Here is a 288358-nt window from a genome sequence, read left to right as displayed (position 1 = left end):
GATCATACATGAAAATTTGTTTTTAAATAAGATGATCAAAGGAATGCTTTCTCAACTAAAATTTTTGGCCTTGCAAAAACAAACTGTGAGCTACACTGACTTATTTAGGCTATCCAGTTTGACCTTTTATTCTAAATGTCCTATGGTCTTTGTCTTTGTTCTCCTTTATGTTTTAATATGATGTGCTGGAAAGCTAGGAACCTTGCATTATTAAAAAATGATATATAAGATGCTGATGGAAAGATATCATTATTTTATCCTTATCATAGTGAATTAGGAAATCAAATGAATAAATATATAAGAATATATATAATCAGTTCTAATAATTGTAATAAAAATGCAAAAATATTTAATACAAGTCTCAACTTTTCCCTTTTTTTCTCAATGTAAAAATAATATATATATAGTTAGATATCATTATATGGCATTACACAACTTATTCTTCAAAAAAGTAACAATTCCAAAATGCTGGAAACTAATTAAAGTGTTACCTCCTTAGCATTCATATAATGTACAATCAAAATGTTAAACTGGAGATACCTGTAACTATGCTCTGTATCCTTTGATGCAAATTATATTACCTCCAGAGCAAGTTGCTGTGACTGATAGTGACTTGTAAATTGCAGTTTGACTACATTCTCTATTAATAAATAAGATTTCTGCTGGGAAGCTATTATAATCTTACAAGAATCAGTAATAGTTTTATAGTCTATTGTAATGCCCTCAACTCCTATGGTTATATGAAGGTCTGTTCTTTTGAAGTGAGTTGATGAGAAGATGCTTGAGAAAGAATGTTACGCTTCCAGATCCTCTTAGCAAAGTAGATAAGGTAGTTCATTTATAAATATAGAAAAATGTGTTTTGAAATCTAATAATATGTAGTAATAATAGAAAATTAGGGAAGGCTGAGAGAGAGAGCTGAGACTGTTCAGCCTAGGGAAGAGAAGGCTTTTTCTTGACTGAACAGAAAGTGCAAAAAGGATACATCTGGGCTCTATTCTTTGGTGCCCGGGGACAGGAGAGGTGGCAGAAACTGAAACACGGTTGTGTCTGGACATCAGGAAACAGTTCTTTACTGTGACAAACTGAGCACTGGTTCACGTTGCTCAGAGGGTCTGTGGAGTCTGCCTCATTGCAGTGCTTCAAAAGTTACCTCAACATAGACCTGGGAAACCAGTCGTAGGTGTCCCTGCTTGAGCAGGGGACTGAACCCAATGAGCTCAAATTCTCTTCCAGCCTGAGCTATTCTGTGATTCTGTGAAAACAGAGGCATAAATTAATAACTTCATAACTTATGTTTGTATGCTTTTCACATGTAAGTTAATGCACAATATGGGATTGAATGGGTTTTTGCTCTTTTTTTTCCCCACTAATGTTGTAATAATTAATATCTAATTAAAAAATACTTTTTTTTCCTCAAGTTCATATAGCAAAATGACGGAAGTCTGGGTTGTTCTTGACATCATTGGGTGCAGCTTTATAAAGTTCTCCTTTGGAGAGATAATGCAGAGATACCAGCTTTGGAAAGGAAAAACAGTCTATATGAACTGAAAATTCGCTTTTCTAAATCCTGATTTACATCACTTGGCATTCTCATTCACTGAGGGAAAACCTGCAAGGAAGAAGCATTTCACATGTGTAAACTTGGTGCAGCTACACTGTACACTAATTTCACTTAGACATAGATTTCAGGGCTATTAAAAGTAGTGGGAAATGTTGACTATTGGGTATCCTCTGAGTATCCTTTGAGTTCCAGCTAAAGACAGAGACAGAGATGTAGTGCCTGAATCAGCACTATACTCACAAAGTTCTGATTTTTCATTAAAAACATTAGAAGTCTTTAGTGCAGATTTCACTTTTATTTGACAAATTCCTTCATGACCACTAGGAATATTATAGACAAGTATGTAAAGATTCTTTTATTCATTAGACATGTTATCAGTATAGACAGATCACAGAAGAATGTATTTACTCCAAATGGGTTAGATTTCACCAAGGATTTCAACATATATTTTTGTAGAAGATTATTAATTCTGTTTCCATGTAAGCTAGAGAATGGCAGTTAGTAAACGAAACTTGGGATTAAACTGTTTTTAACAGAGAATATATTTATTTTAATGATCAAAATACTATGTGTGTTTCAGTGAGTTTGTGCAGCTGTTAATTTTTGGTATGTTACTAGTTCCTTGGAGTAGGGGGGTGATTGCTGTGAAACCCCTGGAGAGAACTAGATGACAGAGTTTCAGAAAATCTAAGAACCTTTCTAAACAAACGCACTCCCTGCAGAGGCAATCGGAGCTGTTGATCTTCTCAGCAAAAACACTACCTAAATGTAGCCACAGTTAATTACATCCTGTTGACAAGAGACACCTAAAACACAGTGCATTTTATCATCATGCAACAGCATACAAATGACAAGTTTTGACAAGTATCTATTTGTTGCTTCCAGAATTTGCATTGAATATGACAAGTGTACTTTAAGCTATTATGCCTCAGTGCTATTTAATCAATCATCCTTTGCTTTTGAAGTTAATTCTAGTTCAGATAAACATGCCCAGATCTGAAGTTTGTGTGATATCAATACAGTTTCTATGTCTTAAGAAGAACATTAACACAGTGGTTGTGCCTGAAGCTATCAAACACTTGATTAATTCTTTTGCATTCATGAGAATAATAGGAATAGAAGATTCAGTTTCATACTATAAATTCTCACATTTTAGTAGAATTGTATCGCTGTTCTTCTATTTGGCTGTTGTAACTCTCTCCATTAGTTCCACATGTTGTTGTTTGCTATTTGAAGCTTGTATGGTTTTAGGTGCTATTAGACTCTGATGAGAAATTTTTGTCATTAAAAGAATACAGTTTCTAGCTTTGTGGCCTGATTTTCTATGAGTAGAAAAAAAAATTCAAACTCAAATCCTACTTTCTTGATGGAAGAATCAAAAATCAAAGAAAGAATCTTGGAATCAAAACCAACACAAACTAGAAGACTTACTGTACAAAAGCAAACAAAGAAACGAGCAAACAAGGGGGTCTGTGACGGTAGAAGTCATCTAGCAACAGCTTAAGTCAGAGCAAAAGGGATCCAAAGATTGTCTGTGTGTACTCCAAAGCTCTGCTTAGAGTAAATATGAAGCAGGAGAAAGAAATAAGTTATTTTCAGATGCATTTTTCTTGTTATGGACAGACTGAGAAATTCTCACTGGACTGTGAACAGGAGTTTGCAACATCTGTGGTTCATATTTCTGAATTCTTAAGTCAACCTTTTGTGTTTCTTCCACTAGTTCTCTAGTTTTACCTATAATTAAAAAAACGTATTTTCCTCAGAAATGTAAAATAAAAGCAGACATTACTGAATGAAAGCTTGCAGTTAAGAAATTCACTGTCTGGAAGCTTAAAAATCTTGAATACACAATGGATTTTGTTTTGAGTTGTGCAGCCATCACAACACTTATGTAGCAGCAATTTATATTCTGTGTAAACAATAAGATTTCTCAGAGTTTGCATTTGTCACTAAGACAGATTCAATGAAAATGACTGTGCTGTACTGCCAACCATTGCCCTTGAGATTTCAACCGTCTTTGCTGCAGAGCACCAGCTGATTCCCTTTTACATCCTTCTAAAAAAATCATATTTAACTGAGAGGCCAATAAGATGGGTATCTCTTATACTTGACGCATACAAATCTACAACACAAAAAGAAAAATCCTTTTCCCAAAGCACTGACCTTCAACTTGTTCATATTTTAACATACAAAATTATTTTAAATATTAATAAAAATTGGATTACATTCCTCCACCCCCTTTCTTTTGCTTAGGTTATGTTTTTAGTTCTGGTCAAGACTAAATCTACTGCCAAAAATGATGCTGTCCTAGCATCATTCTGATAGATCTATATCGAAAATACTAAAGAAAAATTTGGTCAGTTTTTTGGTCAGTTCTAGACTTTCTGAAACAAGACTCAGATACATTTCAGCTAAATATGCAGAACATACATAAGTATGTTCTTTTCTCCTGTATTAGGAAAGTTGTAGGGATTTAATGATGTTATCATGTTTCTCTAAGGATACAACTGAAATATTGTTCAATTTATTATGTCAGAAATTAGCACTTCCAAGAGCCTGTAGGCAGCCCTTCCACAATGGTAATTGTGTTGCTCATACAGCAGCTGAATGTGATAGAGAGGACTTATTCTCTGCTGTGGCCTTTGGCTCTTTTCCCAGCCATTTTTATTTCTTTTTAATCATAGAATTATATTTTGGAAAGATAAAAGCAGACTAGACAAAGGAGGAACAAACAACATCTCTGGTATCCACACTGCAGTGGAAATAGGAATGATTTGCCATATAGTAATAGTATGCAGAGTATTTTCATTCTTGCTTCTAAGGACAAGATCTGGCAAATATGGAGTAAGCATCAGTTTAAAGTCAGAATTTTAAAACCCTCACTTTGTTTTCACTTGCTCAGTATCTGTTTCCAAGGAAACGAAAGAGAACAGAAGAGAAGCCAGAACCAGTAGCTAAGCAGTGATACAAGTACATGCACTGGCTTTCAGTTGCTGGCTTCTTTATTTTTTTTCTAGCTTCTGAAGTAATAGCTAACAAAATCCCCGATAGTTTAGAATGCCATGTTGTTGTGAGGTATTTTGGTGATTACTTATGTGCACGTAAATAAAAAGGAGCTAGAAACTCAGGTAATTTTAAGTATGGAAATTTTTAGCAGGCTATAGATTAGGCATGAAGTTTGCAACAGGAAAACACATGAGCCCAAGAGGTAATATTGTGACGCATAAATCAGTAAATTATAGCAAAAGATTTTTCCATGAAGTACACAATGGACAAATAGAAACAGAATTGCAGACTTAATTATTTACTATTTCTCAAGCAATACTCTACTGTCCAGATATTTCCAGGCTAACCATGAGGATGTTGTCACACTTTCTCATCCTTGGTGCACTACTGTCTGAGATAAAATACAGGAATTTATGACAATTTGGCCAGTTCAGAGTTTGCTGAATTTTCAAAGGAAATACAGGCTTGGGAATAATATTTTGAATAGTGCTTCATGGTTTGTACAGCATAACAGGATCAAAATTACTCCTATAAATGCATTGCTTTCAGAATATACACTGAATGTGAGGAGTAATGTTTAAATATTTTACTGCATTTTCCTATTCAGAAAATGCCTTCCAGTACCTAAAGGGGGTCTATAGGAAAGCAGGGAAGGGTTTTTTTTAAAGGCAGGCAACAACAGGATGAGGGGAAATGTCTTCAAACTGCAAAAGGGTAGATTTAGACTAGATATCTAGTCTATGGGTTATGGAACTAAATGATCTTGAAGGTCCCTTCCAACCCAAACCATTCTACGATCCTATACATGCATATATAAGCTGGATCTTTACACTGCAACTGAACGAAAAGAGTATTATTTTGCACTGAACCCCGAACTGGCATTTTTATCTTTAGTGAATACTCTTGTGCCGAATTTGTTTCTAGTTGCTAAGGACTGAATTCTGCCTGATGCTAGAAAGTTACCAAGGTCAGACAACAGTTACACTCACATGACTAAAAGAATATAAGACAATAATGTAAACTAAACTGGTATACTATCAGACCCATGTGTCAATCTGTTAGCTAAAGTAAAGTAAACATCAGAAATAGATGAATGCATGCAACAATAATTTTTTTTTAAAAGTTATCTGAATTCCAACTTGGCAACACTGTATAAATTTTTATGAGACTTTCTGAATCTATTTTCTCTCCTTATCTCACTAAAGAGAACATTGAATTTCTGGATGGGCAGATAAGAAAGGAAACCTTAGAAAATACGTATTTTTAAATGTTATTTTAAAAGCTGCCCATAAGGACAAGATCTCAAAAAATGTCTGTCAGTCTGCTTCCACTGACTTCAATAGTTTTGTTTAATTTCAAACCGTTAACCCTAAAACCATAAATTCTACTTCAAATGGGGAAACAAAACAGAAAAACAAATTAATAGAGAATAACTATTATGATAGTAAATACAAAGTAAATTAATCCATGCTAGTTTTGCTTATTTCTAATTCTAGTGGAATCAGGCTTTATTGATGAGAAAACTCTTTAAATTGGTAAATGGACTCGTGCTGAATTTTCTGTTGCTGGCACCAGATTACACATGACACATAATTCACATAGGTTACAGTCCATTCAACTTTACATGCATATTTTGGTATGTATGTGTATATAATAGATATATGTTGTAGATGTAGATGTAGATGTAGATGTAGATGTAGATGTAGATGTAGATGTAGATGTAGATGTAGATGTATGCACACAATAAAAGTTCCTCTGTTATTTGCAATGATTAAATTTTTATATGGATCAAAGTTACCATAAGTAGAGCTCAGTGGTTTGGTTTCAATTGCTTTCAGAAGATCTGTTTATTTATTTGAAATAGTTTATATATATATATTACAACACTTGATTAAACTATCTAAAAGTTACTATTTTTGTCTTAAATCATATACCTACCCTGCCCTTCAAACTAAAGGATGTGCGTCAAAAATTCAGTATTTCTACATTTTAAGCAAAGCTGTTTTGACACAATTTCCTCCCAGTTTTTCCACTTCAGTTAATTCATTTCATTTCCATGTATATCCATGTAAAAATTATCCTCTTTGAAAGGTAAGACACCTTCAGGCATCCCCAAAGCTGAATCCATTACAAAGCAGGCACATGTAATGGTTAACTTTTAGAGCTCTTGTTAAAAATCATGGTTGATTGTTTTTTTCCCTTATCATAGTACATACTTCAAAACTTCATCAATTAGAATAAATTGCTGTTGAAGTCTTGTATGTCTTTTGCTTGCTATTGTTTCTTTGAAGGAAACCAGACATTATAAAATAACCAAAAGAAGCAGAACAATAATCTGCAATTCAGAGAATTTAAGACTATTAAAGACCCATTTAGTTTAAGAGCTTACTGACACACTTTTCTTAAGCTCCTTTAACTCCCTTGAAAAGTCATAAAAAATTGGATATTTTGGCAAAGCCACTAAATAAATCATCCAAATGTCTTCAGACACAGACAATTTACAAGGAAATACTCTAGACAGTATGAGTGAATATATGATAGGAACGACCAAAGACTGAAGGCTGTTGGGGTAGCAGAGTGACTGAAACACGGTCAAATAATAAATAAACTATTGCAATATCACTAGAACTGACCTAAATACTCAGTGAACTACAATTTAGCTTAGTACTGTCAGGCTAAGAGTACAATTTTTTTTTTTTAGTTTTCACGGCTGGAAATTTCTTTAGCTTGAAAACAGTGGAAAAAATGTTATATTAGTTCTGTAGCACGTTTCTAACTTCAGCTTATGTTACTTCACTTTTCTACAGATTATGTTCACCTCAGACAAATTAGGTATTTAATTATAGCACCTGAAATGGAATGCTAATGTTTTCCTCTTTTCTGAGACTACAAAACACTTTATTTTCACTGCTTTTACTTTACCCCTCCCAGCATTTTTAGTCATTGAACTAAATAATTGGAACTTTGAGAAACACATAACCTCAGTGATCATAGAGTGATAATTTTCCTCTTTATTGTTTATTGGAGGCATCTGCTGAGAATGGCTTGTTACTAGCATACAGAAGAACAGTTTCCTACACTTACACAATTGTCGACATTTGGGATGTTTAAGGGTATCTAAGACTTTGGTGCTGAAGAATTTTGCAAAAAAAAAAACTAGGAAGTTATTTGACCCTGTATTTTCCTTAGTCCTCTTTAAATCTTATCCTCTGGCCAAAGAGATTAAATCATCTCTGTCCTTCAGACATTTTCACATGTAAGTTTTCTAATGTAGAATGGTTGAGAAGTTAACAGTACAATCCTGAGAACTAAAACAAGCAAACACAAAAAGCACAAGCGAACAACTAAACATGATGTGAACTTGGGAGCTGTACTTCCTGCGTGGGAACATAGACTATCACTACATGTAAGCACCTGGGGATATTTATGCCAGGGCAGGTGCTAGAAGCAGTCACAATAGACCCTCCCTGGCCAGAGCCTAGACTCACAGCCCCTAGCAGGGAATCAAGGCCAGATGAGGGGCTGATGATTATACGAGGGCCAGCACAGAATTCAGTGCCACTTGGTAAGGCCGTAGCGACAGAGCATGGGTAAGATTCATGAGGTTGTGTCCATGGTCTGGAAGCAGGATCAACAGAGATAGGCATGTGAATTCTAAGTCAATCAGATGGGGATCAAGTACAAAACTTGGCTTAAAAGCTGCCCCAAACCAAAGAAGCAGAAACCCATGGGGGCTTTTTAGCACCATTGTTAATGGGTAGCTTCCAATATCTTCTATCTCTTTCTTCAAAACAACTCCTGTGAACTAACTGCATCTGTGATGAAATCCTATCCTAGTTAACACTCTCCCTTGTTGTTTTTCAGACAACATGCAGTCAGGAATGTAAGATTCACAAGAGCAAGAGACTGCAGGCTTTTGAAATTCTAAATCTCACCTAGGTTTTGCTGCATAGAACTGTAGGATTCTAATTTTAAATATATTTTTAAATTAAGGTATACTAAGCTCCTGTCCACAATGTATAAAAACATTTAGTTTTATCTCCAGGCCAAACGCAAAGTACTGGAAGAAAAGAGGCACTCAGACAAACATGCATATATGACATTTCTTTATCACAGAGGAGCTCAGGCATTTATCTGAGCTGACATGGATTTTCTTTCTAGAATAAATTATTATGTTTTAAATGAAAATATACCTTTCTTTATCTATGTCTCACCAGAACCTTTTTCTTTTTATGAAAAGGGAGAGATTTTTTTTCTTCATATTTTTACTTAAAGTATTTGCCTTAAAAATTATTAAAATAGTGTAAAATGAGATACAATAAGTAATGCTTTGTATTTTAACAATAACCATGTCTCCTGATTTTCTACATTTTCATGATTGTCAGCCTTCATTTGGGAGTAATGCAATGTGACAACATAGCCACAAGACATGCCAAGCTAAAATAGCAGTTTCAAATGGTAAAGTATTTCGCAAAACACGTTTGAAAATGTAAAAGTTCAGACACACTGTGCCACCTTTTACTACTTGTAATCAAGCTGCTGTGAGCCTAAGTGGCCTTCTATCCAGTATGACAGATTGCCATATTCCTCATATTCTTCATGCATCTGTGCATAAGATAGAAATGTCTTGTTCCCTATCCAATGGTAAAGAGAATACTACCACTACAACATTGTAATTTTCAAGGTCTTAATTATTTATGAACTTCATTTTTCTAACTCACCAATTGATTGTAGATCTCATCTGGTGCCTTGATGGCAGATGGCTTTGACAGCAGCAGGTGCATGGAATAACAACATTTGGTAGTTAAAGAGGTTGCTGCAGGTACCCAGCACAGACATAGTCTCCCTTTTCTTCTCCATATAATAAACATAGTGTTTCCTAGTGCAGTTGAGATTAAGATTAGCATGCACCTCTTTCTTTTTTCTCATGTTCCTCAAATGCAGTAAAAAGTAAGGTTGGGATAGCTATATAGCTAACCAGCAACACTGAAATCCTCTATTCTGAGTGGCTGCAAGAATGCTGTTATATCAGCATGTGACAGGAGTGTTTAGTACCCATTTCCATGACTTCTACTTAAAGAACCTTAGGTTTTAGCCCTGAAACGTATGGTTTAGTCTTAAGGTTAAATGTGCATTTATACATACTTAGAATCAAAATGAAATGGATATGTCAATGAGAAAAAAAAAAGTCCTCTGCTGTTACATCTCAGTAAAGAATGGATTAAAAAAATAAATGCACATTTAGTTCAAAATCAGTTGTTGCCAAATTTTGTCTTGATTCAAAACTGACCATTAAGTCGGAAAAATCCATTCTTTCTTGAAATTAGTCTTTTGTAATTAAAACATTTAACAGCTTAAATTAGAGTAAAAGAAAAAGAAATAAAAGCAACTTGGTTAACTGAACTGTAACTCATTTCTTTCTCAGTCTACAGTTCAATAACTGTAGCAATAGTATTTTGTCACATGTTTACTTTTACTCAACAAAAAAATGGCATTGCTTTTCTTTGTAAAATCAACATTTTACAAAATGTTTCTGTGATGGAAAAGCCTTATTCTAAAGAGCACCTTTTCTGTACCACTCTATGAAAGTGTTTTTGCTTCAGAGAGTTAAACATTTATCATCAAAATGTAGCACAACCAAATAAGTCTCACTCAAACATCAGCATGATGGCAAATGCTTTTATTCCTCGACATAACTGTACTGTTACCCTGCTCATAGCAATGAATTTGTTCAGCTTTGCAGATATTCTCTGTAGAATATCTCTTACCCAGCTAAAATTAACTGTGTTTTTTTGTTTGTTTGTTCATGCGTTTTGTCTGGAGGGGATGGGGGAGGACATAAATCCAAAAGCCTGCTTTCAGTAGTTCAGCTTTGGTCTGCTTTCTTGCCTCATGAACCTTCATTCATGAGTATACAGTATTTATGGAATGGTTCTCCAAAGCAAAGACTGTGTAGGAAGTCTCACTTATACGTATATTTACATGTACAACATTCAGAAGTCAGGACATCAATATTATTGGATGTCCCCTCAAGTTACTTTAAAACATATAGCCACTGTGCATGTGTGTACATAATACAAATTTCCTTACTCCAAGCAGTAGAGCTATTAAGGGCAAAACAATACTAAAACATTTTCAAGTAAAATAAAATTATTTTCCATTTGGTTGTTTGTTCTGTGCAAGCTATCTTCTCCAAAGTAAAATTTACATATATGTCATGGGGTTATCTAGATTGATCTTTGCTTGTGACAGGGGGCAGCAGACCCAAGGCCCCTGGGCCCAAAAATGGGAAGAGAAAAGGAGAAGGGTAAGGAGAAGGGATCTGGGCTCGAAAACAGAACAGTGGCAATCTAAGGAGGGGAGGATCTAGGGAGGAAACTTGATTTTTCTAAATATGATATTGGAATGCAGGATAACACAATATAATAAAATACAATTGAAATTGGGGCTAACAAATAAAATAAAATAAGAGAGTGTCCGAAACTGAAAAGCCTACTTTGAACAGAAGGCACACGGCTACGGAGCACACCCACACACTGCCAGGCAGAGAAAGCCAGAGAGCAAGAGACTTTGACTTCCTCCCATGGCTTATTTTCCTCTCTGAATATGAAGTCCCCTGGGATATGTAGTTCCTCTTGTCTTCTTACAACTAGGTATCCAGAAAGTTATCAGTCCATGGAAATGGAGTATGAACTCTTTAATTCCCCATGCTTTACGTGATGTTATGATGCGGAATACCAATAACAAAATTATAAAACCATGACAATATGTATACTGGAATATTTCCATTGCCTAGCTGCAAGTATCTTAGAATCTGTCTTCCACACATGTGGTATTTCCAGTGTGTGCTCTTTGGAGGACACATTCTCAGATATTTGCAGCCATGCAATATACCAAGCAAATGGCCATAGCTTTCATGGAGAACCAGTCTTTGGTTTTAGACACTTAGATAATTTTTCTTCTAACGTATATCCACATTGTGTGAGATTCCAAGTTTGATTATTTCATTCCTACCTCTTCAATGGTTAAGTCATACATCTTTATAAGAAAGGTAGTCTAATCTCCAAACAAATATCTATAGTCACACTGATGGTCATTTGATTCATAGAATCAGAAAATCATAGAATCACAAGGTTGGAAATGACCTATAAGATCATCTAGTCTAGTCTCCTCATCACCATTGCTACCACAAGCTACTGAAGCATATCTCATAGCACATCATTCAGATGCCTCTTGAACACTGCCAGGAATGGCGACTCCACCTGGGCAGCCATTTGTGAGAATCCTTCTTAGTTTTTTTGGCTCAAAGCTTGCTTCCTGAGGTTTTTCTTGAGATAAGACTCTGAGTGACTTGTCAAGGAGGCAACTGATGGGTGCTAACTGTGTGACAATCGATATCGCTTTGGGAACATTTGCAAGCCCCTTCCCCCAGAGCTGCTTGCTCTGTAGAAGAGCTGAAGAGAGTGGTCAGCAGTGTTCACTGGCGGAAGATCTGGCCTGTGGCCAAACCGCTCCAGCTAAGTATGGAAGGTTGGGGGATGATACCATTGTATCTTGTGAAGGCAAGATGCAAGTTGGTGCCTCCCTGCTTCCTCTTATCTACTGGCAAGGCCAGGAAGATAAGAACAAAGGAGTTTCCTGCTGAGGCCCCAGAGCCAGAAGCTGCCACTCAAAGGAGAGCTGACTCGACCACTTTGGATTTGAGCTGTCACTCCAAAGATAGCTGACTTCACCACTTTGAAAGCATTGAAAAGGGGCCATCATCGCCATGGTCGTCGTCGTCGTCGTCGTCCTTCTCACCGTCGTCGTTGTCAACAGAACAACACTGCCTGACGACCCACCGCTACTGAGGATCAAAGACTGAACTACGAACCTCGCTGGATCCATGGTGGTGACTATGTCCCTCTTGCTGCCTATAGAGACTCCTTGCTTCTTCTTTTCTATCTTTTCTATCGCCCTCCTTCCCTTCCCCCATTACCCTAATTCATAATAGTGTCCGTCCTCCCCTTCCCCATTTCCCTGATTAAGATTTGTAATAAACTGGTCGGACCAACATTTGAACCGTTGCTTCTTAATCTCACGCCGGGTATATAGATAATAAAAGAACCTCCTCTCCCTCCTATAAATTGGAGCGAGACATTTATTTAATGGCGTAGTCAAGGCAGGATACCCACCGTGAGAGTGTTGTCCTTCCAGATATAGTCTGAAACTTTCTTTGTGTGCACCTCCTGGAGTTGCATGGAGCGATAGTTTTGAAAACTTAGACGTGAGTCCTTCTCCAGGAAGACCGCTCCACATTCTGAAACTTCACAGTTTATGTGTGTACCTCTCGGGGACGTATGAATTAATTTTGATTAAGTGTGTGCCTCCTCGAGAAGACCTCTCTGAATTTTGCGATTTTAAGTATCTTGTAACTTAAGTGTGAAATTTGCATCTTTTTGTGTGCTCCCCTCAGAGAAAGGGAAGAGTGCTTTGAGCATTAGCATTTGAAAAGTGTCTGTTTCCCTGGGGAGATAAGGAGTCACTTGAGCTTTTGAATACCTGCACCTCCTCCTCCCTTAGTGTAGGTCTCTCATTGTATTGAAAAAATGAGCGACAGCATTGCCACCATGAAAAGTGAAGATGTATTATTTGATCTTTTAGAAAAACATGGTGCTCGACCCTCTTTATCAGGTATGGATTGGGCACGACAGAACTGGTATAACTTGCAGAGTGTTTCGGACCGTATTAGTGTTCTGCAAAACAATGCTCGTACCCAAGCTGGAAAAGGAAAGTCGTTTATTTGTGCCGTACTCGGGGCTACTTTAAAAGCAGCCGTGGAGTTCCGAGATGAAAAGCATTCGGCAGAACTCCAAACCATACAAGCACTGCAGGAATCGGTTAGAGTTACACAAGAATTGGTAAAAACTCTGCAGAATCAAATAGGGAACCTTGAGGAACAATTAGAAAGAGAGAAATGTAATTCGGCTTTGTTGCAAATGGCTTTTAAGGAACTGCTAACGTGTAAGCATGCCAGCCATACCATCACCCATAGTTTGCCTCGAGAAAAAACTTTTCCTCAGGTGGAACTACCAGGAATGAAGGAAAGGCTAGATAAATTAGAAACTCCAATAGCCCCATTGCGTCCTTTGATAAAAACTGAATACACATTCGATAACAGTGAGGATTTAGATCCTCAAATGAATGTTAAAGAAATTCCCTTCTCAGCCACTGAACTAGCGAAATTGAAGAAAGATTTTAGCCGCTCTCCAAGGGAATCAGAAACAGAATATGTATGGAGGGTTAGCCTCACTGGTGGCTACCAGATTCGGTTAACAGAAAAGGAAGCAGAAGGTTATTGGGGACCAGGAGTATTTTTAACTACTGGTAACAATCGTGCTCCCTGGTCATTAACACAAAGGGCTGCCTATTGGGCAGGTGGTTTCAACCCTTTAGAACGGGGAGACCCTCTTGCCATTACTGGAACAACTGATCAGTTAGTAGAGAGTGTTCAAAAGGCTGCTTGTCTCCAAATGATGTACGATAGAAAGCTGCAGCCACACCATGAATCACCTATGATGATGCCTGTTGATCCTGAGAGAATGACTGTTTTAATTAGGGGGCTTCCAGAGTCGTTAAAACCTATAGGTATACAACTGCAAGGAAAAATACAGGTAATGTCTCAGGGAGAGAGAACCCAGCCAGTGTTAAAAGGAACTGTAACCCCCAACCATCCGCAGTCAGGAAACAAAGTATGGACGTGGGGAGAAATTGCTCAAGAGTTAATTAACTATGGAAGGAAATATGGGCCAGTGGTTTCTTCCTCCACTAAATTCGAGCCAAGAGAAGTAAGACTTGCAGCAGTCAGCCTTGCCCCCAGGCCTCCTAGCTCAAAACTCAGTGGGACTGGAAGGGTCTCACTGTCAGTAAAAATTGGTAGGCGAAATATTGATCATAAACGTAATTGTCTCTGGAGACTGGGCTGGCAAAAGGGTGTTCCACGAGATTTGATGAATGGATTACCCACTGTCAGGTTGGAGAAATTAGTTAACTGGTGGCCAGAACAAAAGCTCCAGAATCCTGAGGAAAGCAAAACCCCAGGTCCTAGGGTCTCTCCCAAGGAACCTGAACGGCTATCCAAGCCATTACAGAACTGACGTCTTCGCCCCTCCCAAGTGAGCGGGGTGGGGGCGGTGAAGGGTGGATGCATGAGAAAGCTCACAACAAAGGGAAACAAGATCGTCGATTTAACACCTTTTGTTAAAGTTCTCACCACTCTTGCCAGTTATCCCTGTGAGTCACGATCCAGTAGCTGATAAGCCAGGGAAACACTCTTACATCCCTGGCCAGACTGTATCGACTGACTTAGCTAACCTGAGGCCAGTTTCCCTAACCTTAACGGGATCCCTTAACAAATATCTTTGGAAGGCTAAAGATACCCCGAAAAAGGAATATGAAATCAACACTTGCTGGATTGTTCCCTCATTTTTTAACCATATTAACAAAGCCCAAAAAGGGCAAGTCGGTGTCTTGTTTTATTTTACAGAAGATCCCCGTGGGACCTTGACAGAACACAAAAAGGCTAATAGCTGATTTTAACTATTTGTATTTTGTGACAGAAATACTGAAGATTTGATCATGCTAGAACACTGAATGTACCTCTTGATTACATTTTTTGGTTGCAGTAGTGTTATGTTTTGTGTTGTTATGGGTATGGGTGGTGATTGGTATCAGTCCTTGGATCTGTTAAACTTCACAACTGAGTTCAGGGTTTTTACAGGTCATCCTGGCTTACTGGTACTCCCTGCACAGTGATACCATTTCTTTTGACCCTTTCTTTCACCCCTTTTTACCAAACTGATTATGATTTGCATGTAACTCCTCCACAGTGTTTCCAAATTCCTAACAAACTGGGAAATGAATCAAGGGACCCATCTAATACCTATTAGATGTGGTCACAAAAGAAATCTATCATAAAGCCTTTTGCACTGATGCTTTTCAGTGTCACACCATTCTAGGAGTTCCATCCAAAACATGGTTGTTGGAAAGTGTCTAAGTTATAATAAGAGATGTGTATGTTTCTGGGATCACCCCTCTGTGATGGTTTGTACTGTGGGGGTATCCTGCACACACTGTCCTGTGAAAAGTTCTGTGGACTGTTAGAATACTTGAACTTGCCAAACTAATATTTATATCTCTCAGCATTTGAATTGCTTTGGAAATGCTCAAGTGTAAAGTTCTCGAGACACTAAATCATCTTAGAAAACATTCCATGGCAAGTCCACATATTGTCAAATTAGACTAGATACACTTTTAGTGAATTAACTGAAGTGTAGTATTGTATGGCTATTCATAAACACCACAACCTCTACTGAAGAATTCCCATCTGGATCCTGGCTTACACTGGGAGTTCCTGGGTGGGGAAAGCAGCTGACACAAATACCTAAGTTTGTTTTACCTATTTATTTATTATTATTGGTTATTGTGAAATGTGTGGTCATTGCTAAATGTATGGTTGTCTCTTTTCACTTTCTACATTTTATTCAACATGTAACATTTGTGCCACCACTCCTGAGGTGTCACCGAGTGGTGTCTGTGGAAAACTGAATGATTCTAATTGTTGTCTAAAGATTGATGATAATGGGAAAGTTGTTAAACAAATTGCCCAGGGTATATGGAAAATAGCCCATGTTCCTGTCCAAACCTGGAAGGGCCTAGACGTACATTTCTTTTCCTGGCTTCCAGGTGGCCCATGGGTCAAACGTATCCTGTTTTATCTACTGTGTGTTGTTGCAACTCTTATGTGTGTACCGTGTATGATTCCATGTTCTATTCAACTTATACAACGTGTTGTATCTTCCATGTATTTTGTAACTACTTCAACTGATGATGGACAAGTCCAACAGATCAGGGCAACATTTGTAACCAAGCCCAAGACATCTTTTGTAGTAATTGCGTAAGGATTATCTTCCCCTTCTCCCCCTCCTCCTTCCCCCCCTGCTTCTTTGTTGTCTTTTTATTTTCTCCCTTTTCTTTTCCTCACCACCGTGGAGGGTCACTTATACTTTATTTCAAGCAATCTTTGAGCCACGGGGTGGTGTGAGAATCCTTCTTAGTTTTTTTGGCTCAAAGCTTGCTTCCTGAGGTTTTTCTTGAGATAAGACTCTGAGTGACTTGTCAAGGAGGCAACTGATGGGTGCTAACTGTGTGACAATCGATATCGCTTTGGGAACATTTGCAAGCCCCTTCCCCCAGAGCTGCTTGCTCTGTAGAAGAGCTGAAGAGAGTGGTCAGCAGTGTTCACTGGCGGAAGATCTGGCCTGTGGCCAAACCGCTCCAGCTAAGTATGGAAGGTTGGGGGATGATACCATTGTATCTTGTGAAGGCAAGATGCAAGTTGGTGCCTCCCTGCTTCCTCTTATCTACTGGCAAGGCCAGGAAGATAAGAACAAAGGAGTTTCCTGCTGAGGCCCCAGAGCCAGAAGCTGCCACTCAAAGGAGAGCTGACTCGACCACTTTGGATTTGAGCTGTCACTCCAAAGATAGCTGACTTCACCACTTTGAAAGCATTGAAAAGGGGCCATCATCGCCATGGTCGTCGTCGTCGTCGTCGTCCTTCTCACCGTCGTCGTTGTCAACAGAACAACACTGCCTGACGACCCACCGCTACTGAGGATCAAAGACTGAACTACGAACCTCGCTGGATCCATGGTGGTGACTATGTCCCTCTTGCTGCCTATAGAGACTCCTTGCTTCTTCTTTTCTATCTTTTCTATCACCCTCCTTCCCTTCCCCCATTACCCTAATTCATAATAGTGTCCGTTCTCCCCTTCCCCATTCCCCCTGATTAAGATTTGTAAGAAACTGGTCGGACCAACATTTGAACCGTTGCTTCTTAATCTCACGCCGGGTATATAGATAATAAAAGAACCTCCTCTCCCTCCTATAAATTGGAGCGAGACACCATTCCAGTGCCTGACCACTCTCTGAGAGAAAAAGTTCTTCCTCATGTCCAACCTAATCCTCCTCTGATACAATTTGTGGCCATTTCCCCATGTTCTGCTTGTTGCCTGGGAGAAGAGGCCAAATCCCTTTTCACCACAACCTCTCTTCAGGAGGTTGTACAGTGCAATGAGGTCTCCTCTGAGTCTCCTCTTCTCCAGACTGAACAATCCCAGCTCCCTCAGCCGCTCCTCATAAGACTTGTGCTCCAGACTCCTCACCAGTTTCGTTGCCCTTCTCTGGACACGCTTCAGGACCTCAATCACAAAATCACAGAATCACAGAATTGTAGGGGTTGGAAGGGACCTCCAGAGATCATCGAGTCCAACCCCCCTGCAAAAGCAGGTTCCCTACCGTAGGTTGCACAGGTAGGCATCCAGGCAGACCTCAATATCTTTCCTGTAGTGAGGGGCCCAAAACTGAACACAGTACTCAAGGTGCAGCCTCACCAGTGCTGAGTACAGGGGGAAAATCACCTCCCTGCTCCTGATGGCCATACTATTTCTAATGCAGGCCAGGATGCCGTTGGCCCTCTTGGCCACCTGGGCACACTGTCGGCTCATGTTCAGTCGAGCATCAATCAACACCCCCAGGTCCCTCTCTTCTTCACACTCATCCAGCCACTCATCCCCAAGCCTGTAGTGCTGCATGGGGTTGTTGTGCCCAAAGTGCAGGACCCGACACTTGGCCTTGTTGAACCTCATCCCATTCACCTCAACTGAGTGATCCAGCTTATCTAAATCCCTCGGAAGGGCCTCCCTCCCCTCAGGCAGATCAACACCACCTCCCAGCTTGGTGTCATCTGCAAACTTACTGAGAGTACACTCAATCCCCTCATCTAGGTCATCAATAAAGATATTAAACAAGATGCGCCCCAGTACCGACCCCTGGGGGACACCACTTGAAACGGGTCACCAGCTGGATTTAACTCCATTCACCACTACCCGCTGGGCACGGCCCTCTAGCCAGTTCCTTACCTAAAATTCAGAAAATTTTAAAACAGCTGAGATCTCAAGATGAGAGTGAAACCTCAAACTCCTACCCATACGAACTTCAGAAAGAAAAAAAAAAAAAGATAAATCTTCATTGATTGTTAAGTCTCAACCTGGATGTAGGTAAAGATCTTCAATAATTGTGAGAGCAAGAGGCTTGAAGAAATTAGTGTTAATGATTTCCATTGGAAATGGCAACAAGAAAGTATGCAATGAGCATTTTATTTGAAATTTTGATTCAAAATTAACCAGTGTTTTATATTTGATCCTTAAAGCAGGATATTAGGACAGTTGCTAAGTAGACACATTTGTTATTTAAGCTTTGTATAAATGAACTTTATCTTGAAGGTAGAAATAATTGACTAATCTGTCACGAGAATCTATCTAAAACCAGACTGACTTTCAGCTGCTTTTTCAGCTGTAAGTGAAAGCACACTCTGCTGATGTGAAACCATGGTGAAATTGTGTACCTGTAAATTCTGCATAATAGGGGCCACAGTCCATATGTGGGTTGTTCTGCTACATCACTAATCAGAAGTACCAGTTGGTTGGGTCTTGAAAGGCCACATGAAATTCCCAGTCATTTTGTTCAGAAAAGAACCACAACATGATTATATCTCTGCAGGTTTCTGGATTTGTTTTCTCTATCAACTCAATTGCTTTCCAAATGGACTTTGGCACATTAGGAAATCCCAATCAGGAAGGCATGTAGCAATACAGCATAATATGTAGATGCTGCAAGATCCTTCCATTCAGGTGACATACCTCTTGAAATTCAGAAGGAGAAGCCTATCTAGGGTGGAAGTACTTCTGACATAGTTGCCTTTTTGTTTCTCTGTTATCAATCCATAGGTTTCAACTTTTTAACCATTTTTAATTTTGATCCACAAAAAAGAAGTGAAAAATAATGTAATGCTTAGACAGGCATTTGTATAGGAATAAAAAATAAGTTTAAGTAGGAAGAATGAAGTATTGTGATGTTATGACTATTAATTGTATAAGTAAAATATACCTAGAATTTTGCATGGATAAGTGCCAAAATTAAAAATACAAAGCAAATTAATTTAAATAGCTGGTCAGCAGATACTGGAAAAAAAAAAAGTGTACATTCTGTACTAATCAAAGTGTGAAGTTTTAAATATTTCACTTTTCATTTTTTAGTATTTTCTTAATGTGAGCAGGTGTTAATGAGAAAAAAGAACTCACTTTTCAGTGGGTTTTTCTTGTGCATATGTGTTTTAGCAGGCTTCAATAGTCTGCTGGCAGTTAATCTTGAAAAATAATATTTATGGTTTTACAACAATTTGAAAGTTACTGTTAAACTCAGCATGTGGGTCAGCAGTTTTAAAAAACATTTAATGTGTTGATTAATTTCAAGCAGTAATTCTAATTAAAACTGAAAATGATAAAACCTGCTGTTTCAAGATTGAAAAATGGCATTATAAATGTTAAGCATTGTGGTTTTCAGCATAACAGTGTTTAAAAATTGAAAGAAAAAACACTGTCATAGTAGAGAAGCAGAAAGTGTCCTTGTTTTATATTTGTAATCACATAAACTGACACTGCTAGGGAATTATCAAAAATATACGTTTATGTTGATATTATAGTTTATTTTCAAGTATTGCTAGAGGAAAAAAATAATTGTCTTAGTGGAAATAAATCAAATTATATATCTTGGAAATAGTGTCATTATAAAACATCAGAATTAAGCCAGTTAGAATGCATCTCTCATGCTCACCACGCTCAGGGGCAGCCTCTAGGCATCTCTTGGGCATTAGTACATAAACACTCCCCCTGCTCCTCTGTCTCCATACAGTGCCAGTCATGTAACAGTGTCTATCACCTCTCTTAGTGGGTTTGTATAGCCAAATGCTAATTCATGCTTCCATGATTGGTTGCATAGTGCCTTCCCAGCAGTTTCAGGTGTTGCTCACTTGTTAACCTGTTGCCCATCCCAAAGTTCATGACCCTCAGGTCTTCCCTGCATTATTGCCAGGCAATCATCTTCCTCATTCACCTCCTTGCCAAGGCTTTAACACACTCATGAAACACAGTATAATGACAAGAATTAATTAACAAAAAATTAAGAAAGTAATTGCTGAATTAGATAATTTTGTCTTTTGATGTTTTGTTTTGTTCAACCGTAGAACAAAATAGTTTTGCATCTTTTGGCACTAACTCCATGTTTCATGTAAGGAAGTGACTTTGTCCTGTGTACCTACAGGCTAAAATAGGAAAAAAAAAAAAAAAAAAAAAAAAAAAGCCTCAGAAAAGTGTACCTACAAAAGCAAAAAAAAGGACATACAGGTGGGTAACGTAGCAAAGCTGGTCGATTTTGGGATGGAAGGTTTCATCAAGTAAACCTAGCAGAAGTGAAAGTGGAGAACTAATACTGCAGAACTAATACTGCAGTATTTTACTTTGAGACTATATATTTGAATACTGTGCTTGCATACTAGGGCAGAACCTCAGGCTTGCACTCCTCTAGCTCTACTGCTTATTTGTCAGAATGCTTCTTGCTGTCTCTCTGACTGTGCTAAGCAGCTTTCTCTCACACAGTGCCTGAATGCAGGGTGAAGGACAGCATATATCAGAGGTTACTCGCCACTGATGATATAGATAAGGCACTTATCCTGTGAGAGGATTAGCTGTGAGGATGTGTGGACTGCCCTTTCACCTGTCATAGAACAGGACTTGAGTGACTTAACTTACTAGTCTGTGCACCTAGATAAAACCTGAACAGCACATAAAATATGCATCTTTGTGTAGATGTTTGGGTCTGAGGAATTTCTGAAAGAAGCTTACTAAAAAAGGTCAAGAGAAAGGAGGAGAAAAAAAAACCCTTCAATCACCATTACAAACTGCTGTTAGGTAAATGTTCAAATTAATTGAAAAGAAGGGGTGGCTTGTATTTTTGTTTTGACTTCTGGATAATTTGCACTTCAGAGTAGATGGCAGGATCAAAATACCTTAAATTCGCTATTATTTGATTTGTCCAAGATGCTTCCTTCCTTGGCCTCCGGTTCTTCCTCAGAATTCCAAGCTTTTCAGGTTTGACTCGGTCCCGGGAATCTCTCTCTCTCATCTTGTCTGATTTATTAATCTCAATTTCAATTAAATTGTATATATTGTGTTACCTTGTATTACAATATTATAGTAAAATAAGTTTTCCTCCATAGATTGTTGCTGCCGTTCTTTTCCTCCCTTCCTTCCTTCCCATTTTTGTGGGACTGGGGTGGGGGAGCAGAGGCCTGTTGCCCCTGTCATGGACGTAGATTGATCTAGTCAACTCTGTAACTGAGAACATAATCCATGGTGTTCAAGCTTAGGGTTATGAGTGTAATTCACCTAGTCTGAGCTGCCTCATCCATAGACCTTTTAGATACTTTTGCTAGTCAGTTATTCAATAGTTCTGCTGTTATTCCAGGAAGATAACAACAATTCACTGCCACAAATCAAGGACTAGACATGGCAGAATTGTCTCCCAACTTATTTCTAAATTGTCTGAAAACAGGTATCCAGAACTCACTGCCAGGCATCAGCAACCTGAGATGAATATTCCTAGAAGCCCGCTAAGATCAGGTGAGGCCTCTCAGCTGTTGTTCTCTACAAAAAGCTCCTTCATTGTCTTTGCCTTCATTTTCATGCGTATTGCATGAGAGCGACATGTGAGCAATGCTGAAATCTGTCAGAAAAGAAACCATCAATTCTGTCTTATCACATTAGTTTCCAAGTCAGAAAGAAGGGATATCAGCTCAGACATTAACACAGATGACCTAGATAGAACAAGCCAAATATGTATTCTAATGTCTTTTTATTTTGAAAGTTTCAGGTACAAAAAATTTAACGTAATCAAATAAAATTAAATTGAAGAGGAAAAGCCAAGACATGCATTCAGATCATTCAGTAATTAAATGGAGAGGATAATTCCAGGCTAGTAATGGACTGATTGTTTCTTTTCTGATAGGGAAAATAGAAAGAAAGCTCAAGAAGATTATACTTTTTCTAAATTTATAACATAAAAATGCGGCAAAGTGAATAATAGAGAACAAGGGAGTGTTACTTGTTTTTTATTTTTGCTTTGGGTGGGAGAGGGTGTTAAATGTATCCATTATATCCACTTGAAATATTGGTATAACATCCTGAATTAATCAATGTTTTTTAATGTCTCTCCCTTTCTCCCCTGTCAGATTGCAGTGCTGAGGACTATGTTCAAATGACAGTGCTAGCTATTTTCATGTTAGTTTACTTTTCTTACCAAAAAGAAAGTGTTAAATATTTCTGTCTTTATTTCATATTTTCTTCTGGAGAGAATCAATCTCTCACTTTCAATGAGATTACAAATGTGTAGCCATAAGTCAGAAGAACTATCAGATGCAGAAAATAAAAATTAGAAAAAAAAAAAAACAACAAAAACACAACAGAAAGATACATTAATATCAAATTTCAGTTGATTGATTCTTAGTTAATAATAATGATTAAAAAACAAATCTGTCCCATAAGCAAGCAGAAGAATCTTATTGAATATGTTGTTTGTTAAAACTGGATTGTGTATAGTTCTTCCAGTGGTTTAGAGGTGTTTATTACTTATTTACTGTAGAAGAATTGCTCCTGACAATTGTTGTTTAGCTATTGCTTTTCTTTATTGTCTATGGTGAAAGAAAATCTTTGTTGAAAATAAGTCAGTGTTATATTTCTGGAATCATTTTGAAGGGTGGAGAGAGTGGATTTCTGTTCCATCTTTACACTTTGCAGTGGAAAACTAGAATGCTTTTTTCCTCTTGACCTGTGTTAATTAAGTCATCTTAAGTCACCTACCTCCATACAACTAACATAAAATTTAATCACCGCTAAAATGCTATGTGAACTTTTAATCAGAGTTTAAATGGCACTTAGTGATTTCCAGCTCTTATGCTGTCCCTCTGCACAGAGGGAGGGGAAGGAGAGATAGTTTTACTTGGTGAGCTTAGACTTTTTTCCTAATTAATTATTTCAAGATTAACAGATTTTTTACTGCTGGCTACCTGTCAGCAAGCTGTGCAGCATGCTTCTATGGCATTTTTTCTCTTTGCTGATATTTGTACAAATAAAAACAGCAGACTGCAAGAAATCCAGGAGACTTCTGGAGTCCATCAGACATAACTTCAATACCAAGTATTGAACCTGGTATTGAACCAAGGTCCAAGTATTGAAGAGATCAACCAGAGATGAAATGCAGGGACATAGAAATGGATCAGAGCTGGCCACCCTTTAGGGACAGTCCCTTGGCACAAGAAGGATGTGAAGCTGTTGGAAGCGGATGAAATAAAGATGATCAGAGGGCAGGAGCACCTCTCCTATGAAGAAAGATCGAGAGCTGGGCTTGCTTAGCTTTGAGAAGAGAAGGTTCTGAGGAAACCTCATTACAGTCTTCCAGTACTTGAAAGAGCTTATGAGCAGGAGGGAGACTGACTTTTAACACATTATGATAGTGATAGGACAAGGAGAAATTATTTAAACTAAAAGAGGAGGGATTTAGTTTGGATGTTAGGCAGAAATTCTGTATCTGGGGAGTGGAGAGGGACTAGAACTGATTGCCCAGAAAAGCTGTGGATGTCCCATACTTGGGGGCATTTAAGACCACGTTGGGTGGGGCCTTGAGCAGACTGATCTAGTGAGTGGCAACCCTGCTTATGGCAGGAGAGTTGGAACTAAATTATCTTTAAGGTTCTTCCTACCCAAGTCATTCTATGACCCTATGATTCTATGAAATAAAAAATTAGGGGAATTACAAGAGAATGATGAGAATAATGAATGAATCAGGACATCAACCCTCAGTGCATAAATATAAAAAATATCTTCTATTGACATTTTAGTATTTTAGATTGGTTTGTTAGCTATAATTCAGATGCTTATAACTGTGTTCAATATAATACTGAATATTTGCATCTATGCTAGTCATTCAGAGTGCAAATGAAAAAGCAAAGATCTAGAGATATTGTTTGGAGATAAACCCTTGTGAACTTTGCGCAAGGTAGAGCATCATATTTTAAGACAGAACATGAATATCTTATTGATATTTCTGTACTGTACTGTTCTGCACATTATAAAATCATCCATTGTATTGCGTCCTGTAAAACAAAATATACTCAGCTAATTGCCAGGAGATTATCAGTTCTTCCTTAGGGCCAGATTGGATATACAGAATCTTTCCTTTTTTTTATCTTTAAGTAAAATCTTGTAACATTTTAAGGAATTGTGTGCCCAAAGGCATTGAGCTGATATGAGGAAAGAAAAGAAATAAAATGGTCCTTTTGTGATTATGCACACTGGAAATAGTATTACATGTTTGTATGCTTCCTTTCTTTACTTACTACACTTCTGAAAGAATACTTACACAGGCATTCTGTCAAAAAAAGCTCGGGATAAAACATGACTTCTTCAACAGGTAACATCTGAATTTAAATTTTTAGTTAAGAACTGTTATATAAGTAAAATCCACCTTCCCTTTACTACTGACACTCTATCTCATTGCTTCTGAGCTTTGGGTATCCTCTGCTGACTTTTCCTTAAGACACATTACTTTCACGCTGAATAACTCCCTAGAAGGTTACCCATTGGGCTTTTCTAATTATCCAAGTTTGACTGTCAAAGTAGGATATATGGGAAGTGTAATTAAGCTGTTATTCATTCAACTCCTATAAAATAATATTGTGATGCTTAAACAAAATTGTGTACAGTGCAACATCCCCAAATGACCAGCTGTCTCGCTCCACTTTGTAGGAGGGAGAGGAGGTTCTTTTAATATCTATATACCAGGCATGAGATTAAGAAACAACAGTACAAATGTTGGTCCAACCAGTTTATTACAAATCTTAATTAGGGAAATGGGGAAGGGGAGGATGGACACTATTATGAATTAGGGTAATGGGGAAGGGAAGGAGGGCGATAGAAAAGACAGAAAAGAAGAAGCAAGGAGTCTTTATAGGAAGCAAGAGGGACATAGTCACCATCATGGATCCAGCGTGGTTCGAAGTTCAGTCTTTGATCTTCAGTAGTGGTGGGTCGTCAAGCATTGTTCTGTTGATGACGACGACAACGACGAGGACGAGAACAATGAGAACGACGACAATGATGACAATCAGGGCGATGATGGCCCCTTTTTCAATGGTTTCAAAGTGATCAAGTCAGCTGTCTTTGGAGCCTGTTTTTTTTTCTGCCAAACTGCTAGTAAGCAGTGGGACAGTTAGCTCTGTTCCTTCATTTAAATGCAATTCTTCCTAGTCTTCCAAGTAAACAATATTAAAATATTTTGGTTTTTTTTTCATTATACGTTTTCCCACAAATTTCTGTTTTGTTTTGTTAAGATAACAGATCACAGTAGGGATCTTTAACTTTCAAAGGCAGCTGTTGTCCTAGCAAAGCAGCTGAACCAATATTTTCATTTCTGTTATTTCAACTAATTTTCTTCTGTATTAGTCAGTGGTATTCGATAAATTCAGAATACTCAGCAGAAATGTGACAGAGGACACTCAGTTTTCAATCCACTTTCTATCTGAGACAGTCTTCCAATTTCAAGACAATGACTGTAATTGTTGATTTTCAATTAGTTTAAAATTAAGTCTATGACAAGCAGTTAAACCTAGCCATTGTTTCTGCTTCTACCGTGCTTTTACTGAAAATAGAAACAAAGAAAAATAACTTTTCCATTGGTCTTTCTCTTTAAGCAGGTAAATGGAAATTTTCAAATCAAGTAGATTTTTATCACACTGGAAAAATAGTTACTCCCACAGTCCTAATTCTGGAAATAAAAGGGCTCTAACTTCTGATTAATTTGAAATCTTAATGTAATAATAATTCACTGTAATGGAATACTGTTTGTCTAACAGTTCATTGCCTTCCTTTTTAAGTAATGTGTGCTCAGTTCCTGTCTAAAAATGTCTAATTTCAAATTTCAGACAATGAATTTATTTGATCTGTTCAAGATCCTTCTGTTACTTCAATTATGTTCCCCATAAACATGGTTATAATCTATGACCTTGGCATATAATCTTCCTCCTCTGCCTTTAGTCAGCCTTCAAAAGGAGTTTTAACTAGAAATATTAATTACTGAAGATGATGAGTGCAAAAGTACATAGGGTATTTAAGCTACGTCCTTTCTGACAAAAAAAAAAGGAAATCTCAGAAGATTATTTTAGTCTTTCGTGCTAAACTAGTCCTCCATAAAATCAAAAAAATCAGCTTTCTTATAGTGCTTTTCTATTTATTTTCATTATTCACATTAGTATCTTCTAAGGAGAGCTATCTTTTTGACATAGAACATATTTTCTATTAAATATAATCATGCCTTCTGGTAAAAATAAAAAACAAACAAACAAACAAACAAAAACAAAAGCTAAAGAATGTCAAAGAAAGGTCCTTTTACCTTCTCTCTCTCTAATGATTTCACATTAGAGAAAATATATTCATTCTATCTTCTATTGTAATATAATAATGGAATTGCGATTGACAATAAAACCTGAAAAGATATAAAAGTGCTGTAAATATTAAAAGCAGAAAAAAATGATTGGAAAGTGATGTGAGGAGAGGGGCATGGGTTAAATGATTTGACTGCAGGTGGAAAAGTGGATCTTTACAAGTAATGAAAAGATCTGACTGACGTAATATGAATTAATGAAACATTTTCTCTTCACTTTTTCTTATGAGTAAACATTTGTTGGTGACAGACACCAATTCATCTTTCTAGAAACAAATAGTATTTTATGGAAGATCTTTTTCTGTCTTTTCTGTCAAAGAAGCTTCGTTGTTTTTAAAATATGTTAATGGTCACTAAAGAAAACTGTTAATTAGGTTAAACACATAGGTAAGTCAGATATGAGGGTTCTTTTTTGATTTTTGGTGTGCTTATCCATAAAACATGGAGAAGTTTACAAAGTGTTGTGTGCATGCACCTTCCCCTTGCAGCTAGAATACTCACCTAGAGCCGTAGTTGTCAGGATACTGCCCTACAGGTGATTGTGACTTCTGACTTTTTGTCCTGAGGGTAAAGATGCTCCTTTTACAAGATTAGAACACCTTTTTTCACAGCACCCTAAACATATTGTCTTAGACACTGGAAAATGTATTGTTAAGTCTCCTGATGATTGCTTAGATACTGATCTTGGTCACCTTGTGTACATCTGCTGTCAGAAAAATGATGGCTTTTACTTTTAACTTTATGTATCTAATTTGTTGTGCCCTATGGTTTTATTCCAAGCATTTTATGTACAGTATTTGTACATAAAATATTTATATGTACATATAATTTATATGTACAGCATTTTATTTACAGGAAGAACTGAACTTATCATGTTGGACAAAAAATAAAATAAAATAATAAAATAAAAGTAAAAAAAGATCATAATACATGATTTGCTCATAAGCTTTAAGATTAGCAATAAAATGAAAAGTAAGTTATTTTTAAGTAGTATAAATACTGGAATTCCTTTTCTGCATAATATAACACAGAAACATACATTTCTTTCTGTTCCTGTCTGTAGAAAAAAGTATAGAAGAAAGGCCAATACCTGTTTTATGGCTCCCAGCTCTGTCTTCATAACAGAGAAACATACACATAAAGAGGAACGTCAGGTTTGCATTCATTTCAAATTTTTTGACACTGCAAAATAGAGCTAAAGAATTGCACCTCCAGATACATACTGTAAGAGGCTGTAATCCTCTCAATACTAGACTGCATATCCTACTGTTCTGATTTTGTTTATCAGGATAACTGATGATAAAGACTTTACTGACAGTTGGATTTATTGTGGATCTGTAGTCCATGTGGGTGGTAAATTCAGGTGTCTTTGTCTTGTGTGTATCAAAGATATCAAGAATGAATTGAATGATCAGTAGTCAAGCTGAAGGAATATTTTCCAAGGACTTGCCTTGGAATTTCAGTCAGATTGAAATACATGTACAAAGGGCAAATAAATTAATCATAAAGAAAGAAAATAATGACACACAATTACACTAAACTAAGAGGCAGAGAGAAAAGTTTCTCTATCAGTGCAGGAGCTCTATTTGTAAAAAAGTCTGAAGGAGCAAGCACGGAAAGCAGCAGAGCAATTCAACTTACATTTAAATCACTTAGCCTGTAATTAACACCCCAGTGTTAAAAAGGTTCTTACACCAACATATAGCTATTAAACTAGACCTCTATGACAAGATTCCTAAAAAGAAAAAAAACTTTTTAGTTCACATTTATTTAATTATGGTTATATGTGAATCTTTTCATTCAATATTACTCTTCATGAGTTATACAAGAGAATGACCCTAGCAACATTACTAAAAAGACAGAAAATTACTATGATTTAGTCATAGGTTTTTGTTGGTAATGTCTTTTATTTTTCTTCTATAATTTTTTTTTCTAATTAGTGGTCTAAAAAGTGCAATTTTTTTTTTTTTTTTTTGTATTTTTTAAAAATTATTATTTATTTATCATGCTTAAAAATAGCACAGGGCATACATAAAAGAACAAAGCAGCCTTACTTTCACAGATACAGTTTAGGATGTAATCAAACAGCAAGCTCTAAAGGAACACCTGCACTGAAAGCTTGCCCATCTCCTCCTACTTATTCTTCTTTGGCAGCCCTCCTGATCTGGCCTGCCAGCTCCCCTAAGCAAGCAAGGACAGCTGCAAAAGAGAAAGAAAGCTCATCTTCATCAAAACACTCTTTGAAGCTCTTCTGAGGATAAACATTCTTCATTTATTAACAGCTTAATGCTTTGATAAAAGCTCACTTTGTTAAATAGCTTGGCTTTCAAGAACTGCCCACATAGATATTTGCATGAAGTTTATAAGAACTTTTCAGACAACAAGGAATTGATGGAAATATTGCTACAGGCACAGAAATAAAAACAGAGAACATATTCCTACTAGGAAAAGAGAAGAAAAAAATCAAAGCAAACTTCTGTTCAGCAGGCTTTCCTATTTTCTGAATTATCATAGTCCCCTCTGTGTAGAAGTGTCATTATATATAATGCTGAATAGCTTTGCACTTGATTTTGAGTAACTCAGTGCAAAGAAAAGTTTATTGTAATATATGCTATTATAACTACAATAATGTAAAAATACAATGAAGGTTTAAAACCTAGTAAAATGTAATGTTTGATTGCATATACAGGGAAAACAAAAAGGAAGCAAAACTGAAAATATTGTCTAAACACAACTCATGTATCTAAATGGTTTAGCACATAATTTTTCCTAATAGCAGCAACAGGAGACTAACATTCAGTATGATGTAAATTAAGGAAAAGCAAATTCTTAGATATGATATTATAAATCATTGACATCAATCTTCAAAACTGCTTGTAACATAATGCTTCTACCTTCTTATCACAGTAGAGCTGAAAATTTGAAAGAATCCAAAGTGACTATTTGATGAGAGCGTCCAATTAGATTGTTTTATGAACTAAGTATTTTGATGTATCTTTTAGGGAATTCATTCAGAAATTTCCAATGGCAAAGCCCATTTATTCATACTTTTGTGTTTCATGTAATATTTTAGAAAGACAAATTATAAGGAAAAGCATTTCTTGTGATAGATAGACATCCTTCTGTGAATGTAAATTATTCATTGAGTTATTTTTTCTTTGTTGTTTTTTCTTCGCTTGTTTGTTTAATTGGAAATCTTTAGAATAACTCGTTTAGTATTTAGAAAATATAGTGTTCAAAGGCTTCACATTCTTAGGGATTTTAAGAAGCTTCCCTTTAAAGAGGGTTCAGTCTTCCTTTTAGGGATTTTAATAAAGCAACATATTTTAAAAGGAAAAAAAACAAAAAGCAAAAAAAAAATCCCAACAAAACACCATCACCACCACCACCAACAAAAAACACCTGTGCTACCACAACTTAGCTAAAGAAAAAACCTCAAGGTTAACTGATTGCATTTATTTCCTCTTGTTCTGTGTTTCTTTGCTTTAATCTCTTTCTTAATGAATTTTTTAAAACTTCACTGAAAAATATAAACATTTTCAACTTTTCACATTTCAGAAGCTATTGACTGAGAGCTGGGTTTTCCCAATTGGGTAAGTGAACCAAATAAGATCATATAACAAAATACATGGCATACTACTGCCAAATAAAAATACAAAACAGCAACAAGAATAGCAACAATAAACCTGCAAGAATTAAGCGAGGAAAGAACAGAAGAAATGATCAAAAAATATCTATTTCAGTATTTTAGTAGCACGAGTTTATAGGACTTCAGTAAAACTAAAGTAACAAAAATAATTAAATCTGAAACATCTTCTATGTGTATTATTTTATTATATTTTTAATATACCATCCCAAATAACTGAAGGATACTTCTCATGTTGTAGTAAATATTTATATGAATGAAGCTTAATTTAGATTTTAGTGGGATAAGCATTTTTGAGAGACCAAATAAATACCCATGTAGAACTCACTGATTTTCTAGAAGGACTTTTTTTTTTTTTTTTTTTTTTTTTTTGTCCCCCTCTTGGGAATTTTTTGTTGTTAAATATTATAAATAAGGACAATGTATTTGATTTTCACAACTATGACTAGAAAACGAACAAACAAAAAAAAATGTTGGATTTATCAGCTAAAAGATACACTCAGTAGAAAAACTTAACACTGTATCTTTTCATTCCTGGCAGTAAAATAGTTAATTTATAATTGTCATTCTCAAAATATGAAACCTTGTTCATGCAAAGTTTTCACAACTTTTAAGTTTTCTACAGATGGAACCGGTTACATCAATAGTGTAGCACACTACTTTTTTTTTTATACTAATTTTTGCATCAATCCTTAGAGCTGCATACACTTGTGAAGAATATATTGAAGAGCTTTATATGGTAAAATATTGTATTCTGTGTTCATTTTGTGATACTTAAATGACTCCATAATAACCTTTGCACTATTCCTAAATGCTTTTTTACTTGCATCTTATAAAAGGCTCTATGCCTTCTATCACTTATCCTTCAGCATCCCTGGATCTCTGTGTGTGCTATTAGACCTCAGCCACTTAAGAGTATGAGAAGAGAAGCTGATTATAGGAAATAAGCGCGGAGAGGATTCCCAACAATGCCTATTACCCTGCTGTATGAAGGGTTAGCTGTCAAATATTTTATCAGAAATGTGGTATCAGCTCTAAAAAGATGAGTGATCCAGACCTCAAGATGTGTAATTTCACAGCATATTCCACCAAGTTAAGCAAGAGCACATCACTGTCTCCACAAATTACTTAGTAGAGGGCTGGGAAGTGGAAACAGTACTTGCTCTTTTTCAGGATTGCATCTCCACGATTTTTTAGGCACAGGTAATTTCAGAAACATGGGTTACATTAAAAAAATAATAAAAATAAAAATAAAAAAAAATCATTGCTCTTTTAGATTTGAAGCCAAATTATTTCTTCTTTTATTAGAATGGAGATTTACTTGATTATTATTCCTGGTCCATATAGTAACTAATATTTGCTAACTGTCCAACAGAAACAATATTGGAATTAAAGCCCTTTTCCATCATGGGATTTAATCTACCAACCATGGTGGCTATCACTAATATACAGAGCTTCAAATCAGTTAGCCAGTTGATGAATTTTGGCAAGCAATTAGACAAAATGCAATTCTGCATGTCAGAACTGAGTAAGATAAGCAAAAAGCCACTAATGGAAATCACCTCCTCTTTTGGGATGAGGAACGTGGAAAAGTAAATTAATAAGAAATTTCAAGTCATGGAAGCAGTAAAATGTGCTTAATATCAAATATTTTGAGAAAAAGAAGTTTATGAATAATAAGGTTGAACTACTAATAGTAATGCAAAGGTTAATGTGTCTGGAAAGGTTAAACTAGACATTAAAAAATTGAATGAGAGATGCTTTTCTTTAACTGCAATCATTTCCTGAAGGTATAATGGAATAGACCACGTCAAAAGGCTATTGTGAAGTTTTCCTCATTCTTTTATGATGGAAAACAAATTAATTGAATTTCATCTTCTTCATCCTGATATAAATTAAAAGAAACTGCATGGAATCAATAGAAATTCTCTGGGGTAAAACTGAGAACAAAATAATTGTAGTCAAGCTGTTAGTAGTTCAGATGAAATAGTATAGAAGGAAGAGAAGGAATATGAATTCAGAATTGTAGGTACATGATTTTATATATAAATGGTAAATACAAAATAAAATTTGAAAACATACATAATCTTGCAAATCTTGCATTTCCTGGTTATTTGTTTCATTTTTCATTGGTCTTGACTTTCTTACCCTTGTTTGTTTGTTTGTTTGTTTGTTTGTTTGTTTTCTGTAGAGATCAACAGATCAGGATCTCTACAATACACATCCACTTGGCCAACATACCCATCCAACACCACACTGACTCTAAAGAGTGGGCACTCCTTTTACAGGGTCTGACTGGGATGGAGTAAACTTTCCCCACAGCAGCCCATATGGTGCTGTGTTCTGCACTTGTAGATAGTACGTTATAAATGCTGTCCTGAGGTTTTGTCTGTTGCTCAGCATTTACCCCACCTTTTAAAGCAAGTAGGCAAGGGGAGAGCAAGAAGTGGGGAGGGAACATCACCAGGACAGCTGAAATAAACTGATAAAAGGTATATTCTATGACATTTGATGTCATGCTCAGCAATAAAAGCGGGGAAAGGGGAAGAAGGAGCTGAACTTGTTATGTGAAGGTCTGTCCTGACTGCTAATTGAGGCCTTGCTACAAAGACATGATTGAAAATGGCTTGCTAATGGAAAGTAAAGAATAATTGTTTTCTTGTTTTTTCTTTCTTTGCTTCTATACAATCTTCACTTGTTTTTCACTTTCTGTTTTTCTTCAATTATGTTGTACTTAACTATTTATTTTTTTTTCCCCATCCTATTTTCTCTCCACCCTCTTCCTTTGAGGAGTGGGAGTGAGTGATAGCCGTTGTGGAGTTTAGCTGGCCACAGCTGTGAAATCTCCATATGGAGATTATGGCCCCTATGTGTAACGACTCCACTGTGGGCTCAGCCTATTGCACAGTGACTGACATGTGTTGTTCTTACCCCACACAGAAGAGCTCTTTATTTAACTATTTTTCATTTTTTTTATTAGACTGTTTGCAAAAACCTTCAAAGGCTTTGTTGTTCATATATCCCCAGGCCTACCTCTGATTCTTTCTATACCTAAGGCCACACTGAAGTTGCCAGGCTTTGTGTTCTTCTCTGGCATATCCTCCCAAATTTACTACAAAAGTGGGAGGTTACCAAAAGTTACAGGACACAAATTGTTTGATGTATCTTTGTTTTCCAGATCTTCCAGATTATTATCATCAGCTACAGCTGGGTAGATGTAGACAAGGTCCCGTTTCTCTGAAAAGTACTTTCAGGTAAGCTTCAGCCCATAGCACCATGTCATTAGGAACAGAATTTGTGTCTTCAGATGAATACGTGCTTGAAATCTACTGGAGAAAATAAATAAATAAATAAATAAATAAAACAAAACAAAAAACATAAATATAGATAAATGCATAGTTTTTGCTATTGCAACCTATATATAACTCATATGGAATCCTTATTAATATTTTCTCTACTATTTCAAGCATATTTAAAGACAAAAGGCTATTATGTCATCTGCCAAAAATTATGAAATAATGTCTGCATTACTTGACTATTATGTGAATCAATATTTAGGGAGGAGGGATGAAATGTTTAACACAGATAAGCTTCTTTTAAAATTTCTACAAAATGTCTACACAGAACAAAAGCTACCAATTAGATCAACAGAGAGCAAAATTCAGTGAAGTTCTGTAAGTATATGTTGATGAACGAGAGAACATGACCTTTTAAAATGTGGACACTGTGTCTTTGCTAATTCTGTCTATATCTAAAGATCATCTCAGATTTCATTTTTAATTCCAGTCCCATTGATCAAGCTGTATAGTAGTACTGTTGTCATTAAAAATATGATAACATTAAAAATATTACAACAGATTCAGACTTTGAATTCCTCTGAGTGTGTACTGTTTGAAACATTTCTAACTTTAAAGAGCTAGTTGCTACTGGTTTTGTTTCTTGTATCTTGTAGCACATTATCCACAACCTGATGCAGCTTAATGGCAGTGCTAAGTGATAATGATTAGCAACTCGTTACCATGCATCAGTACCCATCCATGTAGTCACTGCATAAATAGGAAATAGAAGTTCTTCCATTATCAGTGACAGATAACTGATACAAAATTATCTGTATTCTACAAAGATGAGGGAAAGACAAATAAAAAGAATGCCAGAAGTTGTACCAAAGAAAGTAAATTGTTTTCAGGAAGAAAGAAAAAAAAATAATGGGCAGGAAAATATTGATTCTTTTTTTTGTTTTGTTTTGTGTTTTGTTTTGTTTGTTTTGTTTTTGAGAGAGAGAGATGATGTTCTACTGAATCAAGTTATGGATTCATGCATACATAGAGAAAAGAATAAACAAGAATTATTATTTTTAATTTTGTAAACAAATTTATGCTGAGAAAATAAAATAGAAGATTTTGGTGCTGGATACATTTGTAGCATTCCTCCATGCCACACCTGGCCTTTTTCTGTTTACTCACATGTGATGGATGAAAGCTTCTATCATTATTCAACTGGATTTCAGGACAAATCTTATCTCAAATAACCACTACCTATGACATATAATTTTGGTTTTTGAATTTATAGCCTGTATCATCATATATTTTTATAACAACTCTTCGATAGATGTAGAGTCATATAAATTTCATTTTTGAGCTATGTACTTATCTGTTGTAAAACTAATTCAGATGACATCAAATAAATTAACCAAAAGGTAGGCTTTAGCAGGGCATTAAACAGTTGTATTTTTCTATCAAACAGTAGAAAAATAGTTATAATAATCTAAGAAACAATTTCCCATAATCTCAGCTGCACTTAGTTAATACATGAATAGACAGTACTATACATCAGATAACATACACTGTTTTTAAGGCAGGGATTCTATTTGAAAATATTCATGCAGATATGCATACTTGGGTCTGCTTGTAGGATTATACAAGGAATCTATAAAAATTAATTTAGTATTATTTTAAAATAGGTCTAGAATGAAACCATACAATGTGCATATATTATTATTGCATATTGCAATATTGCATATTATTATCATTATCAAAATTATCATGTCCAATCATCAACCTGGCCTACTGAGTACCATTGCTAACTACTCTACACGTCTCTTAAGCACTGCCAGGGTTGGGAACTCCACATCTTCCCTGGAAGATTCCATTCCAACCATAAATTCATATGATCTCTCAGGTTGGAAGCAAACCATAAAGATCTTGAGGCCAAATGCCGGTTCAACACAGTCCTACATATAAAATATATGGCTGAAAGCATTGTCCAAATGCATCTCAAGCTCTGGCAACCTCAGTGCCATGACCATCTTACATACAGATTCCTTTGATACATGTATTCATATACATGTATATATATTCATAAGTACCTTAACAGAGAAGTGAATGATTTCCTTAACTTGATCTTTTCCCTGAGAAGTGTTACAGTCCTAGAATGCTCTTGAAAATAGATGAAAAGACTTTCCATGTAATGTTTGAAATAAGAGATAAAAGCAATATTCAAAAGAAAGCCTAAGTCATTTCAGTATATTTCATATACTCCAGGTATTTGAAAAGAAATCTGATTCGGAATAAAATATGGATGAAATGTATCAGTTTGGATCTTCTAAAAGAGCATAAATAGCTCAGAAAGGGATGAAAAGCTTAACCTTTATTCTGTCATGATAAGGATTGCAGTGGAAAATTTAGCCTGAGTGCTACTCTTAATGCTAGAATCTCACCAGTCATTTGCTTTGGCTGAACAAAATGCTCAGTAAAAAAGGAGAGGGAAGAACAAATACATTGCAAATAGTTGTTTCACATCTGTACCTACATAAGTGAGGGTGTGAAATGTAATAGCATAACCAGCAAAATGAGTTAGTTCAGATAATTGATAGATATTTTTCCAAGGGTGACAGCACTTAAGTATGATAGGTAGGGACAGAATTTTATATGAGCTGTGCATTTTGAAAGAAATGAATTTTTCCTCAGCTTAGACTGACTAAAGAATACAGTGTTAAGGAGACAAAGACAGAAAGAGAAGAGCTGTATGTATCCTTTTGTTTCTTTGCACATCTTAGTTTCAGAGGCGGTTCCAAATGAGCTTAACAAAGAGAAACTACAAGCAGCTGGATGTGATGTGATATTACCAAGGGATAAAGAAAGAAAGCATAACAGCAACTACAGGAATGAATCAAGATATTTTTTATCATTTAATACTCACTGTAGTCTTTTTACATCCTTTAAATACTTCACAGTACTAAATAAGAAAATTGTGCATTTTATCTTTGACACAGTTGTCCTGCCCTGTCATTCGTGTACAACAGAAAAGGATTTAGCATTTTATATTTATAGAAATGTCTATCACCCTTCATCTACTTACAAGGAAGAAATAGTATAAAACAAAACAAAATCCCATCTCACAAAGCTGCACTTTCAAACAGTTCTCATGCTAATTACTTTCTCCTGTCGTGGAAAAGACTTCCTAGTGTAATATGGCGGTAAATAGCTAGGCTATGACTATCAATATTTGGCTTATTGAGTTACTGTACATGTACTGTACAAATAACAGTGGTAGAAAGTCAATCTCTCCTTATTACACAGTCAATTAAATTTTCAAACAATTACTTAATATAAAGGTTTGGAAACGTAAGTGAAGGAAAAAAATGATTTCAGGGCTCAGGGGAAGATTTCTCTAAAATAGTATGGAGGAAGAAGAGAGAGATACAGAGCTGAAGCAAAATGTGAAGCAAACAAAAAACAGACACAAAAATTTAGAACAGAATGTTGGTGAGCACAGTATTAAAAATGTCTAGCGTCTTTTTCTTTCTACATTTTCTTCACGTATTTCCATACCTGTACAAAAAATATAATTTGAAAAGTTTTCTCAGAGGCACCTGTGCTATTATGCCACTTAGTTCTTTCCTGATTGAATCAATTCAACTCTACCTTTCCAAACTGTCTATCATTTTCTGCAATGAATTACATTAAAATCTCTTGTAAACTTTTATTTTTTTTCATGTTCCTTTGTATATTCATTTTTACTTAAAAAAAAAAAAAGTCATTTATCCAATTTTTTTCAATAGTGAGGTTCAGAAGATAAGACCAAAAGAAAAACTAATGTTGAATTTTGTCATTTTTCATTTCATTATATGTATCACAGCATTATAAATTCACAAATTGTTAATGATTTCAGCATATATGTTACTTGAAATTAACATTAAAAAATATTTTGCTCGGAAAATTTTGGGCATCGCCTTATTAAATAATTCTAAATTGTGTTTATGAAGTATGTCTTTGTTCTGACCCACAGTGTATCAGTGTTCAGTTTTCAGAAACTGAAAATCAGACTTCTTTCCTTCAAGAACCTAATTATATTATTTAAGAGGCAAACAAAATCTCGGGCATGATAATGTTGTTTTCTTGAGTAAGTAGCTGTAACTCCCTTTGCAGAGTACATGGTGACAATGCGCAGTGTCAGAAGCTCGTTACATTCCTATGGCCATTGCAGAGAGAAGCACAGAGTTTAACATCAAGTGCTGAAAGCACTTCTAGTTGGAAGGAGTGATCCAGCCTTAGAGGCATGAAAAGCAGTTTTGTGAAATGAAAGAACAAAAGTTGGACTGGAGTCCCCATAAAATACATGGGAATACAGCTCTCTCAATGCAACAAGATCCCTGCTGTGAAATTGCTCAGAATTATTTGGCTGGGGTCAACTCAGAAATCCAGCAGCAATAAGACATATTGACAGTTTGTGCCCTCTAGAGAGGGCATGTGAAAAATATGTAGAGAAAACACGCTTCTAAATAAAAACAGAAGAATGCTTCAATGGAGTACTTATATGAGTTACTGCATGCCTAGGACTTGCTGAACGATGACCTTTCTAAATGTATCAATAAGCAAGAGCTGAATATAACTCAGTTTATGAACAGGATACAACTTGGCAGTGTTGTAATATGGGCTGGCCACTGAGAAGAAGGAAGAAAATAATACAGGTCTAAATTTCATGTAAGCAAGTAAAAACATTCCACTCAAATATTCTTGTATATAGATGCTGTGTTCATACACATTTTTTTCATCTGCCTTTTCCAATGAATTTTGTAACTTGAGAATTTACTCTTTTGTTAGGACATGAAATGCAATCAATTTTGGCCTGTCTCTGTACTTTAACGGCACAGATATCAAACACAGGAAAGGATTTTCCTTCACTTTATTAGACTGCAGCTAGCTGGAGATTATTACAAAGCCCTAACTTGACAACTGTCACATTGTCTTTGTGAAGTGTGTAAGATCAAACTACTTCCCCATACTTCTGAAAGCTTTCTCAGTGAAGTTAGACACAAATTCTTAAGCACACACTCCTGAGTATGAGTAAATGCACTTACTTATAAAAATTGATCAATTGCCATAGGAAGCTGAGAATGTATCAGACAATACATTTTAAGAGGAAGATAAATTCTTGATGGGAAAAGAAATAAAAACAAAAATAAAATCTGAATATTAAGCTAATATTGTACCAGTTTTTCTCACACAAGGGATAGGCAAAGAGTCACAGACTGACAGCAGCCCCCATTCCTTCTTCTCCTAGGATGCTTGTTGGGAAGAGTAACAAATAACTTTAACCTCCCTCCTGCTGAGCCTTTTCTTGCCCATCATGGTAGCTGAGTGATCTCCCTATCATTACCCTGGCACGTGAGCTTTTCCTTTGCCATATACTTTCTCAGTTCTTCTAAGGAAGGGAATTAGAGAGCAGTATGGTGGTTCCTAACTTCTTGCTGATGTTAAACCACCGCAAGCCTTTAAATTAGATTTGATGAGGGACATCAAAAGGGGACAGCACTGGAGCTAGAATTCTTCCCTTCTTGAGTTGAACCGAAAAGTAAAATGAGTATAAACCCTAACATTTAGGGTCCAAAAATCTGTTACAAATAACCTTGGGATTTCTATGTCTTTTGTTGTTGACTTTATTATATGGTTTTTGTGGTCTCTCTAAAAGATACTCTATGTTTCAAATTTGTTTTTTTCTGGGAAACTTTTTAATATCTTTCAAAGACTTATTTATGTATGTAGCATGATAAATTTGCTTGGTGCAATGAACTGTTGGGTTTTACGCTTTAATACTGTGTAATAAAAATGACCACTTGTAATTGTCCAATCATCTTCTTAAATGGTGGACTATATTAATTCATTTCTTACAGAACATGTATACATAACTAACTTTTCTTAAATTGTTTAAATTGCACAAAACCAACAATTAAACAACTCACACCAAAATTTCCTTGGGCATAACTTTGGATAATGTAGGATGAATATCATTCTGGTTCTAACTGTTGACACATTCTAATTTTTTCTCCCCACATTCTCCAAATACTACTGTAGCCAGTGAACTCAAAATTTCTAGTAAAGATATTTGAGCATGCGTAATAATAATTAAAGATCTATCTGCCCTGGCAATCAGTACTTAGGGTTGTTTTCAAGGAAAGTTATCTAATTAGTTCTTTTCAATATATACAATAGCATTTATAAGGATGCTTAAGGAGATGCTTAAGGAGATCAATCATTTTTTTTATTTGTGAACAAGTAGTCTACACAGTTTTCTTATAGCTTATTTTTTTTTTAAAGTAGCATTAAAAACACTTACTAAGGATGTTTAAAGTAAAATATAGTAACTGGAATTTGGGGTGAACTGGATGGTCAGCTAACATTTAACAGTGAGTAAAAAATTGTATGTAAGTGGCAGGAGCAATCCCGTTTCTTTTTTAAAAAAAGAAAGTGAACTTAGAAATTATTTGTTTACTGATCATTTTGCTTTGATCTTGTGAGAAGGTGATCAAGTCAGGCTAAGATAACCAATTTAAAAATTTGTATTTGAGTGAGAAAAAGAACTCCTATACTGTAAAAGCAGTTGTAAAACAGAGGTTTGAACTGTAACGTACTTTTTTTAAAACTTGGAATCAGTGGGCTGACCTACCAGAATTCTAGTCTGATTGGAGAAAACCTTCACTAGAGTGAGAAAGTTTTTCTCACAATGTGGCCAGGCCATAACAATCCATTTTAACAGTCTTTTCTGTCACAGGAAGAGACATTACTGTTTTCTTAAGGAGAATATTGACCTTAGTAGGACACATTCAGGAGGGTTTGCTGTACTAGTTTTCAAATTAAATTTAGGCATGATGAAGTATTCTTGCCATAGAAGAGGACATATCACTTGAGGCGGAAAGATGAAAACTTTCTGGATAGATATCTGGTGCACTACCATGCAGGCTACTAACCTCCCACATAAATAGCAACAATTTTACCAGAAATATAATATTTCCACGTGATCCATAAGGAAATAGTAACAGGATTGCTAATAATTATAATAATATACTGCAGTAACTTTCTGTTCAGTAGAGACAAGCACATTCTTCTTATTATTTGCAACCTTCTGAAATATACTTAATTGGTAATTCAAACATAGAACCAGCCCTTTGTCTTTGTGGATCAGCTGCTGAAAATGGGTAAAAATAATTCTGTGAAACAGTTTATAGGAAAAGAGATCAGTTAGAAAATGTCACCAACTTTAGGTGCTAAGTTCTTTCAGATGAAAGTAAATGCAAGCAAATTAAAGACAGTAATGTGTTTTCCCTGATTATAAAAACAAGTTACTTCATAACTGTGCAGTATAAACTTAAAATATAAAAGCTCTAAGAAAGCAATGTTATTTTAGTAAGAGATAAGGAATATGAATTTTTTAAACATTTTCATCTATGGCATCTATCAGGAGGCTCTCTGCCTCTACCAGCTACCCTGTCCTGCCACCAGGACCCACCCCAGTGCCTAGGAGCCAAGGGTCTCTGTCCAGGCTGGGAGAAACAGCTGTTGCTTTTCATTTTGCAGGTTCAGTCGGTAGTAAAACTGAGTGTGTGCCCCAGAGATGGAAATTCAGATGCATAAAGGACAATGTTGCAGATGGCCAAACAGACTGCCACTGACAAGATGCTGCTATTAACAGCACCTACACACAGATCTCACATAAAACGTAAACAGAGGATAGAGAGTGGGGCTATGTAGAGTAGTATAAACAAAAATAAAAAGAAGACAGGGCAAACTGCCATGATTAGGAATTGAGCTGGGTCAGACAAGTGTGCTGACTAGCCTTGTTTTACATATGAATAATCCCTGTTATAATCCCTATTACATCCCTTTCTGTCTGCTCTTCCTCTGATCCCCCCACTCCTTTTGCCCTGCTCTTTGTCTCATCAGTTCTCACAGCCCCACTCAACATACTCTCCAACATACCAAACCATCAGATACACATCCTTCCCAGCTGCAAATTTTCCTAGCAGTTTCTTTATTGCCCATCAATGAATGTGACTCACCAGGTTGGTCTCTTGTGCTTCTTTTTGTTAATACTAATTGTTCAGGTTTTATATATTTGCCCTCTTCCCTTTCCTTATCATCCCAAATGACAACTCAAGCAATCTTACTGACAAATAAACACTTTCCCATTCCAAATATTAATTAGTGTACCAGATTAGGTTTGTCTTCATCACTATCACTCTTGTCATCACTTGGTCAGGTTTATACCTCTGTATATACTTTCGTGTTCATGGCATCTTCCTTATTATCCCCTTTTATATTGAAAATATTTTTGAATCCATACTCAGAGATCTCAGTAGTCAAAAAGACCTTGACCAGATACCTTTAAGCAAGAAGATACTCTGCATACTGCTTTCAACAGAAATAACTTAAGTGTGTTATATGTCTAAAGACCTGGGTATCAATTTTTACTGCACTGTGACTGTTGGGGTAACTTATTTGTTGACTCAGAGACACAGTGAGGAATAGGTGGTGCACTATCAATTCATATCCTTCTGAAAAGTTCTCATAGCCTAAGAAAAATATTCACTTCCATTACAGAATTCCTGGATCAAATTATGTTAATCAAAGACTATTTCAACATATGGGTAAAAAAAAAAGAAAGAAAGATTCATGGAATCATAGAGTTTCTCAGGTTGGAAAAGACCTTAAAGATCATCAGGTCCAATCACAACCTAACTAAACTACTCTAACAACCTTTTGCTAAATCATGTCCCTGAGCACCACATCGAATTTTAACACATTCAGGGATGGTGACTCAACCACCTCCATGGGGAGCCTATTCCAGACCTTAACAACACTTTCTGTACAGAAGTCTTTCCTAATATGCAACCTAAACTTACCCTGCTGCAACTTAAGGCCATTTCGCCTTGTCCTGTCACCTGTCACCAGGGAGAAGAGATCAACTCCACTCTTGCTGCCTACCTTTCAGATATTGGAAGAGAGCAATAAGGTCTCCCCTCAGCCTCCTTTTCCCCAGACTATTCCTTCATTTCCTTCAGTGTCTCCTCATAGGGCATATTCTTCAACCCCTTCACAAGCCTTGTTGCTCTTCTTTGGACCTGCTCCAGCACCTCAATGTCTTTTCTGTACTGAGGTGCCCAAAACTGAATGCAGTGCTCAAGGTGAAGCCCTACCAGTGCTGAGTACAGGGGCAGGATTACTTCCCTAGTCCTGCTCACCCACTATTCCTGATTCAAGCCAGGTTGTATAAGAAGGATTGGCCTCCTTGGCCACCTGGCACACTGCTGGCTCATATTCAGCTGACTGTCCATTAATACACCATGGTCCCTTTCCATCAGGCAGCTTTCCAACCACTCCTCCCCAAGCCTGTAGGGTTGCCGGGGGTTGTTGTGACCAAAATGCAGGACCAAGCGCTTGGCCCTATTGAAACTCAGACAGTTTACCTTGGCCCATCAATCCAGTCTATCCAGGTCCCTCTGTAGTGCCTTTCTACATGAACATGCTAGCCCACTTCCTTGAGGTGGTACAATCGGATAATCTTGAGTTCATTTTTGGGTTCCTCATCAAACTGAAAGATTTAATAAAGCCTGTCTTAAGGAAGAAAATTTTGGAGATGCAACATTTTATGAAGCTAAATAAATGTGATGACAACAGTACAAATCAGAAATAGAGAACTATTCAATATTTTCCTTTTCTTTCTTGCCAGTTTCATGTACTATTTTTATTAGTGCAATGACTTCGCTACCAGGAAAAGCAAAAACCTGAAAACCATTTTCTACTTTGGTACTTACGATGAAAATTCTTAGCCACATCATCTTGTTAGTATATATTTCTTACAAAAAGTCATAAATCGAAATTATGTGGAACATCACTTTCTCCTGTGCAGCTATGTATACTGACAAGAATCCAAGTGAGAGATACAATTATCCTCATACTCTCTTTATACAGAGTCACACATCCCCTTTTCTTTTTTTCTACGTCATCAGTCCCAGATTTTATTTTCAATTATTCAGTGATATAAATGTTATATGAACCATGATTGAAATCAAATAAAACATGATTCTATTTAACATCAGATAAAAAGATTCGACACAATTGATCCTGCATTTCTGTTAGCCTTACTTTAATGTTACACCATCGCATTTACTCTCCAACATTACTTTTCTAAATCAAATAATCTAAGCCTTTCCATCATTTCACTGAAGAAAGTCCTTTACTTCATCCTCTTCACCAATAAAAACTTGATTTATAATCTAAATATTTAGTTCTGAAATATCATTTTAAAATATTTGATGCAGTATTTAAAATAGGGATGAATTATCAACATGGTAATGAAATTGTAACATTTTCTATATTACTGCATGATGTTGGCTACTTTCAACAGTGACAATATCACAGAATCACAGAATCACAGAATTGTAGGGGTTGGAAGGGACCTCCAGAGATCATCATGTCCAACCCCCTGCCAAAGCAGGTTCCCTACAGCAGGTAGCACAGGTAGGCGTCCAGGCAGGTCTTGAACATCTCCAGAGAAGGAGACTCCACCACCTCCCTGGGCAGCCTGTTCCAGTGCTCCGTCACCTCACTGTAAAGAAGTTCTTGCGCACATTTGTGAAGAACTTCCTATGCTGCAGTTTCCAGCCGTTTCCCCTTGTCCTGTCTCCACTCACCACTGAAAAGAGTCCAGCCTCGCCATTCTGCCCCCCACACCTTAGATATTTATAGACCTGGATCAGGTCCCCTCTCAGTCTCCTTTTCTCAAGGCTGAACAGACCCAGTTCACTCAGCCTTTCCTCATAGGGGAGATGCTCCAGGCCCTTCACCATCTTCGTGGCCCTCCGCTGGACTCTTTCCAAGAGATCCCTGTCTTTTTTGTACTGGGGAGCCCAGAACTGGACGCAGTACTCCAGATGAGGTCTTACCAGGGCAGAGTAGAGGGGGAGGATCACCTCCTTTGACCTGCTGGCCACGCTCTTTTTAATGCACCCCAGTAAGCCATTGGCCTTTTTGGCCACAAGGGCACACTGCTGGCTCATGGCCAACCTGTCGTCCACCAGGACACCCAGGTCCCTTTCCGCAGAGCTCCCCTCCTTTTGTTCAACATCTTCATCAATGACCTTGATGAGGGGATAATGGCCACCCTCAGCAAGTTTGACGATGATACGAAGTTGGGAGGATTGGCTGACACGCCTGAAGGCTGTGCTGCCATTCAGCAAGACCTGGATAGGCTGGAGAGCTGGGCAGAAAGAAACCTGATGAGGTTTAACAAAAGCAAGTGTAGAGTCTTGCATCTGGGGAGGAATAATTGCATGCACCAGTACAGGTTGGGGGATGACCTGCTGGATGCCTACCTGTGCTACCTGGTGTAGGGAACCTGCTTTGGCAGGGGGGTTGGACTCGATGATCTCTGGAGGTCCCTTCCAACCCCTACAATTCTGTGTGTGTCTGTGTGTGTGTGATCCCCCAACCTGTACTGGTGCATGGAATTATTCCTCCCATAATATCCTATCCATGCTTTCAGTCTTATTCACTGAACAGGATTTTTCAATAGACTATTGTAGCACTTTAGCTTTCACTGGGAAGGATATAAGCCCATCATTATTTCTGAGTGATTTAACTTGTTAGTTCTGCTATGCATAGTCTGCTGGCTCATGTTATTGTAAGTAAACCCTTTTGGTGCAATGATTCTGTTTGCTAGGCATATTTCATTTAATCTTTGCATGTTTGCTCAAGAGTGGTTCTATGCACCACAAAATAGATGCAGAATGTTCTCGCCTAGTGTACTAACGTTTCAGTTTAGAATTGCAAAATTCTAGCAGTTCATGCTAGATGACATTTGCATTCTCTTTTGAGTAAAATTCTGATCTAGAGATATAATTGTAATCTTCTATAATCCTATAGGGCCATTCTTCAATGCTTGCATGGAAATTAAAACCAGTTCCTTTTGATTAATTATGTCTCTGCATCTTGTATCAATTCAAAATGCAAATAATGCTGGTAATTCCTCCAATTCAAGATAACACAGCTTTTATCGCAAATTTTAACAGAAACTGTCCAATTTTTGTAGAGTCCCCAGACTATATGTACGGTTTGTTGTAATTCTAGCACAGTTTTCTATGTGACACCAACTAACCTGTAAATTACCAGTCTGGTTTGTGCTCTATCAGTCCATCAGTATGAAAAGAAGAGAGCACATATAAAACTAAGATGTTAGATATGTTGGATGTTAGAATGTCCAAGCCTAAACAGTGATGAAGACTGTGGTCCTTGTTTACTTTTGTTTCAAAGTAGACATTTCTTCTTTGAAGAAATACAAAAAATTTCACAGAATTTTCAGTACCATTTGCACTTTTCTGTGAGACTCTTGGTCAGTGACAGCACAGTACTAAAGGGACAAAAAATACCCACAGATTTGGTGCTTCGCTATCAATATACATATCCTCATTATGCCATCTGTATTACACTGAAATCATGTAATTAAAAATGCTTGATCATAGAATTGCTTGGGCTGGAACTATCAACTAATTTCAACTCCCTGCTATTGCCAGGATTACCACCCACTAAGACAGGAACTAAATCAGGCTTCCCCGTCCAACCTGGCCTTGAAGATCTCTGGGGAAGTGGCATCCACAACCTCTCTGAGAAACCTGTTCCAGCACATTACCACACTTTCCGTGAAAAATTTCCCCCTGACATCTAAGTTGAATTTCACTTCTTTAAGTTTAAAGATATCCTCTCTTGTCCTATCACCATCTACCATGTAAAAAGCTGATTTTCCTCCTGGTTGTCAGCTCCCTTTAAGTACTGGAATGCCGCAATGAGGCCTCCCCAGAGCCTTCATTTCTCCAGGCTAAACAACCCCATACTCCTCAGCTTGTCTTCATAGGAGAAGTAATCCTGCTCTCTGATCAACTTGGGGTCCTCCTCTGCATCAACTCCAGCAGCTGCATGTCCTTGCTGTACTGGAGGCCCCAGGCCTGGACACAGTACTCCAAAAGGGACCTCACAAAGGCAGAATAGAGTGAGAAAAAATACCTTCCTCTCCCTGCTGGCCATTCCTCTTCTGTCTGATGCAGTCCAGGATACTGCTGGTCTTCTGGACTGAAAGCACATACTGATGCTTCATGTCCAGCTTTTACTCCATCAGGACCCCCAGATCTTTCTCTGCAGAGCTGTTATCAATGAATTTTTATCGCAGTCTGTATGCATATCTGGGATTTCCCTGACCCAAGTTCAACACCTTATGTTTCATTAATTCTACTTGTAAAGTGTTGCCTCATCTTGCCAACCGTATTTCAACACATTTTCTCTCATTTCCACACCATAATATGAGAATACTTAGAAGACTATCTATACATATTTCAGCTAGGACTGATACTGTCACACATATTAAAATATGTTCTTTTCCTTCAAAATGATCTTGTGTGAAAATGATCTCTTTGAAAATATTCATATTTTATTAGCAGTTATATTAAATAACAGAGTAGATACAAAAAGTTCTTCTTGTTGTTATTATTATTTAGGTGATGAATGTGCATTTATTTAAAGAGCATAAGTATCAAAGAGTGAAAGAATGCATTTTTGTGGCTATAAAGAACATTAGTAGAAATGAGCATAGATGATAAAATGGACAAATAAAATATGTCAGGCATTGAACTTGTATCCGAAGATAGTGATAAGAACTCTAACAGTTTGAGATTTTTGAAAGTACAGTAGGCCAAAGATGGCCTCAAGTCAGATAGAAAACCATTTGACATTTGACCGAGAGACAAACTAAAAGTGCTAGCAGATCAATTTTATGTCTTAGATTTAAGACAGGATAAAAATATTCTCCAAGCCGCTGACAAAGTTATAGCTCTAAAAAATACATTAAAAAAAAAAAAAAAAAAAGGAGTAAGAGGGAGAGAGACAGAGTAAGGAAAATGTAGCACTGATTTCAAATAGTATAAAATGTTAGTACCAAAGTTAACCATTCTGATATATTTTCCTTCAGATTTTTATTTAGATGTAGAAAAGTTTGGAGGCCAGCCCCAGAGAGTGGTGGTGAATGGAGTTAAATCTGACTGGTGACCAATCAGAAGTACTGTTCCCAAGGTGTCAGCATTGGGTCCCATCCTGTTAAATATCTTTATTGACCTGGATGAGGGGATTGAGTGCAAACTCAGTAAGTTTGCAGATAATACTAAGATGGGGGGATGTGTTGCTCTGCCTGGGGATAGGAAGGCCTTTCAGAGGAATCTGGATGGGCTGGATAGTGAGGCTGAGGCCAGCGGCATGAAGTTCAAAGGACCAATTGCTGGGTCCTGCATTTTGGCCACAACAACCCCAGACAACACTATTGAGTGGCTGGAAGACTGTGTGGAGGAAAAAGACCAGAGGGTGTTAGTTGCTCAGCTAAACATGAACCACCAGTGTCCCAGGTGGCCAAGAAGGCCAATGGCATCCTGACACATCAGAAATTGTGTTGACAGCAGGAGCAGAGAGGTGATAATCCTTTTACACTCAGCTCTAGTGAGAGCACATCTCAAGAACTTGCTCAGTTTTGGATGCCTCCCTACAAAAAAGACATTGAGACCCTGAAGTATGTTCGGAGAAGAGCAACAAAACTGGTGAGGGGTTAGGAGTGCAAGTCTTATGAGGAGTGGCTGAGGCAACTGGGATTGTTCAGTCTGCAGAAGAGGAGGCTCAGAGAAGATCTTACCATGCTCTCCAACTATCTGAAAGAAGGTTGTGGAGAGGTGGGAATCAGCCTCCTGGTACACATCACTGGTGATAGAACAAGAGGGAATAACCTCAAGTTGCACCAGGGGAGGTTCAGGTTGTATATTAGGAAGAATTTCTTCTCCAAAAGAGTGGTCAGGCATTGGAAAAGCCTGCCCAGGCAGTTGGTTGGATCACCATGCCTAGAGGCATTCAAGAAAAATTTAGATGTAGTACTAAGGAACACGGTTTACTGGGTAAATATTGACGGTATTTGAACAGCTGGACTGGATTGGATGATCTTGTAGGTCCATTCCAACCTTGGTGATTCTACCATTCTGTGATTCTATGAAGGTTTATTTTGGAGTGAATTCCAAAGAGTGGCCTCCTGTGCTATGAACATATAAGATAGAACCGGTTTTTAAAGAGCCTTTATTCAGAGAGTCTAAAAACACAGTTTCAGTGAAGGAATCTGAAAGTGAATGTGAGATGAAATAATCTAAAACCACTATAAAAAGTATTCTGAGACATTTTTATGTGAAGATACATATAAATACTTTCTAAAAGTACAGCTCTTGCCTTTTTTGTTTGTTTGTTTGTTTGCTGTAAGGGTTTGTTTGTATACTTTAGTGTAGTTTGAGCCATACTAGAGTGAAAGAACATATTTACACTGATGCTGAGTTTGTCATCGCATTACTAACTCAGGCTTTCATTTGTTTTAGGTTTCTTCAGGGACAAGTGGAAAATATATCCATCTTGCACCCTGCCTGGTAATTAGATCCTGAGTAGTAGAAGTATTTTGTTGAAAGTATTTGTTGAAAGTATTTGTTGAAACTCTCTGACTGAGAACTGTGGGCAGTTCAAGTATTTTTTATGTGAGTTCTGTAATCAGCATGTAAAAATATTGAAAGGTATGCTTCCTTCTCATCCTGTTCCTCTTCCTCTGTTAGGCATATAACTTCAGAAAGGGATGCCACAAGTGCTGTGGCTTAACCTAGAAGGCATGTGAGCACCACACAGCTGCTCACTCATTCTCCTCAGGTGGGATGGAGGAAATGATTGGAAATATTAAAGTTTGAGGTAAAGACAACTGATAAGGTAAAGCAAAAGCTTCCATGTGTACAAGCAAACCAAAGCAAGGAATTCATTCAAAGTTTCTCATCAGCAGGCAGATGTTCAACCTCTTCAAGGAAAGTGGGACTACCAAGTGTAATGTTTTCTTTGGAACACTAATGCTGTAAGTTCTTTTTCCAGAGCGTGATGCCATATGCTGTGGGATATCCGTTTCATCAGCTTTGATCAACTGTTCTGGCTGTGCCATCACCCAGCTCCAGCTACATGTCCATCCTCCTCTCTGGCAGGGCAGTGGGAGAAGATGAAATGTCCTTGATTTACTGTAAACACTGCTCAATAGCGACAAAAACATTAGTGTTATCAGGTTTATAAATAACTTGTATATACATATATATATATAACATATATAATAAAACATATATGTTATTATTTTTCACTTTTTTTCACTTTTTTTCTCACTAAAATTCCATGAAAGAAAACCTTATTTTAGATAATACAGGCGTGCATTCATACCATTTTTACACACTTGATTTTCAAAACATCCAGCAGAAGCAGAGTAACAACTTATTTGACAACTTCTGGATCTGAAAGAAGGAAGAAAAATCTTTTTTAGTTTCTTTTTTTTTTTTTCAAAAATTTCCATATTTGCACTTGACACAACTTATTATTCAATGACAATTCAAGATGTATGGACCCCCACTCCTTTAAAGTAAAGTGCTACTAATTCTAGAAAGGTTCACTGTACGTTTTTTAGAGAGCATTTATCTTATCTAAATCTGCAAATTTTGGATTTGCTGTGAAGATTGAATAATTGGTCTATTTCATGGACCGTTGAAAGTTGCTCATTCAGACAACTTTGTAATATGCTTCACTTCACAAATTATATTTTTTTCTAGTATTTAACTCAATATTATGATACTCCTATGGTTGTTACATAGGTCTGTGGCACTCTTTAGTGATTTAAAGGAAAAAATACTATAAATATATATGTGAATAAATAATAAATATGTATGAACAAATGAAATTCCTTATGTTTTCCAGTGCACAGAAATAACTGTTATGCTAGAAAGAATTATTTGGTAAGCATGATGAGTAGAAGAACAAGATATTGGAGAAAATGCAAAAAAAAAAAAAAAAAAAAAAAAAGCCATGGGCAGACAATTCTTTTTTCTGTGAATATTATTATCAAATGAATCTGTTGGTTTTTTTTATTTATTTTGTTTTGTTTTAGAAAAAATATCTACAGATGGATGAAGTCACATGGAATACTTATTTTCTCAGCACCCGTCAAAAAAATAATTAGGCTATGAAAAAAAGCTACTGAAATTTGGAATAGCATTGAAGAAGTAAAAAAAGACCAATATAGAAACTCTAAGAATATATTTTTTAAAATCTTAAGAAAAACTCATACTATCCTGTCTTTTCTGGATATCAGAGCACTGCTTTCTGATACCAGCTAACTGTAACAACATCTGAACTATTCAAATACAATTTTGTGAACTGGGAGAAACCATGACCTGAGTCATTCATCACTCTACCTTTGTGCCTGGCAGTGAAACTTGTAGTTTCTTTGAGCCAATTCCACTCATCATCTTTATCTCCACCTGATTCCCAGATACCTCTGTGTCATCCTTCCAGATCCTAGTCCTCATTCAGAATTAACATTGAGGCTTCTCAATCCTGTTTTCTCTTCTCCCTTTCACCTCTATATATTCTCAGGTTTCTGCATAATTTCACCTCTGCTAACACTGGAATCTGCTGAGGACCCACCTGTTGTAGCATTACTCTCAGGAGCTTATTTCTAGTATGTTTTCCTCAGTTTATAGACATTACAGTTTCTTTCAACTTCTAAAGCTAAGCTTCCTGCTTCAGTCCCTTCTTGAAGTGCAGTCATCAATAACTAATGATGATATAATAACTATATCGATCATCTGTTTTTTCTCATACTATTCCTCTTGTTTTAAAAGACATTTTCCACAATGATACTACATTGGATTTACCTGACCTTCATCTCGAGGAAGATATCTACAGATTTTCACAGCAAATTCTTTGCATGGTCTGGTTTATATAATATAACTAAGTAGTCAGGTCTATTATCCTCCTTCCTGTCCATACCATCCTTATTTTTGAGAACAAGAAGAACTTAAAGCCACACAAGACCTTTTATTGCCAAACTCCACATCCAGAAACAGCTGCATATTTCTAAACATCCTTCTCTAATTAATCTCAAGAACTTCTAATCACTTGCATGCACATCTGCAATACAGGCACACACACAAGTAGGTGTACATACCTTGCATCTCCAGGATATCACCAGAGCCTCCCAGAGATGTTCTCCCTTTCTCCCTGTGGGAAATGTGGAGACTCCAACATCAGATTTCCAGCTTCCTCCCTTTTCCCATACCCTGAGGGATTCCTCACATGCTGACCTGTACAGATAGGCCTTGGTTGTACTACAGTGCCCCCCAGGGGATGTTCTTTCTGGGTTAGACAGAGGCCGTGATGCTGGGGCCATTTCCCATGGCATCAGACTTGATTTGACTGCTTCCTCTTCACTTTACAGCATCTCCCCTTCTTTACAAACATTAGAATTTTTCATGTTGCTTTTTTATTTGTTTTCAAGAAAAATCTTTTTTTCAAAGCCTTTTTATAATTCCTTGTTACTGTTCAGTGCAGCTGTTGATGGTCTTCCTCTCTCACACTGTTACTTGCAACATTCTTTTGTTTCATGATAAACTCCTGAATTTCAAAACTATCTCTTTTTTTTTTCGCTTCAGTCTTGTGTAGTTGTTTTGTTTGATTTCAGAACTGATATATTGTATGATATATATATGATAAATGAATGTCTGTTGCAAGTGAAAATTGATAAATCTAGCTATATTTTATGCTTCCAAAAAAATCTCAGCTGAACTTAGGGAACAAAAATTCCCTAAGGCTCTCTGTTACTGAACACGATCTATTTTAGGACTGCAAGAATCTTTTCAGTATTAATCACTGTGTGATGAAATAGCCTCTGCCAGACCCAGGATACTAATACAGAACCTAAGTCTAAGTGAGAAAGGTAAAAATGGGACTATGCATTTGATTTAGAACAAAAGAGTTGGAAAAGAATGCCAGGTAATACGGCTGATTGGTAATATGATTGGTAATACGATAATGAAAACAAAAGGTAACATCACCAAAAAGTCAAAGAGAAGAAGTGGAGAGTGAGGTCACAGAGATATGGCAGAGAAACTTGAGACAAAGATTTATGGTTGGATATTTTCTGTGTCAGTGCTAAAGGAAATTTTCATAGACTAGAATAATGACTAGTGATATTTTGTTCTTCTTCTTTTAAAGATAACATATTTCTCTGCTTGATGTAATAATTAAATCATATTATTTTCCATTGCATCTTAACAAAATTGACACTATCTAAAGCTTTTAAAAGTTTAAGATCATCAACTTTCTGAACTGTTTAAATTTTTGCACACTTTTTTATTTTTTATTTACTGTAATTATACTGCTTGAAAAAATGAAATTTAATGAAATAAAATAAATACTTGGGCCAAAAATCATGGCATTGAGTGGATTTATCAAATCCCCTATCAGCACCAGCTTCTGGTAAAATTGAACGCTACAGTGGGTTGTTAAAAATCACATTGAAAGCAATGGGTGGCGGGACATTTAAGCATTGGGAGAAGCATTTGGCAGAAGCCACCTTGTTGGTCAATACTAGAGGATTTATCAATCATGATGGTCCTGCTAGCTCCCTACCTGCTGTCAAAGAGATATGGTTCCTGTAGTACATGTGAAGAAAAGTAGTTTTGGTCTTTCCAGATTCTGGGAAGGGCAAACCTCTCTGTGGAACTGTTTTTGCCCAGGGTCCTGGGTCCACTTGGTGGGTGATGTAGAAAAACGGGGATGTTCAATGTGTACCACAAGGGAATTTGATGTTGGGGGAGTGCAGTCAGTAATTCCATGTGTATATATAGGTTTGTGTGTGTGTTTAATGTTTGATAATTATTGTTTGTTTGTATATATTAAGCATGATGTAGTGATGTAGAATAAGGGGTGGAATGTCATGGTTTTATGATTTTTGGTTATCAGTATTCCACATCATAACATCATGCAGTGCTCTGGAAGTTAAACTGTTAATACTCAAGTTCTGGGTACCTGTTCGGAAGAGAAGAACTACATTTCCCAGGGGTCTTTGCGGTCAGAGAGGAGATATAACTCCTGGCAAGGTCACCTGATGTGCTCTTTTCCATTGGTGCTTCTTCATTTGCTCTTTTTTGTCTCCCTGCTGCTCAACCCGGACTGCATCTCACCTCAGTGTTATGGTGAGGCCTATCCACATTCTCTCTCTCATTATATTTGATTTATTAGCTTCAATTCTAATTATATTGTATTATGGTGTGTTATCTTGCATTCTGATGCTATAGTTAGTAAATTAGTTTGTTTCTTCATAGATCATTGCCACTGTTTTCAATTATTTTGAGGTCCCCTATTCCCTTTTTCCAGAGGCGCGGATTTTGCGAAATCCCTTTACCCCACAGTCACGGAACTGGGTCGAATGAGCCCATAAACTATTGACAGGTTCTAACTTAATTTTTATTGAAAGCTATTCTGAAACATTATTTTAAGAACTATTACAATTGACATTTAATTTAACTGTTCAGATATTAGACTTTAACATACTTTTCACTTTCACTTTTGACATTGCTCATCTATTTGTTTTAAAGATTTATTATACACCAGATATGTTTATAAACAATTTTTTGCTTCTAAACTCCTCCATCTGTCTGCTTTGAACTTTATGATTACAAAAATATTAATTTTCTAGCATGACTGTCACAGCAAAATAGGAACTTTATGGAACAAATACCTTAAAAAAGTACAAATCTTTAAACATCCTTTTATCACACAAACTCTTCAACGTTACTTTTTTCCCTGCAATAATTATTCATTCCATACTTAGAATCTTTTTTCTATTCTTTTTTTTTTAACATATTTATTAGGTTGTCTGATAGACTTTAACTCTTACAACTTCAAGATTATTGACATTTTTCTCTTCTTAAATGTCAGATGCATGGAGTAGAAAATGTTCATATGCCAGCCTAATACATTAATCACAGAATTTTCACCTACCATTTGACAGTTTAGTTCTACATTATATTAAGATGCATGTCTGTGTGAGAGTTTCTTTCTATCTTTGTCTATGTGCATATGTTTTACTGAGGTTTTGTTTCTGTTTTTTTTATTGTCTTGCTTTACATTTCATAGGGTTCTAACTCTTTGGAAAAGACATCTAGGTGTTTATTGTTGATGTTTTGTTTTAAGAAAAATAATTATAAGAAGATTTGTATACAACTACGTACCTTTTTGTCACAAAGATAGCATGCAAAAAAAAATTGTTGAATTCAGAGAAGAATAAGATTTTTTCAAATTAGTTTTACATTTTTAGCACGTGAAATGCCTTCTGAAGTAAGAGGACAATTAGAAGAGAAATGAGTTGAGCTTTTAAGGGTAAAAGCTGAATATATATTAGGGAGTTATGAAATATTATGTAGTAGTGCATAGACATCCAAATATTAATTTTTCTCATATGCTTTTAACAGAGAAGAAAAAAAAAAAGAGAAAAAAATGTGCCAACATAAAACAAACAGCATTCCAATTGTGTCAGTTATGCAACTTCTTTTTTTTTTTTTTTAATTGAAATCTTGTGAAAAAGGTTCCACTTCTAAAATTCCTGGGAAATTGTAATAACGTTGGAAAATCTGATGCACAATCAATGAACATTCAGAAAATATCAATAACTAACCTTCTCAAGAATGAGAGCTGCTCTAAAAATAATGTCTCTTTTTTTATTATGTTGGCCCACAATGTTGGAGGCAGATGGTGGTGGTATGGTAGAGGTTGAATCTTCCCACTAATATTTCATCACATTTTGTTGCTGTGCTACACATGGGAGCAGAAGGGCAGTATGACAGAATGGCATCTGACATGAAAGAGTGGATGAGTCAAAGACGTAGAATTGAATTCCTCCATGCAGAAAAAATAGTACATATTGTCATTTATCAATACTCGATGAATGTTTAGTGAGACCAAAGAGTGTATGTGAGCACAGTGAGGTGATGGGCGGTGTGTTTCAGCAGCAGTGACAATAATGTGAATGACTTGTTTCATTTGGCCATGCAAATTTTACTAGCATGACATGCAGATTCTTGTTCACTGTTGGTCAAGATGCATAGCTACTGGTGATTACTATATTGAAGAATAGCATTTTGTAGCTCAGAAATTACTATATCAAGTAGTGTTATTGTGTTCTTTGTAGCTCTTATTGTTTCCATGGAAATAAATAGGAGACATCGCTTTTGATACAACCTACATAAAATCAATGCACCAAGAATACCTCTTGGTATGGGATTTCAAATTGAACTTAACAATGATAAAGATATTTCATATTCCCCTTCCCCTTCCCCTTCCCCATCAAATCTATATGTTCAAAACAACTGTTAGATAATTACTATTTAATTTCCCTGTTCCAGATGAAGTCCCTTGTTACCATGAAGGAAATTATATTCTGCCTTTGATACAAAATGATAGAAATCAGCAGTCTGTTGATCACAAGAAAATGATGCCATGAGTTTGAGAGTTATAAAAAGGATTTCCAACTAGATATGTTAAAACAGCATTGTTATAAGATCTTTGTGATTCTTAGTTACGCTGTCCCTTAAAGTCTCATCAATGTAACTAAAACTAGAAATTATTCAGTTCTACTCCAGTTGTTTCGAAGGGTCTTATTATGTGCTTTTTCTCTTGGAGCATTAATTTACCCATTCAATATGTCAGTGCTGCAACACTGAAAGGGGGCAAAATTATATACCACTAAAATTTCTTCTAGAACATAAGGCGCCCTTTCAAACTCTTTAAAATAACACAGACTGATTTGTATATTGGATAAGTTCTTAAATACTGATGGTAATTTGTATTCTAAGAGAAAAATTTAAATAATGAATTTATTAAGATATATTATAATTCATTTTCAGGCACACTGACAATAATCACCTAACGTGTCTTACGTTACTGCTATTCATTTTTTTACTCATATCTGCACAAAGTAACATGAAACAACATATTGTGTTCTTATAATTGAAAGGCTTTATGACAATAGCTTCTATTAAATTATAGCTGTCTTGTTCTAGAAGAGTGCTTTCTCATCATTAAGGACGCTGTTGCCCCTTTGATCTAATAAAAGTCATTTTTCTTGGTATCAATAGGATTTTAAACATGGGAAACAGTTTATCCACCAATATGAAGGTTTCTGTTTGACTTACATGTTCAAATCTGTCCTCAGGTGCCCCTCACGTGAAGGCCAGATTTTTATTATCAGTACAGTGGATGTATGTATGTTGCTATGAGATCCAAACATAGAACATGTTCCCCAAACTGACGATACTGCTCAAAAATATTCAAAACCCACTTGGACAGTTTCCCGAGTAACCTGCTCCAGGAAATCTCTTATAGGAGGTGGGTTGAATGAGATGATCCTTTTAGCAGATGATCCACAGAGGTTCCTTCCAAGCCCTTCAATTCTGTGATTCTTTGATACTGTAATTGCTGGGACACTACTGAACGTCAGTGAAATTCTCAAAACCAAATCTATTATTGTAGGTAAGAAGGGCTTAACGCTCTGTGAGGAGAGCTGCGTATCTCTTAACCAAACAATATAGCAATGTAGAGAACAAAGATTGTAGTAATGCTTGAATCCCAACATAAAGACTAAATATTTGCTATTTTGTTGGTATAGAAGCTGCATATTATTATTATCATTAATATTATTATTAGTCTACACACAATACAGCAGTGACAGCATTTACATGCACTGAATGGTGCATGTATCAATACGTTTCAGATTTTTTTCCTCAGTACACATAGTACACACAGTGCACAGAAATACTGTTTCATAAGGAAAGTTTTATTTTAGTGTGCAACTCAAAGTAAAGAAGATGATGAAAACTTTCTAAAATTAACAAATGTTAAAATATTCTGTTTAGATATTCAAAACCATATGTGAGACTGCTTTCTCTACACGCTTTCAATAAAGCAGCAGAGTTGTTTCTTTATGCCAACTGGCTAGCTGACAGCCATCCTTGCCCCACTGCAAATAATGCTAATGCAAGACATTAAACAGACCACTGCATTAAACAAAAGAGCAGTTTTATACAGTTTGCTTCTCTATTTTGTTTTGTTTTTCCTATGTTTCTTAACACAGGTGAGGATAAGATAAAGAAAAAATACTGTTTATCTGTTTACCTCTTTCTTCCCAACTCAGAGGAAGAACTGCGCTATTTGGTTACAACACTTTTCTCAAAAGTTCAGTTTTTTTTAATGTATTTATTCCTATCTTCCTGTTTTGTTTAAATATAATAAATTGATTACACAGCCGATATTAGGCCCAAAGTGCTTGATTAAGGCTTGTTAAATTACATTTCAGAAGAGTTATATCAATTCCGATCTTTCTCTACTTCTCACCTTCCTTCCTCTCTTTCTTTCCTTCTTTCTTGCATTCTTTTTACAAATATTTCTTTGTTATTGTGCTTTTAAAAACAAACAAACAAACAAACAAAAACATGCTTTCTAGTCTTGTTCTTCCAGTTTCTGTCTTCAATAGAGTGACTGAGGACATATTTTTTGTTGTTATTTACAAATAAAAATAAAAAATCACAGAAATATTGGGATAAGGGCTATAACTACAGGTACAAGGGCTGCTCTGAAAGTAATGTCATCTATTTTATAATACTGGTTCAAAACATCAGGGGCAGATGTTGGTTGTATGGCAATAGAGGTTGATCGTCTACTCCATTGCATGTTGTTGCCATACGGTAGGTTGTAGCAGAGGGGCAGTCTGACAAATTAGTGTCTGACATGGAATTGCAGATAAAGCAAAGATATAGAATTCCTCCATGCAGAAAAAAATGCACCCACTGACATTCATAAGTGCTTCATGAATGTTTATGTAGACAAAATAGTGAATGGGAGGACAGTGTAGTGGTGGGTGGTGCATTTCAGCAGTGGCAACAGCAACTGTGGGTTACCTCCAATGGCGGAAATTTTTACAAGTGCAGCATGCAGGCTCTTGTTCATCACCATTGAAAATGCATAGCTAATAGTGGTGACTGTGCTGAAAAACACTGTTCTGTATCTGAGACAGTGTTATTGTGCTCTTGTATCCATTGTATTTTCTATGAAAATAAATATGAGGCACTACTTCCAGAGCACAAAAGTAAATATCAGAGCTACTTCCAGATTCCTTGCCTCTCCGCATCCTTTACTGCCAGGTTTCAAAGTATTTATGGAATTTGGATATGTAAATCCAAAATATAAAAAGGAATTATAAAGTGCCTGTCAACCACTTCGTCAGTCTAGGCAATCAGGACAATGAAAATTCTAAGATAGTAGTGTGTTTTCAATTTAGATCAGCATAGACATGATCTGTAAAGAAATTTTGAGTTAAATTAAGTCCCTTCCAACCCAAACCATTCTATGATTCTATGATTACTGCAAACAGAATTCTATGATTACTGCAAAACAGAAATATTCTGTTTTGTAAAAGCAGAAAGGTTCAAGTTCTTATTAGGAAAATAGCTTCCTTCTGCATTTTGTTTATTTATTAGAACTATATGAAGTCCTCTAGCTAAATTCTTGTCTTGGATTAAAACTTTTGCTAATGAGACAACTAGAACCCTCTGTCAGTGTTTCTTACACCTGCATGCTCAGATATTTTTTTTAATCACAAGTTATATTTTGAATGCAGTACATCTAGATTCACTTTAAAATGGACTCTTCTGTGGAAAAGCAGATAGATTTGATGCTTGTAACAGGTACATTGTGTGTTTATACTTGTTCTCTGATCCAACTGTACTGTGATGCAATATAGGAACATGAAGATGACTTAAATGTTGGCTTTGGGGGGAAAAAAAATATATATATCAGGGGAAGACTGAGAATATACTTACTTAATTAGATTACTTAAATAATATGTATATTTACTTAAATAATATGTGTATTTTGTGGAATTTACTGTAGCGGAGAAACAGACCAGCACTTAACGTTGTCTTTACATGCAGCCTATTACAGCTGAGAATAAATAAATACAAATGATGCTAATCCTTCAAGCTATCATTTGTTTCTCATTTATTTTGATTCGTTTTCTTTCCTCAAATGAGTTCTGATTCACATCTACATTAGTAGGCCTGACTGACATGTTTTTACTTACACTTCTAAAATTGCACTGGGCTGAAGTGGACAAGCAATGTAAGTGGTAAGAATCACACACATCTTACACATTGCCTTGCTGCAAGAAACAATTTAGCTACAAACATAACTCACTTCTAGTTCAAGATTTGTTTTCTTGTGTTGTCAGGTAATCCTAATGAAAAAGCAGTAGAAAAAAACACCTCTGAATGTGAATTTGGAATGCAGACAAGATAATGCATACAACCTGCTTCCATTCTATTGGAGTCATTTATTAACATGGTGCCAAAAAATACTAAAGAAAACTGACTGAATGCAGATACTTTCCACTAGTTCTTCTTTCTATCAGCAATTCCTCTGTTATATTTAATCGAATCCTTTCCAACAACCAACATAACAAGCAGAAAATAGTATTACAATTTTACAATTTAGTAAGTTTTACATTTCCTCAGTTAACTCATTTTGAAAATGTATGTTATTTTAAAGATCTTAATCATGCTTACACGAAGACTAGAAGAATAAGTAGGAGAAAAAGGTAGTTTTTCTTTTTTTTCTGTCTTCCACTGAAGCTAAGCTACTAGCTACTAGCAAAACTAACACTTAGCAGCGGTGTATTTTTTAATTAGTAGTAGATTAATATTGAAGTATTTTCTCAATCTGACTTCTATACCAGCATACAGAACTTTTAGTGTCAGGCATGGTGATCCTCCTCTGAGCCCCCTGAAGGATTCAATGCATAAAAAGGAATTGATAAGATGAAGTACTGTCCTAGCAAATGCATAAACCAAAATTCAATTAATCCCGATTTCCTTAGGTTATGACGTCAGAGTGGAAGGTTGGCATTAAGAAGGGAAGGTCCTGATGGCATAGCCCCAGTGTCTACCTGTAAAACTTTGAAACTTGGGTTCAAGTATGTGCCAGTATCCAAAGTATAAAACCAGATAGAAGACAGAGGGGAAAATTTGAACTTCCTCAAATCACTTAACTTAATTGTAATTTTGTTTGTCCATAATGAGTTTTAAGGAATTAATGAGGTATTTTCTTCCAACAGTTTGTGATCTGGCAGTCCTGTAGAGCTGGAAGGGACAAATAATTAGCTTTGAGAAACAGGTAATTCTAAATGCAAAAGCAAGATACCCATGTAACTTAGTCATTGTTTGGCACTTGTGACTCTTGGCAAAGACACTGCTAACTTGCCAGCAGGCTTCAAGTCCTCCCTTTTGTAGCTCATAAGTGTGAAGAGACAAGAGAATATATCTGGACTGGAAATAATTTGAGAAAGTTCCATTATATAGATTGTCTTCTGCTCTCTGGTGGTCCGTACAAAGAATCTGTGGAACATTTAATGTAGGTAAATCCAGTCACTAAAAAGCTCATTTTTGAATGAACAGTCAAGAAAAATACTCCATGGCAATAGGGATATATGTGAAAGGCAGACGTTCCTTCATATTGGTTTGCTGAAATGCGTTACATGGAAACTGAACCTTTTACAAGCAGAACATGTTATTGTGAAATTATTTATCCAAAATATATAAACCTAATCTCATAATTGTTTTTTGGTACTTTTGTTATTGATAAAAATATCTACAGTAGCACTGTTTCATGTGCAACAATTTTTACACATTCTTTGTAGCCCAATTTCTATTGATTTTCTTGGTTTTAAATTCCAAGAGAACAAGTAGAGGATTTATATATCTTGAAGTAGATGAGCAGCTGTGGTACAATTCCACTTCTTTTTAGAATTACTTTTAAAATCACTGCAATATCACCTGCCAGTATGATTAAGTTCTGTCTGAAGGATGATCATAAATGTCAAGCTTAACAGTTACATTTTATGTGTATTTTATTTTTCAAGAACTGTTAAATGTTATTATTAAAACAGTAAAGAAACAAGGAGGGAACGAAATAAATATGTATGTCAAAACTGTCATAAATAGAGAAGGACAAGTATCTTTTTTGAATTGATAAAGAAAACAGTAAGAATTAAGTAAGATTTTCTGATGTGTTTTTACATTCATTAAAAAGTATAGTCTGGGAAATTAGAAGCTGACAGTGTTCTGAAGGTGTTTGTCTGGAACTGAGGCATCTGAAAAAACTAAGCAGTGTTTATCGTTTCAGCAAAGGGCGAAGACTAATTTGCATTCTTCTATGGCTCTTCCTATGAGCATATCAACAAAGCAGTGCTGGCTTCAGTCCTGACAAATCTGGCTGATAGCCACACTTCCCTGGCTGTGTGGTGTGTGACTCATGCATTTATAAAGTGCATAAGGGATAAAAGGATTCATCCTGAACTCACTGACTTCAGTGGGATGCTATCAAACACAAAGACTCATTGAAACTCAGCAGGACTTGGATTCCTAAGAAGAGCTGTACAAAAAATTGATTCTTTGAATGTGCTACTGAATTTTTTTAATTAGATTTAGAAGAGAAAAACGAGACATGACTAAAAACATCTCTATGTTTTTTCTTTTTATTTTCTTTCTCCTCAGAACAATCAAATGTCAAACAAAGTATGCATTTGCCCTAAATAAAACTCTCCTTTTCTAGAGGAAAAAGTAAACATTTTACTTTTTTATTTAATTATTTTCAAAGAATGTATTGCTCACACTCTTTATCTTAAATTACTTTCTCAAATTGGGATATGCATGTCTTTTTCCTTATTGGAAATGTGTGAGGTAAGAAAGGTTTTTCTTTTTTCCAATGTAGTCACTTCCCTCATAGATTCTTCACTTGAACACATAGCTGTCCTACTGAAGATGTTCTGATCCCCTCTGCCGTTTTTAAAGCAAACCAGCAGATTTTTTTATTTAATACATCTGGTTATAAACAGTGTCAATTCAGGATTTAACAAAGTGAATGCTGAACAGTTTAGCAATAAAGAGGTGGAGGAACCCAGGAAAACAGAGGATGAACAGGAAAGACAGTGATCTGTACTCCAGTTGGATTTTGAACTGCAGTAGTTTGTGAACCAGTGTCATTAGAAAGGCATTTAGGGAAAAAAATAAATAAATAAATAAAAAATTGAAGAAGTACTTCTACTGATTATGTCAGGATGTACCTACATGCATCCACAATCTGGTTTTTATTCAGCACTAGTCCAAGTAGATCGGTAACTTCAACATGTTAAACAATTTGAGTTGTAGTTGAACTAATTTAATTCTACCTTGTCCTCCTGTTCCCCTTCCTGTTCTCTGTTCTTTTTCTTCCTCTTCTTCTCCCTCTTCTTCTTTTACAGGAGTAGAACTTTTTTATGACTTTCACTTTTAACTCTTTTTGCTTGGTAGCTTCACTCATAGTACTCTGTTGAACGGGAAAGTCACAAGGAGCTTGTATCTGAATGCCTAGGATCATACAATGTTATTCTTGTAAAATTAAAATCAGTCAGTTACAAAATAACAACTCTAAGAGAAGACAAAACACTATCTGTAATTTGTTTTACAGATTGAGGTTAGACATTTATCAAAAATCTTCCTGGGGGATAAAAGTAAACTGGATTCTGATAGATGGCTACATTTTTCAGTGTGCATGCTTTATGTGAAGTAATATAACTTTAAGCAAACTGTGGCATATTGATTGAAAGCAAATCTCTGATAAAAGCAAGTATTGACATATGTTATTTTAAGTTATTATTATTTTCAAAACATTTTTAAAAGCAATTAGTAAAAAAACTTTTATACTATAATCTCCATGTGAAATTTTAAAAGGTTAAAGACCACTTACTATGTATGAATTCTTTATGTAATGGCAAAACAACTACTCATACAATTAAGCAAACTACTCACAGTTCTTGCTCTGATTTTTGAAGTGCTCATAGGGCTAAATTACACAAACCAATAAAAGAAGTTAAGATATATGAAATGTTAATTAGATGAGAAAAAGCAGAACCAAATGGAGAAGGAATCTGAAATAGAATTTAAATGATAAAGTATTTCAGTTGGGAATTTAAAAAAAAAAAAAAGGGAAAAAATAGACACAGAATAGAATTTATATTATGATTACATACATGTTGCAATACAAAGCAAGATCTCACATTTTATGGTATGCTGCTGGGGAAGCACTATGTCTAAATTAGGATTCCTATTTACCCTAACTATAAAAAATATTTGGGATGTTTTAAGCTGCTAAAATTGTGAGAACAAGACTGAGAGCTAGTCTCTTGAAATCATATTCTCAATGTAGCAGATCACATAAATATATAACTTTGGATTATATTTCTTAATATAATGCTTAATATCTTTTGATACTTAATGTATCTCTAGGTACATGAGAGTGGCACGCAAAACAACATTTACCAACAATCCTCATGCTTTCTGAATAAAGAACAACCACACAACTGAAAAGATGCTGACTGCCTATAGTTACACAACCAATTTTTTCATGGAAGCCCCTTTTTATTATGAGAGAACAAAAATTTTTGCTGTCCACAGAAGAGCTTCCTAGACTTTTATCTGGGATTTGGGGAAAATGTGTGAGTTGGCTGCAGTTTTCCATATATTTGACTTCTGTTTGAATCTTTCATGTTTCATCAATATGAATTGTGCTTTTTCCATTTTCTCCTTCAAATTTTGGCTTTCTTGCATTCTTTCCGTGCTCCTAGTGCAGTTGCATGACAATCACAAAGCAAAACAGAGTGTTTTCTGTATGAGAAACTTTAATTAATATTTAGAAGGAACCTGCTTATGAAAATAGGAAGATGAAAGAGAATAAATCAGTGCAAGACATGCACAAAAAAAAATTGCCAGAAAAAAACCTCTGTTCTCAAATAGTTGCAATTCGGGAAAAATACAATCAGAAATTCACAGCTCTGCCCCAGGTCTCCTTTCCCTGAATGTATAAAAAGTGCTTTATAAAAAATTGCTTATCATCCTTGCTGATAGTACATCTGAAAACTCTTTTCATTTGTACAGAGCTGTTTTCCACAGCTGTTTTTTCAGAATTCTTATTGAAAACAGAGGTTTTCCCTGTGTTCTCATCTCAAGGCTAATTGTCATGTTGCTATTGGCTCTCAGATTGTGACTTCATCTCGTTACCTGTCTGCTGGGGAATAAAGAATGTGGCACAGAAATTCATGTGCCTTCAAGCTTGAGTAGTCAAATGTGGCAGGAAGAGTTTGCTGGGGCTGAAACAGGCAGGAAGGACTGTCAGTCATTTCTTTCCCCCTGTATCTCATCCAATACCTGATCACATTTAAATCAAGACAAAATAGCAGTTATGAATCATGACAGAAAAGGAGATCTGTTTTGGAATATGTTTTGAAGACATATTTCATCCCTAACCTACATAAAGAGAGTGAAAGAGGAAAACAAGAAGAAAATTAATGTCAAGTACAAACAACCCAAAAGAAGTGGTTCTTTAGGAGAACTTGTGTTGTTCCAGAATGCAGCTGATATACTAGACAAATTTTTCTTATACAAAGGTTACTAACAAGGATGATACACAGCATGGTTAACTATTAAATAGAAATGAAGCTGCTCTGAATATGTATCTTTGATAGGATAAAATAAATGGAAAGCACCTGGGGGAAAAAAAAAAAAAGTAGTTATAAAGCACTAGGGTTTTATCTAAGTATGCGACAGCACTGAATCAGCTATATGAACACTTAATATATTCCTATTCTACTGCTGAACAATATATTAAAATATTTTAGATTTCCCCAGGAGTAATAGCAAAGCCCTCTTGAATTTTCTTTCTGAAGCAGAACTGTTGCAATGTATTTGGAAGATCTTTATTTTGTAATCAGAAAAAAAGTGAGAAATTTGTTTCAAAATAACAAATGCAAACAAACAACAAAACGAATAAATGTATAAATGTATAATGTTGGGGAAAGAAAGCCGAAAACCCCTTTGTTTTCTACACATTCTCTTTCAATTCCTACTCCAACTCTTAGAAAAACTACAGTTAGTCCTTAATCAGGTGTGAGAAAGCATGAGAGGGCAGGTGTTTATTCATTTTGTTCACAATACCTTTTAACAGTTTTAATTATTGCACACTGAGCCTTGAGGATAACTTTCAATAGACAGCAAAAATTTGTTTCAAGTCTCTTTCCTCAGTGCACAGTACTTACTTCACCAGTTTCAGTACAGAACCTTCTGATTTCACTCTGTCAGTAACAGTAGTGGGGCTGATATTATCCTGCGCAGGTAACTTGCAGTGGTGCAGTTCAGCACCATATACCCAGCACTGTTTTAGGTTGCTTTTACACACATCATTCATTACTGAATAATGACAAAACATGATAAACTGCAGTGACAAGTAGAATGATCATATTTAATTATGTACAAGAGAAATGACCAAAAATATATATCATACTGATACTTTTAATCTTTTAATTCCTACGACAAGGAACTAAATGCCATTTATTTAGTCACAATATATTTTTTGGCAATATGCTAATAAAAAGTCTATGAGAAATAATGTAGAATGAAGTCCTCAGAGTTTCTGACAAACTGATGTTTGTTCTTTTTATTGAATATTTTGATTTTCATATACGATATTACTGGAGATGCTCAAGGCCAGGTTAGATGGAGACCTGGGCTGACTGACCTAGTGTCTGATTTAGTGGTTAGCAATCCTGAACAAGGCAGGGAGGTTGGAACTAAGTTATCTTTGAGGTCCTTTCCAATCCGAGCCATTCTGAACTTCTGGGTCTTAAGAGATCTGGTTGAGACTGTTCAGTCATTATTTTCACTGAAGTAAGCCAAGACCTAGATATGCAAGGCTGATATAAGAAGGTATAAGAAGAAATGCTGATGGGGAAGAAAAATAACACAAATACTCTTTATCTAAAATGACTGTTTTTCATCTGTGGGCAATGAAGACATTTCAGTTGTGAAGCTTTTTGTCCTGCTTGATTATTAGCAATGATGAGTTACAGAATTAATAGTGTTGCTCATTTGATAGCAGGAAGCTGTGATGACTCTTCTTATCATTACCATCAAAACTAATCAGCCAAGCTGCTATTGTCATGTGGTACATGACCATGACTGAGAAAACTAATGGATGAAAACTGGAAGAGAATACACTAAATTAATTTTCTCATTTTCTCTATTGCTTTCCTCTCAGAGACAGGGTAGCATCTATGCAAAAGTATGTCACAGAAGCACAGTTATTTAGCAGAAGAAAATAAAGTAGTTTGTTCTCTTCACTTCTAGTCAAGTACAAATATGGATGAAAACAAGCCGAAAGGAATTTCTATAGAAACTAATAAAATTTTATGATTGGACTTCTAGTCAAGTACAAATATGGATGAAAACAAGCCGAAAGGAATTTCTATAGAAACTAATAAAATTTTATTATTAAAGTTCATTCATAGACTTTCTCTGGTTTCTTTTACAAAACATGATGACACAGAAGGCAAGACAGTCTTCTTTTTCTTTTCAAAAGTGTGAAGAAAGCCAAGAAGAGATAATTTTAGAACACCTTGTAAGTCCCATATTCTGTTTTATCCCTAAATAAAATATCTCAATAGATGGATAAAGGGAAAATATTTCTATGAATCTTCGAATTTTATAAAAAATAATGAAGGTGTTCAACCAATTTCACAGCAACAATCTATAGCAATATATTATTCTATAAAGAACAAATGGGTATATATCAGAAGGTAGTTTTCTGATTTGAGGAATATCAGTAAGAGTAGACATTAATTAGATATAGAGAAGTAAAGGAGAAAATCAGCAATTTCTTCCATTCTGATATGTTTGGTCTCCTCCCCACTCAAACTGTTTGCGGAATAGATGGCTATTCAGCATTTTCCCACTGTTTTTTTTTTCTTCTTTCTTTCTTTCTTTTTTTTTTTTTTTTCTATAACTCTATATGATAAATGCCAAGATCATCTGTTTCCTGAAATGATTTTAGATTTTGTTAGCAACTTAACTTCAAGGCAAACACAAGGAAACTGAAAGGCTCAGGCGAGAGATGGTAGGTTTTGCTCCTGACATAAGCTGACTTTAAACAGTGAAAATAGAACTGAAATAGACCCATCAAAATAATAATAATAAAAAATAATAATAATAAAAAAAAGAGACAGAGAAATAATAATATAATAATAATGTGTAATTCAGGTACCATTTACAGTACGAAGAAATAGCCTGTGAGAAAATAAAAAAGCAGATACCAGCACTACTGCTAAATGGAAGACACAAATGTAGCAAAAATATCAGTTAAGACCTATTTCATCAATAATATTTTTATTGGAAACCAGCATAACAAAAATATTTTGAATATCCTTAATTTTCTGTAGATTAACACTAATTTGGTGGAATTGATTAAAATGGATAAAACTAATTTAAGAAACACAGTACTGTGGGTGTTCAACCACTCACAGTATTTGGGGTGTTATTTTCAATATTTTTTTTATATACCATCTTCAAAACATTATTTTCATCAGTAGAAAGACTATATATATATACACACCAGAGCAGAAAAAGATAAAAATAAAAACATACACCTCTGTAGCAAAACATGTAAAGAAGAGTATCTGTGGGAAATCTTTATATGCAATGAATAGACAAAGTTCCACTGAATTCTTTGGAATAGTTTATTCCATTTCAAACACAACTTTAGAAAATACGCTGTTGCTCGTGCTGCACACACTTAGTTTCTTTGCTTCTTTTGTTCTGCTTCTGGATTAAATGCCATTGTGGCATAAATATTCTTATCGAACCTAACCCACACTTGAGCCTCTTCTGTGAAATAAGAAAGGTAAGTTGAAATCTTAATCAAGTTAATGCGAACAGTGCTCTGAATATGCCACCTGCATCACACAGGGAGCAAATGTTTTCTCCCTTGACCAATACATAATTATTATGGAATTCAGCAAATTCTTACCTTTCTCACTTTGAATCACCTCTCAGATTAATGTCAGATCACATGATCATTCTTTTGCCAATTTTAAGGATTTAAAAAATACATATTTCTACTGAAATGTGATGATAATCCAACTACTGTATGCTGTTTTCTCTTTATTCTTCTCCCTTTATCCTGCATTCAAACTTCTAAGTATGCTCTTGTGTGTAAGTTGTGACACAGTGTGGGTTTGGTGATGTCCTGTTAGCGTGTTTGATGATTGAATATCTGTGGGAAGACATTTGACTTTTTTGCCTGTGTTCTTTAATTCTTTGGGCTAAATGAGTATTGTTGTGCACAATATACAAAGTAAACTATGCAAACTGAGATTTCATTTGTCTTAGTTTTATGCTGTTTTAGAAATAGAAAAATGATTTTACAAAATATTAAAAATAAAATAAAGTCACTCTGTTTTCAATTTTTTTCAAAGAAAAACAACTTTTATTGTTTTATTTTTGGAAAAATATACTGAAAATTTCAATATGAATACAGTTCAGTGAAAAATTTCTAGCATATTAAAAATTCAATCCTTTTTCATTCCCCTTCCCTCACCTTTTTAAATAGAGTAGGAAATTGTTACAGACCATTGTACGCTATTAATACATTAATTGATTCTTATTTGTGAAATGTACACATTGACAGAAGCAGGCATATATTAATATCTAACATTACATTTAAAATAGTGTGATTTTTGTTATTTCCCTCTATTGACTCACCCCATTTTACTATGAATGAAAAAAAAAAAAAGGATTATAAATATGTATGCATCTAAGATATTTCCCATATAAAAAAGAAATCTCTGATGAGATAACAAAAGATAATTTATCCTAACACTTAATTATTCTTTGATGTCAGTGAAATAATCTGAATGCCTTTTCTTTCCTGGGGCTTCATTTTCTTTTCTGAGTGTGTTGCTTCGATATTATTTAATCCAGTACAGTTCTAGTGAAACTGGATGCTATTCTGTAATAGTCAATATTCTCTCCAGTCTTCAGTGCTGAACTGTGACTCTGCAGCAGGACTTAAAATTTGAGATTTATTGTGTGAGTACTAATTCTGGTGATGTTTTTAATAATAATAATTTTTAAAAATAGTAAAAAAAAAGAAAAAAAAAAAGACTGATAAATATGTTTCAGTCAGAATAAGCTACATCCTTCAAATACATTAAAAATGTATTAATTTCAAATTTCTTACTATGGATAAGCTAAAATTAGAATATATTATTAGTACTAAAGCAGATTTTTTTTTTTTAATTTTATTTTATTTTTTTTGTCTTCCAGCAGAGAGGAAAAACGTATTAAAATGGTCTCAATTTAGAAAGAAACTGTTACACACAGTTTCCTTATTTTTATGAGAGCATGACTATCTTTCTTGATTCATCAGTGTTGAACATAGTTGGAATTTTGATATTGCTTCTAGAGGGAACAGATTTAGAGTAATTTATATATGCATGATAAAAGGACTAGTAATTAGAGCTTTGCAGAAGCATGCATAGTGCTTGCCAAAGTCACAAATTGGTGCATAACTCAGGTCTAAATTTTGTTTGCTCATTTGACCTTGGATGAGGAAACCTATTATGACAGGTGAGTGAACAAATGTTTTCCACATGTATCTTCAAGAATGAATTTGGATGTGAATGTCTGCAATCTTTTAACGTAAGTAAAACTAATTCTGATGTATAATAATTATACATAATAATAATTAAAAAGAAACGGAACGGGGTAAAGGAAAAGAAGGTATTTAAGATATTCCCAAAGTAGTTCAATTTAAGGAACTATGACTTTCGTCCTAATGAGCTAGGAGGGACATTTTTCAACTGTGGACCATGGCCAAGAGAATCCTTGACAGACAACCACTGGGTTCTTGGCATGTCCTTGTAGCATAAGGTGCCTCTTCTCAGTTGAGGATGGTACTCCTCATTCCATCCTTTCTGCCTTGTATAATGATAAATTACCACTAATCTACCATCTGTTAGATCTTCTGCTGCTTGAGAATGCTTGTCTAGGTAAGTGAAACAAAAACTGTGCTTGCAGATGCACAGGTCAATGAACTCATCTCCCAGAAATGTTCAGGAGAGGATAGATCTGCTTTCACGGATCATGGTCTGTCACTAGGCAAAGGCAAGATTGTGGACCCATTTGGAAGACCTCCCACAGTAGTGGTGGTAGGACAGTGAGCATTCAGAATTCCAAATGAAAAGTCATCAGTGTATATTAGAATAGCTGATTTACAAGTAAGTATTGGATATCATCATGGTGCACTCCTTGAGAAAACAGTGGACTGCGATGATTAAGACATACTATTCTTCTGTACGTTTAGAAGAAAAACTGAACAGAATACAGCAGCTATTTTCTAGAATGAACAAAACTTACTCATTCCACTTCTGACTGTAATCACTCACCTTGTCCCTTCATCTACTCAGTCTTTATGGCATAGTCCTTTTATGCTCTGTTCTTATAGCAGTTTCCTTTTTTATTATGAAATTTCAATCCAAATGCTTCAGAGATACTTCAGAAACATTTGTTACAGGCAGTCCATGATTACAATCAGAATGATTCAGCTGGGAGAGACCTTCAAAAACCATCTAGTCTGAGTGCCAGACCAGGCTAACAAAAAAGTTAGAGAATATTATTAAAGACATTATCCATTAGCCTGTCTTAGTGACAGGCTTAGGATAGCAACTACCTCTTCAGGAAATCTGTTCTAGAGTTTGGCTACTCTCACAATAAAAAAATTTTTCCTTCGTCCAGACTGAACAGTGCAGCTGTATGTCATTTCCACGTATTCTGACATCAGTAGGCACTGACAAGAGACCAGCATCTCCTTCTCCATTTCTCTTATTCAGAAAGTTGCAGAGAGCAATGAGGTCATCTTTCAGCCTCCTCTTCTCCATGTCTGTGCATTTCTGAATCACATTTTATCCTTGATGCCATGGAAAACCACTAACACTGTGATGCCATGAAAAAGTCAAAATTTTAGTGTAGTTCTCATCCCACTCACCTGGGTTTAGTGGTGCAGGTTCCAATCAGAGCTAGGTATAAGTGCTTTTTTTTAACCTTCTGCAAGTATGAATATATATAAAGTAGCTTAAGAAAAAAATGTGTTTCTGACATTAGCAACTGAATTTTCATTATTGAAAATTAATTATTTACCTGAACACCCAGTCTTTCCTTTTCAGCTTCTCCATCAGTTTTTCCTCTGGGTCTGCACATTTCATAGCACAGCCCTTCGTTTCTGTTCTTCACTTTCTCCAAATACTGTGCTATCTTTCTTCTGCTTCTACTTTCACTGTAAGTGTATCTTTCCTTTGGGTTTCACTCTTTTCTTACGCCTTTCCATTCTTTCTTTCCTTCTTGATAGTTACATGACTGCAGAGAGACAGAAATACAGCAACCCTCTTCATTTTCTGTCCCAATGGTATTTATTTATTTATATTATTTTTTGCTAGATTTAACTAGCGTACATAGAGCGGAAGTCAGAAAAAATTATTTCTTGATGCACAGGTGAGGATAGCTTGAAGGATGTTTAAAGTTGAACCATGATGGAGCAGTGCAGAGCTGTTGAATTCTATATCATTATTCCCATCCTGAATAGCTGAGGACTCCTTTGCCTTGGTGCAGTAATATCAATCACTTATAAATTAGGAAGCAGAATTCCAGTAAAAGTGAAGAGCAAGAAGAACTTTCTGAACTACTAAGACTTTCCTCATAATACCTGTGATTTCTAAATCTGCAAATCATTATGATGTAAGGTATATAAATATCTGCTATTTAAGTGTTCTGGAAGACAGCCAGAATATATAAAATAGAAAGAATTAAGGAATATCTGCATTATCCAAATGCTTCAGCAGCAATTAAAGCTTTTTGTTGTTGTTATTGAGATTGCTTTCCTACTTCCAGTTTGCAAACTACACGTTTGAGTTTACAAGTATTCAGTTTTCACTCTCTCTTGTAAAACATGTATATAGTACATACTTCCATTATATAATAATTAAAAGGTAATTAGTTTTGATCTTTCAGATGTTGTTTTCAGATTTGTGATAGGGCAATGAATTATGAAAAGTGGCCCTTAAAAGAATGTTTTGATATCTAGAGTTCTGATATTCTTGGTATGGCTTATAGATAACTAAAGCTCATTTTCTTCTAATATCACTATCACACTGTAGATATCTTATTTGTTGTTTCTACTATGGATAATGTGTTCAGAGGGACTACAGACAAGGTACCACAGAAATGTTCAAAGGACTTCAGACAATAAAAATGTCTAAATGACAGAAACACCTGGTCATTTGAAAGTCAAATCTTCCTTTCCAAAATACAGTAATTTGAAAGACTTTTTTTTTAACATAAGGTACTGCAATACCTCATGCTCTTCAAATATTTCCTGCAATTAAAACCAAAGTATTTCTTTTTCTTTTTTTTCCCGCAACCTTTTTTGTTTCCTATCTTGATTTCTATCCTGTTACCATATTAATTTTTAAATTCAGTCTAGTTTGAAGTTAATTTAGTCTAGTTTGAAATCAAATAAATTTGACTAAAATGCTGCAGTAAATCTTATACATGTGAGATTCGGATACTCAGAATAAAGTAATTATCAACTTTGCATAATTTCACTGACCCATAAGGAAAACAAAATATTTTCCTCAGATTTGAGGATATCCTTTTTTTGTTTTGTTACTTGATTTGAAATTACTTCATGGAAACTGCATTTTTAGTCCCTCTGACCTTCAACTTTTTCATGGTGATATAGATTTGATAAATTAAAATAGGATATTTTGCTTATTTGAGGTGTTCAAATGTTCTAACTCCATCATTTATAACAGCTCTAGAAATGCAGCAACTTAGGTTTTAATACAGTACACTCTGATAAAATTACTTTATCAAATGTCAGGTGTTTTTTAATTAATATAATTTCATCAGGAGTGCAAAATAAAATAAAAAATTATTATCTAAGCTTCTGTTTTTTACTTTGATTCTTTAAGATTATGTGTGCTTTTATGCCTATTATTTGTACTAAAAGTGTCATGTTCCTGGGAAATCTTGAGAGATTTAAAAGTTTAAGTTAATGATGGTTCCATAGATGAAAAGAGGAAAAGTGAAATAAAATGGGATTTGAAGTATCATTTACACAAATTTAAATTAAATGAAACAATATTTTACTCATGGTGAAGAACAAGTTTTTTAAATGTTGATTTGTACTTTTAAAGAGAGAAGTGATGTGCTCAGGCTGGTGGAAGATACTCAGCTCACTAAAAGTGAGGGAAAAAAAGAGATTTAAGACTATAATACTCACTATGTCTGAAATAGAAAATAAACCATAACATATAACTATCCATTCCTTTTTGCACAGTCTAGTGAAAAACGTTGTTTCCAGTTGTAATATTTAAGTAGAAGATGTAAGCAGGGGGGAACTATGCAGCCTAATGCTGACAGTCATAATTCTTATCCCCAAAATCTCAGAATAAAAACTATTATCAAAGTGAATGGCAAAACACAAGAAATATGGTATTGCCTAGATTTGGTAATGCCATAGGACAGAAGTAAAACTAGGCACTGATTTTGAAAAAGTTTTGCCATCCTGAAAATTAGTAGTCATAGCAGCATTTTCTTGTATACATCCATGCACATCATACTTGAGTGTCTGGCATTCTATGTTAGTGTCAGGAAAGTATAACATAAAATAAAATGAGAAAGTAGTTTGCCACTAACATGTTTAACAAAAGATTTGGAGTTTTAAAAGTAGGTAACAAACAGATTTAGGCATACTATTAATTCTGTGTCTGCTATATTTAATGAAAAAGGGAAAGCTAGTTCTCTTTTTCCAGTATGTCCAAAGTCAACATTGGGAATTGGTTTCTTTTTTAATAGAGTTGAGCAGAATTTCAAGACAAGTACATGTTTTGCAAATGGCTTCAAGACTTTACAGTTTAGGAAGCATTTTGTGGTTGAAATCAAAGGCAGTGAACCATGAACTGAACTTAGAAAGCAAGATGAATTAGCCTTGACAGGGTGGGAAATGTCCATCATTTTATATCCCAAAGACATATTCGTAAATTTCGAGCCTGTAAAATACAAGAGGGACAATAACTGATGCCAGGTTGTGCAGAAGTGTCAGAGCATTTCCTTTGCATCCATAGATCTCTGTGATTTGCTTGGAGACAGGGGGCGCATCCTAGATCTACTGGCTCAGTAGATATCTTCATAGATATTGATTCCAACTCTGCCCCAAGACTGCTTATAATGTGAACCAAAGTTTACTTTGTGAGTAAGTTTTGATAAATGGGAATGAGGAGATTTTCTTTTAAAATATGTCCTTATCCAAATGAAAATACTAACATAAACAGACTTTAGAAGTACCAAGTTACTTCGTGCTCTCTGCACTGTTTTCTGAACTATTATTCTCATTGTGTGCATTCTGTCTCCTCCTCTTTTCTGGTGCATCTCTGTTCAGTTAATACAGGCACAAATAACTTCTCTGTTTCTCTTGTGTCTGTGATTAACAGTCTCTTTTCTTCTGTAGCTCCTGCCATCCTCCTCACTCAGTTTTGTCCATTCTGGATCACTCACTTTTACCTACACTATTATGCATAACCTCACTTCACACAAGTGAATGATATTCATTCTCTTTTTCTGAGGAATGACTGAGAACTAGATTCTGCAACAGAATTATGACAGCTGAGGACTCATATTCACAAATTAGTGAAGAAAAAACAAGTTATATTGTCAGGTGCCCCTTAGTTATATTTTTTTGTGAATCTTTGAGAAAAACAAGTGTACATTTCTGGAAAAAAAAAAAAAGTTTGAAACAATGTGTTCCAAATTACCGGTGAAATGCATTGGTATCTTTCACAGTCTGTGATAATAAATAATTGAAAGTAAGTTGTATAATCTGACATTGAAAACTGGCAGCCAAGAAGTAAATAATAACCACGTATATCAATATGTCATAATTATACCTATACAATAGGTAGATGTATAAATATGTACTGGGTGTCTAAATAAGTAGCCTTCTAGGTTCCTGGACTAGAAAGTGTACTTACAGTTTGTCAAGTAGGATGTGATATAAAATGATTTCCGTGTTTTCATGCTTTCAATTTTACAGTACAGAAACTGCTCTGAAACTGGTTGCTAAAATTGTGGAGGTATATAACAATCCCATAAGTAAAAGCAGTACAGTTTTGTTCATTTTATATTTTTTTTTTAATTTTTTTTTCATTTAAGAACTATTCTGGTTTACTTTTTTTGAATCAGCTCACGTTTGTTTTACAAGTTTCTATATTATCTCCGAGGAAAAACTAAAATAAATAAGAATTAAAATTTTCAAATCCCATCGGGAAGGAGGAAAGTACTAGTATGCCTTAAGTTGATTTTCTTAACAGATGAAAAAAAAAATAAACAGTCATCTACTTTAGCTCTACTGCAGCTGTTCCTGTGAAATTAAGTGGATAGTGTCATTCTCCTTTCTTATGAAAGCAACATTAGGAAAATTTGAAATATTCAAATTATAGATATAAAAGAATAAATTTGACAGTTGTAGAAAGATGTATGACACTGTGTATCTCAGAAAAATTCAATTGCCCTGTTGTTAATTTTTGTACTTTTAGGAAGAGCAGAGGTGACCGTAGTTTTCTTCAAGATCAAATATGTAGGCCACTAAACTATGCAAGGTGGCATCAAAACCAAATAATTCCAGGGGCCGCATAAAGACGAGGCAAACAGAGAACTATCCTCAGTTTAGTATAAATCCACAAACTGGGACTTGTGATTATCTATTCCTCCAGGATTACTTGAGGGCTTCACATTATTAAATGTTAATTCCAGTTTCAGAAGAATTTATAGAATTTGCTGAATTACATCAAACTACAATGATTTCATTAACCAAAATTATCTGCATTTTCTGTTTTGTAGTTGGTATTGTCCTTCACAAGATCCTTATTGAAAAGATTTTTACATTTCTTACTGTCCATGTCTTAGTAAACTGCTAAGTGCCAAGAAAAATGTTTGTAAACCAGCTATGTGAGCACAGTTAGCAATATATTACCATATTTTAATCTGTACTGGTCCCTAGATAGATGACAGCCTTCAATAGGAACAAACTGTCCTCCACAAAAAAAAACTTTACACACAAGTTCTAGATGGTGTATTGGTAACAGGAGATGAAGAATATCTGATGCCTGATAGAACTGTCAGCTACCCAAAGCTCCAGCAATTAGAGCGTTTGGTTGTCTTTAGTTATGTGCTGCAGGTTTGAGAGCTGCTGGCTGTTATTCCATGTGTCCTTGGCATATATTTATATCCATAGACTCAGCAAGAAAAGGTAAGTATCTTTGTACTTACTGTTTATTGAAGCAGTAATTTATGGAGCTGTTGCAAATGAAATAAAATATTTTAACTATATGCATGTTCACCTGCTCTGCATTTAGATCCCAAGATCCAAGCAACTCTGACAAATACCATTTTTTATGTCTTAAGGGCCAGTGGTTACTGGAACACAGCATCCAGGAACACAGTTCTAGGGACCTTCCTTTTCCACTCCTCTGCATCAGGAAAGCAGATTTTGAGCATCATCCCTGTCTGTTGGCCTCTACATACAAGATGCATCTCCAGGTGGGACATGTGCCTCGTTTCTATTTTCATTATTCCCTATTTATCAAGTTTGGCACCTTGTCTTTCTTGGAATTAAATGATTTGAAAGTTTCTTTAGTCATTTACAGACACAAGAGCACATTTCACTTTGCTGTATTTTCTACCATAGCAGCACTATATTCTGGCAAAACTAGGGCATCTTGGGATCTAATTTTGTATTTCTCAATACCCAGATGAGTACTGTAGATTATATTCAAATCTAAACCCATATGATATAGCTAGATATGCATATCATAGCATAGATATGATATGATATATATGATTCCTTTTTTCAAAATCCCATTATAAACTAGTTATCTCTACTGATTTCATTTGACTAGCCCCTGTAAAAATCTATCCTTTGCAAATTTGTTTTTTTTCTTCTGTTGATCAATCTACATAGAAATCTGTCACATTAACTTCATATCAAAAAAACCATGTCAAAAAAACCATGCATATCTAATTCCTATTTATTTTACAGTCTTATCCCTTCAGTTTCTTTGCTACTGCTTTTAGGGACTCTTGAAAGTACAAACTCCATTAAAAATGTTTTGTCAGTATCCTGAAACATGCAAATTCCATTCTAGTTTCTGAAGTGGGGTATACAGTAACTGAAGTGTAGAAAGCACTCTGCAACAACTCTCCATCAAATTCAGCTTGTTGCTTTTACAAAATAACCACCAGTGCAGGAAACTAGAGTGTGATCCTCAGTGTCTAAAGCTTCTGTGAGCTTTGACTTAACTGTTGTTTAAACATTTTTGATACAATGTAATATCATTTTTAAGCATGAAACTGGTAATTATATTTATTTCTATAGATATTAGAAAGAAACATCTTTATCAGGTGGGAGCCAATGCACAAATATACCATAAATTCCTGTCATTAAAGGCTAGCTGTGCCAGGCATCTATTAGTTTGCTCTGATGACAGACCTTTTGTAAAAGGTTTAAGAAATGCAAATGTTTTAGATTATTTTTGCTGTTGTTTTAATGATACAGCACAATTTATATCGTGTACCTAAACAAGAATTGTGAATAATGACATATTAGTATTTGAGAAAACTTGGTGTGCAATATCATGATGGACTAACTTAGCTTATCTTTGATTCACAAACAATAGAGAAAAGAAACAAATACTGACAGTGAATGATAGCAGAGTAACAAGAGAACCCGGCTCAAAGCTGACACTTCCCACTAAGACAAGCACCACGTCAAACTACAACTGTTGGACTGGCACAAAGTGCAGGCAGCATAGAGATGAAGGCATGAGGATTACAAATTGTTATGTAAATACTGTTATGTAAATATTTCTTTAGAGGAACATTCTGGGCACTAAAAACTGCAAGGAAAATGACAGATGAAAAATGCTCCCTCAGTCATGCAGCAGAGAACACATCTGGGGTTAAACATAACTGTTGTGACAGCAAACAAAAACAAAAACAACAAACAACCAAATAAAGCATAGAAATTCATCTTTATCACTTAGGGAAAATAGATTAAATAGAGATAAGACATACAAAATGATGAGTAAGTACTGTGAGTTGGTACAGATAAAAGCATGACATGAGACATGACAAGCTGAGAAAGTGGTCTCTAGAAATTAGATATTGCTTTAAAATAAAGCATATTTAAAGTTCACAGTATTTTTTTGTGCCATGTTTTGGCAGTGGGGGAGAAAGATAACTACTTGCTAGCCTAAGGATAAGTCTGTTCTAAGTCTGGATTTCCTTTACTATTAAACTAGGAATTTGGGTAATGGGACTACCCTGAAGCATCTAGATAAACTCTAATTCCTGATAAGAGGTAGGAGTGGAAAAAAAAATAAATGCTTTCAGTACCCGAGAGTAGGAAACAAAAAGATGTCATCTGTTTTGTTTCTCATTTACCTAAGTGGATATTCAAGAAATGACTAGAACTGGCTGGAAATATCTTGTTATTTTTTGTGGGAAAGGGGCAGAAAATAAAGCTGGGAAAATGTACATATTGTAAACATCTGTCAATTTTCAATTGAAAAACATCAAATGTAGCTAATTTATTACATGCTTATTCTACATCTCAGTTATTGCAGTACTAACGTATATTCTCATTAATTACCTTTGCAGTTAATTTGGCTTCTGACAAAACTCTTTGTCTGATCTGGATTTTGTGATTGGATTGCAACAATGAGGGCAGCTCCAAAAGTAATGCCTCCTATTTTATTATGGTGGCCCATGATGTCAGAGGCAAATGTTGGTGTTGTGACAGTAAAGGGGCAGTCCGACAAAATGGTGTCCAACACAGAAGTGTGGATGAAGGAAAAGTATGGAACTGAATTCCTCCATGAAGAAAAACCCACCCACTAATACTCATTGACACTTGCCAAATGTTTGTGGAGACCAAACAGTGGATGTGAGCACAGTGAAGTGTACATTTCAGCAATGGTGACAGTGATGTGAAAGACAAGATGTGTTCCAAACGGCTGCACAGATTTTTAATCATTGGAGAAAACACATAGCTAATGGTGGAGGCATTACTTTTGGAGGAACCTACATATGTCACTCCTGTGTGAGCTGGGTTTTTGGATAAACTAGTCTGAGAGGGCCATAAAAAAATGAAAGCATAACTTTCAAAAACATAACTAACAGAGTGACAGCCTTGGTGGCCATAGCTGAACAACAAACAAAATATTTTGAATCAAAACTGCAACTCAACGTGATATGTTGTTTATTACACTACAGCTCAAGCAAGTTATTTAAACATTTCCAAATCCCTCCCTTATTTTTCATTTGCTTCAATAAAAGGTCAATATCTTACTTATTTTGAGGTGATGAGAAATATTTTTAAACATTACGATATTAAATGCATAATATCATAATTTCTAGTGGGATGAAAATCTCAGTTTTACCAGCTGCTAATGGCCTCTGGAGAGATTCACGCTGATGAGATTTGTGATGTCAAACAGCTGTAGACAAAAATATGAGAAACAGTTGACACTAATTAAATAATACAGATGTATATCTACAAATTTGAGACAAGCACAAAATCATCATTGTATTCTCTTGTACAATTTCTATGTGATATAAAATGCTATTTAATTATCATACTTCTAAGTGCAAATAGAAACATACTAATCTGCAGATTTATATGTCAGACAGCAAAGAATGAAAACAACACAATATTTAATTAGCAAGAAACTTCTGAAGCTTTTTTTTTAATGTGAAATCCATAACTGCAAAAAAGGTTATTTATTGAGTTCACCCAGTAATTTAAGGTGAACACTCACAGAAATGACACAATTATAGCCTCTTTTCTTGTGTATGAATTATCTATCTCTAAGCAAGCTGTGAAATTTCAGTTTACCTGTAATTAAACATATTTTCTGAACAATTCTAAATCTGCAGTTTATTTGCAAAAGCTTTATATACAAATTGAATATTCAAAATTCAAGCTGCTTGATTAAGTCAGTAGGCACATAATATGTTTCTATCTCAGAAGCTTGGTTTTCATATCAAAAATCTGATATGAATCATTCAGAATTTGCTTTTTGCAAATACTCTTCAATAATACACTCAAAGTTCATCAAACCTTATTGTTAGTACCTCCACTCAATAGAATAATTACAGAAAGCAAACAATATCCAGCCAAAATTACTAAAATGTCTATGTACCTTTCCAGTGGAGGGAAATCTGATTGACAAAATGAATTTAATAGCATAAAAGAACAAACTATATTTGCTCACTGAATTTTTGAAGGAAGAATGATCTTAACATATCTGCAATACATGTAAATCCCCTCCACATATATGAGTAACTTATATTGCTACTCCTACATATTTTTCTTAGAAAACTTGTCATTTATCTGAATTTTAAATATGAAGTGAAAGTATATTTACTTGTGGAGGCTGGATGTATTAGATTTTCTGAATCATTTTTAACCTTAGTTTGGAAGATATATTTCTCAGCTGCTAAGCTACACGTTAATAGGGGAAGCTGCTTACCTAAGCTCTTTTTCAGTGCTACAGAGAATACTAAAAGAACAATTAAACCATTGCTTTGATGGGATACAGATGCATACAGATAATAAATATAAGGAGTTTATTCTCATGTCTTCATTGTCTTACTTTCTTTCCTTTTATTGGTAGCTTTATAGATCTAGAAAAGCCACAAAAGCTCAGTGCGAACTTAAAGGTGTGACCTCTGGTATTTTAATATTCGTGTATTGTGTATCAAGGCATCATTTACATAAGATAATGAAGTAGAGATGGGCAGAAAATGTACGCCTGAAAGACTTTCTATAAAAAAAAAGGATGAACACGTAGTTCTTTGCACAAAGCATTAGAAAATACTGTGATATTTATTATTAAAAATGCTGCTGAAAAGTTTATACATATGTGTCCAGCCATATATATCTTCTATCATTACTTAAGGCAAAAAAACAAAAGATCGCAAAACAATAACAGAAGAAACCATTAAACCCTGCGTGCCTCGTAAGGTCAAGAATATAAGCCTGGGAAAGTACTTTTGTTTTTCTTTTACAGTTTTCAAAGTATATTTTGTTATTATTATTATAGAATTCTAATAAGACCCTATAAATCTGTTCCCTCTATAAATCATATGTCAGTCCAGATGTACTGAATTATTAAATCAACTTGATTGCAATTACTTTTAAAAGCTAAAATCATTCACTTACAGGAACTTTTTTTTTTTAAACCCAAATGTCACAAGCCTGACACAGTACTGTACATATTGCTAGCAGAAGACAATTGGAAGTACTAAACAAATACTGTAATTCACATTACAAACATACCCAACTGATTATGATGCCAAGCATCAATACCTTTTTTCTTTTTTCTTTTTTTTTTTAACTATTTTCTTTTTTTTTTCTTTTTTTTTTCTTTTTTTTAATTATTATTTTAAGAGATATGAACTGCTTCATCTCAGCTGAGGCATCACATAAGTGGTGGAAATGGTCTGGTCTAGAGTAAGCATTAATCAATATTATGTGATGGATCAGTGAAAAAGGCAGTTTTCCATTTGCTACGACTTGTACTTTGGGCTTGTTGCTTCATCGTATTCCAACCTGAGCATCCAGGTCAGGTAATAGTACATTTATTACAGGTAAGGGATTATATCAGCCACATGTTGTATTTTTTGTCAAATAATTAACTTTCCTTTTATTTCTTTCCTTCAGAATCTGCTTTACTGCATGCTATAACAAGGAGTTGGATTGACTTCAGTGAATCATTTTGTCACCTTTATTCACCAGAAGGACTATTCCAAGATGTCTTATTAAAAAAAAAAAAAAAAAAAGAAGAAGTATTGAAAACAAAAAGAGGTACAAGGCATCCTGTGTTAGATTACTATGGGACATATGGTATTGATGCAGCTTAGTCATGAATTTATAATACAAAATACATCTGGGATAACCATGTTCAAGTGCAGACCAATTTTGTTCAAATATCTTTGGTTACGATCTCTTGATGATGCAGTAAATTTCTAAGACAAAATGCAAAGCAATCTTCATCTGCGAGAACTTATTTTTAGCTTTTCACATTCAATTCAGTTGTTTGAATCAAATTGCTAAATTCCTTGTTTGATAGCACTGCAAGGCTCTTCCAGGTGAAGGAAGGGCAGAAGGGAATAACCAGCCAGGAGTTTTGACTTTCCTGACAATAATATTATCTAGAATTTGAAAGTACATTCAGATGCATAACATCTGATGACTTTGCTTCTATTTCCATAATTTTCACTAACAATGGCACTGCTGTGTAATAAAGCAGCAAAGTATGTTCTGACAGGAAGATTCTTTCCTCAAGTGCAAAACAGAATACTGGGCAGAGAAGTTCTTTCAAATTTCACTTTTTCTTTAGTTTAGCAAAGCTGAGGAGGTATTTTCTCATCTGAGATCCCTCTGCAACTGCTGGTGAATATAGAGCTATGTTTGCTCAGAAAATGCTAACATAAACAGGGTCTTTTGTTGCTATTGTCAGGGCACAAGACTCTTCCTAATTTATCTCAATAACCAAGAACTACAAACTGGACTTTTGAACATATACTACTGGATATCTCTTCATTCAATAAGCTTATGATATAGTAATTATTTTTTGTTTGTTTGTTTGTTTTGTATTATTTTCCATTTTCATATCCATTGCTGTGTTGCAATTTAACAAAAGCTAACACAAAATTAAATTATTAAAAAAAAATGTTTCAGAAAAGAACAGCAATCTCCTATGAATACTTTAACATGCACTAGTGTAACCTGTAAGAGAAAATATGCAGGTCACACAGACAACTTTATCCTCTGCATGACACCATGGCCTCATATAAATGAAATGTTAGAAAAACCTCATGTTTTTTGTTTACCACTAGTAATTAAGAAGAAAATCCTCCTTTGGCCTTGGAGGAAAGAGAGGTGATATGACTAATGTATATACACATAGGTCACAACTGAATGCACAACCTTTCTAAAAGCTCTTTTCAAACTGAAAACATCAATAAAAGCTTTTTTTTTTTTTTTTTTTTTTTTTTTTTTTTTTTTTTTTAGTTGTTTTTAAACGCACATCTATGTACATTTTTACAAAGTTTCTTTAAATATAGTTCAGGCTGGCAAGTCACCTCTGTGCACAGAACTATACGTATTTTACTGCATAGTCAGTCCTCCTCTTTTTTTTTTTTCCATTTTTGTTATTAATAATAAAATTCTATTTCCCCCATCTGGATTACAGCTTCATATGCTGGGTAAAAGCCCATGATGATGTCTTTGTTTCAACAAGGGCCATTCATCGTATGGCACATAAAGATTTTTTTATTTATTAAAAAGAAAAAAAACCAAAACCAAAGACAAAACCAAAAAAAACCAAAACCAAAACCAAAACATTTGTACAGTCAGTGGCTCTGTGTTCCAGAAGAGTCTGCTTTGCTCGATATGCTCAAAACATCATTTTAAGTGACTTCTTCTGGCCTCAACTTTCAATTAAAGGGGTTGAGATCTTAAAGCAGTATTGTAACAGCAATGTACACTTTTCACATTTCACAGGGTTTATAGTTGATCTTTAACATCAGAGAGTTTCTTTGGGAAGGAACAGTAAGAAAATAATGTCTGTCCTTCTCTTTTACTTGTTTTTACTTAAGATTTGGACAAGGTGTTCAATGAATGGTATTATAACTTTTTCCTCTTCTTTTTTTTTTTTTTTTTTCTCTTTCTTCCAGGTGGCTTGTGAGGGGGAAGGGCTGAGCTATACCCTAGTAGTTGAATGTCCATGGGGCAAATTCGTACTGTTTTGTCCTCCACTGAAGGTGTTGAAAGTATGCAAAGGCTGCATTCCTGTTAATGTATTTGGGATCATGGTTATGGTGTTGGGAGTCATGAGTGGAATGTCATCTGGAGACCTTCTCAAAGTAAGCGTGTAGTCAGGTGGACAGGTTAGTCTCAGCGTGTCATGGGCCTGCAGTGATTCACACTCATGGTCATGTTCCAGCTGTTTCATCTGCAATGACATGATCTCTTCATTTTGTATGTGTGCGATATCATTGGTTGTGTTCCTCTGGGGGCTAGGGCGCCTGTGAGTCTCGTGACGCCGCTTGTCTTTCTTGTAATATAATGCAGCAAATGCTAAAATATTGAGGAACAGCAAGGATGCTCCCACAGCAATGGTGACGCTCAGCTCAGTAGAGTAATCTCTCTTGTTTTCTATCAGAACTGTTGTATCCTCGGGAGCTGTTTTATGAGTGTCTTTTGAATGTTTGGGATTGTTGGCAGGTGTCATTGCTGGGCGTTTGGTGGCTGGCCACAATTTACCAGGAGAGCGTCGGGTAACATAAGGAAATGATGTCATGTCAGGAGGGGGTACTTTAGTTGTTGTGGAAACATATTGAAAAATTTCATTCAGGTTGTGAAGGTGTGGCACAAGCTCCAACCAGAAAGCAACTTTTGTTGCTCGGTAGTGATCACGAACTCGTGGTTTCAGGCCAATATGCAGATAAAGCTGATCTTTAGGATTGTATTTGGACCAGGCTACTTCTTCAAAGCGGTTTGGTTTTGTGTGGATGAACTTTGTGTCTTGTGGAACAGGCTGGTTTGGATCTCTACAAAAATAAAAAGCAATGTTATAGTCATTTTAGAGCAGCAACAACAATAACAAAATTCTGTCCCTTAGTTAAGGGTTAATCCTCCACTTAACCCAAAAAGAGAAGCTTGGAAAATTTCTCAACATTTACACTGCATGTTATTATGTAGACAAAAGTCTAAATACTTACAGTACAATGTATCTTAGATTCAACAATTCTTTCTTGAATGAAAACAAAGAAAGAATCTGTTTCAGTTACCAAAAGCCCATCTGGAGTTTTGTGAGGCAGTCACATACACTAAAGTAGAGAAGTATTAATTATCTTCTCCCATAGTTTGTAAAGGTTTAGGCTCAGTTCTTCTCAAGATTTGACATCAACATTCTCAGTTACTATACCACTACTTCCACTGCTGTAATTAGGCATCTAATCTCTATGAAAATGTTGAAAATACATGTGATCATGAAAGTTTATAATGAATGTGTCTTACACAGAGCTTCAAAACACAAGTATCAGGGCTAATACAGGTATTTGGGTACAACATGTCCCTGTGTTCCTTTACTGAGCTATTAATACCCCTTTGTTCAGATATCTGCTTTGGGATAAGACTTTGAACTATTTTTCTGCGACAAATCATTCCATAATTTGCATTTTGCATTAAGTGTTCAGTGCACAAGGAACTATATATGGGTTTAGAAGCTGTAGTTTTGTCCCAGCTCCTATGGATAACACCTACATTAGCTGACAAGTTTTATATTAGTTAACTAAGTAATGGCATTTAAAAACAATTGCAATTAAATATTTGAATTCAAAAAATTTTATTATCCTTTTTTACTGAACTTAACCCAAATATTTTACTTCAATTATGTATCTTCTATCTTCTCATTTTTTCTTTCATAAAGATTCAAAATAAAGACAAGTCTGTAGCATAATAGGTATTTAAATGTGGTTAACATACACATACCCTTATAATTTTGGCAAGCCTTACTTAGATAAATATAACTTTCTCTTGGCATGAACAAATAAAGAGTTTAAAATAAATCTATTAGTTTACTATTATGACCTACATTAGTTTTAATCCTCTCTAGCAGTAAAGCATATTTTCAGAGACTTTGTGATATATTTTACTGAGAGCATATGATTCATTTTCTGTGCCTTGCTCTGAAAACTTTCCATTCTCCTTTCCATTCCCATATGCATTAGTTTATTTCCAGTGAAAATGATTCTAATATTTTCCTTCTCTTCCAATATACTGTTATGAATGTTATGGGAATATGAAGAACTACTGTTACATATTTTAAAGCTTTTTTTTTTTTTTTTCATTTCTGTTTCCAAAGGCCCATGAGCATGATTGCCAAATTTAGTGCTCCTTTGTTGTTTGTAAATATCTATTCCTTAACCGTTCTCAAAATGGACTGGTAATTTGGTTTTGATAATCTTATGATTCTTTCATTCCTCTGTTTACCTGAAATATTTTTTCCTTTTTCAAGTTGAAGAAATAATTCATTTTCTGCGTAATTTAAGTACTTTGTTTTGTTTATGTATGTGGGTTTCCATATTATACTGGATAAAGTATTTCCCATCTCAATAGGATATTAACTAAAAGTTCAAGAATGGTAGCTGTTTTTTATTATTATTATTTTAGATAAATTCTGTAAATTCTGAAAATAGTAATTTTTTATTAATTATTCACTATGGCTGAAGCTTGAAAAAAAAAATCAGTTTCCAAGTACTGAGGCATTGGATTTTAATATGCTCATACTTTGAAGGGTTCTAACATGCATTGAGGAAGGAAATGAAAGTATTTCTTCTATTCTCAAAGAGCACAGTGAAAGATTTAGCAAATTCAAAAGGGAAGATATTGGCCCAGCACAATATATCTGCCACAGTGCATTTGGGCTCAACACATAAATTCTAAAACAAACAAAAAATCAACATGATTATTAAAATGCAAAGCATTTTTCTTTCAGACACTCAAAATCCTGGAAGAGTTACAGCTAAAACGCCCCTTGTGTTCTTCCCTCTTGCTGTTCTGATTCAGAACAGACTCTCAGACTCACAGACTCTGGAAAGGATCCTACATAAGACGTAAATTAAACTAGCTCATGTAAATGAGTTGTACTTCATTCATAGTAGAGGAGATGAAGAAGTTCAGTAGTTCAGCTAACTATACTTTGTTTCTAATCCCTTCCCTCTTCTCATGAATAGCTTAAGAAAGAGGAAGGAAGAATCCAGGACTCACTGAAAGTAAAAGGAAATTGAACTTTATCAAAACAGAAATTACCAAAATGTTTAGACTTTTTTTTTAGTGTCCATATACAAATGATGCAGACAATGATTTTAGCAAGTAACTTTCTGAAATGAAAATTCTTCCTCTAGAAACAGCCTATGAATATATAAATATTAACCTTCCTTTTCTTTCTTGCTGTTCTATTTGGTAACTCCATGTCTCCTTTTTAACTGTCTATTAGGAATACTGATTTGTTCTGACTCCTCCTCCAAACACAAGAGGGAAAGCTACAGATACATGAGACTAGTCTTATATACTGGGATTTGTTTACATGGCCATATATTAGCATGAAATACCCCAATAAAACAATGAACAGAAAAAAAAAGCAGTCAGTCGTAAACACAACGACTGCATGTGAGTTGATACTAAACTGTATTGTTGGCATCAATTCTAGGGTTAATCAATAATTGAGTAGATGGTCTTAATATTGTGTAACTGAACTTGGAAGATAGGCACCTAAATAATTTTTTCATAAGAAAATGACTAAATATAGTTCTAGCTAAAGGATCTAATACACAGTAACATAACTTACCACAATCATCCTGTGGATGTAAATAAGAAAATTTTTATTTTGTCCCTCCTTCTATGCTCACTGGTGATATTTCATAACATCATAACTTTACAAGTTATGACATGATGAGTCCTTTCCTGGTGATGTTAAACAGTTTATCTTATAAATATTTTTTTCCAGTATCCTATTAAAAAAAAAACATGTTTCCAGTATTGTGGATAGCCATAAAATATAGATGTACAAAGCCTGCTCCAAAAGTAATGCCTTTTATTTTATCATATTGGCTCAAAATATCAGTAGTAGATGGTGGTATGGCAGCAGTGGGACAGTCTGACAAAATGGCTTCTGACATGGCATGTCATTGAATTCCTCCATGCAGAAAAAATGGTACAAATTGACACTCATTGACACTTACTGAATGTTTCTGGAGACCAAACAGTGGATGTGAACACAGTGAAATGGTGGGTGGTTCATTTCAGCCATGGGGATAGCAGTGTGAAAGGCAAGCCATGTTCTGGATGGTCAAGCACAACTATCATGCTAAAAAATGAACAGCATCTCAATCAGCTCATCACATTACTCAGAGTGGTGACTATGTTGAAAAAGAATGTCTTGTAGCTAAGAATTTGCTAGTGTTACCATGCTCTTTGCATCTGTTGTAGTTTCCATGGAAATAAACAAGAGGCATTACTTTTGGAGGGACCTATGTAGATACTGTCTTTTCTCCTATACAACTAGCTGTTCAAAAAACTTTTGATCTGCTACATTAACTATAACTTCTGTTTTCCTTTTATTTAGCCTCTCACATCAATTTGGTGTTTCTGGACTCTCATGTGGTTCCAGTGTGTAGTTACAGAACAAAAGGAGACAGAAGATTTTCCTTTAAAAACACATTCTAATTATGATGATAAAAATACAATCTGAATAGTTTTTCAGTTCTATACTTTTTCATGTAACAAATCTCACAGTGCATAGCTTGGTTCCCAATCTCACTGGTTGATAGGGAGGAATATTTTTTGTTAGGATTTTTTGTTTGTAATTCTTTATTTATCCTATTGCTAGAATAAAAATAATGTTTGCTGTTGCTCTTATTTCCCTCTGATGATTTGTTTTCATAATTTATAGAGTTCAGATTAAACAGATTCTACCCCTGAAAATGTTCCTGTCGTGAAATGCATGAACTTGTCTGAAATATACATGACAATCTTTCCCATCTTACATTTTTTATTAAAATGCAAAATCATCTGACTTCACCTACCACTTTCTTTTTTCCACTTTCAACCTGCACTGCTTTGCTCAATTTAACATGTTGCAGTTTATTGTCATTAAATTCTCACCTTTTGGGTTACAATTGGGTTACATTTTTTTTTCTCAAGTGCTATGAAGTAAATGTGTCTGCAATAAATGCTGACTGAAGAGTAGCACACATTCCTGTTCACAAGAATTAGCAGGTGACTCATAGGGCAAATGAGGGAACTCTATTTCATAGAGTCTTCTATTTCACCAGAAGAATTTTGAGAAATGTTAGGAAATTTTCTCTTATCCAGAATTCCAAATAGCATGTCGAAATGACATTTTTCTTTTATGTAATTTTGCAAGAGCATTAACTATTAGTCACCATAATGGAATTGTTACATTAATGCATTTCATTTTTGGTGTCATTTTTTTACTTCATCAGAGAGTAAAATGTCCTGACAGTTACACAATGAGTCTGCTTCCAAACCACTGAAAGGCCTACTGGTAATTTATTTTCCTTAAGCAGTCTTCTTTAATACATACTTTAAAAAAAAAAAAAAAAAAAAAAAAAAAACTCTGTAGAGTTTCTTCACACTTTCCTTGATTTTTTAAGTAATCTCTCATTATTATTATTGAGATTGCCATTCCTCCCTGAAACACTGCTACACAATCATGGTTTTGCCTATATTTCCTTCCCTCACTTTTACCTGTTCCCACTGTTGCCATACTTCCAATCAGCTGTGAGCTACTGAGGAAAGCAATGCATAAATACTCTGTTTCATCTGACCAATAGACTCGCTATTGAAAACCGTTATTCCCTCAGAGAAAAACATCAAAAGAAATGCAAAGTTTATAAAGGAGTTCACAGATGATTGATTTGAAAATACGTTTACTCTTTGTAAGTTTAATTATGTCTTCCTTTAAAAAGGCAAACTGAACAGATATCCTTAATAACTCAGTTAACATTTTGCTTCAGAATCAGTGACAATAAAATAATTCAGGAGTATTCCTCTGAATTACAAAGAAATTTGGGATTTGTTCTTTACACGTATATCTTTCCCACAGCTGACTTGAGAAGAGATGGATAAGTGTGGACAAAGACTCAGAGTACTTTCACTACTCAAAAGAGGGTAATTTTTAGAAACCTGATAAATGTTTCTGAGAACATGGTTTCATATCCACTTTGTGAAACTGCAAACCCTTCTTCACAAGAGTGTCACTTTCAGAGTATCCATTAAGGGCTGGCACACATCCCCTCCCATCATCCCCGCTCCCTCTGCTGATGTATCTGCGAGGAGTATAACACACGGCCCTAACTGACTGAACATTTGTGCATATAAAATTACAATTTCTGTTAGGATAGTACTACTGACAATGGACTGAAGCTTTAAGTGCACCTCTTAATGAAGCTCTCACATATAATTTTCCACACAGTGGAATCAAAAGCCATATATTCATGCAATTTTTATATCCCAAATCTAGTTTGTCTCACCTGCTCTGTAACAAATTACTTCCCTATTTCTAGGCTAAGCTAGAAACAAGGTTTTGAAAAGGCTAACACATGGGTTCATAACTGGGTGATGGTTAAGTGTAGCTTGCTGAAATTAGCTTTCAAGTAGAAACAGCTGCAAACTGCTTGCAACTATGAGTAATAGTGGCAGTTGGGGCTGAAAGAAACTTCCTAAAAATTGTTTAGATGCAACTTACTGTACAGGGAATAATCATAAAAGAAACTGCTACTAACAGTGGGAATGTGGAGATCTCTGTAATAATTCCAATCTTGCACATTTGCAAGAACCTCATGTCCTCTACGTACACGTGACACTTAATTCATACAAAAACAAAATCATGATAAAATACTCTTTTTGAATGTGCACTACAGTCAACATGTGGCATTGTTTGTCCATAAGCCAAGCTTTCACCAGTTTGTCTACCCCAATCATCCAACTGATGTCTTATTGTTTCCACATACATCTAAATATTTCACAGTTCATTCGCTTTTGCTTCAGTGCTATGGGATTTCTGCGTTCAAAAGTACCTGCTTGTCTAGAAGGCACCTAAGTTTTCTTTTGCTTTGTAAAGCGAGCTGAAATATTGGATTGTGTTTTAATTAATATCAAGGTTTTTGTTATGACTGCAAAAAGTCTCTGCCTTGAACATCATCTTGATATGTTAAAGATTGCTAAGAGCTGTAAGTTTCACAATGGGCGTCTTTGAATTTTTCTTATAACGCTGCATATTACTAACTGCACTGCAGTAAAGCTGCGATTTTCAGAGTCCAATCCTGCCACTAAGCATGAGAAGATTTACAGCACCGTTGTTCCATAAGTATCTGTGTTCAGTACTGAAGACTCAAGGTTAACAAAAAAGTCCTTGCTGTACAAGTAAAATACCAGAATAATATTTAGAGGAATGATACAGAAAACAGAGAAATTATTAATAGCACTCACATATTAAGCTGCTCTGAGGGTTTTTTTCCTTCATGTCTATAATTCTTTTTTCCGCAAAATATTGATGTATTATTTTGTAAGCAGAATTAACTTGAATTTTTAACCTCAAAGAAAAATTTATATCTGAGTCTTTTCTTCATCCCATCCCACTATTCATTATGGCCATTACAGCCTACAGAGGAAAAAAAAAATATCTTTCTAGTGTCTGCCTTTCTGATTCACTTTTTCTCTGAGCTCCCATTCCTATGAAGGTCATTAAAAAGAAAACAACTTTCTTACTTTTCTAAGACATAAGCTCTATCTGCCTGACTGTTCTTTCTTCTGGTAGAATACATTTCCTCTGATTTTTCAGTATTTTAGTGAACTGCTTTTTCTCTAAAAAAGGCTTTTTCTTAATAATTGCCCTATTTTTGAATCAAAAATACAGTGCATTATTCTTCTCACTGAGCTACTGAAAGAAAATAGTTTGCAGGAACACACTAATTAAAAATCTATTAAATATGAATAAGCCCCAGTTACATAGTGCCTCACACATACTAAACAGTGCTATAATCGTAAGTCACAATACAGGCTTGGAGCCACTGCTATGGTAATTTGACTATTTTAGGAGCGTGTTATCAACAAGAAGGAATGCTAGAGGTCAAACTTACCCAGTTTTGGCGAAGTTTGTCCAGTATGTCATAACAACTGCACTGAGCATGACATCATTCTTGGAAAAGTTACAGTTGAACAATTCTGTTGGGCCAATCATAGGAATGCCAAACACATACGGGACTTCATCACCATGAGCTGAATCAGCCCAGCTTGGTTTCATTTCACTTTGACAGTGGTGATAAAATGCATAGAAATACGTTGGAGATCCATACTGGGCATGCAGATCAGCAGTGGCAACAGCAGGAGCAACCCACTGGTGGTCAGTAAAAAGTGCTACCAGGGTCTTTCGTCTTGTTTCAGGGTTTTCCTTGTCTGCCCAGTCTGTATACATGAATTTAATGGTCTCTCGGAGTGTATCTTTTCCTTCTGGATAACCATATAGATTGTCCACAAAATTGGAGACAGAAAAGTCAAAATCATTGGGAGAAACACCATCTTCATTGTCTACAATGCCATCCACAAATTTTAAACCTTCCCCTTGATTCACACCCAGCATTATATCATAGTTAAGGAATTCGCCTTGCTCCATGAGAATCTGAGGGTCATCTGGAATCACATCTCCATCTATCACAGGGCCAAAGGCAATGTGGTACGTGGCTGGAGTGATGGTCTGTTGAATGAGTTCTTTGTAGTTCTTATTCCGAAGGCATTCAACCAAATCAGTGGTATCCAGCATGTCGCAGCCGACTTTATCTGCCAATATCCGAGTGTACTTGGCAGGCTGATAGTTCACTGCCCAGCTGGACAGGGCTGTTCCACTCTGTATGATTGCCTTTTGGAACAAACCTGCAGGTGCAAATTGTTTAAATGCAAATCAAATTATATTAAAAATAAAATAAAATTAAAAGCAGCTTTCACTAAGCAAAGAATGCTTTTGACTAAAGAATGCATATTCCTATATTTCAATTCAGTTTGCATATAATTTTCTCTCTATTTCCTTTTTACAGTGTCTGTAATAGGCTATTAATTTAAATCTCTCTTGTTCTTGTTGCTCACATAGAGAAAGAATTAAGGTTTCAGATTATTGTTTCAAGAATAAAACTCATGCTTGTAATGCAGTTTTCTTTTTCTTTAATGAAAGTCCCCTGATTTTAGCACAGTGGTAGTCCTGTAAAATTTTTCTGTAAAGGGGTGGCAGCTACAAGCAATCATAACCTCTTTGCCATGTCAATGACTCTCATAAATGCACTCTTCAGTGGTTTAAAGGTCAAACGAGAATTACACACTCTCATTTCTTTCACAGAAGCCATGCATCTTTTAATACAAAAAAATGTGCTCTGCAAAAATCAATTTAATAAGCTTAAGCCCTCTCCTCTGACATTTTTCTTTACCACCTTGAAGTATATACATAAAGAATATACATACATATATATGTATGCATGATTGTGTGTAGTACTACCTATATGGTGAATTAATACGCATGATTGTATGTAAGTACTACCTATATGGCGAATTAAAATATGTTTGCACGTTTTGGAAGAATATAAGATAAAAATAAATAGTTCCTTGTGGTTGTTTTAGATGTATTAATATACAGAGCAAACAGAGACTAGGACTGAAGAGCTTCTTTGTGACAGCAAAGCACTGAAAAGCAATCGGAGCTTACTGGAAGATCTGCCTCATCTCCTTTTTCCTAGTAAAGTCAGTAAAAAGACCTATTGTATACTTAAATTAAAATGCTTGGGCCTCTTCTACACAAGATTTCTGCATTCAAACTCTTGAAATACCAAAGACAGCAAGAGCTACAAAAGCATTTGAAGACCTTGAAGCATTTACAAGGAAAAATGACTGAGACCAATAGACCCTTGGTGGTAACAACTTACTGCACATATCACAAAATTTCAGTGATGTCATTGGTTAGGCTTTCCATTGTTCCATCTGTTTGTTTTTGGCAGGGCTTACTCAACCGTTACTTACTGTATGCCATTGTGTCACTACCCTAAATTGTCTGGAATAATTCTGTGTGCTTCCAAATAGGATGTGTTTAACAGCAATCATTCTACAATGGCTTGCTAGAGCTGAGCTTTCTTCCATACATTTCTGTATGATAGGAGTAGCATGGCATTATGAATATGATAGATATTTGGCTGTATTGGGCTTTTTTTACAAAGTTATTAGTTCAGGAAGAACAGCATTGTGGGAGGGACCCACGTGGAGCAGGGGCTGAGAGTGGCCATGGGGGGGCGGCAAGGACGAAGCATTATGAAATGACTGCAGTCTCCATTTCTCATTCTCCTGTGTTGCTCAGGAGAAGGAGGCAGAATAGGATGAGTGAGGGGAAGGTGTTTTTTTAGTTTCTCACTGCTCTAACCTGTTATTAGCAAAATACAATAAATTGCATTAGTCTACTTATGATAAGTCTGTGTGGCCTGAGAAGGTAATTGGAGAGTGACCTCCCTGTCCTTATTCCAAAACATAAGCTTTTTTCATCACATTTTCTTTCTGTCTTCATTTGAGGAGTATGAGAGTGAGAGTGGCGCAGTGGAGCACAGTTTCCCACCAGTGTGAAACCACAGCAATTTTTTTGTCTTCTATTATAATTTTTTTTGCAGTGTTGGTATTACCAACAGGTATCTATGAGGGCTACACTGAAAATAATGCTTCCTATTTTATTATATTAGCGTCACTTTCAGAGAAAATTATGTATATGGTACCAGTTCCATACATTCCTTGTATTTTGCTGTTTTTTGTTTGTTTGTTTGTTTGTTTGTTTGTTTTCAGGGTAGACATTCTGCCAAAATCTTAAAAACTCTGTGTAGGATCTCACAATAACTGTGGGGAGTTGTATTAATTTTTTGAGTAAGTTTGAGTTCTGTTGTTATTAATTAAGGAAATAATCTAAATACATGTTGAGAGGGTAGACAAGAATGTTTATGATGCCAAATACAAATCTAGAACAATAAATAGTGGGTATTTTACAAAAATTACAGATGCAGTATAATTCTATCTACTGATTTGGCTATTTTTAAAAAATATATATATATTCTGTTTTATTTTGCTTTGTTTTACAAAAGATCATAAAAGAATCATTTCTCCATTACTGTATGCTTTCCTTACCTTCTGAGTAGTGAGAGAGTGTCAGAAGACTGACACAGGAAGCTCCTGCCCCAGATCCAAAAATAGTAACTCTTTTTGGGTCTCCTCCAAAAGATCCAATATTTTCTTCAATCCAACGCAAAGCTTGGATTTGGTCAAGCAATCCGTAATTGCCTTTTGCAGCTTGGTCCCCAGTACTTAAAAAACCTATAAGGCAAAAAGGGATAATTTTAGTTCACCAGACACAGAATTGGCTGCAGGATATCCACACATTCACAACACATACTCTCATATTTTCATCTTCTGGGCTATTTTTTTTCCCCTTTTTTTAAAGGTTACGGTCCTAGTTAAATGTCTCCAGCGCAGGCAGTAGAAATAATTCTGCACACTGTTTGATTTTGGTTTGTTTTGCTCTGCTGCAAAGGTTTTATTTTTGCAAAATCATTATTTTCTTTTTCTGAAATAACATCGTAATATACAGACTGAAGATATTAAATGTTTAATAGCTGTATGTTATTAAGGTACAAAAGCTTAGGAAATTGTTTTTCGGTAAAGGCAACACACAGCAGCAAATCATACACCAAATCTTCCACTAAGAGCAATGCTCCCTTAACACATTCATTTAAATGTTTCCTAACCTGGACCAGCATTCTCCTGACCTACATAGCTCTACAAATCACTCTACTTTTTATAAGGATGGACATGCTCAGAAAAAAGAAAACAGTAAAAGGAACAGGAAACAATGACAAAAATCACACTCAAATTTTTCAAAGGGTTTTTATTAGGAAGACAGCAAGTAAACTGTGAACAATTCAGCCATTAGCAGGGAGATTTCATCTGAACTAATCAGGTTTTGTTTCTTTCCTTGGAAACTGTAGGAAAAACTGTGCTACTGTTTTTTGTTCCTGTACTGTAGTTATCAGATTTTAGAAACAAAGAACGACACATTTGCTGCTTGTCTTGCTGCTTAGAATGAAAGGACCAGAAGACTAGGACCAAGATTAATTTGTTTTTCTGAAACCAACTAATGTGAAACATTAGCCACGCTGCCTATCATTCACAGTCTAGACCTTGCGTTACATCACAATTACCGCATCAAGTCATGTACTTACAATTTACACTCTTTAACTCCTACAGACTTTCACTGTCAGACAACTGGAAGTCAGTAGTCTATAAGAAATACCTTAAATCAAATGGATGTTTTCAGGTGGACATCACTGAGTTAGGCTCCGCTGGCAGCAACATGTCAAGTCAAAACAAGGGACTCAGTTACTAATGTTTAAAAGCTATCACTTCAGAAAATTAGCCAGAAAGAGGCCTCACAACTCAGGAGATCTAGAGTCCCAGAGCAGTTTGAAGTCAGATTAACCATCTGCAGCCTTGAGCCACTTCAGTCTACTATGCCAATGTCTTCTGGTCTGTTGGGGAAGGAGACCCAAGACCCCAAGGAAAAAAACCCCTTGTGGTACATACAAATACTGGCAAATGGAAACAGATTTCTTTGTACTGCTTGTAGGTATTTTTCAGTAACAGAAAGGAGGGAAGTTCACAAAGTTTGAGTAAATAAATGACTGAAAATGGAGGAAGTGGAAAAGAAGGTGAAAGTAAAGAAGAAATCGTATGTGTTGAACATTCACAGATGCATTTCCATAATGCTTTCTATGATAAAATTTCTAAAATGAGGTGCAAATCCAGCCTCAATATATAAAAGTAATGCCACATAAAGAACTAAACTCTAAATTTATAGCATCATATAGACTACATCATAGTGACATAAATTTCTACATGTAAGATCAGCCATAAATGAATGAAAAGTATTACCTCTCATATAAAAAAATCATATTTAATTAGCAACTTTAATTGATATTTAATGTCAATAAATGTTTCATTTGTTCTTTATTTCTTTTTAAAAAAATGTTATACAATTACAGTAATATGAGTCATAACTCTATGGCTAAATATATATGGCTTTCATATAAAACAACTAAAACCTCAAACAATGAGAAGCAAGGGAGGCAGAACTGCAGTAACATCTTCTTTCTCTTCCATACCAAAGAGGAAAAAGAAGGAAACAAACTATTAATCCCTCCCTCTCTCTCTCTCTATATATATATATATTTAACAACTGTCTTTCACATGCCTTTATTATCTTTTTAAGACTGTCAAAGAAAGAATAACCCCCTTGCTGACTTTGTTTGTTGAAGTTTACCTCAATTTTCTATAATATTCTATAGTTAAGCTTTTATTTAATCTGAACTATGACCTCCCTGAGAGAAAGTGGCTGTTGTAACCTTCAAAGCAGCACAGTATAATTATAAAAAATAATATTCAGATCTTAAACATGTTTCAGCTCTTCTAGCAGTATCAGGATAAAGCTGGTTGATATTTGTCATTTTGAATTCTTTCCAAATGAACTAAAAACTGACTGAGTAAAACTGCAGTTAATGCAGATATGATGTTAGACAAATTAAGATTTTTGTTTGTTTCAACAGTTCTCTGATGATTCTTATTAATTGCAAGAGCAATTTTTCTTAATTTAAAAACTAAGCATCAAGGTAAAGTGTCAGCCCCACATGACAAAACTGAAATCATAAGTCCGTACCTTCTTGATGAGGATATATTTTCTTTCATGTTCTGAGCACTTGATCAAATTTTTTGTTCAAATCCATTTCAGGAATTTCAGGCAAGGAGTAGCTATTTGCCCAGAAATATGCAACACTAACAGATTTTTATTTTTTATTATTTTCCTGTAACCACTATGAAAATTTCAGAACACTTTATTTGTATGTGACTCTTATGTCCTAAACAATCAGGAATGCAGATTTACTTTTAGATTATACTTTGTGCCTTGTAAGCATATGTTTTTAAGTGCAGTAAGAATATTTTCCATTTTTCAGTATGGGACAACTTATAGGACAGTCTGTGAACTGAAAATCCATGGATTAGTACTTTAATAAGACACAGAAGCCCTTCTCACTATCCTAATGCAACAAAGAAAGGATGGCAAGCGCTGAATATAGGCAACAAATAACAATTTTTCCTTTCCATATAATAAACCAGAAACACATTGGCTGTAATACTCCATTCTTGACTTTACAAACCTATTTTCCATTAAGTAAGTATGCAGTGATTGAGAAGGACATCCACATGGATCTCCTACTGCAAAATGCCACAAACACCAACAGCAGAAAAAGAGGAATCTGAGCACAGCATGTGTGAGTGAAATGTCCCAAACATTTTTAGGGGACATTTGTTCCAAACTGATTAGCCATGTAAGGAGGGCAAGAACGCCACCAGCTGAACTGAGCAGCATTCAGGGATTAAGAGTCTTTGGAAACAACAATCAGTCTGGAGAGAAGTATAAAAGAGGCATGAAAATTTAGAAAAGTGCAGGAGTTAGTGATGATCCTGAAGTTTTGTTTGAAAGTGTGCCAATGATCTCAATTACAGTGCAAGCATGGGCATGCACAGGATCAAAATAATAAGACTTTCAGTCACATGATTTTCATTTACAAGGAGCAAGCTAATGTGAAGTTAAATTTCAGCAGTGGATCTTGTCCATATATAGAAACATTTCTGCACAATATTTCATTTACAATAAATATGATATTGGAATTTAATGTATTCTAAAAGTCTGGCAATAAAATTTGCAAACCGAAAGTTATATAATGGTTTATGGGCATAGAATAGATAGTTTATATAGTAAATAGAGATAGTAAATTAGAGGATAAATTAGAGAGTAAATAGAGGACAATAGCATGAGTATGTCAAAGCAGAAACAGTAATAACTGACACTCTTATGCCATGTAGCACTCAGATGAAATAAGGAACGAAAGGGTGTATAGACCACTGTTAACTTTAGCTACCGAAAAGCTTTGTGTCTAATCTAATATTATTAGCACTATCCTGACAGATAGCATGTGAAAAACAAAGCAAAACACTCTCCAAAAACAGCTTCAGATTTTTACACACCTGAATTTGAATGGATAGAATTCCCATAAAAGCAATTTTTTTTCCAAGCAGACAACGGTATATGATCAGCTGAGACCAATATTTTAGGCAAGTTTAGATGAAATCAGCCCTACATAGAGAATGAAGCTAGTACTGGTAGTTTCCATAGTTCAGGACAGCCTAGAAAAAGGGCAGACTCTGCTTTGCCTTCTATGAAAACACTGGATGACTCCTCTGACTTCACTGCATTCCTGGACTGAAGCACCAGAAATGTTAATTTGTTTCCATTGGAGGGCATTTGAATAACCTTGCTGCCATTTGCTCTGAAGCAAGTGGGCATACTATTGCCATGAGTACAAAATTCACTTTAAAAGAACAGACAAATATACTCTTAGGTAAGTTAAAGGAGGAAACATCATGAAGTTAAATACAGTGAGTTATGTTCTGACAGCTTTAGAGATAAATGCCATCTCCAAAATAATCAAAATCCTGCTGCAATTTGCATTTATTTATTCCTATGAACTGATTTCCCATGCTTTTAAGTCATTCCAAAAATAAAATATTATGATGACTTTCCTTTTCTATTTCCCAGTCAGTATTACCCAGGATTATATCATTGAGGGAAAAGTCCATTCTTCATCTTTGTATTTGGTCCTTGGACCTAATCCATATCAAATCAATTCGATAGCTGGCTGAAAGCCTAAATTTTGACTATGAGTGCTCCTCCATTGATTTTTTTGTCTTCCAGTTCTTCTTCTCTGTTCTTTGACTTTATTAATTTATTTATTTATAATTTTTATTTTATTTTTCATCCTAGACAATGGAACAAGACACTAGGCACTGAGTTAGTGAACTGTGTTTAATTTTTTTTCTCTTCATTCCTTACTCACCCTTACACATCGGTCAGCAATTACATTTGAATTTCAATGTCAACACCAGCTGCAAAGGAAAGTTTCCATAATAAAGGCCTTCAAGTAAAGAGTAATTTGCCTGCTCTAAATGAAGAGCAGCACAATGGTAACAACTATCAAGAACACACGTACAATGTGACATTTTTCAAATAAGGTAAATATTACTTCATGTGTTTCACGTCCTCAGTTTAAACTTGCTTATTTTATTCTCATCTTAGTGACATTCGACATACACAACCATATAGTTGCATATATCATTGTCTGCAGCCTGTGCCAGGGTATAATAGACTATATGTTGTTAGAAAGCTAAGAGGAAGGTAAGGAAGCCAGTAAAACTAGAAATTGAAAAGATTGTCCTGTTACGATTTTGTGCAGGTTGTCTTTGTGAAACAAATAGCAACAATTTTATCTTATCTTTTCTCAAGAACCAGCGCTTTGCACTACTCAAGTAACTCTTAGAACACATTTTTGTAAAATTTGTAAAAAACAAAAATTTGTACTGCAATGATGGGTATAAAATCTTCCAGTAGGAAAAGACAGGATCTAGTGTGTGAAAGCCATATTTTCTTTCTCTTTCAAAATAATATCAAAATTCGCAAAGGTAATTCAGTACTGGAAAATGACACCAACTTTTTAAGATGTAAAGGAATTCACATATGAGAAAACTAACCATTTTATTTGACTTTTACCACACTTGATGAAGACTAATATAAAAATGAAAGACTAAATTTCATTCTGTCACACTGTTTATTAGCTAATAAAAGAAATTTCACAAGTACATCTTAAAATGAGACATAATCTTCACAGCAAATTAATATTTTTCCCCTCTTGCACTTTATATATTTTCTTAAAACCAAAATATTCAATTTCTAAGCTTATGATGTTGCCCTTACATAAAATGTAATGCCAAACTCAACATGATACATTGAACAGCCAAGATATCGTAGTGAAAAAATTAATCAAGGGCAAACATATACAAAATAAACAAGTTAGTGAACTTTAATCTATTTCTTTGATTCTTTCTAAACCCTGTTTCATTTTAAATTTCCTCTGTCTTTATGCCTCTTCACAACTGCTGCCCAGAACTGTGTATCCTGCTCCAATTTCTTTGTCTCTCCAAGTTTCTCAAAAGGAAGATTAATTTGTATTATATCTGATCACAAATAAGACATAAGAAATATGAATAATGTGGAAGAGACTATGCTTGGAAGCATAAGCATGTCTTTTTCATTTTCATTAGTTTCATTTATGAAATGCCAGAGGAGGGTATTTTCAAAGCAAAGCACAAATGACAAACATAAAGCAAACTCCTATTTTCTAATAGCTTTTTTTTTTCCCTGTACACATCACATTTACCAATGTAAAAGTGCTCCTGCTGAATATAAATGCTAAAATCTTCAAACGTTAAAGGCAATCCATCAGGATTTCATTCATTTCATTAACTGAAACCATAACTAGTATGGGAAGTCCCTGAGATAGAAACAGTCTGAGGTTAGAGAACTATTAGAGGGAATTGATATATATGTTTGTTACTCTTCCCCAAGCCTCCCCAACAGAGTTCAGAGGTAGGATGCTTTGCTAGATTTTTTTTTATATTCTACAACACTGTCTCTTAGTTATGGCCTGGTCCTCTAAAATAGAGGTCACAGAAATAAATTTCAGTCTGCTATATTCATCCTATCTGGCTCCAGCTAAGTCTCATTTGAATTTTAACTCCAGATGTGATGAGTAAAAAGAAAATTGCAGTGAAGACAAGTCATTTTCCAGTTTCCATTTGAGTTAGTAGATTGTATTAATACATAAGACATAGCAATACTTTTTAAAACAATATTCTAACATGAGCTTAAGCACAAAAACAACTTGTTAAAATTGTGTCTTGATGGATTCTTTCAGATTAGTTCTACTATGAAGACAAAACAATTACCACATACATAAAGTACAAAAAAATAGGTAAGAGAGAGGGTAATGTGAGAATACTGCTATTTTTAAATTTTATTTTTATTTTTTATTTTTATTATTTTTATTTTTATTGCTTTTTTTTTTTTTTTTTCAGGAGAAAATCTAGATTAGAATACATTAAAGTCATCTGAAAATGTCCTGAATCACATATGATTATAAGAACATTTAAGGGAAAAAGGATGAGAAAAGACAGTGTGATGCATAATAGCAAGACTTAAAATCCAATTTTATATATATTTCTAAGGAGTGAAAAGCTTCTTAAGGACCATAAATTTATCAGTCTAAGGAGGTCAACAAATTTCCTTCAGTTGAGCTATTATGAAATTTCTATCATAAAATATTTTTAATGAATTCAATTAAAATTTGTACATGACTTCATTTTTAAATCTGCCATGTACAGTGTAAAATGCTCTGAAAATATTGTGCAATGAGATTAGGCCCACTAATATTATCTATAGTATTAGATATTGAAACTATACTCAACATTCAATTTTTTATTCTTCTTTCATGGTGAGCAGCACATAACTTCATAAGAAATGTCACTGAAAAAGCTTTTGACAACTGTTCTGAATTTTTTTTTAAATGGTAAACAAAGATAAGAGCAATAAACACTGCAGAATGCATTGATTGGCCTGTTATATTTTCATTTACTATTTATCCAAGTGGTCACAGATTAAACTTGCCATTACACAAAATATAATCAATATCACAATAGATTCACAGAACTATAAACAGTTTATATATATATATATATATATATATAAAAAGAAGTGATAAAGAAAAAGAAGCAAGTTAAGTTCAATCTGTCGCTCTAAGAATGCTACTGTCAGGGAAGGAAAAAGAAAAAAAAAGAAAAAAAAATTAATGTGGAGACAAAACCAAAGTCACTAAACGAGACAAATGCACTCCAAGTATTGAAAACCAAATGAATGAGAATCCCTGACCAGCAGCCAAGCACCCTTATAGCTGCTTGCTTAGTTACCTTTCACCAGCACAACACAGGGAGAAAATACAAAGAACTAAAGCAAGATGATCTGTGGGTTGGGATGAAGACAATTTAATAGATGATAGAAAAATACAACCAAATCAAAGGACATTGTTCAACACTTCCCAAAGGCAGATCAACGCTTAGACAATCTGAACCAAAACTTACTTTGGAAGCCAAACCCACCCCTTTTTCTGCCTTCAGTTTTATTGCTGCTCATGGTGTTATATACTAAGGGAAAAGACATCAAATGGAAATTTCAATCAATTTTTATGTCTGTGTCACCTATGAGCGTTTTGCCTACCCCAGGACTAATGACTGCAGGGAACGGGGTTGGAAAAATACAAAAGCCTTACCACTGTGTAAACACTGTTCTGCAGCAGCCAAAACATTGGTCATTGGTGTCATCAACACCATAAAATCAAAACACAGCAACGTAATTTAACTCATCCTAACAAAAATCAGTGTATTATTTCACAGTTATGGTGCAAACCTCCATTTCAATAGCATCTGATTTCTTTTTAGAAACTTCAGAAATTTTATATTACTAAGACTTGAACTTTTCATGTTGTGGAATGTTGTGAGCTTTTAGACTATTGGATTGTCAACACAATTTTAAATTAACACTTAAGTGTTAAAAATGTGCAGGAACATTGTAACATTTTAATATTTATAAACACTTGTTATGAGAACAAGATTACATTTTACTTCTTTATTGAAAAAAAAGATGATTATGTCCTTGCCTTACTTATTTCTATTCCATGCCACTATAAAGTATAGTGTCAATAGCTATGAATTATGCAGAATGCTGTCATGAAAGCTTGTGTAACATGTAGTAGGATTTTTCTGAGTAATTAGACAAATCAGCTCTGTTGATAATATTCGACTAGAATTAGTAATATCCTCAATGCTTTGAAAAATGCTTAACTCTCTGACAACACACGGAGTAAGAAACTGGGGAGAAATGAACCTTTTCACTTGCTAGTCTGACTAATCACTAACAAAACCTCTAATGAAATTCCTGGGAGACAAAAATAAAGTTGAAAAGTGAGACTAATATTAAAAATCTTTTTATACTACACACTCTGTGCATATCTTGTTAAAATGATTAATAAGTGTACTGTACAGTTCCCTTTGAGATAGGTATAGAACAAATGGTTTCCTACCAGAGTAAATGATTCATAACTTTTAACCACCTTGATCAGTAGGTTTTTTTTGGTACTCAAGTGCTCCTTAAAAATGAGATTTCTAAGATATCCTGCAATATCTAAGATGCATGCTAAAGAACCCAGTAAATGGAAGCAGACAAGGTGCTCCACTTAAACAAAAACTTGATAAATTAGATCAGAAGACTAAATAGAAATGTATTTATTCTTATTTATTTTTTATGCTGGAGGATACTGGAAGGAAACAGAATTTCCTTTGCCATCAGTTTTTAATAAATTCCGGGGGAATGGGAGTGAATACATAAACAAACATACAAACATTTTCTAGTCTTCAAGCTTTTGTTCCTTCTTAATATGCTTGATAAAATGGTTGAAGTTGCTTTGCATTTGCCATAGCTAAAAAGATATTTGCATTTGCCATAGCTGAAAGGGACCACAGAGGTAATGAGTTCTATTGCTGCAGCTACCAAGATTGTTGTATTCAGGGATATTACATTTGGGTGTACTTAATTTTCACAATATTGGTAGGTGTGTAAGTATGTTTCAGATGTCTGTATCACAAGTTAGACTTTGTGCTACCACTTTGATTTTGCAGCTATAGGTAGGGTAACTAAACTTCATTCCTCTGTTGAGGACAGGGCCCCCAGGAAACCCCAATGCCTGAAGCCGCAGATGAGAGCAATATAGCCAGCATCCCATCATTTGAAGATGATCAGGGGTCTGGAGCACCTCCCCTATGAAGACAGGCTGAGGGAGCTGGGATTATTCAGCCTGCAGAAAAGAAGGCTGCAGGGTGACCTCATTGCAGCCTTTCAGTACCTAAAGGGAGCCTACAAACAGGAGGGAAAGGGGTTGAAAGGGTTGGTGACTGCAGGACAAGGGGAAATGGTTTTAAGTTGAGGGAGGGAAGATTTAGGTTGTATGTCAGGGGGAAATTCTTTACAGAGAGAGTGGTGAGGTGCTGGAACAGGCTGCCCATAGAGGTTGTGGATGCCCTGTCCCTAGAGGTGTTCAAGGCCAGGTTAGATGGGGCCCTGGGCAGCCTGGTCCGGTATTAAATGTGGAGGTTGGTGGCCCTGCATGTGGCAGGGGGGTTGGAGATTCATGATCCTTGAGGTCCCTTCCAACCCTGGCCATTCTGTGATTCTGTGATTCCGTGATTCATCCCTCACAGGACTCCTATATGCTGACGTGGGAACTCTGCTCTCTCAATGATATACTAAGCAGCTTTGGAAATGGCTAAAATGATATTTCTATAAAGATAAAAAGTTTTCATGCACTTCCGTCTCCATGTACTATCCAAAATAGAGCTTTAGAAGACTTTAATCAGATCAGGTAATCTTTCAGGAGTAACATAAACAGTTTTCTAGCAATTCTAGCAGTATACTCTTATCGACTGTGACTTCTAATGATAGGAAAAAAGATCCTATATGCAAATATACTTTCTTTTTTCTTTTTTCTTTTTCAAAGGAACTTTTGACAAAAATATCTTAATGAAATCTTTGACACTGAAGTCCACAGAATATATTAAAATAGATTGTCTCAGATTGGGTTTGCACACCATGAATATCTTGTAAGAAACAAATGGATTTAAGTAATGTGCTTCAGCATTCAGAGTTCTAACAAAGTGAACAAAATCAATGCTATTGCACACTGAAATGTTCTGAATTAATTATTCTAAGTATGCATTTACCATGACTGCAGAATCATTATGTGTTACAATTGATATTCTTAAAAAGAAAACAGAAAGAAAAAAAAAAAAAAAAAAAAAAAAAGATGTATGAAACTTCACATCACTTCCAAAGCCACAGTAACCCAACCATGAGCACACAGAGTTTTAAAGCATAGTTTGACGATACAGGAGTATTCCTAAGAGAAACAACAAATGGAATGTCAGTAACTGTTATGTCATTATCTGCCAAACAATATTCCTTACAAGTAATAAATTTGTTCCTAAACTGAGGCACTTCATCCAAATTAAAAAATAAAATAAAATAGTAATTTGGAAGATAGACTTCAGGTCAGACATACTGAATTTAAGCACATTATTTTGCAAAGAAGAAACTAATGAGGATTCCTCAGTAAGAGTGAGTGAAGAGCCTGGCACTGAATTTTCATCCTATGATGGGGCATCGGAAGTGTGATATACACAAGTCCTCATTTCCAGCAGTGCTCTTGGGGGACCTAAGTTATTCTGATGCTGTCAAGCAAAGTTCCTAGACTGGAAAATGGAAAACATGCATCCATAAAAAAAAAAAAAAAAAAAAAAAAAAAAGGATAAAAGAAGACCTGCAAAGGTAAAGATCAGGGACGCTTGCCTCTGTGACTGGGAAGATCATGAAGTGGATCCTCCTGGAAGCTATGTGAAGGCACTTGCATTAACTGAGTCAGCCAGCATGACTTCACCAAGGGCAGATCATGCCTGACCAATCTGATAGAGTTTCACAACGGAGAATAGCATCAGCGGACAAAGGAAAAGCAGAAGATATCACCCACATGGACTTCTGCAAGGCCTTGAACATGGTCCCGCACCATATTTCTTCTCTCTAAATAGAGATACCCAGGTTCGAAGACTGGACTATTTGGAAGATAAATGATTGATTGGTTGGATGGTCACAGCCAATGGGTTGTGATCAACCAATACATGCCCAGGTGGAGGTAGGTAATGAGTGGCGTCCCCCAGGGGTCTGTCTTGGGACTAGTGCTCTTTAGCAGCTTTATCAGTTAGGTAAGGGCATTGCATGCATCTTCAGCAAGTTTGCAGATGACACCATGCTGAATGATGCTTCTAACATGGTAGAAAGAAGGGATGCTATCCAGAAGGACCTGGACAGGCTTGAGAAATGGGCCCAGGAAAACCTAATGTTCAACAAGTCCAAGGGCAAGGTGTTGCACTTGGATCAGGAAAATCCCAGATATATTTACAGACTGGGAAAAGAACTCATTGTGAGTAGCTCTGTGGAGAAGGTCTTAGGGGTTGTGATGGATGAAAAGCTGGACATGAGCCAGTAGTGTGCGCTCACAGCCCAGAAGGCCATATCTGGACTGTATCAGAAGACAATGGGAACAGAGGAGAGGGAGTTGATTGTCCCCCTCTACTCTCTGCTTGTGAGATTCTACCTGGAGTACTGCATCCAGTCCTGGGGCCCCCAGCACAGGAAGAATGCAGAGCTGTTAGGGCAAGTCCAGAGGAGTGCTACTAAGATAATCAGAGGGATTGAGAATCTCTTCTATGAAGACAGGCTGAAGGATCTGGGCTTCTTTAGCCTGGAGAAGAGAAGGCTTCAGGGGGATCTCATTGTGGCCTTCCAGCACTTAAATTAGCTTATAATGAGGAGGGAGAGTGGCTTTTAAAATAGTTTGATAGTGACAGGACAAGGGGGAATGGTGTTAAACTAAGAGGGGATCTTTAGATCAGATGTTAGGGGTAGATACTAAACTCAGAGGGTGGTGAGGCACAGGGACAAGTTTACCATAGAAGCTGTAGATGCTCTATCAATGGAGATATTCAAGGACAAGTTGAACAGGGCTCTGGGCAACCTGATCTAGTGTTTGATGTAGTATTTGGCAACCCTGTGAATGATAGGGAGTTGGAACTAGATGATCTTTCAGATCCCTTTTGATCCAAGCTGTTCTATGATTCCATGATAGCAACATGGAAACAGGAAGTCACTTCCTTGTTTTAATAAATTTTTCCAATAAGTTTTCAGTAAAGCTCTATTAAATTTGGAAAGTCATGATCAGTCTTGCCCTATCACATTACATAAGAGATCAAATTTTTTTGCTATTTTTTTGCAAGTCTTGTCTAACATATGTAATGACTGAGAATAAATGCATATTTTTCATTGAGGTTTGCAGCTCTTTGAATTAGGTATAATTTTGAAGATTTTACATGACATTCAGCTAGGCTTACTCTGAAACATAATGTATAAAAGCATATCATAAATATATAATTATAAAATGCACACATATCAATATAACCATAAAATGAAAATATAGAGGAAATAACTTGTTAATTGAACTGCTCTAAGACACTTGCTCTTGAAGAAAAATTATTTTACATATTGTTGCACTGCAAATACTTCTATCTTTATATTAAATTATTACTATCTTTGATGTTTATATGGTTTTATGTTTACTAAAGTTGTAGTAATAGGTAAGATAGAGTTCAACATTAAAAATCAGATGAAAGAACATGTAATTTAGGACATTTTAATATAAAAACAACCTACTGGTAGCTGAGTATGCTACATTTGTCATCATGTTCATAGCTACCACAGAAACTTTCTTCTCTTAAGTTTTATATAACATCTTCCTAATATAATTTCTCTGTGCCTTGGGGAGGAATTAGATTTTCAGTGATTACATTCATAATTTAGAAAAGGAAATGTCAATTAGATTTGTTTAATTTAATCTTCCAGGTAATGTGGGATTTTTACCACTAGCATATTTGTACTTGTACATTTTTCTTGTTGTTAAAGGAATTTAGTTCAATATTATGCAAGCAATTTGGCTTGTATAACTCCTTTGCAGTAGCTGTATTTACTACTCTAAGACTAAAAATACTTTTTGAAAATTGAATTTGCAATATATACTTTTTAGCAGTAAATCATTATAAGGGCTAATAACAAGCAATTATCATCTTTTAGTTTCAAACCTCTTTTCAATGAAACTCGGAATAAAGCAATTTATTCAGTGTGGTGGTTTTAGTTATTACATTATTTATATTTATGTATCCATCTAATGATTTTGACAGTACTGTGTGAGAAAGATAGAACTGCTGGAATAAAGATGTTGAATCAGAACTGGCTCTAGTATGTACTTCGGCACTTCTAGACATCTCCAAATATTACTCAAATTCTTCTTTTTCCCTCAATACACATTCATTATGGTGATTTCTGTGAGACTACTGGAAATTATTTAGTGATACCCACTGCTTGCAAAGGGGCAACACACATTGCTGTTGTATGTAGAACAGCTCATTCCAGAAGCCAAACAAAACAAACCCCTGATGCACTGCTAAGAATATTCACAATGGTATCAAGACTTTTCTTCTCAAAGATATGAGTAGCAGGAGGATCCCAGGATCCCATAAGCAAACTTTTGCAAAGGAAGATTACTGTTTATAAATTATTCTACAGTTATTGGATAGAGAGAAAGAAAGGAAAGAAAAAGAAATTCTACAGGACAAATTAAAACACTGAAGTTGCTCTCCTGCTCTCAGTTGCTACTGGAAAGCATCACAATGACACAAGAAGGGGTTTAGTGGAACTAATGCGTAAGGATTCACCTACCATGGAGAGCACCTGTAGAAGCACACTGAACTCATCTTCCAATACAGAAAAATGATGGTATAAGAACAGAGAAAAAGTTGATCACTTACTGTTCTCTACAGAAACTAGGAGGGAGATGGAAATTACAGGGATTCCTCAGCTCAGAGGGATAACTTGAACGACATGCTGGAGTTAGGCACTGCTGTCAGAACAGTTAATGTTTTTCAAAATTGTGGCATTTTACATCCCATTTATCCTACTACTTCTTTTATAAAAATGAAGCATGATAATCAAAATCTTCTATCTGAGTCTTATTTTTGCAAAATAAATCCAGATTTTTTTTTAAGGCTTTTAAGGGCATGCACTGAATCAGAAAGTACACATGACTTTCCAAACTATTAATCAGCACTGGTGAGATCCTTTGTTGATTTTGACTCTGAGCAATGATCAAGGTGTTAGTGTTAACTCAGATCTCCGTAAAACAAACAAAGCTAAGAGGTACTAGGGCTTAAAATTTAACAAAATAGTTTGGAGAATATCATAATTATCACCCAACAGTATCGAACATAAATGATGATGAAAGAAATCTACATACACCAAAAGGAAACAAGAAAGTATTTTGTAAGAGGTAGTATGACCATTTGCAGACTTTTTGCTGGCTGCTCAGGTAAGATACAGTCAGGTCTTCTGAAATTATTCTCTATGGCTGAAAATGTAGCTGAAAAGCCTATTATTTAACTGATTTACAAAAAAATGAAAATATTTATTTCTTTGCACTGTTCTGATGATTTCAGATTCTTTGACAGCAAAAGACTGAGACAGAAGATCCTGAAAGAATGTATACAATTTATCAAAGAACTAAAATTGCTTCTAGATTTACAAATACATGTCAGATGTTTGGAAATTTTAAGTACTGAGTACGTGGACTTTTTTTCTTCTGTATTCTCATGGTTATGAAACCATGGAGGTTTCTCCATGGAGGGAAAAAAAATGATGAGGAACTGTTCAGTTTTTCCTAGAAAAATGATAATTTTCTGTTTGTTTTTAACAAAAGAATATAGCAGAAGTAACTATATATTTAGAAACCAGTCCTAAAAACTACTTGTTGACATTCTCCTGTTTTGTCTAAGCTCTTTTTTTTTTTTTTTTTTTGCATAAAACTTTCTGTAGAAAGTTCATTCATATTTGTTGATTCCAGGATTTCACAAGCTTCAAGAAGTTCATTTTTCATCAATCCAAACATAAGAAAGTGAAAAGGTGCCAAATCCAGACTATGTGGTCTATGTGGTGAGTTTGGTAGCACAGTCCAGCCAAGATTGTCAGTGTGCTCTAAGATATTCAGAATTGGTATGGGGCCTAGCATTACTGTGTTGCAAGAGAAAGGATGTTTTCTTCTCTGACCTGACTCTGGAAGTTCAATCCTTCAGCTTAGTCAGTCTTGTGAAGTAGTCTACAGAGTTGACGGTTTGTCCAGGTTCCAGGAAATCCAGAAGGATCACTCCTTTCCTACCCAAAAAGACAATTTACATCACTTTACCAGCTGAGGTCTGCATCTTGAACTCTTTTTTCAACTGAGAATTCACGTCACCACTCCATGGACTGCTGTTTTGACTCTGGCTTCTAGCAGTAACATCATTCTAGTCACTGGTAATGATCCAAGAAACTGTTACCTTCAGCCTCATATGTGTTCAATAGGTCTTCACAAAATTGTAAACAATATTCTTTTTATACCTGTGTGAGGATTCATGGGACACACCTGCTTCAAACTGTGATATTCCAACATTGTCACTGTTCCAACATTGTTCATTTCAAACACACTGAAGCTGATATTTAGCTCCACAGAGTTCCCTAGTTGTAATCCACTGATTTACACAGTGACTGAGACCATCTTTGTTTCGTGGTGTGACAGCTACACATGGGCATCTGGAACGCTGCTTGTCTTTCATGCTGAAACGCACCACCCACCACCTCACTGTGCTCCCATCCACTGTTTGATCTCCAGAAATGTTCAGCAAGTGTTGATGAATGTCAGTGGGTGCTTTTTTTTCCACACGGAGAAATACAATGACACACCTTTGCTTCATCTGCACTTGCATGTCAAACACCATTTTGTCACACTGGTCCTCTGCTGCCATCTGACACACAGCAATAAAATGTAATCAAATACTGGTGGAAACGTCCACCCTCTACTGCCATACCACCAACATCTGCCTCTGACATTTTGTCACTGCACAGTTAAACAGGAGGCATTACTTTCAGAGCAGTCCTCATAATTTTTCCCTTTGGTCTATTATGTGAAGTATTATGTTAATAAAATGATAAATATAAAATAACCTTAAAAAAAAAAAAATTGTTCTCCTAATTTGGATCCTTAGAATTAGTTGTTTCTGATCTACCTACATACAGAGGTTAAAGGTGTGGCAAATTTGTAACAAAGTTTCTTTCTACTACTTTACTAGAGACATTTTCATATTTATACTTTACTTTGTTGAAAGTTTTCTTTAAACTGATATTTTCTTTTTATTCAAAAAATAGGTTTCTTGCTTTCTTTTAACCGTAAGAGAAGGCACACAAATCATTTTCTATTTTTAGTTTGCAAGACATGCTTATTAAAATGATTATTTACTTTTATGCTTTACTACTAAAATTGAATTATCTTTTATTGCCTAGGTACAGAACTGTGGGTTACTTTATATAACTAATACATAACCAAATAAAGCAATCAGAGATGAAAATTGCTAATTCTTTATCCTGCCGATTTCTTTACTCTTTTTTTTTCTGATTTTTTCATTATCACTGTATATAGTGTGACAGTAATAACATTCTTACCAAATATACCTACAACTTAGAAGGATTTCATGGTCTTTTTTTAAATTCAAAGGATGGTAGTAGCTAATATTCTTAGTTATTGTGCTCATTCACTAAAATGTTTTGAAAAGAAGACAGATGAGCAATGGAATTCAAAATCCCTACCCTTACTTGTTGCTCTAGTTTTATTTGGATGTAAATATGATGCAAAATATCTTTCTTTAAAAACCCACAAGATTAATTTAAAATCCACTTTCAAAATGGCTTCATTGTAAAAATGTAAAGAAATACCATTTATTTGTATCTGTTCTCATTAAAAATAGTCATCATAATATGAGATATAATAGAAGAACACATTATTTAAAATATTTATTTGCAGAACTACACAGTTTCTTACTGCTATTATGCAGAAATTGTAATTGTATTTCTGGGTTTTTATTTTGAATTGTACTTTTTTTTTGCTCTGCATGTATTTTTAGTACATTCAATGTCCAGCACATCACTTGAGGTTTTAAGTATTTATATAAATTTAACTACTGTATATATATATAATTGTTCTCTAAGTAACAACAAACAAACAGGTAAAAATATGATCACACTAAACAGGGTCTCAATAGTAGAGCTTAGTGGGTTGTAGTGAAGGGGCTACATATGGCTGGAGGATTTTCACTAGAAGTGCTCCTCAGAGATCAATTGTAGGGACAGTTCTGTTGAAGGATATGGATGCAGTACTGGAATGCATTTTCATCAGGTTTGCTAATTACTCTAAACTGGGAGGTTCTGTTGACTCCCTGGAGAGATGAGAAGAAACCCTGCAATGGAGTATAAATAGACTGGAGCTTTGGGCATAAAGTTAAACAAAGAAAAATGCCAGGTGTGCACCCAGGGTGGAGTAATGCCTAACACAGGCACAGACTGGGAGAAGAGTGATTGGAGAGAAGCTCATCAGAAAGGGAACTGGGGTGCTGGTGACAGCAGCTTAGCATGAGCCAACAGTGTGCTCTGGCAGGCAAGGGGCAAACCACATTTTGGGGTGAATAAAACACCTTATGGACAGTTGGTCAAAAGAGATCATTCTAAGAGATATTTAGCATTGGTACAGCCTTACTTGGAGTAGTGTGTGTAGTTCTGGGCTCCACAAGATAAAAAGGATATTTAAAAACTTGAAAGAGTTCAGAGGACTGTAGAAAAGTGAGTAAAATGGCTAGAAAGCAAAGTTCTGCAAAGAGAGGCTGAGGATACTTGGATTGTCCAGCCTGGAGAAGAGATGGTCGAGAGATTATCTCATTGCTTTCTGCAACTTCATAAGGAGGGAAAATGGAGAGCTGTGTCTCTCTTCTTCCCAGTAAGCAATGATAGCATGCATGGGAAGCAAAACTGAACCAAGGAAAATTCAGACTGGGAATTTGGAAAGAATTCATTACCATGAGGGTGGTCAAACAGTAGAAAAGATTTCATAGACAGGTAATTGCTGTCCAATGCCTGTCAGTGTTCAAGAGGCATTTGGATACTGTCTTTAATAACATGCCCTAACTTTTGGCTAGGCTTCTTCCCTTCCCTTCCCTTCCCTTCCCTTCCCTTCCCTTCCCTTCCCTTCCCTTCCCTTCCCTTCCCTTCCCTGAGTCATGATTTTTTTCAGATGATCTAAGCAGCTGTTCCAATTCCCCAGAGATGTCTACTATCCCTCAGAATACGTCCCCTGAGGCTAAATGAGTCTATACATTACATGTCCCAAAACTTAGGTGAATACTACAAGTTTCTATATACTGCCTGCTCTATGCACAAGTCAGACTGGCTCCCAAGAGGAGGCCATCTTCTACAATGACTGCTTTGTCTCAAGAGAAACCTAAAAGCTGCCTTCAGAGCAGGTAAGACTTATTTATTTATTTATTCATTCATTCATTCATTCATTCATTCATTTATTGTAAAGTATTGTAAAAATCAAACATCTAAAAGGTTCATAAAGGTACTTTCTGAATTGTCCACCTAGGACAAGTGACTCAAGGATCCATTTACCAAATAAACACATCAACATCTCTTCAAAGATATAAAGCAATCTGTCCAGAAGTACTGCTTACTCTTTCTATACATATATTTTATGTAAAACCACTGAGCAATGAGCATTTATCTCATATCTCTGGAAAAGAGAAGACTTTTCTTTTGCGTGGTTAATGCATACATAATACATGAATAGTGCTGAAGCTGCTAATGGTAATTGGCATTTGTCTAGCAATTAGTGGAAAATTTAAAGCTTTGGATATATTGTGAATGTTCTTTTATGTGAGTTGGTGAGCTTTTTGTTGTCATCTGCTGTTTGTATGGCATTATATAAAGAGACAATCTGTTTACAGGTTACTTTGAGATCAAAGTAATGACTCACAGGAACTATTTGTTTATTTGTGACAAGAAGTCTTTGTACCAATATTCTTACAGAATAACAAAGCTCCCAACAGGATGCAGAATTTTTATGGTGGTTTCTTCATTCTCCAGCTATTTCATGGAAGGTCACCAAAAATTATTGTAAGTGGGTCACTGAGCTCATTCACAGTTATTTTTTTTCCCATATTTGCAGCCAAGACTTTTCCTGACAGTAGCAGCCACCCAAGAAAGAGTTGAAAAGACATGTGACATCCAGTGTATAGATTTGCCTTTCTCTTCTGACCAATGTACTTCTAGAATCTCTTCTTGTTATTTTTCATATCCCTCACTAGGTTCAGTTCCATCTATGCCTTTGCTTTTGTGATCCCATCTCTGCAGACAGCATACCTATATTCTTCTCTGGCCATCTCATCTTTCTTTCCACTGCCTTTACATATCTCTCTTATCCCAGCAGGTCTTTGTTCAGCCATGTCAGTTTCCTTCCTCCTCCACTTGGTTTCTTATGCTGGGGGACAGAGAGCTCTTGTGCTTTCAGAAAGGTCTCCCTCAAGAGCTGTCAGCTCTGCTCCATTCCTATATCACTAAGGACAGCTTCCCAGGGGATTCTATCCAGTAATTTGTTCAACAGATGGAAGTTTACATTCCTGAATTTCAGTGTCCTGACTCTACTTTTTGCCAGGCCTACATCATTTGGTTATTTAATTTTAAAACAATATCACAGACTTATCTACTACATGTTTTAAACTGAGCAGTTTGTAGTGGAAAATACATTCATTTTCCTATTCATTAAATGCCTCACAATGTTTGTAACAAGGATGTTGCCAATAGAATGCAAATAAATCAAAACAGACACCAAAACAAACAACTGATTCACTGGGCTGCTGTATTAAGCAAAAAAAAATGTTCAGATCAAGAATTACCCTAACTCTTCTAGATTAGCACAGCTATTATAAGGTGCTATTTTTAGGCAGAAAACTTCCTTAAATCCTACTCTTACAAATATTTGTCACAAGAATATGTTTGCACACTTGACTAAGCCTCCTGAAATCAATAGACTCAGTCACATGCATAAGTGTTTGCAAAATCTGATAGTATATCCTGTAGGAACTACTTCCCAAATGCAAATTCCTGTAGCTGTAAATCTAACATTTACCATAACTCATAACAGTAGGCTTTACCTAAACAAAAACAGACTGTTCCACTTTGCAAAAGATACGAGTTTTTCTGTTACTTCTTTTCCTGATTATTCTAAAGCTAAACGATGTGAAATTGTCATCTCCATTTGCAAGCTCATCTGTACAGGTACAGGTCATAAACATTTTTAATTTGTCATAAGCAAATGGTAGCTTGTTTAACAAAGTGAAAGGCAAACTTACAGGCCATGTGTGACAGTGTGCTTTCCCTCCTGCTCCCACCTTCCTCCTTAAGCTTGATCATTATGCTTAAGGCTATGCTCGTATAATGAGGTGCAAAAGACCTTGCCCTTGCTTGGGGATAATAACAGCCAAGGCATCACCAGAGACAGGTGATCCTGTCTTAGCAGAGAAACATATTCTTCACTTTATAACCACACCTCATTCGAGTCATTGTTTTATTAGCAGTATGCACACTTGTGAGCAATTGTCAGTAGTGAAGTACATGAAAAGTAAAATTTCATCAAAGATCTCTGATGAACAGCTTGTGAGCTCACTTAGAGCTGCAATCACTGCCATCAAACCACGGTGATGCATTTGTTTCACAAAAACAAGGCCACATATCCCATTTGTTTAAGCTTTTTTTTTTTTTTTTTTTTTTTTTCCCACTGCTTTAAGAAATATTTTAAGAAAAATATTAATTTTCCTTTTTTAATTTCTGTATCAATGATCCAAACTTATACTACAGAAAAATAATATGTATACTTTTTATTATTGAGGCTTTCTTGTGTCTATTCCATTTCTACTATTAGTTAGCAGTCTTTACGCTCAGTTATTTTGTTCTTGCTCAAACAAAATGTTTTAGCAAATCAGTCCTTCTGACAGTTAAATATAATGAATACATTCTACAGTGACTAGATACCCAAATCCTGAAGGATAATGCTCAGCTGTAATAAAATATTCACCGCAGATTACAAGGAAAAGTATTGTTTCCATTTTTATTATTTCCATAAAATGAAATATTGTGCATTTTTCAGCAGAGATTGTAACAGCAAGACATTAATCCAGTTCCCTGAATGCAGTGTTCTGATAGGAAAGGATGTATTAAAAGGTTTCAACAAAATAAAGAATAAAATTCAGTATGCTGTTTGAAGGTAGGTTGCAAATGACTGCAGTTTATAGCACGAGACCATTTTGGTATGAGAAAGTGTAATTAGATAGTGATATATGACATGTTTGATATAATTTATCTGCCTTTTATTTTTGGCTGGGACCTAATCTACATAAAGGTACAAAATGAGTTACAGATCAGTAAGAAAAGAAAATAGATCTGCTAGTGAGAAAGGGTTTAGTCAGCAAATAAGTTTTTCAGATTCAACTTTTAAGATTTTCATTGTGTAAAATAAGTTGTATATTTGCTTTCTGACTTTCTTTCAAACAAATATTGCTAAGAAAATCCTAAATTAAAAACTACTTAAAGAGAAGAAAGTTTTTTGTTTTGCAGAAAACTGCAAAGAAATATTGGAGTCATAAGAGAATAATAAAAATACAGTATGATATATTAACTCTTATCTCTTACATGATATGTATTTCATGCTTTATATTAAGATACTGATGACATCTACCCATTGAATACTTCATATAGAGCTCTGAAGCAATAAGTATTGGATAGCTTTAAATGACCTTTGATGTGTCCTCTCTCTGCCCCACTCTACTCCTCTCTCATTATTCCCAGAAAAGGATGGTAATTAGTAAGATGTGGATGACAACCGAATAACACACAAGGGCTGTTCTGAAAGTAATACCTTCTATTTTGTCATACTGGCTCACAGTTCCGTTAGATTTTATCCACAGTATATATACAAAATACACATAATCTTTATTTGACATAGACACTCAGAATATTTTAATAAAGTCAGAAAGGTGTTACATGCACTAAGACACAAAAATGAAGATCTGTGTTTACGAAATCTTCCAGAAATGAGGGAAACAAAAATAAAGTGAAATATCAGTTTCACAGGTTATTCTAATAAAGCCAGCACAGAACATCTTTCATTGGGAAAAAAAAAAAAAAAAAAAAAAAAGACTGAATGAAAGAGTCAATTTTCAGTTTTTAAATCAATTACTTAATCATCTAGACAATGGACAAATGGACAGGAAAACTGCCAGCTCTCCCTCAGTGCTCCCCCAGAAGATGCTTGTAAATAAGTCTACCCTGAGTGTAGCCTCAGAGCTAGTGTCACTTATTTAATTATGTCATTCCTTCTCCTCAATTAATTTTAAAAGTAAAATATTCAACACGCTTGTAAGTAACCACATTGTAAAAAATGTGAGTAGAATAATAAACATGAATGAGCCTGTATGGGAACTGCTGAGTCACGGCCTGAACCTCTGATTGATCACCTGAGGTGAGCCATGAGTCAGCCAGAGGAGCACAGGTGAAGGCAATTCACCTGTGCTGCCGGAAGGGGTGCAGCCAGGCTCCACCCCTCCTGGACCTATTTAAGAGCTGGCTACCAGAGGGGAAGGATCTCTTCTGGAGATCCTCCTCTTTGGTATCTTCTAGTGAGCTCAACCCAAGGGTAAGCTCTTCTACTTATTCTCTTTTGTGATCCTTGTTTGCTTTGCCTTACTCTTTTGATTATATTGCAATTATAACATCTTGATATCTATTGATTATACACAATTGTATTGTGATTATAACATCTTGGTTATACAGAGCCAAATTCCAAGGCCACTCTTGAAAATACAACAATTTTGAGCAATAAAAATGGAATACATGTGCAAAAATAAAGTGCACGTTGAACTTCTCTTCTTCATAGCACTTAATGTCTTTATTTTAACTGATGAGCAAAAACATTTTCTCTGCAACTTAACAGACTCTTATTTTAAGTCTGAGGGAATTTTAAATACTGACTTATTTAAAGGGATATATTTCATATAACTTTGTGTAAGAACATTCCTACATATTCCTATTCTTTTTGAATACAATAGAAATCCTCAGCAATTGTCCATGTGTTCATAGAGAATAAATAAAAGTAAGAAAGTCTTGCATGATGTTCACTGCTGTCTCTGAGGGGGAGAAGACCCACACAACATTTCCCATTATGGTGACAATAGACCAGCTGGATGTACATGATGATGAACAATAGCATTGAGCAATCACTCTGGTGGAAAACAGTATTTTGCTGAATATTGTCAGCAGGTGTTCTTCATGGATTCAAGGGAGAATGCCATCACTTTATTTGTTAAATTAGTGAGTAATATAATTATTAAGGACATTGAGGTTTTAGTTCAGTGTTCTCATAAAGCAAAAGAAGCAATCACTTTTAAGTCTTTAATTAATCTGATACAAATGTCTAAAAGTTTGGCCAAATTACCAGCTGAAAAATGGATTATACTTCAGCTACATCACTGTATCTGTTTAATTTTACTTCGGCAAAGAATGTTGCTATTTTTGCAATATCATAAGGAAAAATCTAAACACAAGTCTGGTATGTTGGTGCCAACAAAACACAAAATACTAATGCAGAAAATAAATCTAGTGTGTAGAGGTCAACTAGGGTAGAGCCTGGTGGCAATAGTTGAGACAGAGCTCTTTTCAAATCAGTGTAAATAATATGTGTAAAATCACTCTATATTCACAAGAAAATGGAGTTAAAAATAATGTTGTACCTAAAATAAAACAAAACAAAACAAAAAACACCCCAAAAATGAACCAACCAAACAAAAATCCCCACCTTTCGGCAGCCAAACAAACAAACATACAAAATAACACATGTAGATAGAGAAGGGCATCTTTAGCAGAGAGTGAACAAATTATGAGGTTTAGATTTTCATCTGCATCATCCTTCATTTCAGGAAAATGCAAGTCATTTAACTTGCCTTGCTTATACAGTCCATTTGAAATTTAACAGACTCAGTACTGCTGTTAGGTAGACTGGCTTCCATCCTTCTTACTCATTATATAATCCATTGGACAAATCTTAATAGACATCTTTAAGATATTAGTGGAAGTTGAGATAACAGAAAATTAAGAAAATTTCTCTCTTGTTGATTATTGGTTCTGCCTGACAGGCACTGAAACAATATTTCATACACTCTAGAAAAATGCTTCAGGTATAAGGCTACTGAATATTCTAGACAAAAAGTATTTTTTACAAAATTTGTTCTCCTATTGACACTTAACCGAACAAACAAAAATTCAAAAGGCATAAACCTGCAGAGGAGATTCACTACAACCATAAAAAAGAATGAATTGAAAATGTTCAAAGGAGCACAAGTGATTGATCCTTTGGATTATATTTCTATCTAGTATTTACAGTACTTAAAATATGAACATTTTTAGCTGTGAAATAGATAGATTTTATCAAATTACTGCAGCTGGTATGTTTTCCTGTAAGCAAGATTTAGGCTCTAAGTAGGCCTATCAGGAAAGATTCAAAACCGTTCCTAAAAAGTAATCAAAGGGAGGGGAAAGAAAATAAAAATATCATCCCAAAGTTATAAACAGAGGCTAATTTTGAGAGTTCCTGAAAGCTATTTTTACATCATTTTGAAATCAAATACTATCAAATATTATGTTAGCCTACAAAGTTTATCAAATTATATTAATATATAATATTGTAAATTGTTCTGCCTTTGCACTTTGACTAGAAAACAGTGTGTTCAGAGAGTCATAAAAAGGCTCAAGACTGAATTTCTTTGCAATACTGCATTAAAGACATAAATTCTTTCCACTTCTTTCCTTATTTTCTGTTTTTGCAAGTACATTTAGGTTGATCCTATCTTTAGAGCAGTAAATCTCTTGCCTATCCATGTTAATAATAATCATGTGAATTTGTTCACTGCTATAATATCTTGGAGTCCTTTCAGAATTTGTATTTATTCATTTCAAACATACCTAAACTGAGATGTCTTCAGTGTCAAGGATAACATCTAACATGTGTATGTTCCCATTATAAGTTACAGAGTTGTAAACAACATAGAAATGGAACTCTGTTGGTCTACCAGATGTACGCATCTACTTCAGTGAGAGCTGACTGGCTCTCTTGACACTCTTGACCGAACCTAACTTGCATAAAAACTCACACTGAAAACATGTAAATGCTGTTATTTGAACCTAAACCTCAGTCTCCCCTTTATCCACTATGCTGTCTATTATCATATTTTTCCCTTAATTAATGATGATTATTATTTTTTTTATTTCATATGGAATTTGTTCTTACAAATGAAGTTTCATATGGTGTGAAATATTATTTAGTTCAAGCATGGTAGTTTAATTCAGCTTAAGAAGTTATCTGAAAAGCTAAAATGTAAAGAGGCTATCTCACAACTTTGTTCTCCCTTCTTTCAGAGTCCTTCTTCTCTTTCTAATCTGAATATAAATTTCAGATGGAAATCTGAAACACTAGGAAATTTCCACCTATAATAATATTTAATAGAAAGGAAACAGAATACAGGTCACATCTATCACAACTAGCTATGTCTGATAAATATATATATACAAATGCTGTCCCCTGTACTACATTACCACTACACTATTTTTCACTTCCTCATGCAGTCCTTCTGAGTTAGAGACCAAAGAGAGGACTGTAGCCTTCTACACTGTATACTGGTCATCTACCCAGGGCAAGACCACCCCCTGATCTTCCTGATCCTACATAGAAGTCAGGTGCACATGCCAACTTTTTGTAAGCAAATCATAAAGGAATATGAAGATGGCACAGTATGCAAGATATGAAGAAATACAATACTCAGCTATTGAAGTCCTTAATTTCAGTCTTTAGAAGTATGACTAATGGGAGATCACATTCAGCATTGCTCACACTCTTTAAAAACAGTTGCTGTGCTTCTGTAAATCATACTGTCTGCGAACAATGCTGATAAAAGTTATTCCTCCCAACAAAGACCGGTGGTGAATATGGTTGGCTCTGCAACATGCGCTTTACTTGTAGATGAAGATGAAGATGTCATCTATATTAGGAAATTTTAAGAACTCATTGATATGCCTTTTGTGCATGATAGCTGGTAGGAATACTAATGTTTTTTCCATTTTTTTTCCTACTTGTTGGCAGGCACAGGAGTACTTTATACCTTAAGAACTCTGCATAGCAATGCTGCTTCTAATTTAAACAACTTAAGAGGCAGTGAGACTGTAAATCTCATCATTCTTGAAATGAAGTATAATTTGCTCATTCTATCTGTAAGTGTCATACACTTACATAACTTTTTTCTGGGTATTTTGCATGGAAATCTGGGTAAAAAGTAATTATAAAATTGTAATTGTGTATACATTTCAATAAATGTGATTATCTACTTTTATATGCATGCATACTGAGATTTATCTTCAAAACTGTTAATTTTCGACTTTGGAAAAGCAAATTATTGTGATTACATTCTATATAGCTTCATTCTCTTGTAAAGGACAGTCTTCTTCATCTTGTGTGTGCTAGAACACATCATAACTCCTCACGTGGAGAAAGAAGACAATACATGGGTAGAGTTTGAGTACAGTCTGGTAGTTGAAGTCTACTAGAATTGAGGAGAATGCTGTCAATAGCCAAGCATATTCAAATTCATGACATTATTACAGTAGCTTTTATGTAAGATACTATTTGGTGTATCTAGTTAAAAAACAATCACAAAGTTCTGTGGAACATAAAATCAGAGAAAAATTTCAGATGATTTCAGAATTGCTAATATCCATTTATTCTACTTTTATTTATTTGAAATAATTGCTCTGCACTCAAAGAAGAAAAGGTTCCTCCCTTCCATGATTGTAAGTTGCTATTTTCCCCCAGTAAATACTTTTTTTTTTTTTTTTTTTCTGTTCTGGGATGCTAGAAGACAATTCAGTTTTAGAAATTATTTCAGTAATTAAAAAATGTGCTTCAATTGTCCAAGTAAATTAATATGATCATTTAATATATTGTGATAGTAATGAGCTAAATGAGTTGCTTTCTTTTTGAAAGATATTTATTGATAATATGAATAAAATAACAGCAGAAATTACAGCCTGCCATTTGTAGAATGCAGCTTGTTGAACAAGTTATAAGAAATCAATGTCACAGTTTCTTTCTAGTCCATATTTTGTTTTTCACTTTGATTCTATGCTCCTTTCTCCTTTTTTGAGCTGTTCTTATATCCTAGGAATTAGTTGGACGTAATAGTCAAACTACTTTTTACACAAAACTGTTTATGAGTTTGCATATAATTGAATATCTAATGTTATAAATAAGTCAAATATGTAACATCTAGATTACAAACTGAAAATTGCTACATATTCATGACAAAATAGGAAAATTATATCATACATACATCATTTTATTAATTTGTCTTATTGACCTCAGAAATTTTTCCAGAAGCTTTCAGTTACAATGAAGATATTCTCTTCTGCCATACAAACAGTCTTATTCATTGGATTTATTGCAATGGATCTAACAGTCTACAAGACCATTATGTGAATAAGACATTATTGCTAGTGGGGTCAACTGAAAAATAAACTCTTTTCAAATTGTTGCATTCAAACTACACGGAATTTTGCAATATTTTTCAATATTCTCTTTCTCTGGTATAATGCTTACTTGTTATGTAATAATGTAAATTGTCAACTTTGTGGAAGGAGGAATATATATTCATATATTTATGTTTTGCTCTATCCTAGATTTAGTTATGCTGAAGGAAATGGTGACTCAGTCACCCAATTCTGACAAATCCTTTTTATTCTCTGCATTTAAATGCTAGAGAGACAGATTTTTTCTTAAAGGTTAGATGCCAAACAATGGGTGTCCACTTCCACTGTCAAGGTTATTAGTGCTGTCAGCTCTTCTCCATGTTTCTGAATTGAGATGCAGTGTTCCTATTATCTGTTACGTACATTATCCCCTCCGGAGATTGTGTCAAGATTCCTTCCATTTGGCATGTCTTGCATTGTAAGGATTACAAAGATGTGTGTTACTACGCCACTTCCATTTGGTGTTTCACATATATTAATGCCATTTTTGTCCCCGTACTGTTACATTGTCCCTCCAATCAACTCAGGAAGTAATAATACAGAGATGAGAAGGCTGTCTGATAACTGTTGCAGAATAAGATTATGCATTCTTGAAAATCCCCTTTCATTAATACTTACTAGGTAGTCAAGGACAGAAATATAACTTTGCTTTAACATAACTTACAAATTTTGTTCAACAGCTTTACATCATTTGATAATTTGGTTCATTTTCTATTTGAAAGTGACATTATTTCCTGACAATAAAAATTCTTATAAATATAAATATATATATATATATAATATATGTAAATAAATATATAAATAAAAATTACTCACTGAAACAATGAAATCATAAATGATGCTCCCTGACAACCCACTAACAATGGATAAATTCAGCCTGAAATGCTCTTTTCATTAATTTTTATTACAATGAAAGAAATAGCACCTCCTTCCTATATTCCCAAGAGACTACTGCTTTTCAGAATCATTCCTTCAACAGATGATTCTGAATCATTTTCGGGCCTTACCTTTGTCTTGTCAATTATCCTGTACAAAGAAACAGAAAAGAGATATCTTCTTCAGCGTTTTAAATTCCATTATACATATACTGTAATCTTCTAAATATTTCAAGTCTTTCGAAGGCTTACAGAGTAGAATTTTTCAAAGTTGTTACTGTTTCTTGAATGTTTATTCAGAGTTTTGGTTGACATCACTGAAAAGTGACAGTGCCAAAAAAAAAGAATTTTAACTTTTTTTTTTTTTTTTTCCAAAAAGTGTACCTTGCAAGCATGTTAATATTTTTGTTTTTCATTTAGCACAATTTAAAAATAAATTTTCAAAAAATTTTGTTCACTTATCTAATACAAACAGCTTTATCTATTGTAATTATCAATTTTGGAAAATATTTCTGACAGAACATTATTTTCAGTTGATATCATTCTTATTACTTTTGTATTCCTTGATATTAAAAAGGAATACAAAGGAATTAAAAGGTACACATTTGTTTATGATACCTTTTTATTTCCTATGAATATTTTAAAACCCTTCAAGAAAATAAAAACTTTAGATCTGAGATCATGCTTTGAATTAATCACAGATAAGTTTCGTAAGTTTTTTGTAATCTTAAACAATTGCTGGAGTATGAAAGGTCTCTTTGTAGATCATCATCTCCTATCAAAAAGATGGCCAGAAACTTCTAAGACTCTTATTTAATTTTATTTACACACTGAAAGCAACAATGTTCATCTAAGGAAAAGTTTGTGTATGGAGCAGAAGCATAAAATGGCATTGTTCTAGAAATTCAATTGTTTTTGAGTCATTCTAAATATGTTTTCATAGCCACCAGTAGAGTCATATACATTTCAGTACTAGTTTTATTATGCTATGCACACCTCTTATTATACCACTGATTTCATACAGCTATTCTTAAAAACCTTACAAAATAGAACATCAAACTCTTTTATAAAATGCATTTGACTATACTGAAGCAGTCAAAATAATGATATCATTAATGTTAATTAATGTAAGAATGACAGCACCACAAAAGAATAAATGAACTTGTGGTTTAGAACTAATATTGAAGTTTCCATTCACAAAAGTACCTTTGCACATATGTACACACACAGAGATACACAAAACATTGGAACATGTTTAACTAGACATTAGTTTAGACTCTATAAAACATTCTGTGGCGTTTACTGCCAACCTTGGAAAACTTGAATTTTAAAAAAACAGTGAAATCTTTGTTTCAATTTCATTGTCATTTTTTGATACTAAAGTTCTGTGTGAGCATTCTGTTACTTCCACAGACACGTAATTTAATAATCAATGCTGGCTGAAATTCAGTTTCAAAGGCAAGAATTGTAATCTGTTTTCTTGTTCATGTTTTTTTGTTTTTGTTTTTAAATTTGGTATCTCATTTAGGCCCTTTTCATAGCTATTGAAGGTTATCTAGTCTACTATCTGTGTCTGATAGTAACTATCCACAGAATACGGGAAACAATGCAACACTACTCACTAAAATTTGAGGCTGAAAGAAAATGGCTGAAGGCACTAAAGAAAAGAACTTAATTATTCAAACAAAGCACTGATGCCTGATTTTCATATAACTGCCCTGTTCATCAAGACATACTGTATACTTGCATAAGTACTCTCCATTCTTCCTTTCCACTACACTGAGAAATATGTGGTTGAGAATGCAAAATTTCAAGAATAGCACAGAAAAATATGAGCAACTCCAACTCTACAGTAGTGTAGAAGAAGGAAGAAGTGAGATTCTAATCCATCTTAGCATAGCGTTACTGGTTGCATTTCCCACAATACTAAGGCATAAAACACCAGTTTCACTCTTTTAACCACTGGATTATCATCTACCATGGCTATCAGGTCAAAAGAAGCTAGTTGTAATCCTGACCTTGTCTAGCCTTTAAGGTTTCTCCTAGATCCTCAGTTCCTTATTTTAAATTGGTCTGTACTGGATCTTAGTGTAGCAGATACGTAATTACATGCTTAAAAGAAGAAAGTCTAGATATTCTCACATCAGTCAGAGATTCTCAAACAAAATCACAGAATGCTTCACTAAAGGTTTCACATGTTTCACATTAATATTTCAATAAAAAATGATGGTAATATATTTACATAATATTTAATACAGTGGTCATTCTGTGACCTTACAAAAACATTAGGTAAGACTAGGCCTTCTCTTGATAACATTAACAAATAATAAAATGTAAAAATGTGCAAGGAGAGAAAAAATCTTCCTACCTAGCTTTCCAAGAAGTAAAACAAATCAAATGTTCTGAAATCTCTTCTAAGTTTAAAAGTAGATCTTTAACAACCTGCCTATAATGCCACACTGGATGAATGAGTCTGCTGTAACCGTATCCATAGTTTTAGAATTTTGCACTGCTTATTTGTTTGTTTTCTTGTTTTCCCAACAATGAAAGTCCAGTTTATTTTAAATCGACAGAAAAATGCATGAGATTGAAGTAGAAATGAAATGTTTTTGTGAATCAGAACCACCTATTCAGAATTTTACGGAGCCAAATGATAATTTATTATGTGACTGAGCTACCATTTACACGGAATCATAGGGGTTGGACTGGATTTCTGTCCAGTCTAAATTTTGAAAATTAAAAAATTATCTTTCTACATATCTATATGTATTTCTATGGCACTCATCTTTAAGTGATTTTCTTGCTTTATTCCTCATTTAATTAACTTCATGTACGGTTGTTTGCATATTTCAGAATTTAAAATAATTTAAAAGTCAAAATCTGAATAAAAATAAGTAAAAATCTGAACTAGTCTTCATTTTTTATATAGTAGTTTTCAGTTATTGATTTAAAATATTATTTTACAATCTTCTGATTATATTCCTACTGTTTCCACATTTCTTTTTTCTTTTTTCCTTAGTGTATGCCCACAATAGTTTCATGAGAAACATATAAGTCTATGTAAATGTTATCAGTGTCTCTCACCAAGTTCTTTACATCCTATTTTTCCCAGCTCTCTCTTGAGCTGGAGTGCCCATCTCTTATAAAACAACAACTGCAACATCAAATATGAATATTTATCTTAAAACAATTCTTAAAAAAAACCTTTTTTTTCTTCAGAAGGAAGGTTTTGATTTGTTTTAAGTGAGGCAATTGAATTTAAGCACTTATACAAGAAACATACTCTTTGCTGTTTTACTTTTGTATTTGGTGAGATTTTTGGTCACTTATTCAACTGAATCAAGTTCCTGTAATGAAGGAGCCTAGTTTCCCTTTCTGAGTATACACTGAGCTGATTGAGACTAGGATTCTACTTCACACCCTCGTTGCTATCCCTTCAGTTCTTAGAAAGAAAGTTGCTGAATGTCATAGGTAGCAAAAGGATGTTCAATGTGAATTCTGATGGTCCACCAGACACGCTTAGCAGTATAAATACATAAATGGAAAGACCAATAGGTGTAAAGCACACTTTCAACAGATTTTTAATTTTATGGGGATACTGTTTAACTCCTTGGAAAAGACTTTCTAAAGGAAACTTAATTCACAGAGAAATTAAAAAAAAAAAAAAAAAAAAAAAAAGTGTGTCATAAACCTTTTCTAAATACTTGTCACCCAACTCATATGCTTTTTATCCTGGCAGCAAAATCTCCCTTTTATGCAGTAGCCCCTTTATTTAACATTGCTAATTTCAGGCTTGAAACCTCAGTCCTCAGCCAGACTTCATTCATACTTGTGGTCTCCTTAATTTTAGAAGATGAAATGCCATTAAGCATTATTAGCATGTCAATTATCTTCAGGATTCAATTCTATTACTCTTCTAGGGACAGTATATGACCAATCCTTCCTTCTCTTGGCTGCTGTACAGATCAGTTCACATGGTTATGGATGTGGAACACAGAAACACAACAGAGCACACCCTTCAGGGCAAGTTAAAAAAGATAAATCTTGTTTTCTAACTAAGTGAAAGATAAGTATATAAGAAACATGTCTGTCATATCATTTGTCACTAAGCTACAGCATACCAATAAATATTGACAGGATTGAAGAAGATGCTTAAACTTTTCCTTTTGTATTTATGTAATGTGCGTTCTCACTGGCAATTTTTTAGTATAGTTTTTCCTGTTTGAAGGCTGGGATTAGATTTTAGAATAAAATGAGCAACAATCAATAAACATTAGACAAGAATTTAATAAAGCAAATCAGCCTATGAAAAAGGTATTTATGAACAAACAAATGTGAACTGTACTTCTTATTCCTATTTAAGAAACCAAATCCTAACTTCGGCTAAGGAAAGAGACTGACTATCCTTGCTTTTCTCTCCAGTTCGTACTGTAGATTTGTCTGTGATTATTAAAATCCTTAGCACATATCCAGATGTGCGTAACACCAGCTTCTGTTAAGTATCTTCTGTTTAATTAGATTTCTTTTATTTTACGGACTTAACGTGTTTTCCATGTCAAATAGTCAGACTTTGTTATAAATGTGCTTGTTTTAGTTTTTGTTTGTCTTCTGCTCTTTCAGTGCTACCACTTAAGTCTCTTCTTTACTGCAAATGGTACATGGCACAAAAATTCCTTTGAATTTCTTTTAATATTTAAGAGAGAAAAAATTTAGAACAGAAGCTAATATATGGAAAAAATACAGAACAATTCTGAATGTGCTTAGAATGTGATTTGGAAGAATTAGAATATTAATGCCTTGATACATCACCCTAGAATCAATACATAAAAAGAACCACTTCTCAGTAAAAAGGCTATTTGTTGATATTAGTGGGGAATGCTAACGCTCCCACTGCACTAAATGATACTCTTCAGAAGCAAGTAACTTTTTTTTCTTTTATTTCTGTCATGGTCTTTGATTAGATTTATCCCTCCATGAGAAAATCTTAAAAGTATATGCTTGTGTAATGTACTGTTGTTTTTATCCCTCCTTTTAATGAAAGTTGTGGGGTTTTTTTTGTTTTGTTTTTTGTTTTTGTTTTTGTTTTTGTTTTTTGAGTGTAAAAAGTATTTATATATTTAATTGGATTTTTTTTTTCTTGGATCAAGTTACGTATTCCAGGTCAGAGTGTTTCCTAAATACACAAGCTTGTCAATCATACAACCATAGCTTTTATCAGACAAGTTCATATCCAATTTAGTGATAGCCACGGAACACATAATTCTGTCTCAGAGGACAAATATTTCCTTCAGTATATATTTACAGTATCCATTCAATATTTACTGCAACTCAGGGATTGCAGCATTGAAACTTCAAATAATTGAGCAGTTACAAAAATGTAGTAGAAGGCAATTTGCTTAGTAACTAAAAGAGCATCATATAAAACTGTATTTAAAATATATATTTTTAAAATATGTTTTAAAATATTAAAAATATATTCAAATATATATTTAAAATTTTAAAATTAAAAAATTATAAACAATATTTAAAAATATTTAAAAACATATATAAGCAATATTTACAAAATATTTTAAAAATATATAAGCCATAGCTACTCTAACAATTGGAGATAACTTCATCACCATTCCAAATTCTACAGGATAATTACTGAGATCCTATTTGGCTGTATTTTGTTTTTCTTTCATCTGCCACTTGAGTATTTTCTCTGCTCATTGAACTTAGTTTTGCCTCTTTCCATTTTGGTTTTAGGTTCTTCTTTTTATAAGAGCCAATAAGCCCTTGAACATAAATGTTCAGGAAGTACATATGGAAAATGTGCAGCATAATTCAGAAAATGATTATGGCACATTGTGCAATAAGGCCTTGAAACCATGTCAGACATAACCTTTAGCCCTAAAGTCTATAGGTATTATTGAAGAAAAGTCTAATACTTATACACTAAAAATAATAAATAAATAAATAAATGATTGTGATTCCTAGGTTACCACAAAGAACAAACAAACATATTATAAATAATATAAAACCAGTTAGCCTGAGGAAATAAAACTTTTTGTTTGTTTGTTTTTTGTTTTTTGTCTTTACATCAACAGGTAAAATTTTCCTGCTTTTCATGGCACAAGTGATATAATACAATGAATATAGTAAAAGAAGAACAATGGCATGAACCACTTAGGCTTTTTAAATTTTGTTTTCTTTTTACATTGCAGCTGGTAAATCTGCCATTTTTCATGATCTGAGAGAGAGAGAAGAAGAGAAGCAGGTAATAAAGTATTCTGATGGACCCACCACACTTCTGCATCAAAGAACTACAGTCCCAAAAAATTGGGGTTACAAAGGTTTTGATATGGTAGTTTTCAGAGATACTAATTATTTATACATATTGTCTTAAAAATATCCAATAGATCACTTTCATGTTTGTTTTAAACTTCAAACTGCAATAAAAAAGCCTCAACTAGCATAACAAAATTTCAGATAAAATCAATCAGAAGCTATAAATTTTAAACGAAAGTGAAGATTACAGAAAAGAAAATATAGAATAAAATTAACGTATTTTTAAGAATTGAAAACCCAGAGAGATGGCTTTACACAAGATATCACTGTTATATTTCAGTCAAGAAACCAGACATTTTTCCCTATGATAAATAGTAAAGAGTGTTAAAAATTCTCTGAATAGTCAAATATTTCTTTGGTTCTAAATAGTGACTACTTGATGATATGCACTAATATCTTAGCTTTACAATATAATAAACTGTTAATGCCAAATTATTTCATATTTAATGTGTTAATTTAATAAAAAAATGTACTTCAGAGGACACAAAAAATTCACTACCCTAGAGAATTATCCATGTAAGAGAAAAAAATCTTACAACAGTTGCAATTAAATTATGTGACCTTATTGCTTCTGTAGCCAACATTAGAGAACCATATAAAACTGATTTAAAAAAAAGAAAAAAAAGCATCAAAAGACTACAGGAAGAAATTATCATTCCTGTCAATAGGTTCCTCACTACTACTGCTCTATTTTGGTTAGTAAGATTTTCATATTTTAAAATTTCCAGTATTCTAATATCAACTGTATATGCAAAGCATAACTTCTGCCTGGGAATAGTATCCTATTCTAGAACATAACTATTTAAGTGATGTAACAAATAAAGGAGCATGAGTGATATGCCAAATCTTATTTTGCTTTTAATGCAGTCTATATTCTCCAGAAGTATTGTGCTTTAACACATTAGTAGATATTAACTATGTCACACCTGCAGTTTCTTACAAACCCTATACTTTTAAATTTTAAAAATGTGACTACTTAAATTAATGAAGGAATATTATTTAAAAGTCTGTCAACTTCATTTTTATGAAGTTGTAAACACATTTCTCAGAATCCTATAAGAACCAATCTTCTGCATAACACTGAAAAATAAACTAACTAGGGTCCAGCAAATTTTTCATTGTTTTATTCAGTAATTAAGGAAGTGGGACAGAGACAGATTTATATATATATATATATTTGTATTAAATTAAAAGAATACATTTCCTAACAAAAATTAAAAATATTTTAAGCAAGTTTCCTATTTAATTAAATATACTCATTTTGCACAAAAGTTTACCTATGGATCTTTCAAAGAGAAGAAAAATAAATAGATGGAAATCTTTTTTTTTATTCTTTCTCTGGAACTGATTCTTTCAATTACCAATTCACTCAAGAGTGGACTTGATTTTTTAAGTCTGTTGAAGGTTTCTATAGCAGCTATGTCCAAATGATAATTGTCTATTAGAGAACATACTACCCTGGAATTCAAAGCATGGAATTTTTATTCTTCTATTCACCAATGGTTTTCTGAGTGCCTTTCTGAAGTTATTCCCTCTTGCTATGTCCTCACCGTTTCTGCTTCTAATTTTCAATGCAGGTATATAAATAACTGTCAGGAAGTTCAGTAAATGAACAGTTTTATTCAAGACTATGTATTCTGACTCCTAATAGTACTGTATGACATTGACAGAACTTAACTTAAATAAATTTTAAAGATTTTTTTTTTTTGGAGGAGCAAGAATGAATTTTATCAGTGGCTGCTTAATATATTCCACCACATAATCAATAATCAACAGGCAATATAAATGAATTTGATAGCGTTCAGAGTTTTGGGTTATATCCCTAATTGTAGTTCAAATAGGCATGAAAGAAAGCTAAAAAAATCAGTTTCTCTTCAAGCTCTTACTTCCTGGTAATTCTCACAAGCTGAAGTGCTGACTGTGCTTCCAGAATAGGTATTGTATATTCTGTAAACATTCCAGACTATTGCCTCACATGCTTAGACATATTTCTATCTGCAGTTCCTTATGTGAATTCTTGCTGCTGATACTACTGCTGCTTTTTGAATAACTCAAGAATTTCTTATTCTGACATTGAATAATAATTTACAGTCATTAATAACTTGACTGTACCTATAAATCAACATTTTTTTCTACTAAATGCTAGTAGAGTGGTAATTAAAGCTTCAACCAACTTTACATACTTTTTCATTAAGTGAACAGTTATGGTATTTATTTGTTTTCATGCATAGTAAGAATTTAGTAAATTATATATAATGACATGATGCAATATTACCAAATGCTTACTTAGATCGGGGTTGAGAAACACTGGCTACATTGTGAACTACATTGCCCACACTGTCTTTTACGGTCTCTCATCAGCAGTTGTCCAACCCTGACTTCAAAGAGATATGAAAAGAGCTCCAAAAGCCTTCCTTCATTCTACAGGCACAGAGACACCTCTGATCACATTGACAATCACTTGGTTACCAGCAATTAACTTGATTTGTGTCACATCACTAGATTTGTTTCACATAGATGTGATGGGTTGAGTTGGAAGAGTTACCAGATAAAGAAGACAAGAGGGCACATGTACCAGAAACGTTCCTCTGTCAGTCTCTCCAATTCTCCACCCCCAAGGATACAGAAAAGAGAGTAGCAAGGTGATGGAGTACATCCAGATCATGGCTGCATGCATCTCCATTCATTAAACTCTGAGATTCGTTAGTAAAATATCATAATGTCATTCCAAATATTTCCCATTTTCAGAAAATTTTAGCAATATTTGCAACTAAAGCAACAGTCAAAAATGTATAGAATGAAAATGCCAACATTTATTGAACAAATATCAAAATGTGAAAAAATATAAAGTATGCTTAAGTTGACGTGAACATCACATTGAAAAGACAGAAAGAGTGAACATAAAGCAAGAGGCCACTAACTGTTCTTGCTATTCCATGATGCATTCAGAGCAAAGACTAACAGTATTATGCGAGAAAAGGTAGCCAAGTTTTCTGGCAGAAAGCCTAGGAAGATGTAGATGCAAAAACTATATTGTCTTCCTGAAGAGAACAGTGCTTATAGTATTTCATACATTTAAAACAACGGATGTATCCAGGACTCAAGGTACATGGAAAAAACTCCATCTCAAGCCAATACATTTTTATGCATTTTTTAAAAATCTTGTGCAATGTCCCTATTGCTAAAGTGCAAATAGCTAATTACAAACAATTTAACAACTGCAAGTTAGTGTTGCTTCTTCCAAGTGTCACCTGCATTTGATGGATTGTTATGCTTGAAACAAACAAAAACAGATCAACAAACAAAACCAGGAAATCTGAAAAACAATTATATTTAATATAAGCTCATAGTTCACTAATTTTTATATTGTTCTTTGAGTACTGACTCAAGCACATACTGCAGTTTTCCTTACAACTGAAAAAAAAAAATCCTTACTTGCCTAACAGCATGTTGAGTAGAGTCTAACTTCTGTTATCACATTCTTGAGTACAGTAACATTCTGGTGAACTATCCTGCTTCAATTGCTTATTTAACCAATGCCAGGCATCTGTAATGCGTGAGGCTAACCAAAGATACTGCTCAGAAATTTTTAATGATCCTTCACTCTCTTTATAAGCAACAGTAAATAGGTTTCATTTCTAAAATAAAGGGAAAATGTTTGGTTGTTTTCTAAGCACGTGTAATTCCTTTAAATACTGTCTTTTGACAGGTACTCAGATACTGGCATTTTGTTGCTTGGTGAGTCAGCCTTATATGTAACTGATTATGAGACTGAGATACATCACTGATTTGCTCCCTGTTTTCCTTGCAAATGATAGAATTAAGTTGTTAAAATGAAAGGAGAATATTTTACAGTAAGGAAAGATATTATCTGTAAGAAATACAATCCGAAGATGAAAACTATATGCCATATACTGAAGGGCAGAAGTTGCATTGATTTAAACTGCAAGACTTCATCATGAATGAGACAAATTTGCCCCATGGGTTACTGAGTGTTTTGAATGTAGTTATGAAACAGAAATAGCAATTTAACTTCTATGCAATTTTAGCAGGCTTGCAGGATGAATTTCTTCATCTCTACATTTGTTTTCTTTCAAAATACTGATGTAAATTGATAGCAAAATTTCCATGATTTCCTTAAACATATCCTATATAAATGTCCTAAAAATAAGGAAGTAAAACACTGACACATTTTGAAGAGATTTTTTTAGTAAATAACTTTATAAAGGGGTCTTAGAGCTAAAAGAAATAACACTCCTAGAAATATAGAAGATTAGCAAGGCTTGGTTCTTTTTTATCAGACTAAGGCATGTCTAGCTGCCTTCAGTGGGAACTATAAAGATGTCAGTACAGTTTGCTTGCAATTCAACTGAACCTTGAATACAATCACAAGAAGAATTTAATGTATGAGAGTCTGCAGGATTTTCATTCAGAAAAGAAAATTTTTTCTTTCTTGATAAAATAACCAATGCTGTACTTCTGACAATCAGCAAAAAAAAAAAAAAAAAAAAAAAAAAAAAAATTCTATGCACCAAGAAATGTAATTAAAATGTCTTTCCTTTAAAAAAAAAAAAAAAAAAAAAAAAAAAAAAAAAGAAGTTTTGCACTTCCAAATGAAGAGGAAACCATTTCTGGGAAAAAAAAAAAAAGGGGAAAAAATGGGTGAGTGTGGCATAGCAGAAATCACAAGTATATGCAAACAGATCTGAGTGGGCAGGTTGCAAGCTAGAGCTGTATTGTACTTGCATTATGAGGCATGAGAGCAAAGCCATACAGAATCTTCTGGACCTGTTTGTGCCAATCTGACAGGTGTTATACTGTCTGTTCTTAGCCTCCAGTACAACAGAAGGGGGGCTCTTTTTCCTGCGTATTTTAATAATTTGTTGGCATTACTAGGTAGGAGCAGTAGTCACAGGCATGGACAGCTCTAGAATTGAATAAAATCATCAGAAAGATGGTTCTTTCCCCAGAAACTTAGATGTAAGTTGGATAGCCATGCTAACAGATCTTGGTTATGACTGCATGGGGAAAATTTATTTTCTTACTTTCACTCTTCCACTACGAACAAATACATTTTTCCATTCATCTACATGTAACCCAGAGTAGAAGACAAGAGAAAACTTCTGCCTCCTTGAGAAGTCATCAAATGAAGTAATGTAATTCCTCTCAAGAGCAAGGGAAAAAAGATGTAATTAGGACCTTATGACTCATAGCTTGTTCTATTCTAGGAGCACAACATCTGCAAGTTACCCTTTATTCAAGGATATTCAGAATTAAATTCCTTGTATATTCATCAAGGGCTAATCCAAGGCCTTGCTGAAAAAATAATTAAAAGTCTAGGGCATAATGAGTGTTTGATTCCTCCTATTTTCCAAAGAGTAAAAATAAAAAATAGAAGAGATTGGGAGCTAGTAAGGAGTTAGGTATCTACTTGGTATTAAATATTAAAGCATTATTTTCACAGAGCACAAATATTTACAACAAAACATTATTTGTTATAGATAGAGCACAAGTGAAATGTGAAAAAGCGTATTTATGATGTTGTATCAAACACTGAATCACATACTTGAATAGATATTAAATATTGCTTTAAGGTTTCTAGAAGAAATGAAGACACAAAGCTATGCAGCGTAGTTATGGATATTGGTTTTTATTTTCTTTAAATGTGAAAGATCCTACTTAATGCTATACACAGATGGCTTGGAAAACAAGAAACAAATAAAAATGGAAAACTCTAAAAACATATTTTTTTCCTGTTATATGCCTTCCCACTCTTTCTATAGTAATTTTATTATATCTTGCATTGCTATATTGCAATATAGGGCCACAAAGATGGTGAAGGGCCTGGAGCATCTCTCCTATGAAGAAAGGCTGAGTGAACTGGGTCTGTTCAGCCTTGAGAAAAGAAGACCGAGAGGGGACCTGATCCAGGTCTATAAATATCTAAGGTGTGGGGGGCAGAATGGTGAGGCCGGACTCTTTTCAGTGGTGAGTGGAGACAGGACAAGGGGAAATGGCTGGAAACTGCAGCATAGGAAGTTCCGCACAAATGTGCTTAAGAACTTCTTTACAGTGAGGTGACGGAGCACTGGAACAGGCTGCCCAGGGAGGTGGGGGTGGTGGAGTCTCCTTCTCTGGAGGCAGTTCAAGACCTGCCTGGATGCCTACCTGTGCTACCTACTGTAGGGAACCTGCTTTGGCAGGGGGGTTGGACTCGATGATCTCTGGAGGTCCCTTCCAACCCCTACAATGCTGTGATTCTGTGATATTCTTCTAACTGATCTAAGCTCTAAGTGAACCAGTGTTACCACAAGAGATCCGGCAGAAATGAATGCCAAAAGAACACATTATTTCGATTCTCTAAATGGAAATCATCATTTTCAGTTAGAAGGTAGAAATGAAAAGATGAAAATTGATGACCTGTCTCAGCTGCTACCCTTTGCCTGCAAATATATACTGAAGAATCCACTTTTAACATCCATCACTGAGGAAATCTTTATTCATTCAATACTCTCATATGCCTTATATAGGACTTAGGAGCTGTTCAAGGGAAAACAACATTGTCAGTTTGGAAACGGAAGCCCCAGAAACACACAGGGAGCATTTATTTATGTCTGTATGCTGTATCTTCATATAGTGGCTAATGCGAGAGAATTAGGACTTGAAGAAAAGCAAGAAAAATACTGTAGTTCTACTGTAGTTTTACCATTACTACTTTTGCTATCAAGCACTTTATGCATAAAATGTTGCAAAACTCTGCAAGTTATGGAGGATTTCATATGAAATGAAGGGTTTAGTCTGTGCTTCTTTTGATCAGACAGAATCTTATATACATATTATTAAGTTTTCAATTAACATTTTTGAGGAGACAATGCAAGTCTTTTTGAAAAAGATGTTAGTGGCTTTTCATGAGATAAAGGGAGTAAATACATAGAAATCTTGATCTGTTTTGAGTTGACTAGTAAATTTCTTATTCACTTCAATACCCTTAGAACTTCAGCCATTTCCATTTTTCCTTAATTATGTAAATACAAGCAACATATTTATTACTATATTATTATTGAATTGCTGCCTGATGTTCTTAATTAGTTTTAAAAGTCTAAGAATGTAAAATAAAATATTCAGAAAACATTTTACATCTATATAAAGACAGTATCTTAAAATACTGACAGACTCTCCTTTATTCCTGTAAGAGATTATTCTTTTACATCATTGTCTCAAAGCTTGCTGGGGACACAGATGAACAAGTCCAAGCAAGTCCTGGGCAAGAGTTGTGAAATCCTTTGTCTGAGGAACACCGATGGACAAGGACAGGGGCAAGGAGAGAGAGATGAGCTGCAGCTTAATGGCCGTGAAGCGGTCTTTCGTGTGGACTTGTCTCAAGGAAGATGGCCATCTCAGGAGGTACTCACATGGCTTTTGCTCAAGCGCCAGGGATGTCACGTAGACAGGAGAAAAAGTAGGAAAAAAGAGGAATCGAAAACCATGAGGTTTAAGGTTTTCTGGCAACAGATTCCTCATGAAGAAGAAGAGGTTTCTGACATAAGAAGCCTCACAGCCTGCCTCTCTCCCTCCTGGACTTGCTCTGCGCTCTACCACAATGCTGAAGAAGAACAAAGGTGTCTGCCATCAGATTCCTCACTATGGAATTCCTGCATGCTGATGGATTCTCCTGGATCTGCTACCTGAGTCCTGCTGCTTCCTCCCAGATTGGCTCTGCGACTTCTTCCTGCTACCTGCTTTCTGCCCAAGGCTGGCCACGCTGCTGCTCTCCCCCCCTGCTGCTTTTGCCTCGGACCTTGAAACGCCGTGCAACAGGACCGCTGCTGGATCCTAGTGGTGACTATCCCCGCTTTACGCAATTCTTGCTTCTTTCCTATCTTTTCTATCGCCCTCCTTCCCATCCCCGGATTTATAATAAACTGGTTGGACCAAATTTGAACCGTTGTTTCCTAATCTCATGCCGGGTATACAGATATTAAAAGAACCTCATCTCCGTTCTATAAATTGGAGTGAGAAAATTCCTTATGCTTGCTCTACTATATAAAAGTGCTCCAAACCTTTCATTTTCTTTTACAAATATGAAATCAAGCATAAAGCTTCTGGTTTCAATTAAAGTGTTCTTATGATCCGCACTGACAAGATAGCTCATGTACATTGCATAACAAATTTTAAAAAGAAAATAAAAGTGAAAAATTGACATTTTGGGAAATATCCAGTAGAGTCAAATGATTTACCTCAACTGTGAATTTAACCCATATATTTTAACATTATAAAGAAGGTATAATGTTCTGACTAGCTCTTCATAACATGAGTAGAAAAAAAGAAAGCAAAGAAAAAATCCTGCGTTTCCACTCAAAGAATTGTTGCACAGATCAGAAGTTTCAGATTTCCCACATTTTCATTTGCACTCCTTTTGTTGTTGTTTTTCCAGTATTATTTTTGATGTTGACATTACAATTCCTTAAAGGTAAAAAAAATAGATTTAATTTATGCTATTGTAAGAGATTTTATTACTATTCATAAGATACATACAAATGAACATATCAAGTAACCTTAAGCAGCATCTGATTTCAATAAAAGCCTGCATAAGAAACGGAGGGCTGCAAGTAAGTTCTCAAAAAATACATTTAAAAATGGGTCTTCATTTGAGTTGCTTTTAGCAACTTGTCTCTTTCAAAGGCAAGTTCAGCTTTGTCAGCATTATGGTATGAACTGCAGCTTGTACTTCATTATGGCTTCCAACCTCTTTCAGAGTTCCAAAACTTGCAATGTTTAATCACATTAAATTTTGCAAAAAGGTGTATTAGTAGCATAAGGAAGGAAAAGAACAGCAGTATGGTCAATAAGTTCTAATGCCAGCCACATTTTTTTCCTGAAAAACTGGCTGCTGCCCATCAGAGGCTAAAATAAGTATGAAAGAGAAATTAACAGCTGAATAATTTATAAAGTCTTTCCTTTCTGCAAAATTAAATTTTTGAGAGAAGTTGCAGTTCAGTCTAGCGCATCCTTGGAAGCATGAGCAACCAATATAACTTTCATTATCTATCCTTAGAATTTATAGTGAAATTCTTTTGTTGTGAGAAGAACAACTATAACTCCATGTTTAATTAGGTTTGCCAACAACAAAGATGAAATTGAATGTTTTATAGCACAAGCTGTGCTATATAGTCTAGCCTTGAGTGTGTCTCCATCACAGCAATCAAAAGACTGGTTAACACTGCTCAGCTGAAACCAAGACAGTAGGTTATCAATGTCATTAAATCAATTTCTGAATTTTGTAGTGGTAGTGTAAAACCATAAGTTTAATACAAAAAAAGAACAATGGGTACCGGGCTACACTCCAGGGGTTTAATAGGCTCAGTATCTTTTATCAGTTTATGTGATCTCTTCTCAAACTTTGAGGCAAAAGCTCCAATCAGCTGAGTCTAATCAACTGAAGCTACATTTAAATGCAGCTCCTGTCTATAAAAAAACTACCAACAATCTAGATTTTCTTTTTCTAAAGTATGTTTCACCCATTTTCTGCCTGCGAATTCCTTCTGCACTACTCTTTTTTTTTTTTGTCCCCTAAAAGCCTTAAAAAGGCAGTGTTTTTTGTTGGTCCCATCCACCTTACTAAGAGTTGTTTCTTCAAACCTTAGTGAGAGGCAAATTGCAAGTACAGAATCACTACTGCCTGAAAAGCATAAAGACACTATTTCAGCAAAGGAGTTGTAAATTCATGGAAAAAGATAGATGGATCACCCAAAGGCACAACATTTGAAAAACAAACTCCACGCTGTCAGAAGGAAAAAAACAAAAAAACATGAATTCATAACAAAATGGATATATACTATGAAAAACAAATAACTTTTTCATAGATTTCAAATAATAAATCTGTTTTACATTAATCTAGATACAGCAGCACTTATCTTGACATTGCTAGAAATGTTTAAATGATGACTGACATACTTTCAAATATATGCAGTACTAGGGTATGTAGACCAGCTGGCAACAACCTACTTCACAGCATCTTTACATGTAAAGCTAGTGGGTCACTGGCTACTGTCCATATTTTAGAGTTACAATAGTGATGTTAAGAATTCAAAACATCAAAGCAAAATTAGACTCCAAAATCAATGTTATTGAACAGAAGATTAAAATAAAATGTCATTTAGATTTTATAAAAGCATGCCTTTTCTACAGGATGCCTAAAAACAATCAAAACAAGCAAAGCAATCTTTGAAGATCTGTTGTGATTGAGAGACATAATCACTGTGCTGCCATGTATTCTCTTTATGAAATTTATTTCATGTTAGAAACTAAACGATTGAGCATATAGTTTCTAATGATCCTGTAATACATAATTATTTCTGATGTTATAAGCAAAGGATACAGTGACATGATAGTCCCTAAATCATGGGAACTGGATAGGGTTTCTTAGCTGCATTTGTGCAAATCCAATTTCTGGCTCAACAGTAGATTTTAAATAATAGAACAAAATAAGAATAAAAATAAATACATAGCAAATACTGTGTTGATATCAATGGAAATCATATTTATTCACTATTGCTTTGAGCAAGAGTTTTACTTAAGCAGAAGATCCGCTATGGTAACTGACATTAGCTGATACAATTATTGGACAGTTAACAAGACAGGCCAGAGACCAAAATAATCAGGAAATCATCCGCATGAAACTGAAAGATGTAGGTGAAGGAAAGTAGTAATACATGTGTCGACATCAGCAATACTAACATTCACTATAAGCTAAATTGAGCTGAAGTTCCCTTCTTATATGCAAGCGTTGAACTGTGATTTATTCAGCACACCCAAACTCTGGGGTTATTCCCATGAGTCTTAATCTTTCTCTGTCCCTTTCCAGCAACAGATCGCCTTTACATTTCCTGTATCAGTGGAGTTACACACACAGGAGATAAAAGAAGGGTTGTCTGGAGATAGGGAAGAGATATAAAGACATCTGAACTTAGAGAAAAGCTAAAAATACAAGCATAAAAGAGCCGCTGTGCCACAACTATACTGCCAAAGAAAAAAACTGATATGTTGTGTAAAAATGTACACTCTGTGAATATGAAGGAATCTGGCTCTGTTCTAGATGAAAATGAGACCATATACTACTTACTTTCTTTGACTACTTCTGCTACTTCCAGCATATATTTTTCACAAATTAACAATATATAAAAGTACTAACAAAAATGATACCTTGAAAGTTAGGCACATTAATATTCAATAATTCTTTATTCATTTTACCTGGAAAAACTTCTTCCAAATTGCTACAAGGAAATTAGTATTTTACTCAAAATTTATCTCTGAAAACTTATCTCTTTTATAAACAAATAAAAAAAATGAGATAAATAAAAATAAAACTTATTATTAATATCAACTTATAATTAAGTTTATATTATATTATTATTATATTATATTATTAATATTAACTTAATAATAATAAAACTTATTATTATTATTACTAATAAATAAAAAATAAAACTTATTTATCTCTTTTAAACCATAATGACTCTGAAGAATCCAGAAGATCATCTTATGACCCATTTTGTAGTCCAAAGATGTACCTCCAGTCAGTCAAATCCAAAGCAGTTCATTTACAACACTCAGTGTTTCATTGCATTGATGTTCTAACTCACAAACAAGAAAAGCAGTGAAGAAAGGTAAAGTTCTCTACAAATTATGTTAGAACACAGACTCCTTGAGAATTAAACTCTGATTTATGTACACTGCCTATTATGATCATTTATAGTGAGTTATAATTGCATGTGGAAACAACTTTTGCTAAAATGAAGTCTAGTCTTTTAAGACAGTAGTTAAAATGGATGTTTACATCAAGAAAGGGGAAGAGATAAGAGGCAGACTATTCCTATCAGTAAGATTTAGAATCCTAAAAGGAAGAAAATACAAAATTACAAGTGGACTCTGTAATGCTAAAATAAGTTTTATAATTTTGAGCTCTGAATGTGTCTCTTTTACTATGCTAGATGTTTCATTTAACTATGGCTTACAAAGTACATAATTCATATTCCTAGAATTCATCTTAGATTTTGCCTGTTACAGCTAACGCTAGATACTAAGTTATTTAAGTATGTTCACTTTTCTTAAGATTGTTGAAGATTTTCTCATCAAAGTTTGTAACATCACTTCTGAATGTAACTACATAAAAATAGTGCTGGGGTTTGTGGCTTTATTTTTGTTGTTCCTTTTTATTTGTTTGTTTCATTTGTTCTTTGTTTGGATTTTTTTTTCTTTTTTTTTCCACAATAGAGAGAAGAGGAAAACCTAGGCCTGGGATATTCTAAGTGGGGCAAAGGCAGGATCCCCCAAATCCTAAAGTGTTGCACAAGGCACAAACATGGCATCACAGTACAGCTCTGCTTCTCATAGCGCCCCTATAGTAAATAAAAAGAAAAAGCTAAATCTTCTTTCCACTTTATTGACCCAGAGGATCCTACTCAGGAGTTATATGCGAAAATGTAAATTTATTCTCAAAGGGAAAATATTTCCCTCTAAAACAATACGTACAATACATATTATCACAGTATACTTAGGAGTCTGGAGATCCCAGGATGAATACCCCTAGCAGTACTTTTGTCCAAAGGATAGAGAGGAATAATTATAAAATTGGAAAGCTTTCAGTCCAAGTGATGGTTATTTTACATCAGTGCTATTTGGATGCAGATAGAGTCAAGATTTATATTCCTAGAGCAGTTCTGAAGTCCTCCAAATGGGAGATTTTAGTTCTTTATTCTGGATATATAGAAAAACATTACTCAGAGCACTATCTGAAGATTTATATTTCAGCCAAATGCAAGAAGTATAGATAGAAATGAAGATAATTATACGTATCAGCCAGTTTAAATGATTTATAACACTAATGCTTACCATGTTACAGTTATTATTTTTTTTCCACCTGGGATGCATTCTTTCTTGTTAACTTAAGACTAAAAGTTTTGATATCTCAGTTATAGCCAACAGACAGATTTCAACTTAAAAATTCTATAGTATCTGTAAAGGTGGAGAATTCTTGTCCTAAAAAGTTTTAGAGTTTTAAAACTCTAAGGGTGCAGAGCCATGTGTTGTTATCAGATCTTTTCAACGACTTTTAATAACTTGCAGCATAAACACAGATTCCATTAATTATAATAATAATTATATTCAAAAGCAATAAAAAAGCCCACATAGTTTATATATCATTATCCTGACAAAAATTTAATGACTAAATACGTATTTCTAAAGGCCAGACACTGTGTGTCTTTGAAGGGCAGTCAAGAGAACCAAGTGTCCTTAGCAATTTTTTTTTTTCTCATCTAGGAAGATTAATTTTCAGAATACTGTTTGATTAAACATATGTAATCACTGTTACAAAACAGTTTTTCAGTTCTTTGTTGATGATATATTCCTGGGATCTCAAGTTGAAAATAGTCTAGCTAACATTTTACAATGGCCATCTAGTAGATTTTACATCTACTTCTGTTTATGACACAAAATAAGCTGAAAGAAAAATTATTAAATATATCTTAATTACAGAATATATATACTCATAATGTCAGGCTTTCTTCTGCAAAAGAGTGGTCAGGCACTGGAACAAGCTCTCCAGGAAAGTGGTGGAATCATCATCCCTGAAGGTGCTCAAGAAACGTTTAGATGTTGTACTGAGGGACATGGTTTAAATGGGAAATATTAGTGATAGGTGGACAGATGGACTGGATAATCTTGGAGTTCAATTCCAACCTTGGTGATTCTATGATTCTATACTATAAAAATAATTATACTCAGTAGCTGGGTACATTCCAGTGCAAATTTTCCAAAGGAAGAAAAGATATATACATGGAGAATTCAGTTACTTGTTATTATGTCTGCCCTGTTCAGTGCAAATTCCTCTATCACAGGATGTGATAATATCAATAGAACTACATAGTTATGACACTTAAATCTGGTTTGCATGTGTCCTCCTATATAAAAAGTCACAAATGAAACAAACTCTGAGAAATAAATCTTTTGAAAAGAAAACAATTCAGGCTAGAAGAACTGGATGCAAATACTGTCAACCTTACAAATGTACATGTTATGAATTATAAAACTTTTTAAAATTTTATGAATAAATATATTTGCTTTCCATGTGCTTATGTACTTTATATTTTCTCTGTCCTTAAGAAACGACACAATAGTACAGGGAATTCAATTAATATCTTCCAATCTCTAGGCAGAACTAAATGTATTTTCAAGAATCACATTTACATTTCACAAAAACAAATAATAATAATAAAAAACAACAAAGAGATACGCTCACAATTTCTCTGAGCTAAGTGATATATGCATATTCTGAATATCTTCTGCTTTTCTGCTTTTTTTTTTTTGTTGTTGGTAGTTTTTTTTCCTAAACACCACAACTATCTGCCTCTCTTTCTTTCCTTAGTCTTCAGTATGAATTCACATAATAGGAATATATAAACAAACATATTGAAAACTTCCTTTTCCTTAAGATTGATACGTAATGCTAGACAGTCAAATAGCTTAAATAACTTACAGTCATTTGTATCCTTCAAAAATTTAATTTTAAGAAACAACAATAAAAGCTCTATTGAGAACCTTTCAATAAACATTTTTAACAGATCAATAACTATCACTAAGTTCCTAGGCAAACATTTTATCTTACGACAATAACGAATCCAATTTAATGAAGATTATGTACATACACATAAAAAGTGTTTTGTTTGTTTTTGATATACTTCTCAACACCAAAATTTAATATATATACAATAAAATATACATTTTTCATTCCTGCCTTTATATCTACCTTTAACTTTGAAAAAAATGTTCTTTTTTATTTAAATAAGTCTCAAAACAGGAGTAAAAACTAAACAAAACAGTTTTCATTGCTCTGATGAGACAATATATTAACCACTTTAAACACATTAATAGATAACTCAGCAAAAGTTTCTTCTTTTCCAAAATAATATAGACCAAGAACCTTGATCAGCTTTGCTAATAAGAAAAGATTTTAAATGCCATCCTAAAAAGACTCAAATAACTTTCTTTTTTTTTTTTCTTTTTTTTTTTTTTTTTTTTTTTGTCTAAAATGATGGAAATGTGAGCGTACAAAAGAAAAAAAGGAAACAAAAATCTACATGCTTTTTCATCAAAATTACAAAATCATTCTAATGTCTGCTATTATTACAATGAAGAAATTAAGCATCATGGAACCATGGAGAAAGCAGAAAATTAATATTTTTGGCATTCTGTTCTGGATGTAAGGGAATTTTGGCATTCAATATAATACTGAAAGGAATATTTACAATGTCATGAAGATGTTTTTTTCCTTTCAAGTGTCATTGAAAGGAGTATTACTTTTTCTTAAAAGTATAAATTTTTCATGTGGAATTCCTCAAACTTAGAAGAAACTTCTTGATTGCAGTAAAAATTTCAGTAAAAAACAAACAAACAAAACCTTCTTAAATAATTGAAAAAAGAGCAAATATGATACAGTGATCATTTTAGCTTAAACTATCACTAAGGTACAAAAATCAAGTGATTTTTTGTTTATGGTGAAGACAATCAACAAGAAAATGGGTAGACGTAACTCAGTCTAGTTTCCAGAAAACATTAAACAGTATTCAGTAGGAATGTACTACAGTCAAACTAATCACCTTCAGGAATGCTCTGTTTTAAGGTTCAAGTATATATGATTTATCAGTAGATTTAATTAGTAATTAGATATTTATATCAAACTGGCCATTTAATGCCTTCTAAATCTTTCAATACAAGTCTTGTGATGAAGAAAAGAGTCACTTACCTAAAACGCCCAGCCTGTAATTGAGGGTGACAACAATGACATTTCCATAACTTGCAAGAATGCTCCCATCAATCATGTTGCCAGTACCCTCCATGTAAGATCCGCCATGGATGTAGACCATAACTGGTTTCTTGCTGTTCTGATCATGAATGTCTGAAAAAATTCAAGTAATGAAAACATAATAAACTAATAAAAAAAAAATGAAATCTGGCATTAGTATTTTTTAAAAGTGCTAAAATTATTCAGTTGTTTCTCATGTTTTCCATGTCATCATCACCACTTTATTCAGCTATTTTACACAGTTCAGGATCATTCTACAAACCCAATATTTTTACACTTTTCATATTTCTTACTTCAAATGCCATTTTTATTAAATGTTTTCAGAATCCCCTTAAAAACTTTCCATATTACAGAAATTTAATTTGAATGTAAACATCTAAAATCCAAAGGAAAAAAAATAAAATTCTGGAATAATCTTGACTTTTTTTTTTTTTTTTTTTTTTAATAATATATTTCAATTTGGTTCTATTTCAATTTACAAATATATGTACATTTAATAACAACATGACAATAATGATTCATACTTTCCCATTCCTCAGTGAGACATATTTGTTGAAATTACATTTCCTATAGTTCAGTAACAGAAATCACAAAAACAAATTGTTCTGAATAAACTAAACACAGCAAAATATCATTTCTTTCTTAATAGCCTAGGAGTAAAGAAACACTGAGAATTTAAGTGAATATTTGGCTCAGATTTTTTTTTTTTAATGTAAATCATGATTTTTTTTTTTTTTTTTGGCAGCTAAACATTAAAGAATATTCTTATATTTATGGTCATGAATTAAATGCATAATCTTTGGTACACAGAGAAAAATTACTTATAGCTTTCATGCAGATAAACAGTTGGGTCTTACTTTCGAAAATAAGGTAACTTCTGAGTGAGATACAAAGTTGGACTAATCAATAATTTAGTCATTTTTTACTACATTTATATTTCTAATAATGAAATGATAAGCCCCCTCATCAGACTAATTAACTTAGGAATTAGTTCTCGCCAAACTGTGGGAATAATATACCTTAGAAAGCAGAACGGTTTTCAGCAAGCTGCTGTTAGAATTAACTATACACTGTTTACAAACAATTCACTGTATCTGCATGTGGAGTAGGACCACTTGTTTCAATTAAATAATACAAAACACTGGAGAAAGCAATGTCTCTGACTACATAGCATTTAGAAACAAACAGAAGCAACTGAGCTCTCTTCTGAGTAATTTTCAACAGTTGTGTTGAACAGTGGAAAAAATAAGAGGAAGAATAGGCTGAGAGGAAAGAGGAGTGACTTTGAAAGCCTTTAAGGCTCTCAGCTCCCTCAGATTTGTTAGGATTAACTCTCAGTTACCAAGAATGCAAGCAGCAATGAGCCATCCCATATACAATATTTTGTATATAGGGAAGAAATTTGAAAGTATTTCAAGGTAAATTGTGACTGGTCATATTTCTTTGGCAAAATACCACTTTGCTCATGCAAATATCAGAAGTCATCAGTTGAGTGAAAGGCCAATATGGCCAAGTGTACATCTTGATAGCTGTTACAATTTAAGACTTCTCATAGAATCTGCCTTCTGGTCATGAATATATATACTTTACATGTTGCATTTTATATGTTGCATCTAGGCAGCAGAACAAAAAGCTGTATGATAAGATTTGTGTAGTTTTTGCAACTATTAGAGGGATTCAGACATTAAAGAGGTCATGTAAAGCAATGAAGTACATAATAATAGATTAGGTGTTTTTCTCTTTGCAGCATTCACAGCAAAGTACATGAAAAGAGTTTCTTTGTCCTGTGAGGGCTTAGCTCTCAGAAAATTAAAGCAGTAAGTACTAAATGAAATTAATTGTGTTACAGAACAACCTTCCCTTTCTCTCCACAAAAGTCTTGTGGCATTATTCGTTATATTCTATCCTTTCTTATTGCAAAGTACTTCCTCAGGGTTGAATCTTTCATCACTGAAATCAATGAGAGATTTTCCCTTCAGTGGGAACATGATTAACTTCAACATAAAGGAAATGAGCTTCATGCATTTTATGTATTTAGTTCCTAAACTCTATGTCTTTGTTTGGATCTGAAGTTGGATACTAACACTTTATAACTTTTGAAGAAATCTGAAAGAATTGTTTGTTCATAATCAAATATCTAATTTTTAAGAGCAATTTTGTTTTCACTTGCTATTTTTTTGCTTAAAAATTGACCATAGAATCTGTTATGTCAAATGACAATACTGTCATTTTGAAAAGGCATATGTAAAGACACATTTATAAACAGAAATAGAACAAAATTCAGACAAGAACAGAAGTCTGCAGAGCATTTTTTTGTTACAATAAATAGTGTAATTCAGAAATGAAGGTTGTGCAGTAGAGGACAACCACAGTGAATTGAAGACCAGAGACTTTTATTGTGGTATTTCATACATGGATATAGTAGCTATAATTGAGCTGAACACCCAAGCAAGAGGAAATTAAAAAGTAACGTCAACTATGCACAATTCTAAGGGGAACCAATAGAGCAAAATTTTTCAAATGCGCTTGAACTTCAGTTTGAAGAAAACTATAAAGGCACTTTGGAGTGGTCAAGAAAGAGAAAGAGACACATTACTGCAAAAACAGAACAACAAACTTCCTAAGGTGGTGATCTGCTCATTTAATTTGAAAATACTTTTCTTAATTTGTAAGTACAAAAAGTATACTAAAATGCCAGTGTAACATAAATGAAAAGGATGGTGAGAATAGAGAAATATTTCATGACTTCTTTCTATATCAGGGCATCCTGCCTTTTCTGTGTCAAGGCAAGAAAAAAGAGTATTTCCTTGCAAAACATTTTTGGGGTACTTCATTGTGAACTTTATTTCCTTTCAGGGAATCCAGTCCAACTCAGAAAGAAGTCAATGAAAAAGATTGTCATTGATTTCAGTGGGAATGTGGTCATAGCCAGAATGAATGTATTTCAGAGGCTAGCTGATTACAGGGAAAACAAACAAACAAACAAACAAAAAACAATAAAGCGACATCAACAGCTTCTTTTACTTTTATATCCTAGAAATAAACGACATCGTGTGAGAAACATATATAAATTAAAATACCAAAGATGAAGCACAACGCAACTGCATTTAATGTACAGTAAGTGCACTGGGGAAACAGTGGAAGTGAAATAAAGTATGTATGCAAACTGTTTTCATGAATTTCAAACAGGTGAATTTACAAAAAATGTAAGAGGGAGAAGAGCACATGCATGTTTTTAAATTCCATTTTCTCACCAAATAAAGTATATGTGAGGGGAAGTATGTGATTTTCAAGACTGTTCTTGTTACTCACTTCACATATATTTAGGAATAAACTTTGCACTTATGTTACAAAGGAATTTCAGTTATCTAAATGTTAATTTGGATTTTAAGAAGAAAAACAATTGATGTTACCTCTAAAGAAGAAAATAAAAAAGCACACAGAAGTGTGTTTCTGCAAATAAGGGACTAAAAATCATGTTGAAATAACAGTAATAACAATAACAATAATAATCAATATTATTATAATAAAAATGTAAAAGTTTATGTTCATGCATCAGGGTTGAGCTTTGAAAAATCAAAAAATACCTTCATCTTCACCACGATCATTACTGGTTATATCATCTGCGCTTTTCTTTGTGTTGGCTCCTGGGATCATATTGAGGAGGAGAATAAAGGGAAAAAAGAGAATTCAAAAACAGCAGGTTCTCAAAAATAAAAATAAAAAAACAACTAGTACAAAAACAAAAAATGTAACAAAAATATCAAAATCTGTTACATTTGAATTTGAAAAACAAAAAAGATGCAAACTGCACATAAACATAAAATGTCAAGAAGAACAAATTGAAAATATTTGAAAAAAATGTATCAGTCTGTGACAATGCAGTTACTTCAGTTAAAAGTGATTGCTGCAAAAAAAAAAGCAAAATTAATGTGCAATTAAAAAAGAATATAAACCAAAAAGGTATATTAAAAATTTTACGAAAGTATGGTTTCTACATAAGAAATGACACTGATTTAATTATGTTCTGTTGCCTTGAAGAGGCTTCAGTCAGTATCTTCAATGACTTCATGTTTTATTCATTCTTGTGAGGCTTTATTAGGAATTAACCTAAATCTTAAATGAAACCAATAGAAATAAAATTATCATTAAATCTTACACAATTTGAAAGGACCAAGAAAAAACGTAGTAGACTTCTTTAAAATTTAGTTTTCCTTCTCAAGGGAGCAAAAAGATATTCAAAACAGAAAACTGAAAACAAAGAAGAAACACAAAATTGAGTCAATCCCAGACATGATTTTTTTTTCCAAAAGTAGCCCTTGTTTGTATTATGCTACTCAAACTCTGTAGAAAACATAGAAATGGAAGACAGGTACTTACCACGAGAAAGAATTTGTGCTTTTTGATTACAAAAAAAAAGCTAATGAATACATTTTAATCTGTATTTAATATATTTTCACAACATACTTTTGAGGCACATGAACACCTATCCCACAGCACACATACATGTATCCACACACACTATAGCCTGTGTTTATGGAAGGTAAATGAAATAAGCCTAACCATTTTCCTCACCCCAATCGTTGGTCAATTTATCTGTTTTCTGAGTAAAGAAATGGCACTAACCTTTCCATACTATGTTTCATTATGCTGTTATTACTCCACTAACAAGTGTTTTGCAATTAATAAAAAATAAATGTTATGCAATAAAGAATGAAATATGAATCAGAAGCTCTATTTCTATCTTTGTACAGAAATCAAATATGGCAGGGGGCAAACAAAGTGGTCTAAGTCAACATTCTAACAACTTTTTTTTTTTTTTTTTTTTTTTTTTAAATTGCCTTTTTTAGGGTCTGTATTTTCAAGCCAGACTGAAAAGGAACAATAAACTTGATTGACTTCAAGTTTGCACACCAAGTGTAAATATGGCACATATACAGCAATGCTACAATATGATATTTAAACTATGAGCTTTAGATTTCTACATAGTTGTTGGTCATTTCACTCTGTCCCTTTCCTTCAAAAGCCAAAGCGTATGTTTCGCTGATTTGGCTGAACATAGGGGGGACAATTTGTGGAACAGCTTAATATAATACTGAAATGTATTTAATTACAGAATTTTGAGTGGGAATGTTGTTTCCTTACCTATTGTGTAATACATTTTCATTTTTCTGTTAGTAACTGAAGTATATTTTTAAAAGTAAGTTTTTGTCCAGGATGTTGGTGTGAGGATTATTTTAGTTCTTTTTGAGATATCATTTAATCAATATGTTAGAACATCAGTATGTTCTAAAAGAGGCTTCTGTGTTCCTACCACATCGTATATTGTGCGTACTAGCCAGTACTCACATACAAGCCATATCAGTATGAATCTGCTTGAAGAAAACAAAAGTGTATTTTGTTGTTTGTATTTTGTGTATTCCAACAATATGTTGGAATTATTTCAGAAGTAGCAAAGACACATAAGATACTTAGAAACAGTTCAGAAAAAAATTACATTGACTTTTTGAAAATACAAGCTTGCAGAACTTTATTACAGGTAGGAAAGATTTGGAATTTTCCAAGTAAGTTTTCTGATTCTTTTAAAATGTGGAATAATTTATCCTGAACCTTCTGTAAGAAATTGTTAACCTCTGTGATAAGGGGAGGAAGGGGGGAAAGAGAATAACTAAGTAAATAAATGAATTAAGACATGCTACCCATGATTAGTGTAAAATTGCACTCGTGTCCTCAATCAAAAGAGACAGAATGGGAATGTGACACAGATTCTCCTGTGATGAAAATTCAGTTCACCAAGATGAGCAGTATTTAGTACTTGCTCTACAGACCAGAAAGCCCTCCTCCTTGAGGCTTCTCTTGAGGGGGGTGCTGTGATGATAGTATTTTTTCCCCCATATAAATATAAAACTCACTGCAGCAATTTTAACCTTTGGATTCCCACACAATAGATGAGCATTATCACTGATTTATAGGATTGGTTATTCTGCAGATTAACAACTATTTATCTGTTTAATGAATATTTCCCACAGAAAAAATATAGATGACAAATCTTAACAGTAATCTTGGAACCAGCAGAAGAGCACAGAAGAGTGCAGATACTTACTAGTGATGATCTAGTGCAATAAGGACTAATTTTCAAAAGTGTCTCTATTCAGATATGGAGATATTGGTATGATACCTAGATATGTTCACAGAAGATTACATCTGTAAGAGCGCTGCATATTAAATGTTGAGTGATGTCATTTGTCCTACAATTCCATTTTTTTCCTGAATGAAACTAAAAGGCATGGCATAATTCCTCACTGAAGTGCAGCAAGTATAATTTTTTTAAGGAAATTTGCTTGGCCAATCTCTTATTGTTGCTAATTTTTTATTTATTTATTTATTTTTTTCAGGGGTAGCGAGAGGGAGGGGCTATATTTTGATATTACAGCCACATATTTTTGCAAATGTGAGCCACTTCCAAAGTATTAACAATCAGTCTAGACGTAACTGTACAGTATTTCATTTGGGCTGCTTTATTTCTCCTTAAAAAGCTTTTTATGGAATGCAATTTTAAGCTTTAATTCAGCAAGCATCTCTCTTTTAAAGTATTTCATTCTGAAATTCTGTACTAATTGAGCTTACAAAATTAATTAATTTCACTTATCAATGAATGAAAGTTGTTCCTGTATTATTAGATTAATTATGGATGCCCATATATCTTTACTGAAAATGAAGAAGTCATACCACTCAGTCAGTCAAGAGTTCACTATCTCACATTCCCTGTTATTATGAATAAGAATCTCATTCAGAAGTAGATATTCTGGAGCTTTAGGTTTTCCTAAATATATTTGCTATTTGCGCTAAATCTTTCTCCTCTCAGATATATATCAGATATGTGGAATGCATTCAGTTCCTATGCATGCAGTTTACCAATGCATTTCAAGTATCCATTCTGAAGACTAATGACAGCAGAAAAATAGCTACAGTGATAGCTGAAGCATTTTTCATTTTTTGCATTTTAAATGTAACTGTTCCACCTATCATATGGTAACCTTTTGACACCATGTAATTTTGAGAAAGCACTCAGTTTTCAGGAATCACACAGCACATTATGAATAATACTAATTAGTCCTCCCAATTTCATATGCTTACTCAACTTTCTTGAAAGCTCAAGCTCAATCTAGATGAATACAAGATTTAATTGCCATTCTTTCAGTGATATGTGATATGTCTATTTGCGCAGCTCTTTCAATAGATCTCTAAAGCTCTTGGTTTCCCATCCCAGGAGAGCTATCACAGTTTTACAGTCAGCTCAAGTCAACAGTTCACTACTGTCTCAAGGGGGCAATAGGAAAGCAGAACTGTATTTTCTGCATTTTTCCCAGGACTGCTTTTTCGCCTTTATCTTGATTTTCACGTAGTGTACAAGCCTTAAGTCCTTGGCTTGCAGCTATGGCCAAAACTCTTCAGCTACCTTTGTAAGTGTACCAAGAAGCTCTCATTTGGCAGCTGAAAAAAGATCAGAAGAGGCATGTAGACATTTCAAATTAAAGTGGAGGAAGAAGATTATTGAGAATTACAGCTTGTCAAACTGTCTTAGAATCTGTCTGTGGATCATGTACACTAGGAGAGATCTCAAAGAAAGGCAACCAGCTCTTCATGTATCTCTACTTTAAAGACTGTTGATTTTGTATGAAGACATACACTCGTAACACCTAGATTTGAATATCCTTTAATTTTTGTCTATTTAATGAATACTGCCAATATGTAAGAGCGTTTATAAATGCATGCATGTATTTGAAAAGTTTGTATGCAGACATATTAATAAGACAGATATTAAAAAACTGTATATAGTTAACAGAATTCCAGAAGGAACACAGGTTTATTCTATGGCCCTCTCACCCCACAAGGGTGGCATAATGAAATGAAAATCTGTCTATTTTTCATGTGAAAATTTAACCTGTTGCTGTCAACGTGCGTAGCAACTAGGAAATTTGATTTTACTTTCTGAGATCAGAAGGATAAGGAATATATGTATACCCTGGAGCTCCCACACTGTAATATAACAAAAAATATAAATAAATAATATTGAATTTGTGTTCATCTACAGCACTTTCTTAATGGCTCCAGCTGCAATACTTGAAAAAAAATCACTAGAATTTCAGACTTCAGCAAGTGTGTGTAGCTGCATCAATACAGACAAGCAATGTTTATTTTCAAGAAAAAGAGAATTAAATAACAATTTTGTGTCATGTTCAAAATTGAATGGGCAGAAATAAATTCCTCCTCCTTACAGAATTTTGCATTTCAGGCATTAGTGAAGATTACAAAGAAAAGAAAGAAAGAAAATGCTGTTTCACAGGCTTCCTTCAAATGTAATTTTAGAGAACAAATAACAAATCTCCATAGAGACTTCTACAGAAAAGGATAAAAAATCACAGATTGCAAAAGGTTTGCATGAAAATATGAAATTCTAATAAACTCAGCTTTGTACATTGTGTACAGTTTTCAACTTCATGATTACATCTGCTTTTGTTTCAGACAGATTGTTTGCATCTCTCTGTGCTTTGACATTTCCATGTATAGAGAATGAAAGCAGGATGAAAGTCATAATATTTAACAAATCACAGTACTCTCAATATTGTTCCTCATAAATAAAGACAGAAATAATGATTCCTCTATGTGCAAAACTATGTGTTTCTCACAAGCCATTTCCCGGGGCAACAATAAGTGCATTAAATTAGGCAGTAACTAAGATTGGCATTCTTTAAATGAGGCTATATCTTCCAACAAGTTAATGCAGGGCAGTGGGATATACTAATTGTCACACAGAGCAATTATGCCATTCCAAAACATTCCACAAAAGGAGGCAAGCACTTCTCAAAAGTAGGAATGTTGCATAAATAATTATTTATATATTCAATGTTAGTAACTAGTTCTGACTGATTGGCGTGGGAGTTGTTTCCCTTACAAGTTTATTCCACATCAGTGAGTTAAATTGGATCCATCTCACTGTAAAAAATTGTATTTATGCAGATTCCAGTATAGAGAAGATCTTCAAACTATCTGTACAAATGAAATGGGACTCTGATCACTGTTTTGGACCAAAATGAACTTAGTAAATACAGTTATTATTGAAGAGTTGTGTTGCTACAAAAACTTCTGTCTTGCTTTCACTCGGACATTACTATTCTGCATTCATGCTAGCAGCTGATTCCTATTTATACTTATTCCACATAAATTTCAATTTTTTCCATCTGTCAAAGTTTCCAGAGTTTCTGATGTATATTTCATGTTAGGAAAGTGAGCCATTCCTTTTAAGATTAATAAATATGGGTCTATGTTATAGTTTAAAACTGGCATTTATTTTTTATATTTATTATAGTTACTAAAAGAAATACTATAGAAATCTATTTGTTATTCTGAAAATATTTGCATTTATTTAAATTGTATTTATTCGTTATGAAAAACATGATGAAACTAATCAGTTTCATCTTTCATTCTGTGCTAATAAATTTCTGTGCCTAGTTCTCTTCCATCAGATTTTCATGAATAATTCATTATGGCACATAAAGAAATGCTTAAAATCCGTAAGAGATTTATTTTAATCCACTGTAATTAAAAATGCTTTGAATAAAAAATACTGAAAATAACCCTTTAAAAAAACTATCTAGTAAATCAAACTTGAAGGTTATTATTTTTCCTGATAATTATTAATATAGAATTCTCTATTATTTTAGAAAATTAATAACTGTCATAGAAATGACTTAGCTACATATGTTCAGTAATATATTTTTCTAGGATCTTTATCCTCATTTGTTACACAATTACATCACAGCTAGTACTTAAAGTCTTCTAAATACACTATATTGTTTTGACAAAACTGGCTGTAATGGCGGAGAAGAAAGAAGGCTTTGTGCCGCCTGCTTATCCTTTCAGTGACCTCCAGAAGATAAGGGGAGTGTTTCTTGTGCTTCCACTGTAACTGACTGAGGACTGGACTGAGCCTGCCGTGCTGAATAATGAAGCACCTATTAAAAATCATAAATGTACCATACAGTTATTCAAATTAATTCAGACAGAAGCACTACTTTTTTTTTTTTTTTTTTTCTGTACAAGCATCAAGAGGTACACAGTTTGTATGAAAGTGTGACAGTGACCTCAAACAGCTCACATTTCTCTGCTAAATTGGTGCACCTGATGAGGTGTGAATGTAAAAATGCTGTGTGCAATATAGCTATGTAACAGTGCAGCATTTGCTCTCACCTATCTCACCTTTCTCTCCAGTGAAGCCATTTTGCAATTCAAAACAGATATATACTAGTTTCTTGAATCACAAAACCTAAAATCTAGCAGTTCAATATATTGAAATCTTTCAATACGCACCTTTTCCTTTTCTGTTAATGTGCTGGCTTTAAGCTGCCAAAACTCTTAAGAACATGAGTAGTTTTAAGCATATTAACAGTCTTGCTGACTCAAAAGATAATACCATTATGGACTGTGATCAAGTTGGCTTCAGTCCTGTCTGAAGACCAAGAACATAAGCCTGCACTTAAGCCTGCACTAAAGATCACAATCAAGGAAGTCCCTCCAGAATATATAAATCTTATTGTAAATTTTGTCCAGAAGTATATGTAATATACCACAAGTGAGTGGCAAGTGAGCAGGTGTAAAATGTGGACAAAGTGTAATTAGCTGCAGAGGTGCAAAATGTTGTTAGTATTCTATTACAGTCCATTTCCAAGAATGTACAGCACCTAAAGTTGAAAGCACAAATTAACATTTGCTATTAATCAAATTTCCCAAGCTCAGAAGAAACTACATTCTAGCTAATGTTGGTAACTAGACTGCAGAAATAATTCAGTCCTGTTGGAATAACATAATATCACTTATAGGTAAATAACTTTAAGAGATAAAAAGGAACTCTTTTGTCCCATATAAATTAAATGCAAATGTATGTGTTATAAAAAAGTGAATAACAACCAGTTTTAATAACTGAAGGTAAATATTACACTCTTTCCTCACACAACTGAACTCCAATAATATATTATTGCATTTAATAACTGCTAGTGAAGTTGTGTAAATTCTCCTTTGGGGTATCTGTAGGCACCACCAGAAGCTGTGAGATAATAATCAGATCTTAAGAATATCTATTGATGCAGCTATTTTAATTATGCAGTTTGAGCACAAGCTCAGTTTGCAGCTGCCTCTGGAGAGTTCAAGAAATAATTATGTTTGTTATTTCACAGGATCCTATGAGAATGGAATTTTATTCCATTGTAATACATGACAGAACAGTTTTGACACCATATTCACTTCTAATTGTCTCAAACATCTTAGGTTTTCTCTGGGATTCATGTATATGTTAGTTACAAGAAAGTAGAAAGCCTGTATAAGATATCCGAAGGAGAGACATGCTAAACTTCATTCAGTGCTCTTTTTAAAGTACGTATTGTGGTGCCGCATGTACTGCCTCAGGTTTCTATAATGTCTCCATCTAAACACAATAATGAATTAAATCCTGCTAGAATTAGCACAATCAAACCAACTAAACAATTATGCTATCAAACTACTAAAATATTAAAAGGAAGGTATAAATTAATATTAAGATAATATATAATATATTCTCAAAAATTCTTGGAAAGCTAGGTCTAAAGTGGATATCATTTAGAGCTTTTGAACTTGAAATATAAATATTTAATTATTCTAACACCTTCCACTAATACTACACATGTAGAAAAGATTTTCACTCGAGTTGAATAGAAATGAAAATAGGTGTGAAAAATTGGAAAGGAAAACATTTAAACAATTTATTCATTGTTACTTAGTACTGAAAACATATACAACTTTGCCAAATAAAAATTAGTGTCTCCCTAGAGCTGTGAGAAAATATGAAAAGAAATAATGACTGCCAGAACTTCTTAATAAGACATATCTTCAATATTTGGCCACTTATAAAAAGTGCAATTTTATCTAAGTACCATGAAATTGTTTCAGAGTGAAACAAGGTGTAGATTACTTTTATTATGCTAAAATGCAGAAATGAAGCCTAATACTTCCAATGTTGGTTTTCTTGATTTACTTAAAATTTAGAAAGGAAGCAGAGTAGCTTGTAAATTATCATTATGTGACAAATTTATTAGACTAAAAGCAAAAAATAAAAAATTATTGTATGGTATAAGAACTACATTATGTACTATATGTTAACGTATAATATCGTGTTGATTATATCAGTGTAATGTAATGTGACTTTACGATTTTGACTGAAGAGAGACAAGTTGAATTTTGTGTTTAAAGGGAATGATTTGAATCATACAGAATTGCATGTACTATGTAATATTGTATAATTGTATGTAACACTTGCATGTATAATGTAATATTGTGTAATTGTATGTAATAATGAGAAATTATTTCATATCTTTTTGTTTCTTGTAGCAATGCTACAGGCTTGGGGCAGAATGACTGGAAGACTGTGTAGAAGAAAAGAGCATAGGGGTGTTGACTGACACTCGCATGAATATGAGGCATTAGTGTGCCCAGGTAGCTAAGAAGACCAATGACATCCTGGCTTGTATCAGAAATAGTGTTGCCAGCAGGAGCAGGAAGGTGATCATCCCCCTGTACTCAGTAAAGGTGAAGCTGCACCTCGAGTGCTGTGTTCAGTTTTTGGACATCTCACTACAAGAAAGTCATCAAGGCCCTTCAGAGACAGGCAATGAAGCTGGTGAGGAAAGTGGAGAACTGGTCTTATGAGGAGCAGAGAACTGGGATTGTTTTGTCTGGAGAAGAGGAAGCTCAGAGCAGACCTTCTAGCTCTCTATAACTACATGAAAGGAAGCTGTGGAGAGGCTTGGTCTCTTCTTCTGTGTAACTAGTGACAGGATGAGAGGGAATAGCCTTAAAGTTGTGCAGGAGAATATCAGGTTGGATGTCAAGATAAATTTACTCTCTGAAAGTGTGGTCAAGCACTGGAATGGTCTGTCCAGGGAGGTGGTTGAGTCATCGTCCCTGGAGGTGTTCAAGAAACGTTTACATGAAGTACTGAGGGATTTGGTTTAGTTGGGAAGTATTGGTGGCAGCTGGACAGTTGGACTGGCCAACAGCATCCTGGCCTGCATTAGAAATAGTGTGGCCAGCAGGAACAGGGAGGTGATCATCCCCCTGTACTCAGCACTGGTGAGGCCGCACCTCGAGTACTGTGTTCAGTTTTGGGCCCCTCACTACAAGAAAGACATTGAGGCCCTGGAGCATGTCCAGAGAAGGGCAACGAAACTGGTGAGGGGTCTGGAGCACAAGTCTTACGAGGAGCGGCTGAAGGAGCTGGGATTGTTCAGTCTGGAGAAGAGGAGGCTCAGGGGAGACCTCATTGCACTCTACAACTTCCTGAAGGGAGGTTGTGGTGCAAAAGGGTCTGGCCTCTTCTCCCAGGCAAATAGTAGGACCCGAGGAAATGGCAAGAAGTTATACCAGAGGAGGTTTAGGTTGGATATTAGGAGAAATTTTTTCTCTCAGAGGGTGGTCAGGCACTGGAATGGCCTGCCCAGGGAGATGGTGGAGTCGCCGTCCCTGGTAGTGTTCAAGAGGCGCCTGGATGAGGAGCTATGAGAGATGGTTTAGTAGCTTGTGGCACTGATAGGAATGGGAGGGTGGTTGGACTGGATGATCTTGCAGGTCGTTTCCAACCTTTTGATTCTGTGATTCTGTGATTCTGTGTGATTCTGTGGATGATCTCAGAGGTCTTTTCCAACCTTGGTTGGAAACCTATGATTCTATGATTCTTTGGATAAATATAAATGAATAGTTCTTATAAAAAAGAGCATATCAAGATTTCCTTCTTTGGTTTTCTTAAGGAATATCATTGTACATACATTGGCATTTTTTACTGTCTCACGTATTTCAGATGATAAAGGAAAAGTTAGAACTTAGTACTGCTTCTGTACTCAATTGCAAGAGAGATCTAAATGCTTTTCATCACAACCAGTGTGATTTACAATTTAAAACATACCACCTCTTCAAAGAAAATAAGGATATTGGATTCAAGTATAAAAGTGTAGAAATCACTGACAAAGTAAATTAGTGAGAGTGTCTAAAGATAAAACTGGCACAGCAGTCCAAACCATACCTGTCTGTATGTGTTTGTTACTCTGTCACTCATATCAGTACTAAAATACAATTATAGAAACAGAGCACCTAGCACTACAGACAGCTTACCTACCACTGACGGGAAAAAGAACAAGGTATCACACTACAAAATAGTGAAAGAAAAAAAACCAAACTCATCAAATGCCCCCAAGTATTAGTTTTAGAAACTAAAGTTTAGAAAACTTTAGTTTTCTCTTGAAATCAACAAAACCTTCTTTCTAGACATAAAGTTCACTGGCACAGACTCCACTTTATTAGTATGTGTATATGTGTGTGTATGTGTGTGCCATGATGTTTACCACGTCCTCCATGCTGCTCTTAACATGCCATGCTCATACTTTTTAGCAGCACGGGAAAAGGCTGAGTATTTTCATTGCTTTGTGTTTTGCTTTTCAGACACTACCACGAGTATTGCCAGAAAGCTGTTGTAAAACTGGACATGGAGATTAGAGGAAGAGAAAAGAAGAAAATTCAGTTACTGTTTTCCTGCAGAAATAAGAGCAGCTGTGAAATGGCTGAAATATTTTATGCGTGAAAATTTTGTGTTTTGGTTGAATTTCAAGATAAATTCTGTAATAGATCCTCATACATTCAGAATAATGCTTAAATATAGTTTAACAGAAGCTTCTCATAGCATCACTTATGGGCATGCTTTCATTTTGCACATTTTCTAAAATTTATGACACATTAGTTTTGGAATATGTTTAACTATTTCTAAAACAACTGTATGATGGGGCATTCTGTGGAAGTTCTATCTAGAGTTCAGCATTTAATTAAAGCTTTGCTGTCACCCACATTTTAAGTCTGATGATACAATATACCTAGTGATCAAAGTGCACTACTATTCTCAGTTCTGTATTGCCTTTAACACATTTCATTTTAATATCTGTTCACAGATCTCTACAGGTTATCTTTCTTGCATTTGTAATGAATTTCTGTGTAGTAAAAAGCAGCAATTCCAGAAACAACTTTTAATTTCTGATTCAGACATCTTTGAAAATAAGTTCTAAATGCATTAATACCAATAGTATGGTACAAAACAGACTGTTAAAGTGGTTGATAACATTCCCTCTCTCAACAGTAGCTGATACCAAGAAAGTGACATCATCTGATAAGTTCTTTCAGGTATTTCTTCATTCTGTTTTATGTTACTGAATCCTCTAGCACCATACTTTCTTCACAGCTTCCTAAACTGATGCAAGTCTTTGTTCCTTCTCTTCACAGTTTTATTTTATGATGCTTCTTTTCTTTTATTCTTTCTTTTTTCATTTAATTATACCTTAGTTTCACACTTAGCTACCCATAACACATACTCTACTACTTTAGACTATTGAAATAATCTCATGCTGTCTTCAGTTATTGCCCATCTTTGGCAATTTAGTTGTAATTAATGATATTAATGTTATTTCAGTTTGTGTAATTTTGTATTTGTTAGTTTAAGTTTGTTCTTCAGTTATTTCTTCTCTGGATAAACATTTTAGTAAGAAACAATAGGATTATCTTAATTTATCTAATTGAACTAATTTAAGATATATACAAGTAAATTACAGTAACTCACATTTTGAAAAATTGAAGTGGCAGAAGAGGAAATGCTAGCACATATGTGCCTAGATATATTAAGAATAGAACACTACTGTATTCTCTAAAAGTTTTAAAGAATAAAACTGTTGATCTGTCAGAAAAGAAAAAAAAAGTTTCAGTGGCTAATTAAAATAAGTTACTCTAATAGAAGATCAGTAGGAACAGATAACGTTTGTGTTAAAATCATGAAAATCAAAGTTATTGTAGCCTAAGGAAAAAAACAAATAAGAGCATCATAAATCATTTAAATACACTTATAGAAAATAATGCACAGGTGTCTTTAAATTAAATTAAATAAAAAAAAAAAACTCAAAAAAACATAGCTCTTCAACCTGCTAGAAATCATTAAGTATCCCTATAGAATAATTGATATAAGAAACATGTTGGTAAAATAAATCTGGGTTTTCAAAAAGTCTTTGATAAACTCCTTTTCATGGTAAAATATTAAGAACAAAATGATACAAAGAAAAAGAGGCTGAAGTAACGTCATGGTTTAAAAACAAGGTACACAGACTATGTTAAATGGTAACCAAAGATCACTTCTCAACATAGCAAAAGATTAATGGTATACTGAAAAATTCCCTAAATTTCTCTGATGTTGTTAAACATTTTGTTAATGATCTGGAAACAAAGGATGAATGATAGTATTTTCCAGCAACAGGAGCTACATAAGTCATGACTGGAGGAAATACGAATATCTTTAAAGAGAGGTTTAAAAGATGAATGAGAGATTATACGTAAGGTATTACTTTTTGAAAAGAAGTCAAACTTACATCTAAATATCTATAGAATATGACCTATTTACCACGGGCATTCTCCACAGTTAGTGCAGAGAAAGAATGTCTGCCCTAGATTGAGATAAACTGCAAAGTAGGTGTGCTTTTTTCACAACTTCCAAGGAAAAACGCTCACACGTTACTCCAGTCATAGCAACAAGAATTGTAAAAAAAAAACCAACAAAAAATACAAAAAAACGAATAGTCAAGAATAGCCATCAGAATGTCAAAGCATAACATAAAGTAATTCTGTTCATCAGTAATTTTGTATATGAATGCACAATAGCAAGTTATAGCAGGTCTTATCAGGAATGGTACATTCTCATCAAGTTTTATTTTCACACAAAACAACAAAATAGAAAGTCTTGCATCAGAACTCTAACCTGCTGGAAGACAAATGGATTTTGTATTAAAATAAATTTAAATTAATCAGACCTACAGAACATAAAAATGAAAGGGATATCATTATTATTCACTTAAAGTATTTATGTTCTGCAAACTTAGCGTGTATAAAATCTATTCCTCTTCAATTCTTCAACAATAAAAGTAGATTATTTAAAAAAGCAGTGAAGACATAAAACAAAGAAATATGAAAACAATTCGTGTTAAATTTCAAGCATGTTGCATCATTTAATGACACAAACTACTCCATAGAATACAGATGAGATGGTTATGACTATTTTTGATTTTTGTTTTTTAAATAAGAGACTGAACGTTAAAAAAAAAAAAAAAAAAAAAAAAAAAAAAAAAAAAAAGCAGAAATCATGGATTGTGTGTTTCAAAGAATAAATCAATCATCAATCTGGGAAGAAAACTGCAGCCTTTTACACCATCAGGATTTCTTACTCTCATGCATGAGAGCACAGACAGTTTGAGAGAGGAGAACAGGATAAAAAATACTGGTGTGGTTTTGTACAAGTTTCAACTTCAGATTTAGTGGTAGCATGGAATCATAGAATCATAGAATTGTTCACATTGGAAATGACCTTAAAGATCATCAAGTCCAACCACAACCTAAGATAATTTCATTTTCACAGCAGCATCACAGTTATTCAAGGTGTAACAGCAGTGAATCTAAAAGCAGGTGCTAGACTGATACTAGGACTGGAGACAGTACCTACTACTGTTTCTAGTCCTCATGTGGAATGGTTTCTCTAAGTTTAAGTCAAAGACCTGGAAGGTAAACTTGATGCCAGCTTTACATGTTTATTGTGGGATGATCCTTTCAGTCTTCTCTGATTCAATCTCTTAGAGAAGCAGCTCCTCTCTTTCACTGATGTCCCCATGTACAACAAAGGATGAAAGCACTAGGCATACAATAGAATGCCTTTATTTCTGACTATTTGAACACAGTCTCTAAGAAGAAATGATCATCCTTCTTTTGTGAGTGTATATATATTTAATGAGCAAACAGAAGCAAAGTTATAATGAAGAAATTACTGTATTAATTATTGCACAAAATGCAATTCTAACTTTGGCATCATTAAAAAACCTGTGTTGCTAAGGGATAAGATGAGTTCATCTTTACAAAGTAATGTAATGCTTGCTTCACAGTTGTCTTAAAACACTTTCTCAAAACAAAAGCCAAGAACAAAATACTTGTATGCAAACACAATAAAATGCAAAACATTTTTTAAGGACAATTCGAATTTGTGGAGTTAACTATGTGGGCTGCTAACAACCATATTTCTTTGTTTAGATACAGTAATTAAAGGCATACACAATCATCTGCCCTGAAAGAAGCACAAGGCAAATCACAAAGATCAATGCAGAAAATAGCCTTGAATAAAGCAGAATTAAAATGGCCTTGTAAAAAATACATCAAATTGTAAAAGAATATTAAAAACAAAATAAAACAAATAAACAAAACAAAAAAAAACACTAGAAAAACTGCAAGACTGGCAACCTTCTTACATACAACTGCAATAATAAAGATGTATTTCAATTGTGAGTTAAAATCCACAATTAAAAAAAAAAAGGGAAAAAAAATCATAAAATTGTTTGAGTTGGAAGAAATTTCAAAGATCATCTAGTTGCAAGCTCCTGTCATGGGAAGAGACACTTGCCACTAGGCCAGATTATCAAAGTCCCATCCAAGGATGAAGCACCCGTACTTCTCTGAGGAATCTGTTCCAATGCCCCTGCCCACCATCTAAATACCAGATACCCAGTACCCTGAAGAACACCATTCATCGCTAGTCTCCACCTGGACATGATGTCATTGACTGCAAGTCTTTGAATGTGACCATCCAGCTAATTTCTCATTCACAAAATGGTCTATCCATCAAATCCACATCTCTCCAATTTAGAGACAAGGATGTTGAGAGGGACAGCATCATATGCTTTGCACAATTTCAGATAGATAATGTCAGTTGCTCTTCTCTTATCCACTAATTCTGTTATTCCATTGTGGAAGGCCACCAAATTTGCCAAGTATGATTTGCCTTTAGTGAAACCATAATGGCTGTCACTAGTCATCTTTCTCTTCTCTATGTTTCACCACAGCTTCCAGAAGGATCTGCTGTCTGATCTTGTTAGGCACAAAGGTGAAACTTGTCTGGCATATAGTTCCTTCTTTTTTCTCTTCTTTAAGTGAAGACTTTGTTTTCCCTCTTTCCAGTACTTTACCATACTGCCATGACTTCTCATTTATGATGGACAGTGACTAGGCAATATCATCTGCCAGTTCTCTATGGTCCCTTAGGTGCATCTCATCAGGTCTTATGGTTTTGTATACTCTCAGGCACCTTAGTCTCAAATCTGACCCTCTGCTACAGTGGGCAGTTCTTCATGTCCTCCTTCCCTGCTCCTGTCTTCCATGACTTGAATGGTGTGGCTAAGGTAAAAAAGTCATACTTAAGCCTTCTGGATTGCTTATGCCCTGCTGTATTGTTCCTCCAGCAGACATAGTGGTGGTTGAAAACCCCCATGAGGACATGGGCTGGTGAATGTGTGGTTGCTCCTCTCTGTCTAGATCAGGTGTCCTTTAGAAGACTCCTAGCCCTGTCTTCCTTTACCCATATACACTTAGTCTGATTGTCTTCCATTCCTATGCACTCCAGATGATCATTAACTTAAAAGGTGATGACCCTTCTAATCTCCCCTGTGTCCTTCCTAAAAAATGTGTATCCTTCCATCCCAGCACTATAACCACTGCAGTTGTCCCACAGCTCTGCAGATGTACGCACATCTCTAATTCCTCTTCTTCATTTCCCACGCTATGCACATTTGCACAGAGACATTTAAGTCAGGTCCCTGATGAAAATGTTTTTTCTGATGAAGTGGTGGGAATTCCTCTGTGCTGCTCTTCGTATGCTCACCCACCTGATCTCTACTTTTCATGGCTCAGGACTTCTATTACTAGCACCAGAATTAATCAGCAAGAGCCAGGTGGATTGAGATATCCCTCCTACAGAAATTTTAGCTTAGATCTCTCTTCATCGTGTTGGCAAGCCTGCAGCTGAAGATGCTCTTCCCCTCCTTCAACAGATGGACCACATCAGTCCCCTATGAGAACCAGATTTCTCAAAATCAGTATTCACAGACTGTCACTGGAGATAGGTTATATATCCCTGGAAGAAGAATAATTCCTGGAAAGGGACAAAGGGAATGCTGACGTTTCTCTAAATCTCCAACGTTTCACGACGCTTACATCATGCTGCGTTGGGTTACATCATGTTACGAATAGTGATATAACCCGTCGCAATGCAATGCACACATCGCATTCAGTCAACTGTTTTTCGACCTCTCCACATGATCACCATGGCCAAGAGAGGCCAAATGCTAGATGGCATTTGGTTGTGTTAAGTCGTATTGTTGTTTTTCTATAGTACTTCTGGGTTTTCCTTATTTTAAATGGAAGTAAAATATTTTCTAAATATAAGAGCAAGTGTTTAGAGCATGCAGATAAGCTTCGTCTGACAGTGGTATGAACAGCCATTCACATTAATATGTTAGGGCTGCTCTGAAAGCAGTGTCACCTGTTTCATTACACTGGCTCACATCATTGGTGGATGTTAGTCGTATGGCAGCAGAGCTTGAATCTCTACTCCACTACATGTTGCTGCTCTGTGACACATGGCAGCAGAAAGGCAGTCTGACAAAACATTATCTGACATGGAGGTGAGGATGAGTCAAAAGCATGTCCTGAATTCCTCCATGTGGAAAAAATGGCACCCATTGACATTCATCAATGTTTGCTATATGTTTATGAAGACCAAACAGTGGATGTGAGTACAGTGAGGTGGTGTGTTTCAGCTGCAATGACAGTAATAGTGGGTCACCTCCACTGACACAGATTTTTAAAAGCATGTCATGCAGGCTCTTGTTCATCGCTGGTAAAAATGCATAGCTAATGGTGGTGACTGCTGAAAAATAGGGTTTTGTAGCTGAGAATTTGCTCAATCAAATAGTGCTATTGTGCTCTTTGTATCTGTTGTAGTTTCCATGGAAACATAATCTTGTAGCAATCTACATATTATGCAGTAAATGTAGAAGCAAGTACATTGAGAGAGAAATGTCAGATGTTTCACTCTTACTGTAAATGTTTCCTCTTAAAGTACAAAGTACTACTTTTTGTTGTTGTTTTCTTTTTGCTTTGTTTTTAATTTTAAGTGCTAAATGGAACCTTAAAGTAAGTTTTAGCAAAAAGTGTTTTTTTTTGAGTGTCAGTGGTGCAATGTTCTTGTAATTTCACACAAAGCTTTGGCTTTAGGTGAAAAAACTACTTCCAAGCACTGGCATGAAAGCATCAAAACTGCCTCATAGTTGCACCCATGGAGTCTGGAGCAGTAAAATTGCTGCTGCCCAGCAGGTTACTCATATAGCTTTTTTCAGTGTTCATCTCATTTAAAAATGTGTCATAGAACATAGAACAATACATAGAGCATAGAACAATTCTTGAAACTGATTGAGCTAAAACACTGTGACTGAAATGGGCTAGGAGACAGTCATCTGAGTAGCGTGTCTAACAGAAGCAGCAATTGCTATCTTGAAGCCAAACAGTGACTTGCCTGGCACAGCTCAATAGGGAAAGAATTTATTCAGTTCCTTGAAATATTTAAGCAGGTGAGAAGTCATTAGCAGAGAAGGAAGGATTAAGAATTTGCTGGAGAATGATAAACATTAATTCAATGTCTAAGAACAGAATCGGAAAGCATTTTGCCATCAGGAAGCAAAAGCTACAGCTGATAAGAGCAGATGACAAGGAATGACAAGCCTCTCTGCATTTTAATACCATTGATTCCCCAAAATCTGTGATTCTGAGCTTCAACAGAAAAATGCACCATTTCTGCACGTGTTATTGCCAGTCCTTCTACTTTAATGACACACTGTATCAGTGCAAATCAAGTATGCATTTTCTTTAGTGCATCTTTAAAAAACACGAGAAATGTCAAAGTAATTGTCTATGACTGAAGTAAAAAGACAAATACATTTATATATACCAGTTTATATATACCAGTTTATATCTACCAGTTCTGGTACTTCAGAAAATTTTATGTGTGTGTCAGGCACAAGGAACCTTTGAATTTAAGGCAATTTGCAATCAGTTTTATTCTCATTAAGAAAAGTAGAAAGGGCTACATCTTAAATGACCCATTCTAAAAATAGAAATAAAGAGCAACAGTAAAAAAGTAATACAAATACAGTGGTGCAGTCAGAGCAATTATATTAACATGGGTAGATTTACATAGAGAATAAAATCTTAAGATGCTGCATTCGAGCAGCAAGCAATTTTTACCTCTACTGTGTTAAAATGACTGAATCCCTGTAGCAAGTAGGGAGCAAAAAGTAGACTGAGCTTACAGGTTGTCTTGAAGGAAGTGTAGCATTCAGGACTCTTTCTGGGATAATGCTAATTATACATCAGGTCTCACTCAAGGCTTTGCCCGAAGGCACGATCTGGACATAAATTGCTTATATCACTGACCCCAGTAAATACCAATTCTTTTCTAAAGAAATTCAGAATCAAGTCAGAATCCCATAAATATTAAGTAAGATGAAAAGGCTCCTTTTCTAAATTACGTAAAGCCTCTAAAGGAAAAGAAAATGCATTTATTGATTAAATGCTTGAACTGAAGCTTTTGTTAAAGCATCTATGTATTTCTTTAATTGGTACAATTTATTCCTGATTTTTCTACATCTTTGTTGAAAGCAATATGTTCTTTCTTCATCATGACCAGATATGACCCCACCAGAAATTTTTTGCATAATATGATTTATTGTTCTGTATGCTGAATAAATATACGCCCTTCCCAAAATAGACACTGAAAAGCTGTTATATTGGCATTATTTTAATCGTTATCAAACTGAAGTCCCAATCCCTGTTTTAAACATGATAGCCTTACTGTTTATTGTACTTGTAGAAATGCATCTTCATATAAGAGGTTAAAACAAATACTCAATAGCTACGAACTACTGAACATTAAATCTCTTTTCACATAAATTATTTATTTGTATAGATGGAGTAAGATAAAGACTATTTTATGGTATTAATTTGCTGTAATAATACATTAGCTAGAAAGTAGGCTTTCAGCAGCTTTGGGAAAATGATCTAGAAAAGGACAAAGTTGCTAAATTAAAATCCCTCACCTCACCTCATAAAATTTAATATCCTCTCTTTTCCGAGATGGACTATATTGTGTATACAGGAGTCTTTGTAGATTATAGAAGTCGTAAAAAGGATCAACAGAGAGCAGAGAAGAAAATAGGCTACTTAATTCTTAGTCTTTGCTTTCCCCTCATCATACCCATGCATAACAGGAGTTTTGCTGGAAGATGTATTAGGGCAGTTACAGTGTTTATTCTAGGAACAATGAATGACAAACCATACATATATTGGAGGTACTGCCTCATCCATTGCTTATACCCGTACAGCAAATGGAAACCTTTAAATGATAATGAAAGGCATGAAGTTAGCAGAAAATTGTAAATTGTAACCTTAGGTCCACTAGGAGCTTAAGAGAGAAAAATATATATATTTACTGCCTATAAATATATCTATTGTACATCTTGCGTTCTAACTCCTTACTTCTGTTTCTCCACTCAAACTATGGATAAATATAAATTAAAAATTATTTTCTAGGCACTGGACTACGAAGAAGCTGTTTTAAAATCAGAACATGCTATCAAAAGTCCACATAAGTCACATCACATCAGTGTTCATGCAAGTTACTCTCAAGAGTTCCAGAATTAAAGACTCTTTCCAAAGTTGATGTATGTGACTAAAAGAGAAATTAGACTGCAAGCCCTACCAGTAGGAGCTATATTAATGGTTCAATTAATGACATGAACTGTGTTTATCTGAAATCCCTGATGGGACCTTTATTATTCCTTGAAAACTTATAAAAATACAGAAATGTCAGTTCTTTGGAACTACTCTCCTTCATTGACATGCTTCCTCAAATCCCACTGTAAAACATTACTTTAAATCTTCTTCCCTTGGGAATTCCCTCTGAATATAGAGTCATGGTTGTGGGCCAAAAACTGCTATCAGATTTTTTTTTTAAAATCCAGGACAAGTAAATCATGAAGAAAAGGACTGAATATTCTAGGTACATGTCATATCATATGAAAAAGTTGTATTGCCTAAGAGGCTGGATCTGAACAGGAAACAAATAAGGTATCAGAAGAAATACTACAGGAGTAATAATGGTAACCATTCCAGTAAATTTCAGAATAGATGGTCACAGTGAAGTATCTCCTTGCTTTACACTATATTCAGAGGCATTGGCAAAAAAGAGCAATGAAAGTCAGAACTCCGTACACAGGCCCATGCAAAACCTGTTAGAATTAAGTGGAAACCTGTAGAGTATTAATTTTGTGAGAAGGAATTATGAAACTGAAGAAAATTAACAGAGTAATTAAAATAACAAGCAAACAACATTCTCATTACGTGTCACAACTAGGAATAACCGTTAGTCCAGGCTCCAGATTTCAAAACTTCAGCTCCTCCATAGTTGTGCTCTACACAAATCCTTTACCCTGTTGTGTTCTACATGCATCTGTTAATCTATAGTTAAAAGTTGGATTTTTTGGATTTTTTCTCTCTTCCCGTACAGCAAAAAAAAAAAACAAAAAACAAACACACAAAAAAAAAGTTTGAATAGCCAGACATCAGTGATCAATGTAATTATTCACAGAAGTCAACTTCTACAATATTAGATAATGAACAGAGAACCAGGAAACAGAGAACTAAGTCTCAGTCATCCATACGTGTCAGAAGCTGTAAAAATTCCTTTTTACTTTCAAAACCTAACTTAGGCCCCTAAAGAAAAGAAAGAACTGAGTCTCCATGAGCAATAGAGAAAGGAAGCGACTCCAGGAAGCAATTCATGCTACCAGTGATGGGCACAATTTATGAGCTCAGCAGTTGTCTCGCTCCAATTTATAGGAGGGAGATGAGGTTCTTTAATATCTGTATACCCGGTGTGAGATTAAGAAACAACGGTTCATATGTTGTTGCATCCAGTTTATTACTATGACCTAATCAGGGAGACAGGGAAGGAAAGGAGGGCGATAGAAAAGATGGAAAAGAAGCAGGAGTTGCATAAAGTGGGACTTGAACAAGTCCATCTGTGTCCCCAGCAAGCTTTGAGACACAGAAGTTAACAGTATAGTCTCTTACAGCAGTTCAGCTATAAAACTTTCATCTACAATTCTCTCAGAAACACAGTTCCTATTATCCAGCCAGAAATTCAGACTGAAGATCTATTAGTAAAAAATAAACAAACAAACAAAAAACTACAATACACAACACCCAAAAACAAACAAACAAAAACACAACAAATTTACAAAAACAAATAAACAGATGAAACCCAACAAATGTGCAGATTCCATAACTGAGTGGTAAAACAGACAGAAAAAAGACTTTGAAATGTAATAGTAAAAATCAAATTAGCACACAGAAGCTTCAGCTTTAATTAGCCTCTTACAGACTGTCAGTGACATGTGAAGTTGCCATGTACAGCTCTGAGCTAGCACCAAACAGCCTTACTTGCAACTGGAAGCAGAACAACTACTTCAAATCGCTCTTAACTAACTTAGCTATGTGCAGAGGCAACACTTTGTTAGGATGCAGCAATATACTGTGTTCCCCACTTCCCCATACAGAACTGCACAATTTAGATATTATTCTAGTTAATTTAATTACAGACATTCTCACAAGGTTTTTTCTCTACCAGATGAGTTCATTTGCATTATATTAATTCACTGAAACACCTAGCATTTCAAAGTTGGCTGTGGATATATATATATATACTTATGATCATTAAAATAGCTTATTAAAAAAAAAAAACACAAACAAACTGAATTTCTTCAACTCACAAATGGATCCTTTTGATGGCATCTGAATGGAATATGGAAATTTGATGGAATTTGGAACTTGGATTTGGATCTTGGAATTTGAATTTTGAATTTAAATGGAATTTGATTATATCAAGTGGTAATGCAGACATAGGGAAAAATATTTTTGTAGAGGAAAAGCTGTTTCTATTAAACATTACAAATATTTAATCATTGTTACAATTTAACCTGAACAATACAATGCATGTACAACGGCAAACAAAAACATCTGTTTCTAGTAACTGCTAAAGTGAATTACTACTATTTACAAGAAATTAGGTTTTCATTTGATCTTTTTCAAATAATTTTTTCCTACTTACTTTGGACAAGAAAAATCAACTTGAAGTAGATCAGTTCCCTTCTTTCCCTCATTAAAAAAAAAACAAACACTCTACTTTAACTTTGCCCTTGAATTATTTTTGAAGGTAAGGAATTACATGTACATATATAAAATACATAAAGCATATATATTTCATTGTATTCTCACCTAAACTTGCCTAAAATAATTCAAGGTGATTGGAAAAATACATCTAGTATTTAAGATAAAGAATTTTTCTTCACCTTGTGTCTGTCTTTCGGTTCCCAAGAGGAAATATACCATTTATTTATCTGTGTTATTTTCATATGTGTTCAGACCACTGAAGTCCCACATGCTATGCCCTTTTGATAATTCTCAGTGCTCGTCATCCTGGCCTCACAGTCTCTCTCTGTGATTGTAACCTTACATATTGCTGACACCAAAGCACTGAGCTGTACCTTGGAAATGGATCTGCAAGGTGACGTGATGAAAAGCCCACACTGGAGAGACATATCCCCAGCTCCAGCCCTGAGTTTCACACTGATACTTGCAGTATTAACACTCTCTGTTATGGAGCTTTCCTCCATAGTTTACTACACTTACATCTTCGTGCACACGTTTACAATAGGATTTCAAATATTCATCATTTGTAATACTGAGAATTCTACAGAAATGTCAGACATTTTGGCATATATTATTGAATAACACTGAAATACCAAATTCTACATCCAGAGATAAAACTCAGCAGTGAAGGGTGCTGCACAGTATGAGCTAACACATCTACAGTGCAGCCTCCTATAAATCAACAGTGCACCACTTACTCCCAATTTGACCAGCAGTTTCATTTCTCTTGAAATAACTGTAACATTCAAGTAGAATGTTTACACTATGTTATCACCCTGACAAGCTTTCAGGTTGGCAGGTTGGCAATATTACACTTTTGTGAGATCTTCTGTAGTATTTCAATTACAATTTTTATTCCATTATTATTATTATTGCTATTATTATTATGTAAAATATTTTACTCTGTTGCCTCAATTGGCGATCTAGAAGAGAAAGCAAGAGACCCCTATTGCGTACCTAATGTTACTATTCATATGATACTGCTGTTCTTAGCTCACAAATAAATATGGTCCACAGGAGTTTTGCTGCAATCTGCTTATTATCAATACAAATCAATTTTACTCTGTTTTGCATGAATATTGACAACTTCCTGATATTATTTCCATGTAACTGTAATTATTTCCATGAAACTGTAAGCTCAATGACTTGCATTATATTAATTCACACCATAGACAGACATTCCTAGCATGAAGAATAATTTTTCAATTTTGTAAGGATTACCTTAAAGCCAGCCAAGCAAAACAAAATAAATAAAAATAAAAATACAAAGTCGAGATTATTTCCCATTTGAAGTTGTCTCACTTTTGAAATCTCAGACATTGGTTCTTGCTAGGCTTGTCTAGCAAGTTGGATTTAAGTGGGTTTTAGTGCTTGCTATTTTCTCCCTATGAACACACTTAAAAACTGTAATCAAATTACTCACAATCTTCTTCCTGGTAAACTAAACAGAATGAGTCCTTTCAATCTGGTGCAGTGAGGCATTGTCTCTGGCCTCTAAATAGCCTTTTTCTGCATGTTTCAATTTTACATCATTTTAAAAAATGTAAGCTCTACAGGTACTGTAAAAAATAAAACTGAGATTGAAAATAGTTACCAGATCAATTATTCTGCATTTCACAATAATAAAATACTAAAATAATAATCACTAGGAAAGGAAAAAAAAAAAAAAAAAAAAAAAAAGGATAATAGTATTTGAAAGAATTGAACAGCTAGTAAGCACATAAAATTGAAAAATAAATCCAAAAGGCTTTATGGATTCTAATATATGAAATATTAAAAATATGTATGCTTAAAACAAAGCATATCCACCTACCTCGACTTTATTTTGTATTCTACTTATTGTGAAGCTAAGCTTTGTTCTGCCATTTTCAACAAAATTATCACTACTAGCATAATATGCTCTGTGGTTGCGTAAGCAGAAAGGAATTGAGTGTCAGGAAGGAAGGGTTAGAAGGAAAAGATTATTAATATACAAATACAAAGGTATGCCTCATTAAAAATAACAGAAAGAAAAAAAAAAAAAAAAAACTAAATTACACAAAAGCTTTACTAAAAGCTATCTAAATTTTCATACAACTTGGAGGCTCCCCTGCAAGGTTTGAGGCAGTTAGTCTGCTAATTTAAAATGATTAAATCTATTTACAACTCATGAATGTGCTACGCTGGCAGCTCCAAAGTCGGAAATATTCTATTTATCTACAAAACTGATACAGAAGAAAAATTATGACTGTACTGAGACAGATAAAGGACTCTTGGATCCCTGCCTGTCTGAACACGATCAACAAAAGTGGAGCCATTTTCTTGCAGAGAAGATATTTGCTACAGTAAAGACACTTATATTTTATTTCCAAATACTTATTTGCAGTTACTTATATGCATATTTTTGTAGAAACAGGTAAAAGAAATTAACTAAGATATACTAAGCTAACTTATGTTGACTAAGGACGTTATCAATCTTGTGAAGGCATAATTTTGTGTTTCTTCAGCAGGCCAGTGAAATCTTAAGTATATAGTGTGATTCTGAAACCTCCCATCAATACAGGGTTTTAATCATAAATGGATATATACACAGTTAGAAGTGATAAAGATAAAAAACTTTGATAAGTCTTCTTTTAAGATAAACCTCCACGTGGACTGTTAGAAACAATACAGAAAAATGAAGAACGGGTAGTCAAATGGTCACTGCGTGCAATAAAGTACAATACTTTCATTTTCAGATGAATTTATGAGACACATAGGAAAAGCAACTAGTGATTTGAAGAAAAAGAAGTCCACAAAATAACAAAAGTATAATAACAGACATGTTTAAACTTCAGGAATTACTAACACTTCCATAACAAAATGTAACATATAAAACCTGTTGTTGTAGAAAAACAACAATAAAAAAAGGAACAACAGTATATCTTCAGTAATACTATAAGTGAAGATGAGTGAGAATTAAAAATTTGAATGAGAATATGCAAGATGCTCCAGATTGCAGTGAAACATGAGAAGTTTCCAACTGCCCAGGTAACAGATGTTCACTAATAACAGCAAAATTACTGCACTGAAAGCACATGTAAATGGATTAGCTTGAACTACTTAAGTTTCCTGATTGAAAGTAGTAGTGATCTCCGAGATGGAAAATTCTCACCAGCCTTTAAAAGGGATCAAGCTGAATCTTCAACTAAAACATTTCAGTTAAGGTTGCTAAAAAGAAATTGAAATAAATATATTTCAAAATCTATGTAGATACTTGGATATACTAGATCTATATTACCATGAGGCAGTCTCACCAAATAGAAGGAATGATGTGCTCTGACTACTCTTTGACCCCGTAAGAATTTGAGCCAGGTCTTTCAAATGACTGTAAAAACTACTGAATTTTTTAGATGTTACTGCTGCTTCCTCCTTCAACAACTATGCTAGCAAAGCAGTACTGCTCAATGAGGTTCAAAGTACAGAAATATCAGTTTCCTGCTTTGCTGAAGTGTTGGATTGCTCCCCAAACATAGCTGGCTTTTCTCATCACTATGCAAAGTATCTACCTTGGGCACACTGGGTGGCTTGGCTGCTATCAGATATTCCTTCCATGGGGAGCTCTGATAGGATATTTGGCAAGATCCAATCTAACATCTGCTGAAGAAATACAGTGTTTAAATCATTGCTAACTAAGCATACAATTGCCCCTCCCATCTCCCATCCCTCTGTAAGCCTCCAAACAAAAATCTCAATGGCTGTACTCAATTAAAGCTTTCCATTCAGAAGAATTTCTTGCAGATTCCTGAAGTAATTTTCTCCAACATGCAGTACTGACTTCCCTATTCAGAAAACAAAGATTTTATTTTTCTTTACTTATTTCTTAGGCCAATGACCAAACCTATGGAAAGTGATTTTACAGCAAAAAATGTGGAGCATATCCTAGCTCTTTGTCTTAGTTAGGCAAGCCTGTTCATGGAATTGCTTTTGATCAAGAACCTGGGTGGATGTGATAGATAATGCAGAACAACAGGGATGTCCACTGTGTAACTCAAGGTGATTTGATGCCGGATGAGAACAGTAAATTATTTAAATTGTATAATGTTAAATTACTACATAGTGCTAAACGTTATCATTATCATGAACATTATATGTCTTGTTAACAGTAGTACAGTAAGAATTGCCCAGGTTAAAGAACGAGCTCCAATGAAACCAATGCAGTAACCCAACACCGTGAATCATCCCTCCTGCAGGGATGAAGGATTGTTAGAACAGATGAAGCACGAAGTTATGTAACAAATGAATATCATGAACAATTTATATGTATAATCCATAGATTATGATAACAATATATGTGTATATAGATATATACATCAAAAAGCAAGATAAGTGATGGTAATTAGGATGAGTAGAAATTGTGTGAGCGTAATGTAAATGATATGGAATAAGGGATGGATATTGTTTTCGTTCCAGCTGGGATGGAGTTATTTTCTTGAGTGTCTGGTATAGTGCAATGCTTTTGTTTTAGGAGAAAAACATTGTTGATAACAAACCAATATTTATAGCTGTTACCCAGCAGTGTGGTACAGAGCCATGGCCATTCTCAGTGAAGGGATATGGAAGGGGACAGAATTAGAATAGCGGACTTTAATTGGCCAGGGGATATTCCATACCATATGACACCATGCGGAAGGAGTTTTGAAGGGGATGGCAATTCATCTCTCTCACTTCCACTGCTCGAGGGGCTAGTTGGGCATTGATCAGGGGGTGATGAGCAACTGCTTGTGCATCTCTTGTTATATACATTTATATATATATAAATATATATGTTTGTTATAATTATTATCCTTTGCTTTTCTCTATCTTAGTAAAAGTTTTCTCATAACTCACAAATTCTTCTTTTTTTTTCTTTTCAATTCTTTCCCTCATCCCACGGGGAAGCAGGGGAGTGAGTGAATGATCTTCTGGTAATTAGCCACTTGCCGTATTAAAACACAGCACTCTCTTACCTGATTCTATCTATGCTACCCTATTGCACAGTAGAGAGGTAGGAGGAATAATGAGAATTATCTGAATATGCAGACAATTTTGCATGAAATATCAGTCAAATATAAGGGAAACTTCCAAAGAAATTATCAGGCAAATAAGTTAGTGATTTTTCATTCATCATGAAAAATTCACAAGGTGATACACAACTTCCAGGCTATAGACACAGCAGTACATTTTTGGAATACAATAAATACTGTTCTTAAACCGTTTCTTCAAAAAAAATGTAAAAACTATCATAGTACACATATGAATGACAAGAACACTGCAGTATTATGTCAGTCACTCTGTGCTTCTAAAAAAAAAGTAATAATAAATACTGGTCTTAAAATACTCACCAAAAACCACGGCAAATAAAATTCATAGCAAATTGCATTTACTGTCTTTCTGGGTATTCAAATGACTAAATTCATATTACTGACAAGAAATTAGAAAACTTCGCTGATTCATTTGGTCTTCTAGAGTATACTATGTGAGGGTGAGAGGAATCAATTTTATGCTGATGAGCATTGCTATTTTATTCTATTTCAGCTGAATTCCCTATTACCTTAAAATACAATGAGTAGGATAAAATTACCAATAGTATATTCATATTTCTTCTTGATTACTATAGCTGAAACATGTTTAAATTGTCAGGGTGTGAGTCATTACCATTACAACACAGCTGTGGCTGTTCATAGGCTGTGTACCCTAAACTCAAAGCAAACGTAAGACAAAACACATTAGCGTAAGCATCGTTAATACTTTTTATGTTTTGGATAAAAGTCAATGCATCTATAATAGATGAAAAATTGTGCACACAGCTCATTCTTTCACACCTCTTATACTGCAAGAGCATACTTGCATCTAAGCTCTTTTCTGCCAATCTAGATTGTGGGGAAGATTGAACAATGTGCCTGTCAGTAAAAAGGAAACTCATTCACCATAGGAACATATCAGCTTTGAAATCAAAGTTGTAGACAAGGTTACACATAAATGATCAGAGAAATCTAGTCAGGGTTTACGTGGTCATATTATGCATTGTTAAAGAAAAGGGAACCAGGAAAAGGTGTGATTTTTACTAATAATTACAATATATTCAATTTTACACAAAGAAAATGTGAGGTGTGGAAAAAAATACAATATCTTTGAAGAATTAAGTGCTGGAGGTAAAACATAAAAATAGTACATAAATAAAGAAATAAAGCAGTAGTTGCTCCATTTTCATTTGCTTAACAGGCACAAAAAAACTGAAATGGTTACCACAGGCTAAAGCCTCTGGTGTACACTGTCTTACCTCACTGAAAAGGTCCCTAAACAAGTTCTGTTATTAAAAAAAATGCTTTTGGAGTTTTCAAAGTGCTAAGCATACGTACAAGTACATATCCCATTAGTTACAGTCTCGAGGGTGTTCATAGGTCATTGCAGAAGAATCTGCGAGGGTTATGCCAACTAGGTCATAGCTATCTGGCAGATCTGTTAAAGCAAATACTTTATATTGTACTCCAGAGTAATTTCTTTATTAGTTGAGAGAAAGTAAAGAAAATTAAAGGTCTGATAAGAAACTTTTCAAACCATTATGTTGCTTATGTAAACAGCACGATTTGTCCCAAAGTCCATTTCTGACTACTAAATTTTATTACGTGATTTGCTGTCATTCATGCTTTTGGTATGCTTTTTGAGAGAAGCCTAATAACTATGCAACACATACTAATAACATCTCTTCTTTAATTCATTCCTAAGCTACTTGAGCACTTTTGACTTTAAATACACTACATCAGCATCTCCTTATCCAACCGCATACTTTTTCCCATATCTAAATATTAGAATGCTTTATGATCCTCTTAAGGCATCAGTCTTATTTTCCATAGTATATCTACTTTAGCTTTTATGACCCTAATTTGTGAAAAGAATTAAATGTAAATGTTAATAGCAAGCCCTTGGTTGTCTATCAGTAAATGAGCCTGATCAACTTTTGCCCCAATATTAAACTCCTTTACTAAATTATTTAAAATTATCCTGGTACAATAGCTCCCAAATCTGTTTTCACTGGACATGTCATATTAGAATACAGTTCAAATATAGGGAAAATGGCAGCCAGCAAATGGATCACAGAAGACAGTAAGATAGAATCTAGAAAAACCTATGAGAAAACAAATACAAAAAAAAGAATGTGGTCTTTTAGTTTGTAAGTATATAGGAAGTAACTCAGGCCTTTCACCACCCAGAGGAAATTCCACCTTGTAATTGTTTCTAATCCTTCACAGAGAAAACTTGTATGGTCCTCATTTTCTAAATGAGCAATGAAGACACAAAGGGAGCAGATTGTCTATCTAAATTTTGACATGCTCGCTGTAAAAAATACTCTCAGATCTGCTCTTGCAGAAATCTTTCTTGCACCGACCAGAAAAACTATCTTTAAAAATTCTCATGTATTAAGATTATTCATAGCAGTGAACTTAGAAATAATCTTTCTGCATATCCTAAATCATACACTTTTAGAGACAGAAATCTATTTCTGAAGTCCTGACAATTCATATTTGGTTCTTTGCCTAGAAAACAATTCAATTTCAATCAAGATTTGTTCCTACAATGATCAATTAAGCAGGAATTTGTCTACAGAGAACTAAAAAAATATACGAAATCAGAAACCTAAGGAATAGAATTTTTTTTTTTTTTCTTGCTTTTTATTTTTCTGGGCAAAAATACATAAATATGGTAAAATAATATTTTGATTATTCTCAAAAAGGACTGGTTTCGCAAAAACAGGTGTCTAGGAAAAAAAGGCTTTAAGATAAAAGTTTTATTTGAATTAAAGAAGTTTTAAGAAGTAAAAAAAAAAAAAAAAAAAGACAATATCAAAATCAGCAGCTGTAAGAAATGACCAAACATACAGTACATTTAGTGGGAAATAATAAATAGATAGATAGATAGATAGATACAGAAATGAAAATTCAAACAATGTTGATTTTCCTCTGTGTATTCAAAAGAAAGCTGCAGTGAACCTTTACATAAAATGGAAAAGATACACTATTAGATTTGTTTGGTGCTGCAGAAAAGTTCAAAAACAATACAAAACAAAGCAAAAAAACGAAAAACAAAAAACAAAACAAAACAAACAAACAAAAAAACTAGCCAAAAAAACAAGATTGCTTGCAATAAAATAACACATAACACATAAGAAGTTTCCAGTAAGTGCTTCAGGGCAAAAACGTGCTTTAAAGTAAGCCTACTTTTAATGCAAAAAAAAATGTTCTGTCATCTGCATCCTTTAAGGAAGCAGTAGTGCGGCAAAGCCAAAAAAGATCACGAGAGAAAAAAAGTAAAATTAAATGAATGTATATGTATGGAGAGAGAGAGAGGGAGAGAGAAGCAAATCCAAAGCCTATTTATTTGGATTTTAAAAGAAGTCATCAAATAATCACAACACTAAGCCATCCTGATTATTATTAACATTATTAGTATAATTAGAAAAACAAGCATGGTAAAATAGCATGCATTTAGAAGTTTGATAAAATATTAAGAGGCAAAATGTAGAAGCAGCACTGAACAGAGGCAAAACCTATTTAATTAATAATATTTTTAAAGCTTCATACATGCTGTTATCTTTTACATTTATTGACATCTTAAAATACTAGAGAATACGAGAAAATTGTATTCAGAACTACAAGCCACATTATCAAAGGTGCTGAAAGATGAAAATGCACAAACTAAAGCAATATGGATATTAAATGATGTAGAACTTTCAAAGTCTTTACAGATGCTTAGGCATTTTTGTAGGCCACTGTGTTCATTTAGAGAACGATATTTTCAGTATCTGAGCATAATCTCTGTCTTGAGTCTTACAATATCCCAAATACATGTCGAGCATATTTATACAATGGAGTGTGTGACAAGCATTTGCTGATGTCAACAAAAGAGTTATTAGCAACGGTTGCTCAGATAAAAAGGAAAAACAAAAGAAACAAAAAACAACTCACATAAGACTAAACTATGCACCCATGCACCTTCATAGACTTTGTGAGATCCTTATGTAGTGTTCTGGTGAGCAAATGCAGCCAGCTAGGCATGACAGAGTGACCCACTGAAGGAATCCAGTACAGAGGGAGTAAGACATGAAAGAGTAGTAGGCTTCCTCTTATATCTCATTCATCCACACCCAGTGCACATCTCATTTTCTAGTCCACATATTTGCTAGCTGTCTCCCTTCCAAATATTGTTTAAGAAGCTTTGCTGATGTTTCCTCAGCTTTTGCTCCTTCTTGAGTGCAACTTTAATAAAACAAGAGATAATGAAAAATATCTGGATAGCACCTTCTTTAGAAATACAAGCAAAGAGACCGTGAAAAAACTTGGCAGTAACAAGCAGTTGCAAGGAACAGTGAGACGTGAGACTAAAGGAAAAGAAATATGGCTTGAACATGCCTTAGTGTTTAGTGTGAAAACAGTAAAAACAACCAAAAAACAAGCGGAAAAAAAAAAAAAAGTGAATACAATGAAGAAAAAAATTACATATTCAATCCATATACCGTGTTTTTATTGTGGAAATAGGACTGAAGGTATTATGAACAATCACCTCACAATGAAACTAAATAATAAAACGAAGAGGGGAATTAAAATTTTTTTTTTCTTTTTTTCTTTTCCATTTTTTCCTTCATTTCATATTACTAATTTATTTGTATTCAATTGTTTCTTCAATCTGTTTTTATTAAAATATTACTACTAGACTGCCCTACTAAGCTGCTTTCTTCTGTGCAATGCTTGTGACATTTCCTTTGACTTAAATACACTCTGAGGTAATTGTTAGTGCCAAAGCATAATAAATATTCTATATGAATGGTTTTAGGTGCCATCATAATAAACAACTGATACACTCCAACTCCCAAGGGACACACACTACTCATCAGTTACTACACAGACTCTTGTATCTATTCTCTAAAGGCAGCACAAGATCCATTATTAAAGTAGAAAGAGTACTGATGAGAAAAGCATCTCAAATCAGCAGGAACATAAAGGTACCAGTGAGATACATTAACAGTGGAAGTACATTATGCCTGGAAGCACGGTATTTTGGAATTTGGCACTTTAGATGGCTTAATATAGATTAAATCAAGCATGGCAATAGTGAAAACGTTAAACACTCTATATTGCCAGTGAGGACAAAACTTCAGTTTGTGTAACATTTTTCCCTCAGTGAAATTTAAATATGCAAAACACTTCTGGTATTTTACATTTAATACCGAAAACGGAGAGTCAGTGGCATTCACTGACAAAAAAAAAAAAAACAAACAAAAAACACCTGACTAAGTAGATGGATGATAAAATGATTCCTTTTTAAGTAAGAATATTTCTACTAACTAACCATAACCTAGGAGACCAAACGTTTCTGCCATTCAAAGCTTTGTAAGAATTTCAACCCAATAGAATAATTTTGCTATTTGGTAACAAACGCATGCATCCTCATCATGTTTTTCATATAAAATTTATTATTTAATAAAAATGAAGTATGTTGTTGTAAATTTGTCTGACTGCATATTTTGTTTGGGTAGGTTTTATTCCATAAATGAATTCCAGACCACAAAAATAGAACCAACAGTCCAAGCGTTGCTAATTTATAGATCTGCAAATGTGGACAGAATCCCTTTCTATCTGCTAAAGGGCATAAAGGAGAACCTGTATGTTTTTCTACTGTGTTCACCAGCATCATTTGTGAGGCTCTCAAAAATGTGTGCTGGTAACCCGTGCTCCCTCTGCTGGCTGAATGAAGCAAGAATATCAAGTCAAAGCAGAACCATTGGGGCAGTCTTGTCAATGCAGCATTATTGCTAAAAAATATATAGCTGTATAAATATAATATAACTAAATATACCATATAAAAGATAATTTGATTCTAATTTATTTGTAAGAGAATGAAATGTATATATTCGGATTGTGATTTAATTTGTCCTATTGCACATTTACGAAATCAAACAACGTATCTGTGATTTCCAGCTATAATGGCTTGTAAACATTACAAATGATTAATCGTATAGTTACTTGAGTTGGCACAAAGTAATTTCTCTCCATTAGATTAAATTTGTCACACCCTAGCAATTAAAAATCCATTTAACACCAATACAGCAACAATAAGCATTTTGGAACGAGGCGTCAGAAATTCTATTTGTGACTAAAATTCCCTATGTACAGTGATAGAAAGTTGGCTTAGCATTGAAAATAAAATTGTTCTTTACAAGTTTGCCTACAGCATGAACTTTAGAAGATAATTTTTCCTGTATCATAACATTTTTATAATGGATTTTTAACACAACAGCACCAACAGATAACAGATTAGCATTAGTTAATTTTCATGGTTTTGTATAATTCCTTATTGTTTATCATTTTGTGTACCAGAAGCGACCTCCACATTAAAAAAGGCATAATTCCTAAGAAAATAATTATAGCCGTATTCTCTCAGATAATAATATCACAAATGAAATGAGCTCTTTTTTTTTTTTTTGGATAAAAGCTAATACACAAACATCACAAATGTGAACATATTTAATTGTAATTGTCTGTCATTCTTTGAATATTAAGTTTATCTGGAATCATAAGTGCAAAATGCACTTATGATGTGAAGACTTGATTGCTGGAGGTCTTTCACTTCAGAAAGGATGACAACCTGAAGGACTGCACAATGAGCTATCATGTTTAGGAAATATTTTTCACTTGCAAACAATTCTGCCAAGAACTCTGAGAAGCAAATGATAGACATTTACATTAAAAAGAAAAAATAAAATAAAACCTGTTGACTTATTTTGTAGATACATAAATAATTATAGAGCAGAAAAAATGTTTGGTTTACACACTACCTATGTCTATAACATCATTGTTGTTTTGTTTTGTTTTTTTCTTTCTATGTTTGCAGTCTACCTTTGAACATTTGGTGAAAGCATGCTTTTCTTGGAAAATCAGCCCAAACCTCTATTATCTCTGAAGTTTCTAACAGATCTAATCCCTGCAAGACAGAAAAGGGACAATTTTTTTTAGCATTTCCATAGATGCAGAATGATTCATGAGCCTTGCAAATAAGTTGAGCTATGCAGAAAATGTTGGTTTTGTCTGAAGCTGCAATTAATGCTACAAGCAATACACCCACTAGAACAGAGAGCCTCAGTTTTAGACGGTGTCAGGTCAATTTGTGTTTTGAAAGAAAGCAAGAAGATGCAAAGTGAGAAGCAGCAGCATATATAGGAGTGTTTTGAAGGAATGTAGAGGAAAATGTGTTTTGTTTGTTTGTTTGTTTTTTAAAAGAAACGAGGAAAGAACCACCCTGCAGAGACTAGTGAGAGTAAATGGACAGAATGAAGTAAAATTGCAAGTCTGATCTCTCATGACCCACATGACTGAAGTCTGTTTCTTTTGCGTCACTGTGCCAAATGGCACAGCCTCTGCAACTACAAAGACACTGTACTTTGACTAAAATGATAACATCAACTTGTCTTTGTGAAAAAAACATTAATTTGTATAATTTTAAGAACACTCCCTCCATTCTAGCAGGTTTGTCAGTACAAAGTAGTGACGATACTCTAAGAAACTGTGCCAAAAATCCTGTTCAGATTAGATAACGCCATGCTAAATACCGAGATTTCTCTCTAGGTTTTGTTGCCATATCAGTTCCTGAAAAGGCCATTTGGGTACAATCCTGTAAAGTGCCTGTGGAATGGGCAACTCTTGGAGGGAAGAACAGCATTCTGAAATCAACAACTAAATCTGAGTTTAGCTCTAAGGATTTAAGAACTTTATTTCATCTAGATTAGAGTCCTGTTCTTCAGTGTCAGAAGGTATTTGCGACTGTTAAAAGCAAGAATGTAAAATAAAGGCCTGGATTACCCACAGATTTATCCTAGTAGGCAGAGGGTAGTGAGACATATGCCTTCTTCTTTCTCACAGATGCTGCAGTATTTCTGGATTAGGAGGAGGGGACATATTGGACCCTAACACTGAAACAATTGGCTTGAGGTGCTTTGACACAACAGGAACTTTATCTTTTACAGTGGTGAGCTATTTTCTCTCTGCTGTTAAAGTTTGTATTTCTATTTAGCTGGGATTATACATAGTAATTCCGGCAATATGATTTCATATTGTAATTTTTATCTGTCATTAATCCCTCTCACTTCCGATAGCTATATAAGTATTTTACAAAAGAATATGTCTTTTTCCTTACAATGTTTAGTGTATCTCAAACAATTTCTGAGTAACAGGGCAATTTTGATACTCAATATGTATCTTTCAAAAGAAGTCAAAGAACTGACTAAAGGGCTGAATTTAAAAATAAATCAATATTGACGGAATGTGGCAATCTTGAAACTGAGAATAAATTGTTGTTATATTGTGTTTTGGTAGAAAAAAATTATTTGTAATGTGGAAGTGTTCAAACATTATCATTTGTTCAAGAAAACACCTCCTACATATGCTTTTTAAATATTTAATCTCATATGCTTTAAACTGAACCCAGAACAGACAACAGAGGTAAAACTATACCTATCTATAGTTCTTACAGAACTAATAGAAAGTTCTAAAATTATAGGCATGTAAACTGTAGACAACAGATTCTGGATTTCTTCAAAAGATTTACATAAAATCTAAATTTAATTTCTTAAGTAGCTACTCATTTATGAAATACGTGGAAAAAAACACAAAAAGACTAAATTTTTTATATTATGTGATAAACACCAAATAAATATCTACTGAAACAGGGAACTACATATATCCTAGGAAGGTAAAGATTACAGAAATTCAAGCGTATTTGGAAAATAAATGTTGCTCAATTTGCTATTATCACCTACTAATAAATCAACAAAGATAATATGTATTAAACGTTATGTTACTATTTTTACTCATGGATTCTTATTCCTCATAATAATAAAGAAGCTACTGAGTAGTTGGCTTTTTTGTTTTGTACCATCAAATAGTTGTCAAAATTAGACTAATCTTGTTTCTTTTTACTATCTTTATCTTTCTCTTTCCCTCCTCCCAATAAGGAAGTCAATTTTACGAACAGATTTTTATCAATTTAATTTTATCAGTATGATTTTCGTAAAATACTTTTTCCAAACTAAACAGATGATGCAATTAAACTGAAATGATGTAGAGAAGGCTGCAAATACTCAGCTATATATGAAGCGGACAAAGTGGCACAGCATGCAAACTAGAAAATCCACCAAACACATCTCTTCTTTAACTGTTCTGTTCAAGTTTCTTTATTACTTAGTGGACTAGAAATAGAAAATAAAGTTGTAAGTGCCCTTCCTTCACACTACTGCTCAGAGGATAAATACTGTTGACCCACACTAAACATACCATTAATCCCAGACAATTTTCTCAATGTCCTAGTCTAATAGAAAAATTACACCTTATTCATTCAGCCTTAATATGTATCATTGCCTACCCCCTTTTGTTGTCACTTCAGCTGTTTATAGGGATGTAAATGAAATAGAAGATCACAAAGTATTTTTAATGAGCAGACCTCAGAAGATATTAAATACTTAATTAATTAATTCCTAATAGATATATGGCGGTTTACTAGCAAATCACTGTGTAAAATGAACCCTCTTCCTATACATCAAAGTAAATACGTTTACTACTGATCATGTATAGAAAACAAAAAATATATATTTTTTTAAATTTTCTGTTTTCATCTGAAGAGAGTAGGTTTTAAAGAACAACAGCAACAAAAAAAAGTATGTTTTATTTTTATCTTGACATTAACACAAGTCTTAATTTTTGCATGAAAGAAATCCAAATTAAAGGTATTTTCTATTTACTTTTTCCTATATTTTTTTTCCAGTTATGACAGGAGTCAGCAATCTCCTTCAGCATCCACAGATTCAAATGATAAAGGCCAGGGATTAAGCACAGCCGATTAACAGTCTGTGTCCTCTTCAATCTAGCATTTCCACTGTAGATAAACCCATATTCAGACTGAAGTTATAATAAACAGACTGTCCTCAATATCATTTCCCTAGATGACCTCCTCTAAACTGACATTCAAGTATTCTTGTGGAAAAGTACTGTTGATCATAACTGAAAAAGTAGAGAATACAACATACATCCCCACAGAAGTGATATTATTTATTCAGATGACCTAGCTAAATGTTTGGACATTATTTGGATAGAATAATAATTTTACTGTAAGTTATTTTGTTTTAGTTCTGAGCAATTTCTTATGATTATAGATTTGACAAAGGACTTAATTTTTTAATGTCTATTCCTTATAATTATGTTTAAAACAACTGCATTTTAATTTATACTTATTATTAGGAAATAAATGTATCTTGGTAGATTACAACAGTACAAATTCTTTCCCTTTCCACACAGGAAAATAAACATTGAAATTCTCAGAATATACTGGAATATAAGTGTCATGCTACAGAGAATGTCAGCATAACCAATTTGCCCAGTGAACAACTGTGACAAAATGAAGTACTATATGGTCAGTGCTGACAGAGTAGCCTGTTATATACATGTTTTGATTTCTGCTGCAAATTATGTTTTTGCCTAAAATTAAATATATATATATAATCTAAAAACAAAGACTCTCAAAGACTTTGTTTTGTTTTCAGTCACATTTTTATATGGAAATTCTGACATAATATTCAGATACTGACATTTGACATCCAGAATCTCGTGGGTAAAACAAACAAACAAACAAACAAACAAACAAATAAATAAATAAAAAGCAATTACTGATAAAGACATAGAATGCTTAGTGGACATTTAAATTTCTTTACCTAGATGCTCCAGGTATTTTAAGAATCTATGGAATTTTGTATCAGTGTGTTTCTTTAATCTGGATCATTAATATTTGAAACAATTTAATTAAAATAATAATAATAATAATCTTATCTACACAGTTAAAGGGTCTGGATTCAACTCCTGTTTCCTCTAGTTTACATTGGCGGAATTTCAGTGAAGCAATTCTGAAATCAGATGAATGAATGAGTGCATTTATTCATCAATTCTTCATTCAGAGCACGTGATTAAAATTTGGTTCCCTTTGACAGCTCAAACAATAAGAAACAGGCTATGCTATACAGTGGCAAACAAAAAACAAAAACAAGCAAATGCTTTGATTAGTAATTTAACAGAACTGCTTTGAAGTAAACACTGCATGTGACCACAATTCATCCATTAGAGCTGAGCATCAATTCTTTTTACAGAACAATACTTTCATATGGATGTATGGATGATTACATGCACCTTTTCTTGTAGATGCAAGACTGCTTCAAAACTCTGTAATAAATCTGTAGTTGAGAAAGAGCTCAAAAAATGAATTTAACTCACTTACTTTGAGATCTCACTTCAAAAACTAACTTTGTGGTCTATGCCTGTAAGAACTTATCTCAACCAACTAAAACTCACAGAATAATGTGTTTAATCAGACTGTATGGACTACAGCTTAAGGCTACTTATGTTTAGCGTGAGTTGGAGACACACTAACTTGTATGTTATGATTTGTAGTTCAGTTCTTCTTAATCATCTTTGTGAGCAGAAGGTTGCATGTTTTCCACACCAAAAGAGTTTCAGTGAATTATATTTAACTAGGGATAAGATTTACAACTTGCAATTAAAACATCATGTATTCCATATATTCATTTTTAAGTATCTTGTTCTCAGTAGTAGCCTGTTAAATATGCTTGTCATATTGCACAGGAACAATCTTGCCTTCAGCTCATCACTGACACCAAACCTAACCTGTCATTACTCAGTTATATTTTCTTTTTGCTTTTTTTTTTTCCTTTCCTTTTTTTTTTTTTTTAGAAGTTATATAAAGGAAAATTGATTACCTTTACATGCTATTTTTTTAAACAGAAAAAAAAAATCTAAAATGGGGAGGAGGGGCTAAGTGGACATAAAGTTGTAAAAGCATACAATTACATTTATCAGTCCTTTTTATTTACAAGCTAATAGGAAACCTCATTTACTATTACACACAACACAAGGAATTTTATAGGCTGTTTGTCATTCAACACACAGTATTTTATTTTTCTTCCCCTAGAAATTTGCATAGGTTTTTCAATTTCTAATTTTCTGTCTTCCTTAATTATTGGGAGAAATTTCTTACTACTGTTTTGGACAAACATGTGATTTTATTTACACTGGATTTTAAAATGATACTGTGTCAGCTGAGCTGATATTCCTTCAGTAAGAACAAATAAAATATTAATCTGAAATATTTTCTTAGAACAAATCATCACAGTAACCCAATACAGGCTACAGGACAAAATCCAAAATATAAAGAGACTTCGGAGTGACCCATCTTTGGAAATGCCCAAGGAGTGAAATGAAACTCTAATGGTGAAAGAACTTGAAAGAGTGTCTCTTTCAAGTATTTATGTATACTCGTGTACACACCCACACCCGCATGCACACAGAGCTCCATACCACACATTTCCTCTCTGAGAACTTTCATTTAAGCAGCTTCACAGTATTGTAGCAGAGCTCACAGTATTCCCAAACTTTTCCCATTTATTTTTAGATTCCAAGTTTTTTTTCATCAGCTTCTGAGAACAAGAAAAGAAGGTGGTACACTTATTGCTGGCAAACAGCTTGAAAATTCTGAGCAAAGAAGCCAATCAAGGCAGAAGGATGAAAATAAAGTACAGAATTTGCATATTTAGAGTATGGTTACTGACAAATAACAATGCATTCGTTATGCAAATCAAACCCTCAGCTAAAGTGAGTGGATTTGCATATCTGTGAGAAATCTGCCATGTTACACATCAGTAACTTCATTTTAAGTGGCTGAAAGAACTAGCTCTTAGCAGAATATTAAATATAACTGCCAATAGATTTTGTTTTTATTTTAGTTGTGATATAGAATAAACGTTAATCATTAGAGGCCTGATGAAAGATGATTCTGGTTTTTTTTGTTTTTGTTTCTTGTAAGAAGCAGTACCATTCGGATGCTAAAACACTGCAGTTTTTAAGACTGAGATCATGAAAACATTCAAAGACTGTGCGTTGCTATTTGTGTTCATCTTTTAGTGGATGAAGGTGATTTAAAGTAACCTTCTTGAGAGAGGAATGCAGAAAACGTAAGTTTAAGGCTGTTCAATTCTGTGTAATAAAACTGTGCTTACTTAGTTTTACATTTAATGAGTGAAGAAAAATACGTTGGATTGAAAAGTTTCACAGGTGAAAATCCTAGGCTGAAATAATACAACATTTTCTATAATCTACTAAAACAATGAAGAGTTAACTGTAGGCATATTGATACTAAAATAAATCTAAGGGGAAAAAAAAGGTTCTGCTTTAAAATGAGTATACTACAGCATTTTTATCATTCATGCAATGAAAAACAAAATGTTACTTCTGACTAATGTTTATTTTCCCTTTCTTCTCTTGTGAATGACGATTAGCTCTAGTTAGGATGTAAGCTTACACACCGTGCCCACTAACTGTAGATGAAATTGTGATGTTACACAGATCGATCAAAGTGAATTCATGCAAACTTGTTCAATCTACAAATTATTCCTTTTGATGAGTATTCAAAGACATGTCCATTTCCACAGATAAAAATGGAAGAAACTGCGCAAGATGCTTTAAAGATCTTGCTACTTATCCCATGCAGAACTGGTAAGTGAGCTACAGCACCATCCTTAGAGTACTTACCATCTTCTGTGGGCACATAGATATTCAAATACAGGCAGTCTTCATTTTGATCTTGAACATATGTCACCACAGTATCCAGATTGGCTGTAAACCAGACTGGCAGCATGTCGTTGAGCAATGATCTCTCATCCAGGTACTGTGGGCAGACAGCAGCAAATTGTGTGGCGTTACGGACACCTGTCCAAGATGATGGTGGCTCTGGGGGCTGAAATCGCCTTTCCCCAGTTGGAGGAGAGGCATAAGGAACACCCAGATACTGTTCCACTGGACCAAGGATTTCATTGGGCAAAGGTGTTCTTAAACCACGTATTTTGCCATAATTTGTGGTAACCACTGGGTATTGTGCTTGGCCATCAATAAGAGTAAATCTTATAGCCAGTGCAGTTATCCATAGGAGGAAGTTGGAATTCAGCATGACACACACTGGAGTGAAGATCAAAGGCAGCCATAGGAGTCCCATTGGTTTCGACATTATTTAAATCAACATCAGCAGGACTCTTATTTTTCCCACGAGCAGTAGAAAAATGAGTCAAATAAAATGAAAATTATTAATAAAATAAAAAACTATTCAAAAATAGCATAACCTTTCTCAGGCAGCGAAAAACCAAAATTTGATGTGTGACTTAGTTGATTGGCTATAGACAAATTCCAGAGTCAGAAGAAATCAGGGAGTGTTTGTCCCCAAGGCCCATCCCAGTCTTGAGTGTCGGCTTAATCCTGACAATGCACAGCACGTCCCAGCCAATAGAGTGAGAAAAGAACCACAGTTACTCCACTTCCCCAGCAAAATGACTCCCTCCAGTGAAGTCCAGTCCACTCAGCCTGTAGTCAAGAGAAAGCAAACAATTAAAATCAACGGATACGTTAATACTGATGTACATCTATACAAAAGGAACAAATAAATTCATACTATACTATCCCACCAAAACCAATACATCTTTCATGAACTCTAGCCACTATGCTTAGCTATGTGTTTCTGAAAATATGTAAGGTAAGAAAACTGAAAATAGAAGGCGTGAATTTGTGCAGGGCTAGAAAACAAACCAAACACTTTGGTTATGTATGTTTTCACACCAAATTCTATATTTAAGTGCCAGTTCCAGGGTATTTTCTGCCCTAAATAAAAGCATCTCCTTTTTAATCAGATTGGCAGTAAAATAGCAGACACTCATTAGATGTTTTGGTGCACTGAATAATCTCTTTGTTATGACATGACTTCCATGTGGTATCTTTCGCAAGTATGCATAATGTGTAACCCAACTTACCTCCATGTAATTCAGACATTCTAATGAATGTAACAGAATTACCTTAATTCAAAGAAAATGTGACAATACCATTAATTAAAATTACATACTAAATATTGGTTTTCACATCTGCTTTATTTATTTTATATCTGACAAAACTGAACGCTAACAACTGAAAAAAGTGTGATACAATCTCTCAGAAATCAGATCTTGACCTACACACTTATAGCTATGTAAGTTTACTATGCTCCCTTATCTTTAGACAGAAGGAAACATATAAATTAATTCTGATATTTTTAAATGAAATATGTCACATACCTTTGTGCTAACCATTGCAAGGGGTGTAAGTTACATGTAAACTACATTTACATTCTTCTCTCTATGCAAATAAATTGAGTTCCTTTTAATCAATTTTTCTACTCAAAAACAGACAATTTCACACTTTGAAAAATCCTTATTACAAGAATCTAGTACTTTACATTTAATGGGATGAATACAAAATAAAAGATAAATCATTTATATATTTGGAAAATTGGGTTCTGTACCAAGACTCTGTGTCATGAAGATATAAAATCACCTTTCAAAAGCAGAAAAATCCAACGTCAGTAGTTAAAACAGTGATTTCAAATTATAAACAAACAAACAAGAGATATCTAAGAATTATCTATGTCGACACTTTAGGACAAAGATAGGCATCTGAAAAAAAAAAATCGCTCTTTTAAAACCCACCATTATTCTTTAATGACTGTTTCAGATTTTATATCATAAAATACTTATGAAATACCTGAACACCAGAGAAATATTAGGCAAATATTTTTTTCTGTTGAATAAACATTTTCATTGATAGTTTCACTGATAGACAATAGGCCCTAAAGAGGCCTCCCAAGGACTTGCAACCACAATGCAGTTTCTGAAGACAAATCAATCTCAGTCATGTGTTATGTCCCCAAGGGTACCATTTGCACACAGGCTCTGCCACACCCCACTTGGGGCCTTCCCCATCTTAGCCCGAGCAAGGGCTGTGAAGCTCAAGCCATGCTGCATACCCAGCCTGAATCCTGCCTGGGCTGGCTCCCCAGATCAATCTCTGACCTGATGTCTCACTCACCTGATGTCTATCTAACTGCTGGGCAGTAACATGGTCCTCCCACCCCAACCCTGATAGTGAGCTGTGGGAAGTTGCCTTGTTGATGAGAGCACTGCCCTGCCATTGCCATGGGTGTCCACAACAGCTGGTTCATCTTTCCTGGAGAGCTCCCTGGTACTCAGGGTGGCCAGCTGGCTACTGGTCACCTGAAAGTCCTCCTCAAACACTGCCTTCCTGTCCTATTTCTGCTACTGCTTTTAACAACAGAAAACAGCATGGTAACTTTCTTTTCAAATGAATTATTGTATTTTCCCTGTTAATTACTCTATGGAAGAGAAGTAAATATCATTTCTGGGTCTACCTCTGGACCGGAAAAAAGTCTAACTGGATAATAGAAAATTAGGCAACTCAGACATATGTTTGGAATAAATTGATAAAACAATTTTTAGACAAATTAAGGGAAGTGAATTGCATTTCTTCCATGATTTTTTTTACATCTTCAGGAATTTAGAAAAATGCATGCAGACTTGCTTGTAAAAGCAGCTCCTAGTTGGAAGCATCACCCACTCAAACAATCCAAACTAAAATGTTCAGTTCAACATGGCAACTTTTAGCAACTTGACACACACAGAGAAGTCAAAGATCTGAACCTGTATCCATTCATACACAACAGTTTTATTTGAAAAGCAATGCGTTTTGATGCTAATAAAATACTTATGGCCTTTGAAGAAAATGCACTTGTACAATCTCTAAAAACATTGCTTGAGTTTGATCATAAATCTGTTCCACAAGCAATGCTGAGAGATGCTTAAATAGTCTATGATTCTGGCCTTCAGGTTTAAACTGATGGTTACCAGGATGAGCAGTTAGTACCTTTCCACAATGAGAGGATTAATATTATAGCAGCTCTAAACTAAATTTGTAACCATTGGGGAACTATGACATTCAGCTTAAAAGTCCTCTTTGCTCCAAGGTCAAACATCAGATTATAAAATGATTGCAAGTTATTGTGATCTGCTTGTGCAGGTTGTGAACAGTAAGTAAGAAAACCAAACAGATAACAAAATCAAATAAATGCCACCAACAGCAAACACAAATATAAATGATAGATATGAACAGAGGAGATGGAAGACTGCACAGATTTCCTGGAATTTCTCAGGGTTTATCTAAACTAACCATACATTAAACATGTACCTCAATTTTCTTTCTCTGATCATTTCTATGTCCCTCACTTTTAAACAATTTCTGAACGCTCTATCGCCTTTTGCCAGTGAGAGTAGATTTCAGCAATATATTTATTATATCAATTGCCTAGAACCTGGAAAATATTATAAACATTCATCTAAGTGAATTCAACTAAACAACATCGGAACAACATAACTACATTAATGGATCAACCAAGTTATATGTTGCTGTTATTTCTGTGGTATTAAACTGCTGTTCAACCACAGCAGTTCAGTGGGTAGTAGGGATGGAGAAGCTTTTAATGATTTCTCTTTTACATTACATTCTAATGCATTCCTCATTAACTCATTCTCTTGAAGATTTAAACATTAAAAGTTAAATGAAAGTAAGATATCAGTGCTACAAGTTAAAGAACTATGATGCAGCATTTTTTAGAGTAAAAAAAACCAAAACAGCTGTATAAAATCATAATGGATCTTGAAGTTGGTCTTAGATTTATGGCTAGCAATAAGGAAAAAAATAGATAATTCACATGCTTTTAAAAATAGAACTAAAACCTGAAAAACAATACAATGTATGTATAAAAGCATTAAAACAGTTTTCTTTTTTTCAAAGTACATGCTACATTCAGTTTTCTCTTTTTTTCTCCAGAAAGCCTCTCAGATATCATCACTATTTTTAAAAGAAAAGGAAAACACTTCTAAAGCATCCTGAAAAAAAAAAAAAAAAAGGACTTTGGATGTAGCTACCCAAAGCTGTTGTTGAATAATCACAGATATGGCCTTCCCTTATTTTTTCCTTGTATTTAAAATTATAAAAAATCATTAGCCCCAGGAAGACAAAACTAACAGGAAATGCTCAGTTAACATAGTTGCATTTCTGCCACTGATTAAAAACTGTACTTATAGCAGCTATTGCACATAGGAAAATGAAAAATAAAAACATATATATCCATGATTAGTCATTTCTCATAATTCTATCTGCTTCTTGAGATAAATTGATGAAGATCACAAATAAATGAGGTATCAATATTGGGAGTAGGAAAAAAAGCATAAACTGTTTCAACTCTTTGAATTACTATTTATCTTCACATTACAGGTGTGCTTTACTCAAATCAAGATTTGACCACTGCTTATATGAATTTAAGTTTCTTATGACTGAACTGATGCTGCCAGATTCAAATATCGTACACCAGAATTCAAATGAAGACATAAAATATATATGGTCATGAAAAAATATGTATCAGCAATGAACTTTGATTGCAAAGTATTGTGACAGAGTACTTAGCCTTTATTTGGTCAGAAAGAGTCCAATGCCTAAAATATGACCACAGACATTGATTACAGTATTTATTTTTTTGACTGTCTTTGTCTAATCATGGCTGCAGAATGAAAGAAAACACAACTCCTCATGTACGTGTCAAAAGGAAACATACAAAAATATCATCACTGCAATTTAGCATGGTTGCTGACTTAATTACCGGCTCTTACTTCTGTTATGACCTTGTAAAAGAAATATCACACCTTCTAGATCTATTCTTATTTCTTTTCTGAACTTCCGTTTTTTGATATTAAAATTTATTACTCCAAAAGAAAAGCTTATGATCTGAAAAAGAATGATCAGCTCTGAATTTCTGTAAGGCAAAATCTCATGCAGAGGAAAATTTGTTATATCTGGAGTAAAAGAGATGCATACAAAAAAAAAAAAAATCATTACATTATGCGTTTTTTAGATTTGCAGAATAGACTTTTATAATTCAAATAACCCTTTACAAATATCAAAGTTCATCACCTATTACCACTGCAAGACACACAAAAGCGTGTTCCTAAAATGCAATAGGTATAAACTCTCTTTTTAAAGAACGCGTAAATGATGAAAAAAGGAAAATTCTTAAGGTAATATCTTATTTTTGTCTACAAATCAGTCAGGAAAACTCACAGATCTCATCCCTCTCTCGTCTTCTCCATTTAGCCTGTATGTGTCCTTCTCAAGGATGTACGAAACTAAAATCCTTGCTGGAACTCAATGAGAAGGAGACTGAGAGACTGATTGTTATGCAATTTGATCTCTAGAGACTGTTTAATGATTAGAATTTGATATCTGTCTGTTGGCATTTCAGTCCAAGCAGAAGAAACATTACAAGCACTACAGTAGCCAAAAACATGGTGAGAAAAGCAATTCAAATCACCGGGGCATATAACTTTTCCTCACCCAAACATGGCAGAAAAACGCTGCTCTATTGTACCCATTCATAGAATTGAATTATGGATGAGACACAGGCATTATATTTTCATTGCATTACCAAGTTCAGTTACTAGGTGGTGATACTGTTTTCATTTATATGATAATGGCACAATTATGCACTCATTCTGGAAATGGGATAGTTGAGTGAGTACTCTTATTAACCTGAAGAAGTCTAAGCCCACACCTCCAATCTTTCATGTTATAAACATTAGTTTTGAAATAAGTCTGGGATAATTGTCGCAGCTAAGTGTAACATTTTCAGCTCTAAACTGAAAGACATGGCTTGCAACTCTCACCTTTGAACTACAAGAAAACTATGATTTTGCCAACTCATAAAACAGAAACTCTTCCAGATAAGTAATCTCACTTCCAAGGAAGACTTAATACAGTGAGTAGTAGAATCACTGCATGTAATACAAATTGAGACTAGGGATTATCTTTACAATGATATCACATCATTAAGTCTTCTCTCACTTACTTTTCCCCTTAAGCTTTCTCTCTTTGCTAGAAAGTGGACAATTTCACTAGCAGAAGAGAAGAATATCCTCCAGGTACTGCTCCTGTGCTTTTTTCTCACTTAGTTGCCTTTATCCCAGTAAATGCTGGGTCAAAACTGTTACACTTAAGAAGAGAGACAGCTTGCCTCAGTAATGAATGTCTCCACCAAGTTTTATGTAGGACAGGGTCACCAGAAAGCTAGATCTTAGGAGTCCAGAGGAAGACAACCATTCCTACTATTCCTATGCCATCTGCTGCCTTCTGCTCTCTCCAACAAACACTGAGCTCAAGAATCCACCCAGAAGAGTCTGTTATACATTGTGCTTAATGGCCTGTGCTTGCTGAATACACAATGAAATGTGATCTTCTCATTAGTTGACTTAAGAACTTACAGTTGGGATTTCTGTTCTGTAATTTGAACCTCTAAATGCAAAGCAGGATATACCATACAGAAATCTTGTTACAGTTGCAGACCTTAGCCTATTCTCAGGCTACTGCTGTAGGTGTAAGCAATAAACTAAATGGGCTAGAGCACTGCCCTGACACAGCATTCACTCTGTATTGTTAGCAATCTTCCAGGCATAGTACTTATTACCTTTCTGACAGTTTCCAGGGCATAAAGAATAGAACAGGCTTTTCAGAACTTTAACATATTTATTACTTTGTAGTGTGTAGAACTGGTACCAGAGTAGAAAAGGAAAGCCAACAATGAATGCAAAAATTGTTATTTCTTCTTGTTCACCCTGCCACTCCCATTATTGCAAAGTTTCCAGCTTCACCTGGAACAATGAGAAAATACCTCCTTTATACTAAGCTCATCAGCAAAGTTCATGTGCTTCTCATTCAGGTGGAGAAAAGTTAGATACTCTGTCAAAATCAAAAGCATACACTTCAGACAGCAACCCCTCCTATTGTAATTTATTTAACATTAAAAATGGGTTGAAATCAGCCACAGTAGAAACATCCTGAAAGTTACATTTAAGAAATTCAAATACAGCTGAAATACAGAGTAATGATTTCTTCTCACTTTTTACCAAGACATAACCATAACACAGAATGTTGAGAAAAGCTGTAATTTTCCTATCGGTTTCATATGGGAACCAAGTTCTGATGACTAAAATCAGGAAGAGGATATTCTGCTCTGAATTTCTAATAATTTTCATCTGTTCTCTGACTAGTTCCATATCACTAAAAATGATGTCACATCCACTGATAAGAAGAAATTCAGTATGGAGAACTTAGACTAAAGCTATTTTCTCTCATAATCTTCTATTCTTTTTATCATCCAAAACCAAATCATCCTCCCAAAAGCTGACTGTGTGCTATTTAAACAGAAAAGAAACATAACAAACAAACAAACAAACAACCTACTGCATAGTATCCTCCTTGAAGTAAATTCAAATTTCAGTGAACAAGGTTATACATTCATTTTCATCACCTACATCTAATGTTGGTCTTTACTAACATAAAACTGATAGGTTTGAGGAAAAACATACATTAAAAATGTATGATTATTATGCTTCTATCTCTCAACTAGACATAAAACAACTCTTTTTTGTTTCCTGTGACCTTTTCATATAGTTAGTAATATCTATGAATGACTTTCTAAAGGACCCATGCAATACTGTTATTATCATACTTTTTAACACACTCAACCTGTTTCCACAGGAAAGCAAAACTAAATGATTACTGAAAACAGAGAGATTAATCATATGACTTGTCATAGTTTTTTCCGACCATGAAAAACATGCAATATTTATAGTAACTGCACTGTAGTTTCATATTCTGTATAAAGTTCTGATCACAACTGAGAAAAGAGAACAGAAGATGAGAAAATACACCAGTACATTCTGTAATTAGGAGAATTTCTTTTTCTTGGCAATATAATTTCATGACAAAACATTATGTTACACTATCTTTCAAAGACTGGGCTTATTCTTGGTCTTTCATGCTTCTGAACGTGTCCTCTTAGCAAAATGTCCTCTTCCCTCCAGGACATTCTCAGTCCCATGTCTAATCTTCGAATCAGAAAGTGAACAGCACTAGCTTGTTCTTTGCTCTAAGTCACAACTACATCCTCCAGATCTTTTCTTCTCTCATTTGTTCCTATCTTCTAATATTCTTTTTAACATATATAATATATATAAAATATGAATACTTATCAGTTTACTCAATGTATAACTGATTTTTAATTGCAAATTGAATCTTTTTTCTTTTTTTAAGTTTAATTATTTCTATATATTGGATGATACTGCAGAAACTATGGAATAAAAAACAACTTGCAGTTGTCAAGTTAACTAGGAAGATCTATTTTTCCTCCCCTTAGTCAAATGATTTAGGTCAGGACTGAAAAACATATCCTTTGTCACATGGCAGGAGTTACAGCATCCTGTGTGCTACTATTATATCATCTTAAGAAATCCCACTAATAAGATATAATACCCACCAAAAATATCTACCACAAACTAATGCAGTCAATTAATAGAGCAGATGGAGGTCAGGGCAGACAATTAAATCCCTTTGACAGAGGGGAAGATTATTCTACCTCGTATTGGAGATATGTCAGTAATTCCTGTCTGATCTGACTAACACTTTTATTCTTCAAAATAATTCCCTCTATAATGCCTTCTTTGGCACAAGAGGGAGAGATGTATCATCTAAAGGGCTTGCAAAATGCTCTATATAATGACTTATTTTTAAAGTAGTGGGAAAGTGCACAGATGATTTATCAGCAGTATTTTTAATGGTTCTTAGAGAAAGAAAATTAACTACACTTTTTGCTTTTACTTAGCTGCTATTCTTCTTGAAGTTTGCCCCTCAAAGAGCTGAAATAACTATCACCTTAGCAAGTTGCTAACAATTTCCTTTTTTGGAATTTAATATTGTTTTTCATATATATGGCAGTATCTAGAAGTCTTCATTCATTGTTTCTCTGGCACTGACTTACTGACATATTGAAATTCCAAAACTATTACAACGTTTGTAACTATGTTTCTTAAACTTAAGCACCAAGATAGTTTTCTTTCTGTACATCAGGTCTACACTGGTAATACTAAAAATTCAATCTTGTTCCCTTATTCTGACCATAGTGATTAAATATTTCATATTACCAAAATAAAAGATTTGCATTGCAACATACTCTTGAGTTATTTCTATCTTTTCGGACTTGTTGATTTTTTGCATATACATTACAAACAATAAGCTAAAGACTACAAAAAACTACATGTAAAAATTGTGCATGAAAGAATTTAAATAGAATTTGTGAATGATTTTTTTCTCAAAAAAAAAAAAAAAGAAAGAAAGAAAGAAAGAAAGAAAAAAAAGGCTCAGTGTCAAAGGAACCTTAATTTCTTTTTAAATAGGAGTGACTTGGGAAGACAGTTAACAAAAAATAAGCTTCCAATTCAGTGGAATTTTTTCTTTTTAAGTGTTACTACTTGGATTGCACAGTCCCAGCTCCAATTTTCATACTGGAATTTCTTATATGTTCATTTTCCTCATTAAGCTCATCTATTGAAAATTGTTGCTTTGTAAGGTAAAATTTTCTGCAATCTCATCAAAGCTTTGTCTTTCAGCTTTCTGTTCTTTAATGAATTTTACTTTTCAATTCATTTGAAATTTATGCTAAGAATAGCAGACTTGAATTTCTCATGCCTCTGTGTACTACATTACCTCCCTGCTTACACTTTTCAGTTGTAGTGGCTTCTGAGTTTAGGGAAAAGGTGTTTTCATTCTGCTATTGGTAAAACTTTGTATTGTAGTCTCACATCACTGCACTTGGTTGTATTTCACTAGTACTTCACTAACAATTCTAAAATATAAAGTGATTTCTGTAGCTTTTAAAATATTTACTTTTTATTTTATTTGGTTAAGTAATGTATATTTGTATATGTATATTACGTACTTGTGCAACCTGGTGTAGGGAACCTGTTTTGGCAGGGGGGTTGGACTCGATCTCTGGAGGTTCCTTCCAACCTCTGTGATTCTGTGTGATTCTGTGATATTTCTTGCAATTCCCTTCCCTTGATCAGGTTTAAATGTACAGTACAGTTTCTCAATCTCTAATTACCCAACCCCTATCATTTTAAGTGACTATCACTATGCAAACTTGTAATACAATGATCTTTTTTGCTGTTGACATATCATAGAATCATAGAATGGCCTGGGTTGAAAAAGACCTCAAAGATCATCTAGTTCCAACCCTCCTGCTACGTGCAGGGCCACTACCCACTAGACCAGGTTGCCCAGAGCCACATCCAGCCTGGCCTTGAATGTGTCCAGGGATGGGGCATCCACAGCCTCGCGGGAAACCTGTTCCAAATATATATTTTTAGTAACTCAAGGTAATGAAAGAGAAAGGAACGTAAAGTTACTTTAAGAACTTTAAGTTACTTTAAGTTACTTCATGGGAAGAAGAATTGAACTGCTCTTAAATGGAAAAAGAGAATCACAGACTGGTACTGGAAGGAACTTCTGAAGGTCATCTGGTCCAAGATGATCTGCTCAAGTGTAGCCATGTAGAGCTGGTTCCCTAGGACCATATCTAGACAGCTTTTGAATACCACAGAGTTACTAAAACTTTCTCAGTCTCTCTGAGAGATCTATGCCAGTGCTCAAGTTTTCAATCAGATAACTAAAATTAAAATTAAATAAAATCAAGAAAAAAATAAAAGATGTAAATATGCCAGACTGTTATCCAGAAAGACTACTATTTACTTTAAAAGGAAATGTGCAGAAAAGATTGGGACATATACAATGAATAACATTTTTCATTTACAACTTGCTTAACAGAGTCATCAAGAAAAATATTCAAATATATGTTATGTAAAAAAAACCAAAGCATTCCAATCAATTTTTGAAATATGTATGTTACCATCTTTCAAGACTTGAGTATCAGCCACTTCCTACTCTGTCAATGAAATAAGCCAATCAACTGTAATTCAAATGAAAAATGATGGCCTTATAATTCCTAAGAACGGCTTGCATTTTCCAAGCAAAATGAATTTGGTAGGTTTTTTTTCCTGTCAGTGGTATAAATTCAATTCCTTAAAATCAGCAAGAACAATGTACTTGAATGAGAATAACATGAGCTTCACATACAGAACACTTATTTCCCTCAAAGAATTTTGGTAATATGCATGCAATCAATCTGCAGAAAGGATCCCAGTGTAAAAGGAGAGAAAGGCAATTAAGTGATTAGTTTGTACAGTATTCCAATTAGTTTCAGAAAAGCAAACCTGGATATCGAGATAACTTTTTTTTCCCCTAAAAAAACAAAACAAAACAAAACAAAAAAAAACACCTAAATAAACAAAGAATCATCTTTTTTTTTTCCTTGGATTAATAATGTATAAATATAGTGCAAGTTTTTGCTTGCAGTGAAAATTAGCTGGTAACTTTAATTGGAAATTAGTTATGAAAATAGGCATTTCTTTTTAGACGACTCATTACAAAGTAGATGTGCTTCATTTGCCTACTCTCGTGTTATATCTCTTTCTAATGTGTATATCTCTATATTTACTGTGCTATGAACTCTTTCCACCTTTTCATTGAATTTAAATTCTAGGCATATTCATAGATTTCATAGAATCACAAGGTTGGAAACAACCTATAAGATCATGTAGTCCAACAGTCTTCTCACTACCACTGCTACCACAAGCACTAAACCGTATCTCGCAGTTCCTCATCCAGATGCCTCTTGAACACTGCCAGGGATGGTGACTCCACCACCGCCCTGGGCAGCCATTCCAGTCCCTGACCACTTTCTGAGAGAAAAAATTTTTCCTCATGTCCAACCTAAACCTCCTCTGATACAACTTGCAGCCATTTCCCTGGGTCCTGTTCGTTGCCTGGTAGAAGAGGCCAAATCCCTCTTCACCACAACCTCCCTTCAGGAAGTTGCACAGTGCAACGAGGTCTCCCCTGAGCCTCCTCTTTTCCAGACTGAACAATCCCAGCTCTCTCAGCCACTCCTCATAAGACTTGTGCTCCAGACCCCTTACCAGTTTCGTTGCCCTTCTCTGGACATGCTTCAGGGCCTCAATGTCTTTCCTGTAGCAAGGGGCCCAATGTGTATACATGTGTATACGTATCTGTTCCCAGAGCTTTTATACAAAGTTTTTTGTATTTTATATAAGAAAATATTAAATTAGAAATAACTACAATGAAAGAAAGGAATTATAATTCTTGAAAAACTTCAGTAATATTTCTAATTAAGACAAAATTGTGCTCTTTGCAAGAGGTCTTGTGTTATGACACTGCATGATAAAGATGAATTTTAAAGTCCATCAAAATGCATATAAATATATAAATATATAGCCTTAAAGACTTAATGTCTTGTTAACATTCTGTAAACAATTGTGTAACCTTTAAATCCACATTCATGTTCTGAGCACATATGGATGAATCTTGATCACTACCAATGGATCTGCAATCAGGTGAAAAAGAAAATAGGCTTTATCTCTTCAGAAGCAGACACTATAATGTTTGAAAACAGATGGAATCTAAATTTGACTTAAGTAGTTTCAAATACATACAGAAATTTTGAACTTTATTTCAAGTAATAGATAACACTTATACCATATTCCTGTTCTGTTTTCTTCCTTTGGCTTTTCCTTGGGAACTAATAATGGAGTTCAAAACAGCACAGATTGAAGAAAATGGTGTTTTTTGTGTTTGTTTGTTTTTCTTTTTTTTAAAGAATGAACATTGTTGAAAAAAAAGTATTTTAGTTATTTTTGGCTTTTATATTAAAGACTCAATAGAAAAATGCTGCATATAATCATTTTGTGAACAAGTAGAAAATCAAAGCGAAATGCCACTATAAAATATACAGCTGAAGAATACTACATGTCTGAGTCTAAACTGGCATGCAATTAAGGCTAAAAGTACTTTACATTCACATATACAAACAAACAAATTTACCTTCAGAACCAGTGATTTTCAGTTCTAAGATATTTCTGCAAGCAGTTTGACTTTCTGATAGCGAAAGCATTTAAATTTTCTTTTTTACATTTGAAAAAGAAATAAATTATCTTCCCTAGTCACTCAATAGCTGCATCAATTTGTTTTCAGGGCAGTGATTAGCATAATTGTGGTGGATTACTTGCATTTGGCACAGAACAGAAATAATTCAGTACTTTTCATCATTAAAGAACTATGCTACATTGTTTCCTCTAGCAATACAATACTAGCATTTTTAAAGACACTTAAATATCCAGTCAGTTTCTCAAAACAAAGCCCAGACTATTTTCCTCTCCTCCGGAATTTTCCGCGACACCAGCGTTCCAAATTCATTCCCAGCAGTTCAGAATAGCTACATCTCATCTTGCCAGCTCCTAGAAGACTAAGAATTCCTCTTCAATTCTCTCCATCCCATAAAATGAACAAGGTCAAATCCAAAAAAGTCCTAGGTATCTAAGACAAGATTTATATCCAGAAGAGGATCAAAATGGTCTTTATGTTTCTTACTAGTTAACCTTAGAAATACATAAAATGTTAGGGGCCCACTCTTTTGTATCATAAAGCACAATGAGGCTTAGAGCCACAAAAACCTCACCTAATATTCTAGATACCTGAAAAGCCCAGAGGAATAATAGTTTTCCCTAGAGACAGAAAGATATGCTTCTGCATGCAGCCAGCTGTCCAGTCTTGACTGACTAGTTTACTGCTTGCCTCACACTTACGTTTGTTTTCAGAATTAAAAAGTAGGAACAAATTTTAGTTCTAGATAAGTGGATACATTCTTTGCTGCCTAAATGAAGTAGCCTGCCTGTAAGCTAGGTCTCTAGCAACTCAGTGGGGATCTACTCTACTTACTTAATGTCTAGATATACTTCCAGATTGTGGAAGTGGAAATATTTGAGTATGAAGCCCTTGTATATGAGTCTAGCAGACACAAAATAAGTTATAAGAAAGGAGGCCTTCTAGAGTACTTCTGGAAGTATAACAGAGTATTGCAGGACTCCTGAAGTTGGACTAGAAGTCTGCTTTTAAGCAGCCTGATCTATCACAAAGATCCAAAAAGCTAAATTCTCCTGATATAATAACTATGTGATAAGCAGAAGGGATCCTTGTTTAAACAGGTTTCATCTTTAATTAATTACTTAAAAATTTACCAAAGCAAAACTTTAGAATTCTGGATTTATTTTCCACCTACTTTCTCCCTGAATTCCAGTTCCTATGTTGATTTTCTTAAAGTACTACATGTGTGTTAAAAATTACCTGTCATGTACATACAAGACCATTTACTTTGGGACTCTTACATGTTTAATAAACATGGCCCTGGTTATCATAACTTGTGTTATAACTTGTATTAAAAGGATATCATTATTCAGTTGCCTTCAACTCTAGAAACTAGAGCTGATGATTCCAGAGCTAAAATGGCATTTTGCAAAAGATGTAGAATGTGGTCTCACTTGTCATACTACTGAGATATCCAAACAAAACATGACAGTTGTGCAGTTAATGAATGAAGACACAGCATGTTGTGAACTTAGCATGAAGAACAACACTGTATGTAATTTATTTACTGTAGGGCTTTACTGTCAAAGGATAGTATTCTACCTTTTATAGCAAAAAGAGGTGGGTTTTTTTACTCCTTAGGTTAAAAATTATTAGCACAAGCTGGTAAAACATCACTCCTTCTTCAGTACAGTACATTTAATTTTTATGAGTTACAGTGATAAAACATGTTCCCATTCAAGCATTAATTAAAATACTAAAATATTATTTATTTTAAATATATATATATATAATTAAATATATTAAATCTGGCACTCAAGTTCTTTGAATTTAATATGACAATTAAAAAAAAACCATTTCTAATTACTCAAATGAGCAGCATAAGCAAAGTACACCGTATGATTATTTTATATTTCCTTTTCTTGCTTGAATATTTCAGTATTATGCAGACTGGATGGCTAATTGTAATTCATGGAATTAGCCATCCAGTCTGCATAATACTGAAATTAGGTAATTTTAAGTCCTTTGTTATTGCTGTGGTACAATGCTCTAAATAATGCACGAGTTTTAAATAGTTCAAATTAATTGTCTAAAATATCAGTTGTGTTTAAGGAATCATTACTTAGATAAGAATAGTTTATACATCTTAAAGTTTTAAAGGAATCATGTGTCAGATTTTTATTTATTTATTTTTATTATTTTTTTTTAATCACAGTAATTATTTTAGGCAAAAGTGTTAAATACATTTAATTGTATTGCCACCTGAAATAAATTTAATCCTCTGGAATGTTTCTGTGATTGTTACATCATAATTACATAGATCTAGATTACTTGGATTCTTCAGAAATCTACATTTTGGTGGAAATATTTACAGTGTGACTACATTTAATTAGTTAGGTCAGTCACACTGAAACACATAAATACTGCAATAAAAGAAAGAATGGATACGTCACTTTAAATTCCCATATCACAGCATCAGTGATGTCATGAAGCTATTGAGACTGCTACACATAATTTGCTAAGGTTCAATTTACCAATCATCCAATGAAAGCACTGTTTAACAAGAGTTTGCATTGTTCAGCTGAGTGCTTCCATTTGTGGCCATAAATCATGACAATAGGAGGAAAAGCAAAGATTCCAATGAACCACATTGAATCCTGAGATTTGAGAAGGAGTTATATTGTGCCCTGGCTCTCCTCAGACAGCTAAAAAGTGATCTATTTCTTAAAATTTCGTGATTAGAGCTGGAGTGATTTATTCCTGCCTTCTAAAGTGAAGGCTTCATTATTCCTTCACATTTGCTACCATAAATGATACAAGGCAAAAGGCTTGATCAGAGTCTGAGACCATGATCAAGAATCTGACAGTATGTGGCTACATCAAAGAAACTACACAGCATCCCACAGATTACCACAGGGCTCCATCTGCACAGTCAGCTGTCAGGCCAGGATTTTAGAATGAAATTGTACCATTTAAAATAGCTTCTACCTGTGAAGTAAGATCAAAATCTGAGGACCATTTACTTGGTTTCATGTTTGTTACTATATTGGACATCACCAGCAGGCACTCACTTGCATACTCTAAACACTAACTGCACTTTTCTCTCCTTGAGGAGGATCGTTTTGATTGTAGGATTATGGTGAAGAATTTTAGCGGGAGTTCTGTATGAGAATGATATCAAGAAAATAGTGAAAGTTGTCAAGGGGTAGGGATTCCTTTCTGTATTTTCTTTACATATAAACAGAACAATACAGCAAAAGTCATAACAACTATTATTTTTGAAACACTGATAATGATTCCCACCACTCTTCCAGTTCTTCTGATCATGCAAATTGTTCCCTGCTCTCCACTACAAATATATCATCACAGTTGGTTTGGCTTGTGCTCTCTTCTTAAAACCTTCAGATCTGTTTCATTTCTTGACAACCTCCCATGAGAATGCAATCTTCTTCCAGACAAAATATCAAATTCCTTAGCATACACTAGCATATTTCTGTTGTGGTTGTGGCGAGTAATTTAGGATTGGCAACTGAACATATATGCTTGTGACAATTTACGCTTCAAGAAACCAGCAAGCAGAGGATCTGCAATAAATCTGAAGTAGATTCAAAACTTCAATTTTAATTCTCTTAGTTTATGTACAGTCCAATTATCACTTCACACAAGCAAGGAAACTTTCAAAAGGCACACGTCTTCTGATGTCTAAAGGTTAAAATACAGAGATCAGTAGGCTCTATTTCACTTTTTTAATGTTGTTTGTTTCCCTTTCTTCTGATTCTCCATGAATTTCCTTCTCTGCATTATTAGGAAAAACAAACAACATGCTATGAAAACATTGAAAACTACAATGACACCATCCCTTAGATTTCTTTCCAGATTCCTCCCACCTTCTGTCATTTATCTGAGTACACACTGATAGATCTTGAGAATATTAGACTTTCTGTCCCTTCATGGGAATTGGCTGTAGCTAATGTTAAACATGAACTGTCAGTTCCAAAAAAATCAATTGATTATTTTGACTTTAACTTCAGCTGTGTTTTATTTATATCAGCTTTGCATTCTTTAAATCAATTGTTTTCCTTTTTCCCGATTCTTTTCAAAATCACAAGTGCTTTGAGGAGGGTGGGTAATTGACTCTTTCATATGTATTCATGCATACATGTACTATTATTATAATAACCACTAAGAGTTCAGCTATGACTGTGGTCAGCATGGATGCTAAACTATTAAACAGGCTCCTATTTATCAAATGTTTTTTACTGTATTACATTTAAATTACAATAAATTGGAATAAATATGGTTCAGTGATGCAAAAATCACAAGAGTTTACAAAGCTGTTATTTTCTTTGTCTGATTTTTACAATTCACATAATGGTACCCTCATCTTATAACCAGTCTGTCATACTCCGAATTATTGCTTATTCACAACTCTATTATCATATCAGACACATTGCTATTTCTTTTCCCTAAATTTAGGACCCAAAGATAAATTGAAGCTGCATCTGGTGCAGTGATGGTGTTAGGGAAAAACATCTCATCTTCTTCAAAGCCTACAGAGCATAAAATGTGAGAAGGAAGTTCTATGCCATCAGATCCTTATTATTAATCAATAAACCAGAACTAGTACAAAAGAAAGACTGTTAGATAAAGCCGATGATTTTAAAAGTCTATGCATAGATTTCTAATCTAAATCTTTGTTACATATTTCATCTCAATATTATAGTAATGCATAAATGTGTGTACATATGTGTACGCATTTGCATATATGTGTGTGTCTATGTGTACTATTAAATAATGTTACCTCCTATTTTACAAATAAAGTGAGAGAAAAAGATATGTCTTCTCATGCCTATCTGTCTGACTGACTATCACAATAGCCAACTTTAATCCAGTATCTTTTAACTGCACACTGGTACTGCTCCATATTTCCAGAACTGACAAATATACAAAATTCCTGCTTACCATGAATAAGCACATAAACAGCATTACGATTTAGAATGGACTGGATTCCAGATCTTGTTGTATGAGCACATGATAAATCATAAGCATTTTAACTGGAAGTATATATTGCAAACACATATTTCAAATAAATTTAAGGACATCAGCAAGGGAGGTTTGCTATTCATCTATGTAATATATTTTTCGAAGAACAGTATTGTTCTGACCATAATTTTAGTACTTACCACTGTGTTGCATCTTTGAGAAACCTTCAGAATCCCCCCAAAGGAGGCAGCATGCCAACATTTTAGTTACAGCACAAATGTTGCCTGTTAGAAAGAAATGTAAAGTGTTCTTCAGTAAAAGAAGGAAAAAGAGCAGACTTATTAGTCACAGTTAGTGACAAAAAAAAAACCACTTATGATGTTACCTGCAAAATTGATTTTCTATATTAAATATATAGAGTTAGATAATCAGAAGATACAAATATGATGATAATCTATCGATATTTGCCATAACAATTACTAGAACTTTTTTTTCTGTGCATATCAATCTCTCGTGCAAAATTTCCTTTACTGCTTAAAACCACAGAGGTACTCATTTTAGGGAAAGAAAATTAAGGGAATTACCTTAAGATAAATAAAGAAAAAAAAAACTTTTTTACATTATTATTGTAAAAATATTTGTTTAAGCATATACTGTAAATGTTCAAATGGAGAGTATTAAATCATGTGACAGTTATTTATTATTTCCTGAAATTATATACTGTAGACTTCAGCAGAAAGCATTACAGAAAAATAGTAATAATGCACTTTCCCATCTGATCCTCTATAAGATTTAGATATTTAAGTCTTAGTTGAGCATGGTTTACTTCAAGAATTTCAATTAGTTTACCTGGATATAACTATCTTTCACAAAAATGTAGTATTATTTTTTGTTTATTTTCTACATAAGTAATGATGACCAGAAAAACACTACACGTGTACCAGACATTTCTTTTTGAATAATCAGTAATTCACAACTGGAGCTTATACTGCAAATGACATTTTAATTGGTAATTTATTTATCAATAAACTATCCATTTAGATATTTAGACAGACTAACTACCAATATTTGCCAATAGTCTCTTCTTGAGGACTACACTGAGATACTGGAATTTAAACTTCAAAACATAACTTTTAAAAAAAGTTACTTCAAATAATTTGCATTTGTTTGAAGACTGCATCAGCTGAAACATCTTCTCACAAAAGTCAGCATAGAAACAGTTATGGCACTGTACATATGCTACTCGTATTGGTTTTTGTTTGTATCTCTTAGTGCACCAAGATACTACATATCATTTATTCATATTTTCACTATCTCGATCAATACAGACAAAAACCTTAAATGAAAACTATAATTGCAAAACAAACGACAGGTGAAAGCGAGGACATAAAGTAATCCTACTATTCTTACTACTATTCTATATCAGGTTTTGTACTTAATTTTTTACCACAACAAAGTGTAAATGAAATGCTATTGTCATATACTGCAATCTTAATCACACTGAATAATTGTTGCCTTTTTATTTTTTTTTTAAGAAAAAAACTTACTACAGCCAAACCACTCATGGTAAGTGCTATTCATTGGAACAGCTGCAATGAAATTCTCAATCCTATGTAACTAAGATGAGATTACCTCTAGAAGTATGTACCTGTGGTTGGATATCTGTCTCTCAGTCTGGTTGGATATTTCAGTCTGAAAAGAACTAATTTAGGAACATGGAGTCAAGTACAATTTTTTATCATTAAAAAATGTGTGAAACATTCCAACTAAACTGTGAAAGTGTCCATCTGGACACTTATCACACAGGAAACCTGGCAGCAGTATACATTTTCATACACACCTTTTGAGGAATCATGTTGAAGCTTAGGGCATTCTTTATTCCAAGCTATGATAATGCCTTAAATCAATCCATATGACAGTGTCATTTCTATTGGAGATTTCACTGCTCATGTAGATTATGCCTCTTATTTATAACTTATCTCCCTAATAGGCAACTGCTCTTTAAAAGAGAACTGCAAATACTGCACTTCTTTTCTACCAGCATGCTCTTGTGGAAGTATATACACACATCAGAAGACTAGTAGTCAAGTTGTAAGATAAAACACGGAAGTTTTCAATGCATATTTCCTTTTTTAGAGTGACATTTTTTCTCTGTATTTGTAACTTCTTTTTTTTTTTTTTTAAACAAAAGTCTAATATAAATGTTAAGGGAATTTGACAGTCCTTCTAATCTTACTTCCTGAAGCCTTCCTTGAGAAACAAAAGCTCTATCTCATGGAAAAAAAATAAAATAAAATAAAATAAAATAAAATAAAATAAAATAAAATAAAATTGTTGTTTGTTGTTTTTTGTTTGTTTGTTTGTTTTTTACATGATTGCCTCTCTAGACATCCCCAAAACATCTGATAGCTCTTCACAATATGCAGTTGAAAAGTAAGATTTTTAATTTGTTCTGTGATGCTCAGTTCTATTCATCAGTATAGCTGGACTATGGTAACTCTGGTAGGAGCAGTTACATTCATAACGTGACAAAATATATCATTATAAACAGAGTCTTAGCAGCATTAAATTAATCTTTAAAAGCATCCATTACAATGATTACACATTTTAATCTATTTTATATATTAGTAGGGAACACAGGCGTCTCAAATGGTAGAAGACCATTCAAAGAATGTGGGCGTTCAGCAATAAATCAAACCACCCACTTTTAGCATGTATTGGGGTAGTGTTGACATACAGATATCTAAGCAATGAGTGATAGTAAATTACTGCCTCCACTTAGAACAAATGTAAGTATCAAGTAGTGAAAAGGTTATGAAATGGATCTTTTACCTTGCTAAATGTGCAGGAATTCTCTCTCTGACCAGACAGAGGAATTCAGGCAAAAAGAAAAATCTCCAGGGGAGAGCTGTTTTTTCAACATTAATGAATAGTAACACATCAGAAAAAGACAGGAAATCTCTTGACTACACAGTCTCCCTAAATGATAATATTCCCAGCTGTATTTCTTATCTTCAAGCAGATCAGAAAGATAAAGTAGAACTCGTGCTGCTTCTTTCTTCCTTTCTCTCTCTCCCTAAAATCATAGTTTTCTCATGTTCCTCTGCTTCATCTTCTTCTTCTTTAAATAGTTACACTTTTGAAGCTACCTGTGCCTCTGGTCTTGATTTCTGCCTGTCCCATAAGTATCTCCTTGTGGTAGTATACTCAAATAAAGCAGAAAAATACTGACACTCCTCTGAAGCCAGAGGTGAAGGACTGAAACCTCAGCCATAAGCAACTAGAATATCCCACAGAAAAGGTGGGTAGCTTCAGTGATAAGCTACAAAAAAAAAAGAAAAAAAGAAAGAAAGAATAGGAATATATGAATCTGTGCAAGATCTGCAAGACCAGGATAAACCCAAGCAGAGACCAGAGATGAACAAAGTCAGTAGAACAGCCTGACATAAGTGACAATCAGAGTCTACTCTTCAGAGAAAAAAGCCTGCTACCAACCACAATACCACAGAATCTGAAAGGATGAGGCCATCACCACAGGATGCTTTCCAGCAAGGAAGAATGAAGCTCTTTATAAAGCACAATGGCATCTAGGAACAAGTGAGGTGAATTTGCAGAGGTACATTTTTCTCAAAATAAAACTGACATTTCTTGAAAAATCTTGCCTTCAAAAGTATTTAGGTACTAATCTTTTCTAATAAGACTGGAAAAATGAAAATTCATTTCTCATGTGAATTACATTTGAATTGCCAAGAGCTACCTGCATCAAAATGAAGATATAATATATGATAAAACAGATTAAAAAATCCTAACCAGAAGAATAAGGGTAAACATCTGAATACACTATAATACATGTTTCACTAGGAAATTTGAAGATTTTTGCAACATTAACAAAAGAAAATCTCACAGCTTAAAGGATAAAAAATATCAGCTTAACATGGCTGCAGACAAGCCTATTAATTAATACTGCAGTTAAGAAGAATAATGAAAGGAAACAGAAAAAAAATGCTGAGGAAAAAAAACACACACACACACAAAAAAAAATCAACAGCAAAACAAAGCAAAACAAAAACCCCAACCAACTTCCTCTCTCCAATAAAACAAAAGATAGATAGGTAGATAAATAAATAAATAAATGAAATGAAATGCAGGCTGGAAATAATGATGCCAGACAGAGTCTGAATTCTAAAGCAAAAACAAAACAAAACAAAACAAACAAAAAAAAAGAACACAAGACCAACAACAAAAAATCAGCCTTCTGAAGAATTTGTAAACTGTGCTACTACAAGTCAGGAAGAATTAAACTTGTGAAGCCTGAGCTCAGGACAGTAATACACATAGCAGAATTGCTGATAATGCAAAAGAGTGTGATTTGCTACATTAAGAAATTCTGAATGGTATATGAAATGACAAATCCCCTTTGAGGAACTCCAAGACAGATGGTAGCAATGCCAGCAAAGAACATAAAATATAACAAAAATAAGAGACATAAGAAAGGCTAAGTCTAAGGTCAAAGAGAAGGGAGAGTGCCAGTCCTGTGTCAAAAGAAAAGCTTGATCCCATGTCAAGGAGAAAAGAAAAGCCAAGCCTGAGATTAAGGAGGAGGAGGAAAAGGAGGAAAAGATACAACTAAAGGAGAAAGATAGGAGAAAGGGAGGGGAAAAGAGAAATCTAGGGGAAAAAAAATGATTAAGGACAAACCGAATGTGGAAGGAGTAGAATCCAAAAAGAGTTTTAAGATCATGCTGAGACATACTGAAAATTAAAGATCAGTTGAAACAGCAAGAGCTCCACATAATAACCCTCAAGCCTGTCAAGGTACAGCTTTCAGAGATAGTAGATAGAGAACCAGATGAACAGAAGACAGAATAATCCACCCAGTGGCACAGAATTCAAATCATCTATTCAGTCCTCACTTCAAGCGCAGTTAAGTCTCCTTGGGCCTTTTAATATCATTTCTGTTTTCTGAAAGTAACAGCAAGAAATGTGCTGAAAGGCACTTAAACAGCTATTACAGTAAGGCTTTTGCTATGCTCAAAGTAATGTTGACTATTTGTGTCACTTCCAAGTTATTACTGGTAAAGCAATTACCCTTGATTAAATCATGTATGCCTCTCTGTGCATAAGCAAGCTCTGATAAATGTATCTGCCTTTCTCCCTTATGATTTTTTTTTTTAAGAACCTTGGTAATTCACAAAGAAATTATCTTCCTTCAAATGTTCATAGATAGAAATACATTCCTATATATTAGAAATAATGATTTTCAATCATTGAACAGTATAGTTGTAAGCAACTGAGCTACTTTTCCTTCTTGCTCCCAAAAACATGTAGTGTAAGGTAAGAGAAATTTAAAGACAACAAACAGACTGAAATCAGAATTCCAGCACCTAGGTTTTTCCCAATCTAGCTGGATAAATTTTCATTCCTATACTATCTAAACATTTTCTCCGCAGACAGAACATACACAGTGAGGCCAACTAAGGAAAATGGAACAACTCCAATTCAATCTTGACAAGCTGGCTGCAGACTCCTAAGTGAGACACCACAGCCTATGCTTTCTGGAAAATGATATAAAGCAGAGTGTTGACTAGCAAAAATATCTCTAAAAGTTCTAAGATTTCCTTATCTAAAAACTGAGCTTTCAAAGTGTTCACACTACCAAATTACAGTTTCATTAAATCAGATTATAGCATCCATCCTACCTACACTGCATGTTTGAAACAAATGTTTGGAGAAAATCTTTTGGCCTGTCACATCCCCAAGCAAACCCTCAGCCCCCACCTACAGTCCCCTGACAGCCCTCCAAGCCCTGACACCTCTCTGCAGCCACCAGCTCCCGAGAGCCCTGTCCTGCCCCAACATGGACTCACCCACTGGCCCACCTCTGGTCCCCAGGAAAGTGCTTGGTTCTGAGGCTGGTTCCCTCCCCACTGAGTCTGTTGGTGGGGCAGTGGGATGGAATGGGCTACTATGGCTTCTGAGCCCCCATGGGGAGCCTCTAATGCTCCTGTCCTCCAGGCCTTGAAAAGCCACCAGCTCCTATGATGTTATGACACAATCACATCAAACTCACAACTGCAAGTAAAATGATCACATATAAAAAAATATCAGATTTAACTAGACCCACATTGTGAAACAAATGCAGCCAACTCCACGAAAACTAGGTAGTTAAAAAAAAAAAAAAAAAAAAAAAAGACAAAGAAACAAACAAAAAAAACAACTCAAACACTGTAGCAGAATAAATTCACACTATCGGTCAAGAATGGAAACAGCTATTTATCACTGGCTTGTTTTATAGCATTCTGTTACTGAAACTTTCCTTGTTCTCTACTCAAACTTAGTAAAATCTCCACGATAAACCTAAACACCGGATTGCTTAGGCCAGCACTCCAACAGCTTCTCAAAATTACAGACTCCACAGCAACATGAATTTTACTGTTGTCTCCATTACTTCCCAAGAAAGGTCTTCACTTTATTAATATCCTGTAATATTGTATCTTCAGTACTTTTGACATTACTGAGCCACCTCCTTAGCACTTCCTTCTGTAACAAAATTACTACCTCTCACTTGGCACATCTGACACATTTCTTATATTGTGAAAATGTTCTTATCTACATTTCTTTAGAACAGCTGTTGTTAACCATGAGTTTAGTGTACCATTTGTGGCTTTGGATTTAGTCACCGAGGGAACCATCTTCTGCATTCAAAATCTCATCTTTTTTTTTTTTTTGTTGTTGTTGTTGTTAAGTGCATCAGCTGATTAAATGAGTGATCTTTGCAAGCCTTACTAAAATTTGAGATTACCTGAGATTATAACACAAGATTGTCTGTTAAAAACAAGGAATCAAAAATAAAATACAATAAAAATTGCCTTCCAAGTCCAAGTGTTTCCATTGATTTTGAAAGGTTATTTCCTGCTTTACATATAACATAGTAAATAGAAAACCTTTGTGGTGGGTTAGATCTGGCCAGCAGCCAATTCCTCACTCATCTACTCACTCGTTCCCCATCTCCACTGAGAGAGAGAGAAAATAGGATGAAAAAACTTGTGTATTGAAATAAAGACAGGGAGATTGATTACCAATTACCATCACAGGCAAAACAGATTCAATTTGTGGAAAATGAACTGGGATGGGTGTTTGGTTGTCAGCCAAGGCTAATCCACCATAGTCCTATGACCATATTTGGTTCAGATTGTACAGGGATAATGGACTATCCAAAATTAAATGCAGAAGAGTAGCAAGGCTTTTGCCTTTAAAGTACTATTAATTTTCATATGTTATTTAACAATTCTGCACATAGATAAACTTCCACCTAGAATGTATGCATTATTATTCCATTTCTCTTGTTGTCCTGCAAGTTACAAACACAGCCACATAGACTGATATCTTGCAAATATGACCAAGAATTTAGTCATAAAACCTTAAGCAAACTATAGAGATAAGTGAGACACAGCATAATACATTATTAAAATTAGCTGGTTGAGGTACTTCAGAAGTTGCTTGCTAAATGCAAGTGAGTCCTATTCAACATTTATTGATGGCTTAGAGCAGAAACAGCGTTTACCATTGACTTTCAGCAAAAGATTACTAAACCCACACATTTGAGTGAGAGAGCAGTGCCAACATGCATCCTCAGATATTTCACTGCAAATCAGTTGCCTTAATTCAGTACATCTACAGTAAGAGTTTAAATTAATGATATTTTGAAACAGTCACTTTTCATTCCACAAATTCAGCTTGGAGCCAAGGTGATGAAGAAAGAATGACAACATCTACATAAACAGATGAAAATGAATTTGCAAAACTGCAAGAAATATATAGAGGTGGTCATCACTGTATCACAGCCTTTGACCATTATACATAATTCCCTATCATTTACTTTGACATTTTCTCTCCTTCTCCATCCCAAGCCCCTTCTTCTTCAAAAGGTATTTAAAAATTTATTTGTTCTAAGTAGTTTTTACTGGAGTAGGAATTATCACCATAAGATAAGGACTGACATAAACACATCCTTCACAGACCTACATAAAAACCATCAGGTAAGTTACATAAAGCTGTTTAGACTGGTTGAGGCTTAGCATTGATAGCATGCTATAAAATGTAATACACATGGTTCCATTTGCCTTTTTTAAAAAATAGCTTTTCTATTTGTTGAGAGGAAGCAACTAAAATCCATATCATTTAGACAATAGGGAATATGCTTTTTCATTCTTCTTTTTCTCAAAATGATTGATGGAAAAGAATGAACAATGTTATCACAAAGACAGCTAAGGAAATTGTTGGGAGACAAGAGCACAACAAACACAAAATACAAAAGCAATCCAAAAGGATCATCTTGGAAGAATTTTAAAAAGGCCACTGTGGCAGACAGCATTCAAGTACTGATTAAATAGATTCATCTAGAAATTCTTTCTTAATCCAAAATTTACCTGATGGAGCAGATAATCCCGGAAATCATTTCCAGTGCATGGAGGACAAGAAGGCAGTCATAATCAGGCAGCATAGACTCAAGCAGAAGTCATAATTGACCAATTTGATAAACTTCTGTGATGAAAAGGCTGGCTTGGTATTCAAGGGAAGAACTATAGATATCGTCTACTTCAGTAAAGTTTCCAGAACTGTCTCCTATATGACCTTTGCAGAGAAACTGATGAAGTATGGGCTGGATACGCAGACAATGAAATGGATGGAAATCTGGATGAATGTCTAAACCAGTAAGACTGGTGCTGGCACACAGTCTTCCAGAAGACAGTAACTAGCATTGTATCCCAAGGGTCAGTACTGGGTCTAATCTTGTTCAACATCGTCATCAATGACCTGGATGATGGGGCAGTTTGTACCCTCAACAAATTTCATGACACAGAGCTGGGAGGAGCGTCTAATACACCAGAGGATTGTGCTGATATCCAGAAGGATGTCAGTAGGCTAAAGAAATGAGCCATCAGGAACCTCATTAAGTTCAAAAAGGTTAGTGCAGAGGCCTGTACCTGGGGAGGAAATACCCTGGACATCAACACGTGCTGAGTGGCTAGAAACAAGCTTTACAGAAAAAGAAGGAGCAGATGAGATGGAATTTTTTGGGACAGAAAAATAAACTATGATCTCCATATTACTGGGAACAGACCTGCAGTGCAGCCTCCCTCAGATAGGCTATTCTATATAAAGATGAATGTGCATGTTTACCTTATGTTTGATTGAACATGACGGTTGAACACCCCCAGTCTTAGAACTGAAGATATCATCATCTGATCCTAAGATAGATTTATATCTATCTACTTCTTTCTCCTCTTCTTCATTTTCATATCTACCTGCCTATTTCTTTCTGTACTCTATCCCAGGATTGTACCAACTAGACACACCAATCTTTGTCTTAGGTATGATTCTCACTGTTACTGAATTTGCCCAATTTTGCTGTTTATCATGGTTTTTACTGCTATTATGTTTATCAAATTCGTGATTTCATGTACCTCTCATTATCGTAGAATACAGAGGAATGTATACTGAATAAATTATTTGATTGTTTAACCTTGTTACAAACCCTGAGTCATTAAAGTAACTAAGTCACAGTGGCCTCATCACTGCATGACTTCACAGATCCGGGAAATCCCTCACTAAAATAAAAATCGCACACCTCCCTCACAGCCTACCAAGCGGGACAAGACAATAAATTGGCATTATGGACCAGATTTGAAATCAAATTAGGCTTCCACACAATCACTTTTATGTAGTCTAGTTGGTCAGAGACCACCTTTGAGGTGGCAACTTTCTCATATTTGCATTGTTCAGTGTTCTAGAAGATTCAGGAATCTCTGAGTGTTTCAACTTTATTTGCACTTGTCCCTACACACGCACTACTAAAGAGGAAAAAACATAAAACAAATGGGATATGTGACTGTTTTTGTGAAACAAATATATCACTCCAGTTTGATGGCAGTGGTTGCAGCTTTTAGTGAGCTGTCAAGGTGTTCAGTGGAGATTTTTGATGAAATTTTACTCTTTCTGTACTTCATCTTTGAAAATTATTCACAAGTTCATGTACTGCCAAAATGCAATGACATGAGTAACTTGTGGTTGTGAAGTTAAGGATATGTTTCACTGGTAAGGGAGGGATTGTGGAAGTCTGGTAAAGAGACATGATCAGATTTTTGAATTGAATATCTGATTGCAACTCTGTACATTCCATTTGAAAATTTACAGGTCATGTATTTATATCAGCTGAAAATAGTGTCACAAACATAAGTTGACAATTTTTTTTTGCAATCTTAAAACCTATTCTCAAACTCCTTTATCAAATCAGAGAGCGTGGCTGCACATTCTTCACTGCTCAGAGTCCCGTGTTCAGCCAATGTATCAAAATGCATACAAATTATTTGCCACCACTTGAGTCAGCACTGTGCAGCACTGCCCTCCCTGTGCCCTGGTTTCACTCTACACAGTATTAATAGTGCACTGACAGTTTGGGTGTTGCTGAGTGATGGGTACATGCCTGGGGCCACTCCATGACGAAGAGCTGGCAGGGACAAAAGGCAGGCTGCATTGCAAGCTAGACAGCACCCGTGGCCCCTGAGCCACGGGTTGGACATGCCTGCTAATCAGAGCCCCTACCCTCAAAGCCTGGGTTGTTTAAGTGGTTTGAGACAAGTCCCTACAAATTCCACAAGACTCTATCAGAAAGGCGGACTTTTCCATGGATAAGGAATTGGCTGGATAGGACCAGTGCACTTTAACACTTTTAATCAACAATCTACACAGTGGGACTGAGTCAGAAAGTCTGCTGATGACATCAAATTGAGTGATGCAGTTGATAATGATAGAAGGAAGGGATGACATTGAACAGACCTTGACAGGCTTGGTAAGAGAGCCTATGGGAATCTAATGAGGTTCAACATGTCCAAGGGCAAGGTGTCATACTTGGGTAAGGGCAATCCCAATTATGTATGCAGAGTGGGAGAAGAACTCATTGAGAGCAGCCCTGCAGAGAAGGACTTGCTTGCCCATTGCTGCCAATGCATGCAGTAAGTTATATATTATGTTGTTGATTATAGGTCACAACCAAAACAAATTTATGATTGTCCTGGGTCCAGTATCCCCACCCTCTTTACAATTATCTGTCTTCCCTGCCCAACTGTTACTTGGAAGAACAGAGATATTCAAGACTAAATTATGAATATGTTGACCTTTTACTACTTTAGTTTCTAAAGTTGAAGAAAGACCAGAGTTGCCTTGAGTAAGTGATTGATCTAAAGGCCTCTGAAATCAATAAAATTTCTTACAAAATCAGCAGACTGAAGAATGCAATCTAAGTACCCATATCTCATAACTGCTCTCTCAAATGAAGCTGTAGCCTTGTACTGACCACATGATTTTGGGAAGAAATTCTGACAGACATAGGTAAATGTACAAAGTGGTTGTTGCTACTGAAAAATTACAGTTTGTATCTAAAAACATAGCTTTGACAATAATAACTATTACAAATTTTCAAACATAGTATTAAAGATAAACATATTTTAGAAGTCTCTCACAGAGAAGAAAAACATAGGACAAATTTTACCTCAAGAAGCTGTAGGAATTAACGACAAACACTAAAAGTTACATAGAGAAACCATGAGAACTCTGAACAAGTTGGTATTTTACATATTATATTGTAGTACTTTGCAAAGACAACACTTCAGGTCACAGAAGCCGAATGTCAGAGGACTTTCTATTTGGTCAAAGTGCTCAATATCTACAGGACTGTGCAGTAGTAATTATGTAGCACTGGTAAGTATATTGAGTCTAGTTATGCATGTAATTTGGAGCTACACACTGCACAGTCCTGCACATAGTTTGTAGATGCACTATTCTGAGTACACACAGTCTCCAGAAACATATACACACAATCAATATTAATATGAAGCTTAATAATAAAGTGAGTTTACACCAGACAGCTAAGTGACCCAATTTCAAATACTCTGAAAATCTAATACTTCAAAATATAGAACTGGTATCAAACCCAAGCAGCAATAAAACCCTTGTATTTTTCAAGCACCAAAAACTATGAATGCTATGTCTTATGCTTCAAAATTAACTGCCTACTTATGAAAAGCTTTTTCACTGTAGTTAAGCATATCAACAAAGATATTCTGCATGCAGTTAACCATTTAAAGTTTTTAAAAATACTATGATACTATTTGCAATCTACATTGCAAACACAGAAAAGCACTCCAGTTTGCTGTACTTTTTTATTCTATTAATCTGCTTAAGGTGCAATTAAGACCCACATATAAAAAAGTGACAAATGTCTTTGCAATCATTAGCTGATATTAATTCCATAACAAATCCTGCTCAGTATAGCATGGGATGCAAAGACGAAATATTTTTTGTTGTTCCCGGGAGTGTTTCTGTTAATGCTGCTCCTAACTGCATTATTTTGGGAAAGGCCTCACATTTTTTTGCGAATATTCTCTGAAGTTGCAAGTGAAGTTTATATAGTGAGAAAGAGCTGTATCTAGAGAAAACACAGATCCTCTTCATTTGAATGAGATTCCTGTTATGTAACCACTTTCAAAAATGAAATACAAATTGTTGCTATCTGATTATCTATGCACAGAGAAATTCTGCTTACTGTTTCACTCAAAAATCTAACTAGAATGTATGCCCTCACAAAAACAAACCTCCCTAGCTGGCATTCAAATGACAGATGTTCACAGAAAATGAACCACTACAGACAGTTGCTTTTTTTTTTTTTTTTTTTCCTTCAGAATTTGAGTTTGTATTTATTTCAAATTTATTTTTTAAAAATCACTGCTTTCATGAAAACAACAACAACAAAAAAAAATCCAACAACCCACAACACTATTCATAAAAGCAATTGAAGATTATCAAGTAGACACATTCAATATTTTGTTTGGTAATAAAACACTCAACAAAAAAAAAAGATCTGAAGTATATGTATGTTCTTGTTCATAATTTGAAGAGTTTTTATTTGAAAAATAATTTTCTAGTGTGTTTAAATTTATAAAATACATATAACTAAATGTCTTTAGGCCTTTTCATGTGAGAAATATTAACTGTTCTCACTAAATTTAGAGACCTGTGTTGCAAAAGCACTATTTTAGCTACTATTGATTGGTATTGTTTGCACAAATTTAAAACAGAATTGAAGTATTTATCATTAATTAGATTTATAGAATTGAAATATTCATGCTCAACTATGATTATATACAATGAAGTTTGTCTTCTACTTCCAAAATTTCTTACTGCAATTAATACATAACTAAAAGAAGTTTGGGGTTTAAAAACATTCAGGATTGCCTGAAAATGGAAAGTACTGGCTTTGTTATTGCTTTTGAAAGCTCAGACTTTGTGTCTGAAGTGAAATGTATTTAAACAGGAAATTCACATGGGTATTGTCCTTCTAATATTTCCAGCAATTCTACTGTGAACTTAGTCCTCCAAGTGTTCAACATTGCACTTAGCCCCCCCCAGAATGCACATTCACCTCCACTGTTTTCTGTTTAGCAAAAATTGTAAATGACTAAGAGGTGAAAGTTAAAGTTCTTAAGCCTCAACCATCATAAAATGTAAACACTGTAACTATTTCCAAAATATGCTATAAAAAAAATAATAATAATCTTTTAAATTATGCATAACAGAAGACACTATGACAAACCATATTTTCAGCAGTAGGTCTCACAAAAAAATGCACTGGTTGATAACAAACACATCAAAAGCTCTTTTACTGTAGTCAACATAACTAAGATTATATTTTTCACGTGTAACTAAAACTGCTGAATGAAAAATTTAGATGGAAGAATTAGGCTTCTTGATACCACTAACAACACACATCAAAATGTGTGAAAAACATGCTACCATCAAAAGTTCAAAAGGACCAATAGCCTGATCACACAAGCCTCTAATGTGAAATAACAATCTTATATTAAGGATAGACCCTGTCCTATCAGTGGTGTTCAAGCATATTAACATCCAGAAATCCTACACCTTCATATGGAAAACTGTGTTTGAAAATGACACAGATGGTCAAATACGAAAAACTCTATTGCCATGAAAACTGTAGTCTACTATGTTAAAAGGAGACTTACATCTTTACATAAACAGAAATAATGATAAAGAAAGAATGTAAGGTGCTTCTGCCACAATTGTTGCACCAGAAATAACATGAGTAACTCAGGCAAGATCTTAGAGCAGCAACGCCAACCACATATGATCTCTTAAACAATGTCAATGGTTCAAGATCAAATTTATATTCACTGACTAGAATTTATCTTAACAAAGCATTACTTGAAAACATTGATAACAAGTGTTTTTTCTTGTTCTCCAAAAAAACTGCAATGAGAGTCTAAGATTAGCTAGTTTCAACCCAGCTGTCTAAAGCTTTGAAAGGAAACCTCTGTGGTAGGGGAGATGAAGCATTCCATATGGAGAACCAAGCAAGATCTCTCTGTAAACACTTTTATTATATTATATTATTGAATATACTCTTAATGATCCTACGGGGGGTTTAATCTGCTGAGTAGTATCTATTCTGGAGGAAAGATAACAACTATTAGACTTAATACATGGACCTAAAAATATATTTCTTCCTAGCTCTCCTAGTTTGTGCAATATATCCAGTATGTACTTCACAAAAGTTAAGACACTCTTATTACTTTGGAGATACTGAACACTGATACAGTTCACAATGGGAAATGCTGTGAAAGCCCTGCTGGAATCTTTCATCCACTACTAATCACTGAATGAGGCATATGGTAAAAGAAATTGCTGGGGAGATAATGTTTTTTTAAAAAAAAATTGGTTGGTTGGTGGATTTTTCTTTTTTTTTTTTTTTTTTTTTTCTGTCTTCTTGACAGAAGAGTTCACCATCTATACAGTAGTCATTTCTCAGCTTCCTCAGTTCCTAACAGCCAACCCCTAAGAGTAAGTAGTCTGATGTATCCAGACACGGGGCAACCCATCTCATGATCTGAGAGTAGTCCAGTTACCTGGACTGTTAAGAAACATCTACATTACTTAGTGTATAGCCTTCTCTTGAAAAGAAAAAAAAAAACACAGACTTCGAGATCTGAGGGAAAAATAAAATTAAAAAAAAAAAAAAAATCAGCCATCAAACAAATGAACAAAAAAATCTCTGCTACCTCTGGGCTTAGTTTAGGAGACTGACTCAGATGGTATCCAGCTCCAGAAATTCTGTAGGCGTTGCTTTTTTTTGCCATTACAAAAACCAAGAGCATCAAGGATAACTGTACTCCCTGCAGTGCTACCTTAGTATCTTAACGAATTTAGCCATCTGAACCTACAACATCATTCCTCAAAGTACAGCCTTCGGAACAGAGCATTTCTGGGAATAGTACCAAGATCTGACAGCAATCCCTGTATGTAGTGTTACTGCCTGTGGCTAAATTTTGTATTTTGGAATACCTTGAGGCATTGGGTAATGTGGGTATGGGGCGATTTTGTGATGATTTAAAAAGTCAGAGTGCATATAAATTCTAAATATTGTCTTAGGAAGAGAGGAATCCTTCCTTCCTAAGGATACATTATGAAACACTAGAAGTTGTAAGCGAACACAAAATTGCCACACATTTTTAAACAATGAAAAAACAAGGATAGGCTCTAATTATTTGAATAACTATGCTATGCCACTGTCTGGAGTAAACTCAATGAATTCCCTCCATTTCTTTTTCTTTTTTTTTCTTTTTTTTCTTTTTTTTTTTTTTTTCTTTTTTTTTTTTTTCTTTTTGTTTGTTTGTTTCCCTGATTTCTGATTTTAGTCTTAGGTGGTCTAACAGGGTGTTTTGATTCTTGAATACAGTTATGGCACATTTTGCCTTGGGTACTCTAGCACTCAGCAATATGAATAGTGTGTAATTTGCAGATCTGTAAGCTTCCCCTAAGCCACTGAGGCCACTCTGTTTTCCAGAGCCTGCACAGCATTATTTTTCTCTTGCTATTCCCATGTTCTAGGTGTCATGTTTGTCACCTCACAGTCTTGCAGCCACAAATCCCATTAATTTTGTAACAGTTGGTGACTGTGGAAAACAGCTACTGCTGGAGTCAGAATTGTGCCTCTTTTGTCTATCCTCCCAACTTCATCTTTCCTTATCTTTTGTTTTGTACACTCCAGTTTATAACAGATAAATTGAAAATGTAGTGCACTGCAAATTAGATGATGGCAATTTGAATTATTAATAATTATTATCCAATAATAAATCTTGCAACTCTTGAACCTACAGATTATTGTACTTTAATCAGTAGTAACAGCATCAAAAAAGCAAGCTACTACTTAAATTTTTCACATGGTTTAGAATAGGCAGTGCTAAGAAGTAAGTATGGCAAAAGAATACTCCTCATTTTCATTTTTCCGCTTGCTGCAACAGAGAAAATCCTCCCAGGGTAAAAAGCTCTTCAAAGACCCCTTGCCATTGCCACCACTTTTCCAGGCCTGATACATGTGAGAGTCTGCTCTCTTCCCCTGCCTCCCCTCCCCACCACAAAACTGCAAATATGTGCATTTCTGAGGGAGGAATGGTGAGTATTTCTGTGTTTATTTTTGCGCTGTTTTTTTTTTTTTCCCCTACTTTTTTTCAGTCTAGATATCTGAAAAACATTTCCTTTGTTACAGAACATAAGCCAAGTAAAAATAAAATAGAAAATACAAAGAGTTAATTCATTTGCTCCTATTTTTCTCCCTCTCCCCATCTCTCCCACCCTCAAATAAAAGAAAATTCCTCAGGATTTATGAGGGAGTCTGGAAAGCACATAACAGTCTAGACAAAGTCTATATTCTTCATATTTTTTTCTTTCTAACCTGTTTATTTTTTTTATCTTAAAAATGTTCATTCCTGAAAATAAAGACAAAATATTGCTCTTCAAAAACTGAGCTCTTCTTCTGCCAAACTTTTTATCAGTCTTTTCTAGCAAATTACTTCTGAGCTATCTCCTTACATAAAATTCAGTGCTTATTTATTCATAGAAAGTATGTACTATAAATAATCAATCCTAATGCATGTCAAAGTAGAGAAAGAAATTGGTATAAGGTAATAAAGTAGGTTGTAGGAGATTTTTTTTCCCCCTCCATTTCATTTTTCATTCTCCTGTAAATGAAAGTTCCACTTATCTGAATACATACTAGAAAAGTTAACATGGATTTGGAATTTAAAACATTCCCACTTGACTTTAAATTCTGAAAAACATAATCCTCCTATTTAAGAAGAATAGTGATCTAATAGAGACAAATGTAGAAGAGAATTTTATCTCACCACTTCCTGTCATTCACTTCTATCCTTGTCTTAACTTTTCAGAGTAATACTGTCATGAAGGTTAATGCAGTTACGTGAATTTGTGATGGACCATTTCACACACATTCAGTAGGGCAAACGTATATGGCTCACTGGTAAACAATTTGCTCTACCAAGTTCTCCTTTGTTGAAAAGGGGTACCAGGCAAATTAATTCATTAAATGATGAGATGTTAGCTGTAAAAGAAAAAAAATCCTGGAACATGACTGTTTTTTTTAACCACTAAATTAATACCTTCAGACACTTAAATATCAGGCACAGTGCCACTAAAGGCAATAGTATAAAACAATGTAATAACACTGATAATAAGATCTTAGTCATACTTCTGATCTCTCAAATACACAGCTGACAGTAAGTGAAGAAAAATGTCTCTCGTACACATTATGTCACATTATATGCACAGAGGAAGCTTGTTTATTAAGGACATGAAAGGAAGGTTGGTACTCTGCACAGTCTGTGGGGAAACTGATTTATTCTGGCTGCTTTATGTCTCACCAAAGATCTACTATTTTAAAAGAGAACATTTTGGACTGGAAGAGGTTCACCAATTTATTTTGTTTGAAAACGTGAACAAAGAGAATATTGGTAACCATGGAATATGAGTTAGGTGTAAGGTAATGGTACAACAGCTTACATGCGGAATCTTCACCAAATATTACCTTAATATCTTTGACTGATTTACATGAGTAAGATGAAGAAAAATTTTCCCTACACATACCAGTGATAGAACCATCAAAACCCACATACATTTATAAGCTTGTTTGTATATAATCCAAAATAAATTTCTTTACATTGTGCATACACTTCACTGCAATTTCTCTTAGGAAATGCAGGTTAAGAGTCACATTTGTCATGCTGGAAAAACAAACAAGCAAACAAACAAAAACCTACAACAGCAAAATGTATTTGACATAAAACAGAAAAAAAAAATTATTAGTTGATAAAAATGAGATAAATCAAGAAGTTCCTAAAAAGAAATGTACTTGAGGATGATAACACTGTATATCACTTTATTAAAATATTATGTGATATTTAATGTGTTTTATTTGAACAAAAAAAAAATATTTTCAGAGTTTATTCAGAAAAAAATAATTTTCTTTCAAGAGTTCAACCTACATCCATGCAAAGTGAGGATGACACTGAGAATCACATTTTGTCCCTTATCAATATAGTAAACCTATTTCTGCTGTATTGCACGTCCTCAGATAAAAGACAAACTTTCATCTTCAAAAACATCAGTTCTTCTTGTAAGTCTGTCTCAATTCATTTCCTGCTACTGCAGGCTATTCAGAGTACAGTATTTGAACTTTCACTGCTCTCACTACTCTACCTTCCCTGTTCTAGTATCTTTACTGTCCCCATATGTCTTCCTCTCATTCCTATCCTTAAATTTTCAGTCTTCCTTTCGTAGGTGTCCTGTTTTAAGACTTCTCCAAAGGCAACTACATTCTTATCCTATTCCTTCTTCTCCCATTATATCCTTTTTCTATGACAATCACCCATGTTAACCTTCCTTTGAAACTCAGTCTGTCCCCAACATACTGCATGTTTATTCTTTCTGACTATGAAAGGCATCTTGAGGCTGTGGAATTCTGGGGAGGACAAACAACAAACCAAACTAGGGATGGAGGCAGGGAGGGGAAGAAGAGGACGGCAGGTACCATACAAGAAACATTCCTTCCTCATCTTGAACAGACAGAAAGATCTCCTCATCTCAGACATCATTACTCCATTCACTGCTTAGCTTTTAGACTTTTGTTGGTAGAAGATGACTGCACCATTAACCCACTGCATTTCAGTAACCTCTGTACCAGATCAGGCAGACAAATCACTGCTGCATGCCTTTCACAACTCAGTACACGAAGAGCCTTACTGGCTCTTCTAATTCACTCTGTTTATTAAACGTGCCAGCTGACCTCCATCATCAAATTCCTAAAGCACTATATTTGAAATGTCATATGTATGTAAAGATGACATCAAACTAATACAAACACTAAGCTTTTATCTTCAAAAACCAAAATACAAGTGCAGTTCAGATACAAAGGCTTGAGAAAAGGAAAGACATAGTAAATGTAAGATTAAAGAAAGTATTTCCTCAATTGTTGATGTGCTTAGATGGAAGCAACTAATTCACCTATCCATTATAACCTCTTCAACTAAACAAAGTTTATTATCACAATAAGTATGAAATTAATACACCAGCTCCCACATGAAGAGATCTCCTCCACCTCCAAGATTTACATCCAGTTTTAACAATTGCTAATATTTAATCTGCCAAAGCCAGTGGATCAGCATCATCTCCTGCCCCTGTTCACCACCTGCATATTGGAAACTACATACACCAAACAATTCTAGTTTGGGTAGCAGACCTACTGCTGGCTGTGTTAATACAAATTCACAGCCTCAGGTACCACAGCTCATCTGTCCAGCTGTGTATAATTTGCAGAAAGTTCTACTTCCCCTCACTCCACTGTGTATGGAGAACTTACCTTTGCTTTCATGCAGATGACACAAATAGCAGCAGGCAGAGATTTCAATAATTGCACTATTGATAAATATGTGTTTGGCTTGGAAGGCTCCAACCAGCAAATCAGTGCTATGTGTCTGACTGAGAAGCAATACTCTGTCTTGATGAATGCCGTCTTGAAGTACTGCACTGAACCACCTGCTATGAATTGTGGGCAAAAGGGAACATCCCATATAGGAATAACTCAGTAGCTGATGCCTGGCCAATGGCTGCACATCAACATTTCATTGTTGTTTGAATCTTTTTGCTTATACACCAGAAACATCCCATGAAATTTGGAGATTTCTATTGCGTTTTCTATTGTGTTATCAATTTCGGAGAATGTAGGTAATGGCAGATAGATCAATGATTCTCATGAGCTTCAACTCTTCTTCCTCTACTCCTCCAGAATCAAAAGGAATGACTTTTTTGTTATTTTTTTCCTCAAAGCTTCCTATAATATAATACTGATATCTCTAATCTAGGAACAGTACAACTGAAAATCCAGAGAGATAGCATAATATGATATTATGACAAAGATAGTTAAAGTAAAAAACTGCCATTTCTTCACGGACACAGTTAATGAGAACTCTCCACGGAAAGGTACACAAATGGGATCTCAGTACTCCATCAGTTTAGTTACCAACAAATACACAGCTGCTGAAAAACAAATCAAACAAAATTCAGGCAGAAATCACAGAAAATAACAAGCCTGTACATTCATTTGTCTTTGCAATCACCAACAGAACATGAGTTGAAGCAGTACATACTGCTGCTTTATATAGTATACTTTTCTTGTGTCATCCAGAAACAAGCCCTTCAAATAAGGTATGGAGCTGCATATTTTTTCAGAACATACTGATTTTTTTTTTTTTTTCTTCAAAAAAGGCAATTCCATGAGCAAACTCAACATATCCTTGATAGAAAACTTTTAAGCTATATGACTTCCTATGACTTCCTGTACAACTTGCCTGTCAACAGCCACATCTGACATCATCAGCCAACACCATGAAATAGAAGACATTACTTTCGGAGTAGCCCTCATAGAATGTTTTTTTTTTTTTTCTTCTTTTCATTCGAAACAAAACAAATAATATTTAGAGCTAATTATAGCACAGTATGCCTTGAAGAGGAAAAAATCCACAACCAACCAACGAAAAGTAACCACAAAATGAAAGAGTTATGAAAAGTTGTTCCAGTAGAGTTCAAAAGCTTAAAATAAATTTTATTATAAGAAATATAACTAATTTATTTGAGCTCTCTTCATGGTGTCACTAAACAGTTTTTGAGTATAATGCTTGTTGCCATCAAAATGACTGTTTTACACTAAGTGTCTGACTTTAAAAAGTGTGTAAACAAACTTGATCACCAACTCAGAGACATTCTGGCAACAACATCACAAAGTTACCATCTAACAGTAGTGACCATCACAGCTGGTCAGTCCTAACAGAATCATGAACTTGAAAAAAAATCTAGAGAGCACAGTACCAGAAGTTTGAAATTCAGCTCCTTCCAGGTCAGTACTAGACCTGTAACAGACCCAGTGACTAGAACAATACGTATCTTCAAGGCAATCAATTTATTAGATAACTTCAAGCAAAAGTGGGATAAATGCCTGTTTATAAATTTCCTCTTCCATATCTGGCTATGGTACAGTTATTAGAATGACAGTGGCTTCCTTCATTTGGAAGAGAAAATAAATGCCTTATCTCTGAAATTATTTGTACTGAGAAGCAGCAGGCTACCTGTTTTTGCCTACCACATTTGGCAAAAGCAAATCTGAAAGAGATGGTTCAACAACAGTTTACTACCAACAAAACACAAAATCACAGTCATACCTATTTCATCTGTTACCTGTTATAGTGATTCATGGAAGTGGTTTAGCCTCAATTATTTGTATAATTAAAAATCAACATTATTTTTCATCATACATACAAGTAAATTCAATTTAAAATAAATAAAGTTGAGCTAATTCAGTCTGCATCTGAAATCAAATCAGCCACTTAAGATGAAACTATAATTGGCTGTTGGTTAATCTAGGAAAAGAAACAAAAATTTATTCACAAATCTTTCATTAGTACATTAAAAGAACCAAACTTCAATATGAGTCTGTCAGTCTTTGCAAGCAATAGAAAAGAGTACTTTTGAAGGAAGCTATTTTAAAAACAGTACGATGACAGCTACATACTGCTCTTGTTTTCAGAGTGAACTGAATCAGTCCACTGTGCTACTGTCTCAAATATTTTTCCTAATAGAAGTGCCATTCACTTTCGAGGCTTACCTCTCTTGAAAGGCTCAACTTCCCCATCAAAGTTGCGAATCTCAGTGAGCCCATAAATAACAGAAGAAAGACAAGCATGGAAAGTCCTAACCCTCTACTGGAGCTAGTCAGTAGCACCCACTTATCAGAATAGATGGTATGAGACTAAGTGGTGTGTGGGTTCAATACAGAAGACAGCAGAAAGAACGAATCGTACATTGTGACACCAGAGGCTACAATTTATTTTTAGATTATTACCATACAAATATGAACATTCTGAGCTAGGGATCACTCCAGCATGTGCTAATGCATTCGGTTTGCATTAGCCATGCTTGTGGCAAAGCCTCACTGCAGATCTCAGGAAAAGCCGTTTTCTATACAGGCTGCTTCTACTCAGATCCTCACATGAGTTTTGCATGCAAAACACGAAGTAACAATGTTTCATATGCACCTTATTTTTAATGAAAATATTCAGAAAAAAAAAAATCCCCACTAGTTTACAGGGCTTAAAGAGAGATGAGCTGGCATGTAATATCTTCAGAATAATTTCCTCCCCTTTGAATCCATCCACTACAAACTGCCTATAAATTGTATTTTTCAATTTTCTCTTCTCTAACCTTAAATCAATTTCAGGTTGTGAAAAGTTGATTAACATTGTGCCTCATCTCAATAGAAATAATTTTCCAGGAGTATTACCTATAAAGCTTGTTTTTTTTTCCACTAAATAGCAAGGCCTTATCTTGTGTGTCTGTGTTTTTAGTGTTGTGGTTGGTTTTTTTGTTTGTTTGTTTGTTTTTTCCCCAATCCAATCTGGGGACTACCATAACAAATACAATGAGAACTAGAGAACTATTAAAAGGTGACAGAGCTGAGTACATAACCCTGTCAGATGTGGGGATCGAAATGGCTCAGAGCATAAATGCTTTACAAACATTGCTTAAGTGCACCTGAGTTGAACTGTGACAGAGGATGGCTGCAGTTGGACATGAGACTTATATTGATCTGTACAGTTCATGTTTATGTTTTGTTTTTACTAGTTTTTTGGTTTTTTGGTTTTTTTTTTGTTTTTTTTTTTTTTAAGACTCACAGTTTTATAATGCAGTGCACGCAACTAACCACTAACCAATTACACTCACGCTGAAGTGATCTTGGACCTTGATGACAAGACTTCAAGTGACAGAATGACTAAATTATATGCTGGTTATAGCATGATGCTTATTCCTGTCCTACCCAGGTGGAGCTGTTCTTTACACTATGTGATTCAGCCATCAAATAGCAGCACGCGTGTTTGAAAGGCCAAGAGGAGGCTTTATTGAGAACCTGTCAAAAACAAATGAGCAAACCTCCATGTGGCTGTTAGTGAATGTTCCGTGAATCACTCTTTTGTTAAAAAATAAAAAGTCAAACAGATCCTTGTTTCTATATGATACATGTAACACAAAGCTTCAATTAAACAGCTTTTCTTTCTGCCTCTTGCCTTCATCTCCACATGAAAAATCTTCAGCCGAAGGATGCCTATTAAGATCCAGATTTTTATCAAATGTAAAATTTGTTAGGTAAATAAACTGCCCAGGAACATAGATGCAACTAAGAAGACAGTCTTTCCAAGAAAAAAAAATATATATATGATAGCACAATATCACCATAAGCCTATCAATTTAAACACTCTCCTGATTTAATCCAGTGCGTGTGTTTTGTTCAGGGCTTGCTTTCATTTGCTTCCATTGTTAAGTCTTTTAAAAACTGAAACTTCATCACTAAGCACCACACTTAGATGAATAAGAGAAAAAAACAGATTTTTTTTCCATTTACATGTTTGTATTATTTCTAGATGTCTGCGGCACAGCACTGTACTGCACTTTAAGACACAAGGTGAGTAATCACTCCCTCCAGAAATGGAGAAGGAAGCAAATTTATTTTCTTTCTATACATATGCTTTACAGTAGAGACCAAGCTTAAAGGCCACTAAATTCAAAGAGGGGAAAAAAAATTAAACTAGACATGAATCAGAATCCTCTCGAGGAACAATGCGTTTTGGATGCCAAACTGAATTTCAGTTATAAGACCTGGTGTAACTTAATGGTCTGTACTCGCAGACAGCATACTAACAATAACTGTGTCTATATGATACACAGGCAGAAGAACAGAGAAAAATAACAGCTCCACTGATACGCAGAACAGTAACAATTTCAAGATGCTAAGAACAATTAGGTCAAAAATTAAGTCTCATTTTATAATATCCTTAGAAAATGATATGCCTCACTGATTTTGAGTTACCAGAAACTGCATGGCATGTTTTCTTGTTCCTGTATTTAATGATTCATTGGAATATGATTCATAAGGCAGTGCGTACTACCCTCTACTCATTACTATTAGCAAAAGAAACATGAAATGCCCTGCCATAACACATACTCATTGCATATCACCTATATAGATGTCTCAATATGTGCTATTAATTGGTGCAATATCAAAAGCATGGCTTGTAAGGAAAAACAAAAGACATATGAAATTAGCTTGGTGCTACAAAGCAAAGTTGCGTTTTCATGCAGGAATCAAAATTAATTGAACTAATTACTTCTTTTCCAGCTGTGATAGAAAATTAGTTTCTTTCTTCACTGTTAGATTTATAAATTTAATAATCGATGAGCATAATTTGCCCCTTGGAACGTAGACTATAGCTCTTCCATTCATAGGAAATACGCAAAGGGGTTGTCACATTTATGTTTTAAAAGGAGAAAAGAGATTTCCATTTTGGTGTGCTTGTAAATCCATCCAGTTATGCTTTGTTCCCTAAGACACCTGCTTCTGAACATACGCATAAATGCTGTCATTTTTCATTATCAACCACCAAAAAACAGAAATCAGCCTGGAATTCTAAAAAAGGTCTACATATTTTTGTGGTTTATTTTTAAATACCAGATATCTAAGCACACGTATGCACTGATGCCAGCAGTAAGACCAGCAGCAGTCCACCCACACAGCCTAGAGACGCAAAACACCCGAACACCACAGCTCAAACGGCTCCATCGGTCCCCGCTCCGCTCTCTGTGTTGCCACCGAGGCACTCAGCTCGGCGCAACGGAGGTGAGCCCAGGCGCTCCCTCACGCTCCAGCCCACCTTCATCGGAGCGCGGCCCCGCACCGCCCGGCTCCACCTGACGAACTTTCTTCCACTTCCCCCCTCCTTTCCGCTCTGTCCCCCACGAGCCGGCGGACACCGCAGCGCGGGCGGCGGGACGGCCCCGGCGGCGGGCGCGGGCCCACACCGCCATCTCCTGGCCGCGCCCCGCCACCACCGCCGCGTCCCCCGCAAACTTCTCGCTCTCCGCGCAGAGCACCGCAACCAGCCGAGCTTCCCACTCGCCGTGACGCGTGCCCCGGGACACATCACGGCAGCACGGAGGGGTCCCCCGCGCCCTGTCTTCCCGACTCTGCCCGGGGTGTGGAGGCGGGAGCGGGCTGCTCGAGTTGACAGGCGGCCAAAACCGGCGCTGCGGCGGGGCCGCCCCCCCTCCCCGGAGCGCTGGGGGTGGCGGCGGTCTTTCCTCGGGGAGGGGGCGCCTCCCGCCGACAGCCCCCGCCTCGCCCGCCCCCGCCCCGGCTTTGCGGAGAAGCCGATTTACTGCCGGGCAGGGGTGGGGGGGGGGGGGGTGGGGGGGGAAGGGTAAGGGGGGGCGTGCTCTCTCTTTTTTTTTTCTCCTTTTTTCTTCTCTTCCCCCTTCTCCCCAGCCCCCCCCCCCCACCCGCGCCAAGCACACTGCCTCTCCCCAGTGCCAGTCCCTGCTCCATCACGTGCGGGAACTCATGCTCATCACAAAAGCGGGCATTCTGCCCGAGCCGGGAAAGAAGGAAATAAAGAAAAAGGCAAAAAGAAATGTATAAAAAGGAAATAAATGGGGGAAAAATAAAGAGATAAAGATACAAAAATATATATTAGGAAAAAAAAAAGATTAAAGAAAAAGAAAAGGAGAAAAAACCCACCGCGGGTGAACCGCTTAATCCAAGACGAGTCAAGATCTCCTCTGAAGGGCCGCCTCCCTCGCTCTTCCCCCCCCATCCTCCTCCGTCCCCTTTTTCCTTTCTGTGGCCGTGGCGGCGGTGGGGGAAGTGGTTAACCAAAACCCGACGTGTTGGTTTTGCGTCCCCCTGCAAACCACGGCGCACACGGAGCACGAGGCACCGCTCCTGCTCCTCTCCGCGCTGGCAGAAAACTGTGCCTTCGCTCTTCCTCTCTCTCTCTCTCTCTCTGTACTGCAGATATTTTTTTCCCTTCTCTCCTCCACACTCTTCTGTTTATTTGGCTGTAAGGCAGAGAGCTACTTTGTAAACATCTCACACAGAGCCCCAGAGCCTTTCCAAATAGCTGATTGCAGCAAAATGCCTCCAAACAAATAATGGTGCAAGGGGACTACAGGGGACAAGACCGAAGCGGATAAAAGAGAAATAAAATTTGCATAAATGTGCATATGTGACATCGCGGTCGGCATAATGGTGGAGATGGCAGAAAGAAAGTACCGGTTTATCACGGTGGGGAAAACTAAAAGCACAAACGACTGCAGCAAACTGCTCGCCCTCTGCCAGAGTACCAACTGCAACACCTCTCCCCCACCCCCGCTGGAAAAAAAAAAAAAAAAAAAAAAAAAAAGAAAAGAGAGAGAGAGAAGATGAAAACGCAAACGATAAGCTCAGCACTCCTACCTTAATGCTGGAAGAGCCGCAGAAGCAGAGGGGCTTTTTCACACAGCCAGATTCCTTCAGGAAATCCTCTCAGGATGTCATGCAGCCGGTGTTATCACACAAGGATCCTGCTCTCCTTTTTGGAATCCAACGCGATTTGCTTCTCCAAAGGAATGCAGTGACCATGAATTGGGGGAGGGAGGGAGGAGGAGGAGGGGAAGAAAAATTAAAAATATCAACAGGAAATAAAACAGCACTGGATGCGCAGGAAACTCGTGCTCTCGGCTGTCAGCGACCTACATTCAGGCATAAAATTCATTGCAATCGGTGCAAGAGGGTGAGTTGGGTCTGCGAGCAGGGACTGTGATTGCCTATGCAGAGCCCGAGCCGGGGAGGCTGATCTGCAAGGCAAGGCGAGCGGGGAGGGAGCGGGAGAGAGAGGTCCAGGCTGTACCAGGCGCACTCCTCCTGCTATTGGATCAAACTGAATGAAATTTACAAAGCCGGCAGCCAATAGCTCTCCGCAGTCTGCCCCATCACTACAGAAACCGTATCTCCATCCCCAGCCTCTTGCGAGGAACATCGCATCCTCGCGCCGAGCAGCGGCGGCCGGGCCCGGGGGCGGAACAGGTGGGCACGGCGACGCGGAGCGAGAGCCGTGCGGCGGCGGCGAGATGCAGGGGGGGTCACACCTTGCGGACCGCCGCTCCACTGCCTCACCATCGCGTACGGCAAGAGCAGCAGTGGTTAACCCTTTAAGACAGCAGTTTCTCCGGTGCCAGCCTGAATTCACCAGTATGATTTTACACTAAGCTAACAGTATTATTGCACATCAATCACTGAAGACTTTTGCTGCTGTTCTCTTTCCTCCCATACAAAAATGGCAACGAAGACATTGCCCAGTACCCCATCCTTTTAAACACTTTTTTTTTTTTTTTTTTTTTGTCCCCCATAAGGAGATTGGTTATTTAATGTTAATATTTGAGTTCGCTAACCATTGTTGTGAAGGTCAAGAGTAAGGGCTGGAGAAGGGCCCTGTGGTTGTTGCTCAGTACTGCAACACAGTCTCTGGTTCATTTCCTGTGTATAATTTCAGACTAGGGATGGTGTAGCAAATATGCCTTGTTTCACTTCTCAGCATGTCCTTTTGATCAGTTCAGTAACAGCAATTATCATTACCCAGAGTGTGAGGCCCTGAGCTCAGGCCAGGTGAGTGCTGACTGAGTTATCCAGCTAGGCAAAGAACAAAACAAAGGGGTCTTGAACATTTCTTCATTGTTTCATTGAAACGTATAATCATTCAGATTGGAAAGATCATCTAGTCTAACCATCATCCCAGGGCTGTGACTGCTCTAGACCACATTATTTGAAACAAAAATCCTCTTCATGCTTTGATGAGACTTCCTGTCACAATGCATAAATAGACTTCGTAAGATTTGTCATTTTCAACTGCTGGAATAATAAATACCATCAGCAGCTCTTCAGTTGTAGTAGTTACTTTGTTTCTACCGCCACTACAGATTCACAGAGCAGAGTAGACAGCACTTTGTTTCCTCAAATTTGAATTCTGTATGTGCTAGTGGACTTATCCATCACTGCTATGCTTTCCTGTTTCAGCTGGCATGAAAATATATACTACCTGATTTAAAGATGCCATTTCACAGGTAGCAGCAGGCCTGTTATGTGTCTGTTCTTATATACTGCCTTGTTATACTACATGAAGTGTCAAATCAAGATCACTTAAGCATCGCTTACGAAGGGAGCTTTTAAATGTTTTGAATTTAAGTCATCTATTTGTCAACTTAAAACATTTTAAGTAATGCAATAGCTACATTGAACATTCATTTGCCAGTGAATTAATTATTTTTATATTAATTATATGTTTTGCCTTACTTATTTAAATAAGCTAAGTACTAAGTAAGACTCTAGCAGCAGGTGTTCATGCAAGAGAGTTTTACTGCTTTTGTTACTTTAATAACGCATCCAGAATCTGCAACCAATCATGCTGTGTGACTGAGTGAACATTTTGACACATTTAGAAAAGAAGTCATCTTGCACTGCCATCTGTCCCAAATTTTGCAGGACAGTCTTTATTTTGATGCTTTTTGCAAGATAAATTTGGAAAATATTAAAGTATGCACTAGTTAATCTGACAAATAATCTCCCACCTGTGTTAGAATATCAGAAGGCAATTATTACAAGTTACTAAAGGATTATCTCTTAGATTTGAAACTGAGGTTTGCAGCTATGTCCTAAATATGCACAAACATAGCAATAAAACTCTCCCTAGATTCTATCCAAGGATATGATAAAAGATTTTAAGTAAAAGCCATTTGGTCAAAACATTGGAATGTACTTTTCTCTAACTTCCTCTAACTTTCAAAAAGCTAAATGTACAATTGGAACTTCTGGTTTATTTGGGAGTGTATCTGCAGCAATCCACTGTATACTTATAACACCAAGCAGTGTTCAGGAGCAATCATTCAGAGAGAACACTTGCTAAGTAATACCATCACTTTTTACAAGGAGGAATTGCATTCTAGTGTTAACCCAACTTGAATCTACTTGTAACTTGTGAAATCCAAAGAAATCACAATGCATGACAGTTTGACTGAAGAGAGGCGGCCAAACTGCTGGGTTCCATCCCAAGAAACCTCTTTTTGTGTCAGTCAGACTGAGGCATGATTTGGTCTCCCATGTCCAATCACTGTAAAATTTACAAATACATTTTGAAATCAGGTATAGCGTGCTGTGTACTGATGCTTTGAAGCATAAGGATAAGAGACTTTTATAAAATAAGTCCCTCTCAAATGTTGCTTGTTTGGCTAGCTACTCAATTCAAACTATTCATATTCAGAATACAAACTTGAAGCAGAAAAAGAAGAGCTTTCTACGACTGTGTAAACAGTTATTGACTTGTTGCCTCTCTACTGTGTTTGTTTGGTTATCTTATTAAATATTTAAAATACTGATTCCCATCCAGTCATTCTTATGCAAAGGTGAATCAGCAAGTGAATGGACCTGATATACTTTATGAGGTTGGAATGCACTCTTCCACTGCCTGCAAGTTTCAAAAGTCTTATCTTAAGTGGATTGAAATCCACAAAGAATTTTCTACTCAGGTCGCTAGATGACTTCATTTCATGGATAAGAAGGTGATAAAAGGCAGTAAGCAGAATTGTTCTTCATAAGACTTCAAGCAAATGAGAATTGCAGAAGAATACAAGGTCAAACAATAGAACAGAACAGAATTAAAAGGAACTAGAATGAGTCCAATAATTCCCCTAGGTAAACTGAGGGGAAATATATATATATTTTATATATATATATATATACTTCTACAGAGATCTTTCACTATGTTGGCCAAGTACTCAAGTACTTGACCAGGTATACTTTTCATAATGTGACATAATGCTATCTTGAACTATAACATGTGAATTTTTCCTTCTTTTTTTTTTTTTTTTTTTTTTTTTTTTAACCAGTAAATAGATACTCTTGCTGTTGAAATCACGTTTCTGACACATAATTTTGCAATACTGGACTTCACTTTGACTTTGTCTATTAAATTTAAGAGCCACGCGTTATTAACTTCATTTTGCAACTTATATACTTTACAGATCATGATTACTCAACCTTCCAACCTTCTTACTGTTGAGATAATTATATTCTTTTTCCTTAGTCTCCTACAAGACATATTTTACAGACTATGATTCATCCTTGCGAGGGTTTTCTCAACCTTCAGCATTTATCAGTATGCTCTTTAAAATGTAACCTCTAGACTAGAATATGGAATTCACATTATAGTCATATTAATACAGTGTGCTTCATTTTTATTTATTTAAGGATCAAATTTGGTCATGGTCTGTAATTGACATTACCTCAGTTATTGAGATCCCTACTAAGATCTTACATGCTTAGCCTTTGCTGTTTTGAACCACAAGACAGAACAGTAAAAAAAAAGCTACAAAGGTTGCTCTGAAAGTAATGCCTCCCCTTTATTTCCATAGAAACTGCAGTAGATATAAAGAGCACAATAACACTGATTGAGCAAATTCTCATCTACAAAATCCTGTTTTTCAACACAGTCACAGCCATTAGCTATATATTTTCAATAGCAGTGAACAAGAGCTTGCCTATTGAGCTCATAAAATATCTGTACCAGAGGAGCTGCTGCTGCTGCTGAAATGCGCTGCCTCCTTGTGCCCACATACACTGCTCAGTCTCCATAAACATTTAGCAACCATTGATGAATGTCTGCATCAATGGGTGCATTTTTTTTTCTTCTTTTTTCTGTGTGAAGATATTCAGTGACACACTTCTGCTACGCATACACTTCCGTGCCAGATGCTGTTTTATCGCACTGCCCCATGCTGTCATCAATTGCATAGGAGAAATAAGTTGTAGGCCAACATAACAAAATAGGAGGCATTACTTTTGAAGCAACCCTCCTCATTTGTTGTGTGAAGTCCCTCCTTCAGTTATCTCAATTATCTGTGCTTCCCTAACTTTATTGCACACAAAATAAACTTCATGGGTTGTTACTGATGACACTGAACTGGAAAATCATTCCAGTTCTTGCTTATGCTCTATTTGCATTCATGAACATTTAAAATAAGGTACTTTCTTTGATCTGAAACTAAAACTGAGGTGTCTTTTCATCAATATCTGACACCATCACAATAACATCATTTCTATAGTGTAGAATAACAAAATCACAGAATCACAGAATCACAGAATAACCAACGTTGGAAAAGACCTTCAAGGTCATCCAGTTCAACCATCCACCTATCACCAATAGGTGATACTAAACCTACTGTCTCTCAACACAAAATCTAAATGTACCTTGAACACCTCCAGGGTCGATGACTCCACCACCTTCCTGAGCAGCCCATTCCAGTGCCTGATCACTCTTTCAGAAAAGCAGTATTTCCTAACATCCAGCCTGAATCTCCCCTGCTGCAGCTTGAAGTCATTCCCTCTAGTTCTATCACCAGTTACACAAGTGAAGAGGCTGATCCCCAGCTCACTACAACCTCTCTTCAGGTAATAAGAGAGAGAGAGAGAGAGCAATAAGGTCTCCCCTGAGCCTCCTCTTCTCCGGACTGAACAATCCCAGGTCCTTCAGCTGCTCCTCATAAGGCCTTTGCTCCAGACCCCTCACCAGCTTTGTTGCCCTTCTTTGAACCTGCTCCAGAGCCTCAATGTCTTTCTTGCAGCGATAGGCCCAAAACTGGACACAGGTCCAAGTACAGGGGAACAATCACCTTTTCTGTTCCCATTCCTGATGCAAGTCAAGATGCCATTGGTCTTCTTGGCCACCAGGGCACACTGCTGGCTCATGCTCAGCCAAGCATCAATCAATACCCCAGGTCCATTTCCTCTACACAGTCTTTCAGCCATGCCGCCCGAAGCCTGTAGCATTGCCTGGGGTTGTTGTGGCCAAAGTGCAGGACCCATCATTTGGCCTTGTTGAAACTCATCCTATTAAGTGTCCTTAATCTTCAAAATATCCCTCAAGCATTAATAAGTTAAACATGAAATTAATGTGTTTTTTTTTTTGTTTTTTTTTGTTTTTTTTTTTTTTTTTCTTTCATTTCACATGATTAGAAAAATGTAAAAAGCCTATATGGAGTATTTTTTTGAAATATATTCTGGACATGTGAAATTTGTTTCTATCTTTGAATTTTGCCATCAAGCCACATCATCTTATCAGCTGTGCAAGGACTGAGGTCATTGTAGCCAAAAGGGGTAATTATACCTTGGGGTCACATCCTTGCCAGCTGGTTTAGGGAAGGGATTAGCCCTGTCTGCTGTGCACTGGTATGGCCTCACCTCGAGCACTATGTGCAGGTTTGGACACCACAGTATAAAACAATTAGAACATAGGGGTACTAAAAAGCATCCAAAGGAGGGCTACAAAGATGATGAAGGGTCTAGAAGATAAGATGTCTGAGGAATGACTGAGGTCCCTTGATTTGTTCAGTGCAGAGCAGAGGAGGCTGAGAAGCTTCTTAGGATCCTACAGCTCCTCATGATGGGAGCAGAGGAGTAGTGCTGATCCCTGCTCTTTGGTGACAGCTACAGGACCGAAGAGGACAGCATGGAGCTGCATCAGGGAAGGTGTGAAGTTGGATGTTAGGGAAAGGTTATTCACTAGAGTGTGGTTGGGCACTGGAGCATTCTCCTCAGAGAAATGGTGATGACACAAAGTGTACCAGAACAGTGGCCTTCAAAAAGAGTTTGACAAGACTCTCAGAATTATGGTTTGAATTTTGGGTAGTTCTGTGTGGAACCAGGAGCTGGACTCAGTGATCCTTATGAGAGCCTTTCAACTCAAGATATTCTATGATTCTGTGATACCATAATAATCTGAGACAATCCCTGTGCACAGTCATAGTCTACGTTCCTGTTGTCATTTAGAACTGCATCTTTGAAGGATGGACTTTTGCATAGCAGTATACAGATAAAATGTAAACAGGTTCCTTGTATTCTACAGATTAATGGCATTAAAAAAGCTCCTAGAATATGCAAACAGACAGAACAGTGTTTTCTTCAATAAATAAGTGTAAATATTCTGTGTTGAATAAATAAAAATTTTTTAAAAAAACTTGCATGTTTTGGTTTTGATTCAGTTTAATACTTTCGGAGAAATTTCATATAATGTTTGCATGAACACTGAAATCTCAGTTTGACCTACATATCCATGGAAATCTCAATTTGATCTTGACAAACTTGCTATGATACTTTGATAATTTGCATTGATGTGATAGATTGAGCTAACCAGAGGCTAGTTATCCATCTCTGCTTCAATTCTTTTTTATATTAGATACAAACACTAAGTGCCTTGAAGTCAGACTTTACAGGCTCTGTCTAACCTTTCCAGTTTTAAAGTGCTACTGAGAAGTTATTAATATTAGAAAGAATTATTTATAGTATTACTTAAGGATTACAGAGAAGAATATGCCTAATGCCATGCAAGAAAAAGAAAAAAACAGCCTAATGGTACACATATACATCTTTGACTCCACTTGAACTTCACAGGAAGAATAGAAATACCATTAAATGAAAGCAAAGAGAAATGAAATGCAGCCCCTAAATACCTAATGCTAACGCCACAGCTCACATTCTTTCATAAGACAGCTCTCTTCAACAACTTAGATTTCACCTGCAGCCACAATGTTAAGGATCTCAGTGTTCAAAGCCAAACATAATAGCTCTGCAGGTAACTCCTTTGACAATTTGTGGTCTGCAAGACACTTCTTGCAAACCGGTGAACTTCAAAAGAACAGTATACCTCTAACTTTCAAGGCAAGTAAGATTTTTGGAAAAAATCATTCTTGAAAGTTATTAGAAAATCTTCCGCTTTTGGACTACAGAAAAAGACAATTAGGAGATCAGAAGTATTGAAATTATTTTTCTCTGCAACACAAAGATGGTCTCAGTAGTAGGTGGTGATATCCGTTTCTAAATGCCTCTCTTAGTGGATTATATCATTCATGCTTTTCCTGGCCAAAAGAATTGTGTTTCTTTTACTTCCCAAAGTATAGTTTTAGTGTGAATGTGAGGAGTACATTCTGCCTAATTTACTGTACTGCAATCTTTTGAGAACGCGTTTCTGATACCCCTTAGACTAGCAAGGGCATTGATTCAATTTCTTAAATTCTTTTGCTGAATGTTTGAGCAAAAAGAGCAATTACATAGTGACCAGGCAATTTTGGAAGTGCTAATGTCTCTGACAGTGATTTGCACAGGAAGCCACTTAGAGAATATAGGCGTCAGATCCTGGTGTATGAGGGCACTGTTAAATTCTTCCTGTCAGTTGAGGTATCTATTCATCAGGATGATGTTAGCCCACCCAAGAGCTGGGAAATTCTTTTTCAAATAGATTCCCAGTAATGTCCTTTACTTTTTATTTAAAAGAGCTGAAGACGTTTACAAACAAACATCAGTGGAACTAACTTTAGCATCATACTTCTGCCAGAGATCATCATTCTTTGAAATTGAATCAGCGGAAAAAGAGTTTGCATGTGTTAGCCACTTAATATAAGGCAACAGATTATATTAAATAAACAGAGAATAGGAGCTTAAACTAACCTGCAGGAGAAAAGGAATATTTGTTCAGTAACACTGCCTGTCAGGATGGTCGTCAACAGCTGAACAAGAGCAAACAATTTGAGATGGTGAGGTAACGTGGAATCTGCAACTGTTTATTATACAAAAGAAAAGCAGAATCCTAATGGAGCATATGACAAGCTCAGGCAACGCAAGGTAGTTCATCAAGCCATAGAAATTTGGTGGTATTTTTTTTTTGCGCGCACAGCTAATCCTCTAGTGTTCTACCTGTGTTTAGGCAGTTAGGTACAAGCTGTTTGGATCTAGGAAGACCAGGCACACAACCAGAGGCACATTGGGAACAGGAGAAGTACCTCATGGTACAGTCAACCACTTCTGAATAACAACTTTACAGGAGTATGACCTCTTCAGAAACACTACTTCAGTCAATGAGCCATTAAAAAAAATAATTATCTTAATTTCATAAATGAAAAGACATGAGATCATAAGCTGGTTTAAGAAGAGCTTGAACAAATAACTGACATAAATAAACAGATGAAGGCCGCTGAATGGGTTAAATTTGTTATGTCCAAACTGCTGCCAAGTCTTCAGCTAAGAACAGGAAGTTTATTGGCAATTTTCTGAAAGAGGAGGAATTCAATGATAAAATGTGAGCCATTTGTCTTCCCGGCCATTAAAGGAAATTCACTTTAAGGATGTTTCTGGAGTGGCTGCTGCTACTGTGCCCATTATAATTTATCAGTGTGTCTGCTGGTAGTATTATCATCAGTAGAGGCTCAGGTGGACTTCCATTAGCGCTATCAAAGTCCTTATTGCCAAAATATTGCACTGACCTAGACAGGATCTATTACAGCATTTAAAGTCTCATTTGCCAGTATATTTTTGTTTTATTTTTTTTGCTAATTATTTACAGTTAGTTTGTAATGATGCATTATCTAGGGAAAAGTAGCAACAACAAACATTTAATAAATAATACTGTGTCAGCCATCATCATCTTTATTTATTCATAGTTCACATCTTTCTCACCTTTCATCTTCTTCTGTGACATTTAGAATGTAAACTCTCTGGAGAAGGCCCTGTCTTTCACAGGAGTCTTTGAACTTTGTCACAGTATACACATTTAAAATTAATACAGCTGTACACAAATGGAACTAGGCACACCTATTTAACCATATTTTATTTTATTTTTATGGCTCTGTTGCTTTGATTTACAGCTGTATTAAATCCATGTGAAGCAATGGAAAGTCAAGCTTGTGTAGTTCGTTTGGCTTCTATGTCACATATATGTTTGACAGCCTAGAAAGGGGAGGAAGGGATGTAAAATTAACAGTCTAAAAAGTACCTAAATTCTGTATTAGATCACAACACATATGGTGTGCTCTACACAACTATAAAAATGATGCATTATATTATCCTGTTAAAAATGATGACTTGTGTGAAAAAATGTCATCTTCAATAACAGGATTAATCTGTAATTACCTGTCCTTTGTGATCTCATATTATTGATACAATTATAATATTAATTGATTTTTTATTTGTATCAACAATTACAGATATTGAAGTTGCATCCCATAAGGCTTATTCCAATCACACAAAAAAAGATAGTATCTACCCTGAAATTCTTACTACATGCATTAACTATGAGATGTCACTGCTGGGTACAGCAAGCAGAAGGAAAGTTGCATAGGATTATGGTATAAGCACTTCTACAAGTTAGTAAGCAACTGTCACAACTACTGCCTACAAGATTATGCTTTTGCAAGTGTGACTTATGGCTTTCTTTTTTCCTTCCTCCCAACTTTCTTTGATCTTTTTAGCATTTATTGTTTCCTACTTAGTCCTTTAATGCAGCTGACAAGGTTAGCGAATCCACTACAATCCATTGTGATCAAGTGCAGTTATTGCCTTTTGATAGCTCTTGATCACTCACTGAACCTACAAGAAAGTTAGGTAAAGTTGCTTGATTTCTATCACTTTTTGACTGATTCACTGAAGACTTTATAGCCCACCTCTGAAAGCACGCTCATCAAGTCCAAAGATGGAAAAAAAATGCAGTTTACTTCTGCAGCTAAATCAGGTAAGCTATCAAGATAGGAAAGATAGGCTATATTCTCTTAAAAGTTAACTAAGTGTGAATATAATTTTCCTACACATTTTGAATAATATATGGTTCAGTATTTTAAAAATACTTTGTCTCCTGTTTTTTCTATTGCTATTTGTTAGGATGATGTACTGTATCTGGCTGGAATAGAGTTGACTTTTCCCACAGCAGTCCATATCGTTCCATGCTTTGCACTTGCAGCTAGAACAGCACTGGTATTGCAACCGTGTTTTGTCTACCACTGAGCAATTACCAGCACAGACAGCTTCAAGACTCTCTCCACTCTACTCCTCCAGATCTAGTAGGCTGGTGATGAGCAAGAGATGGGGAAAGGACAACTGATCCCAACTGTTCAAAGAGATATTCCATATGTTATGGTAACATGCTCAGTAATAAAACCTGATATAAGAATGGGAGAAGTGTAGACTCTTACTGTGAAAACACTGATCTTCCTGAGCAACTGCTATATGCACTAAAGCCTTGCTTAAGCGTCTGAACATCACTTTTTGATGTAAGAAACAATGTAATTATAATTTTTCTCCTGTTTTGTTGTTGTGGTTTTGTTTTGTTTATGGTTCATTAAATTACCCCTATTTCGAATCTGAAAGTTTTTTGTTTTGTATTGTTTTGTTTTCCATCATATTTTTTCCCCCTGTACTGTTGAAGAGGGAGAGTGAGAAAGCAGCACGTCAAAGCTAAGCTGCCTATTGGTTGTTTAAGCACTACAGATGATAAATTACATAAACAATGTATTGAATTTATGTTCCTTGAAACGTAAAATAACAGATAGCATTGACAGTGTCAATAGTTTTGTGTCTCTACACAGGTTGACCTTTGAAATTTGAGAGATGAGAGTGCACACAGTAATACCATACTAAAACTTAATCTTAGTAATGAATATTACTGATAATACATTTCAGAGGACTTCCAGGGAAGTTGTGGCTTAACTCAATGGACAACACTGCTATTCCCACTTAACATGCAGAGTGAAGTCAGCATAGCTGAGTTTTAGATAGCCATAGGACTGATATATAAATAAATAAATAAATAAATAAATCTTGGTGAAGTCATGGTGAAGGTTACATGATTTGAGGCGTGACTTGATAAGGTCATACAAAATCCAAATGAACATATGTTTACCTGTAAGTTTGGTTTGGAGGAAACAACTTCTCAAATGGCAGATTGCACACTTGAACAAAGTTATCAGATGTTCAGGTCTGTGCACAAGATGTTTGCTAAGAGCTCAAGGTTGCAAGTTCTGAATAAGAGTCTACTGCATACAACTGTCTGCCCCGCCCCTGTAGCCTACTGTCACAGAGGACAAATGTCAACAGAATGAGTAGCATGTCTGCACCTCAGTTTTCTGTTTATCATTTTTGTGTTGAGACTGGCATTCACTATTACAAGTGTCAAATTTTATGATAAAATGTTACTTTTGTACAATAGGCTGTGTGTGAATGAGGCAAAAAGCTCTCAATTATGAATTTCTTTTAGACTTATCCGAATTAACAATGTGATAACTACATTATTGTTGTAGACACATTTTAAATCTTTTCGAATCAAGTCTTTGCCTGTCACAAATACAACCGATTGCATATCTTTAATGCAGAAATATTTTGGTACAAGCAATTGTACCAAATTCTGCCAGCTCCAGATTTTGTGATGGGGTGTTGGAGGTGGAAGGGACTAGGAACAGCAGGCAGTGAGTGACTCTATCTGAAAGAGCAAATACATGGACAAGTCTTTATGTCTGTAGAGATAATGCAACTCTTAGGCTGTACTAGAGGCCAGCTAGTTACATTTATACGTTGAGTAATGCAAATGGAATGGACGTGCCACGTATGTCTACAATTTGTTTTCTACCAAGTAATTTTGGCCATAGGTAACTTTTCTTTTTAAGACACAGACAAGAAAACCAAAGATGATAACAGATTTGCTGGTTTGCCACAAATTTTATTTATTTATTTATTTATTTATTTATTAAATGGCTTGTTCTTTTCAATCTCACTTGTCCCAGCTGAGAACTCAGATTTATGAGGGCTGCTCTGAAAGGAATGCCTTCTATTTTATTACGTTGACTCACAGCGTCAGAGGTGGGTGCTTATAGTATGACTCCCCACCAGTATTGTTACATTTTTTTGCTGTGCAATGGATGGCAGCAGAGAGGCAGTCTGTCAAAATATCTGACATAGAAGTGTGGATCAAGAAGGTGGTGAAGAATTGAATTCCTTTATACATAAAACATGGCACCCACTGACATTAATTGATGCCTGCTGAATGTTTATGGAGATCAAACAGTGGATGTGAGCACAGTGAGGCAGGTAGCAGGTGGTGCATTTCAGCAGTGGCAACAGCATCAGTGGGTCACTTTCATTGGTGCAGATTTTTACTAGAGCAGCATGCAGGCTGTTGATTATCACTGTTGAGAATGCACAGGTAATGAAGGTGACTGTGTTGAAAAATATTGTTTTGTAGATGAGAACTTGCTCTGTCAAACAGAGTCATTGTGCTCTTTGTATCTGTTGTATTTTCAATTGAAGTAAATGTGAGGCATTGCTTTTGGAGCCACCTACATATAAACAAAGTTATAAAAATAAACTTATTTGAACTAGTTTTATATTTCCCAGTAGGTGACTAACTTAATAGCATACAGAATGCAATAAATGTGAGTCAGTTGACCTAAAAACATTTGAACTTCCAGACAATAGACATATTTTTTGACATGTTATACTTTTTTCTGTATATGAAAAATAAAGAAAATGGAAAATATATCTTTCAGTATACAAAAAGAATTTCCAATCTATTAAAATCCTATGGATATTTATTTTTAATCATTTTATATAATTTCATTTACTGTTCAAGTTTTGACATTTAATTTATTATGATTTAGTCAAATTTTTTTTTTTTGGTATAAAGTAATCAAGGGCAATTAATTATCAAAGAATGAAGAATGCTGTTGTATCCAACTGCTTTAAATAAAATTATGTACAAATATGTATTAAACTGACATTTTAGAAAAACCTTGGCAGTATTAAAGCCAATACCAAACTGTAGTTAGTGCAAGTCACATTTTACCTAGTTCCGAAAGGAAGAAAAAAAATTATTTTATCTCTATCTATCTCATATGGGCCATACATTCCTGGGCTGGCTTGAAAACCCTCTATTATTTTGTATGATAATTATTTCCTTTCAAAATAATCAAGATTTAGATCATATTTGCAAAGCATGGTGTACGTTTAATGACACTACAGTTCCTCTCTCCTATGACCTAACAAACTAGTTAAGAGTAGTGGGAAGATTCTCACTGACTTTACCACACTATACTTGTTCCATTGATTGGACTGGAATGTTTGATCATTTAACAATGCATGCTTTGGACTGCATATCCAACATGCAGCAAGGAAGAAAGCTTTCTTCCTCCCAAGAAATGAATAATAATACTTCAAATATTGTCACTTCTTCTTTTGTTGTGTCTGTCAAAAAAAAAAAAAAAAAAAAAAAAAAAATAGACCTTTGCAAAAAAAAAAAAAAGAAAAAAAAGAATATACAAATGATTTTCTGTAATACACTGTCATTCATTCTAGATAAATTATTCACCATCAGACATACTGTTGTGCCCTTTGAAATACACATCTATTATGAAAAAAAACACTTTATAAAAATAAAAAACAATAATTATTAATTAATATTCATGGTTCAATATTCATCATAGAGATTCTGTGACTCTAATGAAAACTAAGTATGTCCTAAATCTGAAGGTTGGATTAAGTGAACTCCAGGATGCTCACCTAGACACTCTTAGGTGATTCAATAATTATTACTCCTGTAATGCAAATTTCATTTTTACTTTTCAGTTGTACTCTTTGTCAACATTTTCCAAAAGCTCCAATAAAGTATAATATCAGAACAGGTTTTATTGTTTGTTTGTTTGCTTACTTGCTTGTTTTAAGCCATTGTCTATTATCTCTGGTAATTAGCAATTAAGCTTGAAATTGAAGAAATTTATAGAGAAATATTTATGACGTAAATAATGGAAACGAATGGAAACAGGTTCATCCTCAGCATCACAGGAAAAGCCCCTCCTTACCTACTTCACCTTCCCAGTTGCCTTTACATGATAGATTTGAGGCTTTGGAACATGAAGGATGAGTAAATCAGGAAGAAGTGGAAGGAGCACCTAGGACATTGCCTAGGGCAAGAGAATTGACTACACACCTCGAGATTACTTCCATCAAGAAGGAAAGAAGGGTAATTGTTGACATCCTTCTGAGGGGAATGGAGAGCCCCATATGTTGGCCTGACCACACCCGAAGGGAAGTGTGCTATCTCCCTGGTGCCCAGGTCAGGGATACTGCCAGAAAACTTCCTTGTCTGGTTTGTCCCTCTGATAATTATTGCTTGCTAATAGTTCAGGCTGGCAGTGATGAGGCTGCTGAGAGAAGCCTGAGGGCTATCTAAAGGGACTTCAGGGCATTGGTCCAGAGAGGAAGAAGACCAGCATGACTGAACAGGAAACTCTTTCTGAGACTTCAGGAGAAGAAGAGAAACTACCTCCTGTGGAAAAAGGGACATAAAATTTGGGGAGAGTACAAGGATGTTGCTAGCATATATAGGGAGAAAATCGGGAAGGTAAAAAATTAGCATGAGCTTTCCCTGGCTCCATCCTTTACTGGATGTGTTGGGGAACATGTCCATTGAGGTTAAGGAAAAGACTGAGGTTCTCAGTGCCTTCTTTACATCTGTATTTAATACTTAGGACAGTTACCCTTGGGATACTCAGCCTCCTGACCTGGAAGTATGGAGTGGGGAATGAAAAAACCTCCATCATTCAGGTGGAAACAGAGACCTAGTACTTCACTGGACTATCAGAAGTCCACGGGGACAGACAGAATCCACCAGAGGGTGCTGAAGGATCCGGTGGACATAATTGCCAAGCTGCTTTCCACTACCTATCAGCATTCTTGGTGAACCAGAGAGATCCTAGATGACTGAAGACTTGCTAATGTGACGATCAACTATAGGAAGGGTAATAAGGAGGTGCCCAGGTGGCCAAGAAGGCCAATGGCATCCTGACTTGTATCAGAAATAGTGTTGCCAGCAGGAGAGCAGGGAGTGGATTGGCCTCCCGTATTCAGCTCAGGAGAGACCACACCTCAAATCCTGTATTCAGCCTTGGGCCCCTCACTGCAAGAAGACACTAAAGCCTTGGAGACTTTCCAGAAAAGGGCAACAAAGCTGGTGAGGAGTCTGGAGCACAAATCCTATGAGGAGCAGCTAAAGAAACTGGGTTTAGTCTGACCGGAAGACAAGGCACATATCACTCTCTACAACTATGTGAAAGGAAGTGGTCACAAGATGACAGTCAGTCTCTTCTCTTTTCCCAGGTAAGTAATGATAGGAATAGAGAGAATGGCCTTAAGTTGTATGTGGGGAGGTTAAGATCAGATATTAGAAAGAATTTCTTCTCAGGAAGAGTGGTCGTGATGGAACAGGTTGCCCAGGGAAGTGTTGGAGTCACTGTCCTTGGAGCCGTTTAAGGAAAGGATACATATAGTATTTAGGGACATGGTTTAGTAGGCAGTATTCATTGTAGATGGGTGATTGGACTAGACTATCTTAGAAATCTTTTCCAACCTTAATGATTCTATGATTCCACTGATTTGAAATGACCTTTTTAGGTGACTAGATATGGAGAATTGAAATCTCTGTAGTATCCTTGGCATTCTGTATGAAAGAACAGTGCATGTCACTGAAACACCAAGAAAAAAATATAACTTAGAAACTTATTAACTTATTAAAAAATATCACTTAGAAGCTTTCAAAACTTTTTTGGCTACTGTACGTGTTCTTCACTGATGAAATGTCATTTGCTCCAATACTTTCCTATTACATAGAGTGTACAGGACATTGTTATTGATTAGTATGTGCAGATATTAAGTCAAACAAAAGACAGTTTCCATTCTCTGTTCACGGAATCACAGAACTGTTTGAGTCAGAAGGGACCCTTAAAGGCCTCTTAGTCAAACTCCCCGGCAATGAACAGGGACCCTAGATCAGGTTACTCAGTGTCTCACCCAGCCTGATACTGAGTGCCTCCAGAGATGAGGCATCCATGACCTCTCTGGGCAGCCTGTTCCAGTGCTTTACTACCCTTGTCCCTGTTCTTTGGCAGCTGTATAAGAAAATATTTACTTTTCTGTTAGTCAAATAGATTAGTGAATGGTCACGGCATATTTCAGATTCTCAGATCAGAAATATCAACCTAAATTTGATAGGTACATGGAAACAGCTTTGTGAAATCAAGTGGCTTATTTTAAGTTCATACTTCCATAATAAATACTAACTTCGTGAGCTATTGCATTTATTTGATTATCAAACGTTCTTTCCTTCTCTACTTAGATCATAAACCAGCTCCTCAGGGCAAAAGCTTGCTTCTTAGCCATATCTGTTCAGCACAAGATGGCTTGGCCTACCCTTCCAACTAATAAATAGAACATCGTGAAAGGTGAAGGAAAACATTAGTTGGGACAAAATTGGATGTAATTGCATTACACTATCACAAAGAACTCTCAAATCAAAAATAAGGTCAACATGCTAGGTATTGTACAAGAACAAATTCTGTTATTGAATTGGACAAGTAAGATAAACAGATAAACACACATTCTGAATGTATCTTACATGTCAGTATGGACGTGTTCCTGTAATTACTGTTAAGTGCCTTATGAAGACAGTATCTGATATTTTAGTAATATTAAGATGAAAACTTCAAAACTTTTACTTTGTATTTTTTAAATTTTTTTGTGTGACATAATCTTCAAGAATTAAAAGCAGTTATGCTTGTTAAAGATACATAAAAGTGTGTGTGGATATGAACTCAAAATCACACATGAGGTTGTTTTAATTTTGAATGTATTATAATGTAGCTATTCTGAATGGGTTCTTACAGTGGTGTGTCTCTGTCACTTTGGTTACTCAAGGTTCAAAGTTAATTAATGACTGTGGAGAAGCAACCAGACAAAAATCCAGTTAATGTTGGTTGGTAGAAAGAAGAAATTGTTTAGAAGGTATGCTAAGAATTCAGCCCTGGATTGGTAGAAAAGAGAAATTGTTTAGAAGGTAGGCTAAGAATTCAGCCCTGGGAAGAAGGTATGTGTTTGACTGATAAATTAAGTTTGTATTTTTGTATTTTTGTATTTTTCAGACACACACATGCGCACACATATACAAAAAGTTGTAGGAAGGAAAATACTTTTCTTTCAGTTTTATGTATCTTTTCTTCTGAATACCAACTTTGCAGATGACATCTATTGACTTTAATTCTGAAATTAGACTATGACAATGAATGCATCTTACAGCTAGGGAGTTTCAGTTTCTAAAATGTGCTATCCTAATTGTATAATAATACATTCTTTCTTAAGAACATTAATTCATTTTTTTCTTTTTTTTTTCTTTTCTTTTTTTTTTTTTTTTAATGGATGCATTTGAGTTGGGTGCAAGAGCAACCTGATTTTGGAAACTTTAAGAAAGATTTTAAAATCTTTTTCTAATTTTACAAATCTTCAAAATGTACTATGAATTCCTATAAGCTTTGGAATCTATCCAAATATTTTTCTCCTCAAGCCGTACCCCGACACCTTAACCATGTGCAATTTTTGGACCAATCTCTCTGCAAATTACTGACTGGGAAAATGTTATTAGTTGGACATACTCTATTCTAATTTAGCAGATTTCAAGTCATGTAATCAGTGCTAGCTATTAAAAAAACTTGGCAATTAGTTTCTGAAACTTCTCTTCCCTGATGTTTCCATGAAGATATGCTAATAGAAATACATGCTAGAAACAGAAATGAGAAGACACCATGAGGAAAAATTACAACTGAAAGCATTGTTAAGGTCTCTAAAAGCCTCTAAAAATATCACATTTCTAGAGTTTTTGCACTGTATTGTATTTGTTACAGCAAAAGCATCAGTCAGACGTGATCTTATTCCAGCAGGGCATTTGGCAAGCTCTGGACAAGGATCATGTATGTGGAAACTGTAGCAGCAGAAAAGAATTTCTTATAAAGTACTCCTTCACAGAATGTCTTCCTCCAATTAAAAGGAGGAAGATGAGTTTCTTTTGTTATATGTGTACACAATAACAAGATTAAGACACAGTGGGTCAAATGTTAGCCTGACCAGTTTATTACAAGTTGCTTAGGGAAATGGGGACAGGTGATAGAAAAGAGATTGGAAATAAAAGCAAGGAGTCTGTATAGAAAGCAAGAGACAAAGTCACCACCGTTATTCCAGGACTGCTTGTAGGATTTTCGTTGATCTCAGGAACTCACCACAGGGGATGGGAGAAAGCCAGGAAGCTTCACAGCAAGCAGGCCCCTGGGGGGTTCTTTCCTAAGAGGTTTTTTTTTTTTTTCTTTCTCTCAGGGGTTTCTTCCATCAAAGGTTTCTTCTCTTTGGGAGTTCTTCTCCTCCTAAGTACTTAGTTTTGTGGGAACCTTTTATCCCCCACTTCTCAGGTGTTTTTTTTCTTCTCCTTTTCACTCTGCTAGTGTGACACACCTGGCCCAATGGGGAAGCCAGCAAAGAGTGGTGCCTTTGTTGCCATGTACAAGCTCCTTCAAACCATCCCCCAAAGAAGACTGCTTGTCCTGCATCTGCTTATTTTTACAGTCATGAGTAGAAGTATTGTGACACAGTGGCACTCACCACTCGCCCCCCTAGATAATTCACATTTGTCAGTTAGAGTCTTATCACAAAAAAAAAGGACTCAGAAAGTGAGCTTTCAATCAAGTTGAGCTGAGTTCAGAAAACACAGAATCACAGAATTGCAGGGATTGGAAGGGACTTCTAGAGATCATCGAGTCCAACCTCCCTGCAAAACAGGCCCCCTACTGCAGGATGTACAGGTAGGCATTCAGACAGGTCTTGAATATCACCAGAGTAGGACACTCCACAGCCTCCCTGGGCAGGCTGTTCCAGTGCTCCGTCACTTCACTGCGAAGAAGTTTCTTCACATATTGATGTGGAACTTCCTATGCTCCAGTTTATGGCTGTTTCCTGTTGGCTTGTCCCCACAGATCACTGCAAAGAGGTTGGCCATGTCTCTTTGACTCCCACTCTTAAGTTACTTAAAAACATTGATAAGATCCCTGTGGACATTGTAGACAACTAGAATCCACTGCACAGAGTAGAAGCCAAAAAGACCCATTCGCTTAAATTCCAAATGCTGATTTGACATAAGATTAGATTTCATGTGAAAAATTTGTCTGAAATTTTAGAGGGCAAACTAGAAAAGACAGGAAAGTGAACTTTATTGTCTGTAGAACAAAAAATCCAGTCACATAAAACAACAGGGCAAGTCTTTTCTCTTGTACTGTTTAAGTCAAACATTAAAGCAAATGAGAAAATTATACAGCTATTTCTATTGCATATATTGAAAAGCTTTCAGTGTTTGTAGATGTTTGACTTTTCCCTAAACTTTTTCCTATTTAGTTCTAATATTGTATTTAGAAATATAAATATCATACTTCTTTGTTTGTTTTGTTTGTTTGTTTTGACACAAAATTCATTTCTCCTTTTAATACTTAAGGCATTCATTAAATAACCTGTTGCCACTGAAATCATAGAGCCATAGAATCATAGGATAGCTTGGGTTGGAACAGACCTTAAAGACCAAGTTTCAACACCCCTGCCTTGGGTAGGGACACCTTCCACTAGATCAGGCTGCCCAGGACCCCATCCAACCTAGCCTTGAACACCTACAGAGATGGGGCATCTATCACTTCCGTGGGCTTCCTCTTCCACCCTCTGAGTGAAGAATTTCCCCTCGTATCTAATCTAAATCTCCACTCTCTTAGTTTCAAACTTTTCTCCCTTGTCCTTTCACTAACTGCTCATGTAAAAAATCAATCTCCCTACTGTTTGTAAGCTGTCTCTAAGTACCAAAAGGCCACAATAAGATTTCTCTGGAGCCTTCTCCAAGCTGAATAAACTCAGCTCCTTCAGCCTTTCTTCACAGGAGAGATGTTGCAGCCCTTTGATCATCTCCGTGTCCCTTCCTCTGGACCTTTTCCAACAGCTCTACATCTTTATTCTCTGGGACACCAGACCTGGACACAAGTGGGGCCTCATGAGAATCATAGAATCATACACTCATAGAACTGCTCACATTGGTGAAGACCTTCAAGATCATCAAGTCCAATCACAATCTGACCATACCTACCGTAACTCTAACAACCCACTGCTAAATCATGTCCCCGAGCACCACATCCAGACGGTTTTTAAACACTTCCAGGGATGGTGACTCAACCACCTCCCTGGGGAGCCTCCTTCAGAACTTAACAGCCCTTTCTGTAAAGAAGCGTTTCCTGATATCCAACCTAAACTTCCTCTGGCACAACTTAAGGCTATTTCCCCTCATCCTGTCATCTGTCACCAGTGAGAAGGGATGAATCCCGCACTCGCAGCAATCACATTTCAGGTATTTGAAGAGAGCAATAAGGTCTCTCCTCAGCCTCCTATTCCCCAGACTAAACAGCCTCAGTTCCTTCAATCTCTCCTCGTAAGGCATATTCTCCAAGCCCTTCATAATCCTTGTTGCCCTTCTTTGGACCTGCTGTAGCACGTCAATATCTTTTCCGTATTGAGGTGCCCAAAACTGAACACAATAACATAGAGTAGAGGAGAACAATCACCTCCCTCTCCCTGCTGGCCACCCCTCTTTCGATGCAGCCCAGTGTATTGTAGGCCTTCCAGGCTGCAAGGACATGCTGTAGTCTCTTACTAAGATTTAATTCATCAGAACTTCCAAGTCTTTCTCTGCAGGACTGCTCTCAATGAATTCTTCTCAGTCTGCATACATATCTGGGATTGCAGTGACCCAAGTACAATACCTTGCTCTTGGATGTGTTGAATTTCATTAGATTCCCACAGGCCCTCTTACCAAGCCTGTCAAGGTCTGTTCAATATTATCCCTTCCTTTTGTTATAACTACTGAGCCATTCAGTTTGGTGTAATCTGCAAAACTGCTGAGGGGTCAGTGTCTTACCCCACTGTAAGATAGTATTCTTTTACATCATTGTCTCAAAGCTTGCTGGCGACACAGATGAACAAGTCCAAGCAAGTCCTGGCAAAGGTTGAGAAATCCTTTGTCTGAGGGATACAGATGGACAAGGCCAGGGGCAACGCGAGAGAGATGAGCTGCAGCTTAATGGCTGTGAAGCAGTCTTTTGTGTGGGCTTATCTCAAGGAAGATGGTCACCTCAGGAGGTGCTGCACATGACTCTTACCCGAGCACCCAAGAATGCCATGCTGGCAGAAGAAGGATAAAAAGAGGACCTAATAACCATGAGGTTGAGGCTTTCTGACAACAGATTCCTCATGAAGAAGAAGAGGTTTCTGACATGAAAAACCTCACGACCTGCCTCTCTTCCTCCTGGACTTGCTCTATGTTCTCTCCCTCCTGGACTTGCTCTGCGCTCTACCACAATGCTGAAGAAGAACAAAGGTGTCTGCCATCAGATTCCTCACTACAGGAATTCCTGCATGCTGATGGACTCTCCTGGATCTGCTACCTGAGTCCTGCTGCTTCCTCCCAGATTGGCTCCGTGACTTCTTCCTGCTACCTGCTTGCTGCCCAAGGCTGGCCACGCTGCTGCTGCTCTCTCTCTGCTGCTTTTGTCTCGGACCTTCAAAACAGTGTGCAATGGGACCGCTGCTGGATCCTGGTGGTGACCATCCCCGCTTTACATGATTTTTGCTTCTTTCCTATCTTTTCTATTGCCCTCCTTTCCTTCCCCGTCTCCCTGATTAGGATTTATAATAAAGAGGTCAGACCAACATTTGAGCCATTGTTTCTTAATCTCATGCCGGGTATACAGATATTAAAAGAACCTCATCTCCCTGTCTCATCATCCTATAAATTGGAGTGAGACACCCACTTGCTGAGGGATGTCATTGATAAAGATGGTAAAGAGCACTGGTCCCAAGAGGGTCCCTGGGGGACACCTCTTGTCACTGACTTCTACCTGGACATGGAGTTGCTGACCTCAACACTAGGGCTGTGACCATCCAGTATATTCTTATCTACTGAGCAGTTTACTCTCCTAATTCATATTTCTCCAATTTAGAGATAAGAATGTGGTCTGGGTAGACAATATCAATTGATGTTTCTTTATCTACTGAAGCCATCACTCCATCATAGAAGGCCATCAGATTTGTCTGGCGTGACCTGCCATTGGTGTAACCATGATGGTTGTCTTGGGTGACCTACTTGTCTCACATGTGCCTTAACATCTTTTCCAGGAGGACCTGCTCCATGATATTCCCTAGTATGGTGTTGAGGTTCACCAGCCTGTAGTTTCCTGTGTCTTCCTTCCAACCTTTCTTGAAAATGAGAGTGCTGTTTCCCTTTTTTTCAACTCACTGTGGACTTTACATGATAGCCATGACTTTTCAAATACAATGGAGGGTGGGTTGGCAATCGTATCATCCATTTCCTTCAGGATTCTACAGTGCATGTTTTCTAGCCTAATAGATACATTCAGTTTTATGAGGCAATCTTTGACTTGGTCTTCTCAGTGGGAAGGATTTTCTCTTTCAACTCTCACCAGGAGATTCAGGAATGTGAGACATGGGAAGCCTGACTGCTGATGAAGACTGAAGCAAAGAACTCATGGAGTAGCTCGGCCTTCTCCATGTATGTTGCAGCCAGTTCTCCTTTCCCATTTGTCAGAAGAGGTATGCTTATAGAAACTTCTGATTGATTCACTGTTAATGTATTTTTCAGACATATTAAAAAATCTCTACAGGTCCTTTCAATGTCCGTTTATTCATCTGTTACACACAAATTTGTACGGCTCCTTTATGACCCTACTGATAACACCTGCCACTAAAGTGGCAATAAAATAAAGTGTTTGGTTGATTGTAATTAGAAAAATGCATAAAAGAATGTGTCTTTAATAATTTCTGGCATAGAAATTTAGTATATAAGGCTAAATCTAACATGAGTTAAACCTTACAGCTCTTTTGCGGATGATAGAATCAATTCTTTTTCTTCTATGGGATTTGAACATTTACCCATACAATGTAGGAGACATATCACAGTGAAAATTCGTAATTTGCTTTGGGACATTAAGAAGGAAGAAGCCATAGAAGTGACAAATAATATTCTCTATCATCTCCTTTTTGATCAACACTAGCCCTTTGGTTTGGAATAGACTAGTGGAGCATATTCAGGTTACATAGATTGCTCTAAAAGCAATATCTCCTATTTATTTTCATGGAAACAAAGAACACAATAACACTGTCTGATAGAGCAATTCTTCTCTGCAAAACAGAATTTTGCAACACATTCACTACCATTAGCTATGGATTTTCAACAGCCTGCATGCTGCCCTTATAAGAATCTGCACCAGTGGAAGTGACCCCCTGTTGCCATTGCCACTGTTAAAACACAACACCTGCCACCTCACTGTGGTCCCATCTACTGTTTGGTCTCCATAAATGTTTAGCAAGCATCACTCAGTAGGTGTCTTTTTTTCTTTACAAAGGAGTTCAAGGACACACGTCTGCTTCATATGTACCTCCATGCGAGACACCATTCTGTCAGATTGCCCCTCTTGCTGTTATCTGTTACACAGCAAAAAATATAACAGAATATTGTCAGGAAGGTTCAACCTCTACCACTACACCACCAGTATCTGCCTCTGACTCTGTGGGCCCACACGATAAAATAGGAGGCATTACTTTGGGAGCAGCACTTGTAATTTACACATTGTGAATTTAATTTAACAAGGCAGGAAGGAAAAAGTAGAAAAAGATTCTAGGATCTCCATGATTTATTCAGATTTACTTTACAGAAACAGAGCAGAGGTTAAGATGAATATTGGAACAGAGCAGCAGAGTTACTGTTAAAGCCATTTGATGTTAGATTGAGGAGAAGGGGGAAGGAAGTAATGTGTTGCTAGTAAGACATATTCAGCAACTTTGTGACCTTTTTATTAACACAATGGAAAGGCCATTTACAAAGAACATGAATTTAATGCTATGACTGTTTTCAGTGTTGACTAAATTGTGGAGGTTTGTGATGGACAAGCAAAGGACAAATGCCTCATATTCTCAAAGTAGCACAGATGATAGGAATGAAAGTGGTCAATTCATTAATTTCTTTTGGAGGGGGAGTGCAAAGTTCCTGTTTTTCTCAATGATATTGTTGTTCAGATAATAGTTCCATGTAGAGTTGTTCATCTGGTTAGCATAGTATGGAAACATATATCAGAACAAGGCAGACACACTGTCATCCGCAGTGATTTCAGCATTGAAAATCAGATTTGATAGAGTTTCTATTGCTCTGCAGTCTGCTTTTACATTTCAATATAGTTACAATTGTAAACAGCAGTAGTTTCAGAGGAGTGTCTCTAAATGGAAAAAGTTTTCCTCCTGCAATAACATTTGAGCAGTATCTCAGTAACCTGTTAAGTCTGGGTGACTTTATATCAGTCAGACAGGAAGAGAATTAATCTGAATCAGTGGTCAAGTTCACACATCCAGCCTAGACAGCAACTACTTGCTGTATTCCATGAATGCTCACACCTGTCACAAGCTGTCTGCATCCAGTTTATAAATGAAATTGGTGTGCAGACTGGCTCACTCCTTATTTAACACTAGCTTCAGCAGTAATTAAAAATTAGGAGAGATCTTTGGGAAAATCAATTAATTATGTATGCAAAATGCATCAGCTAAATTTGGGCGCACAATTAGATGACTAATCATAGTTTGAAAAGGTTAAGAATTGCAATTGCACACTTATAAGGATGCTGGTGACCTAGCCTGTCCTGTCCTAGATGTCTGCATTTTCCTACCTAGATGCTTCATAGTTTGTTTGCTACTGAGATCTATTAGTCAAATATTTAATATAACCATAACACAAGACAATACACGATTAACTGTTTATGCTGTCAATACACACACAAGTGTCCATATCAAGAGTCCAGAAACATCAATATAAGAATATGCTTATTAACTATTGGGAATATTCTTGTCCTCATTTTGGGGAATTTTTCTTGTCACTCCTGAAAACTGCCTTCACAGCAAATCATTGCTATAAAAAATAAAACTCCATTTGAACCGGCATGCAGGATAGTATTTATCAGCCCAGATTTCCACTCAAAGCTGTAGGGGTAATTATATGCTCTGTCTGTTCTGAAATTATCATCACACTTAAATATTGATGTCATTTGAAGGCAAATATCAACACATTTTGAAATAAATTTTTACTTCTAACACTGTATATCCTACTGCATTTCCCAATGTATATTATTCAATATGTTGATCTCAAGTCATTTGACAACTTTAATAGGCTACTGACTATCTCACTAATTCACCCTAAATTAATTCGTTTGTTTTATTTTCAGAGATCATTTAATATTTTGGTGGAAATTCTTAGTACAGTTAAATTTGGTTCAGAATGAGATTTCAGCTTTACAGTATAATCTGTTCTTAATTATTTTATTTTTTAAACATACAATATCCAGAACATGCAGTCATGATGGAAGTGGTGCACTTCTCACTGTTTTTGTTCACACATGAAGTGCATAACAGCTGTCATCAGCTGTTAAAGGGTTTTCATTCAGCAGCTTAAGAATGTAGAACAGGGGTTCCTAAGGTCACAGAGCATGTGAATGATGAGAGGAGGATTGGCACTCACTTCTTCCAATGAGTACTTAAGTTTCCACTGCTTCTATGGAAGCTATAGCTCTCTAGTATATTCAACTACAAAAAACAAACAAACAAACAAACAAACATACAAAACAAAACAAGAAACATCAAACAAAAAAATGTAACATAGAAGCAAGCAGACTTGCTTCCTGCTTTTTTTACTTTCTAGTACTTTCTATTTCACTAATTCTGGAAGCATGTTGCGTAACACTACATGAATGAAATACAACCCAATACACAACAGTCTGCATAGCTAGTATTATAATTCATATTATATACCAAAATATGACCAAAAAAAAAAATGCTGAAAGGTTTGGGTGGGAAAATAGAAAAATTTAGATCCACTTTGTAGACATTTATATCTGTAGAAAATATTTCCTGTGAGAAATATCTCATCGGTGTGGTAAGGATTGCTGTTTCATTGGCCTTTCCCTAACTTCTAAAGAAAAGGAAGAAATATTTAGGACACAGGACAAATTCCCTTTCTGTAATCTGCAATGAGTAACAGTTTACTCTGAAAGGAATCTTTAGTAATCATATTCTCTTGAATATAACAATTTGCAAATAAAACATTGATCAAGACAAGTCTGTTGGAACCTTTCTCTTTCTTAGGTGAAATAATATTTCTATAATACCAGAATTAACAAGATCATAAAATTCCTTGGAGATGCCACTCCAACTAATGTCCTATCAGATATGTAACAAGATAAACTGTATCTTCTCCACTGAGAGAATTTCACAACACTCTTACATGCGTAGGGTAATAGAAAGTAGACATAAATTGAATGTGAATATGAACCTGATACTAAGTTATTGTAGACAAGGTATCCTCAATCTAGATTAAAAAAAATAAAGAAAAAAAAGAAGGAAAAAAAAGTACCTTGTAATATGCTTATTCAGACTGGATTACCCCACCTCCCCTTGATTAATATTCCTGTCTCATACAAGTAAATATATGAAATAATAGTAAATTTAACTACACTCATAGTTGGTTCAGAAACTGAGCACAGTACCTAGAATGACAGTGCTGACATAAAGTCACAGCTATTTCTGTACCATATACAAGTCTCACTTTTATTGTGATTACTTGCAAATATGACTGAAGACCCAAATCTGTCTCATGTACATGATGTGTATGCTGCTCTCCAAATAATTCCATGAAAACCAGTTCTGTAAAGTAAGGCAGAAACAGATTATTCATGCTTTCTGTGAAGCCTTTCCATACACAGGAAATGTATTTTCATATGTTTTTCATAAACTGGAAAATATTTTAAATGATTTGTGATTTTTATTCATAGAATCCTAGAATCCTAGAACTGTAGAATTCACTCTATTATAATCACTTTGCTTTTACTAGTAACCAAAGTAACAGTAGTCTGAAGTACATCTGCAAGAAGTATGCCACAGTATTTCCTTTGTTTTTATGTGACCAGAAATTTCCATTCCACGCACTCTCATTAATTCTACTTAAACAGTGGTTTAAGCCTGCAGAATGTGAGTTTCACCTGTGCATGACAAGTGAGCTTGTCCAGCACTCTTCTATGTTTTAATGGACTTACGTGCACTTCATTTACATGACTACTGAAAAAGCAACTCAGCTTATACTTCTGATATGGTTATAGAACAAAATAGTGTTAGATTGTAGAGATGTTATCGTAATGTATATCTTAAAATGGCTTTTCACAACCCATGTTTTTTCTTAGTTGGTTCTAAGCGAGAATATTTCCAACAATTTTTCCTGGAATACATGAATAACTTATACTGTGTCTTAATGCTGTAAATTGAATCTTTGTACACGCATTATTATAGAATGACAGTACGAATATTGTCTATCACTATGTTATTCTTTGTCCATTAAGTTGTTGTTAGCAATAGAATAAAAAATAAAAACAATGCCCACTAACCTTTTGTACTTCCCAACTGAAATATTTGTCATATAGCTAGCTTTTTAATGTATGTTGACATATATATTCTTTCCAGTACTTGAAATCTTATAAATTTTGGTGTCTAGAATGTATACAACATATAAAAAACCAACCAAACAACCAACCGATAAAACTAAGCCAACAGGATACCCACCATGTTGTTACATTTATCATTTAAGTAACATGTCCATTTTTTCAATGGCAAGCATATCTGTACTGTATATCCACTCAGTTATTGACAGAATTTCTGTGCTTTGCCAGTTTCTCACAGTGACACTTTTTTGATGCTGTGATCACAGCTGAGAGTGAAGGTTACTACACTACCAGGTTACATTCCTGGTCAGAAATTTCAGGTATAGCAAAGTAAAAGATGCGTCAATTTGAGTTTGGGCATTTGAGGAAGTCTTCCTTCCTTCCTTCCTTCCTTCCTTCCTTCCTTCCTTCCTTCCTTCCTTCCTTCCTTCCTTCCTTCCTTCCTTCCTTCCTTCCTTCCTTCCTTCCTTCCTTCCTTCCTTCCTTCCTTCCTTCCTTCCTTCCTTCCTTCCTTCCTTCCTTCCTTCCTTCCTTCCTTCCTTCCTTCCTTCCTTCCTTCCTTCCTTCCTTCCTTCCTTCCTTCCTTCCTTCCTTCCTTCCTTCCTTCCTTCCTTCCTTCCTTCCTTCCTTCCTTCCTTCCTTCCTTCCTTCCTTCCTTCCTTCCTTCCTTCCTTCCTTCCTTCCTTCCTTCCTTCCTTCCTTCCTTCCTTCCTTCCTTCCTTCCTTCCTTCCTTCCTTCCTTCCTTCCTTCCTTCCTTCCTTCCTTCCTTCCTTCCTTCCTTCCTTCCTTCCTTCCTTCCTTCCTTCCTTCCTTCCTTCCTTCCTTCCTTCCTTCCTTCCTTCCTTCCTTCCTTCCTTCCTTCCTTCCTTCCTTCCTTCCTTCCTTCCTTCCTTCCTTCCTTCCTTCCTTCCTTCCTTCCTTCCTTCCTTCCTTCCTTCCTTCCTTCCTTCCTTCCTTCATTGTTTTGTTCTTTCATTCACTTAAGTGTCTATTTATTAATAGTAGTATTTGTTTTAGTCTAAATGACAGACTTTCTAGATGAAGCTGTTCTCCTGACATTCTGTCTCTGTTCTCTGACATTGTGTCTGTATGCTCAACAGTCGTCTTAGAGTGTTTAGCTCTGAAAGGATGATGCTAAACATAAAATTTAATTTTAATTACTATTTGCAGCATTGAGAAGGAAGATCTGCCTTTCTCTTTCATCTTACCCAGAATTCTGAAATGAATCTTTCAAATATAGCTGAAAACAAACAAACAAACAAACAAACAAACAAACATTTGAGGTTTTTTTTATGTCCACTGTCATCTCTCTTCCCTTATCAACATCAGTTTCAATGTAGAAACTTCAGTTACACAGACAGAGAAATTTTCCAGATATAAAAAGTGTCCTCTGATATGTATTTTTATTTTTTTGAGGTTTACAGCAATTTGTCTTTAGAACATGCCCTATTGTTAGCAAATCTAAGATTACCAGCTTTCTCATCTGAAAAGACAAAGTGAAACTTTATATAACTTGTTTTACTTTATTTCATAGCCCTGAGATGACAATAGACATCCGAAAAAGAATATTATTATGACCAAAGTGCTGTTTAAATTCAGATATTTCCTAAAATGATTTTCTAGACCCTCGAGTTTGAATTTATTGTGATGATGGATGTGCTGAGATTTGCAAAAATACTTTGTTTTTCTTTTTAGTAGTGTTTCTAATTCATAATCTCTTAACAGAAAATTCAGAAACAATCTAATCTTGCCCAGAAAGGATTTTCTGAAGTGTTTCTGCAGTTGGCCTATACCATGATAAATCAAACTGTGAAACTCTGACAAGTCAATCTCATTCAAAGTCCTCCAACTGATTTAATATCTTACTATATTTGAAACTCATTATATGGAGTGTAAAATCTAATTTGCATTAAAATTGATTTTGCTTCATAAAGTATGCTAAACATTGATTATAAAAGTTTCATTACTGAATTTCTTTATAAAGAACATAAAAGTACACGAAACCTAGCTATTTAAGCAGACACATTGGATAGTAGCATACGTATGCAAAAAGAAGTCAGTACTGTTTTTACCATACGTTATTCCTTCATTGGTTTGAAGTATAGGCTATTCCTTAATAACGTGAACTGAATAGCATAAATATTATTCATAGCCCTTTTTTTTTTCCTTCCTACTCTTGCTTTAGGCTGAGAAATTGTAGTTTAAAAACATGCCCATACCAGTCAGCATTTTGTACCTGCCTTCTGTCCCCTGTCTCCATTCAACACAGAAGTGTTTAACTAAACTTTCTTTTTGCAGACACAAAGTTTGAATTATTTATTTTCCACTGGGAAGTGAGAGGGTGAAATATTTTCCCCTGGGATCTGTAGTACAGTTACATGAAATATCATTAAATTCCTACCACAATATCTCCTTTCATTTCCATTATATATTACAGCCCAACAAATAGCTCTAAATGGCAAGTCTCAGTTAATTCCACAGCAGGAGTTTCCATGCCAGCTTAACTGGGAGGAAACAAAGCCCAAAGAGTGGCTGTTAAAGCTATAAGGATCCATTGCTCTTCATTCAAAATGTATTTATGAGAAAGTCTTTTTATTGAGTTTTCTTTTTGCTTCCCCCTGTTACTCCCCAGAACAAACAAAAATGCAAGAGTCACACAGAATATAGGGAAAGTTGACTAATTCATAGTTAGAAAAAATAAATAAACTCACGTTCTTACTGTGAAATGGAAAAGACAAGCTGCAAACAGTTTTAGACTTCTGTTGAAAGCAGAAAAAAACAACAACAACAATAAAAAAAACACCAAAAAAACCAAGCCACCAAGGCAAGTCCCTGACCTGTCACCTGCTGTTATAATGTGGGAATGGATGCTTTTAGGATGTTAAAGTTGCAATGCCAGAAAAGAGTTATAGCAGAGCAATTCATTCAACTCTCATAGGAAAACTGACTCACATGAAAACTGATATTGCCAGGTTACAAGGATCTAACGCTTTAGCAAAATTTTCTCTGCTTGTAAAATCTTTTAGATTATTGTGTTCCACTGCATTCCCAGTCCTTTTCTTTTTCTCTTGAATTTGATATTAAACACAGAAGAAAGAGGCCACAAAGAAAACTGTGATATATCATACCAGAGTAGCAAATAGTGCTTAAAAACACTCAGAAACAGAAATCAAGGTCTATACTGAAGAAACTGAGGAAATACTTCAGATTTTTCTTTAATAATAGATCTGAATTTCTGCACTAGAAAATGTAATAGTGATTTATTGCTTTAGGAAGTCTTAAGTCGTGTCTGACCTAAATACAAGCTATCGAACTCGCCAGCTGTAATTTTTTTTATTTTTATTTTTTTGCCAGATTCAGCAGTGTTACAAGCAAAGTGGTGTTTCTAGTCACTGATCAGTGAAACAGGAAAGTTTCTTTGCTTGTACATAAATAATAGTGAAGTGAAATCATAATTTCATAACAGAAACAAGTATAAGCATAATTACATGTCACTAAAGAGGAGCTCATCTGGAGAAAAAGCTATCATGTTTTAATACAGTGGAGGAACACATTTAAGGCCACATAATTTTTGTTCCAAAATCTTGAGTGCTCCGGATACTTAACATTAGTGGTATTTATTCAGAAAGTGGGAAAGGACAGGCTACTAGGAATATATTTGAACTTTCTGCATATCACCATTTTATTAAAAGTCCCAAGATTAGCCTCAGAATATTAAAACATCTTCTTAAAAGAGAGCACATCAGCTAAGGAGAGAGAGAAAAAAAACCAAAGTGAGACCTTTTTCCTCCTCTCAGAAACCTGCTACTATGGCTTTGGTTAGGCTAGTACGGTCAAGTTTTTGTATGCCTATAAGGTTTCTCTTCTGTCATAGTCTTCTGCTAAGCCTATAAAATCCAGTACTTCCACAGAAACCCTGCACTTCTTTTTCAGGATTTTTTATTTCTTAATATTTGGAGTCAGACAACAGGAATCAAATGAAATGTTCAGGTTGATGAACTCTGAAGTGTGCTCACAGTAGACAATTTCAGTGATGTGCACAGAGTGATTTACACTTTTTCATTCTTACAGGATTAAAAAATATACTATTTTTCATATCTATTAGCTTAGGGACACCTCAGTGTTCCACCTGAGTATTATGCTATGAGAGCAGCAGATATGTTTTCAAGGCACTGAGCTCAATTACTTAGTTGTAACATCATTTATAATTTACAATCTCTACTTTTCCCTCTTGCTCCCTTCTCTCCCTCCAAAATAAACCTTGCTTTTGTTCCCTCCCCAGTCAGTGTCCTGCTTGCTGAGCAACATTTATGGACAGACATTTTGGTCCTTGATATTGCAACTTAAGCCCTTACATCCTCATAGTCAAAAAGTGAATCCTGAAGTACTCTGTATGCATGTACTTCCTTGTAGCTTATTAATGACATCATTTTTTCTTCTTAATATTCTGTTCATGTTCCTGTTCACAGAAAGGCTGAATGATGTAGAATGTTTCTTGAAATCTTTGCCTTGATGATTTTTGTTTCACTTATCCACATTAACATAGGCTACAATCAAGAAATAAAAGCCTATTTTTTGAGATACGGGTAGAAATAGTTGAAGTACTTCCCTATTCACCCCTCCCCTTCACGCTTTTTTATGCTTCTTTTAAGTGGAGCTAACAATGCTCAGTAGCAATGCCACATACGTTAAATAACATTTAATTGTTCATAACATTGTGCAGAGAAACAATTTTTTTCTTCTTATTCTTTTCCAGTGAAAAGTGAGATAATCAAAGAGTTTTATTTTGGAATTTGGAATTTTATAGTTTATTATGAAGCATTTCATAGAATCAGTAAGGTTGGAAAAGATATCATTTCTTGAACACCACCAGGGACAGTGACTACACCACCTCCCTGGGCAGCTTGTTTCAGTGTCTGACCACTCTTTCACAGAATTTTTTTCTAATATCCAATCTGAACCTCCCTGGGCGCAACTTGAGACCATTCCCTCTCTTCCTATCACTAGTTATCAAAAATTGCTTGAAGAGCTGGCCTCTCTGTGATATAGTATGCAAGCTCCTTTTATTCTAAAAGCTATGTTAAATATATACGAATATGAAATCATTAGAAAGACTAAACAATCCAATATATTTCCTTCAGCAAAAATCAGCAATTTTATCTTAAGTTTCACATAAACTATGCTGAAAGAAGATCATAATTTATTTTCCCCTATTTATGTATGTATGTATGTATGTATTTATTTATTTATTTATTTCTTCAGATAGTCAGAGTCACAATCTCAAACAGTGTAACTGCACAATCTTATTATTAATGTCACATAATATATTTTTGGTCAGCCATACATAAAAAAAAAAAAAAAAAAAATTGTTCTGAATGAATCCCTTGAATGTGGCTACAGCTCTAGTTTTTAATGTTTTAAGACTCCAATAAAGATAACATGAAGAAAATGCTCTAGCTGTGTTCCGAAATATTTGTAGAAAATTTTAAATTGACATGTTTGGTAACATGTATAATCTAATCCAAATGTACTAATAAAATTTTAAATACTTTTTTTTTCTAAATTGTATGTGAAATATTGCAAGAAAATATCTGAGATGAAACTGCTGCTTATACCAAAGTTTAAAAATCCATGAAAAACATTGGTTTCCTTTTTCACATGGATACACCAGAAGTTACTGGCCTACATTGTATAAAAATACATATTATATACATATGAGTATTTATTTATTTAGTACATATGTGTACACATATATGTACACATGCATGCAATATATATGTATATATGCAAATATATATTATGGATCAGGCTCACAAAGTGCCATTGAAGTCAGCCACAACTTCAGAACAATCAGTCTTCTCAAAACTGTGCTTATTTAGTACAGAGTAAGGACTCCGTTTCACTAGAAGATATATGCATATAGGGATAATCTAATCCAGTTTTATAAATATCTGAGTTGTGGGGGCCATAGTGGTGAGACCAGACTGTTTTCAGTGGTGAGTGGAGACAGGACAAGGGGCAACGGACACAAGCTGCAGCATAGGAAGTTCCACATAAATGTGTGCAATAACTTCTTTACAGTGAGGTGACGGAGCACTGGAACAGGCTGCCCAGGGGGGTTGTGGAGTTTCCTTCTCTGGAGATGTTCAAGACCTGCCTGGATGCCTACCTGTGCAACCTGCTGTAGGGAACCTGCTTTGGCAGGGGGGTTGTACTTGATGATCTCTGGAGGTCCTTTCCAACCCCTACAATTCTGTGATTCTGTGATTCTGTGATAAGGAAATGGATCCCTGTCTAATAGCAGATTATAGTACAAATGTACAAATTGTTGTAGAAACTTGATGTAACTGCTAGCTCTTAGGAAAAGTGGAGAGTAAAAGGCATCCATTAATAATGACCATTTTAACTTACCCTTTGCTCGCTACTGTATGGCTAAGTATAATTTGGTCTCTTAGATTGTTCTAGCAGGGGAAAGTAATTAAGTGCATGCTTCATTCTCTTTCAAAGACTATACACACACTCTATTTTGACAAATACACAATTATCAGAAGCAAATAATTCCTTTATTCTTTCTGACTAAGAATATTCTGTATTCAAGCAATACCGCTGAATGTCATCACTCAGTTAACCAAGCAGATCAAAATGTGTAATTTTGCAATGGGCAGACTTTACATTACTTGCCATGTTAGTGGCTGGATGACTGTGAAGAGGAAAGGGACCTGGGGGTGTTGGTTGATGTTCAGTTGAACATGAGCCGACAGTGTGCCCAGGTGGTCAAGAGGACCAACGGCATCCTGGCCTGCATTACAAATAGTGTGGCCAGCAGGAGCAGGGAGGTAATCGTCCCCCTGTATTCAGCACTGGTGAGGCTCAAGTACTCAAGTACTCAAGTACTGTGTTCAGTTTTGGGCTCCTCACTACAAGGAAGCCACTGAGTACCTGGAACCTGCTCAGAGAAGGGCAGCAAAACTGGTGAGGGGTCTGGAGCACAAGTCTTATGAGGAGCAGCTGAGGGAGCTGGAATTATTAAGTCTGGAGAAGAGGAGGCTCAGAGGAGCCCTCAATGCACTCCACAACGTCCTGAAAGGAGGTTGTGATATGGAGGGGTTTGTCCTCTTCTCCCAGGCAACAAACAGGATCCAAGGAAATGGCCAGAAGTTGTACCAGAGGAGGTTTAGGTTAGACATAAGGAAAAACTTTTCTCTCAGAGAGTGGTCAGGCACTGGAATGCCTGCCCAGGAAGGCGGTGGTGTTACTGTCCCTGGTAGCATTCCAGAAGTGTCTGGATGAGAAGCTATGAGAAATAGTTTAGTGCTTGTGGTAGCAAAAGTAATGGGAGGATGGTTGGACTAGATGATCTTGCAGGTCCTTTCCAACATTTTGATTCTATGATTCTAATGTTGGCCAGTGCAAAACTCTGGATGCTATCCACTAGTGTTTTTATTTTTTAATATCTCCCGTTGTTTCAATATATAAAAGGAGTTAAAATGACTTTTTCAAATTAGACACAAATCAGTTCACCATTTGAAACTGCTTTTCTTGGAAAGATAACTTTGAACATGCAACATAAATACAATTTCTTCATGCTTATAAAAATGTTTTACAGGATTTGGAGATGTGCTTGAGGTTCCTGCAATTTTAAGAAAACAATGACTTTCTTAAAGAGGGTAATTTCAGTACATCCTATATTCTGTATACCTTCTGAAAATCAAGTCAAAGAATATACCCTCTTTTCTAACACAAAACTAACATCGAGTAACTAGGGAATAGTTTCTTTAGGATGCTAAACCAATAACACAATTAAGCCATAGCAGAGAACCAAGACAAGTGGTTATACTTATACACAACACTGTCATAAAAGTGAACAAATAACACTATGTCTTATTTATTTTCATACGTTTGTGTATATAGGAAGAAAATAGCTTTATTTCCTTTTTCTTTTTTTTTTTTTATTAGAATAATCTATAATTTGATTTGTTTCTTATGCACGAGTGCATGCACATCAGAATTACTATACAATAGTTAGGAACCCAACTTCCATTCACCAATTACAGTTCACCTTCTTGAAAAATATGAGTTGGAAAAACAAAATGTGAGTGATGCAGTTGTAGAACATGAGTGAACAGAACTCTATCCTGATACCAAGAGCTTTCAAAAACTCTTCTTAGATTTGCCTGGTAAATATTTTAACTAAAAACTCCTCTTCAAGGAGGAAAAAAAAATAGTTGTGTGTGAATAGCACTATTAGAAGCTGCGAACAATCCTAGACATTTTGACAAAATTTGAAAATATTCTGGGAATAGTTTAATGGCTTGCATAGGAAAGCAAGCAATAATATTTCTAAGTCCTTGTAACATCAAGAATATCATTCCATAAACAGAAGAAGGCTTTATTGTAAATCATAGGTAAATTTAAAGGCTCTGCTCTTCTATCCCTAGGAATTCTGAGAACGCTTATTTCCCTTCCTGCATAGGGACATTTTGTACTGAAGACATAAATTTAGTACAATATGCCCTTTCAGTATGGACTGTTTAATTACTTGGTGAAAACAGAACTGGAAATCTATCTTTGTTCCCCATCACGAGTGAATAGAAATTGAAATATCTGTTAACATCAAGTTCTTCCCTCTGATAGATGGCAAAACTTTCATTGAGAACATACAATACTGTGATTTATCAGGGCAGTCTCAGTAGGGAAAAGAAGTTTGGAGTACATTAAACATGTTTATATTAGCTAGATTTAATTTAACGATAGAAGAAAAGCTAAAGGAGAAAGTAATGACTGTAAAACTACACAGTGCAGTGCTTTCTCCACAGTCCTGATTCTATAATCTGCTTTGGTATTCTTTCAGAAAATAACTCTCTGCTGTGAGGAATTTGCAAGAAATCTGCATTATAGTAATTATTCATTGTAATTTTCTGCAAAGATTGATCTTATAGAAAAATTACTTCTATTTCCCTTTTTTTTTCTTCTTTTTTTTTTTTTTCCTTCAGTTGCCAGTATATAATTATTGTTGCACACTAACATACAGGACTATTAATTATCCATATTTAATAAAACATTACAAAATTCAAACTGTGTTACTCCTTTAACATTACATCAAATATTCCCTTCAGGTTATTACCACCAGAACACAGTCAAGGAAGACTACAAAGAACTGCTACAGTTCTATACCCTCAGCCTTTGAGTAGTGTTTCAAGTATGTCCGGAGTGTAGCATTATAAATTACTTACTTTCATAATAACTTAAGACATTTCTTCCTTTTTTTTTTTTTTCTTTCTCCTTGAAGTATTAATATTTCTTCCACATTATTTACATTCCAGCAGATACTCACTCAGTGCCACACAACTTGTTCTGTTTTCCCTCGGGCTTCCATCAACACACTTAAATACGATCGTGTATTAATGTTAAACATATGCATTAACTTTAATTCAATTTTTATATGAAATTTCCCAACTTTATTCAATGACAAGACTCATTAATTACAAGTCACAGTAGGATTGGTCTTAGAACTTTATAAAGTGGATGTACTTCTAGGATTACATCACTGTTTTTGCAGCCTTTTTCTTTAAGGTTGAATGTATGCTTTAGTATATGCACATGGATCCTCTTGGGATCACGCTTGTAAGTGCCCTTGAGATTTAACTAATCTAACTCCATACAACCATAATAAAAATTGTTAATTATTACAAGCCTCTTTATATTCTCCCCAATGTTTATTAGCTCAGGTTGAGCCCTGTCTAAATGCTGCTCTTGTGTTTGTTGACCTGAGGCAGATGTCTGAACCATCTTCCCACGTTTTCCACTTCCATAAGTAACATGAGGCTCTGGCAATTCTGCATCAACAGTGTTGGCAGCCCAGAAGATTTTCAAGGCCTCTGTCTGAGGAACAGAGTAAATTCTTATATATTCAGTAGTATCAGAACTATAGTATTAATCTTGGAAATTCAATTTTAAATTTCATTTTTTTAAATGCATATTTTCATAGCACTTACTTTGATTAAAAATGCAGTATAAAACTTACGTCTATACTGATATATGTACATGGATACATTTGTAAATAAATATGTAAATATCTATATCTAAATAATAGAGATGAAGCATAAATATAATGTTATGCCTTATTAAGTTAATATTTTTTTTAAAAATAGCCGTATCTATTTGGAAAAGATAAAATGCATTAATTCCTTACTATTCTGCAACATTTTACATCTTAACTTCAGAAGTTATTACAAAAGTAATGTACCAAAATTTTCTTTCATTGGCCACAGAGGCTGCAAGAGAAGGTGGGCAAGGGGAAGTATGCTCTGACAAGCAGCTTAGCCTGTTAAGAGCAAGAAAATGGGCCTGCAGGAGGCATGGCCTGTGGGTACCTCTCAGGAGCTGTCTGGGTCGAAGCTGCAGCACAGAAGAGGGGCAGCTGTGGGGCAAGAAGGCTGGGGGAGCTGCACCTGTGGGGACCATGTGGGACAGTGTCTGAAGGGTGGGCCCAGCTGTACAGAGCCATGTTGGGGCTGTGCTAGGAGAGCTGCAGCCCATGGAAAGCCCAGGAGATCAGTTCAGGAAGAATGAGACTGTGGGAACAGGGCTGAGAGTGACCATGGAGGGGCAGCAGAGATGAAGCATTATGGACTCACCACAGCCCCCATTCCCCATTATCCTGAGCTGTGTGACAGGAAAAGGTAGAAGAGGATGGATGAGTGCAAGGTATTTTTTGTTTGTTTTTAGTAACAGGCATTAAATTTTATTAAATTTCCTGTACTGAGTCTTTCTTGACCAAGTTAATACTTGCTGACTGATCATCCTATCCTTGTCTCAAACCTTGATTCTTGTCATTGTATTTTATGCTTCAGTTCTATTTATGAAGGGACATGAGCGAGCAGTGTGATGGCTAGAGATTAGCTAGCCATCAAACCAGCACAGAATAGTTGTATAATTGTTTTCTGACATACTCTAGCAAAACTCTGTTGAATTCCGTAAAGATGCATTTAAATTAGTGTCTGAACTAAATGAGATGGGATGCAAAATCATTCTCTAAACTGACAAATTCCGGTTCGAGTGGGCATGGTCCTCTTCTGCCTTCTTTGGTTGTTTTTCTCCTTGTATTGCAAGATTCCAGAAAAAATCTTCATAGACTGATTTAGAACTCATCTAATTCATGTATGATATGAAAATAGTCAGAAGAATTGGACATTTAATTTCACAGTACTCCAAAGTTTTTCCTAACAGTACTGACTATACTTGTACAGAGACAACACTACTTGCTTTAATGCGCACAGAAAGCAAATTAAAGCTGATAAAAACAGTCCTTTTAAAATATTACATCAGTATATTAGAGATACAAGTGATTATTCAAGTTAGAAGTTAAAAAAAGAATCACTCATTTCCCTTCTAGATAGCCTTTTAGGAAGAAAACCATAGACCATATGACCTTAAAACAATGTTAAAACACTGAAAAAGACTTGGGATAAACATAATAAAATAGAAATTAATGTGAGTTTCCTAGGCTGCTCCAGTAATGTCATTTTAACCATAAGTAAAAAAGACCCGTATAAAGGATCTGACTATTCGTACCTCTGGACGAATTCACTTAATGCTGCCCTGTTGTTTTCTCAGTATTTACCTGAGTCTCTGAAGTGCAACTTGATACTGAAATGAAAATACTTATTTTCATGGTTGAGATGCTAGATCTAATAATGTTTAGTCAACTAGTTAAGTTTTAAAACTAGTCAAAACTAGTCAAGCTTTAACATTGTTCACTTAATCAAATGTCAAATCAAAGAGATCCTTTTCTTATCATCACAGAACAATACCCTCTTTCAGCCTCCATTTTATTAATCTACTGAAGCCAAACCTGTTTGTTCTTGTAAAGCAGATTTATTTTTCCCTCACAGATATCAAGATTGACTTTTTGATTTGACTTTTGATTCTCTCCCAACCATTGTGCAACCATCAGTAAATCTTACCAGCTTGCTGCTAGCTATAGCGTTGGGTGAAAAATTCATCAAGACAGATTACAAAGTGATCTTTGAGGAAACTCCAACGTAAGATAAGTAACAAAACTTCATCACTATAAACTTTATCATAATCTGTGTTAATCTCCTCCTTTGTCAATGAATATACACATAAATATTTACAAGTAATCTATTGAGTTACTTTTTCCAAGATGAACTTTTAAATTCTAGGTGCCTTCTTTCTGAATATCCTCAAGTCTAAATAGAATAATAGTTCTGTATTACCTTCATTTAGAAAAAACAGCTATCTTAAATAAAGGTACCATGCTACATAATCTGTCTCTGATAAATCATTTTATGGGGAAAATATTTGCATGTGTATCCTTATATCTGCATTTCTCTCTGGAAAAAGAAATAAATTAATTAAAATCATTCATGCTATCAAGATCAAAATAACCTACATATTCAAAATGTTGAGAGAATATCATCCATTTCATCTAGTTTGAGTACATGGCATTCTTTTCATTCTGCTTCAGATATAATGATTAAGGTGTTTGTTTATTTATTTTTCCTCCTGCATTTTTTAATTTTTCACATTATCCACAGTGCTTTTACTCTCACAGGTGACAACACTGTTCAGTTTTGCTTTGGTATCACACCTATATAATCTTTTTTGTTTCAAAATGCCATGTTCGCTCTTCTTTTTACTAAATGAAAGGTTAATTACTGTTTATCTTTATTCCTTTTGAAAGTCATTAGAAAGCTAGACATTTTATTTTGTCTTTTACATGAAATACTGTCCTGTGCTTTCAATGAACTTCAGTATCTATAGAATAGTAACTTCATTATACATGCAATGGCAATAATTAGGAGTAAAATAGCTAACAGAGAAAATAAATAGTAACCTATTTTGTTATCTTGCCATTACAAAATTTGTATTTAATGTATACTGTAGGAGATGGATTAGTGACATTAATGGAAAAGTATTTTCAATCTGATCACAACCAATGTAGTCAATGGGTTTTAAAAATATTTGCTGTATGTCTTTTTTTTGAGCATGCAAAGCATGTGGGCCTCAAGAAAGCATTAACTAATCTTCACAGAAGAAGATACATATAACTTAGCTTCATTCTGAAGGACATCTTATTGAAAATTCTAAAGAATACCTTACTAAATGTCTCAAAAAAAAGTAATTACACTCAGATGCAGTTTTGTCAGTTCTCTTCTTTGCTAAAATGAATGAATAAATAAATAATATCTTCCTTTGTTCCCTGAAGTTTTCTCTAACTGATGGCTGAAAACAAAATCAGAGAAGAAACATGAGAAGATGGAAAAGTTAAATCTTGTAATCTTCTTAATCAAGATCTACCTTTCATTCAACAAAACTCTTACCCTCCATTTTACTCTGCTCTCATCTTGATGTCAGTCGCTTCATTTAATCTTTCCTTTTATGGAATTTTATGTTCAAGCACAAATATATAGAAAATTTTATTGTGATAGTTATTCTTAATCAAAACAACCCAAACACCCTAAGTTGTGGGAAAAAAAAATAAAAAAGAAAAAAAAAAGAAGGAAAAAGAAAGAAAGAATGACCAAAATTCAAATCCCCACTCAAAAATTCAAGGTTAATTCAGAGGACATATGACCAGCATCAAATCCATGAGCTAAGTATTTTTAGCAGAACTTTTTAAAAGGCAGTGTCAACTTGAGGTAGAGAATTGTCATAGAAAATATCCATCAAATTGGTTAAAATTCAGATAGAGATGTGAAAGAATGTGGAGACTGACAGTGGAGTTGAGCTGTTTTAGGTCATAATTTCATGACTGTGGAATATTTACAGGAGACAACTTATTGCAATGTCCACCTCTTGAGAGAAGGCAAATCTCCAGGGTGCTGGATAATCTGTTCTGTGATTGATACCTAAGCAACATGACATGTAACCTTAGTAGACAGCAAATAGCAGGGGAGTCTGATATGCTGAGTCTAAGAAGAAAACAACATAGAGTGTGGAGTGGGGTGGACCTGCTGTGGCCAAATTCCATGATCCTACAGGGATGGAGACTTCATGATACCACTAGAACTGGTAAAGTGTCTTGCTTTTCTGAGCCCAACCTGAGACAGTGTTTTCCCACTTTTCTGTCAAAAACATGTTTATGAGTAAACTTTGTAAGACAAAGTTATATTTTAGTCACTCTTTAGTGACTAAACACTAGACACTCTTTAGTCATTACTTTAGTTCCACTTGAAAGTAATAAAATAGTATAAAGTTCCTTCAGAGAGAAAGAAGTTTTAGAGGACAGAAGATTACCATCATGGATGGGGCATGGATGGATATCATTGCAGACAAGACAAGATGAATCAGTGAGTTGCATATCTCTCTCCAATCTCTTCTCCACACCCAGACACACAGAGATGCCAATTGGGTAAAACTTGCACTCTTTGTTATGCTGAGCGGTTACTTGGGAAACTTAGAAATCTCTATAAAGTCATTCCATGATTCAATGTGATTGTACTCAGTCATATTATTCACATTCGTTAACCCTGCATGCTTTGTAGACAGTGTATTTATCACTGGTGATCCAAAATAATCCGTAATATGTTCTTTTAATGAACTGTTCTGTTTACTAATATAATCATAAGAGTTCTCCTTGGACATGGCTAAAACTCAAGAGCGGACTTGTGAGCCCATTAGAATGCAACTAGATTAATTTGTCATTGGGCTATTTGTGAATCTGTAAGCATGATAGTTCACATATTTAACTCAAATGGACTAACAGCACCATCACTTAGAATCTAAGCTCAGCCACTTCTATTACCTCTGATATCTGAAGACAAGCTGGAACGCAAGAGGATTTATTTTCTGCCAAACTTCTCTGCTCTTTTTATGCGATAATAACCTAACATTTTCTAATGAAAACAGAATTCAGTGGCTCTTCTAATAGAATATGACTAAGTATATGTCATGGACTCATATTCTACCGTTACCATTTGTATAAGGTGAGTGAATCACCACAGCTGATGGCTGTTCACTGTGCATACTGATCATTTGAAAGCTAAAAAGAGCTAACTGTTGGAGGCCAATAAAAGGTCCTCTCTGCAAAGTTATTTTTCGAAGTAGTAACTAAAAACAGCAGGAATGTACATATATATTAGGTAAAAAATGTACACTCATCAAATCTATGACAAGTTTATTGCATGACCTTATTATTACACCAGTATTTTCCCAACAAAACTAAAAGGAGTATACATACAAAGTAAAACCATCCGAAATAGCCCTGGCTGTCTTCTTTACTTGGAAAGAGCTGCTATATTCACTGAATTGAAATTATAAACAGATGATTACATTAATTTAAAATGGCTTTCCTAATGTTTATGCAGCATTTATGCCTGCACTTATTTTATTATGGATGGTTTGTTAAACAGCTATAACTGGCCAACCAACAGCAAAAGTAAATTCATTTTAAGGATTATTGCCCAATAAATAATTTGATGAGGCTAACCTAAGCCATATTTAATAACAATCCTAACTCTTAAAATAAAGCAAATTCATTTGTAGTGATTACTGGGTGCTTGTAACTGTCATGTGCTCTGTATGTTTTACTATATACTTTACAAAAGGTAATCAGATACCTACAGATAGGTAGCCATTAAAAATAAGCATTTGGTTTGTCCTTGTGCTGTTTCCAAAATGATGCATTTTAACTAGCTGTAGAAAATTAAAACTATGAATAATACTTTACACAGTACTTTAAGGATGCCTTAGTAAGAATATGCTACTTCCTTTTTTTGGAAAAGAAGAAACAGTAATAGCTGGAATATTCACCAGTAATCACCAGGAAGAGGAGAGAGGTGCAGCTCCACCTACAAATTCTAAAGAAGTAATAACCTTTACATTTACAGTAGCAATCTTTTACACTAGATATTAAAAAAAAAAAAAAAAAAAAAAAAAAAAAGTGATCAAAAAGATCTAAGAGAAATTGCTGCATTCATGAATAGGTGTAAGCATCTAAAATTGTGCTAGATAACACTTGGAACACTTGAAACAAAGCTTTCATAAATTTGTGCTGTGCCAGCTGAATGCAAGGTCAAAAGGGGGGACTTTTCTGTCACTCCCCTTACTCATCCAGTGAAGCTTTACGATGTCCAATATAGTTTGTATGGACAATAACAAAGGTTCCTGTAATTGCAAGGTGAACACTAACAAGTATTACCTGTTTTGTGGGTAAAATCGGAATCCCTGTTAAATTATGATTAATGTAGATATATCTGCTAAATCAAAATTGAATTAAAAAACAACGAAGTGTAAAAACAAAATAAAGAAACAAAATTGGTTCCACATATATTGTTAGACTTTCCTGAATATTTTCTGATTGCTGACTTAAACTGAGGTTTCTAAAATCATATAACATTCAACATAATGATATGTAAGAACCATTTGTAAATTTAGTACTGCGGTGAAATTGTTATTTTCATTATTATTATTATTATAGCTCTAAAATATATATAAGATCAATTATGACATTTTTTGAGGTTTTTCTAAGTTTCAGTTCTCAGTTTGTTACTGCTGCCATGATGTTATCCATGGGAAGAGAAGAATGAACTAAACTTATTTCACTAACATTATCTATTCACATAAATCATTACTGGTTACTAGAATTTAGACATAAAAAATAATTTTTACACAGGCCCTTTACTCCATAAATTTACACCAGTCACTAGCCCCACAGAGAACATTTTTAAATGTTTAAAAAAGTTCCTTCTGGAACTTTTTATTAAAGGAGAGAATAGACAAGCGCATGCCTCCCACTATATTTTATCAAGAGCTGACTGAATATTTTAGTCCTGTGCTTGTTAGCCTTAAAGTTATTTAGAATGAGCACTTAGAGTCATAGAATCACAAGATTGGGAAGGACCTACAAGATCATCTACTCCGACTGTCCCCCCATTACCATTACTACCACAAGCTACTAAACCATATCTTGCAGTTCCTCATCCAGATGTCTCTTGAACACTGTCATAGAATCATAGAATCATAGACTGGGCTGGGTTGAAAAGGACCACAATGATCATTGAGTTTCGACCTCCCTGCTATGTGCAGGGTTGCCAATCACCAGACCAGGCTACCTAGAGCTATATCCAGCCTGGCCTTGAACGCCGCCAGAGATGGAGCATCCACAGCCTCCTTGGGCAACCTGTTCCAGTGTGTCATCACCCTCTGTGAAAAACTTCCTCCAAATATCTAACCTAAACCTCCCCTGTCTCAGTTTAAAACATTCCCCCTTGTCCTATCACTGTCCACCCTCATAAACAGCCATTCCCCCTCCTGTTTATATGCTTCCTTCAAGTACTGGAAGACTACAGTGAGGTCTTCCTGGAGCCTTCTCTTCTCCAAGCTAAACAAATCCAGTTCCCTCAACCTTTCCTCATAGGAGAGGTGCTCCAGCCCTCTGATCATCTTTACGGCCCTCCTCTGGGAGCTCCAAGAGCTCCACATCTTGTTAAAGATGTTAGAGCTTCCTGTACTGGGGGCCCCAGGCCTGGACGCAGTACTCCAGATGGGGGCTCACAAGAGCCAAGTAAAGGGAAACAATCACCTCCCTCTCCCTGCTGGCCACCCCTTTTTTAATGCAGCCCAGAACACAGCTGACCTTCTGGGCTGCAAGCACACACTGCTGGCTCATGTCCAGCTTCTCATCCACCAGGACCCCAAGCTCTTCTCTGCAGAGCTGCTCTCAGGGAGATCTTCCACCAGTTTGTATAAATACCTAGGACTGCCCCAACCCAAGTGCAGCGCACTTTTAACAAAAAATCATTTTTGATAGATTCGTATAACAAAGGAAAATTGTATTTTCTTATTACTTTTTTGGCAGATAATGTATTGCAAAGGGAAGTTTAAAAGTATACAAAAATATCTACATGGGAAGAGCAAGTGTTCACTCAATCAGTGGTATAATATGTGCAAGTTGATCAGGTTAGATCTTGTAAGCAGTTTTCAAAGTGAAATAATATTGAAGCTAACATTTCATTTAGAATGCTTTGGTACCTGCCAATACAGACATTCGCCTATAGAATTATAACAAGCGTTGACATAAAATGTTGCTACATTTCAATGTTTATTTTCACAAATTAGAAATCATTTTGTTATTTACCAAACAGATTGCAAAACAGATTGTTCAGACTTGGAAATCTTGAAGCTTTTTCTTAAATTAACAGAAATCACAACTGTAACAAAAAACATCATCTCTACAACTAATTCAGTGCAGAAATCTGATGCTTGTTTTATGTCATGTGAAAACATCTCATCATATGTAGGTTATGTTATTATATTTTCCTTTGAACTTTTTAATGAAAGAATATTCACCTTCCTAAAATTTCCAGTGTCATAACCTCGTTGTTATGATTTTCATTATTGGTACTCCATCTGTTAAATTATGTGAAATGTTTTCTAGAAGGAAAAAGAAAAATGTGAAAAAATAGTATGTGTTTTTTGTTTCCAGTCTACAAATGGAGTCTATGTTTTGTTCTCCAAATAGTAGAAAAACATAGAAAAAATAATAGAAAATCCTGGGAGATGTGATTCTAGGAAATCCAAGCTCTCCAGCCAAACTGTAGTTTGAAATAGCTTAGATCTGACAGGCATGCCCTGTGAGGAGTGGCTGAGGACACTTCTTCTGTCTAGTCTGGGAAAAGAAGGCTAACCTCATTGATCTTTACAACTTCCAGTGGAATCAATGACAGGACATGTCAAAACAGCAAAAGCTGTCCAAGGGGAGGCTGAAGCCGGGCATTAAGAAAAATGTTTTTACTATGAGGGTATTCAAACAATGGAAGAGATTTCCTAGAAAGATGATTCTGCTCTATACCTATCAGTGTTCAAGAGGCATTTGGATAATGATCTTATTAAAATATTTTTTTTTTGTTAGTCTCGAAGTGTCCAGGCAGTTGGACTTGGTGATCTTTGAGGTCCATTCCAACCCAAGCCGTTCCATGATTCTATGATTCTATAATTCTATCCCATTCTATTCTAAAATTCAAGCTCTAGAGATAAAGTTGTACAGGTAAATCTCAGTTCCATACATCTTCATGCACTTTACCATTGAATGTGTGGTTTGCCTCATTACACATAAATATTTCAAGGCTTAGGAAATATATTAATTTCAGGACTAGAGCCATATTTTTAAAATAATTCAGGGATCTTGAAGGATGAAAAATATTTTATAAACATCTGCTAATGACAAAAGTTTTTTTTCCTCTTCTGTGTATGTCTTTGCAGTAAAAATGTTCCTGAATCTATTAAACAGCATAAGCTTGTTACATTAAAAAAAAATGGTTAGGAATTTTCTGAAATATTTTTTAAAGGAAATATGGATTGATCTATATTAAAACTTTTCTTGCAAAAATTTAATCAGGAGTACTTTCTGCCATTGAAGATTTAGTTGATAATTAGAAGAGAAAATGTCAAGGTGAGAAAAAAAGGCAGATAACAGTCTTCTGCAGAGTGGGATTTAGGAGGTTCATTTCAGTTTGTCTCAAACATATCTTAGTGTTCCAGTTTACCCTACCACACTCACATCAAGAAGCGCTGTATTGATATATGCATAAGTCACCCATTTACTTCCATGGAAACTAACAGATACGAACAGCACAATAGCACTATTTGATAGAGCAAATTCTCAGCGACACAACAATATTTTTCAACGTAGTCACCACTTTTAGCTATGCATTTTCTCCAGCATGCCACACTTATAAAAATCTGCACCAGCAGAGGTGACCCACTGTTCCACAGGTGCTATCACAGCATCATTGCTGTTTCCCATGTGGTCCATCTTGCATTTGCCCAAACAGATAGAAGTCAGGCTATATGGTGAATGTGATAGGATAGTCCTGCCAAGATTGTCAATGTGCTCCACAATCTTCAAACTGGTATAAGGCCCAGCAGTATTATTTTGGAATAGAAATGTTTTCTTCTTCTCTGGCCTCACTTTGAATGTTAGAACCTTCAGCTTAGTCACTGTCACAAGGTGGCATTCAGAGTTGATGATTTGTCCTGATTCCACAAAATCCTGCCCTTTCATATCCCCAGAAACAGTACACGTCATTTTATCCACTGAGGGCTGCATCTTGAACCTTTCCTTCAGTGACAAACTTACATGCCACCACTCCATGGACTTCCATTTTAATTCTGGCTTGCTGTGGTCACAGCATGTCTGAACACCAGTATGATGCAATGCAATCCAGAAAACTGTCACCTTCAGCCTTGTACTGGTTCAGTAGGTTCAATTGGTTGAATTGGTTCAAACTTACATGCAGTAATGTTTCTGTTCCTGCGTGAGCATTCATGGGACCTACCTGATGCATACTTTGTGATATTTTAATGTTGCCACCATCATTTCCAATGCACTGAAGCCAATATTCAGCTGTGTACATAGTTCCTTAGCCATAATCTGTCATTTCACACAGATGAGCTGATTGAGATGTCATTTTGTGGTGTTACAGCAGTACGAGACCTTCCAGAATATGTCTTGCCTTTCACATTGCTGATGCTACAGCTGAAACTACCCCTCACTGCCTCAAATGCAGTTTCTAGTCTTCAGAAACATTCAACAGTGTCAATGAATGTCAACAGGTGCAATTATTTATAGAATAATCTGATCTGGAAGGGACCTTTAAAGATCATCTAATCCAACTCCCCTGAAATGAACAGAGACATCTACAGCTAGATTAGGTTTTTCAAAGCTTGGTCCAGGCCCTGGTCATACAATGGAATTTAAACGGTACAAAACACTCTTCTAGCTGCTACTAGATATTCAAGCAGGAAAGGAAATGAGCTTCACAGAGTACAGAGTGCAGTGGTGAAACTGTGACTGTAGTTATTGCTCTGGTAGAATAATTATCTATTGAATAATCCAACCATGGAAACGACCATAAACTCAAATTATATGATATGGTGTTGCACTTCCTCCATATCCTTCATTCTAAATCTGGGTTAATTAACTGAGAACGCCAAGATTGTTTCACTTCAGAGGGAATGGTTTGTCAGGTGATATCCATACTATGATGAACAGCATAGAGAATAGAAAAAGAGACTTATGTAAATTATTCATAAAATTACTTTCTCACCTTGTGTGCCTCTGAGTGGAACTGCAAATCTACTTTAGTCTTAGATAATGGCACTACCCAGGGACTATAACAAGGACAGGAAGCTACAAAGGTAAGATCTGTGTTCTTTTCATACCAATGAGCATGGTCTAATGGAAGGATCCTTGCCCATAGAAAGGTGGTTAGACTAGATGATCTTTGGAGGTTCTTTACAACTTAAACCATTCTATGTTTCTATTAATACATTGATTTTTATTGATACTTAAGCCTGTGAACCTTGCAGATTATTTTCTATCTCTATGATATTTTATGTACTGAGATACAATAAAATGAGGCAGATTTCCATTGTTGCCTTAACATGAATGCTACTGGCACTGTAAGTGATATTTTAAGAATATTTGCTTTCATCTTATTAAATTTAATCTGATTAAGGAAGCTTTAAATTGGACCATTGAATATTGTGATTGTAGTCAAAAAAGCAGTTATCAATATGAAGCTCATTGTTTAACATACAGGCTATTCTTTGTGTAAATCTTAACTACTTTCCTATTTAAAGTAAACTTCTATCATAGCTAATACTAGAGTACTACAGAAGTCTTTGAATTTTATGCTATTTCATGTAGAGGTCATTTTATATATATATGTATGTGTGTGTGTATATATATTTGTTGATTCTGATTCAGAAATTCTTATTAAAATTATGAAAGCCTAGGAAGAAAGAAGACAGAATAGATCAATTTTCTAATCTCAAATTAAATTCACAGATCTGACAAGAAGATAAAATAACACAAAACCTGATCACTTTGCTGCTAAGCAAACTTTACTATGAAAAACTGAATGAGAACAAAGAAAGAAGTCTACATTATCACACACACAATCCAGGGCAACTTCTCATTTTCAGGCCAAAATTAAGAAATATTTATCTTATTCCCCAATGTTAAAACCTATATTTGTCATATTATCGACAGTACTTTATGAAATATGTCAGTCAATTATTTTCACAAAATGCACTACATATCCTCTGTCTAAGTTTCCTAATCAGGAAAAATAGACAGAGGTTTCATTTTTGCTGCCTATAGTAATGGTGACTGACCAATAAGAACTTGCAAACAGTGCTCTGACAGTGTCTGGGAGATAGCTCACTGGGAGGAGCAGATAGTGATCCAGAGAATAGTGAAGAGGAGTAAGAAAATTATCAATAGATACAGTTTCAACAAACATAAAATTAAATTAAACTCAAGTATTTTACTCTGCATATCAAATGTTAGTGGCATCAAAAGATGAAAATCTTATACAGGTTTTATTTAAAATTCTAGGAAAAAAAAAAGAATGTCCAACAGATATCTGAAATGCCTGGAGATCAATATGCAAAAGTAAAAGGAATTAGTAATCAAGGGGTGGAAAAAGATTTTCTAGCATAATAATAATCATTTTCACATCAAAATTCAGTATGAATAGATAAGATTGAGGCCCTAACCAACAACATTATAAAATAAAAATAGCAAACTAAATTTCACTTCTCCGGATGAACTTATAGGTCTAGTGATTATATTAGGAATAGCACTTTGTTAATTCAAAAGCAAGATGTAGATTCTATAGCATGAAGCAAGAATGGACCATTTTTTTGTATGTACTGTTACAACTCTGGCTTGTAGTTGAAGCTGATTTAGCTCAACAGCATGGAGAAGGTTATCTCTTCTATCAGTTGTCTTTTTCAGGACTTGATTGATGGACAGCTGTCTTGGTTGTGGATCATTTTGTGAGATCTATAGTTCACTGCATGAAGTTTTAAGACAAATGAAAATCAAACACAGTTTTAAAAGGTTTTAAAACAAATTTGAACATTTAACATTTGACACTGCACAGGTGGAGGACATAGACTCACTGTGGGACTTTGTCAGAAGCCCCAGCATGTTATTTAATTTTGCAGCCTTTTTCTTAACTAAAAAGAACTCCTGTACTTTTCTAATCAGATTTTTCAGTCATAACTTATAGCTGAAATAGTACTGTGAAAATCTGCATGGCCACTTCAATAAAACATTTATCTGTTCCTTAATTGCAGTGAAATTTATACCACTGATGAGGTAATATATTAATATAATAAGAAGTTAAAGTAATTTTTACTTTAATCCATTTTTTATGTTGTCAAAATGGTATCAATGTGTTTTGTGTAAAATGTATTTGAGTCCTGATAGTGGTCATTGCTATAAAGCACATTAAATTCTTCTCAAAAGAAATTTTTTCTTATCAATAAATTTGAATAGCTTATCTATGCTTAATTACACTTATCTGCATGAGAATACAATAAATAGATAATAATAATGTAGTATCTGAAATTCATGCGGTAAAGCATTGTTACAAACCATTCATGAAGTATCTTAAAAGCTCTCCCTGTGATTATGTGGAATAGTATATATATTGTTTTTCCACTGAAATCAGTCAAAGTTCAAGCACTGACAATGCAACAGCATTCACAACCACTTACCCATCCTTCATGCAGTCTCAGACCTCATCAATCACTTTGACTTCAAGAAAAGTTCAGACCTATCCACGAGTTTCATTCAAGTGAACATCAGAACTGCATTTGAGTGCCTTAGATAAAAGGACCTTAATTTAAAATATGGTTGAACAACTGAAATGTATTTATCCTTCCTCTCTGAAATATTATTGAAATGTGTTATTGAAATGTGTTTTCTTCTTTTTCCCTCCTTAGTATGTATTCCTATTCTGAATTCCTCCTGTTGCTGCTGCTTCTGCAGTCTGAAAAAAGTGTATCTTATATTCTATTCTATACACCATGAAATCTGTTACTTGACCTGTTGACCTGTTTTCACTTTAATT

The 288358-nt window shown here is 35.2% G+C and overlaps 1 protein-coding gene and 1 long non-coding RNA gene across 5 annotated transcripts; one reads left to right on the top strand and one right to left on the bottom strand.

Moving 5' to 3' along the window:
- The first annotated feature begins 53972 nt into the window (after positions 1-53972).
- On the top strand, positions 53973-82732 carry LOC125685565 (uncharacterized). The gene is made up of 2 exons (XR_007373472.1): positions 53973-54039; positions 77272-82732. It is a non-coding gene; the product is annotated as an uncharacterized LOC125685565 (long non-coding RNA).
- Positions 82733-84572: 1840 nt separating this feature from the next.
- Positions 84573-237150, bottom strand: NLGN4X (neuroligin 4 X-linked). Of its 4 annotated transcripts, none has more exons than XM_048928483.1 (8): positions 236637-237150; positions 210076-210159; positions 191672-192493; positions 150377-150436; positions 146730-146882; positions 95663-95848; positions 92602-93391; positions 84573-85485 (listed from the first exon to the last, which is right to left on the bottom strand). In XM_048928483.1, exons 3-8 carry the CDS (start codon positions 192141-192143, stop codon positions 84636-84638), a joined length of 2511 nt encoding a protein of 836 aa, XP_048784440.1. In that variant the 5' UTR covers positions 192144-192493; positions 210076-210159; positions 236637-237150; the 3' UTR covers positions 84573-84635. The 4 variants fall into 4 exon arrangements, with proteins under 4 accessions (XP_048784440.1, XP_048784450.1, XP_048784459.1 ...); XM_048928493.1 differs by lacking the exon at positions 236637-237150 and adding an exon at positions 235920-236134; XM_048928502.1 differs by lacking the exon at positions 236637-237150 and adding an exon at positions 231960-232073.
- Positions 237151-288358: the final 51208 nt, after the last annotated feature.

Source organism: Lagopus muta, chromosome 1, assembly GCF_023343835.1.
Source record: "Lagopus muta isolate bLagMut1 chromosome 1, bLagMut1 primary, whole genome shotgun sequence".
Lineage (NCBI taxonomy): Eukaryota > Metazoa > Chordata > Aves > Galliformes > Phasianidae > Lagopus > Lagopus muta.
This window is presented reverse-complemented; position numbering and strand designations above follow the sequence as displayed.

Coding starts and splice junctions, on each gene's coding strand:
- NLGN4X (XM_048928483.1), bottom strand. CDS start 192,143: ATGTCGAAACCAATGGGACTCCTATGGCTGCCTTTGATCTTCACTCCA. Junction 150,437..191,671: donor CTATGTGCCCACAGAAGATG/GTAAGTACTCTA, acceptor ATATGATCCCAG/GAGCCAACACAAAGAAAAGC. Junction 95,849..146,729: donor TTACAGGCTGGGCGTTTTAG/GTAAGTGACTCT, acceptor TTTGCCTTATAG/GTTTTTTAAGTACTGGGGAC.